Here is a 247,154-nt window from a genome sequence, read left to right as displayed (position 1 = left end):
CAGACCTCTGGACTCTGGTTTTCATTAACTTTTCAGACTTAAAATTTAATATCCAACAGCCGCCCGCCACCTGCACAGAGAGTCTGCTAGCTGACGGGTGTCACTGTTCAATCCTGCTTTCGTCGCTGACTTACAGAAGTAAGACATTCAGCTTGTCATGGTGACAGAGGACAAACGTGATCCATTCTGCTGTTGATGTCCAGCAAAGACAGAAAATAGCCTAAAATGTGCACATTTTACGGTGGCATGTAGCAGATTGAGGTTTGAAGATCAGCATTTGTGAATGTGCCTGATGTAAACTAAATTAATTAATTAATGAATTACCTTGTTTGCTGCCTACACCTGTTTAGGGCTGTTCGATTTTGCCCAAAAATAAAATCTCGATTTTTTTCTCTCAAAATCCGATTTTCGATTACGATTACGATTATTTTGTGAATTGACAAAAGGCAAAAAAATTATTTCAAATATGCTGTTTTTTTATTGAACATTTGCCCAATTGGGCTTTAAGTGCAAACTTTGCTCTTATTAAACCAAAAATGAATGAATAAAGTGCAAAACTCTGTAAAATAAGTTGAAAAAAAGTTTTAAAAAATATAATAAAATATAAAGTTTTATCTCTGAAAAAAAAAAAATCAGCAAATCAGCACTTGCAAACATACAGTACGTTATATTTCCAATTAAATAAAACAAGACATTTTCTAATTAAACTAAACTGGGTCTTTGCATGCTAAATAATAATGCAACCCATGAAGGAGGTAGAGGTGTGTAATGTCAGTCATTACATTTGCTATTCACATTTACAAGTTTTTTGCAAGGAACAACGAGCCGGTCTACCGCATCTGGCTTAAGGGATGTCCAGTGGCATGTTACAACGCCCCCTCCTACACTAAAGAGCCTCTCCGATGGGGCACTTGTCGCAGGTATTGAGAGGTATTTCCATCAATCATTAATATGGTATCAATCATTAATATGTGTGCAGACAAGGTAAAAAAAAAAAAAAAGTGAAAAATCGATTTTACGATTTTCACCTTTTAACATCGTTCTAATTACATAATCGCGATTACGATTTAAAATCAATTAATCGAACAGCCCTACACCTGTTAATACAGTCCTCTGTGTAGTCCACCAACTAACCATGTATCCGTCATAATATAAGTACATAGAACTTTTAATATCCAGAAAACAGGCAATGACTACTAATATATTGTGTCTTATTCACATTACATGTGTGCCTCTCCTCTCTCAGTTCTTCATCCTTTCTGCCCTATTTCTGTCTTTTTTTCTTCCTCAGGATCAGGAAGAAAAGGAAAAAGGACAAACTCTGGTTGTTCACCTCTGAAGTGTTTTTATTTTACCCTGAAATTTAAATTGATAAAATTATTTAATTTTTCCAAAGTTTTAACACGTGCTTTATTCTGTTTGAGCTTTTAATTAGTTGTATCTAAGAAAAATACATAGGATTATCCAAGTTATACAGTAATTACACACAGACCACCTCAATTCAAGCAATTATTTGTTATGTGATGCGTTCATTTGTGAAAAAAAGTACACCTGAGAATACAAATTAAATGGTTCTAAATATCATGGATGCATGATAAAGAAACAAACCATACTTTTTTTGCACACCCCCCACCCCGTAAAATAGTTATTAGGGGCTTTTCAGAGTTGAAATTCGGCTACTGTTTGAATCCCTGTATTTATGTTAATATACACGGTTTAACCGTGTATATTAACATAAATACAGTGCCGTGACGGTTAAGAGTTATTCTCAAAGGCTTGAATCAAGGCAACTGGACTTCCTTTTTTTTTGTTCTTGTTGACTTCCACCTTCCATAGGGCATCTTCAGGTCAAACAGACCGGTGTGAAGATTTGAGCTTATAAAAGCCCACAGAAGTGAGGATAGGGTCGCTGTTTTGTTAACTACCTCAACAATGTGTTCAAGAACAAAACGAAGGGAAGTCCAATTCCCTTTGTTTCCCATTCAATCCTTTGAGAGTTGTATGACCTGGCTGACCTGGCTACCTGTCAAGTTTTGGATTTAAAAATACGGGAAATTTTCCGCCACCCTCTGTCCCACCAGCCCAACCGATGTCCAGTATCTTACATTTTCAGACAGGTTTACAAGAAATCTAAAATAACTTCCTGTCAAACAATTACAAACTACAATTATGTGCTCAGAATCTGACAGGCCGACCTTTGTTGACACTGAAATGTTGTAGACATTCCTATGTTTGTGATTCTTATAATAGAGCCTAAATGAAAACACGGAAGTGAAATAAAGCACATTTATTTATTTTTAATATTTTCCGTTTATATACACATGGATTGTCTTCAAGTGAAACATTTACATTTTCACCCATGTGGCTCTCTGGCGCCGCCCTGGTGCTGCTGACGGACATCACAGTTACAAATCTTTCAGAACTCGTAACTGAGCCCCATCCTGCTCCTCTTTAGGAAAGTAAATTCGGTTTCCCATTTTTAGATATATTTACACGAAGTCTTCGCTTTTTGGGGAAAAATGTCTTCTCTCTCGTTGCATCCATCCATCTCTGATTACTTGTTCCGAGTTTGCTCCATGGGTTTGGTTTGCTCCAATAGATCCATGGTTTGCTCCCATTGTCGCCACTAACCTCGCGAGAACTGCCACCAAGGCTACAGCAGGTGGCAGTTCTCGCGAGGCTAGTGACAATTCAGTTTAAAAATGATATATTATAAAACTGGAAATTTACAGGAAAATACTAATACGGGAGGACGGCGGGAAAGAGCGGTAAAATACGGTAGTTTCCCGGCCAAAACGGGAGACTTGACAGGTACGGGCTGACGGTGTGTTGTGGTGATTTGGATGCAGTAACAAGAATGGAGGTGTTTCCAATACTGGGAAATGATTAGATGGCCCATTTCCCAAAATATTAAGGAAACTCACTTTAAATGTATAAAGTGTACCCGGTTGCAGAATTACTTAAAAAAAGATTCAAGTTCGAAGTTGATCAATGTGCTTTCTGTAATGTAGCAGATGAAACTTTAGAACATATGTTTTTCCTGTGTCCTGTGTCCAGAAACTTCTGGTTAGAATTAAGAAACTGGTTACTACTTAGAATAGAGGACATACCAGTCTTTGATATCTCTCATATTTTTTTTCTACACAGGACTGTCTCAGAAAATTAGAATATTGTGATAAAGTCCTTTATTTTCTGTAATGCAAAAATGTCATACATTCTGGATTCATTACAAATCAACTGAAATATTGCAAGCCTTTTATTATTTTAATATTGCTGATCATGGCTTACAGCTTAAAAAAACTCAAATATCTCAAAAAAATTGAATATTCTGGGAATCTTAATCTAAAACTGTAAGCCATAATCAGCAATATTAAAATAATAAAAGGCTTGCAATATTTCAGTTGATTTGTAATGAATCCAGAATGTATGACAGTTTTGTTATTTTAATTGCATTACAGAAAATAAAGAACTTTATCACAATATTCAAATTTTCTGAGACAGTCCTGTATAGATAACTTGACGTCGAATGTATCTGACATAATAAATATAGTTATTCTCATGGGTAAATATCATATTCATTGTAGTAAGTGGAATAGCAAACCCTCCTTTGATTGGTTTTTAAATGATTTTAAATCATTCTTCTTATCCCTAAGAAAAATAGACTCCAACAAAATGGCTTAAAAGATTTGTGATGATATATCTTGTTTTCCGCTCATTTGATGCATGCCTCAGTCCTTGCTCCTCTTTTTGGCACTTTTGTTTGCCTGATTTTAAATACTGTTATACTTTTATAGTTTGCACTTTATAAAAACCCCTGTTTGTCTTTTATTTCAATATATAGTTAATTGTTTTTTCTATATAGCTCTATATTTGACAGCATCTCATATTATGTCTACTAAGTATACTATCATCCTTACGAGAAAATGTTTAATTACTGTTTATTTTATTTATTTATTTATTGGTTTATTTGACAGGGACAATGCACATTCATAAAATATTGCTGTAAATGTGCCAAAGTTAGCCAAGAGGCTATTTTTCATCTGTACTCCCTGGACAGATGTAAGAATACAGAAAAAGTACAGAAAGGTACCGAAGTACAGAAGTACAGAAAGGTGCAATTAAGTTTTAGTGCTGACAGAGCTGAGTATTAATCAACCATTTCTTTAAATGAGCTCTAAATAAACTGTATGTGTCCAGTTCTCTGATAGTTGCAGGGATGGAGTTCCATTCTAGTGCAGCTTTAACAGAGAATGTAGACTGACTGAATGTACTTTTTCTGGGTGGAATAATACAATCCCCTCTTGCTGCACCTCTTGTGAACCGATCAGCGGTTGTTCTAATGTTGACAAAGTGTCTGAGTGGAGGAGAAGTCAGGCCGTATATAATCTTGTGCATAAGACAAACATCTACATATTTATTATTTCCCAACTCAACAAGTTATATTTTTTTAGTATTGGACAATTCTGTTGTTCTATGTTGTTTTATTGTGTTCAATAAAGAAGAAAAAAAAAACAAGACTGGAGGTGTTGTTGTCCGCCTGGTCCAGCAGGGGGCAGCACCTCTGGGCGAGCTCCGCTCTCCTCCCTCCTCCCTCTGTCTGTCGGCGGAAGCAGCGCGTCCACAGTTCCCTGTGTCATCCCCGCTAGCTGCTAACGACGAGGGACTTTGTCTGCCGAGGAGAAGAAACCCCTCTCGATCCGTGTGTCTGCTCATCTACCGAGAACAACATGCCGCTGGAGAACCTGGAGGAGGAGGGCTTGCCCAAGAACCCGGACCTGCGGATAGCGCAGCTGAAGTTCCTGCTGACGATGGAGGGACACCGGCGGGACGCGGCCGTGAAGACGGAGCTGATGGACGCCATCAGGGCCAACCGTGAGTGGCGCTCCGCACTACCACCAGAGCCGGGACACGAGCCAGTACAGTCCTCCAGGAGGAATGTCGGCGAGGCCGTCGCTCAAACTCTATTTAGATGCACGTTTTTAAAAAAAAAGAAGAAAGCAGAACAGTTAGCTCGCTGGCTAACACTTAGCATGCATCAGGCTAGGAGTTTATTTGTAAAGCACAATTCAACCAGTGTTGTGCAAGTTCATACTTCTCACGAACTAGCTCAAAGTTCAGTTCACACGGTTTTAAAATGAGTAGTTCGCCATTTTCATTTTGAACTAGTTCAAATTCAGTTCATTTCAATATTTTTAGGTGAGAAGTAAGAATGATCCTCCACTATCCTCCACTAGGGCTGGGTGATATGGACCAAAAGTCATATCTCGATATTTTCTAGCTGAATGGCGATACTCGATATATATCGATATTTTTTCTGTGCCATAATTGGGGTTTCCCCCAAAGCATTATAGCATAGCATCTCTGTTAGCTTCATTTTTTCTGAGGCAAACCCTTAAAAAAACAGTCAGTTTTAATACAAAGCCTCGTGCCAAATGTCACACAGGTACATTTATTAACAGAGGTCTGCACAATATCAAAATGTATAAAACAAATGAAATAAAAAATAAACTGCCTGCATTTATAGAATAAAAATGCTTCTTGAATAAAATTCAACAAATATCCGTTTCCTGCATAACAATTAATTTAAAATACACTGTGCAATTAATACAATGTAGACAGTAACATGCAGACTTTTTCCATTGAGGTTGACAGTTGTGCAAATAAAAAAAACATTTGTTCAAATCTCAAATAAAACATGTAAACAGATATTGCATCTCTCAACTACTGTACATTTTACAGATTTTGTGCCAGGAAAACTGACCTGTCAACACTGTCAGGTTTCAGCACACAAAGGTACTTTTTTGCCAGTGCGAGGGGTCTGCGTTGATGTACAGTCAATTTGTCGCAAAATAAGCTATATCGATATAAACGATATTGTCTCGTACCATATCGCATTTGAAAATATATCGATATATATTATAATCTCGATATATCGCCCAGCCCTGGCTGCAGTCTCCAGCCCTGGTCCCCAGGATCCTGGCCTGCATGTTTTAGATGTTACCCTGCTTCAGCACACCGTGATACAATGACTGTGTCATTAACAGACTTGTACAGACCTGGATGACAAGCTGATGATGACCATTAATTAGAATCAGGTGTGATGATTAGGCATGTGTATCATTACGAATTTATCATACCAATACCGGTACTTATCGGTACCGATATTTATCGATACTCTTATCGACACCACGACATGTAATTTAGTGTATAAAACGTAACATATATCAGCGATGCTAAAATTGATAATGCATTTTCCTGAGTAAATTAACTCCCCACTTAAAGGGGACCTATTATGAAAAACACGTTTTCTCTTGCTTTAACATATATAAAGTGGTCTCCCCTCAGCCTGCCAACTCAGAGAAGGAGGAAAGCAACCAAATTCTGCAGTGTCTGTACAGCCGCCCGGATGAGCCATCCAGTGTGATGTGGATCTACGAGCCGTTCAGATTCTGCTCCCGTCGTTACGTAACGAAAAGGCGATTTACATCGGTTGGCCTCCGATGCGTGAAACCACGCCCACAACTAACTCCGCCGGCCGGATATTCCGCCATTTTTCCGTAGCGGCGTATCGCGTCATTCAGGCAGCCAATCAGCACAGTGCCTCATTATCATAGCCTCCCCGCCCACTCAGAATCCTGCATAGATAATGCGGTTAGAGAATGGGAAGATAAAGACATGGCTCAGAGGCTGAATTTCTAATTTATTTAGCCAAAACAGTCCAAAGCTTGTTTTTAAGACATTCAAGGCCTGTTTAAAATAGGTATTAGATGCCCTAAGATGCCCTTTAACCTGTTCACTCCTAGGAATTTTGGAGATGAATTTGGCCTAAACAGGCTTATCCAAATTAAATCAGCCCTAAATCAGAGGCTGTAAATCTCCAACAATGTAGTCCATTATCAACGTGTCTACCTGTTGCTGGTAAATCAACCCCCTGAAGTTGCAGCAGTGGGACTGGGGTCGTTTCGGGCTGTTGGGTATTCCTGATGAGTTTTTTTGATTGTCAAGGACTTGACGAGGCAGACGCTCAGACTAGTCTTCTCAGCGCAGGTGGATATAATTTGCACAGAAAGGTTAGATTTTTACCAATCGGACTCTTTGGGAGACGATGTGTAAAATTCCCCCAAATTATCATAAGTGTAGGCGTCATCTGACGGCTCGCTCACGCTGCGTCCGCAACGTCTTTCTCTTCACTGGTCATCATAAAGACTGCACCGGGCTCGAGCCACTGTTGCCATGGAGCTGGCGTCTGTTGCTATGCTAGTGTGTGCACTGCATTGTGGGTAATGTAGTGTGAAGTCGTCGTCTCAAGTATTTTAAATGCGCCGCATGCTGGTGAAATGAGAAGGATTATTCCGTAATACACCTTGCTTGGTTCTGGTTCTTGGGAACCACAACAAACCAGATCCAGATGAACCTCAGTGGTCTGGGAGCTTCATAGGAACTAACAGATCAAGCAGGTATTTTGGTCCAAGACCATTCAGTGCTTTGTAGACCAGCAGTAAGATTTTAAACTCTATCCTAGTAACCAGCCGACGAGGCATTAAGGAGGTTTTCAGGAGAAATTCAAAACATTGGAGGTCCATTTTATTTACTTTCCAGTTGAATTAAAGCAGAACATTTGTGTCATCTCGGATATTTAGTACAAAATAGAGGAAGGGTTTCTTTCTGTGGCGGTTGGCTGAGACGTCAGAGCAGTTTCAGCCTGAACGAGGCTCATCTCGGTTTCTCTCTGCTGCAGACATGGCCCCGTACTACGAGACCCTGTGTAAGGACCTGAAATGGCAGCTGGACAGTGAGCTTCTAAATAAAATGAAGAAGGCCAACGAGGAAGAGCTGAAGCGCCTGGATGACGTGCTGGAGGATGCAGAGAAGAGCCTGGGCGAGAGCGAGATACGGGACGCTATGATGGCTAAAGCGGAGTATCTCATCAGGATTGGAGATAAGGTAAGACCTCACAATACTCACAATCTGGGACATAAACTGTAGGGGTGTGCAAACAGGGGTACCTCACGATTCGATTTTGATTATTGGAGCTTCGATTCTTCGATTATAATGATTTTAGATTCGATTATTGGTGCCACGATTCTTCGATTATTGTGATTTTTAATGCTTTTTTCCATACAAGATTGATTTTGTCTTCATTTGTGGCTACATTTGTAAATAAATAGCCAATCAATTCAGTTCAATAACAAGGTTTTTGGAATATTTGACATGTATTTTTCAAAGACACAAACTAATGTATTTTATGACTATGTAAACATTTGCTCTTTGACTTACTTAACTTTGACCAGGGAAAGCTGCACTTGCATGAGAGCCCTCTATTGACGGAAAACACTGAAAACGGTCAAGCCCTGGATTTAATGAGTTCATTAATTCAAGTAAACCAGATATGAACTTAGTGTAAACATATCTGCCATATTTCAAGTGAACAATAAGAAATGTGCATTCTTGAAAATTAAATGATTCAGCAGCTTATTCAGTCTGGAATCTGGATAGGATAACTTAAAAAAAAAAAAATTGAATTAATCGATTCCAAATCGTCACGTGACGCATCGCGATGCATCGACACATCAATGAATTGCACCGACCTCTAATAAACTGTGGGCCTTGTCTCTCTGTACTAAATATGCAAGAGTGACCAGACATCTTTGTGATTGGTCCCACTGTTCCCATCTGACCAGTATTCCTTACAATGGTTGTTTTAATTTTCTGTGTGTTTCGTCCATTTCTTTCCCATTTGACCCTGCTAATCTGGGCTGGATGACCATCCCTTGGTTTCCTCTGTGAAAAATGTGGGGTGGCATTTGGGATTCAGCCGATGATGTTTATTTTTCAGTTTTTGGTTAAAATCCCAAAACATCCAAATTTGACATGCACCCCCCCCACCTTTTGTCTCTTTAGGAGGGCGCTCTGACAGCTTTCAGGAAGACGTACGATAAGACGGTGGCTCTTGGTCACAGATTAGACATCGTCTTCTACCTCCTGAGGATCGGCCTCTTCTACATGGATAGTGACCTTATCACCCGTAATTCGGAGAAAGCCAAGAGGTAAATGCTTCCTCTTCCTTGTTCTGACTGAATGCAAATTGTTGATTAATCCATTAATCTTAAATTGGTTGACCTTGTTGATTAACAATTAATTGACAAGCACCTATTTTTTCCACTAAGTAATGGATGAGTTATTGTGCATTAGGGGCAGTACAGACGATGGCATTTATATAGTACAGTAATCCCTCGTTTTTCGCGGGGATTACGTTCCAAAAAGAACCCGTGATAGGTGAAATCCAACAATCCATACAATTATTATACAAGGCTTCAAATTACGGAGATCAGCCCCGCCCCAAAGTGACAAATTAATTGGATTTGAACAGGAGAAAATGAAAAGGATTATGAAAAAAAAATACAATAAGTACATTAAGACAAATTGTGACTTGCGGGTATTTCCCTGCTCTTCTGAGCCGCTGCATCCTGACTCGCTCTGTAGCGTCTTTTTCTTCTAAAACCCGCGGTGCAGGTGTTTTTTTTTCCAGAGAAGAACATAGTTATGGGTCGTTGTTGTCGCTCTTTTTTCTTTTGGGCAAAAAGATTCTTATAAACCGACATGCCACCATGGATTATATTTGAGACTGTAATGAATGATTCATCAAAGGCTCCTGTTCTTGAGCTGCTCGCTGAAGCTCATTGGCCGTTCTCAGCTTGTTGCTAAGCGACCAATGTTATTGACACAGGAAGTGAAGAAGTGGGGAGACTATTTAGCCAATCAGAATGCAGAACACGATGCACAATGCAAATCTGCAAAGCAGCGAGACCATGAAAGGCTAACCGCGTTATAGCGAGGGATTACTGTATAACAAAATATTAATTAATATGTGGTCGGATTTAACATGAAAACATGAATACATTCTGAATAGAAAGCCCCACAGAATATTAAGTCTTATCAAAGCTTTCTCGGTTGCTGCTACTGCTGTTGCAAAAATAGTTGTCCGGTGAGGGCAGTGGATGATATTTTAAATTATTATTCAGAGGCAACACTCTTGTCTAATGCAGTGATGCATAATGATTAGGTAGCGTCATAGCAGAACTCGTATTAATGAAGCCTAGCACGGCTCGGAACTAGATTTTGATGGCTTTAGGTTGACCTGCTACGTCATATCCAGCGCTGCCGGAGACGAGAAAATGCGCAAATAATGTTTCCATTACACTTTTGCGATAAACTGGATCATATCTGAGCTGTTTACATTACGTGATTTTCTTGAGCAAATCTCTGGTGCCTGGGACGATAACAAATTTTGCTGGACGATATATTGTCCCACAAATTATTGACGATAAACGATATTATTGTCGACATTGTTGAGACCAAAATAAGCACTTATGTAATGTTAATATATCATAATAATGCAAGTACACCCTTTCAAATGTAATAATTAAACCTTTATTTGACATTGGAGAACTTTTAAATATGCAAAACAAATAAAACAAGCAAACGGAGCCAGCTCTTTGTCAGTGGAAAGAAAAAGCCCGGTTCCAAAGTAAGCCCTGGCCCAGAACCGGTTTGGTGGAAAAGGCTTATGGGTGATGGAAACGCGACCATACTCACCTTCACCATTACACTGATCGTAGGTTGTGAAGCTAAAGGGCGTGGTCTATGCGACACGGCTGCATGGAAGCTATTTCTGTGGTGACTTGGCAAACTTGTTGAACTATTTAATTGGTTTGAAATAAACCCACGCTACACATTGTTTTGACTGCTTCATATAAGGCAGCCGGGCTGCTTCTTCCTGGCTTGGCACCCCCTACTGGCGACACCACCAGCAGACTTGTTATCGACGACCCTAGCATCCTGGTTCAGTCTCTACAACACATGTATTTACCGTGGTTTTCTCGTGTCTCCAGCCTGATCGAGGAGGGCGGAGACTGGGACAGAAGGAACCGTCTAAAGGTGTACCAGGGCCTGTACTGCGTGGCCATCAGGGACTTCAAGCAGGCTGCCGAGCTCTTCCTTGACACAGTATCCACCTTCACCTCCTACGAACTCATGGACTACAAGACCTTTGTTACTTACACCGTCTATGTCTGCATGATTGCCCTGAAGAGGCCTGACCTCCGTGAAAAGGTGAGAAATGGAGCTCATTTCTGGAATTGGGGCCCAATTGGCTGCTGAACTACATCTAAAAATTAAAATATTTATTTCTGTTTCAGGTGATAAAGGGAGCAGAGATCTTGGAGGTGCTTCACAGCTTGCCTGCTGTCCGCCAGTATCTTTTTTCACTCTATGAATGCCGCTACTCAGTCTTCTTTCAGTCTCTGGGTAAGGAAACCTTTTATTTTCTCATTTAAGAAAAAAAAAAAGTTCTGTGGAGGCCACAAGTGTTATATGCTGATTATTATGCATCACTAATAAATCTGATCCTTTGTGCTCCAGCCACAGTGGAGCAGGAGATGAAGAAGGACTGGCTCTTTGCTCCTCACTACCGTTACTACGTGAGGGAGATGAGGATCCAGGCCTACAGCCAGCTGCTGGAGTCCTACCGCTCCCTCACCCTGGGATACATGGCCGAGGCCTTTGGTGTCAGCACCGAGTTCATTGACCAGTGAGTTTTCATACATGAAGTTTGAGCTAATATTGTCATTTTTTTTTTTTTGTTCCTGCCAGGTACTATTAGTTTTTCAAGTGATATAAAAGTGTGTGTATATATTTCTATGAAATGCTGCATCTAGTAGGGTTCTGTACATCGTGCACCAGCCACAACTTTGCAAAGTTGTTTCAATTATCCATAAAATGCTCCATGTGGCCGTGATAATACTACCAATTTCCTGTTCAAGCTGACTCAGTTTAAATCTCCTTTCCTTCTCACAGGGAACTGTCCCGGTTCATAGCTGCTGGCCGTCTTCACTGTAAAATCGATAAAGTTAATGAGATTGTTGAAACCAATAGGTAATAATTCTATTCTAAAACTCTCTGTATTTCTGAATCATTCAGTTCAGACTCTAAACCTTGAATCCTTTTCTTTTTTTACAGACCTGATAGCAAAAACTGGCAGTACCAGGAAACCATCAAGAAGGGGGACCTGCTACTCAACAGAGTCCAGAAGTTGTCTCGAGTTATTAACATGTAACCATTGTAGTCTTAACTTACAGTGAGGGAGACGCATTATTTTCTTGGTATACCAAACCTGTTTTTTTCTTTTTGTCTGACAAAGTGACTCTTATATTGTGTATATAAATAAAATGTGTTTACCTGATAATACTGCCTTTTTCAAAGTTCTTAATTAGACAAATGAGGCCGACACATGATTTCATATAAATAGCAGTATAAATTATTTTATTTACACAAACTTGTTACAAAACAAATATACTATACAATCTCTTTTTTTAAATATTAATTCTAACCTATGTGGTGTTCATGAATTACATAGCAGCCAATACATAAGTCCAGCTGAAAATGATTCTGATAATGTATACAAAAAGGGGGGAAAAAAAAAATCTATACACACTTTTACATAGCATGAAAGGTGGATTTGTTTTTCTCTTCCCAGACGTGAGCATTATTCTCCCGCACATTCACATTCCAAGTCTGTGGTGCGAATTAAAACCTCACAATGCCTCCATATACGAGAAACAAAGTTAATATCAGTGGAGTTCTGAGGGTTAAAAAAACATTTCAGTAAACCAGAGTTTAAATCACACACTAAGGCTAACAATCTGTCTTATCTGGAAAACTGAGGGTGTTTCATAGTGGGTGGCTGACAAACTCAGGTTTTACCACATTTAGGGTTCACAGGCAGATTCAAAACCAAACTCCTAAATACTTTGAACATTCAAGTAAGGTAAAACAACCCGAAGAATACTGTCTTCAAACAGTCGAGAGTGAAGCAAATTCAGGCACTTTCTTAATTTGATATTTCCTTTAAAAGCTGCTAAACCCCATTCTTTAAAAGCTGTGATATTACTTGTTTGGCAACTAGGATGCAAGCAGTTGGTCTGACTGAGGCGTTCCTCTTTCTTGCAGTGATTGCTAAGTCCCTTCAGCCTCTCGAGAACAAGTGTTTAAATCGTGACGTGTTTACGGTCTACACAGCGAATGATTGGAGCGTCCACGGGAACCGTCGAGCGAATGGGAGCCAGCTTCCAGCCTGTGACATTTCAAAATGACAGACTACCTGGGTCACAGAATAGCGTTTTGTTTTTGTTGTGTTGAGTCATAGGCAACATAAACTATCGTGTAAAAGCACGTGTGATTGAGACCTTGAAAAGTGAATAAAGGTATCCTGTCATACAGACACATGCTACAGTGGCGACACGTCTTTCCTCCCGAAAGGATCAGAGCGCACGATTCATGAGATGCTTCATCTTCTACATATATGTGTATTGCATTGTATAGACTTGGCAGTGGACCACTTCAAATAGTCATGTTCTCTGACATTTCATCTTTATTTACTAAATAAATAATGACTTTCAAAATTGTACCAAAAATTCAGCTTGTATGAAAAATGCCTGTGCAAAAATACATACTTTACTATGTACAATTTCTTAACAAAATATGTTTTCTCAAATAGGGAAACTTCAATACTTGTTTGATACATAGGCTACGAGAAAAAAAAACTAAATTAAAGACTTTAATTTAAAAAGAAAAAAAAAAGCCTCCTCTACTTTCCCACACAATTTGACATCAGTGGGGGGGGCGGGGTTTTCCATAGATCAACAAGTGTTGCCAAAGGTTCAGATATGTCCTGTGAAGCCATCTCCATGAATCTCGCACCATTAAACTCGCCCAGAACCAGCAAACATCCTCGCGACATGGGCAAGCACCGCCTGATTTAAGACTCGATTTTGACGAAGGAATAGAGCGTAATGCCTGTCTTACCACGACAAACCTCTCATCGCGGTGTTGCGGTGAGGCAGCAACATCTTGAGGTTGGGTAGTGGTTATACACAGGAGGGACAATCCAACCCTAAGAAGACGAGTGACGTGCAAGTTTGTTCCAGTTTAGACGTACCATACCTGATTTCCTATACAAGAAAAGTAAAATGTTACACTTCACATCTGTCCTCGTAAAAGTGAGGATTTCACAAAGCCGTGTGGGACAGAAACCAGGTGAGGTGTAGCTATAACGATACAGCTTGCACAGATTTCCCTCATCCATCAAATGCACCATCACTGCTTCATGAGCTTCCACCTCCACCTTTAAAAGAAGTTTCTTGGCAAAAAGCTATGGCAGCTTTCGACTAGCTTTGTGGACAGCTAAGCAGTGCGTGTGGAGAAAGTAGTTATTTAGTGCTGTTCACAGTCGGGGGAAGGTCTACTGTGGCTGTCGTTTTGCACAATGAAAGGATTCTGGAAATCAACAGGTGTTTCCCCCCCCCCCCAGGACCAGGCTCTGTCTCTGATGAAAGATTCACCTTGAATGGGCGCAGCAGACGCCCTTTTCACATTTGAACGCACAACTGTCTTCCCCACGTCCTTAGTTCAGTGTACAAGGTTCATAAGCAATCATAAAAAGGTAACACTTGCATAATAATCTGGGTAATAGGAAGTCACCAGGTCGTCCCCATGGGCTTGTCTCAGGCTACTGTCTGTGACCCAAAGGTTACAAAACAGTCAAGACTTAACAAAAAGTGAAACGAGAAGAAAAATGTGTTGTTTTTAAGGTGTTGCAATTAACAGTTTGTTCCTCCTCCTGCTCTCCTTGCAAGGCTTCTGAGATCAGGTGCTGGGGCTGTTATCAAGTTAGAAACTCCAGTAGTCCAGCAGAATCTGACATGAGAAAAATATTTGTACACACGCACACGTTAACACACACATTCTTACATGAACATACACAAAGAGATCTGCTTGTCGTCTCCCCGGCCGCTCGGCGTAGTGACGGCTTGTTGCAGCAGCCCTGAACCTGAACCACAGGACAAGAGACCTATGGCTGTTGCAAATTGTTCCCTCGACCTCCAAGCGCACGGGAAGACCTCTCCGAATACCGGGCCGGGACTCGGGTGGGGGGGGGGGGTCCGTGGCTCGCCCGTCCTGCCCCCCGTCCCCTTGCAGTGCCCTCCGTCCACCCGTCCTTCACACACAGGTGCAAGCGCACACACACATGGCTTTGGGAGAAATAGTAAGGACCACATCTACTTCACTTGCCAGTCCAGATCATCTCCACCCTGAGGATTGTGGGTAGCTGAGAGTTATGTGGATTTGATTTTTTTAGAAGGCCTCGTGCAGTCCAGCGCAGCGTGTGAACTGCTCTGGACTATTCCCCTCCTACCTGCCAGTTTCGTACACTGAAGTGGGACACTGTTGTCAGGGACGAGCTTTTGGCTGGGGAAAGGAAAGAAAACAAAAAGGGTGGGGGTACTGTTAATATTATTCTTAAAAAGTCAATTAGCAGACAGTATAACAGATAGTTCAGCAACAGAAGCACATCCTAGGAAAGCATGGCAGGTTGCCCTGGAATCCTTGCGTATGTTTTACTATAATTAAAATAAACTCAACAATGTGAAAAGTAATCCCTGTGAAATGAGAAGGCAATATGACTTAAGGAGGGGTGAAGGGTGTCTAGACTGATTCTTATGTAATGTTCAACATCTTTTGTAAAATATTTAGAAACCATTTGTAAATGTTACAGGAATCTTTGCATGTGTGTTACTGGGAACAATTAAAGTGGTCAGAATAAACGCTGCTCCCTAATTTCATGGTAAAGCGTCTTCCCGTTATAGTTTCACTCGGGCAGCAGGGTGGCAGTAAAAGGAGGGTTCCCGGTTCAAATCCCAGCAGGGGTCTCTCTGTGTGGAGTTTGCATGTTCTTTTCATTATATATTTGCTCTTTGTATTGCACCAATCACCACAACAAATTCCTTGTGCATGTTGAACAAACTTGGCAATAAATCTATTTCTGATTCTGATTCTCCCTGTTCTTGTGCAGGTTTTCTCAAGGAACTCTGGACCTATTCAAGGTTTACGCCTGCCTCTCGCCCAAATGAGCTGATATCCTCATCATCATAAATAGTACCGTATTTTCCGCACTATAAATCGCACCTAAAAGCCTTTAATTTTCTCAAAAACCGGCAGTGCGCCTTATATATGATCATTACGGTAATTTCTGTTACTGTAGTCAGGGGGATTGTAGCTACTGTAGTTGGTGTCGCCAACGTAATGGCGCTAAAAACGTCACAGACGTTCAAGACAACAGCAGCGACGCTGACTCGCATAATGGCGACTTTGACGAGACTGAGCAAAGCTGGTTTTTATTTTGTTAATAAAGTTTGACATACGGCACTTTTCTTCTTGGTTTTTTTTTTGCATTTGCTGTAGGATTTTGTAGCATTTCCTGTAGCGCAGCTCCATCAGGTAGATACGTAAATCAACCCCAGCCACTATAGTACGGTATTTTACCATATATTTAGTGCGCCTTATATGTGGAAAAGGTTTTAAAATATGTCATTCATTGAAGGTGCGCCTTATAATGCGGAAAATATGGTATATGTAATATGCATGGACACTTTCACAACTTTCTACTGCCAGCCCGAGGCACAGAGGAAACATCAATGTCTCACACGCTGCAGTCCAGCATCAAAACTGAAACCAGTACACTGTAGGCAGTCACAAAAACACACAACTCCAGTTACACATGAAACAGTTCTCACTGGTTATTTCAAAGTAGGTGACAAAGGGTGAAGAAGTAGTTCATTATTTCCAGACAACTTCTGCTGGTATTAGCTTTGGTTCAATTTGGTTTACTATCTCATGAATGCACAACAGTAAGCATATCGTTATTTCTGTCATTTGTGGTGTCTTCTAATACTGTGCTCTTTTTAAATCCCTGATGTTTGTGTGTGTATCTGTTACGTTTTCATACCAACCACTACCTGCACATACAGCATTTAGGGGAGATCTAAAAGTTTTAATTCTACAAAATCTGCATTTAGCTCTCCTAGCTGCAGAGTACTGGTTTTGTGTAAGATGAGCACCTATAAGCCACAACCAGTACTGGAGTTGAGGGGGGATGAGGGGGGACAGCATCCCCCCCTGAAATAAAAATGGTCCAAATCATCCCCCTTGTAAAACTGCCATCCCCCCTTTCCATCCCTTATGTCATTTCATCAATGAATGTGGTATTACTGCTATTTCAACATTTAGAGTCATCACCAGAAAAATAACTTATTTGACAATTTTCACCTGTTTCAAGTAAATTTTCACTTGAAATAAGTAGAAAAATCTGCCAGTGGGACAAGATTTATCTTCTCATTACAAGCAAAAAAATCTTGTTCCACTGGCAGATTTTTCTTCTTATTTTAAGTGAAAATCTACTTGAAACAGGTGAAAATTGTTGTTTTTTCCAGTGATGAGTCTTGTTTTAAGTGTAATGAGATTTTTTTTTACTAAAATGAGACATTTTAACTAGAAATAAGACAAATATTCTTGTTAAGATTTTGAGTTTTTGCAGTGATCCATTTTACTTATCCTGTGTATTTGATGTAAGCCCAGTGGATATTTAAAGCTTACAGAAGGCTGCATTTAACTGCTGCTATGTCATTCCTGCAGTATTTCTGCAGGTGTTTTAGTCAGTGCTATTATTTGTAATATATTATATTATTTGTAATCAGCACAAATTATCTGTCCCCATATGATAAAATCCACCATCCCCCCTGATTTTTTTTTTACAACTCGAGTACTGGCCACAACACCCACACATACACACAACCATTGTTTGTTATCAATGAAATAATTGCTGCTAAAAACTGTCACTCTTAAATGGATATGTTATATCATTCTAAAATAATACAACATATTTTGATTGATCCCTCAGTCTGTGACAACGTGCTTGTGTCATCTGACCATTATCTTCAAACTAGAACATATTCAGGTAAAGATTTGAGAAATGGAGGAATCCCTAAAATTTTCACATTTGAGAAAAGAAGAAAAAAACCTCAGAGGTCATCTCATGTCCAGTCAGTACAATTAAATTAATGTATTGGATAAGCCAAGTAAAACAAGCATTTCTCAGTCACTGCATTTACATGCAGTCAATAACCCTTTTAAAACCTGAATATTGGCAATAACCTGAATTTGCACGGCCATGTAAACACCAATAACCCCTTTGAATAACCCAAATTTGCTCATATTCGGGTTTTTAAAAACCCGAATATGACCCCTGGGATACTCCTTTTAAAACCCGAATATTCGGTCATTTAAACGCCTGACAGGATATCCCCATCAAACGGAACAGGAATTTGTTTTCTGTGCATGCTCTGTTCGCAAGGAATCCTGGTCTATTCGGTCCAGGAAGTTCTTATAAACACGGAGAAACGCAAGACCAGGAGGAGACTAATCACTTCATAAATGTAATGAAGGATATGAACATTCTGGCCTTTGTAGACGGTAGAAAGTACCGCGTCGCTGGTTTGATCCAGATATCCTGAATGATTAATTACCATGTATACAGGGATAACCCTGTTTGCTCACGCATGTAAACGGAATATTCCGAATGTTTCAGTAACCGGAATATTAGCAATAACCCGAATTTTGACTGCATGTAAACGTAGTCAGTGAATGACGTGTGTTTCCATCATAAACCAACCTGATGTAAATGGGAGTTGTTGGGTAGACCTGGTGTCCCTGGAATGCTCCGCCCGTGCTTCCCATGGATGTTGTTGATGGCCGGGGACTTGGCCGCTTTGGATCGGCCCGGTCCGGGCCCCGCCCCCCTCCCTCCTCCCCCGCCTCCACTGTTAATGCCGCCGGAGGCCGAAGAGCTTTTGCGTTTCTTGCCCTCCAGGCGCCCGTCTGAAGAGTGGTGGCTAAAGCTGGTGTGGTGGTCGGACGAGGACTGGCGGTGGACAAACGGACCCAGGGAGAGCGTGGAGTCGCTGCTGTTCATCACCACGCTCATGCGCTTGATGGACTCGGCGGGGCTGCCCGAGGGCGGGCCCCGTGACGGGGGCCCCGAGGAGCCCCCGGCAGAACCAGAAGGGTCTGCCTTGAGACTGAGCGAGTTGGTCCTCACGCTGGGGCCGCAGTTGAGCCCCACGCTGTGGACTCCGCTGTGGGAGAAGGATGACGACGACGAGGACGACAGACCTAATGAGGTGTGGTGGTAGGCGCTCCCTGAGCTGCTGACATTTGCACAATTTTTCTTGAATGGGGAGGAGGACGAGGAAGAGAAACTGGCGTTAGATAGAGATGATTCGGAGGAAGCATGCGATAAAGAGAGGACTGAGCTGTTTTTCCTCTTCTTCCCGGAGCTGAAGCTACTGCTGCTACTGTTACTGTTTTCTCCTGCACTTCCTCCACTTATGGAGTTGGGGGTGACAGATGCTGAGGAACCGGAGGAGGTTTCCTTGGGCCTGAAGGACGATGACTTGGTAGTGCTGCTGCTGGAGGATCGGGACTTAAGCGCCCGGCCTGAGGCTGAGGAAGGAGTTGAAGGAGTAGAGGATGAGGACAAGTGGGCTGAAGGCATCTGTGGCGACGAAGACACTTGTCGGGCCTGTGTGGTGCCGTAGGCCGGGTGCTCAGCCCCGCCCTGGGGGGAGCTGCAAGCGTTTAAGGTGGTCCCGTAGGAGAGCACTGGTTTGCCCTCGTAAGTTTGGTTATAAGGAGTTTGGGACAAAATGGCAGGGGGGCCCAAGAAGCCTGAAGAGGGAGTGTTACTGTGGGAATTTGTGCTTGTCCTATGGGAAGGTGCACTAGAGGAGGAGTTCTCCAAGGCCAAGGGGATTTTCCTGCAGAAATAACGACATGACATTAGGTATAACATTAAAAGATAAAATCCATTAGGGTTCAATGAGAAACTGTCATAACAAAAATGAAAGATGTTGTCGTCCTCTGATGATGCAAGGTCTAGAAAGCTTTCCATTATGCATTTACTTGCAATTAAAGGACCTTTCAGACAACATGATTTCATGCCCGATTTGCTAGTTGCACAGCTCGCCAGTAGGTCTGTGGCAAATTACCAAGGGGTCAGCAGTTAGGAGTCAGGCCTTGGTCATTGCATATTAACAGCTCAAAGACTCAAAGCACAAAAAGTCACCGTCACTGAGCAGTTACCATGTTTAATAAGTCAATAAGCAAACAAAGAAGAATGTACACATGCATGAGATGAAATGACAACCTAAATTGGTTTTGACGGTTTCCTTAGCATCTTTTCACTTTCTGTTTTCAGAGCTATCATTATTACTATTACTACAGTTATTTAAGCTATTAATTATTATTATTATCATTATTATTATTATTATTATTATTATTATTATTATTACTACTACTACTATTATTATTTTGTGTAGCCTCATGATACTTCATTTGTTCTTTGTGTATATTCTATTCTGTTAAAAGGTGGGCAAGATAATCTTTATGCTTCAAGCCCAGACCTTTTCGGTCAAATAATCACAATGTTGACCAGGGAAAAACCTGTGTTATCTTGTTTGTTGATTTTTATGTTTGTGATTGACCGAAATAAATATTAACTAACTAACTAAATATATGCCATACGAGCTAAAGCCAATGAGAGAGCGAGGCATCGGTTGAAGTCACTGCGAGGATGTGAATCCTGAATTCATGAGGAAAGGAGGGGAAGCAGACGATATGCCACAACACAGTAGGTCCTCTTCCTCACTACAGAAAGATTGTTTAATTAACTTGAACTTCTCTGTAGCACAGACAACACACGTGCTAATCCATTCCCCAAACCATGCTCTCTGCTTTTCCTTTCTTTGCGTTCTGAACAAATAATAGCACAAACAACTTCCTCTCTTAGACTATTCAAATAAATTAACTTGTGTTTTGCACATAGCAAGCCCTCAATTTCCAAGCATTTTGTTGACAAAAGGAGGTTTTGGAGACCAACCAGGTTACCAAGTTGCTGTTCGATCATGTAGTGCATGACCCTCTGTATGTGATCAGCAGTGTTGGGACTAACGCCGTAACGCTGTTAGTTTTGCGGTAACTAATACTCTAACGCATTACTTTTTAAATTCAGTAACGCAGTTACCGTTACCAAAAGGTGCGTTACTCCGTTATTTCTGGATACAGTGAAGCTTTTTTCCCCACACGCAGAGACCGTAGGAAATGTAGTGTGTGTGTGTGTGTGTTCAAAAACATGACGGTCATGAGCCAAGAGAAGGCGAGTTTCGCAATGTGGAGATATTGTCATTACAGTAATTCCTCGTTTTTCGCAGGGATTACATTCTAAAAAGAACCCGTGATAAGTGAAATTCTTATACAATTATTATAGAAGGCTTCAAATTGTGGAGATCAGCACCGCCTCGCATGTATTTCACTGCTCTTCTGAGCCGCTGCATCCCGACTCTGTAGCGTCTTTTTCTCCTAAACCCCGCGGTGCAGCTGTGTTTTTTCAAGAGAAGAAAATAGTTATGGGTCATTTTGTCGCTCTTTTTTCTTCTGGGCAAAAAGATTCTTATAAACCGACACCATTGGTTATATTTGAAAACTGTAATGAACGATTCATCAAAGGGTCCCGTTCTTGAGCTGCTGCTGAAGCTCATTGGCTGTTCTCAGCTTGTTGCTAAGCGACCAACGTTATTGATACAGGAAGTGAAGAAGCGGGGAGACTGTTTAGCCAATCAGAATGCAGAACATGATGCACAATGCAAATCCATACAGTACCTGCTGAAATGAAGGCTAGAGGGGCATTAATGGGAGCATTTAAAAAAATGTTTTTATTTAAAGTAACTCACGAGTTACTTTTCATAGTAACGCATTACTTTTTGGTCTAAGTAACTGAGTTACTTTTTTAATGAAGTAACTAGTAACGGTAACTAGCTACTATTTTTCAGTAACTAGCACAACACTGGTGATCAGTCACATAATGTGAACAGAATAAGGACTTTAAGACTCCCAAGTACAAACAGTAAATCTTAACAGCAATCTGCTGACTGTGAAAATCCCTTTGTCTGAAAGTGGCCTTAAGTCAGTGTGAAGAACGTGAAGTGGATAGACTTACTTCCACATCTGTGAGTTCACATGCTTTTCCATCATCGTGGTTAGGGCACATCGCACTCTGTCCCACCGCCTGTCAAAGGAGTAATAGCCTCTCCCAAACAGTCGACTTCCAAAGGTACAGTACTGGGTGGAGAAGGGGAGATCCGATCTTTAAGAATTGAACTACAGTATGAAAAAATAAAGGTTTTTACAGCTAATGACAGATGTGTAGCACTTACAGCTGCCGGTCGTGGGTGATAACCTGAATAGTGACAGTCTAGTTTGTCAGCAGTGTCCTCACGCTCCTCGTTTTCACCTTCATCACTGGAAGGTCTGGAAAAAAACCCCAAGGATAGCTTGGGGATGCTGGGGTGACTCGTGGACCACCGCAGAGTCTCCAGACGAACCCCCTTCATGACTGCTGTTTAGTCTGAAGAACGAGTGTCGTCAGTAAGAGTTTCACAGAACCACACAAACTGTGTCTAATGACAAAGCTTTGATTCAGCCGTAAACAGGAATGCTAGTTGGCGTTACGTAACTACAGTACGTAACACGGCACTCACCGTGGGAGACCAGGACTGTGAAATTTGGGTTTTCCAACTGGCAAAGGCTTGGAGGGATCTGAGGCGGGGCTGTTCCCGTGAGCCACCTGGTAGGCGTCGTGGCCAGAGGCGAGGTGGGAAGAGGGGTGTTGGTCCCTGAGAGGGGCGTTTTGCTGGGAATGGGTATGGTGGACATCGCGTTCCCTCTCCCGCTCCCTTGTTCTGTTCTTGTGCTCTGCCAGCAATGTGTCAAAGCGCTTTCTGCGCCCTGGCACCGCCCTCCGCTGGCTTAAGGAATGTGTCTGTTAGGAGAGGTGGGAGGAAATACAATCATACACATGTACTGGGATTACCAGTCAAATCATGACCTCTGTTTTATTCCAGTTCTTTCATGTTGGTGCATCTCTAACATTGAGAATGTGTATATCTAAGGTGGAACGTTGTTGCAAACAAAAAAAAACATTCTTATCAAAACAATAGAGACAAAGTGAGGATTATGTCTTCTAATGTTTATTATAAAACCTGATTTCTATCCTCTGTGCAGTACTGTTGTTTAAACACCTTTGCAGTTGGCAACACGTCTCTCGCTGAACTGTGTACATGGTGTTACAGTCAGTGCGGTTCCATTCACATCTAAATCTAGCTAAGGATTAAACTGGAGTTTCCGAGAAATCCAAGTATACATGTGCGAGAAGACAATCGATTATTGAGTGAGGTACGTTCGACTCCGCAACGCTAGGTGGTGCCACATGCACTTTCGTGTTGTGGTTCTTCTGGTACAATTAGTAAACAAGCGCAAAGGAGGACAACCATATAAATATATATATATATATATATATATATATAAGGCTAGATGACTCAAGGCGGAGTCTCCAGCGTCGTTCACCGGCAGCCATCTTAGGTCGGGGGACTCTCTGGTGCGCTATCGTTTGAGTGTGAGTGGTCTGTACAGACAAAAATAACTTGCTGAAATCTTGACGGATTTACAAACGGTTTGGTTTATTATAAACGTCATTAACGTGGGAATGATTCAGGATGCTTGGACATGTTGAAATTGTATCTGAAATTGAAAAACGACTTAATCATGCAGCACATACAATAATTGTGTATCACCACTATCTAACGTTAACTTTCCCAAGTTATCAAGGGTGACCACAATCGAAAATTTTAATTATTATAAAGCTTCTACTGCGATAAAATGACCATTTTATGACAACCTATTGTGAACTGATTGTAGCAGGTTTAGTGTCCTAAAAGTAACTTTATTTCCCAAAATATGGTAATGAAGTCAATTTTGAAAATATATACACATGTAGTAATTCTCTCTCTCTCTCTCTCTCTCTCTCTCTCTCTCTCTCTCTCTCTCTCTCTCTCTCTCTCTCTCTCTCTCTCTCTCTCTCTCTCTCTCTCTCTCTCTCTCTCTCTCTCTCTCTCTCTCTCTCTCTCTCTCTCTCTCTCTCTCTCTCTCTCTCTCTCTCTCTCTCTCTCTCTCTCTCTCTCTCTCTCTCATAGCTATCTGTTTCTTGTTATTTTCATATAAAAGTACGTTTGTCAATGTTTATAATTATTCACAAGTATGCAGTGTCATAACTACATCTCTGACGTTCATAACAAACCAAACTGTTTGAAAACCTGTTGAAAATTGAGCAAGTTAAGGTTGTTTAAGCAGTACAGCCACCATTAAACACAATGTTATGAGTGAGCGAGCTCTCCTGTGGCAAGATGGCCGCCGTGTGACGACGTCGCTCTGCATTGGCAGCAGCGCGGGCGAGTCATCTAGCCTTTATATATATATCTAGGAGGACAACGACATGCGAAAAAATTGATGCTAATGATGCAGCACCTCCATAAATGTCGTACATACGAAGCCTGGTCAAGTTCCAGGTAAGATGCACGTAAAGTCTCTCTCTTCTTCTGTTACTATATTGTGATGCCGTGGCTGTTATTATTCCCGTGGCTCGTCACTTCCTGAAGGGGGAGTCCCGGAGCAGTCACTAGCTCGTTTAAGCGTGGGTTGCGTATACATGCCAGAAAAACTCGGATTAGGACGCATTATCTGGGACTAAAAGCTCGATCTCAAGAGCTTCAGTTCGGTTCGACTACAGCCCGGCTAAGGTGCATACATGGCTTTTAAAACTTCGATATCAGTCGGATTAAGGCAACAATTGGACTGTTAGTGCATGTAAACGTATAGACTGTCTCCCATCAGAAAACCACGGTGTGTCTTCAACACTGCACTTTACTTCTCAGTCAGCGGCAGCAATGAGAAGGTTGGAAACGTAGATGCTGCCTCCACAATTATGGTTAGAAATGGTTATATATATTCTTTACCAGATGAATGTTCTCCTTTAAGGGGTATTACGGTCCATAAGAAAATGCCAGAGCATTACTAGCTTGATACTTCGTACAATATACAACACATACATCCAAAACGGAGCCGATGTGCAGCACACAGCAGAGTGGTTACCTTGCATGTTAGAGATCTTGTGCAGGGTTTCCGAGCAGTCACATCCATAACTCCACAGTGAGCGTCTGGATTGAACTCGCGCTCTGTAGGCACACGATTGGAAGAAGGTTCAATTAATATCTGTTCCTTACTGATGATTATTAATGCTGATAAATAATCTCCTGTGTGTCAGTCTTGGAAAAAGGTTATCATGCACACCCCATTACTTTGGTAGCTGTGTGATTTTGTGATAAATAAAAATGGATAACTGATGTTTTGAAAACATAAATTTGTAACCCTAAATTGCCTCCATTCCCCATCCGACTGACCTGACACTTTCTTGTTAAAGTGGCGTCTGCTACTGCTGCTGCTGCTGTCCAGCTTCTTGTCTGAGAGGAGGCCCTTGCCATTGGGAATCTGACCTGGGGCCAGCAATGGAGGCTTTGGTATGGAGGGACAGTTAAGGCCTGCTTTAAGGGCTGATGAGGATGATGATGACGAGGTGGTCATGATGGCGGTCGCATTGGAGCTCACAGTGGTGCTAGAGGAGGATGTAGAAGAAGAGGATGAGGTGGTGGTGGGGGCAGATGGAGCCTGCGCCAACTTAGCTGACGAATCCACCTTCAGATGCATCTTCTCCACCTTAACAGCTGGGGTGAGGCTGGAAGAGAGGGTTAAAGAGATGAAGAGGGGAGCAAGGTGCAAGCTGAGAGTTAGAAACGATGAGCCGGTGAGAAGCACACAGTAACAGACAGATGCAGCAGATGTATGGAAAGCTGACAGGACAAAACATAATCTCATATGTTCCATCATTTATCACAGGCCTGAGTTTATAATAACAATAATAATAATAAAAAAGAGACAAAAAAAACAGGTGAATTGCTCTTTTCCTTAACTTACTTCCAGGTTTTGATTACAGCAAATGCATATATAATAACAACAAGCACATGTATCTGCCAGGTTTAAATCAATCCGGTGAGCGCACTGACACGTCACCATATCTAATCATTAAAAAGTAACGTAACGTTGGTTTGCAACGCCACACAATGATAAAATTTTTAGTTTAGTTATTTTAGATGGTGAAAAATGAATCCCTTTCCCTGAGGGGCACTCTTTTCCTGCATTTAGGTTTGTATTTAGTTTGTTGCTGCACAGGCTGAGGATACATCGAAAATCTCACATTATTCCTTTTCTGCCTTCTAAACCTATTATTTTCAGATAATGAAATCAGTTTCCTAATAAGACCACCTGAATTATTTCACCATTTCTAACAGACCTCTGATGCTCAATTGTGAACCCATAAGCTGTTAATATTATTTTTTGTAGTCTGTGAAAAATCTTTTCATTCATTTATCAAGTAGACCATTCAGCACTAGCCTTGGTGAATATCATGTTTAACATCACGTTGCAGAATGAAACTTACATTTTGTCTGGTTGTAGAACCCTGAATGGGGCAAAAGGGGGTCTTCGCTGAACGCCTTGTAGTTTCTCTTTGGCTGATTTGAGGAGTTTTGGATTGGAGGAAGATGTAGAGGAGGATAAACTGGAGCCTGCAGCAGACGGTCGGCCAGCGGTGGCTCCACTCGTCACTCCAGCCGCCGTCCCCGAGCCCAGCCCGGGCCCAAGCCCGCTGCCGCTGCTTCGGTTTCTGCTCATTACAGAGAAGGGCGACGCTATGGTTTGCTTGCTGGCTGAACTATGTCTTCTCTCTGTGGAGACAGTGGAAAAGAGGCTGCTGTTAAAACATGACATTGATGCAATGAGTAGGCCTGTGTTGAAAAGATCGATTCTCCGATTTTAAATCGATTCTCATATTAATTCCTAAAAATCGATTCATATGTCTAAAGATCGATTAAAAAAAAAAAATAATGTTTTTTTTTTTTTTCCATCATTACATTACAACTTTTGGTACTTTTTTGTTTATGCCCAAAAAAGGAATATTTTGTTGGACACGAGAATAACTGGTGCCATGTTTTTGCCTTTAAATATGTTTAAAGGTATGAAAACATTAAAGTTTTTAGTTATAATTGCATAAATTGTCTATATTTCTTTGCTTTATATACTGTCTTGGGGTTACATTTGCATAAATGTTAAAAACCAAATTCTCATAAATGGGGAAAAACTAAAACCGATTTCATCCGTCTCTGTTTCCTCCCTGGATCTGTTTGATAATTCTACCCCACACGATGTTTCTGAAAGCAGTTCTATCAGCATTCTGGGAGCTGATTGGTCCTTACAGCATCATTAGCTGCCAATACTTGCTGTTTAATCTCAATATAATACTAGTAGTAATATGTTGCATAACTAGACAGTCATATAATTTATGCAACAGCTGAAAAAAACGTTTTATTAACAGTAACCCAAATCAATATCGGAATGAATCGAATCAAAGTGTGATAATCGATTCTGAATCTTCAGAATCGGAATCGAATCGATTCTTGATATTTGAATCGATCCTCAGCCCTAGCAATGAGAATAACATTATCTGGATTAAACACTGCAACCGGCAAGAGCATGAACAGAATTCCTAAGTATTTTCTATTTCAGAAGTCCACGCTTTGTCTTTTTTTTGTTTTACAGGAAATATTCATCAAATGGCTTTATGATAGGGTGGTGTCTTGTCCAGGATGCAAGTGGTGCAGTCATGGCTCAGTGGGACAGAGAAGGCTGTCCACCAACCAAGGTCACTGGTTTGATCTTCAGTCCTACATGTTAAAGTGGGATGTACTTGAGAAAAACACTGAATCCCTACGTTGCTCCCTGACGTTGCAGGTGTACTAAAAACTAGGACAGGACTCTGTAGCAGTACATCAAGAAACACAGACATGCACATCTCCTAACAGTAGTGAGCAGCTCTTCTCAGCAACAAATAAGCAGCATTTGTGATTCATTCCTGCACAGCTTGAAATAGAACCGACCAGCGGGTCGAGAGCTTCATTTCCTGCCCGAGTTTCATACAACAGCTACTGAGCAAAGTGATAAAAGGCAATACAGCAGAAGTTTAGAGCTGTAGAAAGTTGCAAGAAGAAAGACAAAGAAAAAAATATATCACAAAATAGCACACACCCGAAATCATAATTGTTTAATTTAAGTGATCCGTGGTTTTTAAATGAAAGGTACACACATGGGCCTGCACAGCAGTTATATAACCCCTGTGTCCAAAAACAGACTTCAGCATTGATTTAGTTTGGAGTTCATTAACTGCATTGAGAATGCAACTAAAGAAAACCCTTGAACAGCTATATACAGACACATTCATACACATGCAAACGTACATGCATATGTATAGACCGGCGAAGGCTGGCGAAGCACTGACTTCATCACAATCCGATTTACAAACAGGAACTCTACAGAGAAGCTTATTCACTATTTGATTGGCAGCAGTTATGTTAAAATTTTCATATCAGCTTTCTAAACACGTACAAACCGTAGCACACAAAAAAAGCACAATAAGTGATTTTGAATTTAAAAAAAAAAAGGATTTAAAAAAAAAAAATCACCTAAAACTGGTGAAGGTAGATGGAAAATAACTTTATAGTGCAAATTACTGGATAAATATAACCATTTAATCATTTTTTTCCTTTTACATTTTTTCTCTCCCTGATGACGGGTGAGGCACGGCCTCTCCTGCCTCCCCTGACCGCACGTCACTGCTATAGACACGTCTTCCTCTTGATTTTGCTTTTGCTTGGGATTGCAACGTCAATCCCCACCGTAGTGGCAATGTCTCTAACTTTGCTACGCGAGACCCCAGTTCAAATCCCACCACTGGCGGGTGTTTGTGTCAGGGCCAGGGCAAGACTACAGTCACATACCGCCGCTACAGAACCATGGCTGAGAGACAAAATAGACATGCCAAGTGTAAAGAAAGCCGATATCTGTATCCGGATTAACACGGCCTGTATCAGTTGTTGGGGCCAGGGTACACTGATGTGAAATGGGCTACTGGAACAAGACATATATGAACTGGAGAGGCCTAGAGAGTGGTGGGTCAATGAGTAAATATATATATATATATATATATATATATATATATATATATATACACACACACACATACATATATATAAATATGCATACCCATTCCCTTAATGTGCTCCTTTCACTACCAACCTTCCTCACTTCTTAACCATTTTGTCTTATCCAGTCATAACCCTTGTGCCTTTTCCAAATTGGAGACATGACCCCTTTATTTTCATCTTTGTCCCTCCTACTCAAGATTCAAGCACACAAAGCGAGCAACAACAGGATGGGAGGAATGGTAGAAGATGAGGAGTAAAGAAGCAATCTATTAACCAATATATCCTCTTTCACATTTCAAGCAGTTGGCTGGCAATTATAGGGAATCCATAGCCACGGGAGCTGGTAAAGAAAAAAAAAAAAAAAACGTCCACTCACATCAAAAAACTACAAAACCCCCCAAAAATGTAGATAGATTATAAACCATGTTTAACTTTTTTTCTGAATTTAAGGTATTTAAATCCTATGTGTGTTCTGTGAGGAGTTGGGATGCACGGATATTTTTTTTGTTTATTTTTTTACGAACCAGACATGGTTGATTATAGTTATTAAAAAGAAAAACACAAATAAGCCAAATTCAAACTAAATCAGAAAATGAATAGATGAATTAAATGAATGAATGAAAATCAGATTAAACTGAGAAATCTGCAATCACTTATTCCATTAAACTAGTGGAATCAAGCACAGCTGAGAAGCACAGACACCTAACAGAGGGCAGATGAGCTCAAAACCCCCTGGTCACATCAAGTAAGATTGTCTCAATCAGTACGTTCACATTCGGAGTGAAGCTGAGCTACAATTAGAGCTCGATTAGAGCTCAACTCCAAGTCAATCACACTTCTGTGAAATCAAACTGTCCACTTAGGAAGTAACACTGATTGACAATCAATTTCCCACGCTGTGCAAATGTGTAGACACCAGGTGGAAATGATAGGCAATTAGCAAGACATGGCCAATAAAGGAGTGTTTCTGCAGGTGGTGACCACAGACGACTTCTCAGTAGCCATGCTTTCTGGGGGATGTTCTGGTCACTTTTGAACGCTGGCTGTGATTTCACTCTGGCGGTGGCATGAGACGAGTCTACGACCCCCACGAGTGGCTCAGGTAGTACAGCTGCACGTCCCACTCTGCCAAGATGGGGGGCAAGAGTGGCTGCTTTCAATTTGGCAAAAGTCGTCGTAATCAAATGCAATGCTTCATTCAAAGGACAGTTGCTGGAATACATTACTTGGAGATTCAATAAGGTATTTCAAGATGTCAGGCTATGATCACCTGTGGCCACTTGGTGGCACTGTTTGTCCACTTTGACGGAGGCAGACTGAATGACAGAATTGACATTTCTCCATTGCAATATATCGGAAATGATGGCTCAGTAATGAAATTATACTATTGTTTACTTGACATGAATTGGGCACCAACAAAGTAACATCGTGTAAGCACCTCAAGAGCTGTACTGACCACCACTTGGACTGGTTTTCACTCAGTTTAGGTTTTGTTTTCTGTATCAGTTTCTTCCAACTCAAATGACCAGTGCTTCTGCTCTTGTGTTGACGCCATATCATGTCTTAATAACAAAGAGGTGGACACAGCAAGAGACCTTTTCTGTGTGGCCATGCGTGGAAGGATGCTCGCAGAAATTAATTCTGATGTCGAGCTTAAGTGATTAGTCAAAAAAAAGATGTATTTACAACTTTTCTGATAACTTAATTCAAAACATGCATCATGAAAAGAGAAAAACACCCTGCACTTTCAATCGTTCTTTGGATTCAGGTTTTCCTGATATAAAGTTTTAGTGCCTTTTCTTTATTACTGCAGGAGGAGAAATTTGAGGTATTGGACTGTTGGAGTTTACCAGTACAATGTATGAATCACTTGCCCTGAGTTCAGGAAGCATAAATTACTTAAGAAAATGGATCAGGGTAACCTAATAAATCATTAAAGCATAGTTATTAAACATAATGCTTACACGATGACTCACAACTGCATATGAAAAACAAATGGTAGTAAACTAAGAAGCAAAAAGAAAATCACTGCAAAACCACTATCCAAAATGGGAAGTTGGCTTTATCCTGTTTATACTTTCAGATTTTCCACAAGAAAATGAAATAAAGCTGTTACACAGAATGTGATTATATTTTTCAAAATTGCAGTCTGTCTGCTTTAAGTTTTAAACATAACCGGTGACATATGTAATTAGTGGATTAAAAAACAGGGACAATTCTAGTATCTTTATTAACTTGCAGCTCTAGACATGAGTTACCACCCAGTTTGAATGAGTAGTTGCCTTTTGATGTGCCATCAATAGACCCTCAGTTTACAGCGCTCTTATCTTTGGTCACATTTTTTTACAGTCTCCAACTACAAGTATATTTGCTAACAGCTCAATAGTCTGAACTTTATGTTATTCTGCCAAAATCTTGCAGGAACCTCCAACAATGTTGATGCTGTTTTACTTTGCTGACAAGGTTTTTCCCCTCTAATGTTTGTCCATCTCGTTCAAAAACCCCCGGCAGGTTTTAAGACTAATCGAGAAGATTCAACATACACGACAATCTGCTCCAGACATGCTCGTAACAGTTTAAGCTGTTTAACAATGTGGAAGGAGTACATTAAGTACTTCTGACACAGTTGCAGTGACATTTCCAGCAGGAGCTGAGTGTTGCACCCCCCCCTGGTGGGTGACCTTGACAACTATAACTCCGGGCACACTTCAGATACAACACAAGCTACTGAACTGTATCCAGTGACAACAACATACATTTAGAACACATTTAAAGAAATTACACATGACATTTACATTTCAAAATTAGAGAGAATTCCTCCCTCACCTGCTAACTGGGGATTTATGGACATTTGGAGGTATTACCTCAACGAGAGGCGCTACGATGCGTAATGGTTTCCCTTCTGGCTGCATTTCGCTGCTTTCTTACTTGAGGCTTTTTCTAAACTAAATGCAGTTTTGTAATTAACTGTCATTCTCCTCTCGGAGGACATTTCTTTGAGATGCATCAGAGGAGGATCAAGCGCACAAAGTTTTATCCAGTCAGTCTGCTTTGCTGTTTTTCTCAGTATTCTTCCTGCATCCAGATTGGAGTCTGTGTTGTCTGAACATTATTACGTAATACTGTTTTAATTATGGTCAGGGACTTCCCTCACTACAAGTTAAAAATCTGCAGGACTCTAGACATTATACGCAGTCACAATTCAGAGCTGAATTTAAAAATTGGTCCAATAAGCAAGACGGAGTGTTTCACTTGAAATACTGTCCCTCACACATAAACAATAAAAATACATTTTAAAAAAGATTTGGAAGTGAAAAGATTGTTTATTTATTTTAACGGTTGTGGCTCTGAACTTGCTTTGAACACCAGAGATCAGACAGCTCATCCTCATGAGCACAGTATTGACTACTGTGCCCTATTCACCCTGAACTAAAATGATCTGGGGACTTGCGGTAATTTGTAATAATTAGAGAAGACGTCTGTGATATTACTCCAGTGAGAATGCACCCTGTCTGATTTGTAAAGTAAAAATTCCACTGTATTTCAGCCAACACCATGGTAATAGGATAATTTTAATCCTGTGCAAATGCACAGCTCAATAATTCAGTGATTTGTGAACGGAAATCTTTTTGAAAAATCTTTAGTCACTTTTTCTGCCTCTTTCCTGAAGTAAATATGAAACGAATTTAGCTCATCACATATAGCATAATGATATGTGATGGGTATAGCATATAATTTGCAGATAAAAAATGAATGAATCAACATAAAGCTTCGCATGCAGGATTATGAAACAAGAAACCCAGATCAGCAGACGAGTGACGTGTGTGGCTACATCATGCAGTAAGAAACTTTCTACGTCACATAAAGCTCAAAGCCTCTCTGACAACACAAAACCTTTACACTACAATAAAAGTTCTAGCTGCATGGAACTGAAGCATATATTCAGATTTTGCAATTTGTCAAACTTTGTGACATGTTGACACTGAAATCTCATAGTAGATTGTCCGATCATATGCTTTAACCCAATATTCAAATTTGATGTTAATTAAAATGTAATATTTTAATAAAGCCTTAATATATCCTTAATATCACATCCTGGAGTTAATGTCTGTAAATTAGAGTAAAACAAACTTTGCTTTTCCAGTGCAAATGCGCTGCACGAAACGGGGTCATTTTAATCACTGCAGGTCCAGACAAAAATCTAGTCCAGCGCGAAAAATATAAATGAAATAAGAAGAAGATCATATTTATGCACTGAAACACATATACGCACATTCATCCATAATGTAATGGACATAACGTTATCATACAAACGAGCTGTGCAAGTCAAAACAGTGCATTATGTGGATGACTTGAGGGAAGTCAAATATTTACTGAAAAGTAAAAAAGTCAAATGCTGGGCTAAATAAAATCACACAAAAAGGTTAAACAAGTGGTAGAGAAGCTCTAATAAAGCTGAGAATCTGACTCAATTGTTTTTGTCATCATTCTCTTGCACAACTTCTCACTGGCCTTCACAAGGTTTGACATCACTCAACCCAACTGCAGGATGAGAAAATCAAACATCAGAACAGGTTACAGGCGGGATGTCATCCAGAAAGGTTTTTTTAACAAATATTCGAATCTCTCGAGTAACCTTTATTGCACTCTTTCCCTTCGTTTCGGGCTACTCTACGTCACAGAGTGTTTCAGTCAGTGAGATTTGCAGTGTGTGGTTATATCGCACGTCCACATCAGAGCAGAATTATTTAGCCTGCTAATCTTTATCGTCACCTATGGTCTGTACCCAAAACCTGAAATACTGCACTCGCTGTACCTTGGAAGTGGGAAATCAAAACTCGACGGATAAAGCCATCCATTCATCTTTTATATCCACTTATTCTTACCCAAGATGACAACTATTACCCACTCGCTGCAGTTTGTCTTTCACTGAAACATGTCCTTTTGTTGCTGCTTTTTGTTGCCATGCAATCAAAACAGTTTTTTGTCATAACCACCACATATACTTGAGTCGTCCCTGATTCGGTTATATGATTTCCACCAAAGAAAACAACAAAATAAATCAAATATGAAATAATAATAAAATCTGCCACTTCAGTGTCCAATATGGTCCATACGTCCTTTCCATAGCATACCTGGCATCACAAATCACTTTAAGAGCATCATCTGAATTGCTTTCGATGATATTGTACACAGATACTCTAGAACAAGAAGTGAAACGAAACACATGGAATAAAAACAAGTTTTTGGCTCAGGGCTACAAGCAGCTCGGCGATAGTACTAGCCTGCACTTGCCTGATGCCCAACTGCAGCTAATGGTGCCCAAATTACACCTGCATGGTTGCACAAAACTTTGCACTAATCTCAGACAAGATGCATCCCACTTCAGAGGCGTTCATTCGATTAACTTACTGCATTCACTCTAAACCGGCTGTTATGAAAAGAGATGCAAAATACAGATTTATAGAGACAACCATGAATTAATGCTTCGGGTGACATTTTTCGAGTGGTTAACACTGGTGCCCCCAAGTGAAAATGTAAGGAGCAACTGCATATAAAATTAGGAAAGTCCCATGAATTGACATTTAAAGCAACACATTCAGATTTTTTTCCATTTTATTTTGTTCAGTTACAAATGCCACCAAATTTATGCTTGGTTTTTTTAGTTGTTTTTCTTTTTTAAATGGAAAAAGTGATTTCACTGCTTCACTCACACAAGCTAGTACAAAACAACATAGGGATCAGCAGAAAAAGTATGGAGCAACCAATCTTAACAGCAGACATACTTGCAGTTAATGCTTGTGGAAGATTAGCTGCTGCTGTTCATACTCTCACCTGCTGCCTTTAAAACATTTTACTGAGGGCCAGAGGGAAATTTTCATGCATTCGGAAAAATGGCTTTAGTTTAGACGGAAAACTATGAATGTGTTGCACTGCATGTCCATGTGATAAAACTTATTGACACAGACACATCAGTAGGTGTGATTTAATGAAAATGTCTAGGGAATTTAAAGCTAAATTTGGAAATCTTGCTAAGCTCATCAGTGCATCAGTTTCATTTTGATGATTTGCTTTGAAAAGTATAAATTAGGTGGTGTAACATCATCAAGAGCTGCATTAAACATGCAATTAATAAGCAGACCAGTGGTCAAAAACTGGAGACAAGACTTAAGAGGGAGAAAATACAAAAAAATACATAAATAAATAAAAAGGTTGCTTTGTTTATACATGAAAAAGAATAAATTAAGAAAGTTCCTCAAGAAGGTTTCTGTTAGGACCATTGTAATTATGCTTTCATGTCAGTGAGTATCAGTTATGTTTATTTTCTGAAGGCAATGGTTCATGTGAGTAGCACCTTTGGTAGATCAGAACCATCTTAACTAATGCACATCAGCTGGTAAAATAAAGTTAAATCACCTTAAGTGAGCGTACAACTTAGTCTTTGCAATGAGCACATACAAACAACAAGCGTGACACTTACCGTAGTGTGCTTGGAAGGCTTGTGGCTTCACCACATGACCACAGTGGCTGCACATCACCAGGTAGAACTCATCCTGTGCAGGACACTGGCCAAAAATGGGCATGTCTGTAAACAGAGAAGGAGTCAAGCAGAGAAATGAGGCAAAACTTAAGGAGGGAAAAATAAAATGGCCTGGCATTCACCTACAGCCCTTGTAAGCAGAAGGTTTGTCGCTTTCAAAGTAGCTTTAAAACGTCCATCATTCATTTTTTTAACATTGTGATACCTCAAAACAGGTTTGCTTGTTTTATCTTTTCTGATTCTCTTTTAACAAAAACACAACGGACCTAGTTTCATTCTTATTTAATACCATCAACACCGTAGTAGTCAAGTTCGTCTCACTTGGCTCAACAAGTAAAACTGTTCATTAAGGCAACTTGATCTGCAACATATGACGGGAATTACACCTACCGTTTGTGCTGTAGTTTGACATAATGGTCAGCACTGATTTCATTGTTAACTTGGACTGCACTGATTATTTCAACAAACTGCTTATTAAATATGCAGAATCAGATCCGGACAGAATTACAGGCAACAGAAGAACATTTTCAAATGGGTTATTGCATAGCTCGGAAAACTAATTTTGCTGGAAAGCCACATGTTAAAAAATGAACATGCATACTAATCCTTAGATACATATAATAGTTTTTTGTGTAGTTACAATAAAGTGTGCCATATGAAGCAAAATTTAAGATGAACTGTGTTCAGAGACCTTATGACCTTTGGGAACTGAGACCCCAGTCACCCTTTTACTGGCCTGTATCCACAATCACCATCTGCTCCCTTCAAAATACTGAACATTTCTGCACATCTTTTTGGCATTTGGGCAGTTAACGGCCACACAAACCGTGATGAGCGCTGCTATCTGGCCCAGAGTTTAGTATTCTCCCCTGATGACAAATATAATTAAACCCCCAAAACTTCTCAGTTTTATCTAAAAAGCCAACTTATTGTTGTTGTGTTGTATAATACTTGCATGGGATTTGAAAAAAGAAGAAGAAAAAAGAGACAACCTGACAGGCAAAGTCTGCACAGTGAACTTTGCTCATACCGTGAAGAAACGTGCACGCACAAATGAGTTATGGCTCCATGTTTAGCAGTGATAAAAGACGAGAAACCGTGACACGATATTGAAATAATTGAAATATAAAATATCAATAAGGACCATAAAAATGTTATTTGCTGTCAAAGATTTAATGATTGTCTTAAGTAAAAAACACAGGACTTAAGTATAATGTGGCAATATTTAGCTCTGGTTCTACCGGTGTTGTATTCAGTAAAAAAGAAAATTTGTTTTAATATAAAACTGAATCCCGTTAGGCTTTGGACTCCTTGGTGAAATTAAAAAATAAAAAATTTGAAAACTTCACCTCAGGCTTTGGGAATGGTGTATTTAATTTTATATTCAGATTTTCAAACACCACACTTTTATCAATTAAAAATAAATGACAAGACCAACTGATAAACAAGATATTCATTAAGTTTTGCAACCTCATAGACATTTGTTTTGCAAAATGCAAAGCCAAATAACATCAAAAGATCAAAATCCATAAAATTAAAAGCAATGCACGTCTTCCTACAAGTCACACCAAACCTGAAATTATCCCAAAGCCAGCGCACACTTAAAACACTCTAGATGAGAGTCGATTTGGCCACAATATGACGGACTATGGGAAAAAATGTGTTCGGGCAACTGCGTGAATAAATTGATTATTTATGTGGGTATTTTCTCCGATTCATAAGTGGAAAATGTAGCGATTGGAATCCCCCTTTAGTGGCACACAGGCAGGGCCACTTTTGGAAATGATAATCACTCAAAAAAAACATGACAAGCGTGAATTCCAAGGTACAGGAATGGGATATCTGCAGCTCACATATATCTATCCATTAGACAACCGTGTCTCACACCCTATAAGCCACCAAGACAAATCAGAGGGAGTGCATCTCTTCACCACAATGTGATCAAAACGTACCCTGGCGCAGAGAATCAGAAACCAACTAATTAAGGAGGCTAATTAAGAGATTGCCTGGGGCGCTATGAGGAGATGAGATGGGGAGACAATAAAAGAGGAGAGAAGTGGAGCCCCTCTCCGGTACATACTCCACAAGAGCTGTCAAGGGTTCTTCAGACATCACTGGCCGAGTCTGGAAGGGATGAGGACCATTAAGTGAGACCATATAAAAGGATTTACCTGCTGGGTTCCCTCTCAGAGCGTCTTGTGTGGATGAATGGACAACACTGATGCTATCTAATGTGTGAAGTGTTTGAAGCGAGTTTGCTGGTACTGCTTTCAGACACAAAACCTGGTTATTTAACACATAAGCAACGCATCAGGAGGGAGAAAATGTGACCATTCTGACAGCCCTTTTGATGCCATTAAATGAATGCTAGCTGTCACTGAGACTGATTTGTGCTAAACAGTGTATTTAATGTTATCTAACCTCACTGTGAAACTGCCTGGCAGCTCCCATCATCTGCCTCTTTAGTCCTTATTCTATAACAAATGCTAATAAAGGTGCCGGAAGGTGAGCAGTTTGGATCAGGGACCAGTCAGCAAGTCCTGCTTTACATGGAGCTGCAGATACGCATGTCCAGTTCTCTTTACTGTCCCGCCCCTGTATCAAGAAAAGCTGAGACAGAATACCTTTCCACTGATAACGGCAGAACCGTATTCGATGGAGGTCCAATACAGCCAAGTGCTCATTTTAGCACGTTGGAGACATTCAGACTAACCACCTTAGCGCTAAATTAGTGGTTTCCACCCTATGTCTATAATATATACCATTGTCTCCTTTAACAGGAGCAGAACAAAATGACTTTTTTCAGTGCTTCATGTCTGCCACAGAAAAAAGGGGAAAAAAAAATCTTCATTTTATAAATAAAAAAGGCATATAATATTTTATAGAGCCCTTAAGAGTTTTTTTATTCCACCGGGCCAAGAACTGCAGCACCAAACAGACAACCACGTTTCCTTTGGATCAATAGCAAGACCCCCCAAAAAAAAACAAAAAAAACACTCCTTCCAAAACTGCCAGTACTTTTCACTCGGATTGTTCTTCAAACAGGTCATTCAACATGAAAGCAGAAAGCAGCTCCAATATAACCCCCTATTCAGCTCGCTGGCACCTATTGGATTGTAGCATTGAAATGACTTGACTTTAAAATGTGGATCAAACACCCTCGTGTCTGCCCATTCTCAAAGTCCACTTTCTTCATTGCAAGGGGGGAGGTTAAAAGGCTAGAGAGGAAGGATGTCCCACTGGAGAAGATAGAAGAGGTGAAACAACCCAGCAAAGCAAGAGGCCTCCACCACACCGAGGGAATGACAAAGAGTCCGTGCTCAAGAAGGAGGAACAGGGGCTGTGAGCATGTGAAATGGGAAAACAATGAGAGTGTAGTTAATTTCTGCATCCTCATCCATGGCAGTGATAAATTATCTAGATGGCAGTGTAACAGCTCTGGCTGCCTATGAGCAGCACACATGCTGCTTCAGTCTGATCTGTGGCCAGCAGTAGCATTACATCTCCCAGCTTCACCGACTCTCCCAGTCCCACTGTAAAAGATTTGAAAGACGTGTAACATGTTGGTGAATTCTATCATTAATTGTGGTAGAACAACTGTTACACCAGAGAAGGAATCTGGTGGTGAGTCATGATGGAGAGGCGTCGTCCTCCACTTGTGATACCCCCACTAGCTCCACAAGGAGACACGTAGCTTCTATGAACACTCATTTTTGCAACGTGCAGCATGTTCTGATCAGGCGCAAGACAAAATCAACAGTCACTGGCAGACGCTGAAAAACTATAGTCACGTTTCAAGCTAGGTGCATATTGAGTGATCCACCTTAAATTTAGGCGACTCTGTTTCCCTCCTCTGACCTGCATATGCAAAAATCTGAAAACACTGTCAAACAGCGTTTCCTCGATAACATGCACACAAACGTTAAGGATTGCCACCACCTAAAATGCCTGAAATGTTGAGTAAATCACCTTGTATCACATACTATCCTCTGTGTCACAAATACATGATATCAGTGTTTCCAACGTCAGTATTCTGCTATATTAAACTTTTCGGTTATCATATTAGAAGTAACAGAATGCCTTTACTTTCCTCTCACATTTACACGTTTGTAAGTCGTTACATTACCCTACTGTCATGCTACAGAATGGACTGCAGTCAGTTATCCAACCAACATATTTACTTCGTCATACTTATGCAAAGATACGGGATCGATGAGGTTTGCGATTAACGTTTTTGGTCAGAAAGCACCAACAGATTGTTAAAAGAGAGCTACATTTCATCCTAGCTGTATTTTAAGCTGCTATATAGGTCTGTAAATGAATCTAAAAATTGCTTCATTTATTTAGTTTACTGTAACCTGTGGATCTTTCCTTCCATGCATGATTGTGCATTGATCCGGTGTGCGTTCATTAAGAGTGGAAGAGCTGGTTTAATGTCTGCATGCACGTCTAAGGAAGAAGAGGACAAGCAGTGAGGACCTGAACAAAGCTCTGCACCAGCAGATTTTAACTTATTATTTTCCTGCATCCCTGACTGGAAGCCTACTGGACATTTGCGCACACACACAGCACATGTTAACAAATGGAAATAAAACATTAGATAAGGCCGTGGGAAAACAGCTAGCAACCACCTTTTTTATACAATTTGTTATAAAAAGAAAATCTAAAAGCTGGGCACCCAATGATGACATCATAAGTGGGGACTGATATCATGCAGCCGAAGGAGAGAAAGACGGTGTGATACAGCCTACAAACGGATAAACACCTGATGTTCAACGCCAAAACATACAGGCCTTGTCCGGATGGATGAAAAACAAAAATTCAACGCGTCGCTCCAGAAGGTTTGCAATTGCAATCGTTTGAAACGGGAACCTGTCAAATTCTGGCACATTTAAACATAAATAATTGCTCAGTAGTGTGTTGCAGAATTAATCATACAGATGGGTTTTTTTTCTGTTGTTGTGGTTTTTCGCTAGCACTATGTTTTTCTGCTAAATAACGACACCAGAGAACAGATAGAGACGAAGACGACCGTCACTCCTGTCTTGGTTTTGAGACGGAGGTCTCAGGAGAATATGCATTTAAATCTTCCTGTCCTAGTCGCTGCGGAGACGAGGCCCATACACCAAGGTCACATAGTCTTCCGTCTTTGACCAAGAGATAAACACCCTTTCAGTGAAGTGATTTTAACTTGCTTTGTGTGTATTTTTGCACATATACACTTTTAATAAGAATATTTAATTAACTATACAGGAGCGGGCGCAACCAGAGTCAATGAGGTCAGCTTTCCTTAAATGAGCTTAAAAGCAAAACTGCATTACGGTTGTAACAACGCTGTTTGATAACTCTTTCACAGTTTTTCACTGTCCTTGTCATCCACTCTGTTCTGATTACTGTTGTCTAAAGTGTTCTGTCAACATGTGAAATAAAGAATGAATGACAATCAAGATCCATTTTTATCGTTATGAAGATGTTCTTTTGTCCCGATGCCCATTCTAAGTCCAGTTCTGTGAAACTATTTAAGATGTTCTAACGTAAAGAAAAACAAAAAAAAACTGTAGTATAAACTGCTCTGAAACACGACTTGCCTGTCTCAAATCCATGTCTGGAACTGCATGTCTAACCACTTGTGTTTTATAATGTCCTATCCTAATATACTATCCTGTTGTTACAATACCTTTCAAACGGCACCATCAAGTTAACCCAAAAACATTTTTACATTTAAAAAATAAAAATGTACCTAAATTTAGATTGCAACATTTCCAGAATTGTGATCATCGCAGCTGAATTATCTTTGGTTCAAACGTTCTGGGTTTACCTTTGTTAAGCTTGCATCATACATAAATACGTTATCCAAAATGCAAGTCCTGTAGAATATTAATCAGTGTGTAACAAAAACCTTATTAGTGGTCATGTCTTGTGTTGAAGTACCCTGAGAATTATGATCAGATGTAAACACCCAGCCCCCCAAAAGAAGAAAGAAAAAAAACTAAGACAAAAAGGTGGTGTCTACAGTAAAAAACAGTAAAAAACACTTCTGTGGTGCATTTTTGTTTTGTTTTATATTTGGGAAGTTTTTTGCAGCCTTGCATGTCTTTGAATGAAAAACCATGCTGTTATCTTCTGGTAAGTGTCATTTAGAACACATAAGTTTGTTTGTTTTGGGGTTTTTTTTAATTATTTTTTTAATGTGAAATGGCAGAAATATGTCTGGTGAACAGAAAAAGTTAAGCGAACACAATAGCTAACATGATAATAAACAGTGGTTGTTCTGCTTCAACTCTTAGATGTGAACTGTTACATTACTTTGGATGTAAACGTCAAAAGCAACACGATTAAAAAACCCATTTCACATACGCCGTCCAGCCGTCCAATCAGTTCCTGATGCGCCTGAACATTTGGACTGAACGACTCACGTAAAGTGTTTGTGTTGTAAAACCCAACAGGACCAAAACACACCTTTGGCCCTGAAAGCGCATAAAAAAGAAAGAAGAAAAAATAAGCCACTCACCTTCTATACATAAACGCATGGCTTCTCGGTTTTTCCCCAACTCTTTGAAACTTTCCTCCGATTCAGCACCTGAAAACGAGGTGATCCAACACAGGGACAGATAAATAGTTGCACTTGCTTTGCCCTGGCCGTGCTGTTGCTACCAGTAGCGTTTCGTTCATATTCAACCAAAAAAAAAAAAAAACTGCATGCAATCGGCCAAAAAAAAAAAAAAAAAAAAACCAGGACAGGACTGGAAACTGTCGCTTTCTGTCTGGCTTCCCCGCGGGGATTGTGGACGCGGAGCAACTCACCGTCGTGTCCGTGGAGTTTGGCGGCGTCGAGCCAGCTGCTCCAAGGCTGTCCCAGCATGATCTCGGGACTAGGCAGTGATCTCCGCTCCGCAGCGGTCGCCATTGCTGTGCAGGCTTCTCCCCGCTGGATGTGCTGCTGCTGCTGCTGCTGCTTCAGCTGCTGCCGGGCCGCTCGGCGCTGCTCCCCTCTGACGTCATCCTCGGCCCTTTCCGACATTCTTTCCGCTACAATGTAACAACATGAAGAGTCAGCTTTGGTTGCGCCCGTCACACGGGCACTTTTTATACCACACCAACCAGGAACACCTCACTCCAGGAAAGGATGGGGAAATATTCAATAAAAAAAATAAATTAAAAAAAATGTGTTGATGTCTTAAGCCTGAATTATGGTTCCGCGTTAAGCCTTGAATTATGGTTCTGCGTTAAATCGACGGCGTAGGGTACGCGCGCGGTGTGCGTCGCCGCGTACCCTACGCCGTAGACTCTGCGTTGGTGTTACGCGGAACCATAAATCAGCCTTCAGTACTTGTCATTTCTAGGGTTGCCAACCGTCTTTTTGATTGATTGATTGATTGAAGAATTTATTAGAAGAATTGCATAGGATCAGGTACAGTTTCATGACAGTACAGATTTGCTGATACAAAGTCAACTAAAAGGCATTATTCCAAGAAAGCATTACACTTGTTTACATTGGAGACCTTGTTTAAACTCATATAACATTGAATGACATACATACATACAGGTAAGAAGCAGTACTTTGTAGTAGTCCCTTGAAAAACGGAATCGTCCCGTATTTACAAAACTAAAGTTTGTCCCGTATCGAGCTGAAAAGGGACGCACTTTGTCCCGTATTACTGTGTGAGAGTCAAAAAATAGTCATAAAATGCCAATGGAAAATGGCATTGAGCTGTTGAGTTCATAAGTTGTTTTTTTTTCTGTTTTACTACAACTGTAGCCTACAGTCATGGCCTTTGAGGCACAAATATGTTTACAAGTTTTTCTACAGACTTTCTGTTTGCACTTTTGTTGTTGCACTAAAAATGTGCACTATTACAGAATGGATGTTCTGTTCGGCACTTTTTATGCCGGTGAATGTGTGTGTGGACACACCAAACCAGGAACACCTCACTCCAGGAAAGGATGGGAAAATAACATCAAATATTCAATTAAAAAAAAAAAAATGTGTTGATGTCTTAAACCTGAATTATGGTTCTGCGTTAAATCGACGGCGTACCCTACGCCGTAGGCTCTGCGTCGGTGTAACGCGGAACCATAAATCAGCCTTTACACCGACGCAGAGCCTACGCCGTAGGTTACGGCGAAGGACCGCGCGCGTCGCCGCGTACCCTACGGCGTAAGCTCTGCGTTGGTGTAACGCGGAACCATAAATCAGCCTTCAGTACTTGTCATTTCTAGGGTCGCCAACCGTCCCTTGAAAAACGGAATCGTCCCGTATTTAGAAACTAAAGTACGTCCCGTAGTGATACACAGCAGCAGCTTATCTAATATTTTTTATATTTTACAAGGGCATCGTGCAATTTAGATTAGCATTCTTTAAATTTGTGCAATAAATATTTTATCAATGCATCAGAACTTTATAGTAAGCACTTTCCCTCTTACCACCTACCACTGAATGATCTGTGTATTTGTATTGTGAATGTCTTGTTTTTTTCTTATTCTATTTTTAATGTGTTTTAATGTAACATCAATCTGCCAAGGGACTACAGATGTAAAGTAGCCTATGGCTATAATCTGGCATATTTACATGTAAATGTTCATTAATATGCACTGTCCCTTTTAAATAAATAAATTGAAATTGAAATTGAGCTGAAAGGGGACGCACTTTGTCCCGTATTACTGTGAGAGTCAAAAAATAGTCATAAAATGCCAATGGAAAATGGCATTGAGCTGTTGAGTTCCTAAGTTATTTTTTTTCTGTTTTACTACAACTGTAGCCTACAGTCATGGCCTTTGAGGCACAAATATGTTTACTACAGACTTTCTGTTTGCACTTTTGTTGTTGCACTAAAAATGTGCACTATTACAGAATGGATGTTCTGTTCGGCACTTTTTATACCGGTGAATGTGTGTGTGGACACACCAACCAGGAACACCTCACTCCAGGAAAGGATGGTAAAATAACGTAAAATATATATTAAAAAAAAAATGTGTTGATGTCTTAAACCTGATTTATGGTTCCGCGTCACACCGTAGGGTACGGCGTAGCCTACGGCGTAGGGTACGCGGCGACGCGCACCCTACGCCATAGGCTCTGCGTTGGTGTAACGCGGAACCATAAATCAGCCTTCAGTACTGGTCATTTGACACACATGCAAGTGAATAAAAGTGATATTCACATTTTAAATAAACAGAATACAAGTACAGCCTTTGCAGTGGCTGCCCCTAAGCTGTGGAATAGCTTGCCACTAAACATTAGATCTGCTCAGACCCTAGAGGTTTTTAAGTCTTCTTTGAAAACGTATTTCTTTTCATTGGCTTTTGGCGTACGGTAAATAGTGGCCTACATCTGTGAGAAGTGATTGTGCACTTTGTGTGTCTGTTCTTTGCCGTCTATTTTTTAATCACTATTTTATTGATCATCCTAGTACGTTAGTGATTTCATTGTTTCAGCACTTTGTACTGTATTTTCTTTTGGTATTGTTTCATTTTAAATGTATACTGTACAGCACTTTGGTTGACCCCGCTCGTTTTTAAATGTGCTATATAAATAAAATTGATATTGACATACAGTTCAATTCCATTCAATTTTATTTATATAGCGTCTATTACAACAGAAGTTGTCTCTAGGATCTTTCCAGAGACCCAGAACATGACCCCGGAGCAATTATTACATAAACATAACATAAACAGTGGCAAGGAAAAACTCCCCTTTAGGAGGGAAGATACTGTAGCTTGAGCAGGACCTGGATCATAAGGGGGGACCCTCCTGCCGGAGGCCAGCTGGGCAGAGCAGTGACAGTGACTATTTCATAGTATTAAGTAAGCAAATGTCATATTTCTCTTAAGACCAACATTGATTTTTGAAGACACCTGGATCTAAGCATACTTGGAAAGTGCTGGAAATGTCTGCTGACTTGGAAGATACAGACTAGGTAGTGAAAAATGAATGTATTTTGAAAATGTTAAGAAAGTTCTATCAATTAGTGTCTCTTAAATTTAGTTTTAGTTGTGATTGGTAGAGGAGTTGATATAGAATTGATGGATGATTTTAGTGAAAGATGTGAGTTTTTAGTTTTCATTTCACACTAAAAAAGAAACCACCAAAAAAACAAAAACCTTTAAAATATAAAGCAATGAATCATGGCAACAGAACATCACAAGACTCAATTGCTAGATTAACAAAGGAAGCTGTAAAAAAAAGTCATCTAATATAAATGTTTAGTATTACATTCATACCACTAATAAATCATATCAGTGTAATACTGTTAAAATATATTACATCTCCATTTCCAAAAACAGTCGGGAAGCTGTGAAAGCTTGTGACTAAAGACATAATGAAATATTATAATGTATTAACATTATATACTTCCAGCCAGAAAAGTCACACACTTATATTATGTTGGACCAACCTTAGGTCTGATAACAGCACACATTCAACATGGCATCATTCCAATAAGCTTAGGCAATGACCCAATATGTCAAAAATCATTAATCTTGTATTGATGATGAGTGAGACGGACCACCGTGAAAGGCCTTCCCCTGCACATCCCAAAGCTTTGCATGGTTATCCTTATGGCTAACATCCAGACTGTGGTGGCTAATCCATATAAGAAAATTATGTTTTACACTCCCTGAAACACTCTTTCACAATTTAACACTAAGAATCTTGGCAGGGTCATGTTGAAAAGCTTCCATGCCACCAGGGAAGAAAAATCTGGTCATTCAGTATCAGACCATATGACATTTTTTTAATGGTCTGGATAGAATATAGTCTTTATGTCCTCCAGAAAATACAACCTTTTTTCTTGGCTTGACTTAGCTTGGAAATTGTCTTTCTTTCAATATCAAACTTAACTTTGAGTTCTAATTGAGATTTTCTTTGATTAGATTTCAACCAACATTTCAGTGATCTCAGATCATCCAATATTTCTTTCTTGCCACCCTTTCTTTTTTAAAGATGTAATATTTCCTCAGGGGTCGTGTTCTGGGTCTCTGGAAAGCGCCTAGAGATAACTTTTGTTGTAATATAAATACAATTTAATTTAATTTAATTGAAAGATGAATATTCTACAGACGTTTCCAAATTAACAAGTTTTACGATGTGTTGCAGTAGGACTGAAACATTTAGTTAACATAACTGATTCAGTTATAAACATCCACCAAAACAGAATTTTATAGCTCTGATGGAACATAAAAATATTGGCCGCTCTGGGCAAACAGCTGCCATATGCCAAATCAATAGCTGATATTGACTCCAAATACCTCTGAGCCCCTAAAAATTGAGGTCCTGTGCTAATATGGCTATAATTCCTGAATGCTAAATGGCACATTGTTGTTTAAAAAAAACACTTTAATTAGACCGTAAAGTTTACACTTCAATCATATCTTGAATGTTTGATTCCAAATTTATTGAAATGATGTATAAAGGCAAAATCCTAAAAACGTTGTCAATTTCCAAATACTTCTGGGCCTACTGTAAATGTCATGGACAAGCAGGTCTTCCTGCTCAGAGGGGAACGTTCGTTTGTTATTACAATGCACTACAGGAAGTACATGTGGGCTGCATTGTCTGCATGTTGTCTACTAAACGAGAGCAAACAGATGACGACCAGCACACAAGCAGCAGCATCACATGACAGATGTGTTGCAGCTTTTCAGTGGCTTTTGCATGATATATTTAAAATCATTCATTAAATCGATGCATTCACGGCTCTTCATCTCGCATGTCACTTTAACTTTTTTTTGAACTTGTTAGTACTCTTACTTTGCTATCCTGGGTAGACAGTATCCCAACAATGTGGGCAGGATCAGCTGCTCATCACTTAAGAGCTGTGTTCAACTGTAGTGACGTAGAGAAACTCAGACCCAACAAATTTCCCCTGAGCACATTCTTGGGATAAAACAAAAAAAATAAAGGTTTACTTCACTTTTACTTTCAAAATTAAGTACTTCTGATCTAATTATGTGATGCATGTAGTCGAAAGATAAACAATGATGTCCAACAAAGGAAGAAGTGGAAGCCGTTGCGCATCTTTCCAGAGACAAAATTTTGCACGGAGATAGAGGATTCATGTACAGAGAAAAATAACATACTGGCTCTCAAATGACCTGCTGACCTGCAAATGACCCAAACATTTCTAGTCTACTCATTTCTGTTTTTATGATTGATGAGTTTTTGTAAATGCACCATTCAAACTCAGCCACTCATGTCAGCATTAAGCAGATGGGGACACTGAATGATGATTTTTAAATAATGATAAATAAACAACAATTTTAAACAGTGAAAAGGATTAATCTCTCATTATTTAAGACAAGTAATGCTGTTAGGCACAAAAACAAAAACACCCAAGAAGCCACAGAAACATAGCATTCACAGATTTTAAGTGAATGCAGCTGAAGAGAACTTCATGGTTTTATTCCTGTGTGTCAGCCATGCAAGAAAGAGTTCAGTGACTATGACAACAAAGCAGCACATCCGAACAATGAAATGTTCATTCCTGATTATTTCACAGAACTTATTTTCTATGTCAGAAAAAAAAAACACCCAAAACACAGTAGATAAGTGCAACTTAGAGATTACTGCTGAAGCACCCTTGGTGATTTGACTACTCAGTGCACACAGGTAACCGTTGTGGCAGCCCCAACCCCTAAACGTAATTCCTCAATAAATGCTATATCTCTAGGCTCAGTGGAAATGGAAAACCCAGAGCTTTTGCATTTCTTTTCGCTCCTTAAAAAAGTCCAATGGTGTTTAAGCTCTGGGACGTTTTAATTTAAATGTAACTTTAATCAACCCTAATTACTGTCTCTGCATTGTACTCTAAAAGATGGGGAGAATGTTTTTTATAAATCCATATAATTACATGTTGATATCTGCACATCTGTGATGGGGTTTAACCCATGTAGACTACACATACATTGGGTTTTTATACAGATTTTTACATGTAAGGCAGTTCTCAACAGAAAAGACTTGACCTGGATTATTTGAAAGGGGTTGAAAAGAAAACCTACAACAGCTTGATTGTAAAAATCGGACCCACCTTCCTAACTACCGTAAAACGTCAAATACTGGCCGAGTCCCAATTTGCCGCCGGTCCCAATTATCCGCCAGGTGTAGCAAAATATTTTTTATATTAAAACGCCAATCCCAAATAAAGGCCCGGGTCAAACATTGTTTTTCTGGTGGCGAAAAAACTATTCTACCGTATGCAAATATAGCCCACCTAAACAAAAACAAATAACATTAAACGAATTGAAAAGTGTGTGACTATTTATTTAATTTTAGAGTGGCCTCACTGATGACGTGTTATGAAGTTGAGCGGCTCGTGCATCAAAGAAAAAGAGGAAAGACAAAAAAAAGGGAGGGGAAAAGAGGTGAGCTCGTAGCCTCTAGCTCTTCGCTCACCTCTTTTCCCCTCCCTTTTCTTTTGCCTTTGTCTTTCCTCTTTTTCTTAGCTTGACACAAGCGTGCCAGACACCAGCGTGAGTCACGGAAGATTATACAAGTAATGGGAAAACAGTTGTATCGGATCATAGCTGACAACAAGAAGCCGTTCGTGGCTAGCGCTGGCTGGCTAGACCGAAGACGCACAATAAGATTTGGGTTGAATTGAGACACAGGTCCCAAATAAACGCCTGTTGATTTGAGCCATTTAACCAAATAAACACGCTGGCCTTTCTTTGGTGTTTTATGGTAATACTTTTGGAGCACCTTATGCCTTTATTACAATATAAAGTCTTTGTGAATAAATCTCTATTACCTTCACACATCTAGACTTCGACATTTTATCCCTATCTTCTTTGCAAAAAAGTTCAGATTTCTTCAAACTTAGAGGGGATCTCCTGTGCATGGGTGTGTTTATGTTATTCCAGAAGTTATTGTTGGGACTGGGATTTATATGGGCCATTCCAAGATCTTCAATTGTTATGATCATAAACACAGGGAAGCACTAGACAACAACCGATGATTATTCTACAGCTATTAAAAAATACTTATTGTCAATAAACTTTAATCATAAGGAGTTGTGAGATCTTACCTTGGCAAAATAAAAAGCAAGGAACTTATTTTTAACTTGATCAGCCACACCTCATCAGTCCCGGTGATTGCTGGCTGACACACACACTGGAGGATACCTGGACACACAAAACAGGCTAAATATATACAAAATACAGACAATCACGGAAGGAATTTGAGTAAGTATTAGGTTCACTGTAGCTGTACTTTTTGATTATCAGATGACATCCAGAGGATAATTGTCCATGGGCATAATCAATGTCTTCGGACCTGCATTAATATATATTTTTAACAGCTAAATGTCTGTGAGCATTGATGTTTCCATAATTGATGCACATATTTGTGATTTCGTTGTTGGGACTGGATAAGACGACAGATCATGTAAATGCTCAAAGTTATGTTGCACATGGGTGACTGTGGCAGGACTGACAATGATGATGTCATCACGAAGTTCACAGTAGTGGTAATGCAGATGGAGAAAAAAGAAAAAGAAAACAAAACAGAAAATACTAGTTGTGCCAGTGAGCCAGCATGAACAACCTCAGGCCCATTGCAGTGGAAACCTGAGCTACTTGCAGCCAATGTCCGTAGTTGATCTTTCTGTACATACTGCATGTCAAGAGCTAGAACACAAAAGCAACGATAAATACAGACAAACAAAATCTACAACTGCACAGTGTTAAACTTATTCTCTCTAGTATTCCAACCTGCAGTCCTCCTGTCACATCTTTTAATTTTAAGATTTAACGTCTGGAAAAAAATGATGAAAAAGAAAAGAAAAAAAGTCCTTCTGGTCTTTATCATGTCATAAAATTGGGTAGATGCAGCCTCAGAAAAGCATGTCAGATGGGATATTACACGGTCTCTATCAAACAAAAACTAAGCCAAAATGCAGAAGTGTGAAAAGCTAAGAACAGCCCATGACCTTGGAAAACCACCTTTAGCAGAAATACCATGGGATAGACATTTGTGTATGCCGTTATCAGTCTTCCATATTGTTATGCCTCTTTATAAACCTTCATTACAACATTGCATCAGTTAATTGAGGTTTGGGGCATTCATATATGCACAGCACAGTTCCCAGCACATCATTTCAGTTGAATTTAGGTCTGTACTTTGAGCTATTGCAACACACTGTCCAACTTCTATTTCTGACCGTTGTAAATTTGCTGGTCTGCTTGGGATCATTGTCCTGGTGTATGACCCGGTTCCAACCGAGTTTAGCTGTCAGACCGTGCCTGGCCCATCACTCTGGAATACTTAATACACAGAAAAGTTAATGGTCAACGGATATCCCTGTAAGATATGCATTTCTTGGAAAGTAGAAAATATCTTACTCCTTGCGATTTTTTTTCCCCACAGAGGAATAATGTCCTCCAAACTGTTTGCGAATAGCCTTATAACAATCCCAAATTAAAAGGTAGCAAATACTGCTTCAATCCAATGAAAAAACCCTGAGGGGAAATTGAATGTTGCAGCAACTTTCAGTATCCAATTTTTTCAGACATTATAGATGGTTACCGACCGGGACCTTCAGCATGTGCTGGGGCGGTTTGAGGCCGAGTGCGACGCAGCAGGGATGAGAATCAGTACCTCCAAGACGGAGGCCATGGTTCTCCACCAGGAAAGGGTGGCGTGCCTTCTCCGGGTGGGGGAGAAGTCCTGCCTCAGGTGGAGGAGTTCAAGTATCTCGGGGTCTTGTTCACGAGTGACGGAACGATGGAGCGTGAGATTGACAGACGGATCGGTGCAGCGTCCGCAGTTATGCAGTCGGTGTACTGGACCGTCGTGATGAAGAGGGAGCTGAGTCGAAAGGCGAAGCTCTCGATTTACCGGTCAATTTACGCACCTACCCTCACCTATGGTCATGAACTTTGGGTAGTGACCATAAGGATAAGATACAAGCGGCCGAGATGAGTTTCCTCCGCAGGGTGGCTGGACGCTCCCTTAGAGATAGGGTGAGGAGTTCGGTCACCCGGGAGGAGCTCGGAGTTGAGCCGCTGCTCCTTCACATTGAGAGGAGTCAGCTGAGGTGGCTTGGGCATCTGTACCGGATCCTCCTGGACGCCTCCCTAGGGAGGTGTTCCAGGCATGTCCCATCAGGAGGAGACCCCGGGGAAGACCCAGGACACGCTGGAGAGACTATGTCTCTCGGCTGGCCTGGGAACGCCTCGGACTCCCCTAGGAAGAGCTGGATGAAGTGTCTGGGGCGAAGGAAGTCTGGGCATCTCTGTTGAGACTGCTGCCCCCGCGACCCGGTTCCGGATAAGCAGTGGAAAATGGATGGATAGATGGTTATGGCTGTGGACAGGAGGGACCTCCTGCAGGTGTCTCTGACTGAAGACACTATGTTGTTAAATCACTGTTTTGGGAAGAAAATGCTCAGTGTTGTCCATTATCTTTTCATTTTTGAAGCATCATTCTTTGCACAATCATCACCAGAGGCTCCAGAACAGTCCCCAGAACAGAGCCAGCTTTATTTATCAGTTTGTTCAACTTTCTTTCCCCGATGCTGCTACCCCAACAGATGAAATGTTACTTTCGTTAATAGGTGTATATAAGATATGTTACATTTCCTGCATACACTTAACGACCAACGCTTCCTCAAGAAATATGCGCTCTGTCACTTGTGCAAAGCATCACTGTTGTATCTCCAGCCCAGTTTTTTGTCAAGGTGAACACTGAGGTATTTATGAACTCCTCCATCTCCCATGATGGAAATAGTGTTTGACATATTCCCTGCCCCTCCTGAAATCCCTATTGTCTTGTTTACATTCAAGATGAGATGATTGTTTCCACACCATGCCACAAAGCGGTCCACCAGTTCGCCACTGATACATGCAGCAACTGTAGTCATCAGAGTATCTCTGCAGATAGGACTCTCACTTGTGCTAGACATCTGAGATCTATAGAGTGAAGAGGAATGGTGAGAGTATAATCCCTTGGGGTGCTCTTGTGATGCTGATCACTTGATCAGAAACACAACCATTCAGTCATACGAACTGGTCTGTTTTTGCCAGCTATTCAGTAATCTAGGCATTCGTAGCGGGATCCACTTGTCTTCTGCAGTTTCTTACACAGTAAAACAGGCCAAACTGTGTTAAATGCAATGGAGATATCAAAGAACACAATCCTCACAGCACTGCCTGCTTTTTCCTGTGACTGTGGGTTCGTTGAAGCAGATGTATGATAGTGCCTTCAACTCCATGACAATGAGCAAACTGCAGTGGGCTGTAAAAAGGTGTTTGTGTGCGTGCTCACTGCGCAGGTGGGCCAATAAGTCTCTCCAGGGCTATCATTATGTGCGATGTTAGAGCTACAGGCTTATTGTCGTTAAAGACAGACTGATGAGATTTTGTCAGTACTGGAACAAGGCAATATGTCTTGCACAGCACTGCAACCTTCTCCTGGCTCAGCTAATATTGAAGAGTGTCTGCAGAATCCTACATACTGTAGTTGGTCTGCACAGACATTCTGGACTCTGGGTCTGACACCATCTGGACCTGCAGCTTTGTCCAGTCTCTCTCCAACTGCCTCTTCACCTAACGTCTAAAGACGGCCAGGCAAGAGGGGGATGCAGAGGAGACAGCACCATCTCCTGGTTGGGGACAATCATAAGGCAGCACCAAGAGGATCCATAACTGAGGTGGAAGCTTAAGACAGTTGAGGTGTGGCAGGGAAGCTGTGGGTCAAAGTTGGGGCCCAGAGATGAGGATGCTGAGGATGTTTCTGTACTGAACCTACTGAAGAATATGCTCATTTTATTGGCTCCGTCCAGATTTCCATCCATCTGATCTTCCTTCTGCTTAAAGTCGATGAGCTTTTTCATTCATGACTACATATCTCTGGTGAGATGTTCTGCCTGAGCTTACTCTCCAGCTTTTGACTGTATACATCCTTATTGTTTCTAATCTTGACTTTAAGTTGTTTTTGTACACTAATTCCCCATCTCCCTCCCAGAAAGCTCTTGTTTTTTCTCTCTAATTAGAAAAGCAAGACAGCGTTTTTCAAATACTGCTTTTGCATTTTGGCTTAGGTGTGTTGACTAAAGGCTGAGGTATGGTTCTGCGTCACACCGACGCAGAGCACACGCCGCAGCCGTGACGCCGTGCTGAACCCTTCTGACTTCTCCGTCTCTCCATTTGGTCGCGGTGCAGTACCCCCCGCGGCCACTAGTTAGCGATCTTTTTCTGAATGGTTTATCCGACTTTTTCCGGTCACAGTAAATCAAAGAAATAAGGACAACTATTGTGCAAAAAACAAAAACAAAAAAAATCACACATAAACGAAGAAAAGAGCCCTGGAAGTTCACTACTGATTCAAACCGGAAACCGGAAATGCTTCGCTTTCAAACGAACCAATCACAGCCCTCTCGGTCTGCGAGTGGACGGCGTCTCCTCGACGCGTAGTTACAATTTTCGGGAGGTGCACGTCAGTGACGGCGCAGGTGACGGTGTGTCCTCTGCGTCGATCCAAACCACACGCCGTAGGCACGGCGTCATTTTGACGCAGAAGCATAACTGAGCCTTTAGTCAACAAACCTACAAACAGACAGATATATTGTCATGTGTTTGTATTTAGCTAACCTTCATACCTCTTAGGGACCATGATACCTGATACATAAAACAGTACCTCTAATTAAAGATTCTGCTTGGCCATAAATGATTGTAGCAACCATGAAACTACAGCCAAAAAGCTAGATCGCAACTTTTTTCAAGGTAGATGGTTTGCAAACAGGGATGTTTTTAATAATAATAGAGAGATTATTAACCGTTTCAATTAAATTTACAATTAACAACACATTTAGATGAATGCCTGAATTTATATTGAAAAAAAATATATATATATAATGGCTAAAATGTTCCTTGTATATATTTTCCACTTATTGCAAAAGATTTTGATTGCAATCAGTGTCATAATATGATTACGTTGACATTTGTATATTGTTATGTAAAAATGTCACTAAAAATGTCAATTCAGTGATCACAAAAATTTGTGATCACGGATTTTGTCAAATAAAATGTTTCTACATTTTGCAAGACTTTAATAGGTGTATTTGTTCCTAAAAACCTAAAACTTGAAGTTATTTTAAGGCACAGTTTTAGCTGAAAGGGTATCGTAGCTTAGTTACATGAGGTCAGTAGTTTAATATCTGGCCCTACAGAGTCCACAATATTGAATCATTTTAGAGAAATTGTCTCCAATTTTTATTACTTGTGTGTATGTGTTTGAATTTCACAAAAAGTCCTTTACATCTGGAATAAACAGGTGCAGTATGAAAGGCTGCTTGAAAGACAGAATGTTACTTGTAATATAAACTACCTTTGGGTGACTAATACGACAAGAAAAGTCTCGCTGTAAGTTTTTGGTTTAAATTTGAGAGACAAATTTGAATGGAATTTGATTAAATGATGACAACGTGATCCCAGTAAAAATGTGTTGAATCGATGTCTTTTGCAGATACATTTGGTACTTTGGTGTTCCATCACACTGATTGTGTTAAACAACAGTAACAGAACACTGACTGAAAAGTCATCATCATCGTTAATAGCGGCTAGATCTTTGAAACTACAGTTACCTGCTAGTGAGTGGCCACTACAGTCTCATAATATAAACACAACACTATCCCCAGTTCAGCCAATACAGAACCGCTGTCGGTGCTCTGTGTTAAAGGCCACAAGTGTCAGAACTGAGGCTTATATAAGTTGACTACAGGAGATGTAAGTTCATGACCAGCTACCAGCACCTGGAGGTTACCGACGGGAGAATGAAATAATCTCAGATTCTAAAAAAGATAATCAGAGAGCAAAGAGCATACGAAAAAATCGTCAAGGTAAGGATATGTCATTTTTCTCTTTTCCAGAATATGACGCTTTAGCAAAGATAATCCCGACAGGCATGAAACCCTCAAGTAAGCGTCAAGCCAAATACCAATTAAGGGATTTTGTGATAGACATATTTGTGAATTCAATTTTACTTTGTATGCTTTTAGGCAATTGGAGGCTCTCGACAAAGAACTTCAGCAACTGTCTCACATCAAGGAGAATGTGGACGCAAAAGGTAAAACCAAACGCAGTCAACACCTCTAATATTGGGTGTTTCAGTTGTGTTACATTTGTTGTGTTTTTCTAATATTTTTATTTTTTTTTCAATTAGTTGGAGCTGAGGAAGAAGCAGTTTCATGTGCTTCTCACTACCATTCAGGAACTACAACATACACTTGAGAGTGAGTACTTTCCTCAGTAGTGGCTGACGTCTACAACAAACCTGAAACTTAAATTGTTTTTCTTTTTTCTACCTTTCGTAGATGATGAGAAGTCAGACAATGATGACAACCATCAAGGGAGCCCTGCAGAGAATGGAGAATGATCCAGACTGAAAACTGTAGCTTTTAAATGAGTTTGGGGTTGTCTGAGAATCCTTTTGTATGTATTTTTGAATAAAGTTCACTTGTTCTTTTATGTTTTTGCTCATAACTCGCACATTCATTTCCCCTCACCTTTTTTAAATATTACATGATAAATCAAAGTTACCAGGTCGATAAAGAGTCAATAACTGAAATTAGCTGTATGCACAAGAAAGGTCAGTGTGATACAAATAAATAAAATAAAAAAAGAAGCAAGACATATTTGTGCATTCAATTTTACTTTGTATGCTTTTGGGCAATTGGAGTCTCTTGACAAAGAACTTCAGCAACTGTCTCACATCAAGGAGAATGTGGATGCAAAGGTAAAACCAAACGCAGTCAACACCTCTAAGCCGCTGGTTCAGCCCCGTCCTCCTCTACAACTCCTGGATTACACCCTCACTACAGGCTGGCGAGCCCATGGTCCCTCATGTAACTTATATACTGAAACAGGAGCTCAGCCCCGCTGCAGAGCCCGGTGCTTGTGTGTGGGGACCATGGTGGGGACAGCGGACTGTCACCGTGCAGCGCTAGCGCTAGCCTGCTAGCCCCACCAGCCATGACGAGCGTCCGCGGGGGAAAAACACTGACAACACCGCACAAGTCCGCCGCCAACGGCACTCTCACCGTGGCTCCGGGCGCTCTGGGTCCCACTGTGACACCGGGGCGAGGTATCGCTGCGATGCTCGGGGCGAGCGAGACAGAAGACGGCGGGGAAGAAGCGGGTGCCGAGCTCAGCCTGTGAGGAGGTCTCCACCTGGCGCGGCCATGTCTGTTTACCAGACTGCATTCTGGGTAGGCGACGTCATTGCGCGGGCACGCGCCGAGCCCGCGGGTGCACGTCAGCGAAAACAAACAAACACACGGGGGCGCGGAATCCATCCCTGATGTTGGGCTGAGGATGGTTTTATTCAGTACTGGAGTTGAGGGTGGATGAGGGGGGATGGCATCCCCCCCTGAAATAAAAATGGTCAAAATCCTCCCCCTGTAAAACTGCCATCCCCCCTTTCCATCCCTTATGTCATTTCATCATGAATGTGGTTTTACTGCTATTTCAACATTTAGAGTCATCACCAGAAAAATAACACCAGAAAAATGTGACAAATTTCACCTGTTTCAGGTAAATTTTCACTTGAAATAAGTAGGAAAATCTGCCAGTGGGACAAGACCGTATATATCATTGATTTTTACTGTTTCCATTATTTTTATATTTTTAAATGTTTTTATATGATCATTTTTATTTTGTACTCTTATTTGTTGATATTTTTATCTTTTTATTTTTCATATGCCTACGACTCGTGCAACATTTTTACCTTTTTATATTCATATATTCAATTTTTATATTCCTTTTTACATTATCCTATCTTAGTAGTTGTTCTGTGGAGGAAATTGGAACTGAATTTTGTGAGGGTTATGTTTTATATCACTGCACTTAAATATTTGTGTTTGTTGTTTCTTATTGGTACTGTTACTGTAAAGCACCTTGAGCTGCGACTTTCGTCTGAAAGGTGCTATATAAATAAAGTTTATTATTATTATTATTATTATTATTATTATTATTATTATTATTATTATTATTATTATTATTATTATTATTATTATTATTATTATTATTATTAAGATTTATCTTCTTTTTACAAGCAAAAAAATCTTGTTGCACTGGCAGATTTTTCTACTTATTTCCAGGGAAAATCTACTTGAAACAGGTAAAAATTGTTGTTTTTTCCAGTGATGAGTCTCTTGTTTTAAGTGTAATGAGATTTTCTTTTACTAAAATGAGATTTTAACTAGAAATAAGACAAATATTCTTGTTAACATTGTGAGTTTTTGCAGTGATCCATTTTACTTATCCTGTGAAGGACAAAGTCATATTGATAAGTTCAGAAAACTATTTTTTATTGTTGTGTTTTGATGTATTTGATGTAAGCCCAGTGGATATTTAAAGCTTACAGAAGGCTGCATTTAACTGCTGCTATGTCATTCCTGCAGTATTTCTGCAGGTGTTTTGGTCACTGCTATTATTTGTAATATATTATATTATTTGTAATCAGCACAAATTATCTGTCCCCATATGATACAATCCACCATCCCCCCTGATTGTTTTTTTTACAACTCGAGTACTGGTTTTATTGTCTGTGGTGTGAAGTGAAGACAGACACCGTCAGGACCATAACGAGGACCGTAAACGCAGCACAGGGACAGTGACTAACACTAGGTCCAGTAATGATATGAAAGATAGTACAAACATTTACACAATCAGAAATTCATGTTTGAAATCAAATTAGGATTGTTAATTACTGAGAATGGAGAAGGGGTAGGATTAAATAAGCACATGCTTCTTTCTACTCCTTTTCCGACATGGTAACATTGTTTTATTTTTTTTGTTGTTTTGACTATTTTGACTTGTGTGTTGTTTTTATGTTTTCTCATGTTCGGAATAAAGCTTACATTCATTCATCCTTAATTCATTCATCATTCATTCACGTTTACTCGAGCGTATTTAAAACATTCAACTATCATTACATTTTTAAATAATCAATATTTTATGTTAGAATATTTCTGAACGATATGTTGGACTGAGTTGACCTCACAGTCTTTGACTAAATGTAATCCATCCAATGAACTTTTTAAATAGATAATATTGAAAGAATGCCAGTTTTCAAAGATTAAAGCAAGCACACAAATGGCTTTACTTTATGTATGTTACATGAATGAATTAATGAATGAATGAATGAATGAATCAATGAATGAATCAATCAATCAATCAATCAATCAATCAATCAATCAATCAATCAATCAATCAATCAATCAATCAATCAATTTATTTCAGACAACTACCACAAAAGTGATTGGTAAACAGTATTTACAAAAGAACAATCCCAAACAACATATACATATTCACCAGTATTAGCTCATCATCACAATATACATTCATATATACATTTGTACATAATTAGAATTTGTATACATTCCGGTATGAAATTGATTGATGCAAATTGTCTGAAAAGGGGTATGATAATAAATGTTACATCATAATATAACTAGCTAGGTACTGGTAAAAACAGGAATTTCAACCTATAGTATCTAATTAGGTTTGATACATAATGTTCATAAAATCCTGATATTGCTTTGTCCATTATATCTTCATATATGCAGAAATGTATCAGTTTTTTTTCTGTTACATATTAAAATGATTTTTCTCTGTACATTCATTTTTCATTTCTGTGAATAATATAGAAGAAGGAGATGATCAAACTGAATATCACCCACAAAATCAAGTTTGAATGCACAGTTCAGGAAAAAAAGACGTATCTTAAATCTTGCAATGACTAGCTTATTTAACCCTTCAAACCCTGACATGTGCAATAATATTTCTACTCTCATTTATTTTATTATTTTTTTTATTTTTTATTGAGTAAAACCATTTCCTTTATTTCTTTCTTTTTTGCTAATGGGGTAGTATACAGGTTTCAGAAATGGGCATATTAAATATAATATATCTGGTATTATAAACTTAAAAAGAACTGACCAAATAGATTTGCTTTGGTTTTGGCAGTGGTTTTAATATTTCTTACATAGAAGTGATTTGCTTCACACAGATGCATGGACTGTGACTTACATAGGAAGTTCCAACCTGCTGCAGTCCGATAAATACACATTTAAACAGTTTCTTCACCCAAAAAAAGAATACATTTGATCCTAGAGTTCAAGTCAAAAACACAAAACCATGTCAGAGACATTTCATTAAGACTTTGGAACATTGTGTAATCTCAAATGAATGTAGGCTACAGAATAAGTATAATTTAATAAAGTCAACAACACATACCTAAATCAATAAAACCAATAAAATAATAAAATAAATACAATCTTCTTCTTCTTTCTGCTCCCTTTCTTCTTCTTTCTGCTCCCTTTTCATTCACAATTTATGAACATTTGTATTTGTATTGAATTGTTTGTTTTATTTTTTGAATGAAATAAAGAATAAAATGAAAATGAAATGAATGAAAAACCCAGCCACAATTTACTTAATTTGGTATTAGCAGAGCAATGTGCAGGGTCCGGGAATGCCACTGTAATGCTGCTGTTTGGAATGAGCTCGTTCTCGTCCAGATTCAGCAGCGTGTGTACGGCGAAGGTCAAAGGTGCAATAGCGGCTCCACACCAGCAGGCGGCGCTGACGCGCTAAACCGCCACAGTCCACCGGAAGTAAAAAGAATAACAACAACACGCACAGCGGCAATATGGGGGCAGTCACAGACGGTAACTGTTCGATTTATGGATTTAAACTCTGGTTTTAAAGTAGCCAACTTCTGAGATTGTAAAGTATTAGCATCTATTTGTTTGTGTAATGAAGGACAAGGTCGTTTTTCGGAGACCAGCCCTGTTATTCGCCCTGTTATTCGCCCTGTTAGCCATTCATGGGTTAGCTCCGTGGCTAGCAGGTTAACGCGGCGTGTCTGGTTCAAGCTGTTCATTTGCCTGTTTCCTCTGTATCATAGATGAAGTCATACGGAAACGTCTTCTTATCGACGGCGATGGAGCTGGAGATGACCGACGAATCAATCTCCTGCTCAAGAGTTCCACCAAATGGTGCAACTCGCCCTGGACGCCCGAGGAAGGGTGAGTTTACGGTGATTCATGGTCCCGCGTTACACCGACGCAGAGCCTACGCCGTAGGTCTGCGTCGGTGTAACGCGGATTGATTGATTGATTGATTGATTGATTGATTGATTGATTGATTGATTGAAGAATGTATTAGAAGAATTGCATAGGATCAGGTACAGTTTCATGACAGTACAGATTCGCTGATACAAAGTCAACTAAAAGGCATTATTCCAAGAAAGCATTACACTTGTTTACATTGGAGACCTTTTTTTTAACTCGTATAACATTGAATGACATACAGGTAAGAAGCAGTACTTTGTAGGGAAGATTGTAAAAAAAAAAAAAAAAAAAGAAAAGGGGGGAATTACTGTTATTTGGCACCGAGAGAGACTAAAAAGGGGATGAGACTAAACTAGGTAATACAAAACAAAAGCAGAAAAAAAAACAAGAAGCAATAATCAGAAGGAACAGCGGGATGTGCAGTAGAGGCTTTGGGCCAATCTCAATTCTCCTTCACTCGCCCTTCTTTTCTCCACTCGCACTTCTTTTCTTCCCTAAGCCCTAAAAAAGAAGGGGGAGATTTTAGGGCACTTGAGATCTAGGGCACTTGGCCCAGGTGCCTGTCCCAATTCTCCCCCTACCCCTCGTTTTCATCCCTTCCCTGATCAGGAAGCTGAGAGCCAAAAGCTGTTTTAATTTCAGCTGTAGCGCTGTTAATATGGCACTTTATTAAGTTTTAATATTTTTCAGGTATAATGGTAACCTTAAGATCCGCAACCGGGGCTCAGTTTATCCAAATAACGCCTGTTAAGAAATTTGACCCGATGTTTTCGGAGATGAGAAGAGCCGCCGGCCCCGGGGAGCAGCCTCATCTCACAGCCCGAGAAGAGACGTGATCGCTGGGTCAGGCTGCTCCGTCAGCCCCGGGAGAGACACTCTCTCCCGGGACGCAGCTCTGTTGAGAATCACGCCGGCTGAAATAAATCATTTAGGAATATGTTGGTTTAATAGATTAAATCTAACAGTTGTAGCTACGCCTGTTAAGAAATTTGCTCCGAAATTTAGAGATTTCTGTCTGCCGGGTCCGGAGCTTGGGTCCGCGTTAAATCGACGCAGAGCCTACGGCGTAGGTTGCGTAACCTCCGCCGTAGGATCTGCGTTGGTGTAACGCGGAACCATAAATCCCTTTATTCTGGCGTGATCTTCCGCAACTTTATCTGAAAGTGTGTAAATTACCCAGATAACAGCTGGATTACTTTGTGGTTTCTGAAGACTATTATATCAGAAACATCCAAAACAAATCTGACGAGTCACAGGATTATTTCTCTCTATTTCTCTGAGACCAGTCTGCCTGTTTGCCTTCGGTCGGCGAGTCAAATCGACGCAGAGCCTCTTTTTTTCATACCCCCTCGCTCGCCAAGTCAGCATCTGAAATCCCTCGATTTGAAGGGGCTATTCTCAGCCCCTAGCCCTCGTTATGCCCCCTCCCCCTAGGTGAAAAGAGGAATTGGGACACCACTACCTTCACGGGAACGCGCAAAAGTTAGGGTTAGGGAAGAAAAGGAGGGCGAGGGGGAGTATTGGGACGCACCCTTTGATTATTCCCAGTTACGAGTAGCAGCCTCCTGTAGGTGGCTTTTTAGGGCAGACTTGAAGGAGATTAGGGATTTGCTCTCTTTTATGGCTGTCGGTAAGGAATTCCACATGTTGGTAGAATAGGATGCAAACGAATATGAACCTTTCTTGGAGTTTACCCTGGGCTGAACGTGATTTGTGGAGCTGCCTCTAGTGTTATGGTGGTGAACATCTTTTACATTTTGAAAGTATTTAGACAAGTACAAGGGTATTTTGGAGGAGTGATGTATCTTGTACACCAAAATCAATGCAAGAAACTGTACTCTGTTGGCTACCAGGAGCCATCCCACGCTGAGCATATGGTTTGCTGTAAGGTGAGCCCGAGATGGAAGATTGAGCAGAAGCTTTATCAGTTTGTTTTGAGCTGTCTGGAGCTTGGTTTTCAGAGCCTTATGGCACTTTTCCACTAGTATCGGCTCAGCCCGGCACGGCTCGGCGCGGCTTTACACGGTACCACACATGTGTTTTCGCACTGCCAGGGGAGAAGCGGGCAGGTTTGGGTGAAGCTGCTGTGACGTACTCGATTGCGCAACCGCTTTGTTCATGACGGCGCTGATGAATCAGCTGGAGCCGGGAGCGGCTGAGAGTAAAACAGCCCGTCTACATCCCTTTTTTAATTTTTTCTCGACAGCCACCAGGTTTATGAACATCTGCACTTCAGAGTTGGATCACCAAACAGACGTTTTGCGCTGTATAATAAAATCGCCGCGAGCCGCGAGTCCCCTCGCGCTGACTCCATGGATGTATTATGACTCCCGCTTCCTGATTCAAACGTTTGACGGCCCCGCCCCCCGACCAATCAAAGGCGCGGAGGGTGGTGACGTCCCCGCCCCCCGACCAATCGGTGGCGAGGAGGTGGTGACGTCAGAAATAGTCCCTTCTCAGCCCGCTTTCAGAACCTCACTGAAATGGTTACAGAAAAAAGTATCGGTTTGGAGCGCCTCTACCCGTCTCAGCCCTAGTGCGAAAGCGCAAAACGGGTAGAACCGAGCTAAGGTGATCCTAATGCAAAAGCGCCATTAGTGGCGTCACGGTACCAGACATGAACTCCATAATCAAAGTGAGGTTGAATGATTGCCCTTGCCAAAATCTTCAGTGTTCAAACCTTATTTTGTTTATATTTTTTTATTTATCCTTTATTTATCCAGGAAAGTCCCATCGAGATACAATATCTCTTCTGCCAGGGAGTCCTGGTCAAGATGGCAGCAGAAAAATTAATTCAGTTTCATATAAAAGAAAATACATACAAGGACAAGTAACTTTACAAAAAAATAAAAACATATCAAAACAAGAAACAAACAAACATAAAACATACAAGGATCAGAAAGCTAAAAAGAATTCATGACAAAGAATGACACTTGAATAAAAACAATGACATTGTTCTGTGAAAACTGATTTTAACATATGTTTTAACATTTTAAGAGAGGGTAAATATTTAAGGTTGAGTATGTGTTGTAGCTCTTTCCAAGCTTGCGGTGCATAAAAGGAAAAGGCGATTTACCAACTCTGTTCGAGTGCTTGGGACCACGAGGAGAATTTTCTCTGATCTAGTGTTATCGCTACTAGAGTAATATTTTAATACATTGGATATGTACAGCGGTAGTTTACCCAGTAATGCTTTTGCAATAAATATTAACATATGTGTTTTTCTCCTTAGACTCAGTGAAGTCCATTCAACCATTTGATACAAATTACAATGATTTGTACGTGCACTTGAACCAGTTACAAACCGCAAGGCAGCATGATAGACTACATCCAGTTTTTTCAAAAGAAATGAAGATGCATGCATGTAAATTACATCACCATAGTCTAATACTGACAAAAAGGTACTTTGTACCAATCATTTTCTAGCAGCAAAGGGAAAACATTTTTTTTTGCACGAAAATAAAAACCTAACTTTGGTCTGAGCTTTTTTAGGAGGCTATCAATATGAACATCAATACCATAAATCAGCCTTTACGGCGTCCAGCCTGGGACACGCGTCCTCCGCCTCTCTGCTGTCTTTCCCTGAGAGGGACAGTGCATTTACTTATAAGAAGAATCCTTGTTTAATGTACCGTAATTTCGCGACCATTCGGCGCACCGTGTGGAAAGGCGCACCCTCATTTTTGTGTGTCATTTTTAGATTTAAAACATACATATGGCGCACCGACCCAAAAGGCGCAGTCTACAGAGCAGAGCTGCACACACGCGTGCCGCAAAACACGCCGGCCGGAAGACACACGCACCCGCTGCAGAACGCACACACATGCAGAACGCACACACAAGCACACAAGCGCTTATTTAAAAAATAGAGCGGGAGCAAAACCTCTGTTTCTGCATTAAAGAGCTCCGCTAATTCAGCTGCGCCAGTCCGAATTTCCTCGGTGTCAGACACTTTCTGCACAACAGTAAATAAACTTTTCATACCCCGTTGTGCGGATCCTCCACCGCGCAGAGCCCGTCTCTCCCCAGCGGGGTGGAGCAGCGCGCGTCACAGCGGCTTTAACCGGGAATGTGACCTGTTCGGACCGGCTGGGACCGAAGCCACCCACCTGTATGTGAGCAAGGGCTCCCGGGGAAAGACCAGCGGCCTTTCGGCCGGATCTGCCCCGGGGATGGTGCGCCCTGGCCCGGCAAACCCGCGGCGGGAGCCTGGCGGCTCCTGAGCGCATCCTCTGCATCTTGGTTACCGGAGATCAAACCGACAGATTTGCCTGAAAATCTCGCAGGGTGAAGTTGGTCCGACCTGGGACAGACCCCTGAAATCCCTGCTCCTAAAGCGGGTGGGAACCAGGAGAATTTGATCTGATCCAGCTTCGGGAACCTGGAAGTCGGGTTGCAGCAGCGCGCGTCACAGCGGCTTTAACCGGGAATGTGACCTGTTCGGACCGGCCGACACCGAAGCCATCCACCTGTATGTGAGCAAGGGCTCCCGGGGAAAGACCAGCGGCATTTCGGCCGGATCTGCCCCGGGGATGGTGCGCCCTGGCCCGGCAAACCCGCGGCGGGAGCCTGGCGGCTCCTGAGCGCATCCTCCGCATCTACCGGAGATCAAACCGACAGATTTGCCTGAAAATCTCGCAGGGTGAAGTTGGTCCGACCTGGGACAGACCCCTGAAATCCCTGCTCCTAAAGCGGGTGGGAACCAGGAGAATTTGATCTGATCCCGCTTTGGGAACCTGGAAGTCGGGTTGCAGCAGTGCGCGTCACACGCGCTGCAGAACACAGAACACACACGCACGTGTGCTTATTTAAAAAATAAAGCGGGAGCAAAACTTATTTTGATTGTACTTTATTTCACTTTACCGTACACATCAAGCAAATCCTTCAAACTCTTCATCTTCTGTATCTGCATTAAACAGTGCTGCTAATTCAGCTGCGCCAGTCCCATATTCCTCGCTTTCAGAGTCACTTTCTGTGTCCTGCGGCCCCTCTGAAATGCCGGCTTTTGCAAACGCCCGAACAACAGTCCCAGCAGATATATTAGCCCACGCATCAACAATCCACGTGGAAACTGTGGCATAACTGGCCCGCCGCTGCCGTCCGCTCTTGGTGAAGCTGTGCTCCCCCTCAGTCATCCATCTCTCCCACGCCGCCCGCAGCCTCACCTTGAACGGCCGGTTCACACCGACATCCAGCGGTTGGAGACAACAATGTTCTGCGTGAAGCACATACCTGTCCCTTTATACACCCCCCCTTCCCCCTCAATCACGTCCGCAAACCATGGGTGCTTCACACCCCCCACCTTCCCCCTTTAACGTCTGTGGCTGGTGTCATTCACGTCCGCAGACCACGGGTGCTTCACACACCCCCCCTTCCCCCTTGTCTGTGGATGGTCTCCTTCACGTCCGCAGCTCCCCCCGGGCTTCACCCAAAGCATAGATATGGCGCACCGTTTCATAAGGCGACCGGCACATTTTAAAAAAAAAAAAAAAAAAAAAAAAAAAAGGGCGCCTTATGGTCGCGAAATTACGGTATATCAGATCAAATGGTCACAGGACATATTGTATAAACCGAAATTAAGAATATTTAGTGTGATTAAAAAGTTGTTATAGCTGTGAAAAGTATGTTTGTGCCTCGTTATCTAAAAGACAACGATCACTATGTGCCCAAATCCGTTCTGGAATCTTGCCTCTGCACCTTGAGACAGGACGTTATCGGGGGTCCCAGAAGAAGAGCGGATTTGTCCTTACTGTGATATTAATGATATTGAAAATGAGTTCCATTTTGTATTTTATTGTCCTCTGTATCATGTGTTGCGTCAGAAATTATTTGATAGGTGTAAGAATTTGGATTTGATGTGGATAAGTGATGCTGAAAGGCTCAAATGGATTTTTGATTATAAAGTATTTGCACTTGCTGACTATTTAGAGAAAGCGTGGGATAAACGAAGAAAAGTAACATATATGTGAAAATATCCATTCTGGTTTTGTTGGGGAGAAAGAAATATTTTTATTTTATTTATTTTTTAATTTGATTTATTTATTTTGTTTTTCTGGTGTACATTGTGTAGTTCCCAATTAAGTGAGTGTGATATTGTATATTGATGATTTTCTGTTTCTGGTGTCTTATAATCCTGTAAGCAGGCATGGGTCTTTGGACATGACACAAAAATAAAACTCATTCATTCATTCATATAATGAAATGTGCCATGTAATTAAATATCATCTGCCAAATAATTAAGTTTCAAAATCTGTGTTAAACCGACCTGTATTTGTTTGCAGGTTTACGCAGTACCAGAGGATGTTGGGCACTCTGGCCCAGTGTGAGTTTTCTATGGGGAAGACTTTGATGGTTTATGACATGAATCTTCGAGAAATGGAGAACTACGAGACGATTTATGCTAATATAGGTAGGGATTCATGTTTTTTTTGTTTTGTTTAAAAAAATCCTGCTTTAAAAAAAATACACTGCTGTTTAAAACTTCTAATTTCTATAATCGACTTGTCTCTATTGCAGAACAAAACATCACATCTGCACATGAAAAGATCGCAGAATGTAAAAAAGATATTCAGAGAGCAAAGAGGATACGAAAAAATCGTCAAGGTAAGGATATGTAATTTATTTTCAAAAGGTTTACTGATTGTTCATTTTTTCTTCTCAGCTTTTACAATATTTTTGTTTTAAAAAGCCACATGTTTTCTCTTTTCCAGAATATGACGCTTTAGCAAAGGTAATCCAGCAACATCCCGACAGGCATGAAACCCTCAAGTAAGCGTCAAGCCAAATATCAATTAAGGGATTTTGTGATAAACATATTTGTGCATTCAATTTTACTTTGTATGCTTTTAGGCAATTGGAGGCTCTTGACAAAGAACTTCAGCAACTGTCTCACATCAAGGAGAATGTGGATGCAAAGGTAAAACCAAACGCAGTCAACACCTCTAATATTGGGTGTTTCAGTTGTGTTACATTTTTGTGTTTTTCTAATAATACCTCTTTTTTTCACTTAGTTGGAGCTGAGGAAGAAGCAGTTTCATGTGCTTCTCACTACCATTCAGGAACTACAACATACACTTGAGAGTGAGTACTTTCCTCAGTAGTGGCTGACGCCTACAACAAACCTGAAACTTAAATAGTTTTTCTTTTTTCTGCCTTTCATAGATGATGAGAAGTCAGACAATGATGACAACCATCAAGGGAGCCCTGCAGAGAATGGAGAATGATCCAGACTGAAAACTGTAGCTTTTAAATGAGTTTGGGGTTGTCTGAGAATCCTTTTGTATGTATTTTTGAATAAAGTTCACTTGTTCATTTATGTTTTTGCTCATAATTCGCACTTTCATTTTCCCTCACCTTTTTTATATATTACATGATAAATCAAAGTCACCAGGTCAATAGTCAATTAAATTAGCTGTATGCACAAGAAAGGTCAGTGTGATAGAATAAAATAGAAGCAGAAGATTGTGTTGAAAAGAAAAGTATTAGTTATTGGAGATCAGATAAGGTGTGAAGTGTTTTCTTTCATCGGAAGGGTGAAATTTCCCCTGCTTACAGTCAGAGTTCTTATAAAAGTCCATAAGGGAGTACTGTTTTTCCAGAGTCCTTTTTCCTAGTTTTTCCAGAGTCCTAAAAGCTCAAACTGGTATTACCTGCAACATCAAAAAAAATCTCCAGAAGCCTGATGGTTGTCTGAATTATATTTATATAAAACAATAATTTGGACAAAATCTTTTAATATTTTCTTGGATACTTATTCATTTTCTATATGAAATCAACTTACTCATCACAGAAGTATGCATTGTGACATATACAGCAGGTTTCAGCAAAAGATCTGCAGTGCATTAAATACAGATTTAGGCCCTTTTTTTTTTTTTACCAAAGAAGTGCATTTCAGAGTAGGGTACAGTGCAGAAAGTCAAAAACTAGTGGTCTGACATAGACTTGCATTGTTGTGACCTGACTGCTACCATTAAAGCAGATCTACAGTCTATGTTGGACACACTAGGAGTAATAAAAGTCCTACAACCAGGCCAGCTGACAGTCTTGCCGGGGCCCCGGACAAAATAATCTAAGATGGGCCCCCCTTCGCCCAGATCTCTCCTTCTCCCTCTTCCTCTCCTTCTGCTCTTTAGGTTTTTATACAAGCTAATGGACGTTAACATTAGAGCTAGCCAGTTAGGTTAAGTTACAAGGTTGGTAAACGCGCTGTTTCTTACCTTGCTCTACGCTGACTTTATTAATTCCAGCTTCACCATCACCACCCTTTTTAAAATATTTGTGTAGAGAATCTCTGAGGCCTGTATTTTCTTCTTCTCTTTTCTCCTCTTTTTCTGAGCACCGGACTTGTGCTGACCGGACATTTTGACCATTCTAATGGTTGAATTAAATGATAACTTCAAATTTTGATCAGCGGCCAAACCATTTTTGTGATGGGGGTTCTTGACCACAAGGACAATTAGGAAGAAAACAAATAAGCTTTTATGTAACTCAAATACTACATATTTTTTCCACAAATAGGCATATTTTGAAAAATGATTCCATAATTTAATGAGAATAATAAAAAAGAAAAAGAAAAATTCAGTTCTGGGCCCTACCCTGGGCCCGGGACAACAGACCCGTTTGTCCCCCCCTATCGGCGGGCGTGCCTACAACTACAACAACATTAGATTGTATAATAGAGTTGCTGCAGGCTCCTGCTGCTAGGCTTTTTCTTTTAGAACTCCACCAGGTACGTACGAGCCTGCAGGAGGCGCTTGAGGCGACTTTGCAACGTAGCCCTCTTGGTGCCGATGTCAAAGTCCTCTTTCAGCAGGAACTCAATACTTTCCTTGTCCTGAATCATCTGCAGCATCTCCCTTTGCAGCTGGATGGCGGACTGTTGAAGCATCTCATAGCGAATGACCAGCGGTATCTGGTCAGCCAGACGCATGCCAGCAATCTGCAGAGGAATGAGTTTTAAGCCATAATCAAAATAAAACATTCAGTGTGTCTTAACCAGTTGATCTTGATCACACACCTTTCCTCTAAATGAAACTTACTTTGTAGTACGATTTAAGATGCACCATCAACTCCTGAAGTGTGGCGTAATTATCTCTGGAATATACAATGCTGCTTGTTGAATTGAGAGAAACACCTTCCTGCTCTTCTTCCTCCTTCTTGCTCTCACTCAGGCTGTTGCTGTAGGTCCTGTCCTGGGAGTAAACAAGCAGCTCCATTTTGAACTGAGTTCTCAGCATGGATTCAGCAGCGGCCTCTTTTTCTTGCTTGATGGCTTCAATTTTTGCCTGAATTGAGATAAGAGACATCTCAATTTGACCGTTGGCATGAAATGATTAAAATTCCATTTTGACAGTTGAAATATTCACAACCCTACAGCTGTAAAGGGCTCCCGAGTCAAACAGAGAGGACATCTACCTTGACTGCTTTCATGAGGTTAGGATATCCAATGAAGCTTATCTGGGCCAGCTGTATAAACACCTTTTTAACAGCATCTGAAAGAAACAGAAATATAAGAAATGGCAGCTTTACTCAACAGGGCAGTGACTGCCCTGTGGTGGCTGTGTTGCATACAAAAAATTGACCGAAAGAGAAAAGGCATGCTAAAATTCAGCCTTGCATGTTGAAGAAAATGTTCCCTTATGGCTGCACTCCAGAATCTAGATACCTGTGACTGTTTACCCACGACAGAGGGGTCCAGTTGCAGCTCACAAAGATTTGCAAGTTTTTTTTAGGACTGAACACCAATCTCAATCTTTCAAAGGGATGGGAAGATAAGATAGTGTGGAGAAAAGTGCCACTGTTTAACATGCAAGGGCACCGGAAGACCCAAACACTCACATTCATTGATCATTTCATGGCTTTGTTACTCAATTTCAGATTAACCACGAAGCCCATAACGCTACACAGTAAGCACAAGCTGATCAATAACCTTTACATATACAGTACCTCCTATGTCCTTCAGTTTCCCGATAGCCGGTTCCTCCAGCTGTTTGACCTGCTCCTTGACCATCACCTCGAAGGTTTTGTAGTTGATGAAGCCCGGCAGTTCTCTTCCTCTGTACTTCTCTTCATAGTCGTGCACCTCTCTTTCAATTTTCTTGTTAACTGTACCCCACAAAAGGACAAGTCAGAGTTGTGATGAGCAGCTATCAATCAATCAGTAGATCAAAACCAAATGGCTCACAGCTTTCCCCTGAGTGGTCCAGGTGGGCATTCCATTTCCCAAACTCTCTTCTGAGCACAGAAAAGACGTTGAGTCTCTCTCCACACTTGAGTTCCTCCCCTGTTGTGAGACTGATGGCATCCTGAGTGAACTCTGTCACTTTCTGTTGCAGACAAATTAAAAAGTGCTTCATTTTTACTGGACAAAAATATGGGAAGACAAGAAAAAAACAAAATAGAGAAAGGTAAATGTTACTCAGAGGAATGGAGGAGCTCACATCAATAAAGAAGAGGAGTCTCGCTCCTGGATCAGATGGGGGCCCATTGCCATATCGGTCCAGCTCTGCCTGAGTCTGCTTTAGTTTCTCCTCTATCTGCTCTTCCAGCCTGGGCAGAGATTTCTGTCACAGAGAACAAGTTAGACATCTGGAAACTAATGATTCAATTATAATTAAGATGAAGTTTTAATTTACCTCAATGTGATGCACAAGCTCAAGAGTGAGTTTCTCAGCCAGATTAGGAACAGTTGCATGCCCTTCATCGTAGAGAGTGCTGCAATACAAAGAATGCAGCTCAACGTAATAACAACTTTATTTCACACATCTCATACAGTTGTCCCTCAAAAAGCAACTTACTGGAAAAATGCATGATTTTTGAAGAAGTCTTTCTCTCTTTCTGTAGCTTCGGTGAGGGACACCTTCTCTGTGATCTCTTTCTGACCCCTGCACTTGACGATCATGTAGCCCTTGTTTAGTTGGATGACCTCATTGTGGACAATTTCAACTACTGTCTCTTCTGTGCCTTTATCCACCAGGTCAGGCTTGGTCAAGATACCTAAGACAGAGAAAGAGAGATAACGGTGTAAGTGCTGAGTAAGTCATCTAGAAGTGAGACGAGCCTTTTGTGAAGTCACTTCTAATTACCCAGAGTCCTCTCTCCTTCAGGATCCACCTGCTGTGCCATCTTCAAGGCTTCTGTAGTTGCAATGTCCACATTGGATGGAACCACCACCAAGCTGATTGTTTCTTGTTTGGTGATAAACTTCTGTATCAGTCTTTTTATCTGAAATGACCAATTTTTATTATTTAAAGTTAAAAACTTCACATCTCTTCTATTGTTTTACCTACATGGGCAGATCATAAGAGCTATTTCCTGGAATCATCAACTGTTTTGAAATGACATGCTCTCACCTGGACATGTCCGACCTGGTTAATCAGGCTCTAGATTAAGCTCTCCTGAGCCACAGCCACCTTGAAGCACCTCCTGCTGTCTTAATGCTTGACCTTTTGGGATGCTGTTGTTCATCCAACCTGAATGGTTTACACCTCGCTTGCAATGTGTTGCTTTGCTCAGTTACTCAATCAGCAGTGAGTCAGACCCCGCATGTACATTTCTATCTCCCAGTTCTGCATCCCTGCCATTTACAGTATCCCGGTTGATGATGATGATGGCTGTTAATCTTCTGTTTAGTTGATGAGATCTTGCAAAATGCCTATGAAATCCTACCTAATAAAAGGCTTTTCATGCGGTTTTCCTTTATTTGTCCTTTAACTTGCTAAACATGACCCTCAGAATACCACATCATGTGTCAAACATGGTGAAGGGAGTATTATGGCATGGGCATGTATGGCTGCTAGTGGAATGGACTCACTGCTGTTTATTAGGGCCCGAGCACTTACAGTGCGAAGGCCCTATTGTATCTGTAGGAATTTTTTCTTTCTTTATTCTTTCTTTCTTCTGACGAAAGGAGGGCCTTTTTTTCCCCTAAATGTGCCCAAAAAGTCACCAAATTTTGCACGCAAGCCAGGCCTGGAGAAAAATGTTATATTTCATGGTTTGCATTAATGGGCGTGGCAAAATGGCTCAACAGCGCCCCCTAGAATGTCGCAACTTAAAGAAAAGTCTCTTGGTGCCATGGCCGAAACCGAACAGGAAGTCGGCCATTTTGAATTAATCGTGTCATTTTGGCGCAATTTATGCCATTCCTTCGGCAATTAATACGGCCCGAACCGTAACGTGCACCCAGGTGTGTTATACATCAAAATGTGCGTCTCCATCCTGCGACAACGCGCATTACTTTTCTCTTTCAAACGCATTACCGTGGCGACGCTAGAGGCCAAAAAGCGCGCCCACCCTTCATCTGATTGGTCCATATTTGATAGTTCCCCAAAAGTCACCAAATTTTGCACGCAAGGCAGGCCTGGTGATAAATTTGATATTTCATGGTTTGCATTAATGGGCGTGGCCTAACGGCTCAACAGCGCCCCCTAGAAAATTTTTCTCTGCCATAACTTTTGAATGGTTTGACATAAAGACTCTTGGGTGGTGTCATCGGACTCGGTTTTGAGTCCTTTACCATAATTGGTGAAAATTTGCCTCGCCCCTTCTTCTGATTGGTTGTCCCTATTTTCTGCTATAACTGTTGAATGGTTTGACATAGAGAGTCGTGGGTGGTGTCATCGGACTCTGTATTGAGTCCTTGACCTTCATTGGCCTGAATTAGCCCCGCCTCTTCTTCTGATTGGTCGATATTTCATAGTTCCTATATTCTGCCATAACTTTCGAATGGTTTGACATAAAGATTCGTGGGTGGTGTCATCAGACTTAGTTTTGAGTCCTTGACCTTAATTTATGCAAATTGCACGTGCGAGGGCCCGTTCATCGCTGTTTGCAGCTTTAATTGATGATGTAACTGCTCACAGACGTCTCAAGATGTGTTCTGAGGCGTGCACAGTTATACTCTGTTCACACTGACACCCCTTTTCTACCAAACCGGTTCCAGAGCTGGTTCTGGGTCAGTGCTGGTGCTGGTTCACAACTCGTTCAACTTGCAAACCAGCTGAGAACCGGTTTGCTTTTTCATAGCTCGGGTGCTATGCAGAGCCACGTCATTACGTCACTGTAAATGTAAGTTACATCACTACAAATGTCCGTTACGTTGCTTCATTCGCATTGGCGCAAAAGTTGAAGCAACAACATACGCTGAAATACTCAAATACTTCAGCCTCTGCAAATGGCCACACTCTACTTAAAATTCACATATTTTTGTGAAACTTCTTAACCTTTATGCTTTGATGTCATATTGACTATTGTATTGCAGTAAATCTGTTGTGGTGGTTAAAAAGGCAAAAATCATTAAAAAAGTCTCATATTTACTTGGTCTCCGATGTTCTCCGGCTGTCCCTTCACAGCCACCCTGGCGATACCGGGCAGGTCGATGAGTGTCAGGTCTGGAACATCAGGGGAGGCGATCTCCAGACTGATAAGGTCATCGCTAATGCCCACCCCAACCCCAGCCATTTCATCCTGGGCTGAGGGGAGAGGACAGACATTCAAGTTATGGGCAGTGAAACCTACAAGGTCAAGACGTCTCAGAATGTTGCTATTCAATACCTTCTCTAATTTTCTTCTCCACAGTTGCTGGGTCATCAATCTCTTCTTCATGTTCTTGGTAGCTTATTTTTCCATACCACTCCTGTCCTTCTTTCCGTCTTTTCATTTTCAGTTCGAGAGGACATCTTGTAACAATGCCTGGATGAATGAAGAGTCAAAGATGAGAGAAGAAAAATACATACAGTATATATATATATATATATATATATATATATATATATATATATATATATATATATATATATATATATATATATATATATATATATACTGAAGTATTAAAAGTCAGCCCATCCCTTTCTGATAGCCATTTCAGGAAGTGTGCATGTTTGTATAACTGCTGCCACAAAGATCATTTGGAGCAGGTCTTTCAGGCTTCAGGCTTTGGTTGAATGCCAGGTTGGCTGGGTGGTTAGCATTGTTGCCTCACAGCAGGAATGTTCCTGGTTCAAATGTTGGCAGAGGACTGTTTGTGTAGTTTGCATGTTCTCCCTGTGATCACATGCATTTTCATCAGGTACCACAGCTTCATCTCACAGTCCAAACAGCTGATTCTGAATTGCTCAAAGGAGTTGCTTATTTGTTTATGGCCCTGTGATGGACTGTGCAGGGTGCACCCGTGCTGTGATTGGCTCCAGCAGATACTTGTGACCTTGCATTGGAATAAGAGGTTGTAAATGATGAATGGATGCCAGGTCTTGCACTCATGTTCGTTTAAAGCAAACTGTATCTCCCATTTTAACTGTTAAAGCAAAGTAAAAGTAAAAAAAACATAGATCAAGAATGCAAATTAAGAGCTAATCAGGTTAGAAAAGGTGTATTTCTCTTGTAACACTTCCCAGTTATAAAGAATTTCAGTGATCTTTATAAATCCATGATTATTAATATCATTTTAATCCTGGGAATTTTGAGTAGGCTATCTTATTTCTTGGTTCAATGTCCAAGACCACACCAACACTTTCATACAATCAATGAGTTCATCACCTGTTATCCTTTCATTTGAACGTCCATCATTAGGTTACCCTCTAATCTACTGTTTTTCTTAAACCTGAATTATGGTTCTGCGTTACACCGACGCAGAGCCTACGCCGTAGGCTCTGCGTCGGTGTAACGCAGAACCATAATTCAGCCTTTAGTTTGTTTCTCCTCACCGCTTCCTCTGGGCAGAGCCACCCCCGACAGCGCCTCCAGCACGGAGCTCTTCCCCGAGCTCTGGTCTCCGATGACGGCGATGGCAGGCAGCGCCAGGTCCTTCTCCACTCCCAGGGAGCGCAGGGAGTCGATCAGGTCGATGCAGGGACGCACCTTCTCCTCGTACTGCTGGTTCAGGGTGCTCATGGTGACTGATGATGGACACTTTCAAAGATAAAAGCGCAGAGAACCTCCGACAGCTCAGTGCCTCGTAATCTCCGAAGCGCAGTGTGTTGAACCAGGGAAGTCGTTTAGGTTTAAGTTTCCTCCTCTTTATTTAGGTTTCGTTTCCGAGCACTGCAGTGATGTAGATCCATGTGGATTGCTCATATTATTGTTTCCCGGATGTGAAGAAATCTCCTGCCCCTAAGTTTCGTTTCTCAGATGTCTGTCATTCATCATATTACACATAAAAACTTTGTTAGACTCGTGCACGAATTGCTCTTTTGAACAATGATTTTGTATTTAAACTATTTCAGTAGGCTAATATCTTTTTTCTCTAGCAAGTTTCTTTCCAGAAACTGTTTATCCCATTTTCTTCACCAGATTCTCATAATCTGTCAAATTTGATTGGATTTTAAGGCTTCTAGAGGTTTTAGTGATATCTTGGTCCGACATGCTGACCCTTGCAGGAGCAGCTCTGTGTTGTCATCTTAAACTGAATGGTGTCCCTCAGTCTCAGCTCTTTGGAGCATCCATCTGTCCATCCATTATCTATACCTGTGTACTGTATTCTTATTCAGGGTCATGGAGCCTATTCCAGCTCCCCTCGGGCAAAAAGTAGGGATGCACGTTGGATAGGTTGCCAGTCTACAACATGCCCCTCTCTGGGGAAGGTTTACATTAAGTCCTCCTGTGTAAATTGCTGTATTCTTGAGCTCCTGAGCTCTGTCTGTCACTTGACAGTCAGAGTGAGTTAATTTTTACTGTACATACTCACGTTTATTTCAAAGCCATATTCATCTAAGTGCTGTTTATCAAGTCTGATAAACTCGTGGTCGTAGAGGCAGTCCTGGCTACTTTTGCGCCATCATTTTTTTAATTATGTATCTGTCTGCATTTCTGATGATACACTGATAGGCTGACCTGAACATCTGCTCCTAGTAGTAGTACAGTAGTAGGCTAGTAATCAGTAGTTTGGGAGAATTCACTTGTATTATAGAATGGAACAGAATGCCTTATTCAATTCAATTCAATTCAATTTTATTTATATAGCGTCTAATACAACAGATGTTGTCTCTAGACGCTTTCCAGAGATCCAGAACATGAACATAAACATAAATATAATTATAAATATAAATATAATCCCCCGAGCAATTATTACATAAACAATGGCAGGTAAAAACTCCCATAGTGGGAGAAAAACCTTAAGCCAAACAGTGGCAAGGAAAAACTCCCCTTTAGGAGGGAAGAAACCTTGAGCGGGACCAGGCTCATAAGGGGGGACGCTCCTGCCGAAGGCCAGAGTGGGGGAGTCGGGGACCTCAGCAGCACACAACAGGCATGTGGAAGCAGCAGCAGGATGAACAGAGGGGGGGGACACAGGCAGGCGGAAGCAGCAGCAGGATCACTTATCATCACAGCTGAAATTCTGTGTAACTTCCCAGTAGCGGGCCCTACATACAACATAAATACAACAGTCAGCAACAACCAATCAACTCAACTCTACACAGTTTAAAAACAAGTATGAATATAAAAATAGAATAATAAATAATCTGTTTATTAAAAGAGTTTATATCGCAATGCATTTGTAAATTTGTATAGTGTAAGCATATAGCGCTGCATTTTCAACTTTTTTATGTTCCTGCAATAGTGATTTCTATGCCACCCCCAAATTATTTCAGGCTCCATCCTGGCCACCCCACTGAAAATTTTCTGGCTCCGCCACTGCCTATTGGACACAACTTTCTCTCTTCTCCCTTCTCTCTCTTCTCCCTTCTCTCCTATTGGACGCGCCGGGATGTCGTCACAGTGCAGCACGATGAAATTAAAAAATGTTCAATTTGGGCAGGCAAGCGCAGCACAAACTACGTGGAGGCGCCCTCTTGCACGCCGCCAAGCTCAGCGGCAGAGCGGCCCGCTCTTGCGCCGCGGTAGCACATACACAATGAATGGGAAAACCGGCGGCGGTCGTCGCTTTGCGCCCTTTATGTTTTTGAGAGCGCTCGTGCACCCCCACATGGATTGCGCCCTGGGCAGTCGCCTATATTGCCCATAGCAAAATCCGGCCCTGCATGGGCGAATAGCTATCTGAACGGATGGAAAATTTTATGGTATAATGAAATAATTTACTCAAGACTTGCATGTCAGGGCCTGAGCACCAAGTGTGTGAGAACCTATTCAATTATTATGAGATGCCAGTAGTGGCAAGCCCATATTGCGATCCAGCAAAATGGCCCGAAGGACCATTTTGCATAAGCCTTTCAATAGCCACAAAAAAAAAATGCCAAGAACCTCCCTGAAAAAAGATTTACAATGCAAAATGGCCCAAAGAACCATTTCATTGGCATTTTGCTAGCAAGCTAGTGGTGCTGGTGTTCCCCCTCTTTTTCTCTTCTGTGCACGTTTGCAGGCCAAAGCTTCAGGAGCTGCATGCCGCCCTGCTTGCTTCCACCTGTCTGTATGGATGTCTCTCGGATACCTACTGACAACTTGACCTGCAGTTCCACCCTCTGACCTCCCCAGTGTCTGCTGTCTACATCTGTTTATATAGTCATATAGTCATATATAGTCCCACCCCCACCACTCTCTGTGACAAGAACATCTGATGTTCCCACATGCTACAAGCCTTTACCCATGTACCTTGTCTTTTATTTCTTTGCTTGTATTTGTAACTCATGTTTCATGGGTGTGACTATATCTATAAACGAAACCTACAAAAGTGGTTTGTCCAGTTGGGTTTCGGTGATCAAGGACTCATGGTTTTATTTTGAAGGATTGTTGCCAGAGTTCCCTTTCCTGTTTGGGTGATACCTTTCTCTAGAGTCCAGAGTTTGCTCTGCTACCCTGCCTGTGGCGCTGAGGCTGATTGCACTCACCTGCTGCCAATCAGCATCTCCTGGCCTATAGGACTGCTATAGGACTTCAGCCTCAGTGCCAGACTATAATCGCCTCAACGCAGTGGTACACAGCTATATCTCCAGTGAAAAAACGATTTTTGAAAGAAAGATTGTTGGTAAAACTATCTTGGTTCTTATCCTCTTCTTTGCCTGTTTTTTCCAGTGTTTCCCTCCGTGCCTCACATCAGCCACAGATCAGCACTTTCTCAACATTTAGTTTATCTCTGGACTCCGGATTTCCTTTGTCCCTGCATTAATTACAATAAACTCTGTTAATCGTTTCCCAGTCTGGCTGCTTTTGGGTTCAGTTCCTCTACTACGTCAGATGGGTCAAGTTTATTTATATTGAACATTTAAAACCACTTTACAAAACAGAGATCAAACCTGATACATTCATTATACAATGTCAAATAATAAGTGGTGATAAAACTTAATGTAACAACACCCTTAAATTGAAATGTTTAAATGATAAAATCAATAAAAACTGTTGGGGGGCAAAAAAACTCTCAATCTGCACCGAAAACCAAATAGAATAGATGGGTGGGTCCAAGATTGATTGATTGAAATCTTTATTTCGAGCATAAAAAAAAAACAATTACACAAAACAAAAAAGAATACAAATAAACAGTCATTAAACAAAATCAAAGGGAAATAAACTTTAATGCCCAAAAAGGAGAAGGAGGAAGTAAAAAACTTATTGGGTCCTACCCCTTGATTCTAGTTCAATTTAGCTTGAAAATAAAAATAATAAAAATAAAACAGCAAGCTTTACTTTATCACAAAATTATACCTGTTATTACCAGAGCAATTGTAAATAATATACATATACAACATATTCTAAAAAGATTTGAAAAGTCCTAACGTGGGAGCAGATCTTACATGTGGTGGAGGCCTTTACATTAATTTAGGTGCTGCAGCCGTTAAAGCTTGATCGTCCCTGTTTTGAATTTTGTTCTGGGTACTTTTAAAAGGAACCAATCAGATGGCGTTAATACTCTGGTCGGAGCATGAGCTTAAAGCAGCTCAGTCAAATATACGGGTGCCTGCCAGGTCATAGCTTTAAAAGCCAATAACATTTTTAAATTGACAGCGACTCGGGTGGGTGAACAAGCTGCTGTCAGATCATGTGTGACCAGGGTAATGTGTGACCAAAGTCAGAGTGCAAGTTAGGGAAGCCACCAGCAATGACATAGGCTATACGGCTGCACCATACCAGCATCCTCTGACTTTTTTTTTTTTTTTTTTTTTTTTTTTTTTAAAAGGTAAAAGTTGTAAAGAAACCATGATTTAAAAAACAAAAATAGTCAAAACAAGGGTCTGTTTTGGCATTGCTTTCCCTCTCTAACTCTTAGCATATAGGGAAACTAAATATGATGCAGAACTAGCCTACCACCAAACTATTGTGGCTAATCTATGAAAATATTTACACAAAAGTTATTGTTGTTGCACAATGGAAGATTCAAGGAAGCATACAGCATCATCTGCCACTCTGTCACACTCAGAATGGCGACTGTAGAAGTATGATAGAGTTATGCATGAACCTTTCTAATGAAATGCTACAACTGATTGGAAGTAAAGCTGAGAGTGTATAACCAGAGTGAGCTCTAAATTCTACTAAAAATTTCAACCAAACCTCTCCTTGATAATCAGTTAAGTCGGGATTCAAGCACTGCCCTCCACTGGTGTCATGGTGAAGTCATAGATGTTAATGCTAAATTCACATAAGAGAAAGCGTGCTTTCGTCAGACGCTTAATGCAATTGTGCAGGTGAATTCTGTTGTTACTTATGTTACAGTCCTCTTGCAGCAGGGACTCCATTTTCTCCCTGTCTTGAAGCATTTGAAGCATCTCTCTCTGCAGCTGGATGGTAAGCTCCTGCAGCATCTGGAATTGGATCACCAGTGGGATCTGGTCGGCCAGACGTTGCCCAGCAATCTGTAGTGACAATACAATTTAACATAAAGCTGCATCCTCTATTGCTGTATACTGTAAAAAAAAAAAACATCAGTTCCGTCTGAAATATACCTGAGTTTGGAGGTATTCTAGAGGTAAACATAGATTTTAAGTTTTTTCTCGTGTGATTCATAACTTCCTCATAAAAAATGTTGTTTTCCCTTTAATAATGTTTCCATCCATTAGCATACAATAAACCAAATTTTAACTTTTTATTGGATTTAATCTGAAAAACAAAACATGTTTGAACATCACTTTACAAAAGATAAAAGTGAAATTAAACTGCGCCTAAATTAAAGTTGTATGATTTTTTCATTTTCCTAAATACGAATGGATGTGGGTAAGACAAATATCTTTGAACTGATTGTTTTCTTTGCAAGCTGTTATTTGAAAAGATATACACAGTACATACAGTGGAAATGTCTGCCTTTGAACAAGAACAAAATAGACGTTTTACATGATTTTTGATCTTTATAAAAACGTGTAGGATCACACAGAAAGTGTTTGTAGTTTTGTAGAATTCTGTGCACACAAAACTGAGGACAACATTTACACGGAAAATGATCACATGAATGTTGATGCTTAGAAATGAGCCTCCTGATTTGCAGCTCTCTGCGCTCCGCCGTGGGAATAATTGAGTGACAACAGATCTTTGAAAAGTTATGAGAATTCAGGGGTTTGATATGTCACTCTCAAATCAAGCGGCTATCTTGTTGTAAAGCACAAACATAAAAAGTGCAGTGGCATTTCAGTGACACTTACTTGGTGATACGATTTAAGATGCTTAATCATCTCCGAAAGACTGGCCCCCCTGTCGTTAAGCTTCATGGGTTGGACAAATGGAGGTACTGGTTGGGGCTCCCTCTTCCGCTTCCCTAGCTTTTTGCTGTATCTGCAGTCCTGAGTGTAAACGATCAACTCCATCCTAAACTGAGTCCTCAGCATGGACTCTGCCACCGTTTCCTTCTCAGTTCTGATGGCTTCAATCCTCATCTGAAACCACACAAAACTCTCCAAGATTTTATTCTTTGATACAATATTTCATAACACAGTCCAAATCATTCGCACTCTGAATTGTATGTGCAAGGTTTTCAATATCCAAAGTTATTTTATCGACTAACTAAAAACAAAAAAAACAACAACTTGTGTTTAAACTTTCATCACCGTGTAGATGTCCTGATTCCTTATTGGGACGCTGACATGACAAGTAAAACCATCTGAAACTTTTCCTTTAGCTCTCGGCTTTGCGTGACATGTGCACATAAATATTTCGTGAATAGATACACAGTGTGTGACACAGTGTGTGTGTGTGTGTGTGTGTGTGTGTGTGTGTGTGTGTGTGTGTGTGTGTGTGTGTGTGTGTGTGTGTGTGTGTGTGTGTGTGTGTGTGTGTGTGTGTGTGTGTGTGTGTGTGTGTGTGTGTGTGTGTGTGTGTGTAATTGTCACAGCTGACACTTTTAGCACCTGCTTCTCTTATCCAGGATAACACAGAGACAAAATAGATTAATCTGAGTTGCAACTGAATGTGAAAAAATGTATAATTAAAATAAAATAGATAAAAGATATAAAAGATGAAGAAAATGATAAAAGTGGATCTTATGAATGAATCTTAAATATTTTGGCATATGATAGAAGTGTATTCCACAGAATATGTTACAAATAGTGCTAGTAACGGCTAAAGCAACAATTACAGTAATTTACCTAAAGCAGCCAATGGTAACATATACAGTATGAAACATAAAATAAACATGTGATTGAGTCAGTGGCTGACTGCAAGGAGCTATATGAAACTTGTTAAGCCACGAGAGAAGGTTGGTGTTCTTGTTTGCACTATTATAAATTTGTAAGGAAATGTGCCTGATCAAAATCCCCTGCATTTAGATCCACAGATAAATATATCAGCCTGACTAACAATCAACTGAATAAGACACGGCAGTGTAAACAGCATTTTCCAATCTCAAATAAGTTTATATACAAGTAATAATCAAATTATGTGGACAGTGCTGATCTGAGCCCCATAATGTAAATAATAATCCCAAGTAATGATGCTTGTTTAGAGGGATATAGCTATATTTGCATGCATGGGTGCAAACTTTACAAACAGACCACAGCCACTTGGAATAAGCTTTGTGATGGATAAAAACACGTAGAGGTTGTAATTGTTGCAAAAGCTGACAAAAATGTTGATGAAGGAGCCAGATAACAGTGTGGTGTGGTGTATGTTTTTGTGTTTTTGCTTTGTCCATTTTCCCTCTGGTTAAATCATGGATTACACAAACCTGCTTCTTCAAGGTCCATTTATGAAAATATTATAAAACCTTTATTAACAACTCAAGGGTAATGATAAGAAATGAGTACAAAAAAATATATACCTTAGCTGCCCTCATCAGATTAGGCAGCCCAACCAAGCTGTTTTGTGCCAACTTAAACAGCTCTTTCTTCACGATCTCTATAAATGATAAAAAAAAGACATAATGAAATATGCAAAAAACGTAAGCTATAATATATGATATGTGATCAAATATGATCAATGCTACAATTCAGATTTAAAGAACAATACCTACATTTAAGTTTAAAATCCATCAAAACACAAATATGTCCATGTACTGAGGATTTTTTTAAAGACTACACATGCTGGCAACACACCAGCTCAAAATATTTTCAGCCCCACAAAAGTGCCCCATGGCTGACTTCTTTCCTAATTTACCCGATACGGCACAATGTAACTTCCCTTGTTTTTCCTCAAATCTAATCAGCAGAGATATACAGATATACAGCAACAGAAATATACATTTTTGTTATTAAAGCTGAAGAACAGCATTAGCATTAGCATGAAAATGTGACAATCTCAAAGTGTATTGTGGTGGTCTGCAATCATGGTAATGGAAAAATAAGACCTGCCTGCCACATCCTTGAGTTTCAGGACAGCAGGCTCTTCCAGCTCTTTGATCTGCTCCTGGATCATGTTCTCAAACGTCTTGTAGTTGATGAAACCTGGCAGTTCTTTTCCACGGTACCTGTGCTCATACTCAGCCACCTCTTTTTGAACATAGCAGTTGACTGCAAATAATTCAGAATAAAATAAAATAATTAAGTGTTTGAAAATGTAACACTTTCTTAATTTCCCATGGAATTTCCCATGGAAAGAGACTTCTCTCTCTACGTTATAGCTGATGCATGTTGTGTGTAAGAATCACTGGAAGCACTGAGGATGTTAATTCACTCACATGTTCGTTCAGAATCATCGATGATGTCTTTCCAAACAACAAAGTGTTTTCTGAGTACAGAGAAGATTTGGGACTTTGCTCCACATCTTAGATCCTCCCCTTTTGTAAGATTGATAGCATCCTGCGTAAATGCAGTCACTCTCTAAAATACACAAGTGTGTATAAATCAACAACAGGAACATTTTTTATATATTTTTTGTTTTCATATAAGTTCAAATTCTTTTGGTTAATCTTTTAGCTGCATGATGCAAAAGCCCCATCTAGAAAACTCACGTCAATGAGATATCCAAGTCTCTCCGTGGGGTCAGATGGAGGTCCGATGCCTAATTTGTCCAACTTTTCCTGAGTCTCTTTCAGTTTCGTCTCTATTTGGTCTTCAAGTCGAGGCAGAGATTTCTAGAAATCACATGGGGGGGGGATGTTTAATAGCAAAAATGTGTGCATTTATTTGCACAGAGGCACAAAAGGAGATTTAAAATGTTGTTGTTTTTTTAAAAAGCTGACTGAATTTTTAATAAAATGTCTCTGACGTGCTTTAGCCAAAGTATGTCTTCAGCCAAGTACTTCAGCCAAAATATCACAAATGTAACATACAAATGTTCATTTATCAACTATGTCTTTACAGCTGTGTTCCCAGCAGCTGGCATTGAGGAGTGGAGCTGCTTGTCATTTCGTCACAATCCACTTCTAAGTTACAGCAAATACGACATAATGTGAAGACATATTAATATCTAAAAGGATAATTTAATCGGATCTGCGTCTGTGATCTCACAGCACCAAATCTGAGCAGCTACAAAGAATAAGATATTTGCGAACCCAGGTAGTCCCAAACAACGTTACAGAGTTCTGGAACTGGTCGTCACCACATCTGTTTGCAAGCGCAGGAAAAGTGCCTTTTAATGTGTGGAAGTAAGAAATAGTCACCTGGATGTGATTCACCAGTTCCAAGGTAAGTTTTTCTGCCAGTTTAGAAACAGCAGCCTGACCCTCATAATAGAGCGTCCTACAGAATAAAGAAAAGGGATTTAAGACTATCACACAACAAGGGTTGCTTTGTATAGTTCCCCAATAGAACTTACTGGAAATAGGGATGCTCTTCGAAGAAAGCCTTTTCTTTCTGCAGAGCTTCAGCGAGAGACACCTTCTTTTTGATCTCTGTTTGACCCCTACACTTGACAATCATGTAGCCCTTCTTCAGGGGGATGACCCTATTTTGGACAATATCAACCACGGTCTCTTCTGTGCCTTTGTCCACCAGGTCAGGCTTGGTCAAGATACCTGAGAGACAGACAGAGGGATGTCTAAGAATAGAGTAAGTCACCTAAAAGTAAAATGGAACTTTGACAAAATGACTAATTACCCAGAGTTCTTTCTCCATTGGGATCCACCAGCCGTGCCATCTTCAAAGCTTCTGTGGTTGCAATGTCCACGTTGCACGGCACCACCACCAAGCTGATGGTTTCTTGCTTGGTGATAAACTTCTGGATGAGGATCTTTATCTGAAATCATGAGTTCATTTTTAACAAACACAAACAAATTGAACCAAATTCTATTAAAAGTAAACTATCAAATCACCAGCCAATATCCGATTTTTAGCCCATCCAGATTGAAACTGGATGACTCTTTTGAAGTCTGAACAGTCCCAAACCGCATGAGATCCGATTTTTGCAAACCACATCGAAACCACCTCCGGGAGATAGTTTCATATCGCATTCATATCGCATTTGGGCAGATGCGTCTCAGTCTGAACAGCTCCAAACACTCAGATCGGATATGACTGTCCCAGACGCTCCAAACCACCCGCCCATTTCCAGTTGTGGAGCTACTCATCCTTTCACAGAGAGCATGTACAATCTCTGATGTCACGTCAAAAACTATTATTTGTAGTTTAAGTGTTAAGTGAATTAGCACTAAGTGCAAATTCACATTACAAATCATGTAATAGCAGAAAAAAAGACATTTCCACGTACGGTGCGGGTCGCCGCGTACCCTACGCTGTAGGCTCTGCGTTGGTGTAATGCGGAACCATAAATCAGCCTTCAGTCGCGCTGTGAGCCTGAACCTGCAGCCCGTCAGCTCATCATGAGGAGAGGTTAAAGAGCGGGGCTGCCAGTTGTTCATTGCTGGTTCGTTTTGTTAACTCTGAGCTTTGTTGGTTTGTTTGTTAGTTTGCTGGTGGTTTTGTTCTGAACACTTTTCTCTGTTTCTCATTTTGCTGGGACGCCGGGTCCCTCCGCCGAGACACAACTTTTGCGGTATGCGTTCATTGTTATGTCTAAAAATGATGCGCAGTGCCGACCCAATCAGAAACGGTCCAGATATTTTGGGATTTTTTTATATATATAAAAAAATAAAATTATAAAAAAATAAAGGATCCCCATAACCTTTGATCGGGTGGGCAGGACGCACGTTTGGGTGGACACAGCCCACCCCTGCCCCAAAACCAGCCTCGAGTTCTAGTACACAGAGGTACGACGGGAGGATTAGAGTGAGATGGGGCAGTCTCAAATGATTTAAAATATTGCACAGTGTATGCCCAGCTTTACAGGTATGGGACAGCATGTGGGCTGGCTCCATATTGTTATTGTTTTTGATGTCGCAATTACATGACTTCACACAATACACGCGCTGGGTGACGCCTCCGCTCCGACGTCGTTGCTACGGCAACCCGTCAGATCAGTCAATGATGTGGCCCAGTCTGAACAGAGCCAGATCCGATTTGGACACTTGCTAAAAACAGTGTGGACAGTCAGCCCTGAAAATCGGATATGAGAAGGAATCAGATATGAATCAGATTTGCCTGCAGTCTGAACGCGGCCTTTGTTATTAACTGTGATCCAATGATGAGGGAATATAAGACAATGGACAACTGCACTGCCTTGGCATCTGGAGAAGGCATTTGACCGTGTCCCTCGTGCCATCCTGTGGGGGGTGCTCAGTGAGTATGGAGTCCGGGGCCCTCTATTAAGGGATGTCCGGTCTCTGTATGATCGGGGCAGGAGTTTGGTTCACATTGCTGGCAGTAGATCAGACTTGTTCCCGGTGCGTGTTGGACTCCGGCAGGGCTGCCCTCTGTCACCGGTCCTGTTCATAATTTTTATGGACCAAGTGGTAAAGGTGTTATTACTTATAGAAAATGAGTTTATGTAGTGGGACCAAAAATATCCCCTACAATCGGTGCAGCATCCGCAGATAAGCTCTCGATTTACCGGTCAATCTACGCACCTACCTACCCTCACCTATGATCATGAACTTTGGGTAATGACCGAAAGGACAAGATCGCGGATACAAGCGGCCGAGATGAGTTTCCTCCGCAGGGTCGCTGGACGCTCCCTTAGATAAAGGGTGAGGAGTTCGGTCACCCGGGAGGAGCTCGGAGTTGAGCCGCTGCTCCTTCACATTGAGAGGAGTCAGCTGAGGTGGCTTGGGCATCTGTACCGGATGCCTCCTGGACGCCTCCCTAGGGAGGTGTTCCAGGCATGTCCCTCCTCCCTAGGGAGGTGTTTCAGGCATGTCCCACCGGGAGGAGACCCCGGGGAAGACCCAGGACATGCTGGAGAGACTATGTCTCTCGGCTGGCCTGGGAACACCTCGGACTCCCCTCGGAAGCTGGAGGAAGTGTCTTGGGTGAAGGATATGTGGGCATCTCTGTTGAGACTGCTACCCCCGACCCGGGAACGGATAAGCGGCGGACGATGGATGGATGGATGGATGGACAACTGCACTGATGGTGCTAAGAATTTACCCAACAATATGATATTCCAAATTTTAGTATCCTTCTATAATGCTTACTTGTTTGTTAAATAGTCCCCTAAAAAGGTAAGCAGGAATTAATCCATAGAGTCACAAAATCTTGGGAATACAGGCAAATATTTGCATGTTTTGGGCCAGAGCCCCAAAGACGTCCTAATCCTAATATTTAACTCTGAATCTCAATGGTGAGTGCTGGACAGCCATACCTGCTCCCCGATGTCCTCTGGCTGGCCACTGACAGCCACCCTGGTGATGCCAGGCAGGTCGATGAGTGTCAGGTCAGGAACATCAGGAGAGGCGATCTCCAGACTGATGAGCTCATCGCTGATCCCTACCCCAACCCCAGCCATTTTATCTTGAGCTGAAGAGAGAATACAGGCCTGGTATTTTGTGCAGGTTATCTCTGAACCTCTGAAGTAGGAATAACTTCATTCCGTCTACATCCACTAGTGTTACTACATGACTCACAATTAATGTAGCTGTTTTTTGATAAATTTTCCCAACCTTTCCAGGCCTGGAATTTTCAATTTATAGGTGATCGGAAGCTCTACAAACCCTGGCAGTTAGCCACAATCTCTTAGGTGTGCTTTCCACATCATGGTGTTGCAGACTTGACAAAATTCATTTTTTGAAAATGCAAATAAATGGTATTTTAACACTTTCATATTGAGGATTATCTTATTATTACATCATTTAACGTTCAACTTTGAGACAATGTGGAATGCTGAGACACTGATGTAGTACAAAGATGAAAGGTCATTTCTTAAGAAATCTTAACGAAGCATCAGTAAGAGAAACAAACAGGCATAGTGAGGGTGAGCTGAACTGAATCTATGAGATTTAACAGATAGCATTGTGCAGGGGAAAGCCCAGAGAGTGCTTGTATAATAGAACTGGACTTTTCTTTTGGTCTTGGTACAGAGAGCTACATGTTGATTAATGTTCTTATCTGTTCTTGTCATCATTACAAAGTATGTTTGTGTGTTATGAAGCTCCCACAGTAGAACAAAACGAGTGTCCTGTTCCCTTAGTGTTTTTTCTGTCAAATCTTTACTGTGAAGAACATTAGGCTTTTGCTGCGGGCATCTCCAAGTGCTCTATACTGTACCTTCCCGGATCTTTTCTTCCAAATTTGCAGGACTTTTGAGCTTTTCCTTATAGTCACGATAACTTATCTTTCCAGACCACCCCTCGCCTTCTTTTCTTTTCGTCATCTTCAGTTCCAAAGGACATCTTGTCACGATACCTGTGTTCCAAATGATGAGACAAGAAGGACAGAATATGAGTTTGTTATTGAAACTACTGGAACATGCACATTTAATTTCAAGCTAGTGTTGTGATTCACCCTTTGTTTTTAATTAAATTGGTAAGTAGCCTACATTATTTTTGCTTTATTCTCTGTAAGTTTTTCATTCAATGTCACTAACTTGCCTGCATATTGATCAATAGAGTCGAGACTGATAATCAATATTTTGCAGTCATATTTAAGTCTAACTATTTCATTTTTTAACTATTCAATGCCTGAATGTTGGCGAAAAAGAAAAAAAAAGAAAAAAATAATAAAAAATGAAGGTGACTACTTGTAAAAATTAAGTTGACTTTACTTGCAAATGAATTTTGTACATACTAAAAAATTTAGTAGTTTATACAAAGACTAGTCTTTCTTGATCTACATAAAAATCTCATGCGAAAAAGTTGCATTAATTTTTTAGAGTATCAAGCAAGATATTTTTTTTTTTACTTTTGTGTTCTACATAAAACAAATAAAGCATGTTTCATCTAAACGTTGGTCAATCTGCCCAATAGATTAAAATTGTTAAAGGAAAAGTAAATACAACAAGATCATTGCTTGTTGTTTGTGTGTAAATGAAAAGATTGCCTGGGACTACATAAATACTGTTTATAAAGGAAAAAATGCACAATGTCTTGTTTTTTGAACAAATGCAGATTAAGTTCAAAACTAGATGTATTCATTAAGCAACATACTTAATTTTTAATTGTTAATATCACAGATTTAAGTTGGCTATGTTATATTTACATGCGTTTAGATTATTTTTTTTCAGTGTAGGTTATGCTCTAATAATCTACAGTTTTTTTTGTTTTTTCTCCTCACCGTTTCCTCTGGGCAGAGCCACCCCCGACAGCGCCTCCAGCACGGAGCTCTTCCCCGAGCTCTGGTCTCCAATGACGGCGATGGCAGGCAGCGCCAGGTCCCTCTCCACTCCCAGGGAGCGCAGGGAGTCGATCAGGTCGATGCAGGGACGCACCTTCTCCTCGTACTGCTGGTTCAGGGTGCTCATGGTGACCACTTGCCTCCTCGGAATAGAGATTCACCGAAACTCTGGCTGCAAGCTGTGTTACCTGTGTGTGACTGGTCTGATGCGCACAGTGCCCCTCCTGTCAGTTTAAGTTTCCAGTTCCTGATCAGTTTTGTTTTCATATAGTTCTCAATTTACCGGTTTTGGCCACACTGAGCTGAACTGCCACACCTGTGTTTCTTTCTGGTTGCAGCAAAGATCAGAATCAGATCAGATACCAAAACTAGTTCATCTGAATGCCACATAATGAGCCACATCATATATGCTACTCAAAACGCACATACAGTCAGAAGAGCAAGAGATGCAAGGAATCATTCTGAATCAAGTTAAGTTTCGTTTCTTCTGAGCGTTTAAATGAAGCTGTTTTTTTTTTTAGGTATATTCATCGGTAGTCGTAAGCAACCCTCCTCAGAAAATTGTGATGCAGTTGCAAATTTCTGTCATGGTTTTGTGAAGAAATACCACTGTCAAACAGAAATTAAATTAAAAAAAAAATCACTAACAACTTACACTCTCTCCCTTCTCTCATGAGCAAAGTGAAGTTGTTGAAGTTTGGCAAACTTGCAAATATAAAAATGCTCACACTGCCTTTTATTTTGTGTAGCAGACTTCCTATAAAAAAACAACCGAAATAAACCAAGCAATAAAAGAAAGTCAATACCTAAAGCCATTTGTGCATGTTCCATAGCTGACTATGGCTGAAAGGTGTCAAACTATTTAGATACAATCTCAGTGTTTTTAACAGTAGCTGATTTCAGATATTGCATTGCATATTGCACAGATATGAGCTTCTGGGAAAATCAAAATCTTTTGTCTTTTGTCTTTTTGAATATTTGTTTCTTTTGGTTTGTAACTTTTCCTGCACTGCAAAGGGAGCATGTGCTATGTGGAGGATATATGGAGAGATGTGCTCCACAATGGCAGTAAACTACCAATGATTTTTTTTTTTTTTAATTATCAATTAAAAAAATCTATACCTCACAGAGCCACTGATGATTAGGGGGAGATGGTGCTGTTGACCAGACCTCCTGTAATCAGTTTCCAGCAAGCTCCTGGTCTTATTGATGTGGAATGAAAAATAGTGTGTGTACTCGACTTTCAGCTGCTCCAGCTGCTCCTTTACGAAGGCCAACTCTTTGTAAATAATTAGCGAGATAGCTGGAACGATCAGAACAGTCATGCCTCACCAAAATAAAGGGGATGTTATAAATCCTTGTGGTGATCCAGTGCTCAGTGTAAATGAGTTCCAGCAGATGTTGCACTAACGAAGTTAGTGGAGTTAGTAGAACTGTTTACTATTTTAGTCCAAGTCCAAAGTCCTTTTACGCATGCCAGGATCTACACTTAGCAACATTTATCTGAAAAATCTGAGGGCTTTATTGCCAGGCACAGGAAAGAACACCTGACAGTACTAAAGATTTGTCATGGTGTCAGGGGCAGAGTAAAAACAAAAATAGAAAGTAGTGTAAAAATATAGATTTGAAATATATACACAACAGAATGAAGGGATACAGAAGAATAAAAGGGTCAAAAAAATAATAAAGTAAATCGTTATACAAAGAACAGTGGGAGAGATGATGTAGTGAAATTGAAAGTTGGGGCAGTGTTCAGCAGGCTGACTGCAGTGGGGAAGAAACTGTTGTGGTGTGAGCTTCTTGTCCTGATGGAGCGGAGCCCCCATCTTGCCAGAGGAGTCTGAAAAAGTTTGTGTCCAGGCTGAGAAGGGTCAGCCACAGTCCTGGCAGCACGTCCCCGGGTCCTGGAGATGTCTAGCTCCTGGATAGACGGACTCTCGTGCTGGATATGTCGGGGTGCACTCACTGAAAAGGGCAGACTCCTTGTTTACAAGCAGCAGATTTGCTGTCTATGAATCTAAAAAAATAACTCATGAACTTGCAGAGGAGATATGTTGATAGACTTTTTATTGAAAGTTGTGGGTGTACTACAGTGATGTTGACTAGACAAGGACAGTAGATGGAGTCTCCGAGAACTCACTTTTGTTCTGGTTTTTCAAACTTGCTGCTACACAAGTTAAACAAAATGCCATAATCAGCAGCACAGTGATTATGTGTAGTGGTAAAGACTGTTGCCTTACAGAAAGAAGGTTTTTGCTTTGGTTTGAATTCGTTCAGACCCTGGGGCCTTGACAGCTCAGTGGGTTGAGCGGGCACCACTTTCCGAGGCTATTGCCCTCGTGCAGGGAGGGCAGGTTCAAATCCTGGCCTCTCGCCCTTTCCTGCATGTGTTCCCCTTCCTCTACATACCCATTTCTCATTGGCCAACTTTCAAATAAAGGAGCCAAGTGCCACAAAGTCTACATAGAAGAAAAAAAATGCATTGTGAGGCCTCTCTATGTTGAGTTTTCAAGGCTTTTCTCTGGCTTCCTCCCACAGCCCAAAAGATGTATGTTAGGTTCTTGATGATTATAAGTTGCCCATGGAAGTGTGTGATTCTTTGTCAACATGTGGTCCTGCGATGGACTGGACAACTGTCCAGGATGAATCCTCCACCTTTTTTCCTGAACAGAGCTGAGGTAGATCAATGTGACTCTAAATAGGAATAAATGAGTATAAATAATGGATGGATGGAAATAATATGATCCACAGTAAAGATCAAGTGCAGCCACAAGATGGCCTCATTAGTATAGTTTCTGACTTCTGTAGGCTTTTATGCTGATCATTTTATCTCTACTGCCAACATCTCCACCATTTATAACAAGCATATGAACTTTCTTTAGACCATTGTATTGTTCGGTAACTCCAAATGAATTTAACCCGTTGGCTCAGGGAAATGTAATGTTGATCTGGCTTACAATTAAGGAGTGATTCCTGCATGTGTAATCCTCTTTGTTAGCAAGATTATCCCTGCCTAGATGGAGACTGTTTAAGCAAACATTTAAAACTATACTTGTCAATACATCATAATACATTTCAAAACATCAGGGAAGCTTCTTAACACAGGAATGAGTTAAATGTTTATGGTTACGTGAGAAGAAGGTTTAGCTTTTTGGAAATTCTGCATATTTTCTGAGGGACACCAAGCCTGCAGGTCAGAAATTTGATGACGGCCACACAAATTAAGTAACTAGACCTGAATGGGGATGCAAAGATGGGCAACTGGGAAAATTTGTACATCTTTATTAGCAGGAAGTTCCCTGCCGGTTAGTAATGGATGTCACATTATTATACATACAAAGAGGTTTAATTTACTTTATTACACTAATGCAAGCTACATGCTTAAGAGGTTGAAACACAGGGTTGCACAAGCCATGTTATTTTAAAATAAAAAGCAACCAAACACCATCTTCTGAGCCGGATTTTAGAACACATGAACTACAAAGAATATGGCTGTACAGAACAAAAGTGTGTTATTTATATAAGAATGGCCCACATGTTATTGTCATTATTTTTATTTTACCATTGTGGTACTGATGCAGTTTCTAGCAGGGGTTATACATACCTGGACATTTAGAAAGGTGCAACTTGAGTTATGAATTTCAAAGTAGTCTGAAGAAAGTGTAAAAAACAGTCTGTAATCAGCAGTAGAAGAAGCCACTTGTAAACAAAAAAGGGATTCACGGTCCCTCTTTATGGCATTCTAAATAAAATATCAGCACTGTAGCATTTCTGCAAAAGAATATTAGACTACGGGGACAAACTGCATGCTGCAGTCTTTACATATACAGTACATTTGTCTTTTCTTGCACAAACCCTGTGTGGTGTATTTTACAGAATGCTTTTATTGCTTTTGGTATTTAGACTTCCTGACATTATACAAAATTAAAAAGTCAGAGAGAAATTGTAATACATCTGAAACAAATAAAAAAAGAACTAAAAATAACTCCTCATCACACTTCTAATCCATATTTGAATAAGAAATAGACATCAAAATATATTCCCTGTTTAGCTTGATTTGAAAAAGATTAAAATACCTGATACGCTATCAGCAACCTGTCAGGGCTTTGCGATTTATGTAAACTTTCAGACACAAAATGCAATTTTTTTTTGTGTTTTTTTTTAATTTTTTTTTTTACGTTGCTTAACAGAGCTTATAATTACATTTACAGCAGCATGCATTCTAAAAATTGTACAACGATTACTTTCCCTTTCAAAGACGGAGTGCAAACCAGTTTGTGTCAAAACAATATTGATTAAGCACAAAGAGACAAACTCGCTTATGCGTTTCAAACTACTGGAAATACAACATTCAGGAAACACAACATCTTAAGGAAAACAAGTAAAAGACTACATCTAATAATTCTGTTCAACACCCAACAATACAGTATTTACAATGGGTGTGCTGGGTCACCACTTTATGACCACGTTTTTGTTTTTCACACAGGTGACAAACGCTACCTTCCTCCTATCAATAACCCATCACCCCAACCCCTGACTGTGTTTGAAGATGTACTGGTGCCACTCCTGAAATGACACGGCAGCTACATTTGATTGGGGTAAGTGGTGGGACCTCCAACCTGACTGTACTCAGATGGCTGCTCAAAGCTTCCCTGACTGTGGGGCTGCTGGTTAAAGGTCCCGGCCTGCTTCTCAGATGCTCCGGCTTCTAACCTTGAAGTGCCCTTGTGCCAACCGGTCTCCTTGAAGACAAACCAGATGTTTCCAGCCCATAGAACAAAGTTGAGAAAGCCAAAAGCCTGAAGAGAAGGAATATTATGAAAAGAATGATGTCACACATGGAGATGTTTTTGTGTATTTTGTATCTATTTTGTGCTTTGTGAATATATATATATTCACAATATTCATATATATATGATTACATTATGATGTATTTATATCATGACATTATAACATGTGTGTATACAGTATATATACACACACATGTTATAATGTCATATAAATACACACATGTATGTACACACATGTGTGTATAAATACACACGTTATAATATATATATATATATATATATATATATATACTGTATATATATATATATATATATATATACTGTATATATATAGGACGGACGTTAATGCGTTATTCAAGTAGATTATTCTACATTTGGAGTGTGAGAGAATGCAGGAAGATTTTCTAGTACCAATTTTCAAGAACAAGTGTGATACCCACAGCTGTAGCAGCTACAAAGGTGCAAAGCTGGTGAGGCACAAAATGGTGATTTGAGAAAGGGAAGCTAGGTTTGTAAACAGTGTTCAATTTGAGAAAGCTGATGGAGAAGTAAAGGAGATGGACTGGGTTTTTTTTGTTATAGAGAGTGTATGACTAGAGTGAAAAGGGAGAAACAGTATTTTTTAACGAGAAAGTCTGAAATAGCAGAAAAGTATGGTTAATTAGTGTAAAACATGTATGAGGGCAGCATGGCAGCACTGAAATGTGCAGTAGGAGTCACAGATGGGTTTCAGATGAATCTGGGACTGCCCTAATCCCCTTGTTTGCCACGATGTCAGTCAGAACTCTCCTTAATCTATGATGTTTGCAGATGACACTGTGATCTGTTGTGAGACCAGGGATGAGGTGACAGAAAACCTGGGGAGGTGAGGCTATCCAACAGAGAGAAATGTAATGAAGGGCAGTAGCAGCGAAACCGAACACATGTATGTAAATAAAAGGGAGGCAAGCAGAACAATGACGATGTAAGGAGTAGAGGCAAAAAGGTGTAGGAGATTAAATACAATGTACTTGGGCTCAACTGTTCAGAGCAATAGTGAGTAGGGAAAAGGGACGAAGAAGAGAGTACAGGCAGTGTAAAGGAGAATATCTGGAGTTATCTGTAATAGATGAGTAGTGAGACGTGCTTTTCTATGGCTTGGAGAGGACAGCGCTGCCAATGGACAGGAAGCAGAGCAGGAGATGGTAGTTCAAGATTTTTGGAAGATATAAGGAAAGATAGAATTAGGAATGAGCACATCAGAGGAACAGTCAGAGTTAGATGGCTTGGAAATAAAGAAAGAAAGACTAGATTGACAGATTGGTCTGGGCACATAAGGAGGAGGGATAGTGAAGACATTGGTAGAAGGATGCTGGAGATGGAGCTGCCAGGCAGTAGCAAAAGAGGACGACCAAAGAGGAGATTTCTAGATGTGATAAAACAGGATATGCAGTTCGGTGGTGTGACAGTAAAAGGAAGGATGGATGAAGATGATGGTCTGCAGGAAGAACAACGATCCTTGCTTCTCTTGTACAAATACCCATATTCAGAGCCTTAGAAATTCTGATTTGTTTCATTCATATATATATATATACCGTATATCAACTTAGTCACTTGGAACCACAGAAACTGCTTTTATTAAATCATTGATTTCATTATTTGTACATCTATTTCTGGATTTACCACATTAATTAATAAACTGGTCATTTAATTAATTATTTATTTATTTATTTATTTATTTATTTATGCATTTATCCACGTACTTCCCCAGTAATTTCTAATTTTTTATATATTTCTACATTTCGATCTATGATTTTGACAGCCTTAATCCTCCATAACTGATTAAAAATGTTGCTTAAAGCAACATTGGCTTCATTTGAGAAACGGCAAACGGTTGAGAGAAAAAAAAAGAGCTTTTAAGCATAAGTGAACTTAATGTGCTTCCTAGTTCACTAACCCTTTTTCAGTATTTTAGCTCTTCAATATCAAAATTGTAGCTATGACTGAATGCAAAGTCTCCTCGAGAAAATGCTTCCCCTTTCTGTTTTTGGTTTTAGTGTTATTTATATAACTTATCGAGTGAACTTACAACTGAGGTGTTGAGGCCGGACCAGCGAGGTCCTTGTGCAGAGCTGCACCTGTTGGTCATGCTTTTGCAGGCAGGGATGAGGAGCAGCACCTCCTCTGGATCCGTGGCAAGCTTCACCTCAGACAAGGCCTTGGCCCAGGCAGAGGAACTGACCAGCCACATGAAGGAGAACACCACTGTCACTACAAAGTCCTGACAGACAGAGGAGACAGTTTGAACAAGCCCAGCACTGGTTTGCTGTTAGTCTCTGAAAGTAAGTGTTTAGGATCCAGTCACTATATGAGTTATTATTTTTGAACATGTCAACCGGGATTACGGATTAGAAGAGTCCACTGTACTCACAATTAGTGGTCCTCGACTGTTATCACGGTACTTATTGAGAAAGAACATGTAGACAATGGTGGCTAGGAGGGAATAGAGGAAGGCAAAGACAGAGATGGTGACGAAGAACTCAGCAGAGGATGAGTAGTCCCCGCTGAGAAAGACGCGATCCCTCATCATGGCCTCGCACACAGGTGCTTCGAAGGACACCTGGTGCAACCTGGTAAACACACACGTTGAGCCCCATTGGTCAATCCAGGTCCTGTTTATTGGTGATACAGAACTTCGTTTCAATACTGAAATGATGGTCAATAAAAAGTGTCCCACTAACCTGAAAGGATAAGCAAAGTCAATGGGGATGCTCAGGTTGCTGCTGGCCTTCTCCATGCAGTCCACGCTGACGCGCAGCTGCCCTGAGTAGCCACCACAGGTTGCGAAAGCAAAAATGGAAAAGAGCTACAAAGCCACATAGAAAAAAACCCCAAAAGATCAAAAGACATTCAACTATGATCATATGGTAAATAATTTTAATTTCATTTCATTTCATTTATTCCATTCATAGTATATATTCTTAATAATGTTGTACAAAATTCCATGAAGTATACATTATCACCATGAAAGAAAAGGACCAGGAAGAAGAAAACTTATGATACCTGCCCCTCTCTGTTAATACAATTACGTTGACTTACTGAACACCAATCTATCTATACACATATTTATAACAAGAAAACAAACAAAAATACCACTCTTCTATCTATTTTTTTCTCTTTCTCCTTATTTTTTGTAGGCACTTATCTTTTCTTTTTTAAACATTTTCTTAAGCTGATACAAACTTGTGCAACTTTTCAGTTCCTTGCTTTGTCCATCCCATAATTTTACACTTGTAACAGAAATACACATTTGTTTTATGTTTAGCCTTGCAAAAGTATGTTTGAAATCAAGTTTAAGTCTGTTGTCCTCATCCTCCAATCTGAACACATTTTGTAACTGTTCTGGTAACGATCTATTTTTGGCTTTAAACATTATTTTTAAAGTTTGAAGTTTGAAGTTTTGAAGAACTATATCCGCCATTTCCAACAAACCTGCCGAAATAAATAATCTGTTTGATGGTTCTCTGAAGCCGACCCTGTGAATGACTCTCACTGCTCTTTTCTGTAGCACAAACAGAGGAGAGATGTTACTTACATAGGTATTATCCCACACTTTCACACAATAATTTAGATATGGCAAGATAAATGTACAATACAGAGTTCTTAGTGTGTTAGTATTCAAAATAAACTTAACCTCATTCAAAATATAAATACTCTTCGCCACCTTAGCTTTTACATATGCTATATGGTTTTTCCATGTCAGCTTGTCGTCTAGAATAATACCCAAAAACCTAAACACAGACACTCTAATCAGTTAGTGTATGTTGTCAAGTTCAGTTCAAGTCAGCTTTATCTATATAGCGCAGGCGAAACAAAAAAATGCAGTACGTTAACCTATTTCCATCACCGCATTAATATGCCTCCTCATAGTTCCAGAGTATGTGTGCGTTTATACTGCTGTCAGTTCGTTAAGTGAAAGTTAATTGCTGCAATAAAAACGCTACTCCACATGTTATTTGTTAAGTTGTGAAAGACTCAACAGAACATATTATCCAAGCTGTTGCTTTCTGAAGCAATATTGGAGATCCATAAAGGATTAAGCAGATTTCAAAGTGCAGAAGAAAGGGAAGTACTGTACTCCGTACGTTTACATTCTTAACCGCTGTCTCATTTTCAAGGACGACTCGCATTAACAGAGAAAATAAGATGTGTCTGCTAAGACGGCAGATCCAAATGCTTGAATCCTATTCATATCTGATTCATTCCCTCATTTGAATAGGGCCTGAAACTGATTTGAAAATATCTTAATCCATGCATTATTTTTAACATTTAATATGACCTGTGGACATAACTGATCCATGCCTCATAGGAGGAAAAAAATTGAATTGAGTCACTTGAACCTTTTAGTGTAAAAGTGGCTTTTGTCTCAGAAATGACTGACAACATTAGTGTGAATTTAATTTTAATATCTAGACCACACGTCAGAGAAAAGGCTTCTACTGTAAGGGGGTGTATGTGCAGACTTTTGATCACAATAGTTTTTTACTAAAGATGTCTTATCGATATTGCTAAGATTCAATTTTGGGTCTCTTAAGGCCTGGACAAAAACCTGTCTTTTCCTTTTGTTTTTGTTGTTTTGTTTCTGCTACTTATTTGTTCTATTTTATTCCAGTATCCTGACAAACTACTGTAGTGTTAAACCCTTGTGCATCACACAGCAGTACAATACATTTCCACACTAGAAGCAAAATTTCACCTTGCACCAGTGAGTGTTAACTGTGGTAGAAATACATTTACATTTTCTAAGCGTAGCTTAGTTTGTAACCATGCTAGGCCGTGTGCAAATGTTACTCCGATTTTAAGCTCATGTTTTTGTGTGTGTGCATGAATAATACATCACAAAAAAAAAAAACTCAGACAAGCAGCAGCATATTTATTTCACAAAAATGAAGCTAAAAGGGCCGTGTAATAAGCTCTCATGTACTTCCATTGAATTTAAGAGGCTAACTTGCAGCCAGGTGCTGCTAATCATTAGCTGTTAATAAACTGGGTTCATTAACAGTTTAGCAGTTTAACACGAAAACTGCCAGGTGTTTTGGCAGTTTTCTCGTCCAGGGGTCCGTTTCACAAAGCAGGTTCAACAAACTCTGAGTCTAATCCTGAACTCTTAGTTGATCTACTCTGAGATCGGAAACTCTGAGTTTTCGGTTCCAGAACAGCGGATTTGAGGTAATTTACTCAACTCTAAGTAGTTTCACCTGGAGTTAAGCGCGTGCGCCACAACTATCAAAAGCCAGTATCTATAGAGCCCTGATACAACGATTCACCATGGCAACCGGCGACAACAAAAGAGCCACATACTTTTTCTTTTAACTTTATTTAACATTTCAATTTACAAATCCCTTTGAGGAAACGTTAGTTTTTTATCGGAAGATCCACATACTTCACGCCGTGTCCTTTTTCACCCGAATGGAATTAGAGATTTTAATGCACGCATACGGCGAATTTGAACATGTTTTTCGAAAAAAGAGTAACACCGCAGCACAGAATATAATGTAAAATTAATTTAACAGATCTCTACATCATTCACCTGCAATCCTGTGGAACTCCTTGATGGCTTGGACAGGTTTATGTAGGCTTGCCACCCGTCCCGGGAATTAAAAGTTGCGTTCCGTATTGAACCAATACAGACACATATTATCCAGGGGTCTCCAACTCCGGTCCTCGAGAGCCCCTATCCAGCATGTTTTAGATCTTTCCTGCTTCAGCACACCATGATACAAGGAGCTGTGTCAAAAACAGAAGTGTCCAGACCTTGATGACAAGTTAATGACGACCATTGATTAGAATCAGGTGTGTTCATGCAGGGAGACACCTAAAACATGCTGGATAGGTGGATCCAGGACCGGAGTTGGAGACCCCTGTATTATGCTCTTATTTATTCATGTAATAATATACAGGTGGAGGTCGGAAAATTTGAATATATTGCAAAACTTCATTCGTAGTAAATTCAACTTAAGGTGAAACAAATATTATTTCCCACTACATGCAAAGTGAGATATTTCAAGCCTTTATTTGTTATAATTTTGATGATTAGCCTAAGCTCACAGTTTATGAAAACCCCAAATAAAAAATCTCAAAAAATTAGAATATATTATGAAATCATTAAAAATTGGATCATCAAAATTATAACAAATAAAGGATTAACATATATTGCTTTGCCTGTAATGAGACTATGTACTGTAATATACATGTATTACGCAGTCTGATAACCATCTCCCGACGAATATTTATTTCTCTGCGCATTAATTCTGCACCTTCATCAATTGTGTCTTCATCAAAAGGACATGCCATGTTCGTAACAATGGACTTCTAATATATATACTGACTCTGCTTTTAATGACAGACGGCAGAACTTCGCCAAAACTCGCCTGCTGACTGAATGAATGAGGAAATCAAATGTGCGTGCGGCTCTGAAAGAGGTGGAGACGCAGAGAAACTCCAGGTTTATTCATATAAACCTGGTCCCGACCAGGTTAGGTTCAGAGAGTCTGTTACTACGGTAACTGACCGAGAGCTTAAGTTACCTCTCTTTGTGAAACAGGCTAGAGTTACCTCTCTTTCTCTGGTTTGAGTTACCTCCCTTTGTGAAACGGAAAACTCAGAGTTTCCATCATTTCAGGGTTAACAGACTCCGAGTTTTCACTAAACCTGCTTTGTGAAACGGACCCCTGGGCATTCAAATGTGTGTGTTAACACAATGCCAAGGGAATAGGACACAAGCAACAGTTGCAGAGACGAAATTGGTGATGCACATACATCTAGAAAGGGTTAGGGAAGGAATGGGTTTTCCAAACAATGTGGAATTCATCTTTGTACAATGAGAAAGATTATTCCTGTGTGTAAAACAGTCATCAATCTTCCCATACTGTATGTTATCTAATTTACTCCCAGGTCATTGGTTTGCCCAGTTTCTGTCCTCCAGGGCTCCTTTCCTGTTTGTTTGAGTTCTTTCTCTATTTTAAATGAATGGATCATCATCAGCCCATCATCAAGGTCACAAAACTGCATTTGAACAAACTACAAGAATTCCTGAACAATGTCGAATGAACAGATGAGACCAAACTGAAAATCAGATGTTGTAAGGATGTAAAGATCAACTATAGATATAAGGTCCATCAGATCTAACAGGTCCATCACTTCTGTATACCAGAGTATTGCAAAGGCAACGTGAGACCATCTGTCTGACAGCTAAAGCTTCGTTAAAATTGGATCCAAAGTGGTTCAGGTCAATGATCCAGAGCAGCACATGTGCCTTACAATTTCTGAAAAATATGACAATGATGGTTCTGGGATTGCCCGGTCAGAGTCCAGACCTCACGCCAATTAAAATGCTGCGTGGGACCTTTAATCACCTATAAGTAAAAGCCTTGATGAACTGAAGTAAAAAAGAATGAGCTGAAATTATTCCACAACAATGACCAGACTGATATAAATCCTACAAACACTACTTTGTAGTGACAATAATATACATAATTCACCAGCATCACTAAGAGTAATTCTACACGCTGTTATGTGTTAACAAAGAGCTTAAGTGGATTAGTTCCTAATGCAGTTAATTATAAGAGAGGTGTGTTTGACTCAAAGTACTTCACATTCAATACCCACTTGAAATGAGTTTAGTGGTTTCTGCCCCTTTAATTGGCTGCTGTGTTTGATGACCGCGCTGTATTGCTTTCAGTTCTCGCTCCGTTTTTCACAATAAAACAGGACAGTCAATCCTGTGCATTATGTGGAAGATTGCCTCATTTTGAATACACTTTTAATAACATGCATCCCTAATTTTGATCACATCATCAAACTCACTTCAGCAATCACCAGACAACAATAATCAGGTTGTTCAAAAACTTTTTTTTGTTTAAAAGAAACACAAACCGTGGCTGTCCTAATGTCAGGAACACAGAAACAGAAGAATCACAAGATTCAGTGCAGACAGTTTGTGTGAAAAATCATACAGGACTTAAGAGGCATCAGTCATTTCTAATTAAACTCAATTTGTCAGATATCGAGCTTTCATTTCCGGAAATTCCCTAAAGAAACATACAGCATCTACCAGTTTTGTAGCCTTCCCTGTGTGAATCCATTATACTAACACATTGTAATCAGACACACTATGAAATGATTTGAACAATAGTCCATTTTAGTCCATGACTTTTCTGTCAAGGCTCATATGTAGAAGAAACAAGAGGAGGAGATCGAGAGACAAGAGTTACAAACAATCTTTAAATCTTTTGTGGGAAAATTTCCTGTTACAGAACGTTATGATGGACTGTGATGGAGAGGGCCCGCTTTGACCATCTTGTATTTCCAGTGCAAATTTACTACACCAGTGAATGTAATAGGTCATACAATTATGCTATCAATTTTCAGCTCTGTGGTTCCTCATTTAGTGGATCTTTTTCACAAAAATGTAGAATGTAGAATATCATTTGACTGGTAGCTCCAGACCCTTTCTCAGTTCAGTATGGCTGGGCATTTTGTCCAATTACTGGAAATGACAGATTGTTGTTTCCCCCTTAGAATTAACATTGTGGCCTACTACAAACTTGTAAAACTAAATGGTACAGACTAAAGTCTAAGATCATTCAGATGAACAGGATTCTCATTAATATCAACAAACATGAACATGGAACCAACACATTATTACAGACACACACATCTTCTGCCTTTAGTGCACTCGCCTGACCCAGTTATCCATACAAACCTCCCATGGCTTTAAGAGTTCTCACAACCATAATCACCATAATCAGAGCTGACGCCTAGTTAGCATGAACATCCCCTCTCCCATATTGCACACAGCTGGGCATGCAGCTTGCCAGCAGCTGGCAAGGACATGTATCTCAGTGTGAAAGAGCCTCAGCCTCTGGAGGGCACCACCACATCACAGATATGGACTATCTGTACTTAACCTTGCAGAAAAAGGTGTCATCAGTTGGAAATCTTGGCTCCATAGCTTGTGAATTTAACTATTCATTGCCTAGCTGGTCCTCTATAAGTTACAACTCAAACTAGGTCAAACAAGTCTGAAATCACAAGAATAAAGTTATTTTACAAGAATAAAGTAATCATTTTATAAGATAAAAGTTGTAACACAAGAGGAAAAGATTACTCTAACCTATTACTTTTAAGCAAATGCAGTTTCTTGCACATTCACGTTTCCGACATTTGTAATGTGATGCTGATGCACTTACAGCATTTCTGCATTCGTGAAGCACAATTTAACAATGTCGGCAGCAAGGTGGCCTGATGTTAATTTTTAACTGCACATAGAAGTCAGTGTGAATGTGTATGGTTGTTTGTCTGTATTTGGCCCTGTACCCCTGCCTTTCAACCAAAGAGGGCTGGGAGAGGCTCGCGCAGACCCTGAACAGGAATAGGAGGGTATGGATGTATTGAACATAACGCTATGACTGTCACTGCCTTGCTGGTCATTTGCAAATAGACCAGCCAATCACTTCTTGACATCCAAGTTTTTCCAGAAACATCATCAAAATACAACTTGGGAGACTGGAATACAATCTCCACCCCTTTCCTGTTGGATATAGCGGTGCATTTGCAGCATCTACTGTACCTATGGATATTCCATGCAAGAGGCACTGGTCTTACTCATTCTTCCACTTATGTGAATATCAACCCCTCAGTCCCCCTTAGTGCCCAGTATTTTGAGCCAATTACATACCCTAATCTAAAAGACAGTCACACAACTACGTCCCAACAATTTCTCTCTCGCGCCTTTATTTATAGGGGACCTATTATGGCATCTAATACCTATTTTAAACAGGCCTTGAATATCTCAAAAACAAGCTTTTGATTGTTTTTGCTAAATAAATTAGAAATTCAGCCTCTGAGCCATGTCTTTATCATCCCATTCTCTAACCTCATTATCTATGAGGGATTCTGAGTGGGCGGGGCTATGATAATGAGGCTCTGTGCTGATTGGCTGCCTGAATGACGCGATACACCGCTACGAAAAAATGGCGGAAGCTCCGGCCGGCGGAGTTAGTTGTGGGCGTGGTTTCACGCATCGGAGGCCAAATTATGTAAATCGCTCCCGTTACGTAACAAAAGGGAGCAGAATCTGAACGGCTCGTAGAAGCCACATCACACTGGATGGCTCATTCGGGTGGCTGTACAGACACTGCAGAATTTGGTTGCTTTCCTCCTTCTGAGGGGGGTGGCTGAGGGGAGGCTGAGGGGAGACCACTTTATATATGTTAATATATATATATATATATATATATATATATATATATATATATATATATATATATATATATATATATATATATATATATGTCTATCCATCCTTCCATTTTCTATACCTGCTTTATCCTTTGCAGGGTCACGGGGGTCTGCTGGAGCCTATCCCAGTTCATTACAGGCGAGAGGCAGGGGTTACACCCTGGACAGGTCACCAGGCTACATATAGAGACAAACAACCATGCATACTCACACTCACACCTATGGGCAATTTAAAATCCTCAATTAACCTACTATGCATGTTTTTGGACCGTGGGAAGAAGCTGGGGCACCCGGAGGGAACCCACGAAAGCACAGGGAGAACGTGGAAAACTCCACACAGAAAAACCCTCCAGCCAGGCTAGGGAGTCAAACCAGGAACCTTATTGTTGTGAGGCAACAGTACTAAGTAAGCCACGGGCTGCCTTTCTCACAAATAAAAGGTTTAATTATTTATCAAGAAGGTGGGGGTTTCATAATAACTTGTTCAATAGTTTTGTGGTCGGCAGAACCACTCGTAGTATCAACACCTGCCTGCTGTTTTCCCTCCTCCACTGGATGGAAGCGTATGATGTGGTTTCTCCTCTTTGTTACTTTACCAACATATTTTATCTTGGTGTGACATACTTACATATAGGACGGCTATTGCGTAGGTCACTTTAACTGTCAACCTCATAGAAGCCAAAGTGCTTCCATACACTAGCTTTTAATGCAGTTGGAGCTGGTCGACTCTCACGGTCAGTCATGTGTGTGTGCTCCCTGTAAACTGTCTGGGTGATGGCACACCTTTTTGTCCACGCTACATTATTTCAGATTTACATTATCAATGCTTTAAAGGAGCATGAGGCAGGATTGAGGCAGGATTTATGAAATTTTTTCGATACGTTTTAAGTTTTCTAGTAATAATGTCAGATGAAGCGTTCCAAACCAAAAAGAATGAGCCCTCTAGTGTATCTCTCCGTTGCCCTGAACAGGCTGTGTGCTGCAAAATGTACTGCAATTGTGACCGGAATTTCCCGCGCTGGGCTGCGGATGTGACGTCACATGACGCTGCATGCGCGTTCTCCCCGTTCTCCCGTGCCGGCTTCACTGTTGGCTGCAGTACCCCCGACGGCCGTCGTGGCGAAGGGTGGCGCTAGAGAGTCTCATTTCTTAAAAGGAGCCTCAAGCTCCTTTAAAGGGGACCTATTATGGCATCTAATACCTATTTTAAACAGGCCTTGAATGTCTTAAAAACAAGCTTTTGATTGTTTTTGCTAAATAAATTAGAAATTCAGCCTCTGAGCCATGTCTTTATCTTCTAACCGCATTATCTATGTGGGATTCTGAGTGGGCGGGGCTATGATAATGAGGCACTGTGCTGATTGGCTGCCTGACACGATGACGCGAATGAAGCGATACACCACTACGAAAAAATGGCGCAAGCTCCGGCCGGCGGAGTTAGTTGTGGGCGTGGTTTCACGCATCGCTCCTGTCGTGACGTCGCGACAGGAACAGAATCTGAACGGCTCGTAGATCCACATCACACTGGACGGCTCATCCGGGCGGCTGTACAGACACTGCAGAATTTGGTTGCTTTCCTCCTTCTCTGAGTTGGCAGGCTGAGGGGAGACCACTTTATATATGTTAAAGCAAGAGAAAACATGTTTTTCATAATAGGTCCCCTTTAACTTTTAATAATCAATTCAGAGTCATCCACAGCGGAGTTGTGATGCATCAAAGAATCCAAATGTTCTCTCTTCTCTGTTGAGTAACTTATCAAGCGTTATTTGCAGCCCAACTGTTGAGTTTCTGCTTTTGTAAGGTCCAAGACAATTTTTCACGTCATTCATAAGGCCAAGTAGTATAGATTTTTCGCAAATACACAAAGGCCTGTGTTTGGCTCTAGTTCAGTTAGATCAGTCAATACAAAATCCGAATATTAATGGAAGGTGCTAATTTCACCTATTTCCCACTGCGTTGGCCCTGGTGGGGGTATAATGCAGTTTACCTGGCTCACAAGGTGCACAGTGGGGACCTCTGCTGGTAACCCCTGAATAAAAGCGCTTTACGCTGATTTCCTCTCTTTAGCTCCGGTTCACTCTTCGATTGGCCTGAACCCAACAAACAAGGTGCGTAAAAACATATTTGATAATTTCACAAATGCACACCTGATAGAAGCAATAGATATAGTAAATGCAGACTGCCCTTATCTGAACAAACCAAATGAAGAAATGTGAGCGGAAGATTGAGAGAATAAATGCTCCATCGTAATTATCACAAACATCCTCAGATAAACATCGCTCTCTCTCTCTCAGTTTGTCTGCATGCTCTCCTGCAGCTGCTGCCTCTGCCTGTAATTTTCAGCTTGGGTTTAGCCCCTCTCATTTCTAACTGGGGCCTTTGAACAGGAGAGCGTGGCATTATGGAAAGAGGGTGGGTGCTAAGCCCCATGCCCCTGTGTGTTTATCTGCCTCTCCCAGCTGGGCTCCTCAGGGAACAAGAGATAGAGGGAGAGAGAATTAGAGAGGGGGAGAGAGGGAAAGCAAAAGGGACATGGATACAGGAAAGAAGAGAGAAAAGCAAGAGTGCAGGAATGAAACGTCTGCATTGTAAATAAAGCCAGTTTGTCTTCATTTCCTCTGATCTATGTGGTATTTGGAAAGTACAGCACTAACCTGAAAATCATAATATGCGTAATAATATTAAAGATGATAAAAGCAACTGGTGATACGATCTATAGACTTCAAATGCGTGGATAAGGATGAGGATTCTGTCTACTAGTGTAGCTCAAGCAGGGTAGGAATCAAGACAATTATGAAAACGATACATGGCTTGCCTCCAGGCTTGATTACCAGCAATCAGATTGAATGCTGAATACACACAGACATCACTGTGAACAACAGGAAAGTAAATACAGACACGAGCGAACCAAAAGATGAATCACATACAGTATAGGAACAACAGTTCAAAAGCAGAGGAGCTTGTTAAAATGAGGAACATTTGGATGCAGAATCAATAAATTAAAGGCATAAAAAAGTAGCTTATTGTTACAAAAACTATGACAATGCCAGAAGCAGCCACAGAGGGAACTCCAAGTGAGGAGGTGAGGATCAAGTTGAGCTGCAACCGAGCTAAAACCGGTTTACTGATGAGCTGAACTTGATCTATTCAAGTCGATAGGCATCAGTGCTGTGTCAAGTGGCTGGCTGAAGAGGAGAAAACCGCTTGTGAGAAGGGATATTCATAAAATGAATCTAGGACAGCCAGTAGTTTTTAAAATAAAGCAGTTCATTTTAGGGCTCCAAACATTTGTGCTTTGAAAACGCCAAAGGCATTTTTTTGCACACAGTATCACTTTATAGCCTTTCAAAGCTGCATTTATGATGATAAAATAAACATTCACAAAATTCAAACCCTTAAACAGCTCTCAGGATGCTGATTCAAAGTGCCAACATATACTTTAAAATAAAACAACATTTCTGGACTGGCCTTTAGTCATTCCTTTTATGTCTTCCAGCGGTGAGTGACTTACACAAGATGAAGAGATGAACAGACAAAAAAGAGTTGATGGGAAAAGTGTGGAATGTTCTAGGTAAAATTGACAATACTCACTTTAATTTACACACAGACCTACCTGGAAAGATACTGAGATCCCTGCAACCCTGCTCACACGTGCAACAGGGAGGAAGCTTTATTCAAGACTTGTGGTGAAAAACATAGATGAAGGTGAACGAACGTTGTGTCTTCGGTCATTTAAGACTGAGAGCAAAGTCTGAGTAGAAGTAAACATGTTTACAACTACATGTTGAGAAACAGCTTATGGCACATACAGTATGTAATGCTATTCTAATTAGCTACATGCATGGTGTCCTTTGTCTTATGATGATGAGCCATGTGGAGGTTTTTTGGGGGATGGAGATACCTGGGTGAAACCTGTCTGTCTCATGAGAGAAGATGAGAGAAGATTTTTCAGATTAAAAGAAAGGAAAAAACTGAAAGTGGGACACAAACATAGTAGAATTTCTTTCTTTCAAATACACTCCCCACTTCTTGCTTAAACTTGATTATCAACTTAATTGTGCATATGTAGAATTGATATGGTACCACCCGCAGGTTCTCCGTCTTTTGTTGGGGCTTAGTATTTCATTTTGTTTTGTGATTAGTGTTGATAATCTGTACCGAGTCTAACTCAAGGTTCTAAAGACTGACTGCCTCCTAAAGATCTCAGAGTCCTGCTTGGGTTCTTGGGTGCCATGTTTTATAATTTTACCCTCTTAAAATAATAGCCCATGTCATATTTTTTATTTTTGTTTTTCAGAAAAGAAAAAGAAATAGAAAAATAAAATAAAATATTTGGTTTAGCTATTTTGGCTCTTTGAAAAACTTGAGAAAAACATGACTTAGGGTCTAGGTTATTATTTTAAGAGGGTGAAGATGCTAGCGTGTTCATAGGGTTGCTACTGATGGAAATCGACAATGGTGACTGTATTCCTTTCCCTTAGTGTTTCTATACGCATATACATTGTGGTCACACTGGTATAAAAAAATAGGTTTCCTGCTGGTGATTGTTAATTAATTACTTACTTATTAATTAACTCAATTAATTAGTTAAAATGTGACTATGATGATGCAAAATCAACAATAAAACTATCAAAAATCTCATTAATGAATTCTTAAAACCAGACTGTTAGAGTTAACTCCTTATGATAAACATTTCAGACAATGATCCCCATCTTTGGCTTTGTCTGGCGCACGAACGCTTGACATTTTAGCCACACATCTATCATGGCTCTGATGTTTGATTTTAACATGCTGGAACAAGTTTATAGTTTTACTCCATGAAGTTGCAAAGTTAGCACGGCTTGCTCTGAACACCTGACATTGCGCGACATCTTCCTTTTGTAAAAACCCAAATAATCCTACAGTATGGATGTGCTGTTCCTCTTCCAGACAGAGTTTCAGCTGATTCAGCTTCAGACTTTTCCATCTAGCCCATAGACTGTATAAACCAGTCTAAGCAGAGGCCTTTGTTCTCACTCACTCACTCATCTTCTCCCGCTTTTCCGTTACCGGGTCGCGGGGGCAGCAGCCTCAGCAGGGATGCCCAGACTTCCCTCACCCCAGACACTACCTCCAGCTCTCCCGGGGGGAGTCCGAGGCGTTCCCAGGCCAGCCGAGAGACATAGTCTCTCCAGCGTGTCCTGGGTCTTCCCCGGGGTCTCCTCCCGGTGGGACATGCCTGGAACACCTCCCTAGGGAGGCGTCCAGGAGGCATCCGGTACAGATGCCCCAGCCACCTCAGCTGACTCCTCTCAATGTGGAGGAGTAGCGGCTCGACTCCGAGCTCCTCCCGGGTGACCGAACTCCTCACCCTATCTCTAAGGGAGCGTCCAGCCACCCTGCGGAGGAAACTCATCTTGGCCGCTTGTATCCGCGATCTTGTCCTTTCGGTCACTACCCAAAGTTCATGACCATAGGTGAGGGTAGGGGCGTAGATTGACCGGTAAATCGAGAGCTTCGCCTTTCGACTCAGCTCCCTCTTTACCACGATGGTCCAGTACATCGACCGCATTACTGCGGACGCTGCACCGATCCGCCTGTCAATCTCACGCTCCATTGTTCCCTCACTCGTGAACAAGATCCCGAGATACTTGAACTCCTCCACCTGAGGCAGGACTTCTCCACCCACCCAGAGAAGGCATGCCACCCTTTTCCGGTCGAGAACCATGGCCTCGGTCTTGGAGGTGCTGATTCCCATCCCTGCCGCGTCGCACTCGGCCGCAAACCGCCCCAGCACATGCTGGAGGTCCCGGTCTGATGAAGCCAACAGGACAACATCATCTGCAAAAAGCAGAGATGAAATCCTGAGGTTCCCAAACCGGATCCCCTCCGGCCCCTGGCTGCGCCTAGAAATCCTGTCCATAAAAATTATGAACAGGACCGGTGACAAAGGGCAGCCCTGCCGGAGTCCAACATGCACCGGGAACAAGTCTGACTTACTGCCGGCAATGCGAACCAGACTCCTGCTTCGATCATACAGAGACCGGACAGCCCTTAGTAGAGGGCCCCGGACTCCATACTCACTCAGCACCCCCCACAGAATGGCACGAGGGACACGGTCAAATGCCTTCTCCAGATCCACAAAACACATGTAGACTGGTTGGGCAAATTCCCATGAACCCTCGAGCACCCTGCGGAGGGTATAGAGCTGGTCCAGTGTTCCACGACCGGGACGAAAACCGCATTGTTCCTCCTGAATCCGAGGTTCGACTATCGGCCGTAATCTCCTCTCCAGTACCCTGGCGTAGACTTTCCCCGGGAGGCTGAGAAGTGTGATCCCCCTGTAGTTGGAACACACTCTCCGGTCCCCCTTTTTAAACAGAGGGACCACCACCCCGGTTTGCCACCCCAGCGGTACTGTCCCCTTCCTCCATGCAATGTCGCAGAGGCGTGTCAGCCAAGACAGCCCTACGACATCCAGAGACTTGAGGTACTCAGGGCGAATCTCATCCACCCCCGGTGCCCGGCCACCGAGGAGCTTACGAACCACCTCGGTGACCTCGGCTTGGGTGATGGATGAGCACGCCTCCGAGCCCCAACCCTCTGCTTCCTCAGTGGAAGGCATGTCAGTCGGGTTAAGGAGATCCTCAAAGTATTCCTTCCACCGTCCGACAATGTCCCCAGTCGAGGTCAACAGCTCCCCACCAGCACCATAAATGGTGCCGGCAGAGTACTGCTTCCCCCTTCTGAGGCGCCGAATGGTCCTCCAGAATTTCCTCGAGGCCGACCGAAAGTCCTCCTCCATGGCCTCCCCGAACTCCTCCCAGACCCGAGTTTTTGCCTCCAAGACTGCCCGAGCCGCGGCCCGCTTGGCCTGCCGGTACCTATCTACTGCGTCAGGAGTCCCACCGGCCAACATAGCCCGGTAGGACTCCTTCTTCAGTCTGACGGCATCCTGTACTTCCGGTGTCCACCACCGGGTTCTAGGATTGCCGCCACGACAGGCACCGGAGACCTTGCGTCCACAGCTTCGAGCCGCCGCGTTGACAATGGAGGCAGAGAACATGGTCCACTCGGACTCGATGTCCCCCGCCTCCCCCGGGATCCGAGAGAATCTTTCCCGGAGGTGGGAGTTGAAGATGTCCCTGACAGAGGGCTCAGCCAGACGTTCCCAACAGACCCTCACAATCCGTTTGGGTCTGCCCGGTCTGTCCAACTTCCTCCTCCGCCAGCGCATCCAACTCACCACCAGGTGGTGATCAGTTGACAGCTCAGCCCCTCTCTTCACCTGAGTGTCCAAGACATGCGGCCGAAGGTCAGATGAAACGACAACAAAGTCGATCATTGACCTCCGGCCTAGGGTGTCCTGGTGCCACGTGCACTGATGGACACCCTTATGCTTGAACATGGTGTTCGTGATGGACAAACTGCGACTCGCACAGAAGTCCAACAACAAAACACCACTCGGGTTCAGATCGGGGAGGCCGTTCCTCCCAATCACGCCTCTCCAGGTATCACTGTCATTGCCCACGTGAGCGTTGAAGTCCCCCAGTAGAACAATGGAGTCCCCAGTTGGAGCACTATCAAGTACTCCTCCCAGGGACTCCAAGAAGGCCGGGTACTCCCCACTGCTGTTCGGCCCGTAGGCACAAACAACAGTGAGAGACCTATCCCCGACCCGAAGGCGCAGGGAAGCGACCCTCTCGTTCACCGGGGTGAACTCCAACACATGGCGGCTGAGCTGGGGGGCTATAACCAAGCCCACACCAGCCCGCCGCCTCTCACCCTGGGCAACTCCAGAGTAGTGGAGGGTCCAGCCCCTTTCAAGGAGCTGGGTTCCAGAGCCCAAGCTATGTGTGGAGGTGAGCCCGACTATCTCTAGCCGGTATCTCTCAACCTCACGCACAAGCTCCGGCTCCTTCCCCCCCAGCGAGGTGACATTCCATGTCCCCACTGTGAGGGTTGATGTCCAGGGATTGGGTCGTCGAGGCACCCCGCCACGACTGCTACCCAGCCCACAATGCACCGGCCTGCCATGGTCCTTCCTGCGGGTGGTGGGCCTACAGGAAGGCGGACCCGCGTCGCCGTTTCGGGCTGAGCCCGGCCGGGTCCCACGGGCAAAGACCCGGCCACCAGGCGCTCGCCTACGAGCCCCAACCCCAGGCCTGGCGCCGATCCGGGCGACGTAACGGTCCTTGCTCTTGTTTTATCCATGTTTGGCTTGTGAGGCCTTTGTTCAACAGAGTAAAGTGCAGAATGAAGAGTTGATGTTGCCTAGTGCTCGCGTTACGTGACAACCCTATAATCGCTGACATTGCGATTTCAAACTTTCAAAAGTTTTATGATATAGCGATATTATCATAAATGCGATTAATCATTCAGCCTTAATGGTAGATCATGAATAAATCATTCACTTTTTGCCATCACCGCAGCAGCAGGAAAATTAATAAATGTACAATGTCCCACCCTTTACAGGAACTTGTTTGATGTTTAACTTTGGTCTCAGGGGCCCAAATTGTTTCACTGCCAATTTTTTTGATTATTACGCGGAGTGAAAGGGACTTCAGTGGCTGCAAACAGTAGCCATGTTGACTCTGAAAGTGATATTGATGTTGGCGTCACTGCTATGCTGGTCCATTATACATACAAAGGACATCTGTGTAAACCCTCCTGGAAGCCATAGGGATTGCACTCCAGGCATGAGTGGTGAAAAAAAAAACAAAAAAAAAAACGATAATACACAAGAGTCTATGGGGGAGATTTTGAACCTGGCAGTAAGGACCCCACTGGTGGCATGGCTTTATACCGATTGGACAAGAACACACAAAGGATAGCTCAAACTGTCAAATCAGTCACAACAACTGCAAGATAGCGCTAGAATACATGTTTTTCCTAGTGGTGCATCACCCGATCGGCCTTATCTATCAAATGTTTCTATCATTTAAATATAGTTAAAACAACAACTTGATCAAAGACTATTAATTATCTGTACGACCTAAACATATTATTTTAATTTCACTTAATTTGGAATCAGGACATCCACTGTTTGCATGCGTAAGTGCCCATACAATAGCTACTTCCAATTATTTCAATGACCATGTTTATGTTTGCATGGCTGCACGTGTGACTGAAAAACAATAACCGCTGTATGCCTGTGTGTGCTGGAGTGTTTAAAGAGCCTGGATTTGAGTGTGCAGAATGAGTGCATGTTAACGTAGAACAAAAATATCTCACTCTCCATTCAGGCAGAAGCATTTGCTTGAGTCCACATACCCACACCAATACACAGACACACAATCTCACTTACTCTCACTGCTGCAACTCACTAGAGTGCAAACAGGAGCAATTTTACGCCAGCTAGTTAATAGTCTAGGCAGAATTTCTGAAAATGTGCTTATTTAAAGTGCTGAAGGCATTTTGTGAATATTTATAATATGCAACATTTCTAGGGGTATTAAAGGGTGCTGAATCCAAATCTGCTGTATATGAAGCTCAAAAATGTCCCAAAATGCCTCAAAATTGAGATCCAACATGGCCGCCACCCCCAGGCTGAAATCTATTTTTCAGTATATCTTTTTGACTAAACAAGGTACAAACATGAATTAAATGTACTTTTGTAAGTTTTCCTACATGGGCAATTCAATGCCATATTCAGATTTGAGATGTAATGTGAAGAAACTGCTTAGATATTGCAAAAATAGTTGTTTTTAACTATGAATAATTACTCAGTTATTATTATTATTATTATTATTATTATTATTATTATTATTATTATTATTAGGCTACTTTTACCTACTTTGTATTTTGTTTTGAGGTCAAATGTACAAACAAATGTACAAAAAGTTACAAACTTGAATTAAATGTTCACAGGTTTTCACACATGGGGAATTTCACATCCTGTCCTGATTTAGATCAAGTGTCAATATCAGCTTGAAAATCACACAAGTATACAGAAAAAGGTGGTCATTAGTGATAAAGATGTTGTCAATCAAATAAGATCCAAAAGCAGGAAGATCCATAGGCCCTGGTTTTATTCATTGAACTATATCCCAGTAGAAGTTACAATGACAGCTAATAGTGTTCTGGCAAGTGTTGTCCTGCAGTTGCATGCGTCTACATTCCATGTGACTCTTTCTGAATAGAATAGAATAGAATAGAATAGAATAGAATAGAAAGATTACAACCGGTACAGGTACATTGGAATACATGTTACAGTTATCCTTACAATTATTTTTTTCCTTTGTTACTGTTTTCCCTCAGTTATAGGTTCACAACTATCAGGTTATGGGTTCAACAATCTGTTAATTACAAACAGTCAGCAGTGTGCAGTCTGGCAGGCTGATATTCTCTACCAGTCTATCAAATTTGTACAATTTTGTTCACAATGATCAACATCAGCAAACCCCCTATACATACCTGCAGCTGCAGCGTTGGCTGAGGCGTCCCTTGGTACACCCACATGAAGTGAACAGGCTTTAGGCATAGGTGGCAGAGACATTAGCTGTGGCACTAACTGACCTTCCTTGTACATCCATCCCATTTCATCCACTGGAGGAAGATCAGGATGTGGCAGGTGAGCTTGGTTCCAGATTGTCGCTTGATAGTGTGAACGCATGATATGAAACTTCACTGCATCTGAGGTTGGAGGCAGAGTCTCTTGTGGACGACCTTTGCAAAAAAACTTCACTCTTGCTTGGTTGCATGTATCAACCTCGGGCACACCATACATCTTACAGATGAATTTCCCTGTTGAATTCACAATATCTTCTGTGATAGGGCCCTTCCCAAGGCCAGTAAGATCGGTGTGATGTTGCTCGAACACCTGCCAGGCTGTTTTCTTTCCGTGACCGCTGAACTGAGACACACCATCACAGCCAGTGATGGCATGGAAGGCAAGGAGTGTGTCCACTCGATCATCAGATATTAACTTGCGAATGTCATGTACTGGAAAATACTTTGGATCCTTTGATGTCCCGGCTTTCATGTAGAGATGGGTACATCTGATTCTGTCATTATGTGCTAGAAGTAGAAGAAGTATGTCTGTGTCACGCACTGACACGGCTATTGTGTCCATATGAGCCTGGATGAAGTGCAAAATCAGTCGTGTATCAGCCTCCTCATGGTCAGCACGCAGAGAGGAGATTTAAAGTTGTGGATCTGATGACTTGACAGTGGGCGCTTCAGCAAACCCACCTGATACTACAACCACAGGCTCATGTTCTGGGCTGTGTTCTATCGGATGGTTTGAGAGTAGTCGAGCAAGATCTGCTTTGTTCTCTTCCAGTGCCATGAAGCTCGACCAATCTGCTGGAAGTGGAACAGAGTCATTCACGATTTCTCTGCGTACTGGTCGATGGCGCTGTTTACATTTCTTTCTTGTGTCCGTTTTGATGGATATATCATGGTACCTGTCGAACACTACATCAACCCCCTGGTACTTCTCTCCCATATTCAACACTGTGTCAGCAAACTTGTTGGCATAGTTGCCGAATGTTGTAGTGTCAGGCGGCTTCCCAAGTGCCATTACAAGTGCTTGGCCATCAAAAGCAGCTGGGTTCCTGAAGGGGCACATCTGCAGGGGTTTGGATATGTTTTGTCAGTATATTTGCTAAAACAGATTTGTTGGTGGAACGTAGACTGCCGTTAGTTGTGGCCAGAGATGGTGGGATGGGCATGAGTTCATGCTGGAGAATATTTTCCAGGTCTACCTTGCGACCTGCTCTGTAAGCTGTGATGAGCCTTTGTAGAATCTGCCTGTTCACTTTGATGATGTTTTGCTTGTTCTTGGAAAGTTGCACAACCTCATACAAAGAGGCAAATGTTTTGGCTTTGTTCTTTCGAATGGGTGACAAGTGCTGGTCACTATCTGGAGGTTCACATCGTTTGTCCACAAACACTTCATTTGTGCTTGTCCAAGGTGTTCTCCACCAAGCAGAGATTCTTGAATCGGGGGTGTGACCACGTCCTTGTTGATTATGTTCTTGAGTGTGTCCCCACCATCTTGAAACACACCGTGCTCTTTTAATGATAGACATAACCTGCTTTCATGCACGTCATCTCTTTCCATTCTACTCTTTGTGCACTCTGTGTGTGTGTACTCATCGTCTTCATCGTCTGTTGTCAGTCTCAGCATTGCTGTTGTCTGAGAAGCTATTACTGTTTATGATTGTTTATGACTGAGTAATTATTCATAGTTAAAAACAACTATTTTTGCAATATCTAAGCAGTTTCTTCACATTACATCTCAATTCTGAATATGGCATTGAATTGCCCATGTAGGAAAACTTACAAAAGTACATTTAGAAGAGAATAGAATAGAATAGAATAGAATAGAATAGAATAGAATAGAATAGAATAGAAGACTTTATTGATCTCCCAGAGGAGAAATTCAATTGTGCAGCAGCCAAACACACACACGCTCAACGGTTTATACAAAAAATTAAAACAGAAATAACCAATAAATAGCTAAATAATAAAAAAAAGAGCAATATAAAATGTAGAAAAAATTTAATTCATGTTTGTACCTTGTTTAGTCAAAAAGATATACTGGAAAATAGATTTCAGCCTGGCAGTTGCAGCCATGTTGGATTTCTCAATTTTGAGGCATTTTGGGACATTTTTGAGCTTCATATACAGCAGATTTGGATTCAGCACTCTTTAATACCCCTAGAAATGTTGTCAGTTATAAATATTCGCAAAATGCCTTCGGGGTTCTGATTTTGTGAAAATTGACCCTGTCTATAAGTACAAAACCAAATGACAAACACAGGTTTGAAGTGGAAGCACAGTGGGGCAAGCAGACAGATACACTTGAATTGAACTTTTGTTTAACAGCAGTTAGGATCGCCATGACTGACCTTGATGGGTAAAAAAAGTAATTTTAAGGTTTTACAGTTAGTTTGAAAAGATTTGATTCATTTTGCATTACCTTCTTAATTTCACCTACAAGGGGCACCTACATTAGTCAAACAACCGCCTACTCCACTCCAAAACTGTTCACAAAGGAGAGCAAAGAATACCATATGTCTGTGTACAGTTGTCAGACTTTTGCTTCAGTAAATATTTAGTGGCTGCTTATACTCCCATGACAAGAGAGCCTCTCTGTATCCAACACAGCCCAGTTAAATCTCTCCCTCCTAATTTGAAGCGTGGTTTAAGCTTCAAACAAATAGTGTCCACTAGTGATGCACCGAATGTTCGGTAACCGAAATTGTTCGGCCGAAAATAGCAAAAAAACACTTTCGGTGTTCAGTGGAATAAGTGGGGAAAAAAACCAAACAATTAATAACGGCATGTTTAGATGACGCAATCAAAGAGCGAACAGCGTGGAGTGAGGGGCGTGCAGTGGTAAATGTCAGCATGTCAGATCATTACTTGGATGTGGGGAAAAAGCAGAGGAAACGAGAAATCATCCAGGCTGATTTGGATTTGGGAAAGCCGCTTGGTGATGGAGACGGTGGCGGGACGCACAGCGGAGGAAATCGGGGAGAGAGCGCAGAGAAAAGGGGCCGTACTACCGATGCGGTGATGAACCCTCACTGTCTGATATGACGAGATCCTCCAAGAAAATAACCCAGATTTGTACAATTATTATACAAGGCTTCAAATTGCGGAGATCAGCCCCACCGCGACCCGATTAACTGGATTCAACGGGAGAAAATGAAAAAGGATTATGAGAAAAATTACAATAAGTACAGAAAGACAAATTGTGACTGGCGGGTATTTCACTGCACATTTATTTGATTTATGCAATGGTGAAAAAATTGGCAAAATAAATGAAAAACTGCGAAGAAGCATTGTTCGGTATTACTCGGTATTCGGCCAAGTGTTTATTATTATTTTCGGTTTCGGTTTCGGCCACAAATTTCCATTTCAGTGCATCACTAGTGTCCACACACCATCATCACGGGAAACTATCCTGTAAACCGTATGTTTTCTGAAGATTGGTTTTGAAGCCTGTTTTTCCTCACAGTGTGAAGTGTCATAATGCACACCCACTTTATGTCAATCAAAGCTAGCAGTGACAACAAGCTCCCCCAAAACTCAACCTGGATGTAGCTACGGGGACCAAAATCTTTCTCTGAAGCAGGGTTGAAGTGCCTTGAGATGACATTTGGGGTGATTTGGCTCTACTGTATATAAATAAATATGAACTGAGTTAAAGCTGAATAGATTTTTGGCGCTTGGTCAACACAGACTGAAAGAAATGTGACTGCTGCTTTGTAGTTCTTGTTCTTCGTGTTTCCCCCTACTTCTCATTATTTTCAAGCCAGTAGAAAGACAAACTGCTGCAATTTCAGTGACAATCATTTATGCTCAACTTTGATAAGTGCCAACCCACACAATACATCCTTCATTTACTCCAATGAAATGTCTGAGTTACATATAGAAAGTAAGCAAAAGGAAGCTCAGCACTGCAAGCTGCAATGCTGCTATATAGTGTTTGATGGTGTATTTACAGAGCAAAAAAATGAAAACAACAATGTTTATTCAACATAGGCTAAGTGCATAGTTACTGCATAGAAGCATAAATCAGGCTTGACCCGAAAGAAACACGTTTAGCACAGGTTGGGTAACAACCCAATGCGTGCTAAACCCGACCCTAGTCGTGCTATTTGCCACCCCGTTCCTGAAGGCGAGTTCAGGGGAGGGAAGGCGAGTCGGAAGGTGTTATCCATGTAACGTAACTATAAGATATGTGGGCGTGTAGAACGACGTATTGTCCCTACATCAGCAATATTTAAATAAAAAATCACATTACCTGCTATATTGTTCCCTTATAGTCCCATACATGACATATTGTGTGGAAGTGTGGGGAAACACCTATAAAACCAATCTCATGCCCATATTTTTACTACAAAAAAGAATAGTACGTATAATTATGGGAGCAGAGTACCTGGCGCCAACCAATGCTTTATTTATTAATTTAAATACATTAAAATTCTGGGATCTAGTTAACCTTCAAACCTTATTGTTTATATATAAAGCACATCATAATCTCCTCCCAAGATGTTCTCAGAGGCCGTTCCAAATCCAAAAGAGTAAATATGAACTAAGGCACACAGGTATGTTTAAGAAGGCATGGGGAAGAAGCAAAAGTAAAGAAAACTGTGTTTCCGTGAAAGGTGTGAAATTGTGGAATTGCTGTGATAATGATTTAAGAATGTGTACCTTAATTTATGTTTTCAAAAAAATGTTTAAATATAAAACGATAAACAGTTATAAAGAAATGTGTTAAGTATGTTGGTATAGCCTATTATAGATTAACATGAAAATAGCACCACTATATACCCCTTTTTGCATTATTGGTTTTACTATTTTTATATAATATAATGCAATGACAGTTTCTCTTTGTTTTCTTTTTATATATTTCTTTTCTTATTTGTGTATTATCATCCACCGAATGATATACACTGCACAGGATAGGCTCTAATAAGGCTTGGCTTCAGCCTACTCCTTTTTCGGACATTTCTATTTACCTTTTATTTTATTTGTGAAACGAACATGTAAATGTTTCAATGTATTCTGTCCGAAATAAACCATTCATTCATCCATTCATATTTATACACCGCGAGACCGGTTCTCAAAGTATAAACCGGTTCCTACTAACCCATCTGCCTATCGATTCCGTTAACGGTTCTGCTAACGTCTGACAAATTTGCGTGATGACGTCATGCACACGCTCTGTATTTTACTTTAACTGTATAAGTTTTGTTATATTTCACGAAAAAGGACAATACTATGGCAATACGTAGACTGTATATAACAATGGACGAAGCATTCGGTCACATGACCCATTGGTTTCTGAAGACCAGGTTTGAAGCCCGTTTTCCTTCGTACAAAATGCAGCCCTGTCACTCAGCAAGCCCTCGGGAACACGCCTACTGCACATCAATCATAGTCAGCTTTGCTCACAGCTCCTTCAGCCAAAACCCACAGAAATACCTGCAGATCTCCCCTCAGACCTTTACAGCGAGATACTCTGTTTGATACATTGACTCTACGGCGGTAGCAAGACGATTACAGATAAAGTAGATATAACAGCCAGCGATTGGCTGAGCCGACTGCCAAACAATCATATAAGATATTTGGGGCTCCAGTGGCCTTTATTCAAAGTTTAGACAGGAAGGGGGTAGAGAGAGAGAATGGGAATGACATGCAGCAAAGGACTGCAGGCTGGGATTTGAACCTGTGACCTCTACAGGAGGACTGTAGGCTCAATACATGGACCACTTGCTTTAACTACTGTGCTACCCAGGGGCTCAAATCCCAGCAGTTTTTGAACCGGGCTGTAAATATGATTATTTCTGCTTTAAAGTGGAACATTTTAACATGGAGGTCAAAGTAGATTGACTCGCTTTTGAAGCCACCCTCTATCAGTCAGTCGAGGAACTGCTTTTAACTGAACTGTTTTTAGCCAAGAGGTGAGTTAGTTATCTCATGTTAAGCACAAGGCCCTTTTGTGCTGTACATCTCCATTATTAAATCTAAAATACTTCCATAAGATAGAAGTCCTGCTTCTCTTTTGGACTGATGTTTATCTAAGTTTGAACAGTGGCCATTTCTAGGAAGGTTACAATTTAATGTTATGCTTCCCTTACTTATTCATGTGGGCTGGGCTGCTTTCGGCTGGCTTGTGTGACTAGTATAAGAATGATACTTCACTCCAAAACCAGTGAGCAGCTGTTTTCAGCCTTTGTCAGACAAGTTGTATTGTATAATGTATAGTATAACTGAAGCATTTGCAATTTACTAATTGCATTATTTAAAATTGTGGTTTGAATTTGAATTCACTGTGCAGCCCTATATAGAGGTGAGCATTTTGCTCTCATGTGTACTTTCTTTTTTTCCAACTCAAGTTTGAGCCCAAAGCATGTGAATATGCTCCAAGAAAGCCCTCTTGGGTTGGATAGCGGATCAGCTACAATTATTCTCGAGTAATTCTCAAGGTGTGAATAGTGGGAGAGTTATTTTTAAGCATCAGACAAGTGAAGGTAGGAAAAGTCGATGGCCAGTGCCCTTTCTTATTGCCCTTCCAGTTTCCATGGGGTTTCAGTGCCCATTTATTCAGGTGACCTTGTAGATACTGTATAATCAAGCCACTGTGGAGGAAGGTGGGATAAATGTTAAGAACTAGGGATTTTTGACAAGGTTTAATCTAAAGACCATATGAAACTCAATAGTAAGTTTTGTCCAATCATATTAAAATACAGATGTTTCATATGCCAAGATGTGAAGGAACTAGAATATGCTTGTGGGTAAAACTAATTTAAAAAAGCAATAGATATAGAGCTTGGGTGTTTTATGTTCTAACTGGTTTCCACTGTTGGTTTAATGTCAAAGGATTATGAAGAATAATGTGGACTGATGACTGTGTCCGTTTGACATTTCATTATTTCATAATGCTCAAGTAGTCCCTGAACACCTGTACCCATCCTTGACATGTGGCTGTTTTTTTTTCAAGATTGTGTGGACTGAGTGGCCTTTATTGAAAGTAGGTGGACAGGAAACGGGTAGAGAGAGAGGAAAAGACAGCAACAAAGTGCAAGAGGCCGAGACTCCAGCCTGTGCTGCCTGCACGAGGGCAGTAGTCTCTGTACAGTGTGTGTGTGTGTGTGTGTGTGTGTGTGTGTGTGTGTGTGTGTGTGTGTGTGTGTGTGTGTGTGTGTGTGTGTGTGTGTGTGTGTGTGTGTGTGTGTGTGTGTGTGTGTCACAGACATGTCCACCTACAGGAAAGGACAGTTAAACCTTTTCTTCTCAAAAACAAAGATGACAGGCTATCGTCCCAGGGTTGAGCTGGAAACAAAGGTCCAGCTAAGACCTGATGGGGCAAGAAAGTCCATGTCACAAAAGCTCAGAGGTGTCCCTGAACATGCAGGGCCAAATTTATTTTAAGATCACGTCATGATTGGAATGTTTGTGAAATCATGTTTACATACATCTAGAGAACCTATACTTTTTTGTTACATGCTAACAATGTCATATGTGAAGCTGAATGAGGAACCAAATGCAGAACAGAGGGGACAAGCAAAGAAAGAGTCTTTAAAAGTATCATAATCTGCTATTTTAAAGGGGACCTATTATGGCATCTAATACCTATTTTAAACAGGCCTTGAATGTCTTAAGAAACAAGCTTTTGATTGTTTTTGCTAAATAAATTAGAAATTCAGTCTCTAAGCCATGTCTTTATCTTCCCATTCTCTAACCTCATTATCTATGCGGGATTCTGAGTGGGCGGGGCTATGATAATGAGGAACTGTGCTGATTGGCTGCCTGAATGACGTGATACACCGCTACGAAAAAATGGCGGAAGCTCCGGCCGGCGGAGTTAGTTGTGGGCGTGGTTTCACGCATCGGAGGCCAACCTATGTAAATCGCGCCCGTCGTTACGTAACGACGGGAGCAGAATCTGAACGGCTTGTAAAAGTCACATGACACTGGATGGATCGGGCTGTACAGACACTGCAGAATTTGGTTGCTTTCCTCCTTTTCTGAGTTGGCAGGCTGAGGGGAGACCACTTTATATATGTTAAAGCAAGAAAAAAATTGTTTTTCACAATAGGTCCCCTTTAAAGGGGACCTATCGGCAGCCTGAGATCCAGAGGTAGATGTGGCACCTCCTCCCTCCCTCTTGCTGTTCATCCCTCCCTCATGCTGGTTTTTCAAGATCTCAATACTGCTTTGTGAGTACACTGGACAAGTTATTGGATCAGTTCAATCTGTTTTTCACAGAGAATGTGTAAATGCAAAAGCAGTTTCTCAAAGTTTATCAACACAAGGCTATACATGGGTTTACAATGTGCTTTATTTGTTATTTCCTTCGTAATGTACCAAGCCGGTTTTGATTGTAAAATCTATGTCAACCAACTGTAATGCCTTATGCGTTTTTGCAATGAAATTCTGGCAACCACAGCGGGTGGTAATTTACTGTAAAGTTGAACCATGCAATAAAATATAATATATCAAAAAAAAAAAAAAAAAAAAAAAAAAAAATATGTCTTGTAATACACTGCTGATTAGGTTACCCCTGATACAAAACATACATGAAAATGCTTATTCTTCTATACAAAACCAATCAGTGGGTATTCCTGTACTATCACTACTAAAAGAGACTATCACAAAGAATTGCAATAATAGGGGTTTGATTTCATCAATGTTAACAAGCTTGCATTTGGCTCCAATGAAACCTCATTGACTAAACTTGTGAGGGCGGCCTTAAAAGAGTACTTTTCAGAAGATGACTGGAAAATAATATGTGAAAAATCTCAGAAACAAACAGCAAATACAAATCTAAAACTACTCCAATATAATTGGTTAATGCAGATATATACAACTCCTGTCAAATTAAATAAATATAACAGTAATATACCTGACAATTTTTTCAAATGCAATGAGGTTCAGGGAACATTTGTGCACTGTGTCTGGGAATATGAAAAAATTAAAAAGTTCTGGAGGGAGGTAATTAATAAAACCATGCTTATCCTGTCCTGTAATAATATTCCACTGGGCCCTACATTGTTATTGCTGCATCTATATCCAGCAGATCTCAATTTGAAACCCCACGAACATACATTTATTGATTTTGCTGTATTGCAGGCAAAAAGGATTATTGCCAGGGCTGCACATAATTATTTTGGTCTGGTGCTCAGAGGAGCCCCTGGATATGTGACTTGGGGCTCCAAAAACGCGGTGACCCGTCTCGCCGGATCGATAAAAGAGGGATGCAGGAATAAGTTATAGGCAAAACGATATTTATTCACTTATAAAGATGAATTAACAAATTATGGTGCGTGTTAGTCTGTAGAGTCAGTATAAAAGTTACAGTTTTTATCAGCCAGATTGGGATGCTCATGGCATATTTTGCACCTAGGGTTTCCAACTTTCAGAAATAAAAATAAAGGACGCCCCGATTTCAGCAGCGCAGGAGCCAAAAAAAAGCCCCAAAACTTCTAAACTGCATAAAAATGTGTTTATTTTACATGAAAAAAACGTGTTCTTTAATAGCATTGAACTTTATACTTTAATAACATTGAAATAGCCTCCTATGATATGTCCACATCAGCCAAGGTGTAGAATATTGCTTCAGGTGAAGAATATGGTGTAAAAGTTAACTTATTTCAATAATTCAACTAGAATATGGTGTAAAAGTTAACTTATTTCAATAATTCAACTAGAATATGGTGTAAAAGTTAACTTATTTCAATAATTCAACTAGAATTTGGTGTAAAAGTTAACCTATTTCAATAATTCAACTAGAATATGGTGTAAAAGTTAATTTATTTCAATAATTCAACTAGAATATGGTGTAAAAGTTAATCTATCTCAATAATTCAACTTAAAAGGTGAAACTAATATATTACGTAGTCTTATAACATGCAAAGCAAGATATGTTGAACCTTTATATGTTATAATTTTGATGATGGAATTGTTTATTGATTTCATAAAATATTCTCTAATTTATTTTTTATTTGGGGTTTTCATAAACTTTGAGCCATAATCAGAGAGCAGCGTCTTGCTGGTGCAGGAAACTGCTGCACGCAGTGACGGACACTGGCTGATTTATGGTTCCGCGTTGCACCAACGCAGAGCTTACGGGGTAGGATACGTGGGAACGTCGCCGCGTAACATCATGCAGCCACTTCTCGGCGAACACACGTTTTCTGTTTGATTCGGATAGTGGTTCAGTTTGGCGTTGTTGGACTATTGGACTAATATGATTATGAATTCATGACATATGTGAGTGGGTGAACATTTCTCTTGGGCCAGTAAAGGGCCGAAGCCAAGCCAAAGTTTATGCTGCATGACTCCAGACCAGATAACAGACTCCATGGGGTTTACGACACCTGGGAGGGGGGTCAGGCGCAGTATAGCCCCCACAAACCCAGCAGGGTTCCTGCCAGACCTGGAGGAACAAAGGAAAAGACAACGCAAAGGGACCAGGGACAGACTCCCTGGGGTGACGACACCAGGGAGGGTCAGACTAAATGGAGCCCCAGGAAGCGAGCCCTGAAGGGGGGGACTGTCCCCCTCAGTAAAACCGCCCCAAGCCCAAAAGCGGGAAGCACCCAATCACTTGCCAGGGGCTGGTGACATCACGCAGCCCGCGAAACTCAAAAGCTCCCTTCCTGCCCAGTGCTCACTCTCTCCCTCAGCCAGCGGACCGGACAAGACGTGCCTGCCGACGGTGCAGCCGCTGCCGCATCTACTCCCCGAGAGCCTGGGGTGGGGGGGGAGCCGTTCCGGACCTGCATTAACAGGCCGGGCGTAAAATCCGATACCAGAGCGCGGCGCTCTCAACTCTCTGTCTGCTAACTCCTTTCTTCCTCTTTGAGCACTTTCCCCACACCAGGGACCGTGCGTCCAGGACGATTGCTCCGCCAGAACCCGCCGTAGAAGCTCCAGCCTTGGACCCGCGAACCCCTCCCGCAGCCCGGCGACACACACGGGACGTGAGCCGACGTTCCGAGGGAGGAACCGGCCCCCCCGTCGCATCGAGGCCGGTGTTGAGGCCGCGGTCAGGACCAGAGAGCCGGCGTGAGGCGCCGCTGCAGCAACTGTTGCCCTTTTCTTTTTGAAGTAGGAGCAGGACAGAGACTGAGGGACCGCTCGCTATCGGAGCATCCCCGCCAGAAGCGATCGGCGGTGGGGTCAAAGCTGAACCGGACCTCTCCGACACCAGGAACCCCCGGCAGGAACCCGGTCACCACCGACAGAGCCCGCAGATCCAGAATCCAGAGGAGACGTGAGGTGGCGTTTGGGCGATCAGTCAGTTAGAACGGTGTAAAGCTGAACTTATGTTTAATGAGATTACTGTATGCGTATTACTGTACGTTATCATTATTGTGTTCTTTATCATCTTTATTATTATTACTTTTGATCCTTTTCTTTTTATTCCATGCATTTAACGTTTATGTTTCATTTTATTGATTGTTGTTTTTCTTGTTAGTTAATGGTTTTATAATAATGTCGTGTGCCATCAGATTTATTCGGGTACTTATTTACATCTCTTTTGATACCCGTATGTAAATAAACTCTGATTGATTTCTTTATGAGTGGTTGTTATTTCATGCAAGATTTGGTCACAAATTGATTTGTTTAAGCAGAGCCTAGTGTTCGGATATCACGCCTTCACTGTTATTCTGTAAGATTTGCTGTTCTGCAGGATAATTCAAATCATAATGAGACTGATTTTCTGCTGTTAGTTATCGAATCCCACCGGAAGTAACGCCCCGGCGGTGGTGCCCCTACGAGAATTATCATTTTTGATAATACAATTTGATAAATAGTCAACTTTATTAATTATTAATAATTCTTTAATAGAATTATCATTAGCCTTGATAACTGGACAGCCAAGCTACCTATGAGTTGCACAACATAAATGGTGCCCCGTGTGAGGCTCTCTCGAAACGATATTTGTGACCAGTTTGTATGAAATAACAGAACATTAATTTTGATCGGGAAAGAAAATATTTTTATTTTTCTTCCCCCCTCATTATCTGATTCCTACGGTTATTTTAAAACATCCCTGTTCTAATGGCAACCTCGCCTCACTAAAGGGTGATTGCTTTGTTAAGTTCTTTAATTTTATTAATTTGAACTTTTATTTTTCATCACACGATTATCAATCTTGTGATTGATTTCCTCTGCAACCTTGCTTCACTGAAGGTAATGGTTGGGTTTGCTTTAAGTTCTGTTAATTTTATTAACCTGAACTTTTTCTATCACTCAATGTTTGTGAATCTGTTTGAGTAATTTCCTCTTGCAACCAGGTTCCATGGAAACTAATGGTTGGTTTTGCTTCAAGTTCTTTAAATTCTATTAATAGAACTTTGTCGGGATTACCCCATGTGAGTTATTAATCTTTCGGATTAATTTCTACCGTGTTTGTTAAATTGAATCTTTAATTTGGTGGCATTTAAATTTTAATCCACCTTATTGATTCTCTTTTGTTTTTTTTGTGCTTCCAAGGTTATCTCAATTCTGTTTATGATAACCAAGAACCCAACTGCTTTGAGGCACAGATCAGAGTTGGTTCAGTCTCTCATGCTTCATTTATTGTCTCATTCCTCCTAATCTGGGTGATAACGTGAATCTACTTCATTACTGAGTGTTAATCTCTTGGCAGAGTCGCAAGCGAAACACTGGTGTCCGGTTCGCGCTGCGTGTGGTGTACAGGGCAGGAAACTCATCGCATTTGGACGCAGAGCCAGCAGAGGTGACCAGAGGTTGACTAAGGAGGACCATCAGGCAAGTTCCGTTTGAATAGGAAGCTTTTCGCCAGGTACCCTTCAGTCCCTGGTCCCCTGGCCAGACGCGCGATGAGTAGCTCAGGTAACCATGAAGGGGAAGCCGAGGCTTCCCCCAGCGTCACTTTTTCCGACACTCAAGAAGTAATTGCACGTATGATGGAAATACCTAGAGAAGAACTGTTTACGATAAATAGCTATAACCTCCAAACCTGCGAGGAGAAGATAGTGGAGCTCGTTAACTTTGCTAAAAACCCGACCAAAAAACTCCTTAAAGCCGACATTTTGGGCCAGCTGGCCTTATTAGGGCAATGTAAGGCAGAACTGCAGGCGGCGGAGCACGGGGATAGAATTAACGAGTGGCGAGAGAAATATGAGGCAGAGAGGCTGGAAAATTGTGATTTGCAGAAAGCGGTTGGAAGCTTGAGGGGCCTCTTAGCTGCGGCTCGAGCACAAATCGAAGACGAATCATCGGACGCCGAGGGTCCCCCTGCGCAGAGGGCCCCGAACGCAGGACCAGCTTCAACAGCTGGACTGCCTTCGGGACCGGCTGCTAACTCACGATCCCCCGAATACCCTTACCTCCGACCGCAGGCCAGACAGCTGGCAGCGGAAAGGCGCACGGTTAGCCCAGAAATGATCCCTCCAGGGAGGAGCCGCGGTCAGGGCGTACAATATCGGAGAGAATTTGATTCAAATCCCTGGCCGAGTCGAAGTCGTCGCTATGCCTCGGATGACCCGCTGTTTTTCGAGCCGGAACCCACTCGGGGTTACCGCTCGGTCCTCAGCTCACGGCAGAGGACCCCGTCTCCGCCCTATCGGAGAGAACGTCCCCCCCCACGTTACAGGGGGCGCCATCACTGGGAAAGCTCAGATGATGAAAATGATGGACCAGCTCCGTTCTACGGGCACGGTCTTCGCACGCGCCAAATAGAGTCTCTGGCGAGAGACATAGAGCGTTTTGACCCCCACATCAAAGGATCTAACATTGATGACTATTTGAGGGAGGTTGAACGATGCTTGCTCGACCTCCCGGGAGCAACTTCCCGGGAGAAAATTAAATTAATCTGGAAGACTACTTCCAGAAGCGTGCATGTTTTACTGGAGACCCTGCACCCCGACACAAGAGATCGCTATTCAGCTTTATGTCAGGCGCTGCGTGAAGAATACTCGATATTTTCTGATCGGGCATCCGCCACCTTCGGCGCTTTTGCGATCAAACAAACGAGGTCCGAACAACCGAGAGATTACTACTGGCGACTTCGGGCTGCCTACTTCCAGGGGTGCAACGCCCCAGGTTTAGAGGAGGAGCAGGCATTTAAGTCCCTTTTCCTGCATAACCTTCACGATAGCATAAAGTATAATGTAACCATGTACTGTAAAACTAGGGACCTACAGATGCGGGACATCAGAAGGTACGCACAGATTGCCTGGGAAGCTAGGGCGCGACCAGCGAGGGCCCCTGAGCGCGATACCGAGGTGCTTGCAGTCCAGAGAACTGAGAACCGTCACGTAGAGTTCGGAGACGAGGTTTTCCGTGCCTGGACTGGACCTGAACCAGGTTCCAGGGACCACTACCAGCCTCGCCCGCCGCCAGGTCAGTCAGAGTACCAACCACAGTACAGGTTAGAGCAGCATGACGAAGGGGGGTCTAACTACCCGGCCAGACAGTATGACGAGTATGAAACCGCTGCGCCGAAATACATTAAAAATAGACGGAAGCGCCACAAAGATGACCTCATTGAGGACGTGTGCCAGGCCCTCGAGGGATTAATTAAACCACCTCGCTCCTCCGGGCCCCCTGAGGACCGGGGCACCAGGCCACCGATAGAATGACTAGGCGGACCCACCCCCCCAGCCGTGGCCAGGATCTGCATGGTGGGGGTGGACAGGGCAGCGCGTGCAGGCGCACGCCCCCCTTCTCTGATTTCCCTCGGTAAACTGGTCCGTAATGGACCGGATCGGCGTGTTGATTGCTCATCAGTTCTTAACAGCTGTGTTTGTGTCCTTGCTTTCCTAGATACCGGTCCCGGGGTCAGACCCATAAGTCCCGCCTACGTTTTCTCCTTAGATGCCGTGCCATTCTCGGGGGCCCCGAGACCACTTGAAGGTCGTGAGGGACTCTTGTCTTTAGATTGGCAGGCCGGTGCTTTGCCCCACGTCATGCCCCCTCTGGGACCGAATCCGGAACCAGAACCCCCGCCCCCAGGGGACGGGGACCGAAAGGTCAGCCAGGTACCCCTCGTCAACCACACCCCCTTCTTGCCCTCGTGGGAAAGGGGGGGGTCAGGTTTGTGCAGCTCCCAAATAGTGGAGACTGCAGCACGCGCACGCATGACAGTTTCAGGGTCACACTTGCGGGTGGACCGTGGGGGGACGGTCCCGAAATCCTTGGGAGGGAACCGTTATCTCCTCGCTGCCACCTGCTGGTTTACCAAATGGGTGATTACTGTCCTCCTCCTGAGCCATGTTTTCAGCCGCCGGGGGGCTCCCCGGTTGGGTGGTCCGGACAGAATCACACATTTGGCCTTAAATGTCATGACAGCTCCCTTTGACACCCGATCCCCACGTCAGATCAAACGAGCTAATCTAACTCTCGTCCACATGCTGCTAGATCTCAGGGTCGTCAGGTCCACGCCACACCGCTCGGTTGCGATGACACCACTCGAACGGACGGCTGGTCAGCAAATGAAGTTGCCACTTCACCCGTTGTACCCGCCTGACAATGTTAGTGTCGCCTCCGCCAGCACCGCGCGCCAGTATGTGACAGACCTGCGTGACCACCCTCGGTCGACTTTTGCATGGGCACAAAGGAACACAGACGCCGGCGCTGAAGGCACCGGGCCTTACCATGATCGTACGTCCTCTCGAGAGTACCAAATAGGGAACGAGACTTCATTCTTCCGTTACCCGAGGTCGGTTCTGTTACGGGACAGACCCCCTCCTATCCGTTTCCTTCCTCAGCACCGCTCTGCCAAGGGATTAACACGTAGTAGACACCCACTGAGCCTGGTCTGCTGCTGGCAGTTACGTATAAAGGGTCTGTAATCCAACGAACCTCCCCTTTTCTTTCCAGTTTTTCCCTTATGTTTATCTACCTCACCTTAAGAAGTGATGTCACTGTATTATGCGAGTTAACCATTTTTGTATTATTTGAATGTGTTTTGTTCATTTTCATACTCTTACACCGTTGCATAGATGATTCTGATCTGCCCAGACAAAGCCTCCCACGCTATGCTAACCTCTGAACTCTTAAGTACTGTACCCCTCTGCCAACCAGGACTGCATCTCATGGACTGTTGCACTGTTGTTAGATTTGACAACCAGACCCTGCATTCCCGCCGTCTAATCTAAGGGGGGATGTTGGACTATTGGACTAATATGATTATGAATTCATGACATATGTGAGTGGGTGAACATTTCTCTTGGGCCAGTAAAGGGCCGAAGCCAAGCCAAAGTTTATGCTGCATGACTCCAGACCAGATAACAGACTCCATGGGGTTTACGACACCTGGGAGGGGGGTCAGGCGCAGTATAGCCCCCACAAACCCAGCAGGGTTCCTGCCAGACCTGGAGGAACAAAGGAAAAGACAACGCAAAGGGACCAGGGACAGACTCCCTGGGGTGACGACACCAGGGGGGGTCAGACTAAATGGAGCCCCAGGAAGCGAGCCCTGAAGGGGGGGACTGTCCCCCTCAGTAAAACCGCCCCAAGCCCAAAAGCGGGAAGCACCCAATCACTTGCCAGGGGCTGGTGACATCACGCAGCCCGCGAAACTCAAAAGCTCCCTTCCTGCCCAGTGCTCACTCTCTCCCTCAGCCAGCGGACCGGACAAGACGTGCCTGCCGACGGTGCAGCCGCTGCCGCATCTACTCCCCGAGAGCCTGGGGTGGGGGGGGAGCCGTTCCGGACCTGCATTAACAGGCCGGGCGTAAAATCCGATACCAGAGCGCGGCGCTCTCAACTCTCTGTCTGCTAACTCCTTTCTTCCTCTTTGAGCACTTTCCCCACACCAGGGACCGTGCGTCCAGGACGATTGCTCCGCCAGAACCCGCCGTAGAAGCTCCAGCCTTGGACCCGCGAACCCCTCCCGCAGCCCGGCGACACACACGGGACGTGAGCCGACGTTCCGAGGGAGGAACCGGCCCCCCCGTCGCATCGAGGCCGGTGTTGAGGCCGCGGTCAGGACCAGAGAGCCGGCGTGAGGCGCCGCTGCAGCAACTGTTGCCCTTTTCTTTTTGAAGTAGGAGCAGGACAGAGACTGAGGGACCGCTCGCTATCGGAGCATCCCCGCCAGAAGCGATCGGCGGTGGGGTCAAAGCTGAACCGGACCTCTCCGACACCAGGAACCCCCGGCAGGAACCCGGTCACCACCGACAGAGCCCGCAGATCCAGAATCCAGAGGAGACGTGAGGTGGCGTTTGGGCGATCAGTCAGTTAGAACGGTGTAAAGCTGAACTTATGTTTAATGAGATTACTGTATGCGTATTACTGTACGTTATCATTATTGTGTTCTTTATCATCTTTATTATTATTACTTTTGATCCTTTTCTTTTTATTCCATGCATTTAACGTTTATGTTTCATTTTATTGATTGTTGTTTTTCTTGTTAGTTAATGGTTTTATAATAATGTCGTGTGCCATCAGATTTATTCGGGTACTTATTTACATCTCTTTTGATACCCGTATGTAAATAAACTCTGATTGATTTCTTTATGAGTGGTTGTTATTTCATGCAAGATTTGGTCACAAATTGATTTGTTTAAGCAGAGCCTAGTGTTCGGATATCACGCCTTCACTGTTATTCTGTAAGATTTGCTGTTCTGCAGGATAATTCAAATCATAATGAGACTGATTTTCTGCTGTTAGTTATCGAATCCCACCGGAAGTAAGGCCCCGGCGGTGGTGCCCCTACGAGAATTATCATTTTTGATAATACAATTTGATAAATAGTCAACTTTATTAATTATTAATAATTCTTTAATAGAATTATCATTAGCCTTGATAACTGGACAGCCAAGCTACCTATGAGTTGCACAACAGCGTCTATTTGTAGTTGGTGGTGGTGGAACGCCAAAATAATTACTTAATGGCGCTTGCTTCTTGGACATTTTGACAAGACGTGTCGGGGTTTGTTCAGTAAAGCTGATCCTTCCATCTCTTCCTGCCCAACCCACCGCCGCAACGAGCATGGAGGGGGAGTAAGGACCATGGATGTATTATATAACTGGATACTGTGCCAAAAATGGCCGCCCATTCATTTCAATGCATTCTGCTCAGCCAGCGCATCCGCCGAAAAAATCTCGGACTTCCTGGTTTACTTCCGTGTACACGGGCCCATAGAGCATGCGCAGTTGAGTCACCTCCCATGATGCTCTGGGCCCTCCCATCATGCCCCGGGGCAATGAGAACGAGTATTAATATAATATGTATTAAAATAATATATTAATTCATGTATATTATTACATGTATAGCATCACATATATGATTAATGTATTAATATAATATAATTACATAATATATATTAATATAAAACATCCGTGGAATGCACGGACACGGCTGTGACGTCATCCGTGACGTCACGCCCAGAAAGAGACTTTTCTTTGACTTTTCTGGCCGTCATAAAACATCTTTGACGGATATAAAGTCCATGACTTAAAAATATAGAATACAAAAATTAGTAATTGCCGGTGATTACAGCTGGAGGTGTCCTGTGAACAGTTTTAGAGGCTTCTCTTTTACTATTGCGGTCTATGGGAAAAAAGCTTTCTGGGCCCCATGGGATTTTTTGTTGCAGTACCGCGGCTGGACACTGGAAAAAGTCGGCGTGCCTGCTGAGCGCGAGACTGGGGGGCTGGTAAGGACGCGCTGTGATGGGGGGGGTTAAGACTGTTAAGTTAAAAGTTGTTGTGAAATGTTTTTTATAATAATATCCTGTGTGTGAATAAAAAATCTATAAAGATATTGTTAAAAAAAGAAAATGCTTATAGAGATTTTTTTTAATCCATTTTAAACCAAAAGACTGGCAAAGTGCTAATGTACAGGACTGTCTCAGAAAATTAGAATATTTAGATTTTCTGTAATGCAATTAGAAAAACAAAAATGTCATACATTCTGGATTCATTACAAATCAACTGAAATATTGTAAGCCTTTTATTATTTTAATATTGCTGATCATGGCTTACAGCTTAAGAAAACTAAAATATCCTATCTCAAAAAATTAGAATATTCTGGGAATCTTGATCTTAAACTGTAAACCATAATCAGCAATATTAAAATAATAAAAGGCTTGCAATATTTCAGTTGATTTGTAATGAATCCAGAATGTATGACATTTTTGTTTTTTTAATTGCATTACAGAAAATAAAGAACTTTATCACAATATTCAAATTTTCTGAGACAGTCCTGTATATAAAAATCTATGTAAAGCAAGCACTACAAAGCAAATCACTCACTCTTAATCTGTGAATCAATCCCACAGGTGTGACTTGTGACATTTGTACTATGTTTAGAATCAAAAAGAAAAAAAATGCCTGAAAACTTTTCCTTAATAAAAATAAAAGTGCATTTGCCACAAACAAACAGCCACAGCATTCTGTGGTATTGCAGTGTCTATTTGAAGTTCCAACTATGGGAGGTTTATGACAATTAGAGTTTATACAAACTCAGGAAAGTCACCATCTCAACACCGTCTCCTGAGAGGCTTGCTCTCTTCTCAGAACAGATATTCCCGCAGCAGAGAAGATTCCCTTGGATGGGGTGGATGTTGCACAAAAGACATCTTGCCAGCTTTAAGACTTTTCGGAAACGTCCCTCATGTTCTGGGTCTCTGGAAAGCGCCTAGAAACAGCTTCTGTTGTAATTGACGCTATACAAATAAAATTTAATTGAATTGAATTATTTTGTGGAAAAACATACATGGTACTTGTTTTTTTAGAGGACTGCATTAATTTGATTAGGAAAAAACACAAAATTCGTCAGACAAAAGAGTAAAAGCACTAATTTTACGCCAGGAATTAAAACAGTGCAAAACAGAGTATGGTAATGGTCCCATGGTGTAATGGTTAGCACTCTGGACTTTGAATCCAGTGATCCGAGTTCAAATCTCGGTGGGACCTCATTCTATTGGGTTAAAATACCGTCATCGCAAAATTTTTATTACCGTAACTTGGATTAAACAGGAAATTTACAAAGGGGAAATGCAGATCAATGGTTTGGGGAGTGGTAGACTAGTGGTTACAGATGTGGGCTTGTTCCTGAAAGGACCTAGGTTCAACTCCCCTTTGAATGGCTTTTGGCCCCTGAGCATTAATCTTAATTGCTCCCCAAGTGCTGGAAAAACGGCACTCCTGGTCTAACTAGAGATACAGAGGACACATTTTTTTGTATCCTGAAGTAACGCATCTGAAGTGATTGGTGCCCAGATTCCCATAATTGTATCTTATTTCAGCATTTAAAGGGTGTGTTTTTTCACCACCCCTGTGGCCTCTACAAACTGTTATTTCAGTGTGTTGAAAAGCAGATGTTTGACCTGACAAGTCTCTTGTGATATCTGTCAACAGCTGTCGCCAATCTCTGTGTGTGTGTGTGTGTGTGTGTGTGTGTGTGTGTGTGTGTGTGTGTGTGTGTGTGTGTGTGTGTGTGTTTAAAATTGCCCTGCAAATGTTTAGGAACAATCTCTTGAAGCCTACACTTTGACACATAACTGAACAAAATATAATATCTAAACAGACACAGACGGGGAGAGAGGCAGGGAAACGTATGTTTGTTCACATATGTATTTATGTTCATTGGCTCCTACCATTAGCTTTTGATAGCTTCTCCAGGAGACCAATTCACATGTGTGTGTGTGTGAATAAATCAAATCAAATCAAAATCAAACAAGTGGAAAAATCGGTGATGCATTTGATTTTAATTCTGCTCTGCTCAGAACTAGTTTAATCTGGTGTGGGATTTCCTGGCTATGATTTGTTTGGGTCAGGCCTACAGACAAATAATCAGGTTGGTCAGCACAGCACAGCAAAGAAAGAAAAACAGATAAGATTATTTGCATTAAAAGAAAATTCTAGAGAGTTATGACTACGTATCAGCGCATGGAGGGATATTCCTGAACAAACCCTCTACACGCACAAAGTTCAAATTACCTCATTTTATCTGTAGAGTCCCATCTACATTATAACTTTAGTAAAATTACATTTTTTGGACTAGTCAAAGACTTACTGTAAAATAACATTTTTTTCTGACGTCACTACTTGCCCTTTCAGAGAACAGTAATGGCTTTGATGCTGCAGACGTATTGGCAATACATCGCTGGATCAGCTGGGGACTGGAATGGACCAATTTTCATCCTGATCAGTAACTGGCAGGTCAACTTCACTTTATTAATGATTTCATTAGGGTCCGTTTTATGCCTGCTCAATATGAACGGGGGTTCATTCAATATGAAAGCAAGGCACACAATGCCCGGGAAGCCAACTGGAACACACCCACCTCATGTCAATCAGTGGTTCTAGTGTTAGAGTGGCCGAGCGGTTTAAGGCACTGGCTTTAGGCTCCACTCTCAGAAGAGGCATGAGTTCAAACCCACCACTGCCAATATCAAACCTTTGAAAGACTGTAGTTTACACTAGATAGTAAACATTGTTTTTTTTAGGAGTGGTAGCCTAGTGGTTACAGAGGAGGGTTGGGGTCTGGAGGACCCAGGTTCAATCCCCTGGATTGCAACCACTTTGGGCCCCTGAGCAAGGCCCTTAACTTCCTCCCTGGGCCCTGTGCAAATGGCAGACCAATGCTCCTAGTTTGACTAGAGATGGGTTAAATGCAGATAATTAATATCCCCAATTTGGGATTACTAGGGGAAAATGTATTTATTAATTGATTATTATTCATTCACCTGACGTATCAGACGGATGCAAAATCTAGTTATGGAGACTAAAATTTTGAACCAGGCTGTAAATATGCATATCTCTGACTCTGATGCAAAGTTGAGCATTTTGACATGGAATTTAAAGAGGCGAATGCATATAAAACAATACATTTTATATAAATTCACCTGATGAACAAAAAAATGAATTGCTAAAACCAAGCTGCTGAAGGGGCTTCAGAGGTTCATCAACCCTGGAGAGAAACTACAGTTCACTCTGGCCCCAGTCACTGAACACACGCAAGTTATAAAGTCCTGTTTTATGACCGAATGTTAAAATATAATAAGAACAAATCATACATGGTAGCAAGTGACTATATAACTACTATATAACTACAATTTCTACTACTAATTTTAAAATGTCAACAAAAACAATAATATAATTAGTTTGAAAAATTGGGTAATTGAAGTTCTTAAGAAAATCACAACCGGCAAAAATTAGTATCGGCATATCATACATGTAAAAAAAAAAAAGTATCTGAAATCGAAATCTGCCAAGTAATTCTTTAAAATATACATACAGTTTTAACTCAAAATTGTTCCGATTCATGGGATTTTGCTTCCTATTGAAAGCTTAGGATTGTTACTAACTAGTAAAAGGTGAAGAGTATCCCTTAAAACAACGACAAGCATTCCCTTTTAAGGTTTCTTAAAGGCTACATATTTTGCCCTGTTTTTCGAAAGTTCAATTCAAAACAGGAATACAGAACAACAGCACCGTTGTCCAAATCAGCTAGTTTTAGTGGGTCGGGGTCAAACCTCTCATACGATATTCCCTTTTTGTTTTATCACTGTCACCCCTCTGTACAACCTACTCTGGACCACAACCATTTAGAATGATGTGAAGCTTGATAGGAGGAATTAAGGGGAAGCCTGATCCTGCAGCTCACTGGGTGACGGTTTCATTCAAGCCTCAAGCAAAGGGACAGAATTGTGTTATATTGACATTTTTTTTAGTGTACAATAAATCATGTACCAATAGCCATAGAGGGCCATAGGGTTTTTTATCATAATATTATGTCTATAAGATTACTCTCATGATCTGTGTCATATTGACCAACAGTCAAAATATAATTTCTTTATTTATTCATTTTACTGGCGTTTTTTATTTTAAGACGGTATTACGGGATATACACTTACAGGATGAGGAGTTTAAATGTATTCCTTAAGATTTATGATAACCAAAGGAGACAACCTGTGACCCTGCACAGGATTCGTCGTTAATATGTTAAGTTTTATTAGGGCCTGAGCACTTACAGTGCGAAGGCCCTATTGTATCTGTAGGAATTTTTTCTTTTCTTTCTTTTTCTTTCTTATGACGAAAGGAGGGCCTTTTTGCCCCCCTAAACGTGCCCAAAAAGTCACCAAATTTTGCACGCAAGTCAGGCCTGGTGAAAAATTTTATATTTAATGGTTTGCATTACAGTTTTTCTCAGTCGCTTTGGTGCTATTCTCAGATCAGAATGAAAGTTCTCATAACTATTAGTTCAACCTCCACAACATGTAGTCCTTTGTCCACATCATAGTAGCAGTTTCTCCTTCCTCTGAACAAATTGCAAATGCTTTTGGACATGTATCAGTTGCTCTCATACAATTCTCTACTGTTTTACAACATTATCATTTGTTTATGTCATGTCAGTCAAAATGAACTATACTTATGGACGCTGAATAGTCATTTCCTAAAAAACTAATAGTCCTCATTTCATTGCTTTAGTCATTACATACAAAATTGTTGAACAAGTTATCAAATTGTGTCAAGCTAATTTACTGTAATACCTTTCTTTATCATTTTTTCCTGGAAATCTCTCTAAATTGAACAATTGCTCTCAGGTGAACTTCAGTTTTCACTCATGAGGAGGTGTGTGAAGCATTTAGTTGCAACCACTGACATCCCAGGCCAACGCGGAGGAAATATCACAATGTGTGCAGCCATCTCGGAGAATGGAGTCCTCACCCATATCCCACGCATTGGTCCATATGATACACAACACCTGCTCCCTTTTTTAGACTCTCTTTACAGGGATATAATCCCCGAGAATGAGAGGGGTGGAGGCCAACAGAGCAATTATGTGGTTGTATGGGATAATGTCCGTTTTCACCTTTCACCTCTGGTCAGGCAGTGGTTTGCTGCACATGATGACAGGATGCTGGTCGAGTATCTCCCTCCCTACTCCCCATTCCTTAATCCGATTGAGGAGTTTTTTTCAGCTTGGAGGTGGAAGGTTTATGACCGGCGTCCACATACACAAATGGCCCTGCTAGCAGCCATGGATGCAGCATGTGACGACATCACAGCAGATTCATGCAGAGGGTGGATTCGCCACTCCAGAAGATACTTTCCTCATTGCATTGCAAGGGATGATATCCGTTGTGATGTAGATGAAAATATGTGGCCAGACAGACAGGAACGTCTGGATGTGCCAGAATGATTTACTGTACCTATGTTCAGTTAGAATATGTACTGCTATAGTGTATTGTTCACATTTGTGCACAGCTTTACCAAAAAGGTGTTTCTTATGTTTGTTCTACAGTAAATTAGTGACTGTAGTGTATTTTTCTTTTGCACAATGCTGTAGAATTGCAAAGAGCATACAGTAAAAATGTGAAACATACATATTCAGTGTCTTGTACTCAGTTACTCCCCTAACTACAGCAATGTGTAACTTTACTGTAGTTTTCAAATGGCTGTACAAGTAGTGTATAGTTCTGCCTTGAGCATTTTCAGGTAGTGTCACCAAGTCCTGACCTTTTTTTTTACATTAGAAAACTCTTAGAGAATATAGTGTCCTAATGAAAACATGACAAAGCCATTTGACTATCATGCTCATAAACGATGGTGACAGGACTTCTCATTTTGACGACACTGGCAGTTTCATTGACATGAGTACTTGCTTTTGAGGGATAGACAATCCATTTTGAGCAAGTGACGCGCTTTTGCAGGTCATCCACTAGGTTTTGCAGTTTGTGATAATTGTTCTGAGAAATGCACTAAGTGTTGTGCAAATGTTAAGAGTGATCTGAGAATAGCACCAAAGCGACTGAGAAAAACTGTAATGGGCGTGGCAAAATGGCTCAACAGCGCCCCCTAGAAAACTTTGTGCTTCAAGCCCCACAATACGGTTTGACGTACATGCACGAAAATCGGTACACACCTGTATCATGGCAAAACTTAAAGAAAAGTCTCTTGGCGCCATGGCCGAAACCGAACAGGAAGTCTGCTATTTTGAATAAATTGTGTAATTTTGGCGCAATTTATGGCATTCCTTCGGCAATTAATACGTCCCGAACCTTAATGTGCACCCAGGTGTGTTATACATCAAAATGTGCGTCTCCATCCTGCGACACCACGCATTACTTTTCTCTTTCAAAAGCGTTACCGTGGCGACGCTAGACGCCAAAAAGCGTGCCCACCCTTCATTTGATTGGTTCAGACAGAAAAAACTTTGTGCCTCAAGCCCCACAATACGGTTTGACGTACATGAACGAAAATCGGTACACACCTGTATCATGTCGCAACTTAAAGAAAAGTCTCTTGGCGCCATGGCCGAAACCGAACAGGAAGTCGGCCATTTTGAACATTCTGAATTAATCGCATAATTTTGGAGCAATTTATGCCATTCCTTCGAGAATTAATACGGCCCGAACCGTATCGTGAACCCAGATGTGTTATACATCAAAATATGCGACTTCATCCTGTGACTACGCGCATTACTTTTCTCTTTCAAAAGTGTTACCGTGGCGATACTATACGCCAAAACGTGCGCCCCCCCTTCATCTCATTGGTGCATATTTGATAGTTCCCCAAAAGTCACCAAATTTCGCATGCAAGCCAGGCCTGGCGATAAATTTGATATTTCATGGTTTGCATTAATGGGCGTGGCCTAACGGCTCAACAGCGCCCCCTAAAATACTTTTCTCTGCCATAACTTTTGAATGGTTTGACATAAAGAGTCGTGGGTCATGTCATCGGACTCGGTATTGAGTCCTTGACCATAATTGGTGAAAATTAGCCCAGCCCCTTCTTCTGATTGGTTGTCCCTATTTTCTGCTATAACTTTTGACTGATTTGACATAGGAAGTCGTGGGTGGTGTCATGTCTGATATGCTTATGGGGGACGGTGGCCATGAGTGCGAGGGCCCGTTCATCGCTGCTTGCAGCTTTAATTGTTATTTGATATTCTATCATTTATTAGTCAAAAAGTTTTAGATTTATATTGGTAAGTGTAAACGCCTGCACCTAAATATATTCAGTTAAGAGTGAAAATAATCGGAGAAAAGTGGAAAAATATAAATAAGCTTAAACTAGCTTTAATCTTTTTTTAGTTCATATACGTGAAAAAAATAGTTCTAACATTAAAAATGTCCTTTGAAAGAGGATTTACATTTTGAAAACAAAACAGCTGAAATCATTAAAAAGTCAGCTGGCAGCAGTTTTGAAGGCGGTTTCATCTCACAGTGCACTAAAATGAATTCACATAAGCTAGAGCAGATGTTGACAGCCGTTGTTTGTGGAAGTGACAAAGTGCACAATTTTATTTTAGAGCAATGTGAATTTTAAGAGGTTAGTCCAGCAGTGTAATCATTCAGAAGTGCAAACACTTCAACAGACATCAAATATGCTGCTAAAGCTGGCAGGAATAACTGTCAATCTGGTGTGTACAGAAACAAAAAAAAATCTCTGTACACCCTGAGGAAAGGAAAAAGTGCTGCACACTGACAGTTTGAGGAATACGTTGTGGATCAGAGTGTCCAACATGAATCTTGGGTAAGAGGAAGACCACTACTCATGAATGAAACTCAGGACGAAAGCTTGGATTCAGGCTGATGACTCACAAATACTAATATTATACTTGTACTGTATTGCACTGTGTGACATGGTTCAGCAGCCTGGCAATATATATCCTATACATCATGTGCTCCAGCAACTGCACAATTCCCCCCTTCTTTTTGCCTCTTTCTGTCTCTTCCTCAAACACACATGCATAAGCATGAAGACAAAAGCAGTGAAGAGTTTGGGCACATCTCAAAGGACAGCTTCTGCATGAGTTGGTCAACGGTGGAGAGGAGGGGACCTTACAGCTGTTTGGAGCAGAAGACGCCAGCAACTGACAACTTGCCAAGCAGACCAAGAGCCTGTACAGCACTGTGTGTAGACACACACACACACACACACACACACACACACACACACACACACACACACACACACACACACACACACACACACACACACACACATGCACGCGCACATGCACATGCACACACAAAGTGCATGCATGTTGTAGGGGCACACCACTGACAAAATGGATTCCCTATCCCCATATTATAATGCAAATCTTCACAACTACATTCCTGAATCAATCTTAACCTGATTCTGACCCTAAATCAGTCCTTTTAACTAGTGAGGATCAGCAATTTCAATTCCAATTCTCTTCAATTCTAATTAAACAGTTATAATCTGCTTTTTTTATTTGCTTTTTTTAGATAGATAGATAGATAGATAGATAGATAGATAGATAGATAGATAGATAGATAGATAGATAGATAGATAGATAGATAGATAGATAGATAGATAGATAGATAGATAGATAGATAGATAGATAGATAGATAGATAGATAGATAGATAGATATTATATAATTTTTCTCAAAAATCAGCAGTGCCCTCTATAATACAAGGCGCCTTATGTATGAATTTGTGTTGTGCTTACTGACCTTGAACCGATTTTATGTGATACACAGCTCTCAAAAATCTGTCAAATTGTTTCAGCGCAACTTTGGTAAGTGATGGGAGTGGATTCATGGAAGATTAAAATGTGAGTGTATTTTTCTGTATCAGTTACAACTGAACGATATTCTGAGTTATTGTGAATGAGTCGAATAAAGTTCAACTTACCAGAGTGTTTTGTTTCGCTTTATACAGTATATGTTGTATCATGCACCTTGTAACCCGGTGCGCCTAATGGTCCGCAAAATACGGTAATCCCTTTGGGGGGTTCCCTGAGGGCAATTGAAATTACCCATGTAGCCTTGTTATCAACACAGAGCGTGTGATATAACCAAACACGGATTGTGACAGGTAATGCCAGGTACATCTTTGTTAAAAAAATGTTTTTATAGGCGGTTTTCTGTCATACTGCAAGCTCCATTGATAGAGAGGTTTCCATTACCCTGGGGAGTCCCATGGTACTGTATCAAGGTTGCCTTGTTACAGTACCATGGGACACCCAGTTCTCTGTGTGTTTCAGTATTTCTGCCATTAGCACCTAAATCGATGCCAGGCATGTCGGGCACTGACAGTCCATATGATGGGCCAAATATGTTACTGACATTCAAAAAAGTATTGCATCCATTCATTTCAGTATTTATATTGTTCTTGCAGTATTGCTATTGCATATGTAGGCATTTCAATGAATATGCATTTTTTATATATTCTGCAGCCCAACTATAGGCTCCTCCTATTGTCCGTCTTACATTACAACGGGACACCAGGTAAACCATGAGCTGAAGCCAGAGATGTAAACCTGGGGCATGTGGGGGCAAATAGCCCAACTGCATCATTCTAACTCAAACATATGGCAGAAAAAGCGGGGTCATTTTGAAACCGACCACAGCAACATAGATGCCTTCCCTCTCTTCTCACTAAACATCACGGCAGAATGTGGGCATCCATTCGAACTTGTTTGCAGGTCTGTGACCCTGCAGGGTAGGTAAGAGACAGGGAAAGTTTTACTCTTCTGAGAAGATAGAAGATGAGAAAAAAAAAAGTGCAGCAAGAAAAGGTCACCTCAACAGTGCCAGAACTGTGGAAAAGAGAGGGTGTGTGTGGGAGATGGTGTGATGCTCACATAACAACAGCCTCTCTTCACAAGCACACACATACGCAGAAGAGGCACGGCGAGAAAGTCGCATAAGGAGACGTGATAGAGTGTTATCTGCATTATACAGATAGTGATTTGGATCATCTGCTTGTTCTTTGGCTCCATCTCACAAACATCCTTGTGGTCACATAGGCTACAAACACTCAAAGTGGAAGCCCCTCTCAAATACATGTGTTCTTCCCACATAAAATTGTGTTATATCTAACCGCTCCTTTTGATTGTAAAAAAAAAACCAAACTGTTTTTCTCAGGTTCTCTGCATTTTCAAACCTGAGAAGGACTCACACTCACAAACATTCACACACTACCTCAGCATAAGAGGAATAATAATCCTTGTGGTGACAGCATTTCATCTAAACTCACATCAAAGAAATTCACTTATTTTTTAAATGTTTTTTTTTAGCATGGGGCTTTTCTCCTGCACAATAAACACAGGCAGAACCGGTAGTAAAGCTTTGATTCAGTCAGAGAAAGGGCACCCAGTTATTATTGGGGATTCCTGTAATATGATTTAACTTCGGTAGAGTTTTTTTATTTTATTTTATTTCATTTATTTATTTATTTTTAGGTTTGCGCAAAAACTGCCACGTTTGGCGCAGGGACCTATAATGAAAAAAGCCACACTACGGTTTGCGACAGCGTGTAATTTCCACGGAGCCATAGATTCTTACATAAACTTAAGCCATTTAGTCACGGAGAGACGGATCACATGGAAGACGCTTCAGGAAGGTCTGGATCTGGACCAAAGAAAGCAGAACCCAACAGATACGCTCAAATCTCTTCAGATGCGAGAGTTTGTTTGGAAAGAGCGGACGCTTAATTTGCTGAAAATCCCTTTTAACTGCAGACACCTACATCAGCGTATATAATTCCTAATTGCACAATTAAGTTTGCGCATGCAAAACAATGAAGTTCCAACTCACCCATTCCAAAACACGGATAAATCCTAAAGGCAATTTGAGCACTTGAAATGTCCCCGCAGAAGCAAGCTGGAACAAGACAAAGGAAGAAGAAAAAAAAAACATTTTTCTAGACGTAACCAATTAATGACACAAATTAGCGGCAATTAGTGTAAAAGTCATTCCCCTGACAAAATGATCTTTCTCCTCCTATTTTCTTTCCGTGTACCTGGTTGGCGGTTTCCATGTCAGCAGCAAGACTGTTGTCTATTTGTTTGAGCAGATGTGGAAAGACTCAAACCGCGAGCCAAGACACCGATGTGTGTCTCTCTCTGGTTCCGACAACAGCCGGAGAAACCCGAGCCATCCTCCTTTATTTATATATTTATTTCAGAGGTACAACAGTAGTTAGGGATGAGCAGGGATTTTTTTTATATATATATATATATATATATATATATATATATATATATATATATATATATATATATATATATATATATATATATATATATATATAAATAATAATACTAATAATTATAATAATTATTATTATTATTATTATTATTATTAATGACATCTGTATGTATGCTTTAGACCAGAAGAAACACTGTGCTGCACTGTTTATTGATTTAACCAAGGCTTTTGATTGTGTTAACGTTGGATTACTGCTTAAAAAACTCAAAGATATTGGCTTTTCTGCCCCAGCTGTTCACTGGTTCAGGAATTATCTTACAGACAGGACCCAATGTGTAGCTACAGATGGACACCAGTCAGACTTTATGACAATTTCCAATGGGGTCCCTCAAGGTTCTGTTTTGGCTCCTGTCCTATTTACAGTTTTTATTAATGACATCGGGAGAAATCTGAACAGTGCAAAAATCCATCTTTACACAGATGACACAGTTATTCATTCAATCGTCCCCTCTCTTTTCCCAAGCCATCAATGTTCTCCAGTCTGCTTTTGAACAGCTCCAGACATCACTGACTGAACTAAAGTTGGTCCTTAATGCCAAAAAGACCAAATGTATTACTTTCACCAGAACCCGTTCAACCAACATCATCCATCCTGGAATACAAACTACAGGAGGAGAAACTATTGAAAGAGTACCATCATATAAATATCTGGGTATCGGGTTGGATGACAAACTGTCATTTTCAGTTTTCTAAAGAAACTGAGGGCTTCGCTGGAGTTTTATTATAGAAACAAAACCTGTTTTAAAATTGTTGCCAAGAAAAAACTGGTACAGGCAACTTTTTTAAGCACTCTGGACTACGGGGACATTATTTATATGCATGCTGCCTCCTCAACAATTCATTGCCTTGACACAGTATATCACAGTGCTTCACGTTTTATTACCAACTCAGCGTTTAGGACACGTCACTGTGTTCTCTATTCTCTGGTCTCCTGGCCCTCACTGACCCTGAGGAGACAACACCATTGGATTATTTTTATTTACAAAGCCATCCTGAAAAAACTCCCCTCATATCTGTCCAACATGTTGTCTCCAGCTCACAGTGTGTACAGCTCCCGCTCTTCCACAGAAACAGAAAGTAACAGAAATGTGCACCTGCTATTTTTAATGTAAGGTATTGTAATGTTGTTTGCACTGTGTTGTTGTTGTTGTTAAATTGATTTTATTGTTGTTGCACCAGTTAAGCCTCTTGGCCAGGTCTCCCTCGCAAAAGAGATTCAATCTCAAGGGATTTTCCTGGTAAAATAAAGGTTAATAAAAAAAAAAAAAAATATATATATATATATATATATATATATATATATATATATATATATATATATATATATATATATATATATATATATATATATATATATATATATATATATATATATATATATATCATATCATGAAAGTTTGATGTCTGATTTAGTTATCATTTGGTTTTGTCAGTTTTTAAGGTTTATGTAGAGTCTATTACAATACCGGTTGTCTCTGGTGCTTTCCGGAGACACAGCACTTTTCAGTGACTTTTGAGTTTTTCTCTCTTTCTTTAAAGGGTACCTACATATTGATGCTGCAGCTTTAGAGTTGCTGATGAGTAAATTCTTGTACTTTGGGCAGATTCATGGAAAGATTGTCCTCCCTCTGCCCAGACGTTAAGCCAAAGTGAGCCAAATGTTCTGGTCTCAGCCATATTCAGATATTCAGGCTAAAGTGGGATACATTTTCATCACATAAATCATTAGGGGAAAAAAAAGGTGAAGAACAAAAAAAAGAAGAAAATAAAAACCCCTGTTCTGTGATAATAACAGTCCAGCTCGTTCCCTCTCAAAGGTTGGAGAGGTTGTTGAGAAGCAGGAGACTCACAAGAAGAAGTCACATTATGTGCACCCCTGTAAATGTGAGTCAGTGTTTAGGGACTAACACTTTACAGTCTGGGACAACCAGGAACAAAGTGGAGCATCATTCATGCATGTTCTTTGCGGGTCCCTTTTCGGAATGATCTTTAGTAGATAGCCTTTTATATACAAGTCCACAAAGAGCTGGAGCAGATCGTCATCTTGTGAGCTGGCCAAGGAAAAAGCAAAAAGAGTGCAAGCAAACGTTTCCCTGCAAGCAAGAAGAGAGCAGAGGGGGCTTCCCTAAGTCTGCTCCACTAGTGACAATTCCTTTAGAGCCAACTGCTTACTGCTCTGACAGCATGGCTAATTGTACAACATCTCTCCTACAGTATATATCGTCCTCACGTCACACACGCACGCACGCACGCACGCACGCACGCACGCACGCACGCACGCACGCACGCACGCACGCACGCACACACACACACACACACACACACACACACATATACACACATTCACTGCCTTCAGGGCTCCATCGTCACATTAAGAAATCATTGTATCTGATTGGCTAATATTTTTCACTACAGGATATCAAAATGATCTGAAGAAGTGGAATGAGGTCTCTCATGTGTGGATCTGTTTAAGTTAATGAGCTGAGGCCTGCCCACGAGCATTTGTGGAGCCTCCGGGTATTTCTTCTCAGTGAACAGCAGGAAAACATGAAAACGTACTTTGGACAGAAAATATAAACAAGATAACTGTTCCTCCATCAACACAATATGGTATATAATAATAATAATAATAATAATAATAATAATAATAATAATAATAATAATAATAATAATAATAATAATAATAATAATAATAATAATAATAATAATAATAATAATAATAACAATAATAATAACAATACATTTTAATTTTATGCAACTTCACATTTTCATTTGTAAGAAGACGGTTGTGTCATTTCTTGCTTTAAAAGTTAAATAGTCTTCTTTAAAAGGACACTGCGCTGCAGGAAATATGTAAATGTCAGTTTCCATGTGTAAATCTTAGCTTGGCATATCACACTGACATAAAATGATTGTGTCCAAAAGGTAACTATATTCATTGACATCTCTCAGATCAATCAATTAAAAAGAAAAGTAAAGAAAAAAAATCCCTCTAAACTACTCTTTCTAATTATAACTCTGATCTAACACTTTGTGCTGCCAGCCATGATTTTGGTTCCTTAAGCTCTACTGTCAGCACACTCATGTGAAGAGCTGCTGCCATGTCTTGAAACATGCTGGGGCAGATGAATCTGCAAATAGACTCAAATCACCCGAGGGGATTCCAGATGTGACCAATCATCTCTCAATTCCCTCATACTGTGCTGTTTGGAACAGTGTTGGGAGCAAAATATAACTGGTAGCAGAAATGCAGATAATCAGTAGCTTATTTAGCTTCAAAAACCTCTCCATTCCTTGTTCAAAACTTTACTGTATGTGCTGCAACAGCCCGGTTTTCTTGCTCAAGGGGGTATAACTGTTCAGCCACACTGACAGGTGTCAAACCGAATCTCAGGAAAGTAGAAGTGCACTGGAGAGCCAGACAGAAAACACACCTGGGTACAGTAGCTAAAGGCCAGTGTTCGTGTATGATGCATGTGTGGAAGAGAGCGAGACCGTGAAGAAGTAGAGCAGCAGATAATAGGCAGGGAAAAAATGACAGGGCATGAATATGCGTGTATGTGGACTGGTGTTGATCCAGGACAGAGAACTTTGAGCAGGTGACCTTAACAATAAAACTCATTTAGATTTCCTCTGGGGAAATCTAAAAAGGTACTTGTCTGAGTCGAAGGGGGACGCAGTAACAACCACAGAGCAGAAATGGCAGCAGAGCACCAGTAGGAACAATTGCCATTCTTCTCCACTTAAGCCTCTTTCATATTGTGACACAGAGGAATTATAGCGCACAGACTAGGTCATCCACTTATTCATCTCATCCAACACAGCAACAAGCCGCAGCTCCACAGCAATTACTGCTTGACTAGAACTGCTGCCAGAACCCATGTGCATCATCGAGTGCTGATACAGTCAACCGCAATTATTAAGTCTCAAGTGAGCTCCATCTTCCAATAATTATAATAATAATTGGCAGAAAAAGAAAAATCCTACTTGACAATTAAACAGTGAGGAAAAGATTTTACTTTTTAAGCTGTGAATCCAGAAAAGATACAAAGATAATTTCTAGACAAAACAGCCAGTGGACATTTGAAAAACAGTAAAATACCAAAGATTTGCCTGAGGCTCAACCTGACTGCTCTGATTTTGCAGGGAAATGTCACAGACAGGCACATTTGGTTGGATTCATGTATTTCACACTCACTTGTTAATTAAAGCTATCCTCATATGCCTGTGACAACACAAAGCAATGAAACATGATTAGATATTGGGACAAAAGACAGGCGTTTGGAAACGTTTCTGCGTAAAATGGCATTAGAGTGGGTCTCATAATCAGGATTAACTTCAGTGTGATCGGGGGATCGAGGAAGCCGCACAGAGAGGAGGTAGGAAGAGAAGAGGCGTTTGGGCAGAGGATTCACCTTCAAAGCCGCTCATCTTGCAGACATAGTTAACATTGGTATAACTTAATGACTTAATGATAATATACATATACATATATATATATATATATATATAAGCCGCATCCGCTCTATTTTTAATAAAATAATTAAAAAAAGATATACAAGCCGCACCTGAATACAAGCCGCATCCGCTCTATTTAAAAAAAAAAGATATGCAAGCCACAGATATTTATTTATATATATTTATTGTTAGATTAGATATTTACTACATGTACAGAATGATTTTGAACTGTAAATGATGTACATGTTTGTACCTAAATATCTAAAATCCTTTTAACACTGCAGCAACTTTGCTGATTAAAACGGGACAGAACAAAGAGAAAATAACCGGTATTTATTTATCTGTTTGAAATCTGCTTCTACCTACTTCTATCTGTCAAAGAAGAAGTAACGTATTCTTCTTTGCATTTATTTTGTCTTAGTTTTGATTCTAATTCCGGTTAGAGCGCCCCGAAACTCCCCCAGCGGGAGAAACATTTTTAAGCCAACCATGCTTTCAAGAGAGAAGAAACCTTGAGCAGGAGCTGGCTCATAAGGCCTCCTGCCAAAGGCCAGCTGGGTAGAGCAATAAAAGAGATGTGAGACAGAACAGGGAGGATTAAGAATAGAGAGAGGAGAGACCAAACGTAATTTCTACAGGACAAAGTATAAGAATTATCTGCTGGAGAACTAAGCGTTATATGTACTTATATTATGACTGATACATGGTTAGTGGGACTCCAGACACGAATATATAAACAGGTAGCAGACACTGAGGTGGTCAGAGGGGGGTACTGCAGGTCAGGATGCAGCTCTGGAAGCTCCGGCCTGCAAACATGCTCAGAAGAGCAGGTTTGAGGAGAAAAGGAGAAGAGAAGAGAAAGAGAAAAGGAATAGAAGAGAAACGGAGGGGGCAGACCAGCACAACAAACTACAAGAAGAATGGAGACAAGTATACTGATGTAATACTTCTAATTAATAACTGTGGATTGACCTGAAGGAAGGAAAGAGAAGAAGAGGAAAGGAGAGAAAAAGGGGTGATGGGCACCGCTCAGCGGCTCATGTTGGAGTCCCCCTGCAGCGTAGGCCTATAGCTGGATATATAGGATGAATCTATGTTTAAGACGAGCTACTCTAGTCTTGTCCTGCAGCTGCAGCTACGACTACTGGCCCTAACACACTACAGTTTACACTAACTAGAAGCTTTACTAAACAGAAATCCCAACAACATGCTCTAACCTGTGCAGTAAAATGCTGTTATGTACATTATCAAAAGCAGCGCTGAGGTCAAGTAAAACCAGTATGGATTATTCATTGGCAATAAGGAGGTCGTTAATGACTCTTGCCAGCACATCGGTGCTATGATGCGTTCTGAAGCCTGACTAAGAAACTTCAAATAAATAATTTCTATATTAGGTGACTGACTAACTAGTTTGTAACTACATTTTTCCTAATTTTATATATAAATGGGAAGTTGGATATTGGTCGATAATTTGCTAAAATGTCTGGGTCAGGAGAGGGTTTTCTGAGTAAAGGTGTAATTACTGCGACTTTAAAAACCTGCAGCACAAATCCTGATTTTAGGGCTAGGTTAATCTGATAATGGTGTACGAATAAGAAAGAAAACATTTTGGCCATTGTTGATGTCCTGTAGCAATCCGTGTTGCAGCAGATCTGAGAAAGCCTCTGACTGAAGAAACCATTGCTGAACCACAGTATCGTGAAGAGGACGCTCAGTGTTGTTCATTATGTTTTTGATCTTATGAAGCATCCCTTCTTTCTACAATCCACTCTAGAGGCACTGGGGCAGAATTTGCATTACTTTCTTCGAAGTCAAAAGTATACATACACAATAAGTGTTTAGTAAAATGACCTTTGACCTGTTTCACTTGGCTCAAATGTTTCGGGTAGCCCTGCACAAGCTCTTTTCTGTGTCATGCTGGAACATTGGCTCATTCCTCCTGACCATAAATGTTGTGAAGGATACGAGCTAACAGATGTTGTCCTGAAGCCACCTCACAGCTAATTTGAAGGTATATTTAGGATCACCATCCAATTTGAAGACCCATCTCCAAGCGTTAACCTTTTGGATGGTGTCTTGAGATATTGCTTGTTGTTTGGTGTACCAGTCCCCTGTGGAACAAAGCTACACAAGGCTGCATCCCCTATACTTCACACTTGTGATGATATTCTGAGGCTGCAAACTTGCATTTTTTTTTCCTTCAACCAAATAGTTCAGTTTTCGTGTCATCAGATAACAGGACATATCTTTAGTAAACAAGACCTTTGTCTCTGAACACCATAACCTGGCGTTATTATGATGGCTTTCTCGCTGTGACCTTTCAGCTCATGTTGGTACGGAACATGCTCTACTGTGTATTGGTGTTTGCACAGATGAAGTGATCTTTAGGCATCTTAGGCTCCATCCACAGGCTCAGCCTCCATTTAACTTAAAATGATGTCACTTAGCCTATCAAGCTACATATAGGTAATATAGGTAATATTATTGGAATGGAATTCTGCAAGATGTTTAAGGTTAAAGTCCACTTAGTGGACTCATAATTCCAACATTTCATTTCAACAAAATTAAATAAAATTATCCTAGCTGGAATAATCTCTTCAATTTTACTGTCTGGCATTTGGGAAATGTTTTTATCTGAATTTAAAAAAAAAAATATATATATATATATAGTATTATTATTAATATTATTGTTTATGCTACTACTAAATACTTTAGGCAAGACAGTGTCATTACACTGCTTTTTTCATCAATCCAAGTAGATACCTATCAACTGTTTAACATGTTTTCTTTTCCATCTTTCTTTAAATCCGACTTCTGTATTTCTATAAATAAAAATGAAGAAAAAGTAATATCACTCATTCTTACAAAATTAACATAAGATCTGTATCAAAAGAGCTCTAATTTAACACCTTCCTTAAGTCAAAGATAGCTCAATAGATAATAATATTGTTGCATTTCCTACGTGCAACATATTTCAATGTTTCATTTATATTCTAGGTAATTATTCCATCTTCTGCTTGCTCACTAAAATAATGAGAGGTGTGTACTGTTCTATTCTGTTCCATATAACAGATTCTGCAAGCAAACGCCTCTAGATTATTCAGAGAAGATACATTCAGGTTAGTGATGTTCTTAAACCCAGTTTTTAAATCGGTACTCCGCACCCACCGCTGTCATCACTCCACAATGAATCTAACGATGCACCGGGTGGTTTCAGTCAGGGAAAAGAAAGATGCGCCGCAACATCTGGAAGAATCCTCAAAATGAGATGACCTTCCTCATGCTGCTGTGGGCCTTCTAACACGGCATTTTAATGATGTATGGCTTAAACTGAATATATTTACCTTTTTTTTTTTTGTGAAACTCTTCTAGTTGACCCCTCAAAATAATTTACGTCTCAATTACCTTGACTGTCGTTGTGCAGCAACAGTATTTTCTATCACAGAAAAGAATCACATTTGATGTGGAACTTGAGATGATTCACACTTTTTACAAGAATAAAAGAGTTATACAAAACATTTAAGGTAAGTGAAAATACATTTTAAAAAAGACCTCTCCAAAGAGTACAATGAAACCATTTGGAGTGCATTCAGGAAAATGTTACATCTTCATATATTAAGCAGAAGACATAAATGACAAAGAGTGGCCTGGACGAAAAACAAGTGAGGAAGCTTGTTTTTTTTTTTTAAATCAAAATCCGCTCCTGCTGAGCCGTGTCTTCACTTTGAAGGGACTGACAAAAATGACTTCTTCACACTCACCCTTGGTTATTTATGGAAAAGCGGGAACATGCGCAAGCTGGCTTGGGTTACATAACCCATCCATGTGGTAAAGGCTCTCCAACCTTTCCATAGCAAAATTAGGTCGTTATCAAAAAACTAAACAAAAATATGAATTAGATTACTGAAGTAATGTGAGAACTTTGAGTGTCCAGAAAAGCGCAATATAAATGTAATGCATTATTATTAATGATAAATAGAAGTGTTGAGGACTTTGCAATAAGAGCTCGACACTGTATAAGAGGTCAGAAAACATTCCACCATGAATCGCTGCCGCTTTCCCTTCAGAGTTTGGACGACTGATGTAAGGGGTAATGAAGGAGAATGAACGCCACGATAACAGCCTCATCCAATGTGTTGCTAGGCAACTAATCCAGCAGGCATGGCATAACAGGGCCTGTACATTGTGACAATGACAGCCAATCAGCAGTGGTGTATCTAGGAGCAAGTCATGTCTACTCTGTGTAATGTTTACATGTTTCGTATCCTGCAGTGGGGCTGCACAATGGTCACTGATGCATAGTGCTCACTGGATGTGAAGTGAGTGTAATTGTTGCATGTGACAGCTACATTTAATCAAACCAAATCATTCTCATAACAGAGCTTTTGTGTTACAGAATACTAAATACGTGATATGCAACAAACAACTTGTCATAGATATGTTTTATACTCTACAAGAGGATGTTTTAAGTCAGTTGTTCATAGGAAGGCCTGGCAGAGCTGGTGGAAATATGGACATGTAGCCATGAAGTGTAAAATGTTGTCTCTAGCTCCCTCTGCAGCCTTTTTAGCAACATAAAACTAACTTGGCAATTCCAGCTAGTATCTGTTTGGGCTGTTGTAAGTGGTTCTGGTAGCTTCAGCCTTCACCAAAAAAATCCTCACAACACAAAAATTAAAAGGCATATAGTCACGTATATATCTTAGAATCTGATCCACACAGTGTCATTGGATGGACTAAAGGGTCACATGACCACTGAACAATTAAATCACAGGGCTCCTGTAAACACTGATCCAAACATTAATTTAAAGTTGTGGTTGCCGTGGTCAAATAAAAAATAATAAAAACCTTTACCACTCTTTAATAGTATTATTGAGTTAGAGTATTTAGAGTATTATTGATATTAAATTCTATTCACGATATACTTCAGTACCCATTACATAACAAAGTTAAGACAGCATAATGTTGACATTTGTCTGCAAAATGTTTCTGACAAATTACTCAAATATATTTGACGCAGAATAATACAATTTGATTATTATATTTCATATGATGACCATATATGGAAAACTGTGATGACAATTTAAACCTGAGACACGAGTTGAACATTTTCAAGTATTCCCGACTCTAAAACACTGCAGAAAAAGTGAACCAACTCTGCTTTTATTTTAAATTAACTGTGATGCAAATAATAATGGCCATAATAATATGTACATTAGACATCTAGAGTAAATCTGTGCTAAAACACTGATGAAAAGTGCTGCATGCACTCTTCTCTGACAGCTTCAACTACCATTAAATAAGTGTCATTACAGTGTTATTACAGACACTAATGTCACCTGCTGCAACACTGCTGACTTGCGTCTGAACAGGAAAGTGTAATTAAGAACCATAACAAACCCAGCTCAAGAATATTTTAATAATCGTAATAATGAATACGAGTTTTTAAGAACTTTCATTGTTGTGCAATGGCAACTCCAGACAAATATACAATTGATATTATTATTATTTCAATACTAATTTTTGTCCTCCTACAGGCTCCCATTCAAGTGATTCGGGTCTGTTTCAAACATGATTTAAGTATTAAAAATGTTAATTTCAATCCTGAGTGAAACATCAACATTTATTAAAAGTGTAGAACTTAAAGAATATGGCTATGCAGGACTTATCTGAAACAGATGCAATACCCTACTGCTCCATGTCATTATCATTTTGCAGAGTTTTCATCGCCAAGCCCCACAGAGTTACGCTGGAGATGAACTGGCCTTCGCCGGATCTATAGGGCCTGCCGGAGCCTGAGAGGGAGCTGCAGTGACTGTCCGTGGGAGGTAGATAAGGTCTCCCTGCAGGATCTCTGTCTTCAGACTCCATATACGGACCATACGCCCCCTCCTGAGTCACCGGGGGCTTGGCCAGCTTTATGCGCTCTGTGGGGAGTAGAGCTGCGCTTCTCTCCTGGTGGTTAGATGACAGAAGGTGATGGGGAACCAGGGAGCGCAGCTCTGGAAGGGGGGTTGAAGCTGTGCTGAGGTGCATGCTGGGAGGTGGCGTCTCCATGTGTGGCGATGCTTGTGGTGGTGAAGGAGAAGGTGGCGGGGGTTTATCCAAGCCTGTGTTGGACATGAGGTCGGGGAAGTGCTGCTCAGTGGTAGCAGCAGGTGGTTTATTGTGGCTGGTGGGTTTGCTGAAAGAGGCCGCTCCATCCGTGACGCGTGGCTGCTCAGAGCTGACTGGGACCAGCGTGCCAACTGGGGGTCCCTTGCAATGCATGTTGCTGTGTCTCCTCAACATGGCAGAACGGGTGAAGCTCTTTCCACACGTATTACAGATGTAGGGTTTCTCACCAGTGTGTGATCGTACATGACGCTGCAGGTCTCCTGAGCCATTGAAACACTTCCCTGCATCAAATAAAGAAATATTTTTGATGTGAAATACTGTGCAAACATCTCCCACAATCTATACTAAGAAACAAACAAAAAATACTTTTAAGGAGATGAGTCCACAACATGGTCTTGAATTTTTGCTAATTTTGAGAAGAATGAATAACATTTAAAACTGAGGGATAAAAAAAAAGACGTATAATTAAACATAATTGACTGCAGTCAATCATTTAATGAAAATATCACTGTGTTTGCACACAGAGCAGCTCATGAACAGAATGCAGCCAGTGATCCTCTACCTGAAGGTATCGTATCGAGCTTTAGGCTGCCCACATTTGGGAGGGCTCAAACCCCAAAAACACTTACAGTATATGCTTTATATCATGCTGATGGGAGTCAAATGTGAGCTGTGTCTGTGTCGACAGCTGGACTGACCAAATGTGTAGTGAGACTGAAACGATGCCCATGAAAACACGATGGTTGTGTACAAGTCAGACCGGATAGTCAGGGACTTCTCATTCTGTTTGAGAGCCCACATACAGTAATGAACAACCAGACAGTCTTCTTAACTGATGTGATTACAGAGCTGTTTCATGTGTCAACATCAAAACTGTTAACTGTTAAAATACTGCAGACAAACTGTTCGTGGGAATTCTACGCCTGCAAGGAATATATTCTACATCTACAATCTAGAAAATCCCCTCTTTATCATCACCGTACCAGAGTTTCCTTTTGTGTAACAAAGTTTTTAGATACGTTTTTGAAGACCAACGTTGAGACCAGTGGTCTTCATTCCTGGTCCTCGGGAGCCATTGGCCTGCATGATTTAGATGTTTCCCTGCATCAACACACCTGATTCTAATTAACGGCCATCACCAACTTGTCAGAAAGGTCTGGACAACTCTGTTAGTGACACAGTTATTTGTACCAGGGTGTGTTGAAACAGGGAGACGTCTCAAACATGCAGAACAGTGGCTCTCCAGGACCAGGAAATGAAAACCACGGGTTCAGACAGGCATTGTTAACTGGTCATTATGATATTCCTACATTATTGACTGTTTTAGGTACCAAACTAAAAAATACACACACGGGCCAGTTTATTAGGGGAATATACCAGGTGTACCAAATAAAGTGGCCGGCTGGGTTTGTTTGTCAAAGCATGTGGCAGTGTTGAGCTGTGGCGAGCTGTGAGTGTCTGCGCCAGGTAATATCTTTGAGGCCCTTTTTTCCAGTTTCAGTGATTAACATCTCTATGAAATCTTTACAGCCTGTAGAATCAGTTCACAAATCAGCATCCCTTCAGGCATTAATCAAATCCAAAATAAAGCAAAGACTGTATACGCTTGCTGAGCGTTGTACTTGGCAGTCCTGTCTTTGTATGTTTGAACCTCTAACAAAATAAATCAGACAAGAATCATGTTGATTTGACATGAAGACTTGATTAAATACGTCAAGTGGAGTTTTGCGCTGAGATAGGATTTAGGATGGCAAAACATGAAAAGTAAGACCAAATTCAGAGTTGGTGTGTCCTTAGGGTTTAAGTCTAACTTAGGTTAGACTTTTTGACACAGTGATAATCCTTAACATCTATGGAGTCTCAGCTTTAAGCTGATAATGGGCTTATTTCTGTAGCCCTTAGCACCTGATTGCTTGTTCAGGTTTTCTGGGGCACATTGCACTCTCGTCTTTTTACAACAAAATGTTCGATTAGAGTGGGGCTTTGAATGTGTTTGGTTTAGATGGAAATGGTTGGTATAAACTTAAAACTAAACCTTTTTTTTGCATTTTTCTGAGATTAAAAATGACTTTATTGATCCCTCTGTTTTCTTCCCCAAAACTACGGCTACTTGTTAGGAGGGCTAACTGGTTAGAGACCGTCTTACCACAGGTAGCGCAGGTGTGAGGTTTTTCACCAGCATGGCGGGCCTTGTGCTTCAGGAGCTTTCTGTGTGTGTTGAAGGATTTTCCACACTGGTCACAGGTGAACGTCTTATCTGTTGCGTGAGTCATCTTGTGCTCTTTGAGATTACTCAAGTTGCTAAATCCTGAACAAAAACCATAGCATTAAAGTTATCCGTCTTACATGCAACGCCCCCTTTTCCACCTCGCTATTTGAAAAAGTATCTGAGACCACCATTCACAGTCATGACAGATGTCCCATACCTCGGCCGCAGATATCACAAAGATGCGGCTTCTCTCCTGTGTGAACTACTTTGTGACGATGAACATCCCCTGATGCAGTAAAGCTAAAAAAAACAACAAAACATAATGCTCATTCAATTTGATGGTAATTATAAGTTACATTACAACTAAGTGCTAACTGACAACATTATATCACTTTGCACTGAAACTTCTACGTCTCTTAATTTAATTTGGGGATTCCATCCACAATTCTTTGCCATTTCCTCACTATGCAATTGTTACATACAAAATCTACACTTATTAAACCTATCAAATGCTTTTATTCAACGCAACTTACAAAAAAGAAGAACACAATCAAGTCAGAAATGTGAGGGAATCGTGAATGGAAAAGTACAGCTTGAAAATCATCTTAAATAAAGAAGTGGGGTTTGATTCTGTTAGTTCTGTTGGGCAGTTAGGAGAGAAGATGCTGGGGGCTGTACCTGGTCTAACAGAACTAGAGTTGGAAAAAATACTATACAAACTGGGGAAAAGGGTACGTTTTGGAAGTTATTAAACACTTTTTCATACGGCAGGGAGAATGATAACGATATAAAATTAGCACAAAAACTAATTACATTTGTGTTTGGTAATTATTTCTTTGTTGCTACAATGGCTCTTGGTAATAAATCTCATACCATCGGAAAACCTGTTTATTTCCCTTTTAAATGGTGTCACATTTGTAACGGAACATGCCAGATTTGATCAAATGTTCACGGGTGCACCCCACATACTCAGCTCTGCTGCTCATCCCACAAATCCATGTGCCTTACAAATGTGTTACCACTTAAAGGGAAATAAACAGGCTTTCAAACGGTTTACGATTAATTGTAAAAGACGCATTGTTGCAACAAAGAAATAATCCACCAAATAGAAATTACCTTACTTTTTGTACTAAGTTTAGTAAATTAATTAAGACAAAGCAAAATGGCTAAACAAGGGCCAGAGGACTGGTTAAAAAAAACCAAAACAAACGTATAGTATTACCTTTTACCACATAACTCACAGATGTATGGCTTCTCACCAGAATGTCGCCGCAAGTGAGTTTGCAAATTTCCCGCCTGAAAGACAAATAACGATGACATCTCGATATAATATAACCATCAAAAAGGAAAAAAAAAAAAGAATAGAATACACCTGAAATACCTGTGAGAAGTTTCGCCCACAAATATTGCACTGAAAGGGCTTCTCACCTGCAACAGCAAATTAAAGTATTATAAATGAAATACTTGATGCGTTAGTTTGTATCAGTGTGGTTATTAAGCAATGAAACAGGTCGTACCAGTATGTGAGCGCTTGTGCAGCTCCAGGTTACTTGGGTGTTTGAAGATCCTCCCACACACGTCACAACAATACTGTTTTTGTCCTATTTGCTGCGGGGGATCTGGTACACGCTTCAAATGTTGCTCCTCCTGGTTTACAGGAGGAGGACTGGGAAGCGGGGCATCGGTTGTCTCAGGTGCTTCCACTACGCCTCTTTCGCTGCTTTCTAGAGGAGCTTCTGAAGCTTCAGTCTGGACCACCGGCTGACCTTGATGGTCCTCTCTGGGGCAGCTGAGAATAGGTTCAGGGACCGATACTGCAGACATCTCCTCCAGAGCCTTCTGAGATCGGAGGTAATTAAATTTCTTCAGGTACACAGCCTTCTTTGGACGAACAGGTTTGCTGATCATGGAATCAGTCGAGTCAGAGTTAGGGATGTTTCCATTTTCTGTGGGTGTCAAAGAAGACACATCCTTTTTTTCCGCTGCTGTGGATGTGCAAGGAGGGTTAGGCTGAGCTGTGTTTCCTGAGCTCACGGGGGTGTTGTTGCCACCGTGGCTCATTCCGAGCTGACATTGCTGCTCTTCTGCCAACACCAAAGGGCCCAGGCCTTGACTGGAGGCCGAACTGTTGGTCTGAAGGGCACTTTGCTTGAAGTACTGCTTACTGTAAAAATTACGGAGTTTATATCCGTGAACAAGTTGTTTTTCTACAGGTGCCTGAGAGGTGCTGGGTATGTCACAGCTTGAGCTGCCACCGGGCAAAGAAACTGGCATTTTTCTGCTGTGTTCCAGGTCACTGTAGAAGCTGGACCTCTGGGGTTCGGATGGACAGTGGAGGTCGACATCGGGAGGAAGACCGCTCCCAAGAAGGCAGTCGTGTTCTGAGCTCAGCATACTGGGGAGAGTGAACGAAGGCATTTCCACGGGCGGGGGACAAGGCTTGAGGAAGGAATTACACATGCTCTGCACATTTGGGACCTGCAAACTCTGAGCAATGTCCAAGAGTGCTTGCACATTCTCCTGATTAATGTCAAGATGGGACGTATACATATAGTCCAATATTTGGCCAATGCCACTGACGTCTTGGATGACCAGATTAAACACATCACTCTTCTGACTGGGAGAGTTTTGGAACAAAGACCTGGGAAGAGCAAACGCATAGTTAAGACATCAGTTAAGACATTAGACGGTCCGTGTACTTCGCGACCATCGGTTTTTTGTTTTGAAATGACAAAATAAAAATAGAGATATAGGTCCGTGTATCTTTTGGTCATTGGATTTTTCCGTCATGAGTGGGAATCAAAAAACAAAAAACGATTGGTTTATTTGATTTTCCTTTTAAAACAAAAAACAAATATTGAATACACTGCATTTTTTCTTTTTCTGTGTTAATATGATTTAACAAAGATTCAAAATACGCTTTTATTTTCGTTTTCTATTTCATATAAGAAAAATGAAATCCCTAGTCAACAGGAAGGAAAAAACGAACCAAAAACAACCGTTTATTCATATTCGTGCACCGGAAGCTGGCATTTACAACCGAGTGAACTTAGTTCTGGATATTTAACAGGCATTCCTGTGACAATTCTCTCCAGGGGAAGTTTGATTTTAATATTTTATTGGTCGGGTTTACGTGACTCGGAAATGGCTCTGTATGCTGCAGTTCGGGTAACCATGGCAACCATAGCGGCGCTGAAACAACAGATTAAGGATTATTTTTTAAAGATTGATTAAGGACTTGTTCCACAGCGGTTTGACGCACAATGACATTTCCTGCACGTTGCAGCAGATGTGTCTCCTGCAATGCTCAGAAATGAGCGTCAGAAGATTCTGTGCTCGGCATCATCTGAGGAGAAAAAGGCTACGCAGAGCTGGAGAGCGCTTTGATTCAATCTATTTATGAGGTTTTTATTCAGATGTCCACAGTATATTGCAAATATACACACTGCATGCGACGCGAGCGAGAGTCAGCGTCAAAAACAGTTCCATTGCTTTATTTTTTATTGCACTGTCTATACTGGTTGCGAGCGACGCGGCGTCGTTTTGAGCTGGACTTTTGTCGCACGCCCTGCTTCTATTTTCTTCCCGTCGCTCGCGTTGAAAGCCGGTTGAAAGTTGAAAAAAAAGTGTAAAGCGCTGTAGGAAACAGTCATTTCAATACAAGAACTTCAATAAAGTGGCAGCTGCTGGAGGGAGATCGCCAGGCTGGAAGGTTCTGATAAGATAATAAGATATAATAAGAATTATCTTAATCTTATTAGGGCTTAATTTGTCCCGGATCCTGCCGGATTGATCGTGTCCTCTGCTTTTTCCCCACATCCCAGTAATGATCTGACATGCTGACATGTTTGCACCGCACGCCGGTCACTCCAGCTGTTCGCTGTTTGATTGCGTAATCACACGCCGTTATTAATTGTTCGGTTTTTTCCCCACTTATTCCACCGAATAATAAGCTTGTTTTCTGTTTAGAAAGTACAAACGTAGGGAGATTACAAGTAATCACCCATCTTTTACTTGTCCCTTTACTCTTTTAGGAGTCGGCTAATGTTAGGAGTTTCTTTCAGGAGCGCACGGGCGGGTGAATAAAGGCTGATTTATGGTTCCGCGTAAAATCGACGGCGTAGCCTACAGCGTAGGGTACGCGGCGACGCGCACCGTTCGGTGACCGCGCCGCGTACCCTACGCCATAAGGTCTGCGTTGGTGTAACGCGGAACCATAAATCAGCCTTCTAAAAGGCGAGTCTCAGCTGTCAATCAAAAGAACGTGGTAGAACGTGGGGCCGATAACGCGTTCAGAGCGGGTCCGATGCCACGCATTGCGGCGCGACAGTCGGACGCTCGCATGCAGTTAGGACAGGCTGTTAGGGAGCCGTAGCCTAATTTTTGTTGACAGCTTTGTACTGAACACTGATCACCCCGATCACGTTTGCAGTGTACACGTTTAAAACCCATTAAGCATGTCGGAAGGCCGTTGTGGCTGAGTTTTGTCATTAAACGCCATAAAACTTCTGTCGGACTCAGCGTAGCCTACTTCTCTGTCAGCAGCGCGTCATGCAAATATAGGCTACAGGACCTAACAATAAACTCTCAAGCGGCTCTTAAAAGTACAGGAAAGCCGCAATACCGGCTATCTGTGTTCACTGGGGGTGCTTGCTGAAGAAGGTCGGGTTGGAAGAACCTGAGAGAGCTCCATCAGCCATACCATGAATTCCGGCGTCAGGTAAAGTTTGTGCTGCAGTGCAATTTATACATATAATGATAATCACGTGGATACCTCACGCGTGGGACTAAATTAATTCTTCCAACCCGACCTTCTCCAGCATGCACCCCCAGTGAAGACAGATAGCCGGTCATTCGGCCATGATGAATCAAAGCGCTCTCCAGCTCTGCGTCTTTTTCTCCTCAGATCATGCCGAGCACAGAATCTTCTGACGCTCATTTCTGAGCATTGCAGGAGACACATCTGCTGCAACGTGCAGGAAATGTCATTGTGCGTCAAACCGCTGTGGAACAAGTCCTTAATCAATCTTTAAAAAATAATCCTTAATCTGTTGTTTCAGCGCCGCTATGGTTGCCATGGTTACCCGAACTGCAGCATACAGAGCCATTTCCGAGTCACGTAAACCCGACCAATAAAATATTAAAATCAAACTTCCCCTGGAGAGAATTGTCACAGGAATGCCTGTTAAATATCCAGAACTAAGTTCACTCGGTTGTAAATGCCAGCTTCCGGTGCACGAATATGAATAAACGGTTGTTTTTGGTTCGTTTTTTCCTTCCTGTTGACTAGGGATTTCATTTTTCTTATATGAAATAGAAAACGAAAATAAAAGCGTATTTTGAATCTTTGTTAAATCATATTAACACAGAAAAAGAAAAAATGCAGTGTATTCAATATTTGTTTTTTGTTTTAAAAGGAAAATCAAATAAACCAATCGTTTTTTGTTTTTTGATTCCCACTCATGACGGAAAAATCCAATGACCAAAAGATACACGGACCGATATAATCCAAAATAATCTGTTTCCCATCTTTTGTTTTGATAATAAAAAACGGAAAACGGATCGTTATCCATTATCCGTTATCCGATTTCATTGATGTGTTTGAAAATCGAAATCGGGAATTAAAACAGCGGGTGGAAAACTCTTTTCTCTATTTGCTATTCGTTTCCAGAGAATTCAGTACATGTTATTGATTGGACGCTGCAGCTGAACATACTGTCACAACATCACTGCAGTTTCATGACGGAGTGAAGACAGATTACAGATTAAACTCATGTTTCACTCCCAGGTTTCATATTTGATTTATTTTCTGTTTCAACATTAAAAAAATCTAAAACTGTTAATTTTCAATCTGATCAACAAAAGAACCAGAAACAACTTTCTTCATTTATTACTGCGCATGTGCAATCCCCCCATTTGTCCAATCCTCGTTTTCAGTATCCTTGGAAACGAATAGGAAATAGAGAAAAGAGTTTTCCACTCGCTGTTTTAATTCACAATTTCGATTTTCAAACACATCAATGAAATCGGATAACGGATAATGGATAATGATCCATTTTCCGTTTTTTATTATCATCAAAACAAAAGATGGGGAACGGGTCCGTGTATCTTTTGGTCATTGGATTTTTCCGTCATGAGTGGGAATCAAAAAACAAAAAACGATTAGTTTATTTGATTTTCCTTTTAAAACAAAAAACAAATATTGAATTACACTGCATTTTTTCTTTTTCTGTGTTAATATGATTTAACAAAGATTCAAAATACGCTTTTATTTTCGTTTTCTATTTCATATAAGAAAAATGAAATCCCTAGTCAACAGGAAGGAAAAAACGAACCAAAAACAACCGTTTATTCATATTCGTGCACCGGAAGCTGGCATTTACAACCGAGTGAACTTAGTTCTGCATATTTAACAGGCATTCCTGTGACAATTCTCTCCAGGGGAAGTTTGATTTTGATGTTTTATTGGTCGGGTTTACGTGACTCGGAAATGGCTCTGTATGCTGCAGTTCGGGTAACCATGGCAACCATAGCGGCGCTGAAACAACAGATTAAGGATTATTTTTTAAAGATTGATTAAGGACTTGTTCCACAGCGGTTTGACGCACAATGACATTTCCTGCACGTTGCAGCAGATGTGTCTCCTGCAATGCTCAGAAATGAGCGTCAGAAGATTCTGTGCTCTGCATCATCTGAGGAGAAAAAGACGCAGAGCTGGAGAGCGCTTTGATTCATCATGGCCGAATGACCGGCTATCTGTCTTCACTGGGGGTGCATGCTGGAGAAGGTCGGGTTGGAAGAATTAATTTAGTCCCACGCGTGAGGTATCCACGTGATTATCATTATATGTATTGCACTGCAGCACAAACTTTACCTGACGCCGGAATTCATGGTATGGCTGATGGAGCTCTCTCAGGTTCTTCCAACCCGACCTTCTCCAGCAAGCACCCCCAGTGAAGACAGATAGCCGGTATTGCGGCTTTCCTGTACTTTTAAGAGCCGCTTGAGAGTTTATTGTTAGGTCCTGTATATTTGCATGACGCGCTGCTGACAGAGAAGCACGCTGAGTCCGAGAGAAGTTTTATGGCGTTTAATGACAAAACTCAGCCACAACGGCCTTCCGACATGCTTAATGGGTTTTAAACGTGTACACTGCAAACGTGATCGGGGTGATCAGTGTTCAGTACAAAGCTGTCAACAAAAATTAGGCTACGGCTCCCTAACATGTCCTAACTGCATGCGAGCGTCCGACTGTCGCGCCGCAATGCGTGGCATCGGACCCGCTCTGAACGCGTTATCGGCCCCACGTTCTACCACGTTCTTTTGATTGACAGCTGAGACTCGCCTTTTAGAAGGCTGATTTATGGTTCCGCGTTACACCAACGCAGACCTTACAGCGTAGGGTACGCGGCGCGGTCACCGAACGGTGCGCGTCGCCGCGTACCCTACGCTGTAGGCTACGCCGTGGATTTTACGCGGAACCATAAATCAGCCTTTATTCACCCGCCCGTGCGCTCCTGAAAGAAACTCCTAACATTAGCCGACTCCTAAAAGAGTAAAGGGACAAGTAAAAGATGGGTGATTACTTGTAATCTCCCTACGTTTGTACTTTCTAAACAGAAAACAAGCTTATTCGGTGGAATAAGTGGGGAAAAAACCGAACAATTAATAACGGCGTGTGATTACGCAATCAAACAGCGAACAGCTGGAGTGACCGGCGTGCGGTGCAAACATGTCAGCATGTCAGATCATTACTGGGATGTGGGGAAAAAGCAGAGGACACGATCAATCCGGCAGGATCCGGGACAAATTAAGCCCTAATAAGATTCAGATAAGATTCTTATTATATCTTATTATCTTATCAGAACCTTCCAGCCTGGCGATCTTCCTCCAGCAGCTGCCACTTTATTGAAGTTCTTGTATTGAAATGACTGTTTCCTACAGCGCTTTACACTTTTTTTTCAACTTTCAACCGGTTTTCAACGCGAGCGACGGGAAGAAAATAGAAGCAGGGCGTGCGACAAAAGTCCAGCTCAAAACGACGCCGCGTCGCTCGCAACCAGTATAGACAGTGCAATAAAAAATAAAGCAATGGAACTGTTTTTGACGCTGACTCTCGCTCGCGTCGCATGCAGTGTGTATATTTGCAATATACTGTGGACATCTGAATAAAAACCTCATAAATAGATTGAATCAAAGCGCTCTCCAGCTCTGCGTAGCCTTTTTCTCCTCAGATGATGCCGAGCACAGAATCTTCTGACGCTCATTTCTGAGCATTGCAGGGGACACATCTGCTGCAACGTGCAGGAAATGTCATTGTGCGTCAAACCGCTGTGGAACAAGTCCTTAATCAATCTTTAAAAAATAATCCTTAATCTGTTGTTTCAGCGCCGCTATGGTTGCCATGGTTACCCGAACTGCAGCATACAGAGCCATTTCCGAGTCACGTAAACCCGACCAATAAAACATCAAAATCAAACTTCCCCTGGAGAGAATTGTCACAGGAATGCCTGTTAAATATCCAGAACTAAGTTCACTCGGTTGTAAATGCCAGCTTCCGGTGCACGAATATGAATAAACGGTTGTTTTTGGTTCGTTTTTTCCTTCCTGTTGACTAGGGATTTCATTTTTCTTATATGAAATAGAAAACGAAAATAAAAGCGTATTTTGAATCTTTGTTAAATCATATTAACACAGAAAAAGAAAAAATGCAGTGTATTCAATATTTGTTTTTTGTTTTAAAAGGAAAATCAAATAAACCAATCGTTTTTTGTTTTTTGATTCCCACTCATGACGGAAAAATCCAATGACCAAAAGATACACGGACCGGAACGGATTATTTCGGATTATTTCTCTATTTTTATTTTGTCATTTCAAAACAAAAAAGGATGGCCGCGAAGTACACGGACCATTAGACACACCACATGGATATTGGCTAGAGAAATTGAAGAAAGGCACCTGAAATAGGAGCTGAAAGCGGCCAGGACGTTCTTGTGCGCTTTGAAGCAGACCCCCTTGACCACCAGCATGCAGTCACAGAGCAGCCCCTGGATCCGCTGCTCCTGCAGCTGCTGCAGCAGGTACGAGCTGTGGCTGGACAGCCCGTCCATGCTGCCTCCTTAACACAAAAACACCCCCAAAAATGAACCAAACACACGCTAAAACTAACCTGTGGCTAAACGGAGTTCACGTCCATCGCAGCTGATCGTTGCACCTCATGATGTTTATTTACAATGTTCAATAATCGCGCAGAATCCCGCGTGGCTGCGCCGCGAGACCACCCATGCAAAAATTGGACGAAAACGACTGAACTAAAACGACAAAAAAAAATCAATTTCAGGTGCTATGCTATTCAGAGAAGGACTGCTACTGCTCTTCCACAAAAGTCGCCGAATGAATCATGACAGTCAGCTCATTGTGGATATAGTATGGTTAGTAAAGCCGCGGTTAAACTGAACCTAAAACGATGTTTCGGTAAAAAGCAGCTTTTGTTGGGATGACGGGTCACAGCGTGACGTCACGTCTCGGTCCGACCACCGGCTGAAACGTGCAAATATTTCACGGTGAACAGTAATCTGGCACGCAAAACGATAGTTTAATATATTGCCACGTGTAAAGTTAGTTCAGTTACTAAACGTGGTTAAACTAGCAACTACGTCATGAATTTCGCAGATTTGTAAAAGCGTCGAACACGGTTCCGACTTTGAGCCGGAACTCTTCTTCAGTCGCATTTGCTCACGGAACGATAAAGAAGTAGCTCCTTCGTGCGCACAGCACGCGTCACGTGTGTTTTGAAAAAGTTCATACAAAGTAGAATTGAACGTTTACGTGCAAATGCGAGTTTGATTTTGATTTCAAGTTTCGTGTGACTGCTTGCTGTGTTTCCTCGTGTTGAAGGATCCCCCACAGAGTCCTGTGGGAGTTAAGTTATCGCTCTTCCCAGCTGTGTTGGCGTTAGCTCAGTCTGCTCGTGCGTTCGCATGAGGGCTACACCGACTTTTACCTGTGCGTTGGTACTGTCAATTTGCGTTATTGAACGTATCTAACTGCGTAATACATAGGCGGAGCCGTCCAAACATGGTGTTCTTCACCTGCAACGCGTGTGGCGAGTCCCTGAAAAAGGCGCAGGTTGATAAACACGTGAACATGTGCCGGGGATGCCAGGTCTTATCCTGTATCGACTGTGGAAAAGACTTCTGGTACTGTTTGATCCACTGTCTGCGTTATCCTGTTTTTGTAGCCTCCCTGGATATGAAAACATCCCCCGCTTGGTGGCAACGTTTTAAACTGTTTTATTCTGCGTGTTCCACAGGGGCGATGACTACAAAAACCATAATAAATGTATCAGTGAAGATCAGAAGTATGGAGGCAAAGGATACGAGGCCAAGGCAAACAAAGGAGATGTAAAACAGCAGCAGTGGATACAGGTAAACTGCTCACCCGAGGGTAGTATGCATATGAACAAAGGATGGTTTTCTTCTTTCTGATTTATTTAGTTATTTATTTTATTTGCATCTTCTCCCAAAGAAAATCCAAGATGCCATGAACAAACCTGGAGTCAGCGCCAAGCTGAAAGATGTACTCGGACAAGTTAGTACATACGATAACGTACCGAGGAAGAAAGCCAAGTTCCAGGTTGGTGTTACCAAATGGGGTTTTATCTTCTCACAATAAGACCTTCTGGTGTCATCTCTTGATGTTATTGAAGAGGAACATGGGCATGAAGATGGTGGTGGAGGAGAGCATAGACTCACTGTAGCAAAGACAGAGCTTGTTGATGCCCATTTCATTGTAGGGCAATATTGATAGCTGGTTAAGTGGATAATAAATAAGTAAAGAAGGTGCATCACAATAAGCCAGAAAAAAAGAAACATGGAAATTGGATGAATAACAAATGGTGTACCATTACAAGTAATCAACTGAAGCCACTGAAGTAGGAAAGCTTCATTTATATATTGAATAGCTTAACTCTACATCTGAAACAGCACTGCACTCAGCCACACTTATCAACATTTATCCATAATTACGCATCCAAAATATACAACAAAAGTGCAGTATTGCATCAACCTGAAAACGTTCCCAAGAGTGCAATGTGATGGGACAACACAATCCCAACTCCTATCCGGGCTTGCACACACAAACTAAACACTTTGCAATTCTTTTTTGCTTTCTTTCCAAAAGAACTGGATGAGGAACAGTATGAAAATATCCAACACCAGTCTACATGATGAGGTCTGGAATATACTTTCAGCAGCTGATGATGTAAGTTACTCTTCTAGTTTGGTTATTTCCTGAGTATTGATTTATCAGCAAAGAGTAGATACAGTTCTACTTTGGAATGCAGAAGTTTCAGCATAGCGCTCAAGTCCAAGTTGGCTTGTTTAGATTTCAGGGATAAAACTGAATTTTGCACTGAATCCATCTGTTTAAGGTCTGAAATGTTGTCTGAAAGCTCTCTTGCAACACTTTGGCATGTTTATATTAAGTTGCTTTCAAATGTTTTAGCATAAAACAATGAGAATGCTACTAGTGTTACCATTGTAACCACACCTCCAGGTTACCTGATGTTTAATTCTACCATCTGAACAAGCATATGTTGGCAAGAGACAAGGAAAAAGCCATATGTTTATGATCTTTTTAAACACATTTAAACTCATTAGACAAAACATTTAAACTCATTAGACAAAATGCTTTTTAGTAGCAGAAGGGATTTTCATCACCTATCTATTATCTTTTAGGTTTCAGAGGTCACGCAGCAGTCCGTTGAAAATAAAGAGACAGCGGCTTCCATCCAAGTGAGCACTAATGGATCTGATCAACCTAATACTGAGGGAAAGAAGAAAAAGCTTAATAAACGGGAACGTAAAGAGGCTCGCCAGCAAAAGAATGGAAAAGCAGAAAAATGTGTTGAAAAGACGGGCAAAAGGAAAAAGGACAGGAACACAAAATGTGACAGCGAAGAAGTCAATGATGAAGAGCAGGACGACAGTGGTTGTGAATATGAGACATCTGCCAAGAAATCAAAAAGTATTTATTTTTTCTTTCTTTCTCAAAATTCACCTTGTGTTCTTACAAAACACATTTTGTGTTATTATGATCACAACTTAGTTGTTTGTTAAAAACATTTGTAAGTGTGTATAAAGATTGTAATTTAACAAATCTAAATCACTTTTTCAGTTACCGAACCAGCAGAGGCTGATGAACAAGAGACAGAAGAGACTGAGGATACAGCTGCTCGGGGTAACATGGCTAAATATGACTTGAATGGATGTGCAGCAGCAGCTGAAAGCTATAACAAAACTGTCTGTTCATTTAGAATGAACTGGTGTAGGCTTTTATCTGGTTAAAGTATTTTTGTAATGAAATGACTGTTTCCTGGCAATCCAACAGAGGTCAGTGTTGTATTTGACAGTGTCGAGAATGACCCTCTGGAAAGCTAATTCATGGTTTGTATCCAACTTCCAGGCAAATTCAACTGGAAAGGAAACATCAAGGCAGTACTGAAAGATTCACCTGACCAGGAGCTATCCCTAAAGAAAGTCAGGAAGAAGGTGAGGCACAAAGCAATTTGTTTCTGAGATTTTATTTCTGTTGATCTTTCTGTGATCTTTCATGCATTATTTTCTAAGAAAGCCTTGTTCTTTGTTTAACATGATGTTGAATGATTGTTAATCTCTTCCAGGTTTTGGCAGCTTACTACTCTTTTACCGGAAGCAGGAATTTTAAATCTGAAGTGGAAGTGCTTGCACTTTTCAACAAGAAGATTGAAAAAAACCCCAAATTTAGAATTTTGAAAGATCGAGTCAAGCTTTTGCAGTAGGTTCCCTCGGGAACATAACACACATTGTTAACTGATGCTTGAAAATTAACAGCTACTGTTTCCATCTTCCCTTGTATGTTTTTATAAAAATGAAACCGGTTTGGAGAATAAATGGTTTTCTGAATGGATTATGTGTCTGCTGAATGTAAGGGTCCTGTTTAGTGTAAATTTATACACGCTTCCTTATAATGTGCTCGTATTGTTTAATGTATGAAATGACAATTGCGATGGAGGGCTACTCTGTTGCACATTCCAAACACCGGGTAAGGCCGGGAAATGGCACCTTATCTCTGGGATTGGATGTTGGTGTGGGGGAAGGGAAAAAGGAGAGGTGCACCTGAGGTAAATTTGACTCTCGCACGGGACAAAGCTAATGCACATTCCTACGCGCCCAAACAGAGTTCACTTGGCCAGAGACACAGAAGCTCCATAGAAGCGGGACGCTTGGTGTCAGCCTCAGGTGAAGTTTTAATGCTTTCTGATTTTCCAACAGAACGAGTATTCACTTTACAAACACACAGACACACACCAGGAGGAAATCTGGCCAGCTTTATGAAGCCCCGCTAATCCCAGCAGGTTTAACACTGATGCTCATTCATCACACTGCTTACCTGTAATAGTATATAGCATACTGTGGATTTTAGTCGAGCCCTTACTCAAGTTTTCTAGTATTAAAACAATGATATCTAGTCCGGTGGGCCTCAATAGAGCTCAATTCTTATATTTTATTTCAGACCTCACATGGTGCTGATTTTACATTAGTTTTTACTGTTGCAAAGAAACATATTACATTTTTCCTAATACAAATTTTTCATTTCTTCCCCAACATACATTTGGATGAGCTATGAACAGTGTGATTTTTATGAAAAAGTCATTTTCAGCTATTTGTACTTAAGTATAACTGTAACAAGTATACTGTATATTACTTTTTTTTGGTTTGTTTTTTCCATTCTCAAAGCTGTGGTATCTGCAGTAAGTTTCTGATAAAATTTGCAAAATTGAAATAAACAATATCTGTAAAACTAAAACATTTGTGCTGGTTTATAGTATAAATATAGAAGTGTCACTGAACAATGTATAGTTGTAATTCAATGTTTTTGTTAAATGGAAAATACATGACATTGGACAGCTGTACTGTTTATTTTCTAATCAGGACATTTTCTTTTTTCTTTTTTTTAAGCTGCTTTATTTTACTGACATTTTTTAAGAGCCGCACAGCATTCCAGAGCATAAATTAGCTTTATTATCACCCACAGCAGAAGCTTACTACACCTTACGTGTATTTACAGTACAATGACCTCTGTCAATATAAACAGCATCTGTTAGAATTCTCTTCATCAGAAAAACTTCAATACCTTTTGACAGGTAAACATTTGGAACCTTCACAGTTGTCGTTTGTAATACAGATATCTTGTAAAATGAACTGCAGTTCGAGGTCTAGCCAATAATCTATCCAATTGCAGCTGACACTGAAGCAACAATCATGAAGTATTCATTTTTCTTCAAGTTATAAGGCTCGTATATATATATATATATATATATATATATATATATGTGTGTATGTGTGTGTGTGTGTGTGTGTGTGTGTGTGTGTATTTTTCTACTTTTCAAGTAAGAAAAATATGCGATTTTTATTTTTTGAAGGGAGATGAAGGTTTAAAAGAAGAAATAAAAGTAATGTATGTGCGTCATAAACAGGCGCCGGTGTCGCAGCAGGAAGCGCCTCACTATTTAGCCTCCGCTAACGCTAATCTGAGCTCTGAACTGTTTTATACAGTTTGTGGTTTTGAAGTGAAATAGTATTGCGACAGTCTATGGTTGAAAAAAAAAATGCTGAATGATGGAGATTTCACAACTCTACGAAACCGATTTAAGAAAGATGCAGAGTTTCTCTTGCAAGCGGCGTCAGCTGCAGAAGATGAGAAAAGTAAGTTTGGACATGTCTTCTTCAGACAATTTTACAGATTTTCTTTAAAGTTTGTTGGTAATCTTTGAGTGATATGTTGCTGATAATGACAATACTATAATGACTTCTGTTCAGGGTTTGTTGTTTGACAAATAGCAGTTACACACTGAAAGAGACGAGAAATAAAAGTCACGAACAGCAAAGTGACGAAGATAAATGGGTGTATAGTTGGGTTTATGTGATTCATACAAGTAATGTTTGTTGGGATTAGATATAACCAAAGATCTGCTGGCACTCTTTTTGTATTTCCTTTCAAAGTGGCGATTCGTCTGATTTATTCAGAAGACACTGTTTGGTTTATGTTTCTCATTGATGTAAAAAAATATCTATTTTCTTTGCCAGTATGACAAAATTATATATATCTTTATTTAAACTCGAAAATCATTGAGGGCGAGCCCTCATTTACAATGACGTCGAGCAATACAAAAGTAAAAACAAAGACAAAAATAGAACAACAAAAGAGCAGTCAATTAAACAAATATGAAGTTACAATTAATAAATAATGTAACAATACAATCAATTAAAACAGATACAAGCAGTGCTTAAAAGATTTAAGATCAGGGATTTAAAATGACCAAAAGACACTAGTGAATTCATTTTTAGAGTGCAATTAATCAGTGTGAGGGATAATTTCTCGGATGGATTAAATATGACATTTTAAAATGCTTTTAAGGAACTTACTGGTAACACAATTATGACATTTTCATTCCAGTTCAGTAACCTGTTTCTGAACTCAAAGTATTTCTATCACAAGTGTTAGCAGCAACAAGTTGTATTGTAATAAGCCATATTGTACCATCTGACAGATAATCTCTCTTAAGTATTGTTCTTTAGTCCAGTGGTTTTCAACCTTTTCAAGTCAAAATAAATCACGCTGCTGTACGTAACTTCCCACAATCAGCTTGAATACTCCTCAGAGCATCATTACAGCATAATGACAGCTAGAAAAAAACCTTTTATGTTTTTTTTTTGTTTTGTTTTTTTTTAAATACCAGTTGGATAACAATGTGCATGCCACAAATGAGTCTATTCATAATGCTGAAGTTTCCCAAACCATCCAAGTTGAAAGTCAATGTATTTAGTTTAAAATAGTTGCTCGCAACTTCTGTTCATTTGCCACTAACTCATTCTTAAACAACGGCACAAGGTTTTCCTTTACTACTTCTAACCAAACCCTAGCCATTTACGATGTAAAATAAAATATTGAAATTGTGTCCCATGGGTGGTTTGTACAGTGGAGATTGTTCAGCGTTGAGGCCTTCACTGGCACACATCCAGCAATTCTTGATTGTTTTTACTGTGAACAAAGGCTTTGTCAGTTTGGTAACAGTAAGAGACACTGTATCTTTAGACCAAGTCCTGACTTTGCGAGAACATTTGTTTTATTTATGCACATACCATTTGGGAGAAGAAGACATTACTCTGTCCTTTTAATTAAACAGATTAGATGGCATGAAATAGTATAAATTATGTGGTCCTCACCAGATCTTAAAATTAGGTAAATATAGCCTCAGCTGAACAATACGTGGCATGTTACACTGTGTCGTCATTTGTTTAGTAAAAATTTAAGCCCAGATACCAAAGGCACACCTGGAAAAACTTTTTTTTTTTCACAGAAAATAAGAAAAGTAGCAGCTCAGTGTTGTTACTTAAATTAACTTGATTAAATGATCATCAGCAAGTGTTGCCATTGCTGTAAAAGCTTAACGTTTTGGGACTTGACTGGTCGGGGACGTTCAGGTGTGTTAACTCAGCTCCAGACATTTGGGAAGGGATATGAAACCGTATCCATCATATATGGAGTCTACCATTTGATAGTGAAAGAGCTTATTCACAACTGGAAAGCTTTCAAGACTCGCCAGTATTCTCAGGAGTGGACATGCTAGCAAGTTTACCTCAAGCGGTGACCGTGCAATGCTCAGAGAAGATGCTAAAAGTCCACTAGATACAGTGGACTAGCTTCAGACTCTATAGTTATACGTTATGCTCATGACACTACAGTAAAAAAAGACATGAAAAAGTATGGGTTGTTTATAAAGGTTGTCAGGAGAAACCCTTTTCGTTCTGAGGTGAACATGGCAGCATGGCTTAGATTACATGTTTACATCTGGATAAGTCACACAATTCTTAAAGTGTCTTTTGGACACACAAGAGTAAAGTTGAAATGCTTGACCATAATGCTCATTGCCACATTTGGTTTGGAAAAAAAAAAAAAGGCTGTTGAGAGAAGGGTGACCATTTGGGCGTGATATGATGCCACAGGATCTATGGGAGTATATTACTGTTGTTAATTATTACTGTCATCAATCATTACTGTCATTAATTGGTCAGGTTCAGATGTGTTTTCTATTGGCTGATGGAGTTTTGACAGTGTTATTCCACAACAATCCAAGAGTGGAGAGAAAAATCTGAAGACAAGTTTTGGGAGCAAGCAGAAAATACATGCTCTTCATTAAAGATTGTAATATACTCCCATGGACACGTTGCAGTCATAGAGTTGACCACACACTCTTCTGCATACTGAAGTATTGTAGAGTCAGATGCCAGGCCATGTGTCTGACAGCTAAAACTTGGCTAAGAATGGGTCACCCGTCTCCAACAAAACAGCTGAAAATGAAAAGAATCAAGGTGTTGCAATGTCCAAGTCAAAGTTCAGAGCAACAGTAAGTGAAGATGAAGTTGCTCACCTAAGCCGTTGAGTTCATTATGAACCCTGTTCAGAGTAGTCCAGCATGCTTAACCACTTCAGCAGCCAAAAAGAAGGCTCTGATATGTTAAATCAACCACTAAATTATAGAGATTAATGGCATTCTCAAGGGCAAGATTATCTCAAAGAAACATATCAGTTTCACCTCGGAAGCTGCTTAATTCTGAAAGGAAAGGATTTAGCTCATTCTGTTGAGTGATGCAAGATAAATCTCATATTCGGATTTAAATTTGGGTAAAGAGTGAAAACAGAACCATGGAGAAACCGTGTAATCCTCTAAGTGTCTCCTTACTATTCACTTTTCTTTTAGGTATCCAGTTTATTCGTGTTGACCAACAATAAACTCAGACTTAACCCACATTTTCATTGATTCTGAAATGTGACATAAAAATTAACTGGAACTTGCTGGAGTTGAGTTGAATGTGTGCTGAAAATGCCTAAAGCCGTAATACTTTTGAAGCATTCATATCGTGATGTTGCGTCTATTGATACTGTTTTTGAAACTTTGACGTGTTACCTTTCAGGTCAGGATGAAAAGGATGGGAAACCACTACCTCGCATTAACAAACACTCCATTTTCTGGATTCTGGCATCTATAGTTGTGACCTACTATACAGATTTTCTCAGTGTCATCATGAAAAGCGATGATGTCAAAAGGTGAGCACCTTATGAGACCGACACAAAATTGAATCAAAGCATAATAAAGGGACTTTTGTGACTTTTAGCTCAGTGGTTGACTTTCTTTATTCCCTTACTTGCCTTTGCCATAATGTTCACTGTAGCTGTGTGACAATGACCTCTTTACAAAGACAGCGATAATCAGGTTTTCAACCTAATACAATACTCTGGTTACAGTAGTTGTGAGTTGCTTTAAAGATATTAATTACATTTTCTGTGTATAAACGTTGAACAGTGTAGTTCAGTCAATGGGTTACTTCTCTTGGCCTTGTGCCCCCTCCTCGTGGGAATGTGCACAGTTCAAATGAAAGCAGCGAATCTCTGCTGTAAATTGGCATGGAAACTCAACAGGAAGTCATGCTTTGATTAAGGTCTTCATATGCTTAATAAAGCCACTGTGATTGGCATCCTCCACATCTCAATGCATTTACTGCTTACCTTGATCATGACTTTATTTAGATGAATGTAGCGTTTTTTTTATATAGTATGTCTTATTCAGAGACATTAGCTGATTGCCTTAAGCTAAGTATTAACACTCAGAGTGCCGTAAAGCAGTGTCTCCCAACCTGGGGTCCGGGCCCCCCCTGGGGGGGTGCCAGAGATCTCTGGGGGGGGCGCGAAACTTTGTCTGCTTTGAAATAATGCAGTTGTAAAAATTAGATTTGCGAATGAGTCATTCATAAGACATTGTTAGGAATAATTTATGAATGCCTTGAATATTTTTTGTATTTTTTATACACTGGTGACAAACACAGGAAATGATTTCATTTCTTATTATTATATCATTACTCAACATTTAATCTACTCCGACAGATTGTTAAAGGAAAAATGTAAAAAATTGTTGGTCTCATATTAAAAGAGACATTTTTCAGAAATATTTTTATGTCCTTTTGTGCATATTTTATACATTGGTGACATTGGAGAAAAACATATATACAGAGTAAACCAAAGAGAAATGTATCAAAAAACATAATTAATGTTCATTTTTTCAATTAAAGCCTATTTTGGTGCTAGTACGTACGGGTCGGGGGGGCCTGGCTGGTCTTAGACACAAGTAGGGGGGGCTGCAAGGAAAAAAGGTTGGGAACCACTGCCGTAAAGTGATATGCAGTTGTCACAAGAGCCGACTGGGATGGTAGTCCAGAGTTAACTTGGACAGTTTTGAGGGACGCAGGGATGGGAGACTGCGAGCGCTAGACCACACTTCCTCAAAGTTGGCAAATATTCCTTCAAATGACATTGAGACTCAGATGTTAATGTTGTGGTGGTGAGGTGTGGATTGGCTCAGCTGTAGGGGGAGCTGTGGGGCAGCGGTTCAGGTGATTGCAGCAGCAGAGACTGGACCAGCTGCATCCACCCTGCACATAACCATCTCTCTTTTTGTGTGGAGCAGCTGGGACAAGAGAGAAACGAGGGCTGCTAACAGACGTCCAGTGCACAGTATTTCCCCTATTTTACAGCCTTAGGGGAGAGGAGAGAGATTGATGTGAAGAAAGTATTTTATTGTGCTTTAAGAAAATTTGACAAACGTATACTGTTTTTAATCCTAATTATTGTGGAGTAATATATAATATAGCCTGATGTCATTACTCCCACATGTTTTGTACAGCCTTAAGATTCATAAGGTGCATTCTCATTGTCAATGTTGTCTTTGGCAGTAAAACTTTTTGTATAGTACATGATACTGATCAAAGCACATGCATTATTGTTTTTGATGTGGTCAGGTATCCTTTTTGTATTTTTCAACAGACAGCCAAAGCCGCTGTTATAAATGTGCCTCACCTTGTTTTTTTCCAGCTGGTGGTTCAACATCGGCCTGATACTCCTTGGGATCTGCTTGTCTCTGGCAATGTTTTGTATTGTGTACCTGGAATGGTTCAAAGGCCTCCAGCACTATGACCAAGAGTACCCTGCCATTCCTCCCATCACCACTGCAGCCTTCATTGCTGCATCATGCAGGTAAAACAGGAAAAAAGAAAAAACCAAGAATGTGCTCATTGTGTTGAGTGTTCTCACTGTCTTTAGTAAGGACGTCTTTGAACCGTTAACACAACATAAACATAGATTCTGGCTGACATGGAAGAAAAACAAAGGTCCGTGTTATGGACATTCTTATGTTAAGTTGCATTCAGACATCAAGTTAGGTCAACAGACTCTGAGCACTGGCTGCTGTGCATCCTCTTTTAACTCTGAGGTTGTATGTATGAAGTCATGTGTCAAGCAGGCCAAAGAATGAAAGAGGAGTTGGAAAAGCAAATGACTTTGTTGCACAGCCTTTTAGTTCTCAAGAACAATGAAGAACACCCACACCTGCCTGCAGGTGAAGCTCGCTTCCTTCATTTCGCTTTAGCTTCACTTTCTCTCTCTTAGGCAGCAGAGACCGGCTAAGTTTGAAATGTTATCTAAATAGATGTTAATCACATATTAAGAGTCCAGGGGCCTGTACTACGAAGCGGGATTTGGGTTTAGCGAGGTAACTTCAGGTTTAACCCTGGGTTTTCAGGACTACGACGGTGGTTCACTTCTTACCGGGGTACATCGCCATGGTAACTTATGCTGAACAGCTAACCTGCTCCGGAGCAGGTTATGTTCGAGATACAGATCGCCGGGTGTAAAAGCACCGCCCACTGACCAATCAGCTCTCTTGGAAAATGTGAGAGGATCCCTCCGAAGAGAACGCGTATTCAGGGACCACCAAAACCCCTTTGCTTTCCCTGATGAGTACCTGTATGAACGATCCAAAAAAAAGAAAAAAGAGGTGGAGGAGAAAATAAAAAATAAATCAATCAATGAATAAATAAAACAAATCATCACCCAAAATCCGATGTACAGTCAATCCAAAACTAATACCAATTAAATAAATAAATCAAGAAGAAATCAAAAAGAAGATGCATTTGTAAGGGGATAGCAAAAAAGGGATTTTCAATTTTGTCCCTCGAACATTCTGAGAAGTCACTTTAAAATACTAAATACCCCCCTCCTGAAAAAATAAAAAATAAAATAAAATAAATAAATAAACCCAATTCTTTGGTACAGCATCAGCACAAGTTATCAGTCAACAACAATAGTTATAGAACCAATATATACAGGACTGTCTCAGAAAATTAGAATATTGTGATTTTCTGTAATGCAAACACAAAAACAAAAAAAATGTCATACATTCTGGATTCATTACAAATCAACTGAAATATCGCAAGCCTTTTATTATTTTAATATTGCTGATCATGGTTTACAGTTTAAGATTAAGATTCACAGAATATTCAAATATATGTTTATATCCCTATGAACTTACGCATTTCTACAGTCAGCGATCTTTTGCCAGCTGTCTTTCCTGCATTTTGCAGCTGCAACTGTGTTGCTTTTTGCCTGTATTATATGCCTATACTCATCATATTTCTGTAAAATTATTGTTTGCTCTTCGCTACTGAAATAAGCGGTTCTGACAGCAGACTTCTCCATGCTTGCGATTGGTCATGCGCTGAAAACACCGCCCCTTTTATGTGCACGCGCTCATATCCAGATTGGAGAAACCTGGGTTGATATACCGAGTTGATAACCACCGTCGTGTGACCGCTTAGCGTGATTGCAATTGTCCGGGTTAGTGAATCTGGATAAGGAAAAGATATCCTGGGTATGTTGAACTTGCTTCGTAGTACAGGCCCCAGGTGAACACAGGTTTCAGAATAAATGTTTTTTTCTACATATTGTGGACAAGGTGCCACACCTGCAGCAGTAATTTCTGAAAAGATTACAGTACTTAGCAGTGTCTGGTATCTCAGATATCTCCAACTTGACTGTTGTTTTGTTGGAGGTTGACTTCTTGTGAATTCGTCCGTTTTATATGACTGGGATTAACACAATGGTAGTTCTATGCTTGCTGGCTTCTAATACATTAAGTGTCACTCTCCAGAGAAAATTAAACATTATTGAAAGACTATAGAAGTCTTGATGATGGACAAACTGTGACGGTGTTAATGTAACACCATTAAAGTTGGTTTATATTTGAATAATTTGATCAAATTATCTTTGACAGCCCCAATTAAAATGTGTCGCCTATAAATTCAGTATTGTACTGTGATACTATGACAAAATAAGGAGCATCTGTATTATATTAACTTTTGTTTATGTGTGTCTCTTGCAGCTTCAACATTGCACTCTGGCCAGTGTGGTCCTTCTTCACTCCACTCATTCTCTTCACACAGTTCATGGGCGTTGTCATGTTCATCTCAATGCTTGGATGAGCACAAAAGATGGGACTGAGTCCTTTTTTTCTCTTTTTTCAAAGATTTTGAAAAAATCTTCTTTTATGACGGTTCACTCAGAATTTATTTTTAATAAAAGGAATTAACATTTTATGTATTGTATTTTACTTAAGTTCTTGAAAGGATGCACCGGAATGTGGACCAAGCTCCTTACCTGTGATGTCAATCAATCTCCACGGATGAAGTAAACCTTTTCTTTATGTCTGCACTAATCCTTTCAAAGTTTTCTATCATTATTTATTTGAAACTCTGGATTGACCAGATTTTCCACAACATTGTTTGTCTGCTCGGGCAACCTGCACTATCTCTAGATGATGATGCTCAGATGATTGTTTCAGTTAGTAAACCAATCGTGTGCAGCCGACAGTAACACCCCCAAATGTAAACATGCAAAGTGGCTGATAAAGCAGTTTTCCACAGAAAATGTCATTCATCTGTTTGTATGAATTATTAAAATGTAATATCACCATATAAGATGTTTTTGGAGCTTGTAAATATGAAGTCCAGAGTTAACTTTGTGGACTGACAGCAAATATGTGCCGTGGTGTCATCAAGTGCTGTTTTGCTTCATTTGAACAGTTATTAGCCACAGCTGAGGAACCTTTGACCAAGACACTGAAATCCATCCAAATAATCTGAATTTCAATTGAACTGGAGTACAAATAGCCATCACTCTCTACTTTTATTAGTGTGTATCTAAATAGCTGTTAATGGAGTGTATTGATATCTTCAGGTTGTTTAAATCCAGAGAGCACTTTTCTGTGTGTGTAATAACGTGCTGGCTAATAAATTCTTTTTTAAATGTCTGTCTCCATTCATTCATGATTTTAAATAATCAGCGTATATTATCCAAAACTGAGTCCAAACACACAAGAATAGATTGATAAAGATATGTTTCACATGTATTTTCTCATTGAGGTAACTCTTCTACAGATGTGCAGACATTCAGTATATAGATTTTTAATAAGATGGGAAAGATTTTATTGTAAAACATTAGAGTCCATTGGAATTAACTGGATATTTGGATTCACTCACCATGAAATCTGATCTGACCACTATCTAATTAGTCACAGTAACAATGTTCTATAACTCAAAGTTGTGTTTGTGTCTTTATTGAACACACTGAGCTGCTGGAAAAAGGTCAGGGAGCCCATAGATTAATTACTTCAATGAAAGCTACCTGGAGTCGGTAGTTTGCACACCTGGAATCCAATGAATGAAGTTTGATGGTGTGGTTTAGAGCAGCTTTGATAAAAGGCAAACATTTTAAATGCGCTGTTCATGAGCGGTATCTTGGTGAGAACCATGCTCTCTGAAGATGTGGGATCAAAAGTGGTTGGATGAGGCTGGGAAGGGATACAAAGTTATCTCATAGTGGATAGGCATCCATTAGTCCACATTGAGCCAGATTGTCTATAGAAATGGTTGTAATACTGAGTCTCTTCATCCTAGAAGGGAAGTCAGCTAAGATGACTCCAACGGCACCATACAGAATCTTCAATGAGAAAAGGAAAGGATGAACCCAAGAGTAACCTGACAATGCAAGACTACTGGGATTATCTGTGGACTTTTGAAGCATATGTTGAACTGTTCATGAAAATTGCTCAGTCATCAGTATGAATGTAACAAAAAGCTTAAAATACCAAATTCAAAGCATCTCAACGGTGAAGTTCACCATAAATTGACCGCTTTGCTGCCTCATGGCCTGAAATATTTGCCTTAATTGAGGGGAAAATTGATATTCGATGTAGTATCATAGTTATTTGTTATTTACATATTTACATGTGTCCCTGTTAAATACTCCCTGCGGAGAATAAGTGCAGTGTTTTACGGTTGCAGTACTTCAGAGTCCAGTCGAGGGCGTCCTGTCACTGTTGACACCTAAGGTCAACATTAAGCATGCGGATGAGGACTTGTAAAAGAGAAGTACGTAACAGAGTCAATGACAAATGTGTTTGTAACGTTGCTGATTCTCAGTTCAGACAAAGTAAAGACCAGTCAGACTTCAAAAGGACAATGGATTTTATTTAAAGATGCAACACTCACGTTTACCAAATACTTTACAAGATAATGTCAGGGTGGCTGTCAACCAGCTGCACCACAGAATGGCTTTACAAAAAGAAAAAATACTTTTTGGAGTGTCCCCGTTGGAGCACAGACCTCAAAGCCATGGAGGTGGTGTGGAATGACCTCAAGGTGGCTCGCAATGTCCTACAAATGTGTTTGAGCTAAAGTAGTTCTGGAAAGAATAATGGTAAAAAAAAATCCTCCTGAATATCATGCTCTGGATCAGACTTGATCCAGAGCTATGAGATGTTTTCACTTGAAGTCATTGCTGCCAAAGGAGGTTGACCACCTATTAGTTCCAAGGTGTCATTTACTTTTTTTTATTTTTTTTTTTGGCTCGTGTAGACTCTCAATCATCCACCTGTGGTAACTCAAAGGCTTGCAATGAGGCATCGGGACTTCATTTTATTTTGTTCTGAAGACTTCATCTATCTAGACTTCGGCTGCAGAGTAGAAGGGTAATCTTCTTCAGGAACAGAACACACAGATTTATGGCGGCAGGAAATTTGCCAGAAACTCTATTGGATTGAAAATTGGATTTAAACTTGGTGACTGAGGAGACTTCTTGAGAACAGCTCCAGAAACCACTTAAAGATGATTTAATCATTGTGATATGATCCATTATCTTATTGGAAGTATCCATCAGAAGACGGTTATGCTTACACTTTGGTGATATAGGGATGGGCATGGTCAGAAACAATATATACTCAGGTGGGCTCTGGTGTTTAAATGATGTGCATTTTATACCAAGGGGCTTAAAATATGCCAAGAACATGTCCTGCACACCATACCACCACCAGCAGCCTGCATCCACAATGTTATGGTGTTTACAGCGAATTACAGTCTGGACAATCTCCTGTGACCTCTTTCATGAACAAAGCATTTTCACTCAGAGAACTCAGTGGATATTTTCACTTTTTCCTTATTTTTTTTTTTTGGGGGGGGGGGCCTTCTCTTTGTGCAGGAAAATCCTGGGAGGTCAGCGCATTCAGACATACGCAGACTTTCCTATCCGTCACCAACAACCACATTTAAAATAAATAAATCAATTAATCTATTTATATACCCACCTATATGTTTCCAATTCTTTGAGCTTGTCTACACTCTTTGACTACAAAAACATTAAACTGCTGCTTCTTCTGTTTTCAAATAAAATGAACAAAGCTGCAAGCTTGTTTGCATTTTTCTTAAACAGCTAGTGGCAAAGACTATTAAAACAGTAATTTAACTATCTTGGTAGCTTGCTCTAATAACTGTTGTAGTCATTTTCAATTAATTTATCAGTTGGAGATTTACAGGGATTCATTCATTCACAGCTCTCACAGGGTCCTATCACAACATTTCAGACAGGTAGAGGTCTGGACTTTGACTGCAACACATTGATTCTTTTGTTTTACAGTTCTTCTTATGTACATTGGCTAGTGTGTTTGGGGTCATTGTCCCAATTCCAGCCAATAGATGACAAACAAACTCAAATTTGAATTGAAATACTTTGGTATTCAAATAAATTCATGGTGAAACCAATGACTTCAAGGTGCTTCTGGTGATCATCAAGTACTTTTCCTTAACAACTGCTGTCTGATACTTATATTCTCAACCTATATTGAAAAAGCATCCATCCTGTTTATTTTCACATGCTGCTTCAGCATTCTGACCAGGTTCTGGTTCTGCTGTGAAGTGTTTCAGCTTTGATTTTCTTTGCCATACCTCCGAGGGCTTGACTTTCCTACTTCTTGGCATTGGAAGCAGGTTTCAGTTCCACATCATAGCAGCACCAGAGGGGAATGGTAGAGTCATAAATAATTTTTCTCAAGTCCTTTAGCAGCAAATGAAAGTGTCACTGTTTACACCAGTTTTGCATCACATTTCCTTCAACATCACTGTGTATTTGGAGAATAGAGGAGAGCACGTTAGTTTTAAATGTGGAATGCTTTCTTATTGTTCAAAATGCATCCACTGTAAATTATACATTTGATTAACTTCAAAGTAATTGCTAAACATGTACAGCATGTATGTTTTAGCTGAATGGGTCTCAAATTATTCTTAGACCTGTTGTCATTTAAAAACACGTTTTTCTTGTGGGTGTCCCTGATGCACTTCCAAATTCAATCAAAATGTTCGAACTTAATCTATCGCCCATCAGTGCCTACTAATAATTAATAGGCTAGATCTTATCATTTTGTTATCATGCTGATTATCAATGATTAAGACATCAATACTCTACTGCCGTTAAAGCAATCACCTGAGTTACTATCCTCGTGATGTCTTGTGTGGTGTTTTCCTTGCCACTAATTAATGGACGTCTCATATTTAGGAATTTGGAGGAAAAAAAGGCATTTTAAAAGCTCCAGAGCGCATGTTTACGCACGGATGAATCAGCAGCTACAATTTACGCGTATTTGCACAGAACAACGCAAAAGCACTGGTTCATTAATTGATATAGTAAGAGGGCACGTTGGCCATTAACTGACAAGAGGAAGTTTCCTGTTAATGTTACAAGATAAACCCGAAGCACGTGTGCGCGCAAAAGTAAAAACGTATTTCTGGCTATAGCCTATAATGAAACTGAATTTTTGTAGCTCTGTGCAACAATGCATATTGTCATTTATGCCTATTGACAACATACATGAATTACTTTGACATGGATCAGATTGGCTTCAAAGAAGAAACTAATATTTTAATATTACACAGTAATAGCCTATTACTGTAATATCGGTTAAAGTGTATTTAGTTGTCATTTTTTAATTATATATTCACAAAAAATAAACACATTGAAAAACAATGTTTATTTTAGAATATAGTGTTTGAAAATAAACATTCTTATTTATTCCTAAAGATAGGCTACTGCTAGTCCATGTAATCTTATCAGTAACTTGTTATTTAAATTTGCGCGCATCCGCCCATGTCATTCACGGGTCTGCGCCTCAGGGGTCTTTATGCTTCCGTTCTTCACTTCCACTCATCAAAGTGAGGGTTTCTTACTGGGAAATACTAACCGTTAAGCGTCTGGACTGGTTGAAGAACTGACATATGTCATACAACTGCTCAGTGCTCACACATCTGTGGAAAGGGCGTTTCCACTTAATTTTCACACAATGCCCGGTGCCAGGTTGGAAGGATTTCGACAAAGTTCCACAGAATTCTGGTGATTTGTTTGTCCTCCGTTTTTGTGGATACCCTGGTGAGTTCCTTGGCAAGATAAGATCGAGTCATTTCGTTGGAACAGATGTTAAGTTCCAAGAAAGCGGAGGCGTGGGATCACCGCCACCTGAAATAAGATATTGTTTTATGTGACTCAGCAGCTCGATATTTCAGTTGACATTGGCATGATTTAAGCCCATCCTTAGCAAGGCTGGACATTGAACCTGTGCGTATAACCACTGAGCCGGATCTTGAAGATTGAATTTATGTTTGGCACACACTATACCTCTCCATCTGAATCAGCAGCTTGTAGAAGCGGGTTATACGCTCCTGGCCTCCCGCACATGCACTTATAGTGCACACAACTTTAACTATTCCTGCAGTTTTTTGCAGAAAAGCTCACCATCATGGTGGAACACGGCGGCCTGGATATTATGTGTCCGAACAAGTACTGCCGCAGCTCCTCGTCTTCATCAAGCTCCGAGCAGAAGAAGATTTTCCATCAAATAAAACGGAACTTGTCCGTGGATTATCCCAGGAAGAACGCAGAGTTCCTGAGCGGCCAGTACGGGATCAACCTGCTGCTGATCGGGGCTGCGCTGATGCAGGCCACCGTGCACCATCACCCCTCCGTGGAAGAGAAGCACCTGCTTTCGTTCGTCACCGGCCTCATGGTCCTGCAGCTGGTCTGGATGATGTGGTACATCCTGGCGCGGCGCAGCCACAAGAGCGCACGGGCCGAGAGAGACGTCAACGCCACCAGTTGCTGGATAAGAGGTGCGCTTGTTGGATTAGATATTTAAACAGCGTGAAATGATGTTACCAGAAATCATAGTTGTATTTCTTTAAGTGTATGAAAGCTATGATTTAAGTGTGCTAGAGTTGAATATTTGACAACTAAAGGCTGATTTATGGTCCGCGTTACACCAACGCAGAGCCTATACGGCGTAGGTTACGCGGCGACGCGCACCGTACGCCGGTGTCGTGCCAAAAAGTGATTGCCTGCCAGAATCTGATTTCTCCCCTGAAAAATGAGTCTTTTTACCTGCCAAAAATGGATTGAAGGCCAAATACAGTTAATGAAAGGTTGTTTCTACCTAAATATGATTGGATCTCATTCTTGAGCTTCATAATATAAATACTAGAGCACATGATTGCTTTTAAGTCTTTTAAAGGAGCATTACAACACAAAATAGGCATTTTCACCTGCCAAAAATGGATTGAAGGTCAAATACAGTTAATGAAAGGTTGTTTCTACCTAAATGATTTGATCTCATTCTTGAGCTTCATAATATAAACACTAGAGCTCACATGATTGCTTTTAACTCTTTTAAAGGACCATTACAACACAAAATAGGCATTTTCACCTGCCAAAAATGGATTGAAGGCCAAATACAGTTAATGAAAAGTTGTTTCTGCCTAAATATGACTTGATCTCATTCTTGAGCTTCAAAATATGACGTTTTAGCGCTGTCGTTCAACGGGCTGCTGTGCGCGCTCCCGCGGTCAGAAATCAGAAGAAATCATATTTTGGCAGGCAATCACTGTTTGGCACAACACCTGTACCCTACGACGTAGGCCCTGCGTCGATTTAACGCAGAACCATAATTCAGGTTTAAGGAATGAAGTGTTTGGTTTGTAAAAGCAATATTGTTTCTTCTCAGTACGTGTAGTGACATTGGGGCTTGGTTTTGTCGGTAGGTGGTTTGACGCTCCTCGCGCTCCTCTCATTGATCATGGACGCATTTCGGATCGGGTATTATGTTGGATATCAGTCGTGTGTTTCGGCCGTGCTCGCGGTCTATCCTGTCATCCATGCGACTCACACCGTAGCACAGGTAAGTTTACACACCTATTTTAATGTCATTCAATTGATAATCTTTCATCGTTACAAACTTGCTCTTAATAACCACCTGACTGCTGAGAGGTTTTAAATAATGTGTTCTTTTTTGCGGCAACATTAAAATCATGTCGCTCTCCTTGAGGCAAATACATGTTGTTGTAAATGGATTGATATATGAATAAATGTATGCTTTTCTGGGGGTTTGTCATTTTGTTTAGGTACATTTTCTCTGGTTCCACATCAAGGACGTCATCAAGAGCTACGAAACATTTGAGAGGTATGTTCAAGCTGTTATATTATAATTTCATGATCTTAAAGTTGTTATACAGTATAAGACTTATACATTCAATTCAATTCAGTTCAGTTTAATTCAATTTTATTTTATTCTACAATACAAATGGACTCTAGGCACTTTCCAGAGACCCAGAGCAAATAATAAAAGAAACAATGGCAAGTAATAAAGTTCCCTAGTGGGAGAAAACCCAGGAGAAATACACAAGTGTTCATTATCTGTTAGCCGGAGAACTAAGAGTTCTGTGTACATGTGACTGACAGTTAGTTGATGTAATACAGAGACAACAATATAAAAAGGTGTAGGCAGCAAACACTGAGGTGGTCAGAGGATGGGACTGCAGGTCAGCATTTTAGTAAATATCCTTCAGAGACATCTGTATTAAAAGCAGGAGGTAAAGCTGGGATGGTCAGAGGGTGGGACTGCAGGTCAGCCATGCATCTCTGGAAGCTCTGGCCTGCAGACATCTACAGAAGAGAAAGAAAAAAAGCTGACAATGGAGCACAGTTACCCCTATGAGATACTCCTAGCAACAATAATTGAGCTCAAGGAAGAAAAGAGAAGAAAAGGAAACGAAGGGTGAGAAACAGGATAAGGGGTATGCTCAGCTGATCACGCTGGTGTCTTCCTGCAACGCAGGGCTATAACAGCATATCTACAATAAAGCTATAGCATGAGCCTGCTCTAGTCTTGTCTTGTCCTGCATCTATCACTGTTGCCCCTAATGCACTAAAGTTTAGACTAATTATAAGCTTCACTAAATAGAAATATTCAAATGTTGTTTTTAAAGGTGGTGTCAGCCTGCCTAACCCAAATTGGTAGTTGGTTCCATAGTAATGGTACCTGGTACCAGAAGGTCTAACCTTTGGATATTGGATATAAGGACTTACAAGTAAACCTGCATTTTCAGAGTGGAGAGGTCTATTAGGAACATGTTAAAGCACATGAACACATTCAAAAGTATCTTGATTTTTCATTATAACATGTCAAAAAACATTTGTCAATGCTTCAATTTCAGTTTAAATTCTACTTATATTGCTTATATATAGGTGCTTTCCAGAGACCCAAAGGATAACCCCCTGAGCAATTATTAAATGCTTATGCTTATGACAAGGCAAGCAATTTGTCACTTTTTACATGTCCTTGCAGATTTGGAGTGATCCATGCAGTTTTCACCAACCTCCTCCTGTGGTGCAATGGTGTGATGTCTGAGACTGAGCACTTCATGAGCAAACATGTCAGAAGACTATCTGCATCAGGATATGAGAACCTTACTATAGGTAAGAGCCAAGGGGTCGATTGCTGGCTTGTACCTAGAGGAAAAAACACAATAGCCCACTTGAGCGCTCACTTCAGTAGCTGAAAGAAAGATGAAAGAGAGGCGGGATTGCAAGGGGGAGGGAGGTTAGCTCAGCTACCCCTCACATCTTGTTTGTTTCAACTGTTTGTCTACTGAGTTTCACAAGAAACACAGGTTTGCTGGTTCTGCTTTTCCCGTACTTTTAGCCCTTTCCCTCTTCTACTACCACCATTGCCCTCCTTGGCAACCCCCCACTTGACCTCAGTCAGCTTTATCCCCAGGCTGCTTGGTCCCAAGGGTGCTGCAATTACAGTAACTGATATACCTAAGCCCAGGGTTGGGGGGTTCAGCTGCTCCTGCTCATATCCGGCTGACTGTGAGGGTGGCTGCACCCTGACTGTTGTTCCTTTTTAATTAAAAGGTGCAGCACCATGGTGGTGGCCCTTTGGGGGTAGAAGGGGGGAAGATGGGAGGAGGTGGGCACATGGCATGGTTTTGTTGTGATGTTGCCCCACAGGGAAACCCTATAACTGGAGTGTGTTGGGGTGGACTTGAAGGAGTAGTAAAAAAAAAAAATCATAATTAAAACCTTCAGGCGTGTACAACTAACGTGTGAATTTTCAAGTTAGTTAAATAAAAGGAAACTGACCTCAAAAGAGTTATTTAGAAAATGAGACTGGGGTTTCGTGCAGCCATAAGTTGGTCTTTAACATTTTTTGAAAGTTTAATTACATGTCCACAAAAGGATTCAAAAGCATGTGAAAGAAGAGTCTGTTCTCCTGGTTGCATCCTTAGATTCCTCTGTTATGTCTCCTTACTCAGTTGTGCCTTTACTGGTATCATTGTTCAATCTTAGTATAGGGTTTAGTGGTTTGTCTTTGAAGCTTTTCAGTAAAATCATTAAGTTAAAGTTAATTTAAAACATTTTCAGTTGTATTTGAATTTTTTTCCCTTCCTTGTCCTTTCTTTTTCTCGCAGATTCATCAGGTATAATCTCTTTACAATCTTTGCTTCTTCTTTTAAGTTGATCTGCCCCTGTGACATTTAATTTTGTATGCAATGATGCTCTAAGAAAAAAAATGTATGTACTGTAAACATATAATTCAATTAAATTGTATTTATATAGCATCTATTACAATACAAGTTGTATCTAGGTGCTTTCCAGAGACCCAGGACATGACCCCCAATCAATTATTATTAAAAAATGGCAGGTAAAATGTCCTTATCAGGAAAAAAACTTTAAGTCAAACCATGGCAAGGTCACTCACCTTTAAGAGGGACGAAACCATGAGCAGAACCTGGGTCAAAAACCCTCCTTCCAAAAGCCAGCTCGGTAGAGCAGGAAAGGGGAGCTAGGACTGAAAGATTGAAGAATAGAGAGAGGAGAGGCACAGATATATTGTCAAAGGTACAATAGACAAGATATATTAGTAGTCATTATCCATTAGCTGGAGAACTAAGAGTTATATGTACATATTACTGATACATGGTCAGTTGGTGCACTACAGTGACGACTATATCAACAAGTGTAGGTAGCAGACACTGAGGTGGTCAGAGGGGGGGACTGCAGGTCAGCATGCAGCGCTGGAAGCTCTGGCCTGCAAACATGTACAGAAGAGAAAAAGAGGGGGCAGACCAGCACAACAAACTACAAAAACAACGGAGTACAGTTATGATCATCAGCTACTTCTAATGAAAAGCTGTGGGTTGAAAGGAAGAGAAAAGTTGGAGAGAAAGAGGTATTAGATCATGGAAATTGGTCTACAGTTTGCTATTATGTCTGGGTCAAGAGAGTTTTTTTGAGTAAAGTTTTAATCACTGCAACTTTAAAAACCTACAGTACATATCCTTATTTCAGGGACTGGCAGATCTGATCCAACATTGTCGAACCAATAAGAGAGAAAACATTTTTGAGTAGTCGAGTTGGGATTGAGTCTAACAAACACGTGGAGGATTTAGCTTCATTGACGACTGAGGTCAGCTCAGGGAGGCCAACGAAACAGTCTCGAGTCTCAAGAGAAAGTCAGAAGCTGAAGAAACTCCCACACCCGGGCCTGGTTGATTTCGTCTCTAATTCTGATAATTTTACTACTAAAGAAGCTCATAAAATCTTCACTACTGAGCTGCAGGAATACATGGCTCAACAGAGTTCGGACTCTTTGTCAGCCTGGCTACATTGATGTTCTAGCATTGCATAGGGCTTTAAAAATATATATATTATTAGACTATCTTTCCATGTACGACGAGAATCTACAGCTTTACAAGAGTACCACTTGCACTTTCCATCTTACATACTTTTTGTTTCAAGATACTGATATGCGTATTATATCAGGGAACTATAAGCTCCTATGGTTAAACACCCTCTTTCTCAAAGGAGCAACTGTGTCTAAAGCTGAGTTCAGCAAATTTGCAGTATTATTAACGAGGAAATGAATATCTTCAGAGATGGAATTTAGGTCACAGCCCTAGATCCTTTCATTATGTTCTATTGTAAGAAGATGAGAAGCGATGGCCTCCTTATATTTAGCGACAGTGTTATCAGATAAACATCTGCTACAATAATATCTTTCGTTATGCACTTTGACGTGGACAATGTAAAATTCAAATGTTATTAAATAGTAGTCAGATGAAAGGGGGTAAAAGCTAACCTATGGCTGTCACTGTCAACATCCATATGAATGTTAAGGTCACTCACTATTATGACTTTCTCTGTGCTGAGCAATAAACCAGATAGGAAATTTGAAAACTCAGACAGAAACTCTAGATAAGCACCAGCAGCGGGCCAGTACACTACCACTAACAAAACTGGCTTACCTGAATTCCAGCTCAGGAGTTTAAGACTAAGCGTGAAGCTTTTGACTTGCATTTGGGTTTAGATTTTATTTGAAAACTGGAATCATAGATGGTCTCTACTCCTCCGGCTTGGTCCATGCTTCAGGAAGTTTGATAATTAAAATAACCAGATGGCATTGATTCATTTGAACCAACATATTCTTTCTCCTGTAGCCAGGTTTCTGATAAACAAAATATCCCTCTGGGTCTCGGTAATTAGATTGCTTACTAAAAGAGACTTGTAGCTTAAAGATCTAATACTCATACTTTGATACATACGCATCAAATTATTTGGTCTTTTTTGGTCCTTTTGGCATTAAATGTCTAATAGTGTTTATTTTTACAAGGCTATTTTGATTAACACCTCTATCATGTCTTGCTTGGTGAACTTTTGGATGGTGGGGAATCAACACAAATTCTATTTTGCTTGGCAGCTTGTTAGAATTGCAGATGGTAGTCCCCAAGAAGCAGCAGAGAGACTGCAGCTCTGCATCTTGGCCTCTAGGCCAAGGTCCACCAAGGGGCGTGTCTAATAAAATCAGCCAAATTTCTAGAAATCAGAGCTGCACCATCCTGAGTGGGATGAATGCTATCTCTTCTTATCAGACGAGCTGAGAAAACCAGCGACAAAGCGATGTGGCTAAAGCTATCATCACTGGTCAGATTGGGAAGGGGACTAGAGAAAAACTATGGGCTTCAGCATGGTTTGGGTGTAGTTATATATATATATATATACATACATATATATATATATATATATATATATATATATATATATATATATATATATATATATATATATATATATATATATATATATATATATATACATTCTTGACTTAAATGGTTTCATAATATTTGTATTTGATGGTTAAAAATCTGTTCAGATAAACTTAACTTTTTCATTCCTTCAGTTTGCTCACCATTGTCACCATTAATCTATTAATTTAATTACTTAACTGAGTGGGATTTTAATCTGATAAATGTATGTCATTGTTACATGCTGTAACTGTTCACTTTATTTCATTTTGAAATGGGTGTTTAAGAATCTTCGTTTAAGTAGTCTACATGTCTGTTTGTTACTGTTTTCCAGAGGAGTCAGATCCAGAGTGTAACTGCACCACGAGAACATGCTCCCTGTTCTCCACCAGCCTCACATATCTCTTCCCCTTCAACATTGAGTACCACATCTTTGTATCTGCTTTGCTTTTCGTCATGTGGAAGAATATTGGTCGCACCATTGACCACTCATCAAACAGGAAATCTCTTGTTACCAAATCCCAGGGCTTGACTGTGGGCCCCATTCTGGGCCTGTTTGCACTGGCCAGCACCATCGGGATTCTGGTGGTCTACATAACGCGTATAGAAGGGTCCCTTGAAATGCGTCACTCGGCCATATCTATGTTCTATATGTACGGCATTGTCATGCTGGTGGTCATGTGCTTTGCTGGTGCTTCAGGTCTGGTCATATACAGAGTGAAGCACGTGCCGCTGGACACCTCCAAGAACCCTTCACGACAGCTGGATACAGAGCTTCTGTTTGGATCCTCCATGGGTTCCTGGTTCATGTCCTGGTGCAGCATAGTGGCTGTTTTAAGCAGCAACAGCAAGCTTTCATATCGCTGGACAAATCTAATCTATTCTGTGCTCATCGTGTTGGAGAAGTACGTCCAGAACCTTTTCATCATTGAGTCCCTTTATCGTCAGCAAGAGAGTGCTGAGAGGGTGGACCCTGAGTTGCCAGCTGCTCCTGAAGTCTTCTCAGTGACTTCCTCTCTGGCTCCACCATTCAACGGCATCATCAATCGAGCTTACGAGACTCCAGACAGGAGTTGTATCTCCATGGAGACCAAGCAGGAGGAGAGTGGCCAGGTGTATGGATGTCAGCAAAAACATTCAGGTGCACAACTTCCTGTGGAAAGTCAGGCTATGGAGCCTCTAAACATGAAGAGGCTGATCCTGAAGAACATAGCTGTTTTAATGATCATGTGCAACATCTCGGTGAGTGTGTATATTTATTAAACTAAGAGACAGTGGGGGCAAATAATTTGATACACACTATTGTTTAGATATTAAGTGAATATGTACCTGAAAAAACAAAAGTCCAAAATTTTGCTAGACTTCTGTCCGAATTTAACAATACTTCATACATTCTTTTCTTTCACACTATATTTCTAAAATAATCAAAGATTTTGTATTAAAATTGAGTGGAAGATTTCGGCAGTAAATATGATTTTCTTAGGAAGGAATGTGAACCAAATTCTAACTTAAATGGTACTGATTTAAATTTGGTTTGTTGACAATAATAAGTTCTGAAGAACTTTTGCTTCAAAATAAGTTGGCCACCACAACTTCATAAGGGGATAAAAGTCAGGTTTATGTTATGGGTATTGTGGCTAACAATGAAGGTACACCAATTTAACAAAATATGTCTTTCTTCTAGCTATGGATCCTCCCTGCCTTCGGTTGCAGACCACAGTATGACAATGGGCTGGAACGGGAGATATTTGGTTTCTCGACATGGACCGCAATTCTCAGTTTTGCCATTCCTTTGAACCTCTTCTACCGAATGCACTCAGTAGCCTCACTCTTCGAGGTGTTCCGCCGAGTCTGACAATGAAGTGAATGAGTGCCACCTCCAGATAACACGCACAGGACCACTTGCCAAAAAGGGCTCCTGCAGTGTCTTGCAATGCAGGTCCCTTCAGGTGACAGTCAGGGTTACTTTGGAATGGACTTGACAGCAGGTCATGGAGACAAATTGTTAGTCCTCAGTATGGAGATAAAATAGAAATTATGAACCTAATAGTCTGCATTTCTTTGTAGAATAGGTCTGTATAACAGGATACGTTTTTTTTCCTTTTCTTTCTTTCTTTTTTTGAGGTGGTTATGAGATAAATCTTTGATTTCATTCATTTACATGTAGATTAGTTTTTCTTCTATAGTTACATTTCAGGAAGTTGTCCAAATTCTAATCATGAATCAAATGGGGAAATATGGTTGATCTCAGATTCATATTAAATACTGCTTTTATAGACTAGCAACTTATTAACATTATCAGTAAAGACCCTGAAAAAGGTATTAGTGTCAATAAATCACAATTGTACTGTATTTTTTAAAATCAGATTATACTTCTTTCTATACTTTCTATTATACCATAAGCAACAAGTGCACTGGTCACTTGACCCATATTTAAACTTTATTTGAAATGTGCACATTGTGGATAAAGTTCTCGCTCATATCTACTGTATCTGTATTAAAGTTTAAGCAGATTAGTAGAATACTATGCACACTTTATCTGCAAGCCTTTTTATGATCTCATCACAAGAGATCAACTTCATTTCTCAGCTCCTTCCTCTGTTAAGCAATCACTGACCTTGTGTATGTTGATGTTTTCTGCTCATCTGCGCTGATGCAGAGTTATATCAAAAGGTTTTCTCGCAAAAGTATCCCTTCTTGAAGGAGATAATCAGTTCAGGTATCTTTTGCGATCATGCATCTGCTTAGGTAGCTCCATTAATACATGTGAAAAACACATATTGATGGCATGACAGATATTTACCCCACAAAGAACCAGCAATAAATCCCTCAGTCTGTAAAAAAAACTTTGAACTGTGTACAGAATTTTAGTCAGGTGTCCAAAAAGTTCTCACCATGGTGCTATATTCCCTCTGGAGTCACTGTATGTGCCAAGTTATGGGAAACTAAAAATCCTTCATTATTGTAATTTTTTTCTCTGCAGATTACTGTCATATTTGTATATATTGCTACACTGATCAAAATCACTGATACTGTGATGTGATTTTGTAAATATTCAATTATATTGCAATGCAGGAAATTATATGTACATTTGTTATGAATTTTTATCTTGTACTTATTGAAATAAAAATGGTCTTCTGTTTTGAGTCTCGAGACGTATCACATTTATTCTGCCATGTTCCGTTATCAGCTGGGAGTGCAACATTTGAACCACTAGATGGAGCTATATGTTATGTTTCTCAGACGTTTAAACGAGAAGTTCCGCGCCAGTGAGTAATTAAGCCACAATTGCTCCTTCCACACCTGCTTAAAACAAAAATAAATACTCGCCACTTTGGTTATTATAATAATCACAACAATGATGAGTTGTGACTTATAGTAAAGAGATGTCTATTGAAAATAGCAACACACCATTAAACACATTAATCTTTTAATAATCTCATTGCAGCTCTCATCACCCATCATACTTTAAAATCTGTTAACCTGCTGGCCCTGATGACATCTGTGGTGCTGCAACATCTGTAACAGAAGAGTAACCTATTTTCTCCTAACCTCCTATTTCGGACTCCCTCGTGAGATTATCGGTCAGCCTGCCTACACTCAGTGAATTTGGCATCGGGCGTCAGGGGATTATTTGAAAGTAGTGTCAGAACGATTTGACTGGCACGCGGACACATCTAAAAATAACCATAACGATTCAAAGACGGAAACCACGCTGCAGCCAGCACCGCTGCATGTGTGTGTGTGTGTGTGTGTGTGTGTGTGTGTGTGTGTGTGTGTGTGTGTGTGTGTGTGTGTGTGTGTGTGTGTGTGTGTGTGTGTGTGTGTGTGTGTGTGTGTGTGTGTGTGTGTGTGTGACTCACCTGTTTAGAGAACTCCACAAAGTGGGGGAGCTTTGATCTGAACTTTGTGTTTGTGAGAGAGCAAGTAAGCAGCAAGTGTTACAGTGAGATACTACCACATTAACCAGATTCTTTTTTAAAAACACATAGCCAATAATAAAAACCTAGCCCAGATAGATGGATAGATAGATAGAAATATAGATTGATAGATAGATAGACTGGTTGATTGATTGATGATTGATAGATACTGTTTTTAAATGTTGAAAGGCAACGAATAAGCTGTACGCATGCACTGTCCATGGTACTGAAATACCACGTTTCAGCACCACGGACAGCACCATAAACGCTCTCCCTGCTGTCAGTTACACTTCTGGCAAATCCATGACTAGTAGATTATAATATGGTACTAGCTTATTTAATGTACATCTGGGGTAGGCTGTTGATAAACCATTGTAAATGAACACGCAATGCGGTCCAAACACTGGTGAAACCTATACTGTGGCACTCCATATTGTCTCTTTCCGGTCACTGCGGTATGATGTCAAATACACCCACACACACACACACACACACACACACACACACACACACACACACACACACACACACACACACACACACACACACACATATATATATATATATATATATATATATATATATATATATATATATATATATATATATATATATATATATATATATATATATGAAATTGTTCAAGGTTTCCTTGGTGCACTATTATGCGTAACAATACGCACAGAGAAGGCGTGCTGCTGCATGCGCCCAGCCTGGTTAGATGCATGTGTGTGTCAGGCTGAAGGGACATCCTCCTCACCCTTGGACTGAGACATTCACAGAGGCAGCCAGGTCAGAGCAGATGACCAGGACCGACAAGTTTCCAACATGCGCTCGCCACTCCGCGCTGCGCTCCAGTCCCTCGGCGCATCTAGCGAGTCGCTCCTCGGCATAGTTTGGACGCGCTATATCATCTTTTTTCCCATGTTTTACGCCACACATCATGCTGCTGCCAGCCCAGGGGGTCACCGCCGGGGACAATTCAGTAAGTGGCCGATAATAACCGAGTCCGTCCCCGCGCACGGAGCTATGGACTCTAGTTTGACCTGAACATGGAAAGCCCAGGCAGGTACCTGTCTTCGGTGCAGGGGGTCGCTTCTGTCCCGGCGCCCCTCGGAGAGATGATGTGGAACGGTACTGGAACAGAGGTAAAAAACGACTCTGGGAAGGATATAGTGGTGCGCACGGTGACCGGCTGCCTGCTGTCGCTGCTCATCCTGTGGACCCTGCTGGGGAACATCCTCGTCTGCTCCGCGGTGCTGCGCTTCCGACACCTGCGGACCAAAGTCACCAACATTTTCATCGTGTCCCTGGCTCTGTCGGATTTATTCGTCGCCGTCCTGGTGATGCCCTGGAAAGCCGTGGCGGAGGTGGCGGGGTACTGGCCGTTTGGCACTTTTTGCAACGTCTGGGTCGCTTTTGACATCATGTGTTCCACCGCCTCCATCCTCAACCTCTGCATCATCAGCGTGGACAGATACTGGGCCATCTCGAGCCCCTTTCGCTACGAGAGGAAAATGACCCAGCGAGTTGCCTTTGTTATGATTAGTGTCACTTGGACGTTGTCGGTGCTCATTTCATTCATACCGGTCCAGCTGAATTGGCACAAAGCCGCGGCTTTGGAGGACGTGGCCGGGGCGTACAACTCTTCCACGCCTCGGCATATCGAGGAGAACTGCGACTCCAGCCTCAGCAGAGAGTACGCCATATCCTCATCGCTGATAAGTTTTTACATCCCGGTGGCGATTATGATTGTAACGTACACCAGAATATATAGGATTGCACAAAAACAAATCAGAAGAATAGCTTCCCTGGAAAGAGCGGCGGAACACGCACAAAGTTGCAGGACCAACAGGATAGAGTGCCAACACCACAACACCTTGAAAACGTCAATCAAGCGGGAGACCAAAGTGTTCAAAACTTTGTCGGTCATTATGGGCGTGTTCGTGTGCTGCTGGTTACCTTTTTTCGTTTTAAACTGCATGGTTCCGTTCTGTGATAAAGCCGCCTCGGATAGGGACGCGGGGCTGCCCTGCGTCAGCGAGACGACTTTTGACGTCTTCGTGTGGTTCGGCTGGACCAACTCCTCCCTGAACCCCGTCATTTACGCCTTCAACGCCGAGTTCAGGAAGGCCTTCTCCAGTCTACTGGGCTGTCGTCATTTCTGCTCCAACACGCCCGTGGAGACTGTGAACATCAGCAACGAGCTGGTGTCGTACAACCAAGACACCCTGATCCACAAGGAAATCGTGAACGCCTATGTTAACATGATCCCCAACGTCGTTGAATGTATCGAGCACGAAGAAACTTTTGACAGGATTTCCCAGTTTTCCCACAACAATGAAAACGCCACCGACTCCGTCTGTGACTTGGAGGACTGCGAGGCAGACATCAGCCTGGACAGGATGTCTCCATTCACTCCTAACGGATTACACTGACTCAACCCCGAGCCTGACTGGATGTATTGATTATAATGTCAACGTTCATTCAGCTCCTTCTCCTTCTCCACAGGGAGGCCAGAGGCCAGGTCTGCCCCGAGCTACAGGACAGCAGCCCCTTGCAGGTGCAAGAGGAGTTGGGGTGGGGGGAAAAAGTGTCTACTGATCTTACTCATTGACAAGTTTATCTGGACACATCTCTCTTCAGCCACAGGGCCAACCCTGCCACTGCTTTGTGTCATATATGAGATGTGGTGTTTTTTGTCCTGTTCTGAAAAAAGTGATGTATTGTGTTTATTTACATGAAAAGTGAAGTCTGTGTTCCTTTGTTAAAAGGTTCGGTGTTTGCTGAAGCTATTGTTCACTCCGAGGCTTTGCTTGGAGCATCAGTGTCTAATGGACATCCACTTGGGGGGAAAATGTTTGTAAAAACTCACAAGAGAATTCAAAGAGGAAACTTTTTCGCTGCTTAATATAACTGTGCCCACCTTTTTATTGAGAATGAAAACTGAGGGCAGCCTTACAGATAGCACAACTAAGACAGTCAAATGCAGTTCATTCAGCGCCTTATAGCTAAGTGAAAGAAGAGATTTGAGACATGGAGAGAATGTGTCCTATGGAGTTTAAGTTACATGATGCCAAAATGCATTATTGAAGTGTTTCACTACTGCAACCACAACAGGGACTCCATCAGCACACCTGCTTTGCTCCACGTGGACTGTTACACAGTTTGATGCAGACATAGAGAGCCAAATGCTTTGATGAGGTGAAAAGTGATGCAAAAGCACAAAATCCAATGTGATAAATATGTAAAGTCCGCCTGTGTGTACAGGCATACTGTAGTTGTTCCTCATTTGTGTGATCTTTAAAATTTTCATCAAAGCCAAGACTACTGCAGTGGTTAAAATTTGTCACTGACATTCAACTCCTGTTGAACAAACAAAGGAGAAAGTACGTGAGAGAAAGATGAGAAAAATAATCAATGGTATCTTACATGACCAAAGACTTCAAAGAGTGCATCAATAACTCACATTAAGTCCAGAGTGATCCGCTGGAAGAATTGTTTCTATACAAGGCTCACAAATGTGAGGCAACACAACAACAGGATGTCATATTTCACCTCTCCTTCATCTTTGTGCAGATGACCTGATCTGAATGTACTATTGTCCTTTAAATGGTGGAGTGTGTCATCATTTGTCTAATAAAATGCAGTCATGCGGAGAGGAACAGTGTTCTAGTTGTTCCTGAATTATTCACAGGTTTAAAAAACGGACAAACTCTGGACAAAAGATTTGATTTTTTGTCTTTCTTTTTTGTTATTTACTTTAGATTCACTTCAAAGCCTGCTATATTATGCAAGTTTGGTCCCTATTCATATTGATTAAAGCCAAAATAGAGTTGCTTTATTTTGTTCATCATTACTCATAAACCCTCTGGGTTTGATGTATCCTGCAGCCTAAAACCTATATTTTCTGTGTGCTCCAGGAAACCCTCAGCTCACAGTCATTCTACTATTATTAATATCTCCCTAAACCAATCAGACACGTCACTCCAAGTCTACATGTCTAGTGTGCTACAGTGAAAGACATAATTGGAAGATGTTTCTTTTTAAACAGGGCGGGACAGGGCTGACCTCTTGGGGATGCATGGGCTTCGTTGATCTGGACTTAAGAAGTTCAGGAATTCTGCTTGTTGACCATAAAGTCAATTTGAACAAAAAACCCTAACATAAACAAGGAAGCTTTTGTTGTGCCTGCGGTTTCAACATTTTAATTTACTGCTTTATCAATTGAGCATCTCAAGATTTCATATACTGCAGGCATTTAATTACATAACAGAACTAATAGTTTCAAAAATATATGTAAGAAAGCATTTAATCCTTTAGTATTTTGCCCCTCTGATGATATTTTAACAGCAGATATCCTCAGGAAATGTCAACAGAGAAACTGGTAATCAAGGCATGCATCAAATGGCTGCTGCTCCTCAGGACACTTCATTAGTCTGACGTGTTTTCCACAGGTACGGAAAGCTGATATGTCTCTCTTCTGGCAGGTGCAGAGAAGTTGAAGCCCTGCAAATATTCCTGACACACTTGTGTGAATTAAAAAAAAAACAATAATGCAAAGTATACAGTAAAATAAGTATTTCATTCATAATACCAGAACTTCATGTGCAAACCTAACATACTCAAAGCTAGTAGCATCTGTTAGTTTAGGATGTCTCCAAACAAACTGTCCACTGTGTGCAAATATCATTGCTCCTTTGCTACTGTGTCTGAACACTTGAGTTAACAAACAGAATGTGCCTCAGGTGAAAACAAGCACATAAATCCATTTAAATACATTTGTCTCAGTTTTCTTTTAGTTCAACCATTATTGAAAACATCTTGATTCTGCATTCATCACCACCAGGCTCAAAATGTTAAAACTGGCGTAGATGATGAGACAAATTAATATGTGAGGAGGGCAGGAATAACTAATGAATGATTAGAGCAGCCTCGGGCCACAGTCCTATCTGGCCAGACTGTCTCTCTTTTTTCCCCAAAAAGTTATCCAGATCCAAACCCAGTTCAGTGGAATCTTCTTTTGGTAATCCTCCATCTAGAACCAACATTTGGACTGATAGTTTCTGGATAATCTACTTATAAATACACAGACACCTAAACAAACAAATTGCACTGAAAACCAAGACACCGTCCTCTTGCCAAAGGCCAAATAAAATCTCTGCCAATTATCTCAGGAGTTCCAGTTTCCTACATTAAAGACTGCATACCCTTAGGAAGCTATTTACTGCAATATGTTCATGTGCAGGATGAAAAACAAGATAATGAATCACCATAAGATAGAGTAATCTTTTTCCTGTGGTATTGCTTGTGGTAATTCATGCTGTTCTGGTTGTTCCTTTGAATTTAGCAAAGATGTTAGATGAACTTCAGTTTCATTGGACTTTAATTTTGTTGTTGACCACTTTACAGTTGTAGTATAAGCTGCATTTAACGCTTCTTAGGTCTGTATATTTTTCTAGCACAGACACACTCCCCACCAGTGATGACCACAACCGCGTTCAGTAACCTGCCTAAGGACACTGACATGTGGACTGGAGAAGCATGTGACTCTCTGACCTACATTGCTGGACACCTGCTATAACTCCTTAGCAGCAGCCGTGTCTATATGCTGGCAGCAGACATACACACATTTTACATATAAAACTTTGTTAATGTTAATAGGTACTATGCATGAAAAAAGAGCAAACTTTTGGAGTTCAAAGGGAGATGGATAAACTTTCCTAAATCTATGTGCTTATAAGTGTGATGTCACCTTAAAGCTACAACAGTTTCAAACGTTTTATTTCTGCTCAATTACACTGTGAAAATAACATTTACAAGGGTGTAACAATATGTTGACTAGTTAAAACACAAATATTAAAAGTTGTCAATGTCAAGTCTGAGTGATAATTACATTTTATAAAAATTGATATTGATCACTATATTTCCTGACTGCTGTGTTTTCGTCAGAATTCTTCAACCCTAGAGATGTCAACATTAGCCTGGAGAAGGCCAACATATATAGTAAAACTTCAAGATAATATGAAGACGCATCTTTATTCTTTGGTGCCAGACAAAGATATCAGGTATCATCTCTTGTGAAACCAACTCCCAGTTTGTGTTTAGGATGGATTTCTCTTTTTGCCGTTTATGGCCGTCTTTTTTTCCTAAAACCGTCTGCATATATATGGTGTATCAGTAACATCCATCTTGTATTGCCGCTTTATCCTTTGCAGGGTCACGGGGGTCTGCTGGAGCCTATCCCTGTCAAATACAAAACAAGAGAACCAGATGCGTACATGAAACCCAGAAGGTTCTTTATTGATTAAGGGGAAAGGGGATGGGGATAGTGAGAGTCTGAGTGGAGACCGTGGTTCCAGTGGGTCCTTCGGAGGCTGAGTGGACAAGCAGCGGCACACACTGGAGCTGGGGTTGGCACGTACAGACAGAATCTTCAGGGGCAGGAGAGCAGTAGTTGTCGGGTCAAACAGGCTGGATCAAGCACTGGGATCAGTTGAGGGAAGCCAACAAATAGGGACATGCTGAATCGCAGACAAAGTGACACTGAATGGCTGGAGGCCGGGCCTCCCGGGGGGGGCTGGGCCGTGGACGTGGGGGTCCCACCCGGAGGGCCCGGTCCTGCCTGGGTGGGGGGTGGCTGTCTGCGCTGGGGGGGCATTGCTGCCTTGGTCCTCCGTCGCTGGGCGGGGGCCAAGTGCCCCTGCGGATGTGGGGACTCCGTGACCCTTGGGGTGTCCGCCGGGGTGGCCTCGGGGGGGGGGTGGGGCCGGGTCAGGGGATCGGGCCTCCCCTGACCGGGGGGTGCACGGGCGGGCGCGGCGGCGGGGTGGCGACATTCCCAGGTATCTATGTCTTATGTTGTCAGTATGAATGGGAGGATGTTGGACCGTTTCCCCCTCCGTCTGGGGGCTCCGGCGGCGCCGGGGGCGCCCGTGGAGGTACGGTGGGGCCCTGGCCCGGCTCGGAGGGCCGGCCCCCGTCTACTGGATGGCCGGTGGGGGGACGCGGGTGTCTTATCAGGGCTGGCTTTGCTGGTCCTGCTTCCTGGCTTCGGCCTCCGCTCCCCCTCTTGCCCCCCCTACACGATTCATACGCACATAGGCGAAAGGCGGGGGGTCCGGGTCGTGGGGGGCACCGTCCCGCGTGGCCCGGCACTCCCCGCCTCACGGTTTTAACAGCAAAATAGACACTGCACATTCAACACTTTATAAATACACTTGACAAGGACACGTAGTTCGGGAGGGGGGGGGGGTCGGTGTCAATCGATGCTTGGCCCTCCCTCCTCCCTGTTTTTATGGCATTAATCACATGCACTCAACACAAGGGGCGAGAGGGGGTCCCACATCACCCGCGTTCCCTCACCGCCTGGGACGGGTGGGTCGGGTTACCCGGGCCTGGCGGGGCCCGCCGTGCAGCCTGGGGTGCCTTCTGGCGGTGCTGGACCCCCCCGGGGAGGGGGAAACGGTGCGTGATTGTATGTCTGTGTCGGTGAGAATGCGGTATGGAAGGGTCCTGCCATGGAGGATTTGAGCCTCCATTGGCAGGACATCAAAAACTTAATAATTTATCAATATTATATTATACAAAGATGGTTATTATTATTGTTATTATTATTATTATTAGTATTATTATTAGTATTATTATTATTATTATTATTATGTATAGTATATTATATTATTATTAGTATAGGTATCGGATAGGTGAATGGATGAATGAATGGGATGCCTGGGTCTGGGGCCCTCCGTTGTCGGGCCTGCGTGGGTGTCGCCTTGTTGGGGGGTTCCCTCTCTCCGGGCCCGTCTCCGGTCCCCCCCGCTGCCTCTACGGCGGGGCGCCCCTCTGGTCTTGGAGGGCCACTTTCGTGGGGGACGGGTGCGCCTGCCCGCGTCGGCGGCCGGGGCGGCTCTGTCTCTCCGGGCAGGCTGGCCCCCTGCCGGGTGGGGGTCGTTGGCCTGAAGGGTGAGGGCCTCCTGGCCGCGTGTCCGGCCCGGACCGGGTGGCCGGGGATTGCCTGGGTCGCGGTCCGCCGCAGCGGGATCCCTGGCTGCTTCTTTCCGCGCCGTGGGGGCCCCGCCCGCGGGCCCCCTCGGCCGCCGCCGGGTGGGGGGGGGGCCTCGCAGGCGGTGGGTTGCCTCCCTCCTACTTCTCCCCTCTGTGGGGTTGCCGGTGGCCTGGGTTCCGGGCTCTTCCTTGTCGGCCTCTGGTCTCGCGGGTGGCGGGGTTGCTCCCCCCCCTCCCCCACTATAGATACACTTCAGGTGGAGCTTTGTTTGGTTTATTACACACACACACACACACACACACACACACACACACACACACACACACACACATACACACATATAGTCATTTAGTCACATGCATACACACACACACACACACACACACACACACACACACACACACACACACACACACACACACACACACACACACACACGCATGATCATATACATACACACACACACACATAGACATACACACTGGCTTGTTCACCTGCATGCTGGCTCTCTAGTTTTTGGGTTTAGGTAGCGGTAGCGATAGCTTAGCTCAGACTGCGATCAGATCTCAAGATTTAGGTCGATTGCTGTTCGTGTTTTGGTTGGCTCCGTGCCGGTTTCGTGCTTTGTTTGTGGTTTTTTGTTGCAGATTTCCAGTGCTTGACGTGTGTCTCCGTGTGTTCCTGCTTCCTGGATTGGCAGTGGATGTCGTCACCCCCCCCCCCCCCCCACCCCCCAAAAAAAAAACAAAAAAAACACTGGGTTTGTATGTGTATATTTATGTATGTGTACGCATATGTGTGCGTATATATATGTATATATTAAATATAGTAATAATGCACATATATACACTTTTGGTTTCTACCGTCATGGTATCAATCAATAATATGTGTGCAGACAAGGTAAGAAAAAGAAAAAAAAAAAAAAAAAAAAAGAATGGCTGGAGACCTGGGCCTTAAATACCCACACACAGAGCAGCTGGTAACAAGATGCAGGTGGCAGTGATTAGGAGTAATGAACAGGTGAGCTTTCTGACAGGTTCGAGTGTGAGTGTGAGGGGGGGTGGCAGCAGGCAGAGTGTGGTGGAATAATACCCAATTGTTGGAGCCGGTACACCCTGGACAGGTCGCCAGTCTATCACGGGGCCACATATACAGACGGACATGTATCAGTAACAAGATTGACAAAAATAACCTTTTGTTTAAATGCAGTTTGAACTCCCGGCAGATGCAAATTTTTCTTGTGCATATATGGGAGTGAAGGTGTCCTTCACCAGCCCTCTTGACAGTCTGATCTAATAAACCATATTGAAGCCTGCGACTGGTCCTGTCAGATAGGACTAAAATCACAGACAGTGAGGCACCGAAAGACAGACAGAAGACAGTGATGGATGTGGTGTGTGTTGTCTGATAATCCAGTGGCATCTGCGTAGCGTGGTGTGGTGTATGTATATGAGTGTATGGCGGTTGTGTGGTTATGTTAGATGTAACCCCCACGATTCATATCAGAGCTGGAGCAATCCTGCAGAGAGACATAAAGCAATGATGTTGATCTCCGACACTAGTTCAGCGACAACTCATGACTGCAACCAACGCTTTAGGCTAAATTGGTACTTTTGTGTTGGGTCAGTAGTCACTCCAAAGGGGGCAAGGCACGGCCCCACCCAGAAGACACAAGTAGAAAGGAAGAACCAGACCTACAAGGCAGAGCCCAGAGCCGCACCACACAGTCCCCTGGACTGTCGCACGGATCCCCACATCTCATGGGGGGTTAAAACAATGATGACAGAATTGCCAAGTAATCTGGATGTAGATAATGTAGATGCCTCCAGGCTCCAGCTGAGGATTATTAATGGCTGTTTGAATCAGGTTTGGCATTGACAGTTAAAGATTTTGACTTTTTCTACAAAAATTTAACAGAACTCAATTCATTCCTTTCCAAGGTAGATGTATTTGTTGTTTTGCAAACAGGCTACGGCATAAGTTTAATTTATTCTTCTACAAAACTTACTTCCCCATTGATTCGTTTCCATCTGTCTGAAAATGTCCCCTTGTTCGTTTCTGTGATTGGTGATAGTGCTAACCAACTGTGTGCAAAGGCAGTTTGATAAGTAACCGTTGACGTCGCCCCTTGGATCGGGAGGCCCTATGGATTGTTTTCAGACCTACATCTTTCGGTTCTGATCTATCAGGCTTGGAATTTAACTCAGCTGAGTGTCTGTGTGTTGTGCCCCTGGTTTTTGAACACAGAAATGTGTTTAATTCTGATCCTTTAATGATGTAATTCTTTAATTCTTTGTTTTATACAGTTTAATCATTTTCTCACACATTATTTGGTCTCTGCCCATGTTTCCTTATCCGAGGCTCAGCATTACTGTATTTGTAACAAATTAGTTTTATAATCATCTGTTTGTATGATGAGTGTGAATTAATTATTTTTTCTTTCTTTACTAGCAGTTTTACGGAGGCTCAAATTCAGCAATGGATGTACTGTACATAAGCAAACAAAATATTCAGACTCTACAATGAAATAAAAGTCAAAACAAATGATTCACTGTGATGGTTTATGTGCTTTTTTCATGTATTGAAATATCATAAATCTAAATAGTTAAATGAACTGCAATATAGATCCACAATTTCCTTTGAAAAGTTTTTAAGTGAGGTATGAAGTTTAAAGAAATTGCATTTGGTGAAAAATAATACAAGTAGCTTACAAGGAGTTTTTAATAATCTGAGTCATTATGGAGGCATTATTTAAATGCATACCAGATTTCTAATCTTTTAGCTGGCTGAAACAATAATAACAACTTTCTATAATGTTCAACATTCATAGTCTAAAATAATTTCAGTTTTTAACAGTTTTCTTAGGCTTGTAACATTTGAACTATCACTGATGAAACAAGAGAAAATAGCAAGGCGGCAGCCTTCCCTGTGGACAAGCTGTTAACTTGTTCTTTGTGTTGTGTCCTTGCAGTGCAAAACAGATATGAGAGGTGGTTTGACCTCGATACTCGGCCATGACAGGAGAGCTGGAGAGGATGAGGAGGCAGGCTTAGGGGGGTACACCATCCGTCAGGATGCATTCATCAAAATCCTCCTCTTTCTTTCTACACACATAAGAACAGGCATTTCCAGCACAAACATTTAAAACACATAGACGCGCTATTGTTTGAGGAGATCTTTCATTTCTGGAAAGAGAAAATCTCCTTTTGATGGGTTTTTATTTTCCACAAACAAAACATTTCAACTTAACTACCTCCTTTCAGCTCTCTGCAGGACTTTGACCCCCTTTACCTTCAAAAGTAAGTAAGGTAAGTTAGGTAAACTCAGTAAACTGCATTCACCGAATAACAATTATGTTTCAATTTCAATTCAATTGTATTTATATAGCGTCTAATACAACAAAGGTTGTTTCTAGGCGCTTTCCAGAGACCCAGGCCAATATTATTAGACTCTCCCCTTGACAATCCATCCAGGTCTGACACCATTTCGAGTTTTTCACCATTGTAAGTGCTGAGCAAACGGAATCTTTAGTTTTTCAATTTTGGACCTTTTGTTATGTTAGTGAAGTCAGTAAAGGTTTTTTTTTAATTTTGTTCTTTCTTTTGGCTATGGAGTGGATAGGTCCGAGTGTATTGAAGTCTAAAAAGGTAGGACTTCTTACACGATTTATCTCAGGAAGCATCTGTGCTAAATTAAGTTATTGTCTCACATCAGTTTTACTAGTTTTGAACAATTTTCATTGCAGAGTGATGTCCATATTGTAAAAACTATGATTGCATTTACAATTATAAATTAATGAGATTATTCGGTCCTCCCTTAATGAGACAGATATTTGCTTTGAATGAAATGACTAAAGAAATAAACATCTTTTTTTTTTTGTCTGCACACATATTAATGAAGAATAAATAAATAAATATCTTGAATGACAGGAGCTAATTCAGTCATGAATAAGCATAGGCTTTCCAGTTGCACCTCACTGGGCTAATGAGCATTCACCAGGTCACTATGCCCGGGGTTTGACCGTTGCATTGTACTGTACACTATATTAACCACACAGTGTAAAGGAATGGTCCAGTGACCCATTCTTTAATGTCACCCATTAAATGGGATCACAATTTCTTTGCTTGTCATGGCAGCCTGAACTGCTTTGATACATTTCATTCACAGCTCTGGATCACAGTCAAAATTGAAATCAAGCCAGAAAAGTAATGACAACATTGACTTTCCTGCATTCAGCTCAGTTAAATTTAACTGTGGACTATACAAAGAATGTCACTTCCTGTATCCTGTTACCCCTCAGTGGGTATGACGATGGATGGAGACAAGCTCAGTGTTGAAATGACAATTTATTTTGACCGCTAAAAACCTGTAGCTCATAGTGTGATAAATGTGACAAAAATGAACTATTGCAATTTTAGCTCGGAAAGTCTCCCACTGGGCCTGGAGGTTATCTTGTTTTTAAGACACAATCACACTCTTATTTTATCTCCTATCATTACCTTCTCAAATCTTTTAGCTGCCTTTGACATATTGTCCACTGTAGCACGATGAGATGGTTTTATCTTATAACTATTGTTTACCATCAGTGCTGATGTTAAACATATTGCTGCAAAGCAATATGCAGATGTCACTGTAAGACAGGAGCCCAAAGTTACCCTGGGTAGTTTTCCCTGATAGTAGGGATGTGAGACAGCAAAAGCTAGATGACGCTTCCCAAAAAATGAATAGACATTCCATCCTTTCATCCACTATCCTTACCTGCTCCTTCCAATTTAGTGCCCCAGGAGTCTGCTGAGGCCTGTCCTAGCTGGGCAAACGGTGAGGTACAAACTGAACAAATTGCCAGTCCATCATCTCAATACAGCATTCCTTTAAAATTAAATTGATAATGATAAATTAGAATAAAAACACAACCTTATTTTGGTGCTTTAAACTATTTAAGTTATGCACAGACTGTGAAAGTTGAGGGTCATTACTCGCCATTGGTATTCAAAGCATCCTCACATTTTAGCTTAGATCCTAGCATTGAAAAGAATATGGCACTAGGTGACCACATCAATTATAGGGATTTAAATGAGTCAATACTGATGCTTCAATTGACATGTATCTGCTGATACTGCATGCTGCTCGAGCAGTGATAGCGACCCACTGAGCCCAAAGAGACACAACAAATGAAAACCAGGGAAAGACAGGTAATTCTAGGCTCTAAGTACTAATGATTTTTTAATGGCTACAATATAGGGAAGTGGAGGCGGGGGGAGGTAGAATCAGAAAATGTACCAATAGAAAAACCCAGAAAAACAACAACACTTACAGTATGGTTTGTGGTTGTAGTTGTAACTGACTATTACCATGATAAATTGGGTCTAAATTCAGAGTTATTGGTCATGCTGAGGTTCTGAGTGGAAAACAAGACACAGTGAAACTGAGAATAATTTTTTCTCAGTTAAACAGTTAAACAGTGAAACTTTGAAGATCCAACATTTTGCTGTCTTCTGTCTTTTTGCTGCCATCCCATCTGGTTCTTATCTCATGCAATCTGTGGTTTTAAGTTAGTTCCTGTGAACTCTAATGAAAAGTAAGACTGGTATCTCTTTCCCCAAAAGGCCAAATTGCCCACGAAGAATATTATCTCTATGCGATAAACACGTGCACAGAACGAAACATCCTATACCTGTGTTGCAAAATACTCAAATATGCAAAATTGTGATTGTTTCTCTTTGTCTTAGATGCGTTCAATAGACAAAGGTCTATCTCATTATACCAACCCTAGATAGTGACCTTTAGAGGTTTTCTTGAGTCCAGTCAGTGAATTCCAATATAGAATCGTGCCATCTTTTAACGCAGTGCAGATCTGAAGATCACAGAATCAGAATTACTGGATTGCCAATGTCAGGGAAAAGGGAAATTGCTCAGATTTAATGGTGTAAACATAACATGAAATAATGGAAAAAGTAAAAATAGAATTAAAAAAAATGAGAATGAAATAAAAATAATTAACGAAGAGACCCCAGTGAACACCCAGGACACCCTGGAGGAAGGAAGGAGGAAGTGTCTGGGGTGAGGGAAGTTTGGACATCTCTGCTCAGAATGCTGCCCATGCGACCTGGTTCCTGAGATGAATGGATGGATAATTAGAGGTGTATGCAGAATTAGTAAGATAAGAAAAATATGAAATAAATATAGTATATACAATTTATACATCTTCACAAAAAAGGTAGCAGGTACATAGAAAGGTTATGCTGTGTCAGAGTTATTTAACTATTGTTCCTGAGGGCTGAGGGCTGAGGGGCAGGAGCAGGAGGTTCTGGTCCAGATGGACCGTAGCCTCCTGCGTGAGGGGAGGGGGTTGAACAGACTGTGTTCAGGGTGAGAAGGGTCAGCCGCAATCCGACATGCACGTTCTAAAGTCCTCGACGTGTACAGGCCCTGTAAAGATGGGAGGTTGCAGCAGATCACCTTCTCAGCAGTGTGCATTATGCACTGCAGTCTGTCTGTCCCTGCTGGTGGCCCCAGTGTGCCATATGGTGATGGAGGAGGTGAGGAAGGACTCAATGATGGCTGTGTAGAATGGAACCATCATCTCAGTCCGCACTCTGACATTCCTCAGCTGCCGCGGAAAGAACATCCTCTGCTAGGCCTTCTTTATGAGAGAGCTGATGGTTAGCTCCCACTTTAAGCGGAAGGAGTCTACAATGGAGATGGGGGAGTCCATGAGGACAAGGGGGGATGGTTGGGCTGTGACTTTCATGAAGTCCACGATCATCTCCACTGTTTTCTGGGCGTCGAGCTCCAGGTTGTTGCAGCTGAATGAGGACACCAGCCAAGCCACCTTCCTCCTGTAGGCAGTCTCATCTCCATCCAACATGAACTGACTTCAGGAAACGTAGGTTGCAGAAGTTATCAGTAGAAGTATGATTCAACACTGTATACACTATATTCACGTGACTATGCCAGACTGTACAGTTCAACAGCCACACTTTGACATTTCCCACTTCCACATACTACCAAGTACGGTCTAAAACAGCTTTTTAAACAGAAATGTGTCACTAATATCCGTTTTTTCCACTGCCAATCACGTGAATATGGTGTATATACAGTGTTGAATCATACTTCTACTGATAACTTCTGCAACCTACGTTTCCTGAAGGCAACATGACTGAGGAACGTCCCCCGCCTTCTCTGTTCTGCTGTCACTCATGATGCCACGCCCCTCTCAGTTGATGCCACGCCCCCCACGCCAGATCCGGGCCAAAAGTCTGAAACTGAAAAAAAAAATTGAAACTGAAAAAAAAAGATGTGAAACTGAAAAAAAAAAGATCTGAAACTGAAAAAAAGATTTGAAACTGAAATAAAAAGTTCTGAAACTGAAAAAAAGATCTGATACTGAAAAAAAAAAATTGAAACTGTAAAAAATTATTTTCAGGTTCAAATTTTATTTTCAAATTAGCAAAACTTTTGTCCTTGATTTGGCTCCATACTTCATCACCTAGTGGGGTCGTGTGGACGGTGATCTAGCAGCTTTGGGGTTTGGGGTTTGTGCTGGCCCGCAGGCATCGGATGACGGGGGTGGCCTGTCTCTCTGGGCAGGCTGGCCTTTCCCTGGGCGGGGGGTGTGGCCCTGGAGGGTGTGAACCTCTAGGCCCTGCGATTGGCCTGTACTGGGTGGCTGGTGCCTGGAGGCGTCCCTGGCTGCCTTCTTCTGCGGTATTGGGGGCTCCACCCAGGGCTTCCCTCTGTCCCTGTGTTTGCTGTCTATGCCTGTTCATAGAGTCGTCCCTGTTGTACATCAACTAACCAGGTATCAGTCATATAGAACTCTTAGTTCTCCTGCTCACGGATAATTAATACTAATATATCTTGTCTTTTGTACCTTTGACAATATATCTGTGCCTCTCCTCTCTCTGTTCTTCATTCTCTCTTTCCTATCTCCCTTTTCCTGCTCTACCCAGCTGACCTTCAGCAGGAAAGTCCTCCCTTAAGAACCAGGCCCTGCTCAAGGTTTCTTTCCGCCTAAACGGGGAGAATAAATTGTTCATATAATAATTGCTTGGGGGTTATGTTCTGGGTCTCTGGAAAGCGCCAAGGGACAACTTGTATTGTAATAGATGCTATATGAATGGAATTGAATTGGACTAAATTGAAAATATGGGTCCATTATGTTTTTATTTACATTTATACAGTGTCCTAATTTAATTTAAAATAACTCCAATTGCCATACAAGGGAGGTAAAAAAAAGAGTAAAATAAGTCTGTGATTTTTGAATTTGTTGCAGATTTGTTTCCTTTTTTTTCTTCTTCTTATCTTAATTTTAATCTGTCAGGGTTTGACACTTCCCCTCAGTTTTTGAGTTTCAGTTCTGTCCCTCCTGTTTCCAATCTGCCCTGATTGTCTGCACCTGTGTCTCGTTATCCCCTGTGTATATCTGGTCTTGTCATTCCCCTTCTCCCTGTCGGTCCGTACTGTTTCTACCTCCATGTTTCCTGCCAAGTTTTTGCTCCAGTTTTTTTAATCCCTGTTTTGTGTTTTTTGATCCTGCTAAGCAGCGCTTTGGTTTTTGGTTTCTTTAAAATAAACCCTGCTTTTTTGCAACTCCTGCCTCCTGCTCTCTTGTGTTTGGGTCCTCAACAAACGCCAACCGTGACATAATCAGTGATTGGATTGAGTTGAACTGTATTGTTGAAGTGCCTTGAAATGACATTTGTCATGATTTGGCACAATATTAACAAAGCTGAATCGAATTCGTTATAAGTCTCAAGGTTAGATGGCCAAACACAGAATAATGCTGTTCCTCTGGCTGCAAGAGCTAATTAAAACTGATTTTATTAGTCACTTTTATTTCAAACATTTCAAACATCAGTAAAAGTAAAAAGGCTTTGGTTAATAAGAAAATGTGATTAATTTTTAAGTAAGTTGTATTGGAAAATGAATTGAACAGTTTAAAGATTTACAATCAACTGGAAACAACTGCTTCTGTTCACAAAGAACTGTTCTCCCTTATACAAGTAAAAAATTAAAAAAATGTTTTTTTTTAATCTTCAAACCCCAATTCATAATACATAAGAATGTCACAGTACGACCCCTTGTGGAAGGACAGTTAACTTGATCCAGAAAAATAGCTCTTTAAGGTACATTTTGAAAGCTCATCCAGACAGCAGTGTAGTCACACTAGTTTAATGCCAACAAACCATCTTGAAGTGAAAGGTGAGCCATGTTTCTGAGGTACATTGTTGTTTTGTTTCCAAATGCAGTTGAGCACAAAAATCCTTTCTTTTTTTTAATCCCTCTTTAAAACATACGTTTTTGAACAAGAGCTGTCAAATAGGTCCTTTTGGATGTACAGGAGTAACTGTTTCCTCTTCACTCCCATCATCCCTGGGGAAGGCTTGAAACTAAAACTAAAACTGTTTAAAGAAAAATTCAGTTTATCCTTAATTTCTCACGTCACGTTGCTATTTTATCTTCTTTATCTGATGCCTGCGTGCCTACCTGATGTCTATGTAGTACAGCAAAGTTGCTTACCATTATGTTTGTGATGAGTGAAATATTTAAGGAATGAGAATATTCCTTAAATGTTTTTCATAATTGGATTATGAAAACTGGATTATGAAAAAACTAATTACAGTAACTGTCTGTAACACTACATGACAGTTTACACAGTGATTATATAAGTACACAGTTGCATTGTCTTTTGGTTCGAATACCATTATTAGTTAACTAAGTGGTCTATTTAGGAAAAGCTTATACACTGATTTAGACAGTTCACTAATAGTTCACTTGTAAATGTTTTTAAAGAGCTAAATAATGAGCAATTATCCCAATTAATACTAGTCAAGACAGAACAACTAGTAAAACTTTTCATCATGTGACCCAGCGAGGAGCAATCCTCATCACTGAAACCTATGGAATCAAAAACTGGTATTGATGCATAGTAGTACTTAGTACTTCTAACGATACTTAGTTGTAGAGAGTTTTTGCTTCAAGAAAAATTCAGTTTGAATGTAGTTTAACTCATGTGTAAGTGACAGCTCAAAAGAAAAGTAAATTCAAAATACTTCAAACAGAGAGAAAAGAAGTTCAGGGCAGTTCAGTTAAATAATTCAGTGTAATATTAATTCAGTTATGAACCCTGTTATTTGAGTTGCAGCAGCTCTGACACACTTTTTAACAGACTTGTGTAGACCCCGGTGACCAAGTCGATTAATATGCAATCAAGTGTTAGAACTGGGAATCACCTAAAACATGCAGGGCAGCAGCCCTTGAGGACCAGACTTGAAGAGTCCTGCTCTATTCAGTTCTTTCTAAGGTATTTCTAAGGTCTGCTAACTGAGCATGTACTAGCTTTCCTTTTGAATGAACCGCTCTCATTTGCTCCCACTTTAACTGAAAATGACGTGTAGAAAAAAAGTATTTTTGCTGCCTCGGAGCCAAGACTCCCTTGACTGGAAACAGACATTTGAATGTTGCTGCATCAAACTGGCGTTATAGTTATGACATAGCTTCATCTTAGCTTACATCGTAGCCTGATGCATACACCCTCAGAAATGTAACTACAGTACTTGTTGGGCCCATGTGATCCACAAGAACTTTGATTGGTCTGTTTAGTAGCCTTGCATTTGAGCATGTTCAGTGTGAAAATATAAGATCATACGTTTTATAACATAGAATAGAACAACATGTTTCAGCTCCAAGTCATGTGAGATGTGCTACAGTACATTTGCTATTTTATTACCATGTCTGAGGTACAAGGAGGAGATATACAAAAGGACTCTCGGCACTCCAAGTTGCATTTTTCCAACAGATCCCAAACCGCTGGGACCCCACGCTGTGAAGCTTTGATTAGAACGATTGTCTCTTTGTTTTGTAGTTTCAGAGAATGCTTTTGAAAAAACAGCTGAAAGCATTTTCATTCGGGCAGGTTTTTTTGGTGATGGGTTATGTTTTTTTTTTTTTTTTTTTACACTATTTCTGTTTCTTATCAGTGTGGTTGGTTTTTAATCATTTTAATTGCTATTAATCTACTGTTTATTTTTATTTTAAAGCTCTTTGCGGCTGTTGTCTGTGTCTTTGTTGATGGCATAGCCTCAGTGTGTACAGCACTGAGTAATACTGTTCCTCTGAACAAGAAGACAAGGTAGTATCCTTGGTTTAAGTCACAAAGTTTGTGGAGGATGGACATGGAACGTTTTTTCCATTAATTCAGAGGAGTTTAAAGTAGTTTAAGTAGTTTGGAACTTAAATAACATTTTATAATTATAGCATTCTGTAAATGAATGATTTTATTAGGTATATATTACCTCGTGATAATAATTAGGCTACACAGCAGGCATTTCCATGGCTGTGAAGATGACACTGAGCTTTAACTTTATTTATCCATGAATCCAGATGAAATCAAACAGTTGGACTAAAAGCATAAAGAAGTGACTGTTAAATTCTGTACCAATCTTGTACCAAGATAAGACTGAGATTGCTGTAGCCGGGCTCATAGACTAGCCGTGTAGTTACTCTGTATGGCATCATTATGGCGTCTAGTACTCCACATCCTTTATGTAAGTTATAACAGAGGACTGCTTTTTTTCTCCACCTTTGGAATATTGCTGAATTTTGGAAAATTCAAATAGAGATGAATGTTGAAAAACATCAAGTCCATGAAAATGTTTTTTTTGCAGATTGGACAACAGCAATTCCATATTGTAAAACTTTGCAAAAATGTGTCCCCAAAGTTCTGCAGTCAGAGTTCTGTTGAGAATTAGCAGGAGAGATCTTAATTAACCTATCAAGAGAGATAGCTGCTCTTCCTTCGTCGGGTTATCTGGAGATCCCTTTCTATGCAAAAAGGGTTTTTTCTTATCTTGTGAAGCCTGCCACTATGTCAATGATCAGGACAGGTGATTCAATGAGGACTCATTGAAATATGTGGGTTGTTTTTTAAAGAAATTACATTGTAGAAATATAGTTGCATTAAACAGGACTGAATTGGAAAATAGTGAATTATTGAATGGATCATAAATTGGATTCCAGGTCTGCACAACTGGTCCGTTTTTAAGTTGACTGGTTTACTGTAGGTGTTTTACTGTCTGTAATTTACCTTGACATGATTGTTGTTGTGAGTAGAATAAACATGTGAATACAAATTAATTGAATTTAACTGAGCCTGAAGCACATTATGTGGGTGAAAGTAATACTTTCAGTTTAGTACATTTTCTACTCTATTAATAAATAACATGTATTTAAAAAGTGTTGTTTTTGTTAGGCTAACATAATCATTAATTTTTTATAAACTCATGTCAGCCTACTGATTGCATGACATTAAGTCTCATGTAAATGGGGATAACAATAATGTGGTTACTTTTATTGAAATATTTGTATGTCCTTTGTATCCCTAGTTGGAGGTATTATTAATGACAAATAAGTGTAAGACAAATCCCTTTGGTGCTTTGAATAAGCTGACCCCTGCTCCTGTCAAAATTAGGCAGCTAATGTCAATACCTCCCTCCCACAAGAGCTGCTAATTATGCTGCTTAGAGCCTGCAAAGAGCATCTGTCTATTTTTTTTTCCTGACAGAAAGTGAATAATTACATTTTAATGGACATTTTTCCAATGACTGAGGTTCACTTATCATACTTAATGGATGCTGAGAGAAAGAGTCCAATTTAAATGGGAAAAATAAAGCTGAGGTTATTAATGCAACTGATATTTATCCTTATCACATTATGGAGCAACTCTTTTAGAATATACAACAATAAGACATTTTGCCATTTCATGGAAAATACTAGCTCATTTGGAATTTGAAAAAGTTGGAACAGGGCAACGTTTAACATTTTGTGGCCTCCCCTCTCCTTTCATCAACTGTCTGTAAACATCTGGGAAGTGAGGAGACCAGGGGCTGGAGTTTTAGGATAGGAATGTTGTCCCATTCTTGCCTGATGCAGGAATCTAGCTGCAAAATAGTATGCCTCAACACAGAGCAAAAAAACTAACAAACAAACAAAACAAGAAAAAAACAGGAGGGCGGGGACATGATTTAGCATGTTGAACAAATCGTAAAATAATAGTTGAAGAAAATGGGATTTACAAAATGAAAAATTAAATGTAAGCCAACATTAAAACATTAGAATAGACTAAACAGGAAAAGTGATGTACTGTTCATGATTGGATGAAAGGGAAACTAAGTGATCAATTACAGATCCACAGTTTTGTTTGGCGTGTGTCCAATGAAACGTATTATCTTCCTGAAGAAGAAATGAATTAAAGATTTGATGTTGCTTGTCAGGTGAAGGACCGAGGGGATGGCAGTCATTAACTTTATAGAATGCACTGGTGTGCTGTAAAAGCTTTGACAATTTTCTAAAAAGTAGGTTTTACATGGTCTTTTTTGGAAGATGATAATGTATTTTACCGCAGAGCAGAGATTACTGAGATATAAAGCCCTATCTTACAACCATGAACAGCTGCTGAATGAGAAAGCTGGGACCTGACTGATGACTAACATTGTTTTTCTTTAGCGATGTCCAAATTCAAAGAACGGATTCATTGTAATTACTTATTTATTAATTTGGTTCATCAGTGCCTTCCTTATAATTGAACGATTCCACAATTATGCCCCTATCCTATGAATGTTCAGTTGCGTTCAGTAAAGTAAAAGTTTTGTCTCATAACTATGATATTCATTTTTCAAAACAAAACCCTCCAACAATGTTGATTTTTGTTAATTTTTCATGTATTTATCATTTGTGTGTATCAGGTTGGATAAGCAAAGATCCTATCACCTTATATGCTTATCTTAATGAAAAGTCTAGCCAGTAATTAACTCTGTTCCACAGTTATATAGAGCAAATTAAATGTATTATACATTTCAAGGGAATCCTCTCACAAACCCAGAAGAGACCTCTTTTCTCTCATTTTCTCATTAGATGAAGTAGGAGCGGGTTGGTGGGGGAAGGTGACAGAGCAGTTGTGGTGTAACTGAATCCACAATGTTGGACTGTCTCTCTGAGTGCTGACCTGTGACGACACGGAGACTCAGCCATGTTTTATCAGTGGCAGGCGGGCGGATAGTAGCTAGGACTTTAATGCCTTCTGAAGGCGAGGAATCGGGTTGCAAGCCCTGTCAAATGACACAGCAGCACATGCTGTGTGTGTGTGTGTGTGTGTGTGTGTGTGTGTGTGTGTGTGTGTGTGTGTGTGTGTGTGTGTGTGTGTGTGTGTGTGTGTGTGTGTGTGTGTGTGTGTGTGTGTGTGTGTGTGTGTGTGTGCAGCATAAGGCATGCACAGATAACACAAACCCACAATATTTCCTGCTGTGTTTTCAGTCTTCTGATTTCTGTCATCCAATTTTCAGGTCTGCAACATATTTCAAAGAAAGTTGGAATGGGGCCAGTTTAGTGCCATTGTGGACTATAAAGAAAAAAGAAAATATAAATATTTTTTAAAAGATGATGTCAACAGCAACAACAGGTGATTGCAATGATCACTTCAGTATCTATGAGAGGCTGACACCTTGAAGAGGACATCTTGTCAAAAATCATTGAAATATTTAATAGAAATACACCACCAGTCACACTTTTCCATTATGGGAAAGTGTGTCTATAGCGTTGAATTGGTAGTAAATGTATCTTCCTCAAAAATAAATATACGTGAAAAAGAATATAAATATATATATATATATATATATATATATATATATATATATGCACATACATACTTTTACATATGAAAATATCATTTTATATATAAAATATCATTAAACGAGTCATGTAATCTGGAGGAATGTCAACTAAAACAAAAATTTTAAACTGGACTGCACGAAAAAAGAGACCTTATGCTAACCTTCTGCATAGGCAGTGTTGACATTTCTAGGCCTGGAGGAATCTGGGATGGATCATCACACATAACAGTAGAAGTGTTCATCTGGAATTCTAATTCACCTGACTGCAGGATTGTATCACATATTATTTTAGAAGAAACAGGCGCCGTGTGCTTTGGACTGAAAAATAAAAACACCATCAAGAATGTTATCAACGAGTCCAAAAGCCAGGTTCTTTGATGGTGTGGGGTTGCGTCAGTACACTGAGCAAAGGTGTTTTCCTCTTTTGTCTTGGCAGCATTAATGCAGAAAAGTAAATACAAATTTAAGACCAGGAAGTTCTATACATTTCCATACGCTTTCCAAAAGGGCAACGTAAAACTATGGCGTGCTGGCCTGCCTGCAGTCCTGACCAGTCCAAACAGAGAATATGTGAAGAATTTTGATTTTCAAACAAGGAGACAAAGTACTTTTGCACACCTTAAGACATGTCTCAGGGAAAAAGGGATGAAAAAAAGCTTAAAGAGCATATTGCAGGTTGGAGACCCCTGTGAATCAATGTGTAGGAAAATAATGTAGGAACTGAATTTTCATTGAAATACGCATAAATATATACTACAGTGACCTCCAGAGTTGTTTTTGTGATTTTTACTTCCGTATCTGAAAAAGCTGAACCAGAAGTGAAGTAGCACCAGGGAGTGCGGTGAATTTCAACAATAGGAAAAATAATGGATCTTAATGTTAGTTGTGACACTGAAGAGGTTGTGAATGTGTATTCACACCAATATGATAGGCCACAGCCTTATAATTACGAACCCGTTAGGGCCCCCACGTTCTTTTGATTGACAGCTGAAACTCGCTTTTTAAAAGGCTGAATTATGGGTCCGCGTTACACCAACGCAGACCCTACGCCGTAGGTTACGCTGCGACGCACCGAACGCTGCGTGCGCCGCTACCCTACACCGTAGGCTACGCCGTCGATTTTACGCGGAACCATGAATCTGCCTTTATTCACTGCAGTACCCGCCCGTGCACTCCTGAAAGAAAAACTCCGAAAGTAACTCCTTAAAAATGGGTGAGTACTTGTAATCTGTCTACGTTTGTACTTTCTAAACAGAAAACAGGCTTATTATCTTCTCTTTTTTCTGATTAAATGCATCCGAAATAGCTGGGTATTTTTAAAACCGAATATTTCCCCCCCTTCGTTTATAAAATAATTTCTATTCACATTACATCGTTGTTAAAAACGATTGTTTTCGACCACATTCATAAGCATTCCAAACCTGTAGATCATCTGGTCTTCCGGCCTCCGGGCCGCCTCTGCGGCGCAGCTTCTCCGGGAGCGGCGTCTCCTTCTCGGGTAACGAGCTTGAGTCCCCCGTCCACCACGGAGCTGCCGCGTTAAATCGACGCAGCCCTACGCCGTAGGGTACGCCGTAGGGCTGCGCGTCGCCTCGTACACTACGGCGTAGGCTCTGCGTCGGTGTAACGGTGTCAAGAGCAGAGACCATTTATTTAATAAATAGCTTGGAGGACAGATGGTGGATCATCTGTAGTTCTGGGTCGCACGTTAGACATCAGACTCAGAGCAGATTTGTTGTTGTTTTGGAGCATAATGTGACGTTCGAAAAACGCAAAACGGCTCTCTGTCTCTGTTTACACGCATGTACATAAACAGAGTTTTCAAAAATCTTCACTTTGCCCGGAGTTTTTTTAAACATTCGTTTATTTGCGTTTTCATGTGGATGACAGGTCCAAACGTAGGAAAATATCTTCGGTTTAGCAGATACCCGGCTACGTGTGTACGGGGTCTGCACAGTCAGATGGGGCAGAGCCGTGGAGACGTCTCCCTCCTGCTGCGTCGTATGACGCGGTGTTCGAAAAAATAAAAAACGTTTGTAGGAGCTTGGCTAAAATCAGCCACTTTTTCCTCTGAATACGTGCCCTTATGTCTTGTAAAACATATTAAATCCTACATTAACTTCTCACATAGTCATTTTCACATAAGGTCAGGTATAATTTTTGAAAAAATTCTAACCTGCAATATGCTCTTTAATATTTTCAGCACTTGGTATCCTCAATGTTTTTTTTTTTCATTGCTGTGGGAATGCTAATATAACTAATCATGGGATTATTATTTTTCAAAATGTGCGTTGAAGGCCTGAAATGTGAAAATTGACATATACCAGCATATCAATTGATTTTGATGAGAAAAAATATGGAATATCTAAGGTTAATACTGCAAAGAAATCAAAGTTGAAGCAAAGTTAAGAATTGCTCCTTTTTTAAATTTACACTTTATGTATTATTACAACTTTTTCTAATTTACATTTAAAGATAATAACTAACTGCATTTATCAGACAAATATATGAAAATAATTCCAGAACCACTTTTTTAAATTAATGAAATGATTTATGTAGAAAGTAAAGCACACGTACCCAAATTATGTGTTTTCCTGGATTAATGGATACATAAGAAAAACACCAGGACCTTAAGTTAACAATTATGGTATGTGTCGTGGTTTTTCAAAAGGTTGTTTTTCCTGAACTAGAGTCAGAATAACAATAATAAGAGGGTTACCAGTGCAGAATAAGTTATCAGCAATAATCAGCAAAAGAAAGGGAAAAGTGAAAGATGTAAGACCTGATACAAATTAGAACTGGAAAAAACTGCCTTATGATTTAGATTAATAATCTCCTTTTATCTTATGTCTGCCACAGAAGAGATTGCCTGCTCAAAACCATTTCTTTGACAAATCGGAGCCTTAAATTACTCTGTCACAGTAAGGCGTGGGATTCAGCTTTCAAATCATTTTATGTAAACTATCAATTCAAGAAAGAAGGAAACACTACCCATTTGTCCTGCAGAGAAAGCAAATTAATGGATTCTCTGGATCCCTGATTGTCTGAACACAGAAAAGAAATACTCCCTTTTTCAAAGAGACCATACTGACGAATTTATGAGTCAGCTGTTAATCTTGATAATCACATGAATGAAGACATGCGCCTTATTTTCTTAAAAATAGGCAAACAAGTAGAAAAACACTCAGTTAGACTAGCCAGATGGATACATCTAGATTGGCTGCTGGTGACATGTCAGCTGCTTTCATGCTGCGCAGTTTTAAGTCCAATTTGCCAGTTGCTGAGTTTGTAGGCTGGTTGGAGGCACTTTTCTTTTTTCATATGTGTTCTGAACAAATCAAAATACAAACAGCTTCTGCTGATTGTCGTTTTCTTTCAGTCCATCTTTTTGCTGGTGTTTATGAATCATTTTTCTGCATCTTTTTTGTTGACGAAACATGGTCAGCTGGATGATGACCTGGCTGTCAGGTCTTGCACCTTGTGACCCACAGCTGCTGATCAGTCATGTAATTTGAACAGCACAATGATTTAAAGACTCTCCATTACAAGACAGGAATTTGTATACTCTCAACATTGGCTGACACTGAAAATTATGCAGTCTGAAAGCAACCTTAGATGAGGTTATATAAAAAACTAAAATATCAAGCCCACATTTATGAGGAATTATATTGCTGAGCAGAATGAAGCTTATTCAACAGATAAATCATTTTCATGTCAACTCACATGTATTAAATTGCCCATCAACACAATGCCTTTACCCTAATAGTTAGGTGAAGTGGATATATATGAAAAAAAATAATCCATGTCCGCGTAATGCTAATTTATTTTCTACTTATTCATTGTTTGGTTCAGTATAAATTTACATTACTAGCAGTCCTACATACATACATACCTGTTTTTTCATCACATAGATAAATAATATGCTTAAGCACCAGTTTACAATTTGTGTGCCCAACCTGAGTAGCCATTATTGAATCTTCAAATTTTCAGATACCTTCTATTCTACCTGCAGCCTCCATCTGCCTAAAATAACAAGTTTTAGAATTATATATGCACGAGTGAATTTATTATTTTTGATTTTATTGTTTTGCAGTGGTACTTCCTGCACAGCATTTCGGCCAACATTTACTACCGAAGCATGCTCAATAACTCCAGTGACCTGATAATTGATTTCCCTTTTCTTCACTGTCTCCTTATCAATTGAACTAACTGCCTAAACTGGATTTTTCATCAGCTGCCACTTTCTGGTGAGGAGTTTTAATTATTTGGTCAATCAAAATGCTATCTCCACCCTTCACTCAGCTTGGGGAGTTATTATATCATTTTCTCCTTTTGCTGAAGGGAATTATTTTCCTCGTTTCTTCTTTCAAGGGCAAATGATGCATTTAACAGGAACTGTTAAACTCCAGGCCCTGGCATCAGGCCAAGCCAAGAAAATGGGTCCAAAGCAACAAAAAAACTATGATGAGGAGAACGTTTCTCTCACTCAGGTAAATGAACTGTTAAATCACCAGAAAGAAATGTTCACTGCTCTTTTACAACAGCAGCAAGACATCTTTAAGAACCTTGTCAAGGTAATCATGGAGTCAACTAACTCTAGATTGGATACAATAACTAAAGATGTGCAGGATTTGAAGACAAGCATACAGTACACACAGAAGGATGTGGATGAACTTAAAATCTCCCAAGCTAGACAGTCAGAGCACCACAACACAACTCAAGCAGACGTCATGAAGTTGTGTGAGAGCCTTCAGGTCATTTTAGACAAACACGAGTACCTGGAGGGTCAATCTAGGAGAAACAACATTGTCATTGATGGTATACCTGAATCCACAGGGGAAACCTGGACAGACTCAGAGGTGAAAGTGAAAGACATGCTATTGCAGAAGTTACAACTACAAGGGGAGATTGAGGTAGAACGTGCACACCGCACAGGGAAACCTGATGTGATGAGAGACAGACCGAGATCTATTGTTGTTAAGTTCCTGCGCTACAAAGATAAAACTGCGGTTCTACAAAGAGCCAAACACTTGAAAGGCACCAAGATCTTCATAAATGAGGACTATACTGAAGCTGTAAGGCTGAAACGAAAAGAACTGATGCCAAAACTGAAGGCCGCACGTGAAAAAGGAGACATTGCCTATCTCAGACACGACAGGTTGATTATCCACCCTCGCACTAGCACTCCTAACTAAGATCTCTTTCTACAACCCATGACAAATATAATCACGTCACAACATAAAAAAGTTAAGAATGGTTTAAGTATTGCTCATATTAACATAAATAGTCTCAGAAACAAAATTAATGAAATAACTGAACTACTATTTGAACATAACTTGCATATACTTGCCATCTCAGAAACTCATTTGGATGCTTCTTTTGATGACGCCGAGTTACAGATAAAAGGTTACAACATCTACAGAAGGGATAGAAGTAGATATGGTGGGGGAGTAGCTTTCTACGTTCGAGATCATGTTCCAGTAAAAGTGCGTTCGGATATGATGAATTACAATATTGAAATACTGTGGTTACAAACCTATTTACCTCACAAAAAGCCTTTTTTACTTGGTTGCTGCTACAGACCTCCTAGTGCCAACAAGGAATATCTAGAAACAATCTGCGAAATGCTGGAGAATAACACCGTGGTGGGTCAGGATACTTACTTTATGGGTGATCTGAACATTGACTGGCTTGCCTGTAACTGTCCATTAAAAACCAAGCTGCAAATTGCCACTACAACTTGTGGACTAACTCAAGTCATGAATAAACCTACTAGAATATGTGTAAAACAAGATGGTACTAAAACAGCCACATGCATAGATCATATATTTACAAATTCCCCAGAGCTTTGCAGTAGTATTTTGTCTCTGCCCATTGGCTGTAGCGATCATAATCTAGTTATAATGGTGAAAAATATTAGAGTGGGTAAACCTGGACCCAAAACAGTGCTGAAAAGATCATACAGTATGTTTAATAAAGAGGTATTTGTTAAAGAGGTGAAAGAAGTATGCTGGCTGGAAGTATTTGAAGCCAACAATCCAGAAATAGCCCTGACTAAATTTTATAGATTATTTTTTCCACTGGTGGAAAAACATGCACCATTAAAAAAGTTCACTGTCAGGAATACAATCACACCCTGGTTAGATAATGAAATTAAAGAGGGTATGAAAATGAGAGATCTAATGAAAAAAACTGCAATTATAACCGGTAGAAAATGTGACTGGGATCTATATAAGAAAAAGAGAAACTGTGTTACCAAACTAAACAGGAAAAAGAAGAAATTATATTTTGAGAATCGAGTAAAGGAGGTGGGGAATGATAGTAAAAAACTATGGAAGGTCTTAAATGAACTGACAGGTAGGAAAGATAAAAACAATCCAGCTTTTCTGGAAAAGGATGGTGAGTTTATTACTAAGCCCAGTGGCATTGCCAATTATTTAAATGATTATTTTATAAGCAAAGTAGTGAATCTAAGAGAAAGTATGACTAATCAAAGTAATGATATATCTCATATATTAATAAGAAATAAAATTATGAAAAATAGAAATTCTAAGTTCAAACTGGTAAATGTTAACACGGAAAAGATTATTGAACTATTGACAAAGGGCAAAGACAAACCAGCTGGTCTTGATGGCCTAGACAGCAGGCTTCTGAGGGTGGTTGCTGATGACATTGCTCCAGCGTTGGTTCACATCATAAACTTAAGCTTTACATGCGGCACATGTCCTCTTGCCTGGAAGCAAGCAAAAATAGTTCCACTAACAAAAAATAAGAGACTACCTTTTTCTGGCTCAAATAGTCGTCCAATAAGCCTGCTACCGATACTTGGAAAGATGATGGAAACAATTGTGTATGAACAAATTAATAATTATTTATCAGATAATGAAATAATCAGTACTTCACAACATGCATATAGAAAGGCTCACTCCACTGCAACGGCGTTGACGGTCATGTCTGATGATTGGCTGAGGGAAATTGAAATGAAAAACATGATTGGTGCTGTATTTCTAGACTTTTCAGCGGCTTTTGACATTATAGATCATAACATACTATTAGAAAAACTGGCTTGTTACGGCTTTGAGCAATCTGCACTCAACTGGTTCTACAGTTATCTGTCCAACAGGACGCAATCTGTGTTTTTTAATGGCAGCTACTCAGAAAACAAAACCATAACATGTGGAGTTCCTCAAGGAAGCTGTCTTGGACCTTTATTGTTCACAATCTTTACGAATGACTTACCATGGGCACTAGAAAAAGTGAATACAGTGATGTACGCGGATGACTCGACTATATATGCTTCTGCAAAGACTAATAATGAATTAGAAACTATTATAAATAACGAATTAATTAGTATAGCGGAATGGGTCAGAGCAAACAAGCTAGCCCTAAATTTATCAAAATCCAACTGTATGATTATCGGGTCAAATCATAATATTGATAAGAATCCTGTTTTGTATATCAAGGTCAATGACATCATCATAAAACAAGTGGACGAAACCAAACTTCTGGGAGTAATAGTAGACAACAAACTTTCATGGAAAAAACATATTTCTAATATCATTACAAAGATGGGGAGGGGTATATTTATTGTAAGAAGACATGCATTCTATATGAATCATAGGATTTTAAAAACAGCTATTCAATCACTTATACTATCAAACCTTGACTATTGCCCAGCAGTTTGGTCCAGTGCTAATGGTGAAATGTTGAATGCTTTGCAAATTATACAAAACAGAGCTGCCCGCACTATTCTCAAGTGCGACAATAGGACAAATATAATCTCTATGCACAAGAAACTCAACTGGTTATTGGTCAAAGACAGACTCATATACTCACTGTTGATTGTGATAAGAAACATATCTGTTTTAAAAAAGCCATATGATTTGTTTGATAACCTCTCTTTTAGTGCAGAAAATCACTGTCACAACACTAGACATGCAACTGTTGGAAATTTTACAATACCGAAGGTTAGATCTAATGCCATCAAACGTACAGTCCTGTATAGAGGAATGAAAGAATGGAATTCTTTACCCAATCATGTAAAACTTGCTAACAATAATCAATTCAGAATACTACTTAAAAAATATCTGTCCAAGTAATGGTTTCGGTGTGTAATAGTTGTGTATGTAATATGATTGTTTTTAGTACATGAGATATAATGGTATTATTGCATAGTAGTGTTATATTATATATATAGTATATATGTTATATTCTATTATTATAGAATATATATATATGAGTGTGTGTATGTATGTATGTGTGTATACATATGTAGGTATGTATGTGTGGATGTGTATGTATGTGTATATATATATATATATATATATATATATATATGTCTGTGAATATAATATAGAATTTGACTTGGAATGTTGAATAGGATAGAGTATTATATGATGGGTATATGTGTGTGTGTATATGTGTGTATATATAATGTATATATGAGGTATATATTAGGCATATGTGGGGAGGATATAGTTGACTTGGTTTCTGTTCTTGTCTTGATCCTTAAGATATCTTGATTTTGTATACATATCTTTTTTTTTTTTCTTCTTGCTCTTTCTGTGTTTTTATTTTTTTAAGTTTTTTTCTATGTTGTTTTCTTTTGTATTGCATTTTCTTGTTAAGACCCCAGGAAGAATAGCTGCAGTTTCTGCTGCAGCTAATGGGGATCTCAATAAAATAAACAAAATAAACTGAGCCATATAGGACTACTGTGGTGACAAAATAAAATGTATAACAAAAATAAACCATGAAATATAATTGGTTTCACCTATTCATTTATAATTTACAGTATAAAAGAATAAGAATAAATTCTTCAATGATTGAAAGAAATAAATTAGTTCACTTAATTGCTTATTTTTACTTTTTTTTTGTCAGTAATCAAAAATTCTTATGTAGAATTAAGTTATCTTATATATAATTAACGTACACAATAATTTACTCCTCATTATATTCCCCAGTTATTATATCCTTCAGTGAATCATCAATATGTCATGTAAGTCAGTTAGGCTATTTTTCAAGAGTCTATAATAATCAATCAATCTTTTTTTGTATAGCACTTTAAAACAACCACTGCTGACCAAAGTGCTTTACAGTTAAAATTAAATAAAAACATGGAAACATAGACACATAGAGACTTAGAATGATACAACCGTTCCAGTAAAACATCCAATGAAAAAGTAATAAAAGTATGAAATGAATAAATAAATAAAAACATAAATAAATGCTATTATGAGCCAAATGTCAATCTGAATAGATTTAGTTTGGATTTGAATTGAGGCCGGTCGGTGAGGGACAGTAACTCAAGTTTAGGACATGTGTGATGTGGTTTTGCTTCCGCGTATTTGTCAGCAGGCAAGCAGCAGCATTTTGAACAAGCGCAAATGACACAGTAAAGTTTGGTTGATACCAAAATGAAGGGCATTACAATAATCAAGCTGGGAACCAATTAAAGCATTTGTACAGCTTTCTCAATGTTGCTAAGGCTCAAGATAGGCTTGACTTTTGCTAGGAGTCAAAGTTGCCAGAGGCCTTCCCTGACAACAAAGTTGATCTATTTGTCAAATTTTGTGTTGTCAAAAGCCACAACCACATTTCTGACTACCTTGTTGAAGTGAGGGGCAAGGGCATCAAAACCTGGGATAAATGAGGAAACTATGCTACTGGAGGGCTTGGAGGGAGCAAATACAATACATTCAGTTTTACTCTGATTTAAAAAGAGGAAGTTTTGAGACAGCCAGAGCTTAATGTCATCTAGGGATCTGTGGCATTTGAATAAACTTGGCTTGACTGACAGATAGATTTGCAGATCATCTGCATACAGGTGAAAAGAGACATTATGGTGGGAAACTATTGGCCCTAATGGCAGCGTGAATAATGGAGATAGGACAGGGCCCAAAATGGATCCGACAGGCTTGAAAAAGAGACATCACCATCACAAGGCACATGCTGTGGCTTTCCTTTGTCTTCATTTGATTCTGAGCATTGGTTTTATTGTACTGAGTAATAAAAGCTATTATCTTAGAAGAAAAACCCCAATTGCAATGAGATCTGCTATGTTTCATCCATCAATCCATTTTCTGTACCTGATTAATCCTATACAGGGTCACAGTAGTCTGCTGGACCCTATCCCAGCTCGTTATAGGCGAAAGGCAGGGGTACCCCATGTTTCATGTTATTTACAAAATAGCATGTTGATCATAAACCGAAATAGCAATTTTGTTGTTCTCAGTCATTTGCATCATATTCACAGACCTGCTTCTTTTTGCAAACAGCCCTTTTGATCAAATCCCTCTAGGCTTCTTTCAGGTCAGAGACTTCAATCCTCTTGGATTTTTGTGTCTTTCAAACTTTTTTGGCATTGGCTGCTGTGGCAGGGTGGAGTAGCTGCAGCCACTCAGGCTGACGGGACACAGGTGTGTCCCATCAGCCTCTCCACCCTGGCAGCCTTGATAAGGAGGACTGGGAGACTGCAGCGGGGTTAGACTGAAGCTGAAGCTGCTGGCGTGAGGTGCTTGTACACTGTGTGTTGGTGAAACTGGGCTAATAAAAGGGTTCTTCACAAAGCTCCGTGTCTCTCCATCCTGTCGGTCGGGCCCCGTGGCACTCACCGTGCTACACTGGCGCCCAACGTGGGCGCTGGCGCTGGCGCTGGCGGCGCTGCAGCCGACCGGCCGTGAGGCAGTGGCTGCAGGTCGCCAGGCGACGGCTCCTGGGACGGAGTCGGAGGCGGCTGCGGAGGTGGAGTCAAAGGTGGAGTCAGAGGCGGAGTTGGCTGTGGAGGCAGAGTCGGAGGCGGCTGTGGAGTCAGAGGCGGAGTCAGAGGCGGACCAGCAGGGCTGCGCCATGGAGGAGGCGGTCCCGGAGGCGGACCGGCAGCTGGCGCGGGGCCGCGGCACGGGGCCGCGGCACGGAGGAGGGGGTGGTCCTGGATGCACCGTTTGGCCCGAGGCCAAAATGGGCCCGGCCCCGAGAGCGGCTTCCATGCAGGTCAGGCCGACGCCGGGGACGACCCCCCGACCAGGAAAGCCCGGGGGGTTCCGGGCTTCCTCTCCCGCTCCGAGGGGGCGGGGGGGGTAGGCTCGGCCGGACGGACCCCGACTCGAGGTTGGCGTTGGGGGTGTGTGGCAGGGTGGAGTAGCTGCAGCCACTCAGGCTGACGGGACACAGGTGTGTCCCATCAGCCTCTCCACCCTGCCAGCCTTGATAAGGAGGACTGGGAGACTGCAGCGGGGTCAGACTGAAGCTGCTGGCGTGAGGTGCTTGTACACTGTGTGTTGGTGAAACTGGGCTAATAAGCTGCAGCTGCTTTTACAGTCTTTGCAACTTTTATTCATTCAGTCTGTTATTGTGCTTTTTATGACCTACTTCTTTCAGCTTTTCTTTCTCTAGTACTTCAACTATATAGCAGTAATTTATAAAATGCTTACTGAATTAGACATTTTGGTTGGTTCTTTTAGGGTGCTTTCACACCTGTGGCCCGTTTGTTTTGTTCCGATTCAGGGGCTAAATCGATACAGTTGTTTCGTTTCTTGTTCGTGGGGTTTGTGTTCACAAGGCAAACGTCTGTACCGGTTCAAAGCTGATAACAAATGCCATGCGCGAACCAGCTGCTCTCTGATTGATAAAATGAACGCGGAAGGAGTTTCCTCTTCCGCACCCCGGGATAAACAACACGCCCCTTTCAGCGCAGCGCAGACCGCAGCCGCCGGCTTTAGGCTGATTTATGATTTATTATACTGAAATGGAAGGATGCTGCCCTATCCACGCTCAACTAGTGGCATCAGGATGTTTTGTCTTATCTCAAACTTGAGATGTTGATCAAAGTGGCTCAAATAAAAAATTCCATGTGACATGGGAACCTTACTTAACCTACTTTCACAACACCCAATCTAATCCATAATCTGCTGAAGTACCCTTGGCATAAAAACTAGATCTGACTCTGTGTGGTGCACTGCGATAAACTCTTAGATACCGGCCTTATCTATTTTTGACGACCCTCTTTGCCTTCCTGCCTTGTGGCTTGTCTTCTCCCTTGCAGTAGCAGTGGGCGGGGCCGAGGGTCATCAGAGAAGTGGCAGCACCTGTACTGTACTGTACTGTGCTCAATGAGCCTTTAAAAAACTCTGGCGGTTCACTTCCCCCCTCTCTCTCATCCCTGATGCAGCATTTTGTTTGTGGTTTGGGTTTGTTTTAGTTTTCCACCTTACACACATACACACACATTGTTTCCCGCCTTATTTAATTAATGTTCTTCTTTTGTGTTTATTATTTGGTATTATTTCATAAAAAACATTTTTGATTGGCTTTCCTTGTGTTGCGTCTCCCTCTTTGTCATGGCCGTGCGGCCCGGTACGTGACATATTTCATTGTATTTATTTATTTATTTATTTTTAGGGATGGGAGGGTGGGAAGAGCTATTACATCACATCAGATGTTGCTGCTATTATCATAGAGATTTGTTTTCCTTACTTGTCCTGCACATAATTATAACAACCGGGAAAATATAAAATGTGGAATTTTATAACTTGACGATGGATTTTCTATATTGTGTTACTGTTTTTTGTATTTTTTTGTATGATGAAAAACCAATAAAAAACATTTGAATAAAATGTTATTGTACACAATACTACCATTAAGACACTATCTATCTATGTTCACTGTAAGTACAATTTCTGGCCACTGGCAAAAACCCCAAGAGACACTTTTGCTCAGTGACCTAACATGAAGCAGTATCCTCTCATGTGCACACACCCATAGCATGTATTATGAGCACTTGACAGACCCTGTTTCCAGCAACCTGTAATTAGATGTATACTGACCCGTCACACAACAGTGACTCATAATCTCCAAAGTGCTAATGGTGTAAATTAAATACCCATGTGAACATGAATCTTTAATAGCAAAAGTCTGTTAAAAAACACTTTATGGCCTGGTAGAAAAAGTGGCTCATGCTATACTTGTGAAACATGAATGGCATCTTCTTCTAAATTTAAATATGCTTTTTATTGACCTGCAGGAACAGTTTGTGTAGCATCAATGGAAAAACCTAAGATTGAAGGTTTTTACATGTAAAGGGAAAATTTTTGTTTTTTTTCTCCCTTTTTTCTAGTCTCAACTTTGCTTTTACTTATCGTTTCTGCAATTTATTCACCAAGGAACATACTAATTTGTGCACAGCACATAGCATTAACACTAATGTTGCCTTTCTTTTGGCACTTTTGGAAAACTAGCATTACCCTGTATGTGTAAACACTTTGATAAATGATAGTTTGAAGTTTTAATGAACATTACATACTTTAAACACACAGTACATCAATTCTGCTTTTATAAGATCTCAACAGATATACGGTAGTTGAAGAAGTCATCCCACTATTATGGATATCAGCGGTTCAGTCTGGAGCCGGGCCTAGAGGGCAGGCTCATAGATTAGTTGGCCCAAAAGGTCTGGCCAAACACAACCCAACCAAGGTACACAGGACCACCCTCCCATGGACCCGCCGCGTACAGTATGTGCTGTATACTGTAGATCTGTATACTGTAGATATGTGTGGAGTGGGTAGCAGAATGAGGCCTTAGTTATCCAGTTCCTGGCTGTTAAAACTGATCATAGTGACATTGGGCACTGGTGAAGAAGGAGCTCGAGCTTGTGTTGAATGTTGAGCGGTACCAGCTAGATGTAACTGGGCTCACCTCAAAGGAAAGCACAGGTTTTGGAACCATTCTCCCTGAATGCAGTGGAATATTGAGACTGTTTTTACTCCATAGTCTATGTGCAGGAGGAAAATGGATTGAACAGCTCTGGGGAAACGCTGTTTTTCAATTCAGTGGTCTTGGCTTTTATATTTCTGTACCATTTTCAGAACTGAAGTGGTACAAAGAGTCAATTTCCAGGGTGGGTAGGGCAGGGCCACCGCAAGGGGTGTGCGAACCGTGCGACAGCACAGGGCCTCGCGCCCCAAGGGGCCTCGCGCTATGGGCCGTTTTTTTTTTTTTTTTTTCCTTCTTTCCCTTATAAATATCTACAGTCACGTTCCATTACAGACCTAAATGTGTACTAGTCTGTGCATATCAATAAATGTGCAATGATGTGCTTGCTGATTGATGTCGCTGCGCAGCTGTGCGTGTCTGTTGTTCAATACAACTGCGTCAGACCAAGCGCATTGACACAAGCTGCCCTGATCGAGACGGGTGGAGTGTGTAACAAACTGTCACACAATGTCGAGAGAATGAGACAGATTCAGGAAATTTCCAGCAGGGAATGAAAAAAGAAAAAAACTAAAGAAAATGGAAGAGTTTAATGCCTCTATGAAAGGCTCGTTTGATAAATTTGTTAGCCTGACGTCATGTCTTGTCCTTCAGCTTTTCTGATGTTGATTCTCTTCATGGAAGAGCTCATTTGGTGACAGTGCAGGACTAGATGCTGATGCTGTTTCTCCAGCTAGGGATGATGAACACTCTAAGCTGCCTGGTGTGTCAAAGCGGGGCATGAAATGTATTCAGGGTGTCAGGGAGGGTGGAATTGTGGCTAACCAGCCGGTCACTACACTTATAATCTGTTATGGTCCACATATTATGCGGTTCGTTGTTGTCACAAGACTCCTCAATGTGCTGTTTGTATCTGCATTTTGCCAAATCAAAGCTCCATTTCAGTCCGTTCAGTTTGTTACCCACAGTCATTAAAAACAGATTATAAATATGTGTAGGTTCATGCTTTTCACCCTTTTTTAGATCATATTTTTTAATCACGGCTGACAAAAAGACAGTACTAATAAGGATTTGTTGTCAAATATTATTTGCTCTTATAAGCTTTTTTTGCAGCCTCTGACTGAATAATCAATTAATGAAGAGAACAAATTTTATCATTTCAATGTACTGAGATGGTCTATTTCTTATCATTTTTAAACTCAGCATAACAACAAACTCTGCCTCATTATTAATAGATAATACATTCACTATGCCATTAATATGAAAATAGTTAGTGGACTGCTAATCAATGACATAAGGGATTTTCTACCTCTCTGCAACTTTCCAAATAATAAAATGTATATCAAAACGGAAGCCAAGGCCTTTAACCTCCTGAGACCCGGGCTTTTGTTTGATCTGCATTTTTTATGTCTCCTTACTATTTGGGATCAGTAGGACCTAATTTTTGTTGAAATTAGATTTTTGCTTTCTATGTGCTGTTGAACTATGTCAAATCCAATGGCCTCACATGAGGACAATGGGTTTATTTTCTCTCTATTTCCCTTTCTTGGTCCTGCCCTGCATCCTTGCACATCCTGGTCAGGTTCTAATAATAAAAATATGATACATTTTGAATGAAATAAAGTGCTACAGAATAAAAACATGGATATTAGGTTATATCTCTATATCATTTATATTTATATATCATTTTCAATTGTTTTCTTTCCTATTACAAGGAAATAAAAACTTGCTCCACTGGCAGATTATTCTACTTATTTCTAGTGAAAATGTGCTTTAAACAAATGGAAATCTAAAAACAAGTATTTTAAGTGTAATGAGACTTATTTTGACTAGAAATTGGACATTTGGGCTAGAAATAAACACAAATGTTCTTGGAAAGAATTTACGTGTTTGCAGTGAAGATAGACCTGATGTCCTCAAACGAGTACTTCATGTTTACAGACGTTGTAGCTTGCTAATATTACTCAAATATATCAAAAACGCATGCCATGTGAAGCTGCAGACGTTATCGTGCATAAATATACTAGTTTCAATCATAAAATTAGGTTAGGATTTTTACCTTGTCCATATTTATGTCGGGAGCTGCCATAGAAGACTTTCATTGAGATCCCAGCCATCTCGTTTTTTCCCAAATTAGTGTAATTTCATTATGAGACCACTAGATGGTGCAGGCGGGGGTCCCAGATGAGGACAATGGGTCAATGTTCGTACAAATGAAGTATCATGGCGCAGAACAGCAGAAATGTAATGTCCTCATATGAGAACGCAGGGTCTCAGGAGGTTAAGGAAGCCCTGAAAAAACACAGCCGGATGGATGTGCATGCTCATGAAGATCCCAACAAATCCAAAATCAGATCCACATAAATTGCATTACATGAAAAACATTGTTGATTTACAAAAATACATTAGTAAACACAAATGGAGAGAAGCCATTGATTACTAAGGGGATAGAGAATGAATGTAAAAAGAAAAATATGTTACGCAAGAAATTTCATAAAAGTAGGACAAAAGAAGCAGAAGTTTGATATAATGTATGAAAAAATACATATTATGTATTATGACAAGAAAGAGCATTATCACAAATTACTGGAAAGTATCAAATAACACTTAAAGAATCTGAAATGTACTTAATAGCATATGTAAAACGGGAACTGTGAACACAAAAAATTCAATTTATCATATAAAAGACAACAATAAAATTATAATTAAAATAATTGTTACTTATTATTCAATAAATACTTTATGTAGGTTTTAATTAAGCAAATGTGATTGTTACACCTATGCAGAAAGATAATGTAGTAAATATTATTGATAAAAAGCCCTATTGCATACCTATAGGTGCAACAGATGAAAAAGCAATATTAGATATTGTTCATAAGTTAAAGAACAAAAGGGAAACAGATTGTATAGATATTGATTTATCATTTTTTTTTTTTTTTTTTTTTTTTTTTTACCTTGTCTGCACACATATTATTGATTGATACCATGACGGTAGAAACCAAAAGTGTATATATGTGCATTATTACTATATGTAATATATACATATATATACGCACACATATGCGTACACATACATAAATATACACATACAAACCCAGTGTTTTTTTTTTTTTTTTGGGGGGGGGGGAGGGGGTGGGGGTGGGGGGTGACGACATCCACTGCCAATCCAGGAAGCAGGAACACACGGAGACACACGTCAAGCACTGGAAATCTGCAACAAAAAAACCACAAACAAAGCACGAAACCGGCACGGAGCCATCCAAAACACGAACAGCAATCGACCTAAATCTTGAGATCTGATCGCAGTCTGAGCTAAACTATCGCTACCGCTACCTAAACCCAAAAACTAGAGAGCCAGCATGCAGGTGAACAAGCCAGTGTGTATGTCTATGTGTGTGTGTGTGTATGTATATGATCATGCATGTGTGTGTGTGTGTGTGTGTGTGTGTGTGTGTGTGTGTGTGTGTGTGTGTGTGTGTGTGTGTGTGTGTGTGTGTGTGTGTATGCATGTGACTAAATGACTATATGTGTGTGTGTGTGTGTGTGTGTGTGTGTGTGTGTGTGTGTGTGTGTGTGTGTGTGTGTGTGTGTGTGTGTGTGTGTAATAAACCAAACAAAGCTCCACCTGAAGTGTATCTATAGTGGGGGAGGGGGGGGAGCAACCCCGCCACCCGCGAGACCAGAGGCCGACAAGGAAGAGCTGATATTGATTTATCATTGATAATAAAATATTATTGATATATAGTTATACCTTTGACACACTGTGAAGTCCTTCACAGTTAAACACATGACAAAAGTTAAATACAAAAACAAATAAAAACTAAGGAAAAGCAAGTTAAAAAAAAACATGTTTTTAATCCCTTTTTAAAAAAAAAAGATCACAGAGTCTACAGATCTCAGGCTGAGGAGAAGGTTCCAGAGGGAGGGAGCATCGCTGCAAAGCCTGTCACCTATAGTTTTCAACTGTGATTGCTTCATAACGAACAGACCCTGGTCACATGATCTCACAGAACTGCCAGGGACATAAGGCTGAAAAAGGTCTCTGATATAAACTGGTGCCTGATCATTTAATGTCTATATGTTAATACCACTACAGAATTTTAGAATGCACTCTGTAGTATGTGCTAGTGCGGCTGGATCGTTATTAGCCTTGCAGCAGTCTTCTGGACAACCTGAAGACATTCCAGTGATTTTTTTTTCTTAAACATATGAAAAAAAAAACGTGAAAAATTGATACTATAATCTTTGATCATCATATTTACATATTTCTGAAGAAGATTTAGATTTATGATTAATCATTCAATGCATTAACAGGCATTGCTTTTAAATAAGTGTTTTTTAAATAAGTGCATATGTATATATGTATACACAGCAATGTGTATAGGTGGGTTTGGTGTGTGTGGATGAATGTATACACGTGTGTAAATATGAACATCTTGATGCTGTTAAGCCGAGATAGGCCAGGTTGTATTGACTACTTTGACAACTTTGTATTGACTACTGACTTCTACAACGTGACCAAATAAACATACCAAATCAAATCAAATCAAAAAAGAATGTGAGTTAATTGCCAAAGGAAAAAGAAAAATACTTCTAAAATTCAAATCAATAGCGTCATTAACCATTTGACTCTTTTTAGAGCACTAACAGCCATAGTAATTATTTGGTATTGATTACTCTTTAACAAAACTGCAATTAACTTAAAACTTAATTACTTTCAGCTGCCAAGATGCTACCTATTCAAAGAAAAGTACACACACACACCACTGAAACCACTGCTCCGGCTGACTATATAGTGGTCTGCCATGTCACAATGTCCCTTGAATTCCTCATGGTTAATGTTTTCATTCTTTATCAACCCTTCACAGCTGTCACCTTTTTTTCAATAAAACAATTTAGTCTTTGGAGCCATATTCATGCAAATAGTCATTGTTGAGTGTTTTTATAATGTGCTCATTTGTCTTCATGTGCTCTGTAATGTTCTCAAACCTCCAATTAAGGCTTAATTATTAAGCTCTCAATTTTATGAAAACCTCTTATCCTCAATTATCCCATCCACTCCATCTCCATACCTATCTTTCACACTCACTTGCCTCACTCACCTGCCAGCTCTGCCTCCTCATCTGTCACTATGGTTTCTCCCGCCTTCCACACCTGCTCCACATCTGCAATCAGCCCTGGGCTTCTACTTAAGCACTCCACTCCCAGCCAGTCACTGCCAGATTGTTCTCGTGTCATGCAAGTGTTTCCAGCACTCACCCCTGGACTGATCACCTGGTTTCGACCCTGCCTGTCTCTGTCCTGGTAATCACCTCAGCCTTCTGTCCCCGACCATGAGTTCTGCCTGAGCGTCTCTGGTTTCTGTTTGCCTGCTCCCTGGGCTGCCTGGCGATTCGTCTGACTGACCAGCGTTTCAGTTCCAGCTTCCAGATCTACTGTACTCAGCGCTCACACCAGATGTTTTCTGCTTGCTCTCCTGCCACTCTGAACATTATCAGGATCCTGTGGACTGAACTCTGCTCTATTGCCTGCGGTGAGGTTGCCTTTTAATAAAGTTTTTACTCAACACTCTGTGCCGTTGTGCTGCACTTGGGTCTGCCACACACCGTTTTCAACAATTGTACTTACAAAATTTAGCACATTTACAGCTTTCATATGAACCTTAATGCCGTCTTGGTCATGTTTGACCATATGCATTGCCATGTAACTTGGCTTTGAAGTTTCTCCAACTTATTTAGCTTCCATGCAGTGCACACGGAACTCAAATTACACTTGCAGAAGCATATTAACTGTCCGTCTGCTGCGAAGATCGGTGATATCAAAGCTCAAGTAAATAAAATCAAGTAAATAAAACTGACTTGCACTACTGTTCAACAAAGGGAGTGCTGGATAAGTTGTTTTGATAGTTAAGCTGACTTATCAAAATGAATAAATCAAAAGGGAGCACCACCTGACTCATCAGGAAATAAAACAGCAAAATCAGTCTAGAAGTAGCAGTATTATGCATGCCAGCCTGCCAGGGGTGGCGCTATAGAGTAACGGTGAAGGAAGGAGTCCAAGCACAGGCCTTTGCAACCAGCAAATGCAAAGCAAAGTTCTTATACTTTAAAGGAGCTTGAGGCAGGATTTATGAAAGAAATTTGTATACGTTTTAAGTTTTCTAGTAATGTCAGATGAAGCGTTCCAAACCAAAAAGGATGAGCCCTCTACCGTATCTCTGTCCGCTGTCCTGCAGATGTGACGTCACATGACGCTGCATGCCCGTTCTCCCCGTTCTCCCGTGCCGGCTGTTATTATCTATTCACGTGAATCAGTTTTTTCTGAGCAGGGAAACATCTCAAACATGCAGGGGAGCAGCCCATGAAGACGGGAACTGGTCACCACGCTTTAAAATATATCCATACACAAAAAAGACCATGGGCAACTCAGTGACACCAAGGTACCAAAGTTTTGTGGTTGCCAAACAAAACCGCATTCCTCCACCACCGTACTTGGAAGTGAATATGAAATGTTTGTACTGATATAACGGTTTTCACAAAACATGATGTACATTATGGCCAATCCTCTTCACATTTGTTTCCTCTGTACAAAGGAATAATCTTTCTCACTGTGGTATGATGGAGTCCACAATTCTGGTAAACTGAGTAATTGATGTTGATTCGCAACAAGGCGCTGCACAGTATGGCTGGGAAAAAGGCTTAAAAAGTACTCAGAAAACCTGTGGGTGAGGTCACTGGGGGATTGTTCAGTTCTTCTTATACAACCTATGATAATAAAGACAAGATAATCCCTGAAAAAAGAGAACTGCTAAAATAGGAAGTTGCAAACATAAGTTACCATGTTTGACTTATTAAGTAAAATTGGATGAAGTTAATTGATTTACTTGTTACCAGTTGAACCAACTTGTTTATGGTCGTTGGCAATTCTATTTCCTCAATACAATATAGTAGAGTAGTATTTTCTATGTTTAACTGTGTTAACCTTAAATCTTGAAGTACTCATAGTTGTCAGAGTAGTTCTATTCATTTTCAAAATGAATCACATGTTTTTTGAAAAAATGTTTTTGAACAACATACAACTGAACTGTACAATTTTAGCACAGGCATGAGAATTTCTATCGAGTCATAATTCGTATTAATTTCTGGCGAGTTAAAAAAGTCCATTGCTGAGCCCATCCCTGTCAAATGCAACACTGCACTGTGACATTTTTCAGGTAAATTGTTCTCTTAACACACTAGGGGAGGTGTCAGACTGCAGCAGAACCAGATTTGTTACCGCTGGAAAGACTGCAAATTAAAAGGGATTGTTTCTTTCCCTTCATTAATTCAGACATTGTCATTTTGGTTCTAATGCAATTCTGCTATTGATTTGTCTGCCATGATACAAGTTGTTCTCATAAAAACCTCTACGAGTATTGATTTAGTGAGCTGAATTGGCCTTTTATTATAAGCTTATATATTCTCAGATGTTGCAAGCTGAATTGACTCTGTAATAACAAAACCATAAATTCTCTCAGAGCGCTCTTTTTAGCCACTTGCTAAGCCTGCTGAGGAATTCAAGAAAAACTATTTTGTTTTGCAACACAGGTTAAGCAGGGATCACAACAACAATTTGACAAGTGAAGGGACCCTTTCTAATGTCAAACTACACTTTTAGCACTTTCAGTGTCTTGGGGGTGTTAAATCAACAGATATTGATTACCGTACTGCAGGAGGTGCATTCCCCATTAAAAATACCCAGTCCTTTGTTGATCTCAGCCAGCAACACAGTTCTATTAGATGCTGTACTATCCATTCCACAGTATTGTGCTTTGACAGTAGTGCTGTGCAGTGTGCTGTGGGATAAATGGCCTATTTGAAGATTTCTTGAAGTTAGTTCTGCCCCACTGGTCCCTGCGTAGTTATAATAAGAAACATCTCCTCTTAACCCTAAAGACATGCTGACACAAGCAACTCCTGAGCCACTGTGGGAGTATTTTATCTTTTAAATGAGCGCACTTTAAAACCTGGCAACCTTTCAGCCAAAACTAAGAATAGATGAAAACACTTTATCAACACAATAATCTGTATACAGTACCAAGTAAAACTTTTTGGCAGAATGCAAAAAAGGCTTTTCAGAACTTGATTTATCAAGTATAATGCCTGCTCTCTTTGCTTATATGTCACACAGTATGCTGTAGGCAGAGCAGCAAAAGAGAGATCAGTACATCTACTGGATAATCACAAACACTTCCAGTAGTCTCAGTTTATCAGACACTAAAAGGTTTCAGATTTGCCTGAGTCACATATTACATCTCAGTAAGCTCAGTTATGCAACAGATGGAATATGAGAGAAGTAAAAGGAGCATAACATCGTTGATTTGTGATGTTCCAGAGTTCACTTATGTACAGTAGGCTAAAAGGACAGACCAAGGCTTTTAAACTTTGCAGCTTTCCTTTTAATTCAATCTTTGAAGAACAGCCTGAAAAAGGACACCTTTACAGAATAAACTGCAAGTAATCCATGGTGTTGTGTGCACTATTTAATACCAGCAAAACATACACAGTCCGACATTCCATGTTTAGTTGTGTTACATTCAAAAAGCACACCAGAGCAGCTTAAATAAATGCACATTTTGCAAAGCATTTAGAGCAGGACTTTTTGAAAAGGGTCTCACACAACCACCAAGATAGGTTGAAGTTCTGGCATAGCGACTGCTGCTTTAATAACTGTAACTGCAGAAAGTGTATTTTTGTATAGAGGTCATGAGAATAAGGAATGATGTTAAGCAGGTACCGTATTCTCTGCACTATAAGGCACACTTAAAATCCTTATGTTTTCTCAAAAATCGGCTGTGCGCCTTGTATGAATTCTTGTTGCACTTACTGATCTCGAACCAATTCCTTGGTTGAATATGGGTTGCAACGTCAGACAACGTTAGAAAACTAATTATGTAGTGCTGGTAAACAACCATCATCCAACATCTGGTCAATGTTACCTTACCATAATTTAACTTCAAGCCAATCTTAGGTTTTTAGAGTAAACTAACCATCATCACTTGCTTATCAGTCATTGTTATGCTACTGTGTTTACTGAAGCAATCAGCAGTTTGTTCTGACTTAGCATCAGCTAAACCCAACAGTGATTTTTGATTTTGCCACCAAAACAACATCTGAATAGGAGCTTGTTGCCACAGCTCACTATGATTAACATAGACCAGTGGGTGTGTTATTGTCAACTTCCCAGTGAGGCTTTAAAACAGCTTTTCAGAAACCTGTGAGTGACATGACGGATGCATCTTCTATTGTATTTACAGTCTATGATGACATTATAAAAACATATATGCTATGGCACAGTGTGACTGTGTGTCATAATGGTGCTCTGCATCATGGGGTATAGTATGTGAGATAGACTAGTAGGTTGCACACTAGGTTTAATCCTGTAGGTAACATTCTTTGCATATACAGTAGATGTTTGTATTAGTGCTGTCAGGCGATTAAAAAAAAAATCGAATTAATTACAGGATTTATAATTAATTAATCGAATGAATCGCATTTTAATCTCATATCTGCTTAAAGTCCCCAAATAAAGAATTCAAATTCTAGGACATTACAAAATTGCAGTGCATGGCTAATCAATATTCAATTAATTAGAAGAGAAGATTTGAAATCCACATTTTTATTGGTGAAGTGTGTTTCATAAATGAAATTCAAAATAAAAAATATCTTCCTGTTCAGATGGTCGTGCATCTGTGCATGTTGGCCTGGGGGAGTGGTTTTAATACGGTTTGGTTATGAAACCATTCCTCCTTGAGGCTCTCGTCTTCCACGATTGAAATTGGCCTGCAATCAGCAGCAACCCACTTTGCCATTGAGTTTGTCAGTTTTTCTGTCGTGGCTTTGCTCATTCGTTTCCCAGATTCCGCAAGCGTGGGTAAGCGAAGTGAGCTCACGCTAGCACTAGTACCTGTAACGTTTACGGTGGAACTTGTCCGGACATGTTTAGCGTCTAAATGATAATTCAGGCTGGAGCAGCTCCAGTGATAGGAAAATTCTTTTTTACAAAATGTACAAATCACTGCGTTCTTGTTGATAGTCCCGTCTTTTTTCTTTTTATACTTGCCATTTAAAGGCCCTAGCAAAGATTTGCTCGCCTCGCTCCTCTGAGTCACGTCCACGTCTGTCACCCTACTTTGTTTGTTTGACTAGCAACGCAGATGGGAAGTGACCTGCCACAGCGAAGTGGCCTATGGGTCCCTCAATGGGCCAAATTTCAAATGCTTGCGCATTTTGCCACTGATAATTAATTGCGTTAATTTTCATAATGTGTTAATCTTAACGCGCTAAACTGACAGTTTGTATACTACATGCTACATTTGAGCAAAATCAGTACACACTTGTAGTATAGTATGTGGTTTTGAAAAGCCATACTATACTACGGTGTTCCTTGCACTTGTCCTCCTTTTTGGTCCTGCTTAAAACAAAGGTTCTTTCTATTGCTAAATGTTGTCCAACCTGGTTGCCAGTTTTTTACTCATTTTCTGTGTACTCAGCCATTTGGATTTGTTCCTTCCTGTGAATTGACCTCCTTCTGTGGTAAAATACAAAATTTGGATCTTAGTCCAACTGCCTGTTGTGAATTTGAGTCCTTTGTTCTTCAACGGATCCCTCTGCACAGGACCCATATTACTGTAGCTCCAGTTCCAAGACTTATTGTTGAGTCACTGTCTAACCAAAGCACAGACAGTTAAGAGCTTATTGAACTAATATAGTGCACCTCAGGGTGCACTATATTAGCTTTAATGGACAAAATAGGAAATCTTTTATTTGTCTGAGGAGTACAGCCATGATGAATAATAAATGAACAGTATTTCTGGCTGTGCATTGATCAGAGGAAACCAACATTCCACATGCCTTTCCAGAAGGAAGAGAAGACAAAAACTGTTCTATTATTAGAGGTGAAATACTTTTTAACAATGAGCCCAACTTTTCATTAGAGCTTTTCATCACAATTGTTTGAATGTAGTGAATTATCAGATAATATATACATCTTCCACAATCAAGGCAATAATCAAGCCTTCCTGGACCTGCCAAGTATAAGATGTTCTCCAAGCCCATAGTGCTATTTCAGCAGCATTCATATTTGTCAAAGCATGGCAGACAACTCTCTTGGAGCTTTGAAGTCGTCAGAGGGGGGAAAAGTACAAAAAGAGGACCATTAACCTGAACTAAAACATTCCAGCATACCTATTCTCTGAAGGGAGAAAAGAGAAATTATGACAAACCTCTGCTCTGATAGGGGTTGACATATGAAATGTCCTTTCTCTTCCTTTGCTTAAAAGAATGTCTGTCTGTGTTTGGGTTCTCCTGTTAACATTTCTTTGACACTGAATCCGCCTGATATTAGTGAGCATGTTCATCAGAGAGCCAAGGTGTGCCATATCCTCAAGGCAAAAAATGTTAAGGTGCAACACACATTATTAGGGCCCGAGCACGAGAACATCTGTACGTTTTTCTCGTTATTATTTTTCTGACGAAATGAGGGCCTTTTTGCCCCCCTAAACGTGCCCCAAAAGTCACCCAATTTTGCACACAAACCAGGCCTGGTGAAAAATTTGATATTTAATGGTTTGCATCAATGGCTCAACAGCGCCCCCTAGAAAACTTTGTGGCTCAAGCCCCACAATACGGTTTGACATACATGCACGAAAATACACACCTGTCTCATGTCGCAACTTAAAGAAAAGTCTCTTGGCGCCATGGCCGAAACCGAACAGGAAGTCTGCCATTTTGAATTAATCGTGTAATTTTGGCGCAATTTATGCCACTTCTTCGGCTGTTAATGCGGCCCGAACCGTAACGTGCACCCAGGTGTGTTATACATCAAAATGTGTGTCTCCATCCTGCGATGATGCACATTACTTTTATCAGTCAAAAGCGTTACCGTGGCGACGCTAGATGCCAAAAAGCGCGCCCCCCTTCATCTGATTGGTCCATAATTGATAGTTCCTACTTTCTGCCATAACTTTTGAATGGTTTGACATAGAGAGTCGTGGGTGGTGTTATCGGACTCGGTTTTGAGTACTTGAACATAATTGGTGCAAATTATCCCCGCCTCTTCTTCTAATTGGTCGATATTTGATAGATCCTATTTTCTGGCATAACTTTTGAATGGTTTGACATAAAGAGTCATGGGTTGTGTCATCTGACTTAGTTTTGAGTCCTTGACCTTTATTGGTGAAAATTGCACGTGCAAGGGCCTGTTCATCGCTGCTTGCAGCTTTAATTACTTTTATAATTGCATGCATCATCATTTGTTAAATTACACTTGATTACCTTCTAGAGCATATTTCTATGTTGATTGCGAAAGTTTATGCAGAATTAACATTGCCACCAAACAATTTAATCCACATTAAGCGCACAGTCCTTCCGAAAACTTCATTGGCTTGGTTAATTGGTTATTCTGTCCATAATATAATATAACTTAACTGACAGAGTATCAGTTAAGTCAGTCCTTCCGAACAAAAAGACAGAGGCCATTGTAAAGAAACGTTCCTCCATGCAGACCAGAGTGTACAGTGGATGGAAAGAGGACACACTCTAGCCTCCAGCATTCAAAGAAGCTGTCACATTGATGCAGTACGCTCAGACAAAATGTTCAGAACAGATAATTCCCACTTCTTTCCAGGTTCACAGTGCTGAATTATGACAAAAACGTGTAAAAGGTGTCCTTTTCTAAGAGCAAATAATTTTGATTTGGAAATTTGCACCAAACCCTTTCAGAAAATGAACTGAAAAAATGCAACTGTTAGAGCAACAAAGAATGCAGCAATTTAAGTCTTGAAGGTCAATAATGAACTTGAAAGCTTGTGTGGTAGCATGCTTCCTCATGAGACCAGCTTCTTTTATGGCTCATTTGAAAATAAAACATTTTATACTTGCAACTGCAGGGGTGAATATTTTAGATGCTTGGATCAACCAAGAACCCCGAGATCTGACAACCCACTCACTCACCAATTACAACAACAGCATAATAACAGAGGACTTTGAGTCCCCGTTTTTGTTTTGTTGTGCTCTTGTTGTTTTTTTTTGGTTGTGACCAATACATTTCCTTGATTTATTATTGTTATGATTAATAACAGACTCCTGATGACAAAATAATAATTTGATGCCCCTATACAAAATGTATTGGCACAGTTACACCAGAACAAAGGCCAAAAAAGACAAACCCATGTGTCACTTTACCTGAGATTTATGTGCAAGCATGCATTCACACACCCTCACACTATTATCTAATATTGTCTATGAGCAAACACCAAATCCCAAAGGAGCAATTCCTTGTGATCCAAATGCATTATGGGTGAAAATGGGATTGTTGCCTAATCTATTATAACAAATGATAACATGATCATATGAATACAGAAGATTGGATTAATGTTTTTTTTTTCATTAAGGAATTAAGGAAAACATAATGTTAAAAGGATCGATATATGCTGTCTTAAAAAGCATCAGTTTGCCTTGATATAGGAAATCTAAACTGTCCACACCATTCACAACAGATAAATAAATAAATAAATAAATAAAGAAATAAATAAATAAATAAATAGATTCTAGGGTATTTTGATGATCCCATCTACCACATCAGCCACATCTCCCTCATTCCTCCATGCTGTCATCAACCTTTTCAATCTAGCTTGCTCCCAGCAGCCCACCGGTCACAACTAAAGGGCACACAAAACTCATGTGCATCCATATGATGCATTATGTTTAATGTGTAATATTCTTTACAATAAACATCAGCCCACATGAACATTTTGTTAACATACTCATTTATTTTGATGATTATATGTATTGTCTTCATTTCTGGATCAAACATCCATTCTTATACAGTTTTTATCTTTTAATGTGAGCCTGAAACTTATTAAATACTGTTTCAATGCCATTTATACTGTTCTTGAATACTTGTTTTTTTTCTATTGTGTACCACCACCATCAACACACCTCTTGCTGCTGCAACAATGTACATTTCTCTGCTGAAGGAATAGAGGAATCTTATCCAAAGATTTGTAGTTGATCTGAAATTGGCCAGAAATCAGTAAAGTGTGATTTTTTATTTTTTTTTATTTCTACATTCATCAAGGCAATCTATAATGGTGTTAAAATGTATTAACCTTTGCCAATTTCTTCTGTTTTTGCTTTTTTTAAGATAACACTTCTATGTTTCAAATTATCAAAAGTATACATTATCAGAAAATGATTATCCATGCAGTCTTTAACTTGTGATTTGATTTATTAAAGGGAATAGGCTATCCTGAGCTCAGGATCTTTAAAGTACCTTGCAGCATATCATCCTTCAGCTGCTGTTGTCTTTCATACTGTAACCTTTATTCTATTACTACATGATTTCATGATTATACTTATGGTGTGATGCGTATTCATTATACAACACACATATGCCATTTTAGAGGAAACTTACACCACAACAGGTGTAG

At 40.7% G+C, this 247,154-nt stretch overlaps 11 protein-coding genes, 1 non-coding gene and 1 pseudogene across 12 annotated transcripts; 8 read left to right on the top strand and 5 right to left on the bottom strand.

Annotated features, from left to right (window-relative positions):
- The first annotated feature begins 4,612 nt into the window (after positions 1-4,612).
- On the top strand, positions 4,613-12,244 carry psmd6 (proteasome 26S subunit, non-ATPase 6). Its single transcript, XM_061727846.1, has 8 exons — positions 4,613-4,872; positions 7,739-7,944; positions 8,902-9,047; positions 10,893-11,112; positions 11,199-11,307; positions 11,422-11,590; positions 11,857-11,934; positions 12,019-12,244. The coding sequence occupies exons 1-8, from the start codon at positions 4,728-4,730 to the stop codon at positions 12,113-12,115; spliced, it is 1,170 nt and encodes a 389-aa protein (XP_061583830.1). The 5' UTR covers positions 4,613-4,727; the 3' UTR covers positions 12,116-12,244.
- Positions 12,245-12,293: 49 nt separating this feature from the next.
- Positions 12,294-56,649, bottom strand: LOC133448889 (ataxin-7). The gene is given in 14 exon segments (XM_061727844.1): positions 12,294-15,306; positions 18,566-19,709; positions 21,947-22,068; positions 22,164-22,265; positions 22,267-22,354; positions 22,488-22,768; positions 24,934-25,016; positions 25,242-25,573; positions 26,336-26,621; positions 35,416-35,520; positions 41,987-42,055; positions 42,280-42,504; positions 49,497-49,593; positions 56,508-56,649. Coding segments are annotated over 12 exon segments (2,847 nt in total). The 5' UTR covers positions 42,497-42,504; positions 49,497-49,593; positions 56,508-56,649; the 3' UTR covers positions 12,294-15,288.
- On the top strand, positions 52,657-55,921 carry LOC133449170 (THO complex subunit 7 homolog; annotated as a pseudogene).
- A 3,436-nt stretch (positions 56,650-60,085) lies between the features above and the next one.
- On the top strand, positions 60,086-67,860 carry LOC133449515 (THO complex subunit 7 homolog). The gene is made up of 8 exons (XM_061728675.1): positions 60,086-60,140; positions 60,380-60,500; positions 66,827-66,954; positions 67,062-67,148; positions 67,256-67,313; positions 67,395-67,461; positions 67,556-67,625; positions 67,707-67,860. Exons 1-8 carry the CDS (start codon positions 60,122-60,124, stop codon positions 67,766-67,768), a joined length of 612 nt encoding a protein of 203 aa, XP_061584659.1. The 5' UTR covers positions 60,086-60,121; the 3' UTR covers positions 67,769-67,860.
- Positions 67,861-68,415: 555 nt separating this feature from the next.
- LOC133448887 (interferon-induced GTP-binding protein Mx-like) lies at positions 68,416-75,578 on the bottom strand. Its single transcript, XM_061727843.1, has 13 exons — positions 75,251-75,578; positions 74,100-74,237; positions 73,863-74,017; positions 71,630-71,768; positions 71,342-71,540; positions 71,180-71,258; positions 70,985-71,107; positions 70,729-70,870; positions 70,491-70,649; positions 69,960-70,036; positions 69,584-69,829; positions 69,191-69,483; positions 68,416-68,564 (listed from the first exon to the last, which is right to left on the bottom strand). The coding sequence occupies exons 1-12, from the start codon at positions 75,435-75,437 to the stop codon at positions 69,259-69,261; spliced, it is 1,869 nt and encodes a 622-aa protein (XP_061583827.1). The 5' UTR covers positions 75,438-75,578; the 3' UTR covers positions 68,416-68,564; positions 69,191-69,258.
- A 4,009-nt stretch (positions 75,579-79,587) lies between these two features.
- LOC133448890 (interferon-induced GTP-binding protein Mx-like) lies at positions 79,588-89,707 on the bottom strand. The gene is made up of 12 exons (XM_061727845.1): positions 89,396-89,707; positions 88,391-88,528; positions 87,489-87,643; positions 84,890-85,028; positions 84,609-84,807; positions 84,454-84,532; positions 83,803-83,925; positions 83,530-83,671; positions 83,204-83,362; positions 82,675-82,751; positions 81,065-81,295; positions 79,588-80,284 (listed from the first exon to the last, which is right to left on the bottom strand). The coding sequence occupies exons 1-12, from the start codon at positions 89,580-89,582 to the stop codon at positions 80,012-80,014; spliced, it is 1,902 nt and encodes a 633-aa protein (XP_061583829.1). The 5' UTR covers positions 89,583-89,707; the 3' UTR covers positions 79,588-80,011.
- A 2,819-nt stretch (positions 89,708-92,526) lies between these two features.
- On the bottom strand, positions 92,527-144,775 carry synpra (synaptoporin a). Its single transcript, XM_061728674.1, has 6 exons — positions 144,682-144,775; positions 144,477-144,542; positions 96,966-97,090; positions 96,656-96,854; positions 96,314-96,505; positions 92,527-94,254 (listed from the first exon to the last, which is right to left on the bottom strand). Exons 1-6 carry the CDS (start codon positions 144,697-144,699, stop codon positions 94,039-94,041), a joined length of 816 nt encoding a protein of 271 aa, XP_061584658.1. The 5' UTR covers positions 144,700-144,775; the 3' UTR covers positions 92,527-94,038.
- trnaq-uug (transfer RNA glutamine (anticodon UUG)) lies at positions 134,799-134,870 on the top strand. Its single transcript has one exon. It is a non-coding gene; the product is annotated as a tRNA-Gln (tRNA).
- Positions 144,776-155,075: 10,300 nt separating the features above from the next.
- On the bottom strand, positions 155,076-167,362 carry zbtb49 (zinc finger and BTB domain containing 49). The gene is made up of 7 exons (XM_061728304.1): positions 166,672-167,362; positions 159,231-160,354; positions 159,095-159,141; positions 158,936-159,009; positions 157,931-158,013; positions 157,651-157,812; positions 155,076-155,785 (listed from the first exon to the last, which is right to left on the bottom strand). The coding sequence occupies exons 1-7, from the start codon at positions 166,821-166,823 to the stop codon at positions 155,076-155,078; spliced, it is 2,352 nt and encodes a 783-aa protein (XP_061584288.1). The 5' UTR covers positions 166,824-167,362.
- On the top strand, positions 167,285-170,661 carry lyar (Ly1 antibody reactive homolog (mouse)). Its single transcript, XM_061727842.1, has 7 exons — positions 167,285-167,912; positions 168,026-168,140; positions 168,241-168,348; positions 168,895-168,975; positions 169,452-169,740; positions 169,891-170,264; positions 170,396-170,661. Exons 1-6 carry the CDS (start codon positions 167,791-167,793, stop codon positions 170,058-170,060), a joined length of 885 nt encoding a protein of 294 aa, XP_061583826.1. The 5' UTR covers positions 167,285-167,790; the 3' UTR covers positions 170,061-170,264; positions 170,396-170,661.
- Positions 170,662-172,244: 1,583 nt separating this feature from the next.
- tmem128 (transmembrane protein 128) lies at positions 172,245-180,948 on the top strand. Its single transcript, XM_061728671.1, has 4 exons — positions 172,245-172,460; positions 175,731-175,863; positions 177,682-177,843; positions 180,026-180,948. The coding sequence occupies exons 1-4, from the start codon at positions 172,364-172,366 to the stop codon at positions 180,123-180,125; spliced, it is 492 nt and encodes a 163-aa protein (XP_061584655.1). The 5' UTR covers positions 172,245-172,363; the 3' UTR covers positions 180,126-180,948.
- Positions 180,949-185,761: 4,813 nt separating this feature from the next.
- On the top strand, positions 185,762-194,235 carry otop1 (otopetrin 1). Its single transcript, XM_061728670.1, has 6 exons — positions 185,762-186,131; positions 187,056-187,192; positions 187,416-187,474; positions 188,639-188,769; positions 192,715-193,622; positions 194,065-194,235. Exons 1-6 carry the CDS (start codon positions 185,762-185,764, stop codon positions 194,233-194,235), a joined length of 1,776 nt encoding a protein of 591 aa, XP_061584654.1.
- A 2,839-nt stretch (positions 194,236-197,074) lies between these two features.
- On the top strand, positions 197,075-199,895 carry drd5a (dopamine receptor D5a). Its single transcript, XM_061728669.1, has one exon. The coding sequence runs from the start codon at positions 197,353-197,355 to the stop codon at positions 198,736-198,738; it is 1,386 nt and encodes a 461-aa protein (XP_061584653.1). The 5' UTR covers positions 197,075-197,352; the 3' UTR covers positions 198,739-199,895.
- Positions 199,896-247,154: the final 47,259 nt, after the last annotated feature.

Source organism: Cololabis saira, chromosome 8 (genome assembly GCF_033807715.1).
Source record: "Cololabis saira isolate AMF1-May2022 chromosome 8, fColSai1.1, whole genome shotgun sequence".
Taxonomy (NCBI): Eukaryota; Metazoa; Chordata; class Actinopteri; order Beloniformes; family Belonidae; genus Cololabis; species Cololabis saira.
This window is presented reverse-complemented; position numbering and strand designations above follow the sequence as displayed.

Excerpts from the sequence above, each read along its gene's own strand:
- LOC133449515 (XM_061728675.1), top strand. Across the intron at positions 60,501-66,826 it reads CCCTGGACGCCCGAGGAAGG|GTTTACGCAGTACCAGAGGA; the intron begins GTGAGTTTACGG and ends ATTTGTTTGCAG. Across the intron at positions 66,955-67,061 it reads GACGATTTATGCTAATATAG|AACAAAACATCACATCTGCA; the intron begins GTAGGGATTCAT and ends TCTCTATTGCAG.
- LOC133448890 (XM_061727845.1), bottom strand. The coding sequence starts at position 89,582 with ATGAGCACCCTGAACCAGCAGTACGAGGAGAAGGTGCGTCCCTGCATC. Across the intron at positions 85,029-87,488 it reads CAGAGGACATCGGGGAGCAG|ATAAAGATCCTCATCCAGAA; the intron begins GTATGGCTGTCC and ends TCATGATTTCAG. Across the intron at positions 83,672-83,802 it reads GACTTGGATATCTCATTGAC|AGAGTGACTGCATTTACGCA; the intron begins GTGAGTTTTCTA and ends TGTGTATTTTAG.
- lyar (XM_061727842.1), top strand. The coding sequence starts at position 167,791 with ATGGTGTTCTTCACCTGCAACGCGTGTGGCGAGTCCCTGAAAAAGGCG. Across the intron at positions 168,141-168,240 it reads AACAGCAGCAGTGGATACAG|AAAATCCAAGATGCCATGAA; the intron begins GTAAACTGCTCA and ends CTTCTCCCAAAG. Across the intron at positions 168,349-168,894 it reads GGAAGAAAGCCAAGTTCCAG|AACTGGATGAGGAACAGTAT; the intron begins GTTGGTGTTACC and ends TCTTTCCAAAAG.
- psmd6 (XM_061727846.1), top strand. The coding sequence starts at position 4,728 with ATGCCGCTGGAGAACCTGGAGGAGGAGGGCTTGCCCAAGAACCCGGAC. Across the intron at positions 11,308-11,421 it reads AGTCTTCTTTCAGTCTCTGG|CCACAGTGGAGCAGGAGATG; the intron begins GTAAGGAAACCT and ends TTTGTGCTCCAG. Across the intron at positions 11,935-12,018 it reads GAGATTGTTGAAACCAATAG|ACCTGATAGCAAAAACTGGC; the intron begins GTAATAATTCTA and ends CTTTTTTTACAG.
- drd5a (XM_061728669.1), top strand. The coding sequence starts at position 197,353 with ATGGAAAGCCCAGGCAGGTACCTGTCTTCGGTGCAGGGGGTCGCTTCT.
- tmem128 (XM_061728671.1), top strand. The coding sequence starts at position 172,364 with ATGCTGAATGATGGAGATTTCACAACTCTACGAAACCGATTTAAGAAA. Across the intron at positions 172,461-175,730 it reads AGCTGCAGAAGATGAGAAAA|GTCAGGATGAAAAGGATGGG; the intron begins GTAAGTTTGGAC and ends GTTACCTTTCAG. Across the intron at positions 177,844-180,025 it reads TTCATTGCTGCATCATGCAG|CTTCAACATTGCACTCTGGC; the intron begins GTAAAACAGGAA and ends TGTCTCTTGCAG.
- otop1 (XM_061728670.1), top strand. The coding sequence starts at position 185,762 with ATGGTGGAACACGGCGGCCTGGATATTATGTGTCCGAACAAGTACTGC. Across the intron at positions 186,132-187,055 it reads CACCAGTTGCTGGATAAGAG|GTGGTTTGACGCTCCTCGCG; the intron begins GTGCGCTTGTTG and ends TTTTGTCGGTAG. Across the intron at positions 193,623-194,064 it reads TGATCATGTGCAACATCTCG|CTATGGATCCTCCCTGCCTT; the intron begins GTGAGTGTGTAT and ends TCTTTCTTCTAG.
- synpra (XM_061728674.1), bottom strand. Across the intron at positions 96,855-96,965 it reads GACTTTGCTTATCCTTTCAG|GTTGCACCAGGTGTCCTTCG; the intron begins GTTAGTGGGACA and ends TGTGTTTACCAG. Across the intron at positions 94,255-96,313 it reads CCGGCCTCAACACCTCAGTT|GCTTTTGGCTTTCTCAACTT; the intron begins GTAAGTTCACTC and ends CCTTCTCTTCAG.
- LOC133448887 (XM_061727843.1), bottom strand. The coding sequence starts at position 75,437 with ATGAGCACCCTGAACCAGCAGTACGAGGAGAAGGTGCGTCCCTGCATC. Across the intron at positions 71,108-71,179 it reads AGCTTGTGCATCACATTGAG|AAATCTCTGCCCAGGCTGGA; the intron begins GTAAATTAAAAC and ends TCTCTGTGACAG. Across the intron at positions 70,037-70,490 it reads GAAACTGAAGGACATAGGAG|ATGCTGTTAAAAAGGTGTTT; the intron begins GTACTGTATATG and ends TGTTTCTTTCAG.
- zbtb49 (XM_061728304.1), bottom strand. The coding sequence starts at position 166,823 with ATGGACGGGCTGTCCAGCCACAGCTCGTACCTGCTGCAGCAGCTGCAG. Across the intron at positions 157,813-157,930 it reads TTGTGATATCTGCGGCCGAG|GATTTAGCAACTTGAGTAAT; the intron begins GTATGGGACATC and ends GTTTTTGTTCAG. Across the intron at positions 155,786-157,650 it reads TCACACCTGCGCTACCTGTG|GGAAGTGTTTCAATGGCTCA; the intron begins GTAAGACGGTCT and ends TATTTGATGCAG.